Source organism: Sarcophilus harrisii, chromosome 6 (assembly GCF_902635505.1).
Source record: "Sarcophilus harrisii chromosome 6, mSarHar1.11, whole genome shotgun sequence".
Taxonomy (NCBI): domain Eukaryota; kingdom Metazoa; phylum Chordata; class Mammalia; order Dasyuromorphia; family Dasyuridae; genus Sarcophilus; species Sarcophilus harrisii.
In genome coordinates, this window is record NC_045431.1 from 43,281,710 (window position 1) to 43,536,165 (window position 254,456).

Here is a 254,456-nt window from a genome sequence, read left to right on the forward strand (position 1 = left end):
AAAACACTATAGCTCCCATTATCCATATAATAGCCTTGATCTCATATTTAATATCCTCCACAATATGACTTCTGCCTTTTTTTCATAGTATTCCTCATATGACCAAAAAAAAGTTGGTTTTACCTAGAGATTTGAATGTGCTATAGTTACGGGAATACTAAACAGGCTTGGACTGAAGAAGGGGAGGGTCAGGAGACCTCTGTTCTACTCTTACCATCTTTACTGAAATAGAAAAGTATTTACATACTCATCTTGCTATCATTTTGCATTCCAAATGTGTATATTTCAAACTACAATACCCATACTATATTTTTGTAACATAAGAATTCTTTTAATAACATTCAATTTACCAAAAATATCATTGTATACAACAACATCAATCTTATATGGGGATCAATTCTGATGAAAGTGACTTTTTCCAACAATGAGATTTTTGATGCCAGTTCCAATTATCTTGTAATAAAGAGAGATATCTATACCCAGGGAGAGGATTGTGGAAACTGAATGTGGATCACAACATAGCATTCTCACTCTTTTGGTTGTTGTTCACTTGCATTTTGTTTTCTTACTCATTTATTTTCTTTTTTACATGATTTGTCTTGTGCTGCAAGAGAATTGCATAAATATGTATACACATATTGGATTTAACATATATTTTAACATATGTAACATATATTGGATTGCTTGCCATCTAGCGAAGGGGGAGGAGAAAATCAGAAAGACAAGGCTATGCAAGGGTCAATGTTGTCAAATTATCCATGCATATGTTTTGAAAATAAAGTTTAAATTAAAAAAAAAGAACATTCAATTTAAACACTTCTTGTTCATTATGTTTGGGACACTAAGCTAAGAATTAAGGGTACCAAGAAGAACACAAAACAGAAATTATCCTTAAGGAGTTTACAATTTATTAACAGAAGCTGCACTTAAGGCTTGCTGATTATATGACTGGACTTCTAACCACACCTGTTATCATGTTGCCTCTATAATAATAATAATAATAATAATAATATAAATCATCAGAGTAAGAAAATATGTTTTCCCCTCTTATAAAGTGAATGAAGACAAATATTTTTCTTTCTGTAAGCCTTGACAGGTCCCTGGCTAATGTTTGATACATTATATCATTGCAAATGATAGTTCATCATTTTAATTTGGGCAGAAAAAGTTAATCAAAACTTTTACTGTTGACTTTTTTTCATTTCCCCTTTTTGACATTGCTGATGGATTTGCATAGTTTCAAATGAAGCTATTGCAAATGTTCCCAGTGACTTTTAAAAAGTTATTCAAGAGAAGCAAGTGTACCATGTTCTTCTCCTGTGCATATATTTAAATGTACTATGATTTTCAGATCCATGAGGATGGAGGCAGGATGAAAAAAATTGCCAAAACTTAACAAATTCTTACATTTTTCTGATGCACAACTAGGTTCTTAAAGAATGGTGAAATGGATTTATACCTACAAAAATATAGGTTTCCCAGATTAACAGAGGAAAAGTAAATTGCTTAAATAGCCCCACTTTAGAAAAAGAAATAGAACAAGCTATTAATCAACTCCCTAAGAAAAAATCCCCAGGACCAAATGGATTTACATGTGAATTCTACCAAACATTTAAAGAACAATTAACTCCCCTACTATGTAATACTATGTAAACTATTTGAAAAAAGAAAGGTAAACACCCATTCCTATAAAAAAAAAAAAAAAAAAAAAAAAAAAAAAAAAAAACACTAGAGAGTAAAGGAATAAATGGTCTTGTCCTTAAAATAGTCAGTAGCATTTATTTAAAACCATCAGCAAGCATCATATGTAATGGGGATTAACAATAACCATTCCCAATAAGATCAGGAGTGAAACAAGGTTGGCCATTGTCACCACTGCTATTCAATATTGTATTAGAAATGCTAGCTTTGGCAATAAGAGAAGAAAAAGAGATTAAAGGGATTAGAGTAGGTCTCAAGGAAACCAAATTGTCACTCTTTGAAGATGATATGATGGTATACTGAAAGAACCCCAGAGAATCAACTAAAAAGCTATTAGAAATAATCCACAACTTTACTAAAGCTGCAGGATACAAATAAATCCACATAAATCATCACCATTCTTATACATCACTAACAAACTCCAACAGCAAGAGACACAAAGAGAAATCCCATTTAAAATAATTGTGCATACCATAAAATATTTGGGAACCTATCTGCCAAGGGAAAATCAGGAACTATATAAGCAAAACTACAAAACTCTTTCCACACAAAGTTAGATCTAGCCAAATGGAAAAATATTAAGTGATCTTGGATAGGTCAAGCGAATATAATAAAGATGACAATACTCCCTAAGCTAATCTATTTATTTAGTGCTATACCAAACAAACTCCCAAGAAACTATCTTACTAAACTAGAAAAAAAATAACAACAAAATTCATATGAAAGAAAAAAAGGTCAAGAATTTCAAGGGAATTAATGGGGGGGAAAAAGCAAATGAAGGTGGCCTAGCTGTACCAGATCTAAAACTATATCATAAAACAGCAGTCATCAAAGCCTTTTGATACTGGCTAAGAAATAGAAAAGTTGATCAGTGGAATAGGTTAAGTTCACAGAACAAAACAGCCAATGACTATAACAATCTAGTATTTGATAAACCCAAAGACCTCCACCTTTTGGGATAAGAATTCACTATTTGACAAAAACTGCTGGGAAAATTGGAAACTAGTATGGCAGAAAGTAGGCATAGACTCACACTTATCACCATATACCAAGAAAAGGTCAAAATAGGTTTGTGATCTAGACATATAGAATGATACTATAAACAAATTAGAAGAGCACAGGATCACTATTGATCATAAAATAGATAATTTTGATTATATTAAGTTAAAAAGTTTTTGTACAAGCAAAACTAGTACAGACAAGATTAAAAGGGAAGCAATAAACTGGGAAAACATTTTTACATCCAAAGGATCTGATAAAAGACTCATTTCTAAAATATATGGAGAATTGACTCAAATTTATAATCAAGTCATTCTCCAATGGATAGTCAAAGGATGTGAACAGACAATTTTCAGATGAAGAAATTGAAACTATTTGTAGTCACATGAAAAGGTGCTTCAAATCACTAATGATCAGATAAATGCAAATTAAGACAGCTCTTACTACACACCTCGCAGACTGGCTAATATGACAGGAAAAGATAATGACAAATGTTGGAGGAGATGTGGGAAAACTGGGACACTGATACATTGTTGGTGGAATGCATCCAACCATTCTGGAGAGCAATTTGGAACTATACTCAAAAAGCTATCAAACTGTATACTCTTTGATCCAGCAGTGTTTCTACTGGGCTTATATCCCAAAGAAATCTTAGAGGGAAAGGGACCCACGTGTGCGAAAATGTTTGTGGAAGTCCTTTTTCATATTGGCAAGAAACTGGAAAATGAGTGGATTTCCATCAGGAGAGTGGCTGAATAAATTGTGCTATATGAATGTTATGGAATATTATTGTTCTGTAAGAAATAACCAGTAAGTGATTTCAGAGAGGCCTGAAAAAACTTACATGAACTGAAGCTGAGTGAAATAAGCAAAACCAGGAGATCATTATACACAGCAACAAGAAGATTATATGATGATCAATTCTGAAGGACTTGGTTCTCTTCAACAATGAGAGGATTCAAACCAGTTCCAATTGTGCAGTGATGTAGAGGGAACCATGGGAACAGAAGTTGGAACACAGCATAGCATTGTCACTCTCTCTGTTGTTATTTGCTTCTATTGTGGGGTTTTTTCTCAGTTTTTCTTTTTTCTTTTACTTCCTTCTTGATCCGATTTTTCTTGTACAACACGATAATTGTATAAATATATATATATATATATATATATACACATACATATATTGGATCTAACATGTATTTCAACATAAAATGTAATATCATAGTTTTTAGAGTGAATAAGATTTCACAGTTCCTCAAGTGTAGTAACATAGGCCTTGAGTTGTAGTTTTAAATCCTCATTTTGTTAGGCTTGTGTGTGAATTCATCCTATCTCTCGTTAAGAGCAAATAAGTGGTTCATTCAACCAAGGAGGCAGTAACTACTATTTAGCTTCTGAGTAGGGAGAACCATCATGGCCAACTTCCTCCTGTGTCAACATAGAAACATGGGTCAGATCCTGAATGGCCATGCTCCATTCGCCTTTTAACTATTTCTAACTTTCTGGATTTTCACCCCATATCCCTATGTGGGTATCTTTTCATACCAACTTCATTTTAGGATACCATTTATGTATTATCCCCCTCTATTAGAATATCATCATCTTTAAAAATTGGATTTCTTTTTTTACTTTTTTGCTTATATTTGTGTTCTTATCCCTTAGCATGATGCTGGTGGTTAACAATGTATGTTTTTTGCCTACATAATTCATCATTTTTTAATGGATCTTGATACATGAATTATACAGTGAAATTATATAGCCTAAAAGTATTCTCCTTCCTGACACTAATTCACACAGATATTTGGACCATATTCAGGTCCAGGTGTTCCAAAATTACCCTTTTCTTGAATCTAGCATCTTCCATACTCATGATTATGTGCTCAGATTTTCTTTGCAGTCAGTGAACAAAGAACCACTAAAGAGGAATTCAAAGTAAAAGTCAGAGAGTAAAAGGGTCAAAAAAGAGAAAGTTTCACAGAAATCCACACATAGTTATTTCAAAATTTCAATGATTTGTGCTTTCAATGATGTAAATTACCACTCCTTTAGAGGTGGAATAGTGGATAAAAAACTGGAGCTGGAACTTTCTGAACTTAGGAAGATCTGAGCTCAAAATCCAGCTTCAAATACTAGCAGTATGACCCTAGACCCTAAACCCTTAAGTTTTATCTGCATCAATTGGTTCAACTATAAAATGGGGAAAATAATAGCACCTTTCTCAGAGGATCATTGTGAATATCAAATAAGATTGTATTTTTAAAGCACTTAGTATAATCTCCGGAATATAGTAAATGCTTAACAAATAAATGCTTCTTTTGTTTTCCTCTCAAAAAAAAAAAAGAATGATTAAGAAGCTTATTATATAATTGGACCAACTTTATAGATCAAATTTTCTATATCTAGAACCAGAAATGTCACTGCTCTCCACTACATTCAACATGTTAATAAAGTGGGCCTTAAGAAATACTGGTTATTACTGCGTAGCATTCCATTCTATTATTTATCAATACTCACTTTGGTAACAAGTGTTTCCAGTAAGGAAGCAGTTTGGCAGATTCTCCTGAAGGTAAATTAATGCAGGATATCAGGATGCAAAGATTAATATATCTAGGGACCATTAATTCTATAGATTTCTATTTCGCCAAATAATGTATTATATAAAGTGCTAGCAACTAAGAGGCATGTACACAATTAGGACTGTCTGATTATTTACATATATTTATTACATGTATATGTTTATACATATTTATAAGCATACATACATATCCAAGCTTATGTATATGTATGTATAGATTTACACTATGAAGGTAGATATATAGCTAGACACACATACATATACATATCTTTATACACATACATATATGTCATTTCCAAGATTTATTGACCTATGTAGGCTTTTCACTCAAAATCCAGAGAATGCCTTTGATAATGAAAGTTTGCAATTTTTCATGGTTTCTGTAGATACTGGAATGTAATGCCTATTATCATAATTAAGCAAGCTAGTCAAAGTTGGGAAATGAGGCAACAATAAGAATTTATCTGTAAAATGTGGAATAATTTAACCTAATTATGAAGAACAAAGAAGCAGCTTTGTCAGTGTAGCATAACTACCCCTAGAAGTGAACATCTAACATAAAAATACTATCACTGACAAACCTTTTTTGCCCTTTCCTATAGGTTTCATATGGGACTGGAGAAAAGGCCTCTTACAAAGCTTTGACAATGAAAAACATTAAAAACTAGGACAAGAATACATAAAATACAACCCCACTCACCTAAAAAACACTCTTTTCCCTTTCATGTCCCTTGTCTATTCGTTCATTTATTTCCACTTTGTTTCAAACACCTGTCCTTGTTGTTCTTTGTCCTTTCTTCTTAGGTAGCAAAGCTGCAGAACTGAATTGACGTGACTTTCAGTCACCTTGGGGTCTTTTTCTCATTTTCCCTTGCACCCTGCCTATCTGTCCCAGCCTGGAGCTTCCTTTGAAGTCAATGGAAGCTCCACATGCAGTAGTGATTTTAGAATTCGGAGGAAAACACGAATAGATCCCTAACAAAGAGACTCTGTATTTCCACAAATATCCACGGCCTAGACTGCTGTAACTCTTTTAAAAATATGACTCACCTGGTTCTTCAATAAGGTTCATGTTTAGTCCCTGTGCCTCAGATCTGACTATGGCTATCTGTATGGCAGTACCCGGGACAAAGCTGCCTTGGGGGGAGAGTAGGAAGGTCACATATTGAAGGGAGAACTTAGCCTCTCGTGGTCCCAGTGATTCTACAAAACTGCCTCTCTCTCTGACTTTCTACACTGTATACCTTTCAGAGCTGGAAAATGTAGGACATGTGTGAAAAGGCACTGCTGACTGAAGCAGAAATAAATGTGTTTCCTGTTGGAGATTGCTACTAAGAACCAATAAGAGGTAATTAAAAGTTGATCAGGCAAAATACAACTGCATTGGTTTAAGTCAAGGATGCAGAAGAGCAGAGTAGGATGGTAGAAGCATCAAAAAATAATGACCATTACTTGTATTGAGGAAAGAGGACTGGTTGAGGATTAAAAGATTAAAATTTGAGCCTTACTCTCCATCACAATGTTTTCACAAGCTAATGACACCTTCTCTGGCATTCATCCCTCCTCCATATGAGAAGATGATTTGGAAATAGGGAATAAATTGTCATCCCAATAGCCTAAAATTGTGTGACTTAAAATGACTTATTTTTACCTTCCCTGAACTTAGTTCTTATTCAATTATTTTGCCTTAGAAATAAAAGAGAATTTGGGGGATGAAGTAGACTTATTTCCAGCTTTAACAAAGTTCTTATTTTGTTGTTGTTGTTGTTGAGGAAGTAGAAGGAACATAGACCCAAAAATAAGTTTTGGGGGAGAACTGGGAACAGAATATTAGGTCTTAAACAGAGTTTATTTTTTTTCCTTAGTCTGGACTCTTGGGCTTTAAATCAACAAACAGATACTGAGTGTCAAAAGAATAGACTTAATTTTAACCTGAGGATGAATGAATTTCATTGGCTACCCTTAGCTTGGTGTGGCATTTCACAGTCCCATAATCTACTTATTAAAATACTTCAGAGCATGGCAAGGAGAGACATTATTGCCAATATATGTAAATAGATGAAATACATTTGATTGTTCTGAAGAGCTATGATGGTGATAGCATCACAGAGAGTCTCAAGAACCAGAAAGCCCAGAAAAGACCATGTGATGTCTAGTACAGAGTAACACAGATGATCATAGGATATCATGATAATTATAGCAGATGTTATAGAGAGTGTTGAAACATAAGATGTGTACATTGCCCAGTCTACTTGGCAACCAGTTTACTTGTTTTCCTTATATTTGTCTTCATATGTGTTCTCTGGACATGTGTATTTCCTACCACTGTGTATCATCTCACCCCAATAATGGTATAGAAAACCGTGCAAGGGGTTTTATACAAAAACCTTATATCAAGTCACCTTTTCTACTCCTAAACTGGCATAGGATATAGAACAATGCATCTTTGATAAGGTTTGACCAGTTCCGAGATTGTATAATGGGCCACTGGGGATTCTGTCAAGTAAACAGAGGAAAACAATTTCTTCTAAATCAACAATATAGAAAACTATGGAAAACAAGATTTTAATTCAACATTTTGTGCAAAGAACATTAGAACTGTGTTTCTACATAATCTTCTCTTCCCCCCCCCAAAAAAAAGCATAGCAACAACAATAATCAACTCAAGAGAAAATCTGTCTATTCTTTCACCAATAAAACATTCTTAGTCGATAATCTAGAATAATGTTGAAAGCAAAAGGGTCTTAATAAATGATTTTTATCTTTCCTCGTTATATTTAGCTTTTTAATTTTTCATATCTGTGTGTGAGGTTTCTTTGTATACAGTTATAGAAATTAGGGTCCTCTTTCCATAGGGTTATATAAATAATGCTCCTTAAAAATCTCCCTTTTCAGAACTTTCCACCAATGAATAGGAAATCAGAGTAATAGCTAGAAGTTATTTTGCCCAATTTTATGTCAATAAATCTGATAATCTAAATGAATAGAGGAATACTTGCAAAAATATAGGTTGCCCAGATTAACAGAAAAGGAAATAAATAGTCCCATTTTAGAAAAAGAAATTGAACAAACTATTAATCAACTCTCTAAGAAAAAAATCCCCAGATGAATTGACATTTCCAATATTATGCAAACAATTTGAAAAAATAGGGAAAGAAGGAGTCTTTACAAAAACTTTTTTTTTTTTACTAAAGACTACCAAAGACCAAAAACAAAAATTTACCAAATTCCTTTTAGGACACAGATATGGTGCTGATACCAAAACCAAGTAGGGTTAAAACAGAAAGAGAAAATTCTAGACCTATTTCCTTAATGAATATTGATGCAAAAATCTAAAATAAAATATTAGCAGAGACATTACACCAATGTCATTCCCAGGATAATACATTAGGACCAAGTAGGAGTAATACTAGTAATGCAGAGCTCGTTCAATATTAGGAAAGCTATTAGAATAATTAACTATATCATTAAACAAACTAACAAAATTGATTATATCAATAGATGCAGAAAAAGCATTTACCCAAAATCCAACACCCATTCCTATTAAACACACTAGATTGAATAGGAATAAATGGAGTTTTCCTAAAAATTATCAGTAGTATCTACTTAAAATCATCAGCAAGCATCACATAGAATGGGAACAAATTAGAACCATTCCCAATAAGATCAGGGTGAAACAAAATTGCCCACTATCACCTTACTACTCATTATCATATTAGAAATGTTGGCTTTGGCAGTAAGAAAAGAAAAAGAGATTAGAGTAATTAATGAGGAAATCAAATTATCATTCTTTTTTCAGAAGATACAATGGTATATTAGAAAATCCTAGAGAATCAACTAAAAAACTAACAGAAACAATTCACAACTTTAGCAAAATTGCAGGATAAAAATAACTCACATAAATCATCAGCATTTTATGTTACCAACAAATCCAGCAGCAAGAGATACAAAGAGAAATTCCATTTAAAATACCTGTTGATAAAATAAAATATTTGAGAGTCTATCTACCAAGGCAAAGTCAGGAACTATATGAACACAATTACAAAACACTTTCCATACAAATAAAGTCATATCTATTCAATTGGTAAAATATCAAGTGCTCATGGATACACCGAGCTTATATAATGAAAATGGCAATACTATCTAAATCAAACTACTTATTTGGGGCTATATCAATCAAACTCCCAAGAAATTATCTTACAGAGCTAGAAAAAATAACAAATTTCATCTGGAAGTACAAAAAATCAAAAATTTCAAGAGAATTAATGAAAAAAATGTAAATGAAGGTTGCCTAGCTATTTTAGACCTAAAACTATATTACAAAGCAGTTGCAATCAAGAGAATTTGGTACAGTCAGCTAGTTGGTGTAGGAAAGAGCACCAACCCTGAAGTCAGGAGGACCTGAGTTCAAATCTGACCTCAGACACTTAACACTTCCTGGTTGTGTGACCTTGGGCAAGACACTTAACCCCAATTGCCTCACAAAAACAAAACAAAACAAAACAAAAACAACAACAACAAAAAATAAAACAAATATTTGCTACTGACTGAGAAATAGAGTAGTTGATCAATGTAATAGGTTAGGTTCACAGGACAAAATAGTCAATGACTATAGTAATCTAGTGTTTGATAAACTTAAAGACCCCAGCTTTTGGGATAAGAACTCATTATTTGACAAAAACTGCTGGGAAAATTGGAAATTAGTATGGCAGAACCAAGTAGTGATCCACACCTAAAACCATATACAAAGATAAGGTCGAATTGAGTTCATGATTTAGACATAATGATACTATAAGGAAATTAGAAGAACAAAGTATGCTTTACCTCTCGGCTCTGTGGAGAATGAAGGAATTTGTAGCCAAAGAAGAATTGGAATTCATTATTGAACACAAAATAGATAATTTTGATTATAATAAGTTAAATTTTTTTTACAAATAAAACCAATACTGACAAGATTAAAAGGGAAGGAATAAACTGGGGTGTGTGTGTTGGGGGGGAAGAATACACTTATGAGTTTTGATAAAGTCCTCTAAATGTGTAGAAATGTGTAGAAATCTGACTCAAATTTATGCAAATTCAAACCATTCTCCAGTTGATAAAAGGTCAAAGGATATGAATAAACAATTTTCAGATGAACTAATTGAAACCATTTATAGTCATATGAAAAGTTGCTCTAAATCACTATTGATCAGAGAGGTAGAAATAAAGACAACCACACACCTCTAAGATTGACTAAAATTACAGGAAAAGGTGACAATGTTGGAGGGGACACTGGGACACTAACATATTTTTGGTGGAATTATGAACTGATCCAAGCATTCTGGAGAACAATTTGGAACTATGCAATTAGTGCATATCCTTTGACCCAGCAGATTCCTACTGGACTTATATCCCAAAAAAGATCTTGAAAGAGGGAAAGGGATCCACATGTGCAAAAATATCAGTGGCAGCCCTTTTTGTGGTAGCAAGGAACTGGAAACTGAATGGATCCCCATCAATTGGAGAATGGCTGAATAACTTATGGTATATCAATGTTATGGAATATGATTGTTCTATAAGAAACCATCAACAGGATGATTTCAAAGCCCTGGAGAGACTTACATGAACTGATGCTAAGTGAAATGAGCAGAACCAGGAGATCATTAGACATGGCAACAAGAAGATTATATGATGATCAATTCTTATGGACACGACTCTTTTCAATGATGAGATGATTGAAGCCAGTTCCAATGATTTTGTGATATAAAGAGCCATCTAAATCCAGAGAAAGTGCTGTGGGAACTGAATATGAATCGCAACATAGAATTTTTACTCTTTCTGTTGTTAGCTTTCATTTTGTTTTTTTTTTTTCATATTTTTTTCTTTTTTGTTCTGATTTTTATTTTGCAGCAAGATAATTGTATAAATATGTATGCATAAAAATATCTCTTTTCTGATTATTTTATTCATGTTTTGTTATTATTGATGCTTCTAATGTTTCCTTATGATGGTATACATTTTTTACATATTTTAGGCCTGTCAAAGACATTGTAAATACAAAAGTATTATCAACTCAATTTACTATTAAAACTATGTTAGTATATATGTGTTATTCTTTTTAAATTTTTTATGTGGAAGGAAGCTTCACAAACCATTTCTTTCTTATAGAAGCAAAACTAGAATAAGATGGTAGAAATGAGACCCTTCACTACTAGAAGCAAAATGGTGGCAAGTAAATGAAGTTTATTATGGTAAGAAATAAACTGTCTCCCTCAATGGAGGATATAGCAGTGACATAGCACTATGCAATCTCCATCTCACAAAAAGTAATAAAGCTAAGGCAAAGTGTATAAATGTTCACCTTCAAACAACAATAGTTTGTCAAGTTCCTAAGAAGTAAAAATATCAGAGATACAAAGGATATGTAATCTGATTAATAATGGCAGAAGTGAGAGAAACATAGTCAGTGCTAAGGACATAGCATAATAGTAAGTAACAAAATTAATAGGATGACTTTAAGAAATAGAAGTAATTTGATAATGGACTCAGCAGGAGAACTATTTCTCAGCAGTGAGAGCATTACATTCTGATTGGCAAATGTCTTAAACTGTAAATAATAGGCTTCTGAGCTAGACCTTTCTCTGAGGTAAGTAAAAGAAAGATATTGAAAACAGAGTTGTTGATAAAGAGAGACAGAGAGAATGAACAAAATTAAGGAATATATTTGTTTACGTGTGTGTGTGGTGTGTGTGTGTGTGAGAGAGAGAGAGAAAGAGAGAGAGAGAGAGAGAGAGAGAGAGAGAGAGAGAGAGAGAAAATCTGCTGTGTCTTATCTCATTCTCATATCAATTGTAGATATTTTAAGTAAGAATGGAGAACTGTTTGTGGTGCTTTTAAGGGATGAATTGGGGGGATATTAAACTCATGTCTCTGAGAGCATGATATCACTGTGCTGGTGTATCTGAGTAGGAAATGGAACCAGGATGTAACCACATTCTATTTCTAAATTATTAATAGAATGAATTGTATGATGAGAGATTCAATATCAAGAGTTTTTAGGGTATTTTTTTAGCAATTGTTAATTACAAAGCAATCTCAGAATTTTCCTTTAAAATAAATTTCTAAAGACTTAATTTATACATTCTTCCCCGGTAATTTATTCATATACTTTTAGCAATAATATTGAAAATCTTCCCTTCAATGACTAATCTATTTTATCAAATTATCAATGTATACTATATTAATAAGGGCCTAACATGGAAATCTCAATAACAGTAACCTCTAACATATTTTATAGAGAGAAAAAAGCACATCAAATATTTTTGAATTACAAAATGTTCCAAAAGAAAGATATAACAAAGTACATCCTAGAAATATATTGATTTATTAAATCCCTGCCTTTTGTGAATAGAAGATAAACAGGAAGAAAGTTCTCATGAATAATGGATAACTAATTTTAAATTATTGAGCACTTTACTCACTAGTCAATCAACACACTTCAATCTTAGAAAGTTTTCCCTGTACTGAATAAACTCATAGGAAAATATTAAAGGGCTATAATTTTGTTTAAACTGATTTATTTATAATAATGTCCATCTAAAGATATTTTCTACTGATTCAATAATTATATAGCACCTATTTCTAGTTACTTTGTTACTAAGAGCTCTAGTTTTATTAATAAAGGTACTCCTCTTTCACAAGTGTAGATGGGCTACCTGAACTTTAGCCTTATTTCTTGATCTACATATATAATTTCATCAGTGCTAAAAATTTTTTTTTTTCAAATCATCAATTTCCCTACCAAAAATACTATTAGAAAGATATCTGGATCTCTGCTTAATGATAGTCCCATAAATAGTAAGTGTCAGAGTCTGAACTTGAATCCGACTCTCCTTCTTAGACTAGTCTTCCAAACAGTATACCAAATTGTTATTTTTCTTCCTCTCTCTCTCCCATTCCCACTCCCACTCCGACTCCCATCTCTCTTTCTTTTAAAATTTGGAACCTACAATCTGGAGAATTTAACCAAAAAAACCAAAGTAATTAAGCTTGTTTCTTACTTCAAACTCTGTTTAGCCACCAATCTTGATCATCAAATTTCTTGATTATCAGAATAAGTTGAGTATCTTTAAAATTTCCTTGTATTAGAATATCAACTTACCTTTCAGAAAGAAGAAATCTAGACCACAAATGAAGTTTGTAGGGCAATGAAAAGTTAAGCTGCTTTCACACATACTTCTAAATAAATAAAAAAACAATTCCCCATATGAAACAGAAAACTTAAGGATTGCCTTTAAAAATCACATTTCACTAGATAAACTTTTCTCCCTAAACAAATGTTATTGAAACATAAAAATTTCACTTAAAATGGTGAGGAAGTACAAGTTCAACACATCACTATTAAAAATATTAGATTGTAAACCCTTTAGTATTGACTATAAAGTGAAGAATATTTATTCTCCAAAAAAAAAATAGGACAATAAAATTACTCCCATATAATATAAAATTTGCTACACTTTCAGAATTTGAAAATAAGCTTATAAGTAAACATTCAGCCAACCAAGCAATTGTTTGGTTTACACAATATTAAGTACATCATTTATTGCAACTGGTAGACTATATTGCTCAGTTCTTTTATGCTCGATAAATAGATAAATTAATTAATAGAAAATTTCATCTATTATTCTATTCTAGTCTAGTGCATTTTTCCTGTCCAGTTGAAACATGTGAGCCTTTTCATTTCAATGTGTAATGAGTTAATTGCCCTATACCTTTCTCATGATATAGGAAGAAAAAATATAAATGTATTGATTTAATTTCTATGTCCTTTGAAATATAGGAATCTAACCTATATGCAAATCAATGTCAGAAAATATATGAATTTTAGGATTAAATCAAATTCCTGAGATAAAATAATCATGTCTACTTATTATTAAGTTTAAGTTTACAAAAACAGGTACATTAATTTGTTATGTCATCATGGAAAAACACTTTTTAATTAGTAATCACCCTTTTAGATTACCAGTTTGGTTAGCTCCAAAGTCCATATGTTCCATACAAAAAATCTTCCAGTGCTGCTATGTGAGTGTTATCTATAGAATGTTATAAAAATCACAGGTGATCTAAAGGGCAAGAGAAAAATGAATTGTGAGTTTAAGTGTGCAACAATTCATCACCAATAATGCTTTTATGCTAGAAGTGTCATAAGAGATACCATCAAGGATAGGAAAAAGAAGTATTTGAGTTATATAGTAAAGAATAAATCAGTTGATAAATAAAGTATTATACTGGTTAATTTCCACAAAACATTACAAAAAACCAATGGTAGATCTCACTACATTTGGTAGATAATCTATTAAGAATTAATGAAAAGATATGGATAAGAATTGTATAGAATGAGATATATCTATCCATTTATCTATTTATATATACGTAAATTTATTTATATATGTATTTATATATATTATATATAAATCTAGTTATATAAATTTATATAGAGATATATTTATAAATCTATTTATACATATAAATTTATATAAATAGAGAGATGGATAGATATAAATACATATGGCATTTTATATAATTCTTATCCACATCCATATATATAATATATATATATATATATATATATATTCTCATTCTGTACACATCTTGTCATTTATACATATACATATATATGTTGGATCATAAACTATACTAGAAAAAAGAGTCTTGACAACAATAAGATTATAAACTACTGACAAATAAGTAGAAATTTTTAACAGTATGACAATTTTGACTTTAGAATAAAACTATGCTCTTCGAATTATTTTGAGGATATATAATTAATATTGATTCAGGAATATGGAATTAAGTTACTTTATAATTGATTAAAAAACTAAAAAGATCTTACAATATGAATTATTTTTTAATCTCTGAAAGTCAGGTATTGTATTAAGTTGTATCATGAAAAATACACCACCTATTAATCAGTCAAATGCACTTATAAAGCATCTACAATGTACCAGACATCATGCTAAGCTATCACCTAAGTCTACCAAGATATTTTTATATATTTCCTTAGGAAAAAGTAAACTATATGGGTATAGGGACAAAGTCTTATTTGAAAGTTACTCTCCTCCCAATTAAGCACAGTTATCTACCTATATAAAATGGTCCATACTAAATTACATTGAATAAGTACAATAGGTATTATTCCCATTAGCTTTGTTTTTCTAAATATCTTTAATATCTAAGATAAGATCTACTTCACTTTGTTTCTCCCTTTATTTGTATAGGGTATAATTATTTTTTTTAAAGAAAGGAATACCCATGTACAAATATAAAAACTGGTCCTGTTGATGCAATTTCCCTAGTATTGATTACATTTAAATGTAAGTATCAGTTGATCATTAAGCATTTATTAAGCATCCATTAAGTGAAAATGAATAAAGTATTCTGAATATAAATCTTTCCTTTAGTTCTAAAAGACAAAGTCTCTAAAGGAGCTTATGTCATTCTATATAGCTATGAGCATAAATATAAATTTTAATCTTATGGATTTCAATGTCATGATCTTTAAATATGCCCCAAAAAAGGCAAAAATTGATTTCATTGCAACACATCTCAGTGTTGATTATTTCTAGCATGTTATTGAATTTGAAAAGTTGAATTAAAATATATCCATTATAGAAATAAGGGGGGGGGGGTAATGCTATTAACATCCAAAATAATTGCAGTGATAATCACCATTATGTTCAAGAACTAATAATATGCCAACATTATGTGAAGCGCTGCATATTATATAGAAGTATAAATAACTCATTCACAGGGTGTTTACAAATATGTATAAAGAGATAAATAGTATAATCTATTTTCATTAGTGACTTAGAAGACAAAGTAGTGAGCACACTAATCAAATTTGGGGAGAAGATGAATCTAGGAGGCATCAAAATGATAGTACTTTGGAGGATAGATATATTGAATAAATTACTTAAAGTCAATTAAATATTATGCAATGAAGATAGAAGTAAAGTGGATTACTTAGCAGGAAAGAATCTGGCATAATGTAATATGATATCACAAAGATAAGTGTGCATTCATCCAACAAAAAAAAAATTAGAAGCTTATAAAAGTTCCAATGAACTTCTAAAAAAAAAAAACCAGTAGTACAGATGTTACTAATTAAAATATAATTTTCACTTTGGGCTTATGCCATATATAGAGAATATAGAGAATGTATATTTTCCTAGAAACTTAGAGACCATACTTTAAACCATGCATTCGATTCCTATCTCTTCAACCACACTCAGTCTCAAATTCTTCAAATATATCCTGATCTACTTTTTCATTTATTTGACATTTAAAACTGCTAGTCATTAATATTTGCACAACTATTGATTATAAGTTAAATACTAATTTGGAAAAGAGATATATTAATTATCATATGAAAGATTCACAGCAAAAAGAAAACAGAGGAGAGAGAAAAGGGAGAGAGAGAGAGAGAAACAGAGAGAAACAGAAAAGATAGAGACACAGAAAGGGAAAGACAAAGGGAGAGAGAAGGAAGAAAGGAGCAACAGATTTAATTATAGTCAAAATTATAATCAACCATCCCTAAGGTGGTTTCAGTATTGAGAAGAGGGTTTGAAGAAATTCCTAAATGGTAACAAAATGCTATAATATTTTCTTGTACTGTGCCACATGTCATAATAAGATTTTTATTCAAGAGATAGGTAAACATGCATCAACAGAATGGGAACCCACCTGATTTAAGTCCCATTGAAAACTTAAAGATCATAGTCAAGGCTAGACATTCAAAATTAGGCACACTTAATTCCATAGGATATGTGGTTTCATAAAGATGAATTAAACAATATCTGTCAAATAATGTGAACTCGATGCCGAAACATGTAAAAAGGATTGCAGCAAAAATATATTGAATATTAAAAATTTTATAAAGAGGTATAAGTGTTGTAAAATTTAGTCTTTAAGTAAATACATTTAATTATTTTATTTTTTCCCAGTTAGTTCACATATTGCTGTACTATGACCTTGATGGGGGTGAAAGGGAGGTTCGAGTCTCAGGACCTCCTTGGGGAAAGCATATTTTCCCAGACAAGTTGAGTAGTTTCATTCAATTTTAGATCTTGGTCAAATCACCCTACATTGATCTTTTGGGGGGTTGCTTGAATCCCCTTCAGGAAATTCCCAAGACTATGGGAAAAAGCCTTCAACATGATTTTATTCAGTTGGAGACCTAGGCCTGATATTACTATTGAGTAGCTTGAAACTCCAAGATAAGGCCTCTCTTTTCAGCTAAAAATATAGATCTGGGGGCATTGACAATATTGAAGGAATCTCATTCAATGGAAGCTCTAGCCCCAAGCTGCCAATAAAAGATAACTCTGAACATCAAGTCTTTGCAGAAGTCTGAAGCAGGACTATGATTTGCCAAGGAACCTCTCTTCTTGGCAAAAAGCTGCCTGCCAGGACTCTTGCCTGCTGTGAAGATACCTTCTTCTCAGTGATAACCTTTGTTATTTCTCTGACAGGACTTTGCCATGGAGGAGTCTGTCTTCCTAGCAAGCTGGCTTCTCAGTGCCAATAAAAATCCCTTTTGCCATTCAGACTTTTCAGGTTCTCAAATTCTTTCACATTGGACCTGTGTGCCAACCAGAGGGGATTCCCCACCTCAATTTTCACACCTCTCCACTACCACTAAACCCACATCAATCTCCCATAGTATGTTATTAATATCACTGTACAGTAAGTAATTTTAAACAGGATGGAATTGGAAGCTGTCCTTTGCTTGTTTGTTTGTTTTTGATATTATATTAGATTAAATCAAGCCCTATACTAAACACAGAATATAAGCATAAGCAAAAAGAAATATATATATATATATATATACATATTTCTTTTTGCTATGTATATATATATATACATATTTCTTTTTGCTTATGCTTATATATATATATTTAATTGAGGTTACATTCTAATTGAACATAACACATAAAAATACAATATATATAGTAATAAAGGGAAACATATAAAATGAAGCTGAGATTGGAAGAGGCAGATGCAGAATACAAGGTTTAAAAAAAAAAAGTCCAGAGAATTAGGCGTAAAGTCAAGTTGGAATTTATATATACATCTACACATGTAGATATATGTGCATTAAATTGGAGTCTATTCAAATATAAAATCTTTGACAGTAGGAGTTATGCATGCTTACATATCTAGGACACAATTATTCATTTTTGAGTAACACAAATGCTGCCTGATTTCAGAAATTTGTCCATATTCAAAATATTTGGACTCTAAAATTAAAAAGAAACAAATAAAACATACTTAATATCACAACATTTTACAGTTGTTATGTACTTTAGAAATCATCTGGTAACTAAAGTTTATGGATGAAAAAACTGAGGTCCAGAAAGGGAGTTATTTGCTTTAGATTATACAGGTAAATTAACTAGCAATAGAACCCAAGCCTTCTGCTTCTTTTCGTTGCCTTTTTTACTTCTCTATTACCTTCCAATTTCCTATGGTGTTCGCTCTACAGTTTCTGAGAGGCAGCATGGTGTACTTGATAGAACATCTGGACTTGGTATATCACAAGGTGCTTAAAGACTGAAGTGGATTCAAACCCCTGTTCAGAAACTGAAACTATATGACTTTGGAAAAATTCACTTAAAACCTCTGAACTCCAGTGCCCTCACCTATGAAATGTGGTTCATGACTCCACCTATCACATAAGGTAATAAGGATCAAATGAGAAAATATCTAAAATGTTATATAAATGTCAGCTATTATTAATCATTGTTATATAAGAGAAAAGAAAATTATTTGTCAGCATTTTCCTTGACTCTTTTCCCCAAAATTTAAACCTTGTTCATTGACTATTTTCCACAAGCTTAACTTTTATTCAGACATTGCTCTTTTGTATGTTTTCCTTGTATTTACACTAATAACAATTTTATCGCTCAAAGGCTGTCCTTTTGAGTTTGCCTTTACTTCATTTAGGGAGAAATGAAGTAAAGCTATACTAGACTATAGTATCTTCCTCCAACACTGCCCCCCCTCAATAAAAATGCAAAATAAAAATAACCTTCTGAGCATCCCAAGAATCCATAGTTTCTTCTTTCAACATACTTGCCTGTGTTGATAGGTAAGAGAAGTGATTGCTTCTGATGATATCTCTCCTCATTTTGCCCAAATGTTGTAGATCCTGCAGGCAATAAATCCCTCAAAAGGAGGTATTATATCCTGACTCCAGACATAACAAATACCAAGCTGTGAGCACAAGTTGTCAAATACTTAAAAGTAACTCCAGGACCAAATAAAGTAAAATAAGGGGTTTATCATCTTCCATCTCTATGAAGCCAAACACAAGGTTAAATCATATTTCATGAAAAATAGAGACAAAAAATATCACTGGGGTAAGGAAGAATTGAGGAAGCCATACAATATGTTGGTTCTCAAAGTACAGCAACTTTATTTGTATTTGGTTAACTGCTTCATTATTGTCTGTTCAGAATGCTTTCTGTTTTTTTTTAAAGCTCACCAAAATTGGCAACTGTTGGCTTCTCTAGCTGTAGAGTTGTACTGACGTTAGGATTTTTATAGGCTATTCACTTTGTTTACATTCATGATAGTTCCCTGTGCTAACCATGGTCTGAAATAAGTAGGGAATGTATGATAAATGGCACAATGTATAACTTCTAACAAGGCTCTGTATAATGGTAGATTGCTACATATGGAACAGTTATCGTGTATATTGCCAGAACTTTGTAAGAAAGTTGTCTTCAGAGTTTACATAGAAACATTCACTAATAACCTGTTCAAAAACTAGTATTTTTTTAAAATTTATTTCTTGTCATGAGGAAAAGGTTTGAAAAATAAGGATGGAGAGCTTTTGTAAAAATCATTGTTCACTGATGAAATTCATGCTTTGTATTTATATGCCCTACATGGAATTAGGGGTGTTATATGGTAGAAAGTAAAATATGTAATGGATCAACCATATCTTTTAATAAGGCTAAAATAGTCATGAAAGGAGGAAAATAAATGCTTTGGGATCATTATTTTGACTCAGTTTGAAAAAGACACATAGAGTTTAAAGAATAAAAAAGAGGTTCATAAGGCTTTCTAAGTGAAAGTATGGACCGAGGGAAGAGATGAGAGGGAATAAGCATTTCTAAGGAGCTTACTATATGCCAGGTGTTTTTATGAGACAGATGCTATTATTATTCCCAATTACACAAGGAAACACTGAGAGACAAGTAGAATGACTTAACTAGGGTTATAAAAGTAGTAAGAATCTGGAGTCACATTTGAACAAAGATCTTTTCCTATCTAAGCCTAGTACTCTTATCAACTACAGCACCTGAGATCACATTTGCTTAGTTGAAAGAATTTTCAAAAAACACACAGTTCAAATCTGTATCTGAACAAGAATCTCCATAACATCTTCACTTCAGGCAAATGGCAATCTAATCTCTGAAGGATTCAGTTTTGAAGCCCAAAAGGCTGGATAAAATAGTCCGGAGAACAGTAAGCACATAAGCTATGCAGTTTCAAGTAGAATTGGACATTTAACCTTAAACTTAAGCTTTTAATACTGTTCAGTGTCTGACTGTTCATGACCCCTTTGGGGAATTTTCTTGACAGGGCTACAGGAGTAGTTTCCTGATTTCCCTCTCAGATCATTTTACAAATTAGGACACTGAAGCAAACCAAGTTAAGTGACTTTTCTGTGGTCACCCAGCTAATAAGTATCTGAGCTAGGATTTGAACTCTTACTCAAGATCCAGTCTTCTATCTACTGTGCCACCTAGCTGCTCAAACTTAATCTTGGAGGAACACTAATATTTCATAGAGGAATATGGAAACTAAAAACTTCAGATAGCTGCTAGAAATTAAAACATTTCTATTTCTTTTGCATCCTTACTCTAAAGGGTGTTTTTCTTTGAAAGACTGTGATCATAGAATTAAAAAATAAGAAAAACATGACTTTAGAGATTATTTAGTTCAACTTTTTCATTTTACAGATGAGGAAGCAGAAACCCAGAGGAGTTGTGATTTCTCTAAAATCATAAAAATAATAAGAGAGGCAATATTCTAATCCATTTCCCCTCTATGTGAAAGATTCCATTTTTCAGTTCCTCATTGTTGAATATTTTTTGAATCTACTCTCACTATTAATTCTCCACAGAAAAGTTGAGCTGTATATCTCAGTCACTTATTGCTATCTCAATAATAGACTCTGTTAGTGAAGTTAGTTTAGTGACCTCCAATTTGGAGACTACATATGTACTGCAATGACTATGTAATCAACTAATCTGATCATAGGGAAAATAATTAAGATTCTATCCTCCTTTTGAAAGGCAACTATGGATTATTTCTAATTTAACTATACCACTCTTTGTACTCATTAACATTGATCAGCATCCCATCCCTAGCCCATTTCTAACCGACCTCCTACCCCCAGAATTGCACTAAGTATTGCCCAGTCCTCTGGGCAGTTATCATTTAACTAGAACATAGATATAACTATAGCAACATTTCCAAGCCTTGTCACCTAGACACTTAACCTATTCTTCCTTATGCCACTTATTGAATAAACCAGTCTTCTGTACTTTGGGTCAGCGACTTTTTCCACTGTTCCTCAAAAAAATCACATGTCTCATCAATTCTGGAATTCAACATTACTTCATCATATCTCAGTTGTGTAATGTATATAATTACTGTATAGCAATATCTATATATGTCTTAATAAGCAAATATAAAGAACTATTTGAGATATATGCTCATTTTTATTTTGCTGATAAGATTATACAATCAAAATCTTGGCGACTACTGTGATAGTTCATTCTATAGCTTCATTTTTATAAGACCAAGGAAATCGTAAATGAGTTTCTTTCTCAGGCACTCAATGCTAAAGACAAACAAATCTGTTTTGTTTTGTTTTTGCCAGAATAGAAGCCTTTTGTACCATTAAGTGGCTATCACCAAGGGAAAAAAAATCTTTAATAATTTTCTGCAACTTCCAGGAGAAATTGTTGCTCTTACCCCAACTTGCTATGTGGTACTGTACCAAAGACCTTAATTTCCCTTTAGCCAACTGTCCACAAAGTTCTCTAGGTTCAAGTCTCTAATATGAAGAGAATCAAATTTCTAAAAATCCAAAAATTGATAATGCAAACTTTGTGTCCTTTGTTATTATGAATCTCTATTTCCTTAACTCTGTCACATCTGGACAGTAAACAATGCATAGAACTTTTCTTTGGCTATCTTGGAATTCCAAGTGGCTGGCACATCATAGATACTTAATAAATATTTATTAATTGCCCAACTGGTTTAAAGGTCTTAATTGGAATTTGTCTATGATACTTTTTGGCTTTTCGACAATGGACAATGAACAATGGATAAGTTTCCCCATCTGTAAAATAGGAATAGGGAATTGCATTGTCACTGTATAAAGATCGACCCTTAGAAACAGGGAGAACTAATTTAAAACCTTATGTCTGATATATATATATATATATATATATATATATATATATATATATATATATATATTATTTATGTAACCATGAGAAAATGACAAACTCTCGATTATTGGAACACAAAAAATCACAAAGGAGATGCCAGTTGGCAATGGTGAATGGAGTCTCTATGAAGAAAGTTCTATATACTCATAAATCATAGGTTCACATCCTAAAATAAAAGAAAAATAGAAATAATAAGAACAATAGAGAAGTGAGGGAATTAGGACAGCAAGTGGTTAACTGTAAAAATTAAGTAAACACAATGCCTCCAGATTGCAACTCAATTCTAGAACGAGCTTAGTCCAACTGCAATCCTGTGAGAAAGCTCTTCAATTATAAGAATTAGGACACAATAGTATTATATGGTTTGAATCTAATCCTGTGTGACTGAAAAGTTGAACCTCTCCTACCTACTGGTTAGAGGCTCTTCAATAAAGTTCTAGATTTTGCTGACCAGAAACTCAGCCAGATACAAATATCCTTGCATAGAGTTTTCTCACAGTTGTACATCTTAGCAGTCCACATGCCATATCTGAAAACCGATCCCATACTGATAGGCCAGTTCCTTGGATTGTTTACAAACACCTGGGGAGTACATCATTTCTTCTCCTGAATGCAGGGAATTGCATCTGTTTGCTCTTCCCTTCCAAATTGGAAAAGCCCTAATCTGTCATCAAATTAGAAATCAGTTTACCTACTGTTATAGAGTTTCATTTTAATTAATTGGTCTAATCTGATTATGTCGGTGTATAATATAAAAGTCTGCCTCTCCCATCTTCAGATTACAGCAATAGGCTGAGGAAGGAACCTGATTCTATTTTGTTAGACAATTGCCTTGTATTGCTTCTATAACAAATCCTCACTCAATTCATCTTTTACTTACAACATAACTAGCTAATCAGTTTATTATAAATGGGCAAGTTTATTGCCCATGCTCATTATATGCTTTGTAAATTAAAAAATGCTATTTAAGTATTTACATACATAGGTGTGTGTGTGTGTGTGTGTGTGTGTGTGTGTGTGTGTGTGTGTTTAATTCTATCCAAAGGATGATTTTGCACTATTCAGGAACCTAAATATCCCTAGTGTTCCCACAACTGTTTTTCTTTAGCACCTGGGTGGAATTATTTCAATTACTTATTGTGTTGTGATTTGCCCAGTATTTAGGAATAATTTTCCCCAGTTGTATCTGGCTCATTTTCCCAGGCTCTTCAATGGAAGAGTGAGAAGAAGACATGGCATAAGAGGCAAAATATAGTGGAAAGGATGTTGACTTTGGAGTTGGATAAACTTGGGTTCAAGCCTGATTTTGATGGGAACTTGGACAAATCACTTAGAAGTCTTTTATGTGCTAGAAAGGGTGCTGACTTCCCAATGAGGAGACTGAGGTTGGAATCTGCTCTACATCATGTACTAGTTGTGGGAGTAAACTATTAGCAGTCATTTAACTGAGCCTCTCCTTTGCAAAATGAAAATAATAATAATGAGCTATGCATAAATACTTCAAAGAGTTGTGAGGAAAGTAAATATGTAAATGTAAATTTATAAATCTGGCAAAGTGTGAATCTCCTGTTTATAATAGACAAAAGAACTATATATAGAGAAAGGTATATATATATATATATATATATATATATATATATATATATATAAAGAAAGATAAAGATTTGTAGACTAATAGCTCAACTGTTTATCCATGTAATATATATAGAGTGATTTCCATGATGTCTTCCCCATTGCAAAGTTAGCTTCCTAAAAGTAGGGAATATTTTTCCCTTTAAGTCTTTAACAAATTTTATTGTTGGCTAAAAGGATTTAACGCTGACATTTTTTGTTATTATTTTTACTACTGCAATGTAACTATGTGAATAGTAATGTATACTAGTGTGCACTGATGGTTATCTGTATTGTGATATAATGGTATAAGTATAGACATGTTTTTATAATTATCCAATAATCCTTTAATATAAATTAATTTTATTATATTACATACCTGTGATCATAATTATCAATAAATCAGTTGTTGAAAGTATAATTTCACACATTTTGATGTATGAAGAATATCTGGATTGTAGGTACAATATTGCCAGCATAAAAACTTATACTATGAAAGGGTCACTTTCTAGAATTTTAGACAAGTGATCCTCAGAGCTTAACTAAAGGGAGAATATATTTCACTAGTTCAGCATATAGAAAATGACAACAAGCATCATCATTTTGTGCCTGAGAACTAGCTTAGAGAAACTGCCTAATAGCAAGGTCCCTTTAGTGTCTTGTTTTTTTTTTTTTTTTAAATTTTCTATCACTAATCTTCTTCTATAAAGCCCAAAACAATTTAAGAAAATAATAATTAAAAGAATCAAAAGATATAGGGGAGCCAAAATGGAGTCACAGCTCAGAGATCTCACAGCTAAATTTTCAGATCTATTGCTTATTAGCTGTGTAAACTTTTTGTCAAGTCACTCAACCATGTTGGAGCACACTGCTTTGTTTTGCTTCATTTCATCTGTAAAATGGGTGTGGAAAAATTTACTATAGCCACCTCCCTGGACTCTTGTTTAAATGACACAAAAAGTACATAAAGTACTTTGAAAACTAATCTGGGAAAATCCAGTTTACATTCCCATTCCTAAGCATTCCCAAGAGCATTGCTGTTGCATGTCCTTTATTTAGGAAGAGATTTTGACATCAGGATGGTGCTATCGTGAGTTACAAGTGAATTAGATTTAAGTGAAACAGGGCAGTGAACAGTCAAGAGGCTTATTTTCTCCTCTGGAGTCATCTGGATCCCGTGGCAAGACATAGATCAGGACAACTGGGAGGTAGCTTAGATGCTGTGGAAGATATTGGTCTTTTTAAATTAAGGCCTTTCCCAGGTCTCAATATGCCTCAGCTAACGAGTGATCAGCCATTCAGTGATTAAATCTAGGTAAGAAACAAATTGGAAACAAAAAGAGGTGAATGATCTAACTTAGTGACATAAAAAAAAAACAGCAATGATTTTCTCCTTTTTCTTTGCATAATATTTGTTTTTCTGATATCATTGCCTAAAGAGGTCATTCCAAGGGAGTCACAAGAAGAAAGAAGTTCTTCCTATTCTTCAGTTGCACTTCTTGCAATAAGTTCCTTTTAGGAGGTTGTTTTAAGTTAAGATCATAGAAATCATAGGCTAGCAGTGATCTTATGAATTATTTAGTCCAATATTCTACTTTTACAGGTGAGAAAATTGAGGCTGAAAGTTTTATTGATGACTTGTCCATGTTCATATAGGTAGATAATAGAAAATGTGAATCCAAATTCGGTTCTCTCTGCTCCTGGGCTCAAAACTATAGCTGATTTTGTACCTCTAACAATTAATAGTTTTGGCAGTGGAGATATGCGACATTTCTTAATGTCAGTTTCCTCTTAGATAAATTATCGCTAAGACGATGGCTAAGGTTGCCAAGGCAATTTAAATATATTTGAAAATAATGATAAACCTTACAAAGACATTCATTTACAGTAGGTTAGAAGAAATCTTCTCAGGTGGCTTATGGGGATATTGGTATTAAGCATTATAATGGCCCCGGGCATGAAACAATAATCATTCCCCTCAATTTACTTTTTTTTTTTGTTTTGTTTTGTTTTTTTAATTGGAGGGAGGGCGAAGAGCTGTTCTTGGTATGGTTTATAGGTTTACATTCCAATAATTTTAATGCTAATAATTCAGCCAGAATAGTATTCTAATAGAGATTTAAAATGAAGGTACATTACCTTCCCAATACCATGTGCAATTTTCTCTGTAAAAGGTCTTGATTTCATAAGGCAAAGGACTGAAGGTCCATGCTTTAAGAACTGACTTGGGAAGAACATTATAAAATTCAGACTCTGTTCCTTTTCCTTTCACAAGTAGACATGGTTAGGTTTCCCCACTGACCTAATTATCCCTTTTCCTTTGATTCACAACAGGGCTTATGTAGCATAGCAAGCAAATAGCTAAAGGTGCCTGACCTCTCACAAAGGTAATAAGTAAATTCCCTCAATGAACTGGATCTGTCCAATAGCCTGCTTAAATCTTTCATGAAACTTCAGAAGTTCAGGATATGCTTAGAAATCTGTTTTGACATTGCTTTTCCTAAGCTCATTAAAGCTCTAATAACTGGAATTCCATCTATGTGTACATAGCTGTATTTCTGAGGGAAAAACTCAAACAGGAGGGCAGCTCCTTCTGCAGCTTAGCCTTCTCTCAGTTGTCCTAGGAGAAGAGGTATATGGCTACTAGTTTTATTTATGTGAAGATTGGCTTCTTCCTGCTCCTGCCTACTTCTGCTGGTAATTAGTACATTTATTTGAGGTTCTTGGATTTATAACAGCTTAACAATCAAGAAATACTTATTAAATCCTATTTATTGTGTGTCAGGACATTTGCCAGTCATTGGGGATACAACAGAAAAAAGCTCCTGTCCTTAAGGAACATAAATTCTGGGAACTTGGGAAAAGCCCATATTGGGTCATGAAGAATTGGACAGGAACTGAAATGACAGAATAACAATAGCAAAGAGATAGTTTCTAAATTGGGAACCTCAGTTATAACTATATGAAATAAAAGGGCAAGAATTATATCATCTCACTTTTCTTTATAATCCTACATAGTCCCTATCACTGCATCTTGCTCATAGGAACTTTTAAATAAAGAGAATCTCAAGCACTTAATTTTTACCGTTTACACCCTATTGGCCTGATTAATAACCTAAAAATTTTCGATCATACTAGATTATAGGATCATGGGATCTATGGGATGTGCTCAACATTAGGAACATAGTTTTCCTTACAAGTTAGACTGTTCCTATGTCTTCGCAATATTGTGTATTCCTTCAAATTTCTCCATTTCTAGCATGGAATAGAAGGAGCCACCATTTTCCTTTCCTTGTCCCTCTGGTTGCTAGTATCTTCCCTTCTAAGGCTTCCTTTAATCTATTCTATAGATATGCCATATGTATTCCTTTAGGAATATTTTTTCTCTCTGCCCCCACCAGAGCAAGAGATGCTTTTGGAAGGCTTTTTGTTTGCCAGGGTTTGTTGTTGTTGTTGCTGTTTTTATTTTGTTGCATCCCGAGCATTTAGCACATTGTCTGGCTCATAATAAGATTTTAATAGGTGTTCAAAGAGTGATTAAACTCTCCAGGATCATTCCCATCTACTCCTCTAGTGGTGCAAGTGGAACAACCTCAAGGTGTTCCCTAACTAGGAGTTCAAGAAAAATATCCTCCAAAAGTTTACTTTTCCTTTTCCTTCTTTTTTTTTCTCTCTCTCTCATAAATTATTTAATATGTAATTAATTGATTTAGGTAGAAATGGAATTTCACACAACCAAAATGTATTTATTGATGGGTTACTATGTGCTAGGTACAAGAGTAGGTACTTTGTACTTTGTGATTTAAAGACAGTTATGAAATAATCCCTGACATCAAAGACATTACAGCTTTGGTATAAGGCTGGGGTAGGGGTGGGGGACAAAGACCTCACATAACTAAATACAAAATAAATAAAAATCAGTTTTGCCAGTTACAATTAGACAGCAACTAGAAGAATTAGCAAAAACTTCATATAGGAGGAGGATTTTAATGAAAACTAGGCATTTGTGAGGCAGACAAGAAAAGACTGCATTTGAGGAATGGAAACCAAACTGTACAATGAAAAGCATGAAGGAAAGAGGTGATTCTCTTGGGCAGGAAACAAGTTGAGTGACTTAGTAGAAGATAACATATGTGAAGACAAGTAATATGCACTAAGTTTAAAAGGTAGGATTCTAGTTCTGAATTTTGTGATCTCTTGGGAAGAATGAGTAAGAGGAAGACAAGAAGAAAAAGAAGGAGGACAAGGAAAAGGAGAAGAAGGAGGGTAAGGAGAACAACAAGATTTTACTATAACCTTTCACAGTCTAAAAATTATAGATAATATAAATTAATGCCATCATCATTATTATCTCAATATTAAGCTTATACCAGGACTTTTACAAAGACCATCATTTAGCAGTCTCATGAGGATTGAAAATCACTTCATCTGTTAGTCATTTTTAATAAAAAAAAGAGTAGTAACTGCTCAGCCAAATAGAAATCCACTTAAATTTCAATTTTTTCTGCATATTAATATAGTTCAGCATAAGACTTTCTCTTATACAAAATACACTAAAGTATATGGCTTAAAAGTCCCACTTCCTAGTGTCACTTGACTTTACTTCCTTGATGTATTTTAATAGGAAATGAATTATAATAGAACCATGTTTTTTGGTTGCCTCCACAGCTTACACAGTTGATCCAGGAACAAAGCTCATTCTGAATTCACATCAGCTTTGTGACTCTGCAGATCACAATGAAAAATAGTCCCAAAGTGAATTTGCATACACCTTCAAATCCTCTTCTGAAAGGAAAGAGGAGGGGGAAATGCAGCATTCCCTCTTTTTTCCATCATCCTTCTAGCTATTCCAAACAAACAAAACCTGCATCTCAAGACTATCTTATAAACCAACTTATTCAAAAAGGCCTTTATTGTATCTCACTTAAAGTACATGTATTGTTAGAGCCTCTGACTCTTCTTCCTTCTTCCACCTTTTACTTTTTCAATCTCTTGTATACAAGACTAGCAGACTACAGATTGATTTTCTACCATGATGTTCATTTTGTCACCCCACCCACACACTCTTCCCTTGTTGAAAAACTGTTCTTGGGTTACTTACTCATAAGTACAAAATAAGATGCAAAGTCATTAACCTGGAATTCAAATGCTTCCATAATGTAACCTAACCTTCCATAATGTAAAAAAACCTCTGATCTTTTCAGCTTTTCTCCCATCCTTCTTCCACTGATATCTTTTGCCCTTATTAAGTTTTATGAATTACTGGTTCCTTAATATCTATTGTACAGCCCTGCTTCCATCTCTTTCCTAATTACTTTTATGCTTCCATCTCTTTCCTAATTACTTTTATGCATACTTGCTAAAACCTTAACCATATTAAAAGGGTCAGCTCAAATGGCACCTTTCCTATAAAGCTTATTCTTTGTTTGTCCATTGAACAATCTGTGAGCTCTCCTGCTTTTGAAGCCTTTAATCACATTATTTATATTTCTCTTGAAGTACATTTCAGATTTTGACTTGGAGTATTTCTATGTACTAGTCTCCCCTCCTAGATGGTAAACTTCCTGAGGGTAAATAGTGAGTTTTATTTATCTTTATATTTTCTCAGTTACCCCAATTCCTTTGGCTCTATAAACAATCTCTTGTACAGAAACTCACTAAATATCTTTTAGATTAAATAATTAAAATTAATTCTCATTTAGGAAAGTATTTCCCTTACTAGAGAAGACAAAATAACTGAACTTTCATGGTACCTTTTCTACTTCCTTGGTGTGACCTTTTAAAAAGTCTAACTTGATTTTGGGGGAGTTAATTTTTAAATTGAGAAATAATTTATATACAGAATTTTTCTTCTTACTGCACATGGCCTACCTGGATAGAACCTCATGGATTTACTATAAGAACAGAAGTTCAAAGATTCCAAATATAGGGAAAATGTGTGTTTGATTGGGATTATATATCAAAATCAAGGAACAAGAAGCTTTAAAAATGTTAATTTTTAAAACTGCATTTATTCCAATTAATTTTATTGACCTTATCTTGGAAATACTGAAAATGGCATGTAAGGATTTTAAAGAATTATTTATTCATACTTGTCAATTGAATTTTAAACATTTTTATTGTTGTTTTGGTGTTTTTTGTAAAACTCTTGAATTAAACTAGTTTACTACTTCTAAATGCCCTCCTTTCCATTTGACCAAGTCTTGCTATTCTTTTGTCCATTTTTTTTTCTGTTGTGGCCTTTTTCTTTTCCTGCTGCTACAAGTTTAATTCAGTTTCTTAGTTAACCTCATGTAAACTATTAGAAAATCTTCTATACTAGTCTCCTGACCCCATTCTCTTTATTCTCTAATTCAAGTGTTTCTGAAAACATAAATCTGATAAATGTCATCAGAACACAGAATAATAAAGTAAGAAAGAACCTCATTAGTCAACTCAACTATTCCAAATAATGAATTATGTCTGTAATATCTCTGAGGTATAATCTTCTAATCTCTTCTTAAACTTTTTCATTGACAGAGAATTTATGTTTTCATGTGTGCACATGCACATGCACACACACATATTCTAAAAGAAAGTCCTTTTCTTTCTTTTTTTTTTTTTTTGTAATGTTTTAATGAAAGACAGCATAATATAGTTGAAAAAACACTTAACTTGGAGTAAGGAGAGAACTGCATCCCAATCTTGCTTATGAAACTCTGCCACTGAACTTTGATAACACTGAAAGAGTGAAGCTGATGACTTTGTGGAACTCTGCCTCACTTGAATACAACTCACAGGTAAGGCAGCATATCCCTCCATGATGTCATTCATCCAGTTTGAAATGAAGGATGGATAACAACATAATTGTGGGAAAGTGCACTTCAGGGTTGGTGGGCCAAATGTTTCATAACTACTGTTTTTATTGAGATATGTAGCAGGGCTTAATAATTGAAAAATGGGTATTAGAGGTGCTTGGCCAAGCTCAGGGACCACCTGATTCTGGTTGAAAACAATTCTGGGATTTTGCTGTGGCTGAGATCATCCAAAGCCTGAGTGCAAATTATTGTTTACATGCCAAGTTCAGGACACAGACAGTTTTTTGGGTCATAGCCCTGGAAAACGGGATGTCTCCTACTATCTTGACAATCCATTCAGCCAAGCAAACCAGATACACTGGAAAATTTCCAGATATTTGGAGATTACTATCATTATCATGCCATTAAACAGCTACTTCAGTGTAACATAACTGTGATCCTGATTTCTCAGAAGCTATGTCAATAGGGAATAAGCTCAAACAGGTCTTGTCAAGCTGAAAAATTTTTAAGAGTGGTCCTGATAGTTGACTGAATATCTGGTTGATGGGGGAAAGGGGGTTGGTTGGTTTTGTTTTCCCAAGTACTAGCCTGATCTAATTTCTCATTTGCTTGTCTGCAGCTGATTAATTTTTTTCAGCCACAGAAAACCTTTAGGACCATCTTCTCAATCACAGTAAAGTTGTATTTATATCAAACACATCAAATGCATTTTCAAATTCTTGAAGCAGACCGTAATGAATGGGACACTAGTTTAATAAAATTAATAGAGTTGACTTGCATGTTATTAAAACATATTGTTTTGCATTTTTACTTTAACAATCAAAAGATTTGAACAATTTTTTAAAATGTTCAAGCATTTAAAAGCAGGTCATTGAAAAACATGAAAGACATCTAAAGTAGAGCAGGGAAAAAAATAATTAGTCAGTTAGGAGACAGACTGATCTGATAAAAAAAAAAAAAGGCTTTAAACTAACAGAGGATGAAAACAATGATATTGAGAAGCTAGAGTTTGTCTAGAGGAAAGTCGAACTATTTCACACAAGAACAATCAAAGGAGGTAAAGAAATTCAGCCTAGAGTCAACAACTATGTTGGATATGTTAATTGTCCTCTACCTGACAGACATTGAGGAAACAATGGAATCAAAAGCTTTTTTTTTTTTTAAATCACCAGTCTGTGCTCTCAAGGAGTTCAAAATCGATTGGGGAAGATAACATGAGAACTATATATATAAACAGCACAAAGAGATGATAAATTGGAGATCATTTGAGAAGGAAGGCACTAAAATAAAAAGAGGCTCAAAAAGGTTTCTTTTAGGAGTTACTTTAATTGAAATTGAAGAGGATCCCAACAAGTGGCCATAAGGAAGGAAAACATTTTCAGTATGAAAAATAGAGAGTGAAAATACCTAGAATCAAAAAATCTAGTGTCAAGTACAAGAAACTTCATGGAGGTCTTAATCAATGGATTCCATAATATGATTGAGGATAATAAGGTATTTAAGAACATTGTAAGATAGGAAGAGGCAAGATTACAAAGGATATTACATAACAAAAAATCTGTGATAGGAAACCACTGGGCTTTATTAAATGAGGATAACATAGATCTTTAAGGTCAAATTGACAGATGACAGTATGGATAACTGGAGTGGGAAGAAACCTCAGGTAGAAAGACCAGCCTAACTAGGTATGTATTCCATTGATTAGTCTATACAATAAAGGAGTCTTATCAAGGTTGAACGGATAAGACATGGTGAATGTTTTGGTATGGTCTTTGAAAGAAAGGGAAGTGTCTGGGATGACACAAGTTGTGAAGTTTGAGTAAGTGGAAAAGTAGTGGCAACCTTTCCACTCACAGGAAAATTAGGAAGAGAGGAAGGTTTGAGGGTAAAGAGAAGTAATTTATCTTTAGTCATGCTGAGTTTAATCTATGGAACAGCTAGTTCAAAATGTCCAATAGGCAGCTGAAGATGCAAGCCTGCAGGTCAGAAGATGTTTAGACTAGACAAATAGATCTAAAAATCATCTGCCAAGGGGTTATAATTGAATGGTGCGCTGGTGAAATCAGTAAGAGAAAGAAAAAATAAGGAGAAGAGAAGCGGCCTCTAGAAAGAGCCTTTGAGGGTCCTCTGCAGTTAGTGGATACATTCTGGATGACTATTAAGTGGCGTGGACTGAAAAAACCTCAAAAGAAGAGAATATTGAGCAAAAGTAGAAAATACACAAAGGGTAAAAAAGCATGAGAAGAGTCCACTGAATTTAACAATTGAGAAATTACTGAAAGACATATAAAATATTAATGTAATTCTACAACATTCTCATGAAAACTTGAGACTTCCTGATAAATGGCTAGTGAAAATTTATTCAAAATCATTAATGGACAAATGAATCTCCTGGAATCTTTGCTGTTTATTCTACAATATCTGATGTCCTTTGTAACATTTCTACTCATAACTGGACACAATTTTTCCCTTTGGGGATAAATCATATGCAATATGTATACACAGAGCTTAATGCAGCTCATCTACTACTATTTAGATGTTGGTACATTTTGAGCAATGTTATGGCAATTTTTGTATGTCTTTTGAAATAAAACAACATGGGTATATTGTATATATCCTGTATAATATTTATATCATCTTACTAGAACTATTACTAGAAATTCTATACTGAGAATTAAGTAGACATATAGAAACAAATATTTGGTAAGATATATAAAAAATGTACATTGTTTATTACTATTAAAAAAAGTTACTTTTATCATAAAAAGGAATAATGTGACCCACTGATTTTTGATGCCTTTGGAGTAGACTAATTTTGAGTGCTTGGTTGTTTGAGGATTGCACTGGGTAGTTTTCCAGAACATCTTCTTGGCCATCTTGGATCTTATCAACAACAACAACAAATACTACAGAACCCAATATGACGGTGGTAGACAGGGAAACTATGGTCTAATGAGCATGTATTGCCGGTGGGTAGTGCATATTTATGCAGCTATATGGATTTATAGATACATCTGTTAATGGCAAAGTTTGGAAAAGTCATTTGTAAAATGTTTGGTTTTTAATGGAATGGGTTGCTACTCAGGAAGTGAATTCTTTGTTATAGAAGGCATTCAAGCTGAGCCTCCTTGTTGAGAAGTTCTAGTGCAGATTCATGAGTCAGAAACAGACTAAAATGTGTAAGTCTAACAGATTTAGACGATTTCTAAGGTTTCTTCTGATTCTAACATTCTATGATTCTTTTTATTTTCAGTGTCAAATACTCAAATGATCTCTGATTTCATCAATGTGGGTGCTATTTTTCATGATACATATAACAACTCATGCATGCATCCAATGAAGCTTTTGTCCATATCTTTTCAAAAGTCTGAGTTAATAATTTCACTAAATAGATTTTAGTGCTGCTTTTAATCTGTCTAGTAGTCAGAAGACAAGAATAAACTTTCTTTCCTTGGAAGACTAGAATGTTCATCCTCTTCCAGTGGAAACTTCTGTCCTCACCACTAACAAATACTTCCAGTTTTTCACCAAACTAAATGTGTCCTCAAACTTTTGAGAAATATTTGTAAGCATTAGTGGAAAAAAGTGGAGAACTTACTCTCCTGACTGATTAATTTGTTTTCCCTGAACTCATTTTCCCTATAATTTTAAATATGCTATTCCTGTCCCAGACCCCACCAGAGGTAAGAATAATTTCAAAGCTAGAATAGAAGCCAAAGCCTTTAAAAAAATATATATACAAATAACAGGATTTTATTTTTCCTGTACAAGCATAGGTCTTCAAGACTAGTTATTCATATTACTCTTCAGAGTTCATTCAAACACACATTTCTTTGAAGTCAATGAGATTGCTATGCTTGAATCAACTGCACAGGAGGATTGAATAAATGAAGAGCTGGCCCAGAATACCTTTTTTTCCTATTTCATTCAAATTCCACCGTTTTAGATTGACTCCATGCTATGATGATGACAAAGTCATGGCTCTAATTAGCTCCCACCACTACCATTTTCCTCTTTGGCTCATATATGTTTTCTACATCCTTGTCCTAAGGATTTTTCTAGGGAGAAAAAGACCAGGGAGCACCTGCAATGAAGAGAGTCCAGCTCCAACAAAATGGTAAGAGAGACTTCACAGAGGGAAGTAAAATACTTAGGCAAGCAAATGATTTGATCAATGAGTGGAACTGTGAGGGCCCTGCTGGAGATTAATATGAATGAGATGCTATGCTTCATTGACTAAGTTTACCTAATTCCTTAACACATCAATATTGTTTTTGGGGGGTTTTTGTTTATTTTTTTTCTGTTGCAGTTACCTAACTTTGTTGCAAGTTGCTATTTAATCCATAAAGCTATTATTACCTGCACATTGATTAGGAAAGCAGCAGGGGATAGTCTGATTATGCTTTAATTATTACACTGCAACCGATCTACAATATAGAGAGAATGGATGGACTCTGTCTCCCCTATTGCTTTGAGCACCTTGTATCAAAGCATTAGTTAAAGATATCACATCTGCTTAAAAGCAAAATCAAATGTTTGGCTCACAGAATGAACTGCAAACTCACATAGATTTGTTTACCCTTTCTCTCTTAGCATCAAGTGAAGAGCTTTGGTTAACCCCTAAGAGATTACACACTTCCAAAGAAAAAGCAGGAACTTCATAAATTAAAATCTTTTGGTAGGTTTATTTTAGGATAGAGATAAAAGCTTAATTTTGTTTTCCATCCATTTTCTATTCTTAAAAGCTGCATTAATGTGGCTGGAAAAACTTTGAAGTAAATAGAAATAAAACAAGCCATCAGGTCCTTAAACTGGGGGATATGAGGTAGAAAAATCACCTCTCTCCCTTCAGGTAGAGACCTGAAGATATATCTTTCTTAATGAGGTTCCATGCTAGATCCCCAATTATTTAAAATGCAAATCCTAAAGAATGAACCAAGAGCTACCTACAGTATATGAGAGGTTTGTTGATTTTTAATAAATGGATATGCCATCTGTTTCACTTATCTTTCATCAAACTGAGCAATTTCATCTATGTAATTAGCATACATTTACAAATAGTGCAAACAAAATATATGCAGACGTGGGCATCAGAGTGTCATCCTTCTTTACTTTTCTATTCAATTTGTGAAGAGAGAGGAGGTATTTGCTATATAAAGTAAAGCCTTAGAAAAAATTCTATAAACTTTTCCCCACGGTATAATGACTAAAACCAATATTTCATCACTAATAATTGTATGTTATTTTAATTGTCAAGTTTTTTTTTTCCTTAAATGAATGTGATATTTATTAAGTATGGTGCAAAATCACATCTTATAGCTTTTAACTATCTATTGGCTGGTTATATTCACTTTAACTTCTGCTGAAAACATGTTTTTAAAAAATAATCTACTGAGACAGGTATTGGTGATACAAAAATAAAAGTGCAAAAAGTGCCCCTTCCTCGAAGGATTAACATTTGGATAGAATTCTACTTCAACCTGACCAAAAGTAAAAATAACACAGCAAATCCTCAATGGGATTTATCAAGAACCAATGTGCTTTATCAAGAAATCTTATTTTGGTGAGTGGGCAAGGAGATAGAATACTTTCTCCCTTACAAATATAAAATAGTTTCTAATTTTTATTTTTTTCTGATAATTCTCCTGTTCCTCTCCTACTTTCTGACAAAAGGAATATCTTCAGCCTTACATTTTCTCTCTTTTCATGATTTGTCTTTTTTGGAGTGGTATTTCTTTTTAGTGATGTCTTCTATTTCCTTAATTTTTCACATTCAAATTATACTAATTATTTTATCTCTGTAAGTTCCTAAATATACCAAGTAAGATAAAGCATGATTTCAGTATAGTTTTTATTATTATTATTCATTTTGGTTTCCTATTCTGTTACATGGTTTATCATGGCAATCTGAAAAAGTGTAGAGCATATGGCAAATTAGATGATTTTAATAGTCTTAATTATAACTATGCCCTTTGTTTCAGCTTCCCTAGTGATTAAGGAAGGTAGTTTAAAGAATAAAGGTGAGGAGAGGATGCAAATGGCACTAAAATTAACTAACTACTTGATTAATTGTTCTGGATACATATAGATCTATTTATATATCAATGTGTTGAGATTTATTATATAGACATATATATATGTGTGTGTGTATAATGTGTATGTTCTATGTTTATGCATATGTATTCAATGCAAAAAATAAGCAAAGTAATTAGGGGGCAATTCCTTTTTACACTGATATATTTTAACCTATCTTTTCATAATTCTTCTCCCTTTAAAGTTGTTTCCGTCATATTCCCTTAAATCAAATTTCAATATAATCAAATCACTTAGCTAAATCTTGGGTAACTTTTTAAGACTATATTATAGGATGCACTGCAAACCTGAAATACTTCAGAAACATCATATTCAAATCAAATGTTTCTTAATATAAGCCAAGCCAATTTCAACTTTATGCTTTATTTTTATGTCCTTGAATGAAGTACATTTTGACAGTGTTTAAGAAACAAAAACTCTTACCGTATATGTATTATTATTGTTGTTGTTGAAATATAATTATATAATTGTCTTCCACTTTCCCTTTAATTAACTTCTTTTCAATAAAGTATATATCAAGTTATTGCTTCATTCAAGTGAATCAAATTAAATTTTGATAATGTATTTTTACTTCCTTGTATCAAGATATGTCACATTACAAGTTGATAAAATAATTCCTTGAGGTAAGTTGTGTATTATTAGCCCCATTTTACATACAAGGTAATTATGCATCAGAAAGACTAAGTGATTTACACTGTTGCTTAGTTAGAACTTATTAGAGCTAGGAAATAAACTCAGGTCTTTGTCTCTGAATAAACTGTTCTTTCTTCTATTTCATGTTTATTACAAATACTCTTTATATTGATGTATAAACACCTGAAGTCATGAGGACAACTTTTTTTTTTCAAATATCTCCTATGCATTACTGGGCACCTATTCAATGTCTTGTTATATCTGAAATAATACTTTGTCTTCAGTCTTCTCCTCCCCCTTTTCATTTTTATGCTTATGAATCTTAAATCAAACACATTGTTTTAAAAAAAAATACAAGTTCATAGTAAGCACAAAAAATACAGAAAGGTAAGAAAAGAAAGATGGAAGAAACACAACTTTATCCATTGAGACTCAGCAGGAACTAGGAATCAATCACACAGAGAACTAGAAAAGAGGAAATAACCATTGAATCAGCCACTTTAGTCCTAAGCAACAACAAAAAAAAAAAAAAAAAAAAAAAAAAAAAATCATTCCATTAGATCACAGCTAACACTGACTGGCTAATTCAGTATGGTCATTTTAGATATCCCATCGATTTTTTTGAATGAACTAAATTTTTCATTTTTCATCCAAATGTACTATTGAGTAAGCACAGCATGAATATACAAAAGTAATCAAAGACTGGAGGAAGAAATTAAGTGTTATATTTATTTGTAGATGCTTGATTTTGGCAAAGTGGGAACTAGGTCCATTCTATGAAACTTTTACTGAAACCATTTTACGATCAAAAATAAAAATAAAAAAAATTTCTCTATGTATTCAGATAAATTTTTCATACAAAATCTTTATGATTGCCTGTCCATGGTCTATAGTAAGCTTTATCTCTAAGACTTTCTCTAGCATCTAGTGAATAAATAATAGATGGGCAAAAAAATATTTTGAGACATGGTAACATACTTGCCTTCTGTAAGAGACATAAGATTTTCTCTCTTACAACTTCTTATCAAAATGAAGAGTCATACCATGCACAAAGATATGGAAGAAGGATGTCAGCCAGAGGCAAGGTTTGACATTGCTCTCCCTAGGCTACTTTTCACTGGAGTATTTGAACATTCACTACAATCAAGGTGACTATACTTATTCCATAATTCAAGGAGTTAATCAGGGTGGGCACATATTTCAGCCTTTGAAGATTATGACCTCCTCCAGCTCTTATCAGACAGTTTTATGAATTACTGACACACAAACAAAAATTATCTCATGCCTAATGATAAATTTTTCCACACTTAACTTTGTTGATCTTGTAAAGAAAGATATAAAGTCAAGATTTAAACTCAAAAACCTCTCCAGTTTGATAATCTTGACTTGAGCTTATTATCTACCAACAATGACTTTGAATTTAGAGTCATTTACCATGATCAACATCTGAGTAGGTTTATTAGAGAAAAATTTATTTATATTCAGAAATTTCTAGCTACTGATCTATAAGCAAATTCTGCTACTTCGTACACCCATCCTAATTAAGTAATTCAGTTTATTTAAATCTATTTCTCAATAGATGTCTTTGTTTTTTTTTTCTTTAGAAAAAAAATAAGCAAAAAAAAATTTTTTTTAATAATGTGGACTTTGTCAAAAGCTCCTAAATTCAAGCACTACTGATAACATTTGAATGCCATCAAGGAGTAAAAATGAGTTCAGCATTTCAATGACAAGAATAAATATTTAAAATAGAAAACTGCCAAAATATATACTTCCTCTAACCATATCCATATTCAAATTAAACTCTTTCCAGTCCAAGTCCCACTCTTTCCTCAGGACAGTGAGCATTCCAAGATCTCTAACTCGCTTCTAAGAGACAATACTTTGAATTTCTTCCTCAATAGGATTCTTTCTAAAACATTTTCTCAATAGTTGAATTTCCCTTAAAAGTTGACTTGTGGGTTTACTTCATAATGTGTGCCTGAAAGTCTATTTTATGCTATTTATCTCACATATCAGATTTTCTAGTTACAGTTCCTCATTTCACTTTTAAGATAAAGATGCCTACCTATCTTTAAAAAAAAAATCACCATCTAAGGGACTTTGAATATTCATATTAACAGGGGTATTAAGTATAATGATATTCATAATTTGAAGTTCTAATCACAGAATTATAGATACAATGTTTCAGTAACTTAGGCCATTTTAATATACATAAACTAATAGAGTAAATTAAAGCAATTGTTCAGATAATCCTCCTCCCTTTACCTAAAGCATTCCAAAGCAAAACTTGGATGAAAAATATTTTACCTTAATTATTGTGGAAAAATATCTTGAGTTCTGCATTTCAATTTATTCAGCAATGTGACTTTCTTTTCTCTGACCCTCATAGAGAGGGAATAATTTAAATGAGAGAAAAAATACCCAAAAAAATTGCACTGAGGCAAATTCAGGTGGGGGAGGATTTATTAATTACCAGAAAATGCAAAGTGAGGAAGGAAATCAATTGTGAGGAAATAGCACAGAAGGAAATGCCTTGACCTTGTCAGGGGCTTTGTGGGAGAGACCCTTCAGTCAGAAATGTGCTGACACTAAATTATCACTAGATTTGATCTATCCTCTGATAATTGAAAACTCCCCTCCTGGAATAAGACCAGTTTTCTGAACAACCACTAATTTTTCAGAGTGGATATTGAGTACCCTAACTATTGTACATTTATCCATTAAGATTCACATTTATATTTTATGACATTCACATCCCACACAAGGCTATGATTTTAAGCTGTCACAATGTGCTACAAGACAGGCTATTACCTTGCATATTACCACAACTTTTGACAAAATTCCTTATATCACTTAATATGGCCTTTGTTATTCAGTCATTTCAGGAATGTCTGCCTCTTCATGACCCCCATGAACATCTGTCCATGTTTGTTTGCTTTTTTTCCCCAAAGATAGTGGAATGATTTGCCATTTCTTTTGCTAGGGACAAATAGAGATTAAATTATTTTTCCGAGGTCATAGAGCTAGTAATTATCTGAGGCTAGATTTGAATTCATGTTTTCCTTAATCCAAGTTCAGCTGCTCCGTATACTCTGCCATTCAGTTGGCAACATGGCCAAAGCCTCCATTAAATTCTGATTGTGAACTATATCAGTATGTTTATCATTTACCTAAGGATTTATAATGATCCTAGGTTATCTAATGATGTGCAAACTTTTTAAAATCCTATCAAATTAGAAAAAAAAATCAACTATAAGCCTATGCAAGAATGCAAGTATTGACTCTATAGCTGTTGTCCAAGGATCTTCTTAGATAAATTCAGAGAAAATTGCAGCAAAAATGGTGCTGTCTTTATAAAGTATATCGATTATACAAACTATATAATCTATAGAGAGGTTTCAAACTTCATGAATAATGGGAGTACCCACAATGCCCATCTCTTTCTGAGATGTAATTTCCCTCTTTTTACCTCCACTTTTCCTTTTTTCTGGTACAATCCCCTTTCCACCTCTAGTTTATTTTTTATATTATAACAGTAAAATCAAATTATACATGCATCCTCTATGCATGCCCATAACAGCAATACAGTTCTCAAGAATTGTTTTTACCTTTTTATGCTTCTCTTTGAGTTCTATATTTGGAGGTCAAATTTTTTCTTTAGATCTTTTTTTTTCCATCATAAATAAAGGAATTCACTTGTGTCATTGAATGTCTATCTTCTTCCATGGAAGAAAATGCTCAGTTTAGCTGGGTAGTTTATTTTTGGCTGAATCTCAAATTCCTTTGCCTTTCTAATATCAGATTTCAGGCCCTTAGATCCTTTAAGGTGGAAGCTGCTAAATCCCAAGTAATCCTTATTGTAGCTCTTTGGTATTTTTTTTTCTAGTAGCTTGTAATATTTTTCCTTGGTACTATAGTTCTGAAATTTAGCCACAATATTCCTTGGAGTTTTAATTTTGGGGTCTCTTTCAGAAGGTGTTCAATGAATTCTTTCAATGGCCATTTTACCTTCTGATTCTATGAGCTCTTGGTAGTTTTCTTTGATGATTTCCTGAAAACTAGAATTTAGGCTCTTTTTTATCATGATTTTCAGGGAGTCCAATAATTCTTAGATTATCTCTCCTAGATCTATTTTCCAGGTCTGTTGTTGTTTTTTCCAAATAGGTATTTAACATTTTTTTGTTTTTTTTTCTTTTTTTTTTTTAGTTTTGCTTGACTGATTCTTGATGTGTCATCAAATAATTCATTTCCATTTGTTCAGTTGTGATTTTTAATGACATTTTTTTTCATTTACTTTTTAACTATTTTTTTTTTATTTATCCAATTGAGTTTTTAAATGAGTTATTTTGTTCTATGGAATTTTTTTTCCATTTCACAGATTTTTTTAAAGAGTTATTTTCTTTTTCGAGCTTACAAATTCTATTTTCCTGGGAGTTCTTTATTTTTTGCATTTCACATTTCAGGGGGTTGTTTTCTTTTCCACTTTATCAGATCTTTCTTTTAATGAGTTATATGCCTTTTCCAAACCCTCTTGCAGAATTTTCCTTTCCTTACCCCATTTTTCTTCTAGCTCTTTTTAAGGATCTTTTTTTTTAATTTCTTCTAGGAGAGCCTTGTGTGGTGGGGACCAGGTTATATCACACACTTATTGGAGAAAATCTGCTGTTAGTTTTCTCAGGGCTTGAAATCTGTTCTTCTCTTTCACTATTGAAGCTATCTATAATTAGAGCTTGCTTTGCCTTTTTCCTCATTTAAAAAAAAATGTTGGAATCTGCTTTTAGGGCGAGGAGGTTCCAAGCTTCTTCTATAAACCAGGAACTAACCATGGCTGCACTGGGATAGTGCTGAGTCATTCATGATACTGGGTGGGTTTGGCCAGGTACCATGAGACACCAGCACTGGGGTACATTCTTTACCTTTTGCATTTGGGTTGAATGTTTTATAACTTCTCTACTGATCTGCTGGCTTGCAAACAGGGCAGAAAAGCCAATACTGTGGTAGAATCCTCTCTCTAGAATCTTGGCCACAGAGACCACATCTGGCCCTGGTCTGGCTCAGAGTGTGCTGACCTCCATGTTCTGCCTCCCTGCCTGGCCTCCTCCTGTGCTCATGCCCAATCAAAACATACCTTTTCTGGCAATCTTTGAAATTATCTTCTGCAGGCAATTTGCTACACTCCCAATATTTGTGGATTCTGCCAATAAAGCATTATTTCAGAGGCTGAATGGCTGAATTTTGTAATTAGAGTGAGGTTAATAGGAGAGCTCAAGAAGTGTTTGTCCTCTCTGCCATTCTGGCTCTGCAACCTCTCCTGAAGGATTTTAAATCCCAATGGGAAAAAAAAATTTCCTTTCTCTCATATGGTATTGTCCATAGTTGGGCAATAAATGTTAAGTACCTACCATGTTTCAGGCACCATGCTAAACGAAAACAAACAAACAAACAACAACAACAACAAAAAAAAGTGTCACCTTCCAGAAACATACAGTCTAATGAAGGAAGACAATACATAAAAAAGAAGTGAAGAATATGGGGATAGGGAAAATGATGAAGTCCATACAAGGTAGCCAGATAAGAAATAAAGAATTATTTATCCTATGTATCTTTAAGTGGAGGTGTCTCTGTATTATGAATGTTTTCATTTAGAAAAGTCATCAAATTTATTCTGCTTTGCACTGGAGAATTTTTTAAAATGGGCCAAAATCCCAACTAGACAGATTTCAATTCAATATTTGGAAAAAAATACTTCTTATCAATTAAACTATTCCAGAACTGAATGTACCCCTCCCCCCAAGAAATAGTGAGTCCTCTCTCAACTAAGATCTCTAAGTATAGGTTGGGTAACTGTTTGTCTATATGTAGGAGATATTCACATTTTGTATATGAACATAAGTTCCATTCCAAATCTGAGATTCTATGAAAGTCTTCCACTTTGCATGGCAAATATAATGTGGAGGAGGGGGGAACCCAAATTCCCTATTTTTTTCCCACATATAAGCATAATTTGTTTCATCTTGTGATATAAAAAGATGAGTGTCCATTGAATCCATGTTTGCATGATGGAAACTATTCAGGTGATTGATATGTTTTTGGCCCACAATGTAGATATATGGTGGGGTTTATTTGAGGGCAAGGAAAAGAAACATATGTCAGCCAAATTCTTCAGATAGGTACCAGCTGTCCAAAAAATGAATCCATTCCACAATCTCTTCAAGATATAGACCTAGCTTGCCATTGATTAGAATTCTTTTCTCTCCTCTGCCAAGTACCTAAATTGTCCCAGTTATATTAGTATCTCCCACACATATACAACCTTTCTGCATTCAGCACTCTGTTATCCTGTTCATAATCACAGGTTAGAGCTGGAAAAAACCTTGAAAATCATTGTTTTCCAAGTCCCTGCTTTTTAATGCATGAAGTAATGGAGGATCCAAAAGGCAAAGTTATATGATCATTGCCATACAGTTAGAAGTGGCAGAAGCAAGGCTTTAGCAGCTCTGCTGGTCTTCTGCTTTGTAGAATACTACGCCCCATCTTCTGATAAAGTGATCACTTGAATTTCATCAGCTCACGCTCAGTTGTCCCTCACCTCTCATTGAAGAGCTGGAAGGCCAATGATAAATCAAATAATTCTATCTGCCACATCTTTGCTTGCCTTGACTCCATGAAGCTCTATACCATTCTGGGTATATCTTGGTATTCCCTTCCCCACCAAAATTCCTCAATGCCAGAGTCCATCTTTTGTTCTTACTTATATTCCCAGCATTTAGCACAGTACTTGGTACATAATAGGCACTTAATAATTTAATTGAATTTTTACCCTTTTAACTTTTAATATAACATCCTTTATACCACACTATGTAGAGTCCACAAGTTCAAAGGGCATTTCAAAAAGAATGAAGAGAACATATCTTCCAATCCCAGACCATTTCTCTCATGTGACCTTGGACAAATTACTGTCTTTCTCCTCATTTATAAAATGAGGTCATTGAGCTCTACTATTTTTAAGTAGAATGTCATTATTGTTCAAAAAATCCCTTCTTTGGAAGTCAAATAGATGAGTTAAGAAAAGAATATAATCCTTTATAGTAACACTTTGCATTTGAAAGTTTCAAAAGGGCTTTAGACCTATTAGTGAGCCTACTAATCCTTAAAGAAACACATTAAATAAATAATTAATACTGACTTAAATGTTAACACTTAAACATTGATGTAAGTTTGTTAGATTAATTAGGAGCATCATCCTCATGTTTTAAATTAGTATGTCAAAGAAAATAGTTCAAATTAAAACAGGAAATCTTATTTCTTTTAATGATGCAGATAAAGAAATGAAAGGAGAAACATTGAGGTTATATTCCTGAACTTATGTTATATACTTTGTGTATTTATTGGAGAAGTGTAGCAATCAGACACAACCAAATAAGAAACATAAAAATTGATTATTGTCACACTCTAAAAATATCTTTCTAGAATGATAACATGGACATGGGAACAAAAAAAAAAAAGAAGCTCTAAGCGTTATGCAGATGCCACTGACAAACTAAATGATTAGGGCAAATGATTCTTGGCGATGGTGGAGGAGAAATGGAGGACTTTCTCTATTGCCCAGTGAAAAAACATTAGATGTTTTCCATGTTGCTTCCTAGAAGTAGTTTCTATGAAAATATGAAGAAATACAAAATTTATAAAAGAAAAGACAAATCTCCTATTACTTTAAGGAAATTTCTTTTTTCTTTTCATATTCTGTCCTACATGAAATTACTCATTATTAAGTGGCACCTGTCTAGAATGTTAGGACTAGATTCAGAAAGAACTGAATTCAAAATCAACCTCAGACACATCCTAGCTACATAACCCTGGACAAGTCACAATTCTGTTTGCCCCAATTTCTTCATCTGTAAAATGAGTGGAGAAGGAAATAGCAAACCACCCCAATGTCCTTGCCAAGAAACTTGTTAACCTTTTATATTTTATTACTAAATGATACTTAGTTGTCTCATAAAAGCTCAAAAAATGTTATTCCATTATAAAGCAACTTGTGAGATACACAAATTGTAATAGAAATTACAAAGCATTTTCTTATGTGTCATCGTAAAGGAGACTTTCAACTCTATAAGACAAATGTTGATAGTTTCCTTTACATTTTATAGTTGAACCCAGATTGTTTATGGAATTGGACAATGAGATTGCTGAACCCCTCTCATCATAACAAAAGTGGTTCAAGACTGGGAAAGGACAAAATTACTTCATCCCTACAGAGACTTCTTTCCTTGCTCCCTTCCTCCCTTCCTTCCTTCTTGAGTCTGCATGTTATAAACCAATGTGCTTGATGTTTTTCCTTGATAAATTTTGGAATATGGTAAAAAAGGGTAAAGTGAATATTTAGAAAAGGAAATATTTATAATAAGAAGTTTGCATGCCATGGCAAAAGCAGGTCATGCAAAAGATTCATAGCAACACATTTGCTTTACCAAAGAATTGGGGGTGGGGGCAGGTGCTGTCAAGAGGAGAAGAACACTGATTCCGGAATACAAGTCTCTGGGTTTAAATTCTACTGCTGCTGATAACTGTGTGATACTAAGCAAGTCATGGACTCATGAAGTTTCTCAAGTATAAAATGAGGGAGTTAAACTAAATAGCCTCCAGGGTCTCTAGATCTATGATTTTCTGTTCTTAAGACACTACTATTTGTACTTTATTATTCATCACTCTCCACACATTCTTCAAATCAGAAGAAGCTGTGCGGAAAATAAATTAGATAGGGAAGAGACTTGAGAATGGGAAATCCATTTAAAAAGCTATCTCAATCATCCAGGTAAAAGGTGGTGAGGACATAAAGGTGGTAATATATGAGTATAAAAGAGCATATAGATGATAATGTAAAGGTAGAATCAGCAAGAATTGGTAATTGGTTTTACATGTGGGTGAAAGAAATTAAAAAGTTTCATTTGAAAAGCTGAAGGGTTGATAGGATACTAGTGACATTGACAAGGGTCTCAATCTGAAACTAAGAATATGTGACTAAATATTCAATTTTCCTTCTTTTGGCTTTTTTGAATCTGCATAGATTAATCCAGATATGTCTCCCAAATAAAATTTAGGTTTCCTTTCTGCTTAAGGTTTTCCCAGTATAAGTTCCCCAAAATGTAAAGGAACATAACAGATGAGGATCCAGCAAAGCACAATGAGAATGAGTGTTTAAAGAAGTAGAAAGAAACATAAAAGAAATAGTAGAAAAGCAGAATTACTTAGAAGAAAATGTAAACAATGCTGCAGAAGCTTATAAAAATAGTAAGAAATGAAAAAGGTCATTAAATTATAATTAATTATAATAGTTAATAATAATATTATAGATTAATAATAACATAGGAGAGTAAATAATTGACTAGAGCATAAATGTTTTGAAATTTACCAAACAGAAAAGAAAATATTGTATGTGAAATGAAGATGGTGAGAAATGAAAATATTCGAAGGCAGAATAAAGAAATATTTGAAGGCAGAATAAAGACAGTGACTCTCCTAAGCTGTCTCTCAGACCCTTTGAAATAATGACTCTAAACAAATTCTAGGGCAGCACATAAAAAGATGGAGTGAAACAATTTTCCAGCCCAAGTCAATTTAGAAAAATCTATTTCACCAGAGCTAGTTACCCTACAGAATTAAGGGGGTTGAACAGAATCCCTTTGTTAGCCCTGAGGCATGACTCTCTCGTTTTACCCATACTTGTACCTGGATCACAGTCCTGGGTGGCGATCATAAGGTGAGGAGAATTACTAGCACATCAGAGCTTACAGCCACAGTGGAGTGGGAACCCTCACAGTCCTAGGACAGAAAAAGAGTGTCTGTACTCAGAGAACAAAGCACAAGCCAAGGTAGTAGTAAAACCCTCCAAAAATTGTAATTGGTCTCAGGGCAGAAAAAAATTCAAAAAGAACTTTGAAAATCAAGTATGAGAGGTAGAGGAAAAATTAGGAAGATAAATGAGAGTGATGCAAGAAAATCATGAAAAATGAATCAACAGCTTGGTAAGAGAGAAGCAAAAAGTATGGAATAAAATTACATCTAAAAGATAGAATAGGGCAAAATCCAGTGAGGAGAAGAATGGCTTCAAAAGTAGAGTTGGCCCAATGGAAAGAGACACAAAAATTCGCTGAAGAAAAGAACTCCTGAAAAATTAGACTTAAGCAAATGGAAACTAATTTTTGTTTGTTTGTTTGTTTTTTATGAAGAATCAAGAAACAATAATAGTAGAAGACTGTGAAACATCTCATTGGAAAAGCATCTTACCTGGAAAACAGGTCTAGGTGATATAATTAAAAAATTAGACTACCTGAAAGTCATGATCCAAAAAAGAACTAGACATCATCTTTCAAGAAATTATAAACAAAAACTGCCCTGATATCTTAAAACTAGAAGATAAAATAGAAATCAAAAATAATTCACTGACAACTTCCTGAAAGACATCATCAAATGAAATCTCCAAAAAATATTCTAGCCATATTCCAGAGTTCCCAGCTCAAGGAGAAAATATTGCAAGCAGTCAGAAAGAAACAATTCAAGTACAGTGGGGCCACAGTTAAGATAATGCAAAATCTAACAGCTTCTACATTAAAGGAATGGAGGACTTGGAATATGATTTCTGGGGAGAAATAAAGACAGGATTTCAACCAAGAATCACCTACTCACCAAGATTGAGTATAACCCTCAGGAAAAACTATATTCAATGAAATAGAGGGTTTTCTAGCATTCTAGCTATTCGTCTAGCACTGAATAGAAAATCTGACTTTCACATGCAAGACTCAAGAAAAGTATAAAAAGGCAAATAGAAAGGGATGTCACAAGGGACTTAATAAGGTTAAACTGTTTAAAATTTTACATGAGATAGATGAAACATGGGAAGAATATTATTAGGGCAGTTAGAAGGAGTATATATAGACAGAGGTCACAGGAGTAAGTTGAATGTGAAGGGATGATATCTAAAAAAAATAAAGTTAAGAGGTGAGAGGAATGTACTGAAAGAAAGAAAAAGGGAGAGGTAAAACAAGTAAGTGATCTCACATAAAAAGGTAAGAAAAAGGTGGAAGGAAAAAGGGGGGGGACGTAAGGAGGAGAAAATGAACTTGTTCTGATCAGAACTTACTCAAAGAGGGAACATACAGATTCAATTGGGTATAGAAATCTATCTTAACCCACCAAGAAGTAACCCACAGAAGAGGATAGAAGAATATGGGGGTGGGGAACAGAAGGGAATGATAGAAGGAAAGACAAACTGGAAGAAGATGTCATTTTGAGGAAGAAAGGGGTAAAAGGAAAGAGAGAATAGAATAAACAGGGGGAAAATACAGTTAGCAATAATAACTGTGAAAAAAATTGAGGCAAGTTTCTCTGATAAAAGCCTCATTTCTCAAACATAGAGAAGTGAGTCAAATTTATAAAAATAAGAATCATTCCCCAATTGATAAACAATCATTTTAGATATAGTAAACAAGTTGTTGTTATATGAAAAAAATGCTCTAACTCATTTTTGATTGGAGAAATACAAATTAAGATAGTTCTGAAGTATTCTCTCAAATCTATTAGATTTACCAATAGAAAAGAAAAAGAACATGGCAAATGTATGGAGGGGATGTGGGGGAAAATGAGACATTAATGCATTATTGATGGAATTGTGAACTGATTCAACTATTCTGTACACCAATTTGGAATTGTGCCAAAAAGCTATAAAACTATATATATATATGTATTTTTTTTCTTTGATCTAGTAATATCCCTACTAAATTTGGATTCCAAAAGAGATAACAAACATAAAGGTAAAAGGGCCTATATTACAATGTAATTATAGTAACTCTTCTATAGCAAAAAATTAGAAATCAAGGGAATGTTGTCCATCAATCGGGGAATATTTGAACAAACTGTAGTATATAATTATGATGGAATACTGTTGTGCTATAAGCAATGATGAGCAGTTCTCAAGTTGATAAATGTTCAAAGGCTATGAACAGACAATTTTCATATGAAGAAATTAATACCATTTATAGTCATATAAAAATACTCTGAATTACTATTGATCAGAGAAATTCAAATTAAGACAACCCTGAGATACCACTAATTTGCATTTAAGACAATCCTGAGATGCCACTAATTATTTATGAAATTATGCATATGTTTTGAAAATAAAAACTTTTAATAAAAAAAGAGAATGCGTTAATAAAAAACAAAAGAAATGACATGAATTCTTAGAAAAACCTATAAAGGGGGCAGCACAATGGGTAGAGCACCAGCCCTGAAATCAGGATCACCTGAGTTCAAATATGGTCTCAGACACCTAACTCTTCCTAGCTGTGTGACTCTGGGCAAGTCATTTAATCCCAAATGCCTCAGCAAAAAAAAAAAAAAAAAAAAAAAAAAAAAAAAAAAAAAACAGAAAGACTTATATGAACTGATCAATAGAAATATATTGTGTACAAATTAATAGCAATGTTGTAAAATAATCAGTTGGGAATAACTTAGCTATGCTCAGCAGTCCAATGATCCAATACAACTCTGAAGGATTTATGATAAAAATACGATTCATCCAGGAGATAGAATTGATGGTGACTGAATAAAGATTGAAGCATACATTTATTTTACTTTTTTTCTTGAGAAATTTTTGGGGTGTCTTTTCTTTCACAACATGATTAATATGGAAATAGTTTGCATGACTATATATCCATAACTTATATTAAATTATTTTTCTTCTCAATTGGAAAGAGGGAAAAGAGGAACAAAAGGAGAGAATCTGGAACTCAAAGTTTTAAAAACCAGTGTTAAAATTTGCTTTTTATATGTAACTGGGGAAAAAATAAAAAAAACTAAATAAATTTTTCAAACACCCCAAAAAAGAAAAAAATATTTTCACATACAAATTAATCACAAAGAATTAATGAATAACATTCTATAATCAAGATGTAAATTCATGCAATATCAATTAACTTTGAGAAGTCATTGATCCATTAATAGATTTTGAGTTAATAAATCATAATTATTAAACCTTCATTGATCCTAGTCATCTTTTATGGTTATGTTGAAAACTTTGCCAATTACAGTTCCATGAAACTTTCTCTGGTTTTCCCCAGAGGAGGCGACTTCCCTCCCTCTTACCTGTCATAGTATTTTGATTTTTTTATGCATTTATTATTCTCAGGCTTTAATTACATATATGTAATAACATTTCCTTTACAAGGTTTTAAGCTTCTTCAGAGTAAAGACTTTATCTTCCACAATTTCTGGATAGATTTTACTTATGGTAGGTGTTCAAAATATTTACTGAATGAATGAATTGGTACAATTCTCAAGTACAATAGCATTTGGTACAAGTGATTTCTTTGGAAGATGAAGAATCAGGAAAGCAAATTTCCACAGTTGACAACCAATTTCATTCTGGCAAGCACCATGTTCCTGAGAGGTTGCAATTATGTCAAATAAATAATAGAGAAAGTAGCTAGATGCCAGAGAAAACCTTTTAGGTGATATCAAAGGACCTTAGAATTCAACATTATTGAACATTGTACCTAAAAGAGCCTTTCACTATAATAATAACACTCTAAGGATTACAGGGACCACATTAGTCAGTTAAAGTTAGACAATAATCTGTTTTTGAACCTTAACTGTAATATATACTAAGTTATTGTCAGATATGAACCAGGGGCAACAGTTTCATGTTGATACCCACATTTTGTCACACAAATAGATTTGTTCATTATAGTTTAAATAATATATCTTTTCAGTTATTTATGTTTTTTACAAGTTCAAATGGTTTATTGGTATAGACACATTTAACATATATGTGTGTATATATGTATACATGTACATACACATACACACACATACACACACACTTCTTCTCCCCAATTTTTCTTTCCTTCAAGGAAATTCTCATTCCATTAGTTCAGGTCTCTGGTTCAATGGTCTCCAAAGTTAGAACACAAACCCCAGTAATTTGCTCAATGACACTTTGAACAATCAGAAGAAAATATTAAGATTTATATGTGGGGTGATAGATGTGTATATTATGTTAAAACATATGATCTATATGATACATGAAAAATCACTTAACATCTCAATACTCTAGACAAGTCTAAGACGAATGTCCCAGGAAATTGCTGATCTTTTTTGATTGTGGTAGTTTCCTCAATTATGACTTTTTTGTATAAATAAAGTCATAAGTACAAGCCTCTATTTTTAAAAAATTTAAACCTCACAAAATATTTGTATATTGTAAAGAATCCCACAAGGCAATTGCAAGCTTAAGATAATACCATAAGGGAACCAGAAAACAGAAGAGCTAACATTTCCATTTAGTCCTGTTATAAAGTCTTTAGCAGCCTCATTTTCACATAAAAACGATGGCAATCTAATCCAATTTAACAGAATGTCATCAGAAAAAAATTCAAAATTATCAGAAATATTATTTGAAATATTGAATTACGTCAACCTATTGTTAATGCTGAACCTTTACATATATACTGAGCCTTGAGATATGACGTTATTAACATATTAAGTCATCATGAATAACATTTTTTAGCACTAAGCATTTGGAACGTGAAGATAAATATCTAAAATAAAATCCTAAGGAACTTAATATAGTACTTGACAAAATTTCACTAAATTTAAGAACCAATATTTCAAAACCATTTTTTTATGTGTACTAAATGGCAAAAGGCAGCACATAATATGGAGTAAACAGTGTTCTTTCTACCATGGAATAAAAATGGTTTTCAAAAATATATAGGAAAAAATATAGTGACAAACTAAAATACATTCCTTTGTCTCAAAATACTATTGTTAGGTGTACAGAAAACATTCCTGAAGATTTGAAGAAACAAGAGTTGAAACAAATTACACAGTGAGCAACTTTTGTCTACAGTTGAATGAAACTACAAATTATTTCTAACATGCTTCAGCTTATGGTATTTGCTAGATTCTATTTCAATGATGAAATACACAAAGCTATCAAAGTATTTTTATGAGCTATCAAAGAAAAGAAAAAAATATCAAAGAAAATGTATAGTCAACAGCAAACCATTTCTTTAATAAAAAACAATGTTTGATGGGAAAATGTGTATGTATGGTCACTACTAGGGTCGCTGCTTTTCAGAGTAAATTATTAAGATAACACCACACATGAAATTCATTCATTGCATCATTCACATATAAAACACTGCAGCATAGAGGTTGAAGCCAGAAGTCCAGAAAGAACCTCAGGATATGATCAACATAGTCTATTTTATTAAAAGAAACTCTTTATATAATGGTACATTTGTAATACTTTTTTTTAAAATTGAAATAAGTTTTTGTATGTATCATGACAAAAATTTTTAACAAATTGTTAACCAAATATGAGTAATGCATTTCTGCATTACAAAAAGATACATACCAAATTATGTGGACTTTTACTGTGATAACTATTGACTTTTGTTAGTATTTTCACCTAACATATTTTCCCTAAATAAATAAGGAAATGCACTTAATATATTTCTTCAAGGTAAATATGACATTTTAGCAATCATAGGGAAAACAAGTTTTGTCAAAGCCCATGCATTTAACTGTTCTAGCTATTATTTGACTTCTTGACCATTTTTTTTTGTATTTTCAACTAGTAGGAGAAAAAAAATCCTCCATATTTACAAACTTTAAAACTTAGAAATGTTTTCTAATATTTTTAAACATCTTCATCTGGAAGGGATTTAATGGCTTTTAAATGCATTATTTAAAATTATAAGATATGTAGCACCACTTGGTTAGTTTATAACTGTTGGACATCAAAAAGGAAAATTGATTAATCAAATTTTAATAGAGAATCTTTGTATAATTGGTGAATAAGTGAGGCATAAGGACTGAATGTGTGATTCAATTGCTAATCTGATCTTTAAGGAAATTTCCTCTACTAATGTGTTTAAGCACTTTCTCAGAAATGTATAATGTTGGACAGCTGCCTGAAACACTGAGAAATGAAGTATGACCACAGTTACAGAGATATTATGTAATGGAATCAGAATTTGAACCCAAGATATTGTGACTTTTAGGTTACTTTTTAACTTAGTATATAGAACTGAAAGATAACATAACATCATGTTCTAAGCAGAATTAATGATGTAGATCTTCCATTTGGATGTTTGTATCTTAGGAAGCATATTTTTAAACTGATAGCCATTAAAACTAAATAAAATGCATTTATAAACAGTTTTTTCAAATTGTTTCATCATAAAACTTTGAACCACTATTTTTAAAAATCTCTATTCAATCACATTGTTCTCATAAAAATATCAGTAGGTCATCTTAAAGTGATTATTTCATTTTATCACATATTTTTAATTTTTCATAGTTTATAATAAAAATTATATATTTTTCCCAATATTACCCTATAGAGACTGCTTTTTCAAAGGCCACATATGATATCCTAATATTCCAAATTCAATATATTTTATTTTTAGGCTGAACTGTCTTTAAATTTTCTGGAAGACTATTGATTATCTCTTTTATTGGATACTGTTATTTAGCTTCATGTATGGCTTCCCTACTTTCTAAATCTCCTCTTTCAATTTCTCTGGTTTTCTGTCCTTTTTCCAGTATAGCACATGAACTTTAAAGTTCTGTGACTATTCATTTCTATAATGTCTCTACAATTGTTTCATTTTCAACCACATTGTTGTCCACAACTCGAGTTGTCACTTCTATGTAGATACTTTTAAGCCTTTTTCTTAGAGAACGGTATATCTAGTTACTGTTATTTTCTAAATGTCCCATCAACAACTTGGACTCAATATAATCCAGATAGTTATTATCTTCTCCCCAACTCCCCCCGCCAAAAAAAAACCACTTCTTTCTGGATTCACTCTTTTTGGAGGGAATTGATTTAAGTTCCATTGATTTTATCTTTATAATGTTTCTAATACATATTGCTTCCTTTCTATCTCACCCCAATACAAGTTTATTCAGATCTACCTCATGATCCCATAGTTTTGAAAAATTAGATTAAATGTTTTTTTATTATATTTTAAGTTCCAAGCTATTTTCATCCTTCCTTCTCCATCTTGCGCTAGAGAAGGCCATCAATTGACATAGATATATAAATATGGAAAACCATATCATGTATATTCTATTTATTGATTTTTCCCCTGGAAGTGGATAGCATCTTCCTTCTTAAGTCCTTTGTAGTTGATTTGAATATTCATACTTCTCAAAATAGCTTAGTCATTCACAGTTATTCTTTGGAACTTATTGCTATTACTATATACAATGTTTTTTGGTTCTGCTCATGTTATTCCCATTTCTACCTTCTTTCCTCCCTAATCCCTTATTTCTGCCTTAAATAAATCTGATCTTGGAGCTTCCCTGGTCAAGATTGTTCAAAATCTCCCTATCACTTGTTTCACAAATGTTATATTCCTTAATCTGTAAATTGAAGCCATCTACAACCTGATGCCATCTTATTTTTCCAATTTTATCTCATCCTATTTCCTAGAATTAGCATTTATAAGCACTTATATCAGCCCTGTACAAGTTTTGCTGCATATATCATCTTTCCTACAAAAGTATAAGTTACTTGAAAGCAGGCATTGTCCTAAAAGACCTTATATGGCACCTATTCCCTAAAACAGTTTTTTCTCCATGTTCAATTAATACTTTCCCTTATATTCATGATTAGAAAATTCTACTTCAGAAATTACCGCTTGAAGGACTGAGTTAAAATTAATTTGTAAATGACTGTTTTGGCATTTGTACTATTTTGCTTTTTAGACAAAGAAATATCTAGCTATCCTTAAGATGACTCTCAGGTTCTGATATGGCTGTTTCCTTATCCCCTGTGTCAGCATCTATTATTAATATCCATCCTTTCTCCTAGACTGATGTGTTTTTATGCTATTTCTCAAAAATACCATAACATCCCATATAATTGCACTTGGCAGGACATAAAGCGCAAGTCACTTTATAAACATTGATTTTCCACACATCCCGATGAACTAGCGTAATATTGTGCAGGTTTTACAGATTGTATTTAAGATCCATTTTTCAACACTCAACATGTGTATCTGGAGTTCTGCCCCCAATAATGCATTGCAAAATTCTGAACCTGAATACATACATTCACTAACTTTTTTAAATAATATAAATCATATGGCATCAGCTTTCCTTCTAATTCTTTCTTCTAAAAACATCCTACTCCTCTTTTTTTATATACTATCAGTATTTGCTCTAAAATAAGACACAATCTTCTGATATAAACATGAAGAACTCAACTGACTGGAGTAGATGTGGTTCCACACCTGTATGTTTTTGGCAGAAATAGATCCTTGCTTTTGCATAGTAGTACAGAGAGTAGGAGCCAGGAACAGGCATCTAATATTCTTTGGCAGAACTTTTATGCTACCATATTTTTTTATTTTTAATCTCTAGAGATAATTCACAGAGAGTCTCTTAATGTGTTGCTGAAATATGCCTTATAGCAATAGTCAACATTTAAATTCATGAAATTTTCTTAAATGCTTCCAAAAATATACTAACTTCCAAATGTTGTTGCATATTTAAACTGTGAAGGAGGGTACACACATTTTGAGATAAAATTGAAAAGAAAAATCCAAATAATTCTGTTACAGATTATTAGTTTCCCAATAAACATCTAATGAATAGGAATACATTTAAAAATGAATATACCTGTTTCAGGAGAAGACTAGAGTACCCTAACTCAAAATATTTCTATAAGTTTCATATTCAGAGAACATTCACAAGACATAAGAACAGGCCTTTTGAAGGAGGAGACACAAAGTGAACCTTGAAGAGGGTTGGGGATTCAAAAGAGTGAAGTCAAAAGTAACAAGAGAGAGACAAAGACAGAGTCAAGAGAGACAGGGAGAGAGAGAGAGAGACAGAGATCTGAGACATAGAAAATATTGTTTACAAAAGCAATCAAAGATAGAATGTTATGGGCAGAAAAGATCACTAAGACAGTTTGGGTTAGGGGCAATGTGAAGAACAGTAATACATAGTTAGCTAAGAAATACACTATGAAATATATCACAAAAGACTTTAAATGCTAAACAATTAGATTTTTATTTGATCCTAGAGCCCATAGGAAACTACCGAAATTTCTTAAGGTGAGGATTGACTGCTTATCTATTCTTTAAGCTCTCAAAGTGTCACCTATGTTGGGTTACAAAGGAAAATGAAAATAAGAAGGTCAATCAAAAAGAATTCTAATGCAGAAGTCTACATAAGTGTACATAAATACATAAGAATCCTATATTAAGTGATAAGGGCCTAGACTAAGGATGATTATAATAGAAGAATGAGAAGGGGAAAAATGTGAAAGGTATTATATTACTGCTGGAGTCCATAATAGAATGTGACTATGTTGAATGTCATAATTTTTAAATCTTTTAAGTATCAATAAGACATGGAAAGAAAAAGGAAATCAAGGGAAGAGAAGGGAAGGGGGACAGCAGAACTCTCAGGGACTTTGCATTGGAGGGTTGGGCAAAAGAAGGTAACATTTACATACATAAATTTGTATGAAATAAATTTTTAAATGAATACTTAGCTGTAAAGATTCCAACACTTAGCAATTTGAAAATAGAAGGAAATCAGAAACTAGGAAGGTCAATATAAGTTTTAATTTTGAAAAAGTGGAATAAAGGAAAAAAGGAAATAAAGAATTCTAAGAAGTAATTCCAGGTATGAGACGTTGGCTTATATAGCTTCACAATCTTTTTCTAGAGCAGTGAAATCAGAATCAATAGAAATAGAGACCACTAAATTTTATATAAAGGTATCTTTGAGCACATATTGACTTAGAAAATCACGTTAAGATTATATAAATCATTTTGTGTTTTTATTTTTTGTTAAGTATTGGGAAATACTTAACAGACTTTACCTTAGTTCTACCATCCTCAGGAGTGTATATCATTCATTTGACATCTCTGTTCTAGACCTCTTATAACATAAGTGGAGCCTTAAGTTATTTTATGTCCATAGATAGCATATTTTCAGGCATATTCCCCATGCAACATCCCCTTTGCTAGAAAACTGTTTGAATTATAATATGATGTAATGATAGCATTTCTGAGAACTAAACTAACATAATCCTATAGTTTATTTACTTAGAAAAACTTGGGTTGTGAGTTTATGCATGCTTGTCTAGGTACAAATGTCACATATAAAAATCACATCAAGTTATCTAAAATAAAAATTTAGAGGCTAGTTGCAAAATCAGAAATTTTAATAGTAGCAAAATTGATTAGATGAATAAAATAGACTTACTAATATATGTGGGGGAAAATGTAACAAGGAGAACAGGCTTACTGAGATTAAATTGGGAGACAAAAAAATTGATAGTGACATAAGCAACTCAATTATTAGACATCTTTAAAAAAAACCTTTATTTAATGAGAAAAACGAAAATATAAAAAAGCCAAATTTTAATGTGATGAAGCATGAAAAAATAAAAAATTTTTAAAAAGCAGGAATTACAATATTTAGGAAATTTTAAAGTACTCCATTTCATGGTATGAAATTTTTTATAATACATTACTAGAAAATTTTTTCTTAACTTTAGCTCAGAAATATTTTTTTAATCTTATGAAAATTATTTTATAAGATATAATCTAATATTGTGGATATTTTCTCTCATCTATCAGTGTATCAGTTTATAAGAAATTTCTCTTCTTCTTTAATAATAGAATATAATTGTCCAATTTTCTGTAACCCTATTTTCAGTTTTCTTGGCAAATCTACTAGAGTGGTTTGCCATTTCCTAATCCAGGTCATATTACAGATGGAGAAACTGAGGTAAACAGGGTTAAGTGACTTGTCTACGGTCATACAGCTAGTAAATGTCTGGCATCACCTAGCTACATAAAGAATTAAATACTCAGGGATAAATTAAAAACCTAACTCTGATTAAAAGCATTTCTCAGGATTTTGGTTTAGGAATTACCCTCTCAACTTGCCTTGTTCTATACACTTTTAGTTTCATCTGAATTATCAAAACACATTTTAACCAAGGCATAATCATAATCATATTTCTTTCTACATAAAATTAAATTACATCATAATTAAAACAGTGCACAGTCAAATAATTTTTTTTAACCAAACACAAATTAACCATTTTTAATGCTCTCCTTATGATATTAGGAAATCTCACCTCAGGAGATGGGAACTATGATTGAGATTAATAGCAATAGTTTAAACCAAAGATAGGCAATTTGAAACATGGGTACTGTTGAGTGACATCTAAATAATCTACAGGTTCAGTACTCTACATATCCATCATGTCCTATTTTATTTTCCTCCTTCCTATTAATTTATGTCATAAAGCAGCAAAAGACAACTAATGTCATTGTTTAGTATTCTCTAGGAATACTTGAGACAAGATGACTCATCCCTGGGTATACTTATCCCACTTTTGTTTTTGTTTTTGTTTTTTTGAATCATGGCATTTCTTCTTAACTAATTTTTGGGGTGAACTGCCATAAATAGTTCCACAGTTGCTTCTAGTTTTTTTTTAATATACAATGTGTCACAGGACTGTCATATGACACAGTAGAGAGTGTACTAGATTTGGAGTCAGCAGTTAAATGCAAAATCCCATCTTCGGCACATTAACTGTGTGAACCTGGGCAAGACACTTAATATCTATGACCTCAGACAATCCTAACAAGGCATTATCCACTACGTCATAGAGGAATTCTCATATTCTTAAGCTTAGTGATTTCTCACAAGAGAATTCTTTTGAGAAAAAGACAGATATATTGTAAATCTATAAGGACAAAGTTACATTTTCTTGGAAGATGAGGTCACCAATCAACTGATTAAACATTTATTTGATTCCATGTGGCTTTGTTTTCCTGTTTCTCAGGGAGGTAGGTGCTATGTGTACTTATTTCCCTTTCACCAAAAATTTACCTTTTATTGGATTCTTTGGCTATTGGGCCTCTTTTTGGTATTTGTTATTAGGTACATTTAATATTGGTACAATGCTACTTCTCTGAATTGGCAAGAGTTCACAACATCCCTCTCCACAGATACATGTATATTTAAAGATGGGAAAATAATGGTGTATATCCTATCACTACAATTTCAAGAGCGCTCACTGCTGACTACTCTCATAAGTGATTTCTGTCAAAGTACTTTTGTTAAAAGTAGTTTTTGCCAGTAAGAATGATTCAAGGAGCTAATGACGGAAGAACAAATTAGTGAGATTACAAATCTAGCACTATAAAATAATCTTAAAGGACAGTTAGGTTGCCTCTCAAGGGCAAAAACTTAAACTCCAACAGAATATAAGACACTTTGCAGTATTTCCCAATAGGCATTAGCATTTTGATTCTTTCTTACATTGTCAAAACAATTCTTGCTACATATGTGAATTACATAGCCAAGTTTAGGCCAATCTTCTTCAGATATTCTCTCTAAAAGTTCAGGAGTGGTTGCCAGGCACTTTTTCCTATGTTACTAATCCACTTTGATCTGACAGGACCAAGAATATCTGAAACATCTTGAAACAATGAAATCAACTTCAAGCCTGGACATATCCATTTTGAGACTGATACTAGTTCAACAAATAAACATGAACAGGGAAGTCCAAACAAAAAGTTAAGATTGCCTGGGAATGTGTTTTAGATGTCAAATACTCATGACCCTATAAAGGTGATGATAAAGAAATAACAAAGCATCCATTTACCTGTAGATCTTAGCAACTTGAAAGTCTTGACATGATTCATGTTTGGAAAGGAAAACAGAGCTGAAGATGAGTTTAGAATCTTTTGAACACCCATTGAGAATCATTAGTTTTTATTGTTCTGTAACCAATAAGGGGACTCATCATAATTTCAAAATCCATTAACCCTACATCCCACAAATAAAAAAAAAAAGGCATCAAAGCTCCAATATAATCAACCAAAACCAGGAATAGGAACTCTTTAGATATTCTATGGTAGATCCTCATTACCCTTGAAAAATTAGATCAAATTGGTTTGGACAGAAATGCCATAACATGCATAAAAATGCCTTATAGATTAAAATAATTAGCATGAATGGGAATCTATGCATTTAAGGAAGAATTTCAATTAGTATTCCATCAACTGGAGAAGATCTGATCCCCCTAACTTTTTTATTAATGATTTGGAAGAAAAAATTGACAAAAGAGGGAAATGTGTAAATGACTCCACATAGAAAGGTGAGAAACCCTATTTTGGATAGATATATTTCAGAGAAATCAGAAAAGTAGACATTAATGTCATTTTGTAACTCATTTAGATTAAAAATATTACTGAATGCACAGGATGTTTAAGAGAGGAAACAACTTAGAAAACATTAATGCTAATTAGAAATGATGCTAATGGACTGCATATAAGGTATTTATGTTGTTTTTTCTTTAGGTAAGAAATGTTCCCACCATTTATTTCCCATGTTGCTACAAAATATCTCTAAATTCCTTAGGTAGAGCAGAATCTTAGGTACAACCCCAATCCATCAATGAAGATGCCATTCCAATAAATTAAAATACAACTAAATACAAGTACTGGTTTAAATGAAGAAAAAGATATCTATTTAAAATATAATAAAATAATTCTATAAACAATAGTATTTTAGATTTTTTAGAAACAGAGGTAATGTGATATGATGAATGTTATGATATGGTGAGATAGATGTTCCCTGAGTCAAAAATGCCTGAATTTAAGTCCTCCCTCTGACAAATATATAATTATGGACAACTCACTTAAACCAAGTCTTTAAGCAGCTCTTCAAGACTTTATGTTATAATCAAGAGCTACTAATTCCACACAAGGCTGTACATTAATAAAATATAAATCCAGACATTGAATACATGCACATGCATATTACACATTAATACACACACACATGCCTCTCAGACCATGTGGAATCAAGTCAATCAATTAAATACACCCCCTCTCTGGTTCCTGGGGCTAAGAAGCTGCTTATGGAGTAGGATATGATAACTCTTCTCTTATAGCTATCAAAACGTCTTCTTCTTCTCTCTAAACCTTTGAAATCTGATCACTGAAAGCTACCCATTTAAAAATACTTTCTCCTTTTACTTTGATACTTCATACAGTTCTACGCTTCTTTGTCTGTATCCTGTCTTTCCTCCTCTTTTCAATTGTGCCCTTTAAAATATCTATTCTCAACAAACTATCCTTAATGTTAGATCTCTTCCCCTCACTCTACTCTTTTCTTCTTGTAATTATAAAAACTTGCCTTCACTCATATCCTGTCTTTTCTCTTCTTTTCAATTGTGCCCTTTAAAATATCTATTCTCAACAAACTATCCTTAATGTTAGATTTCTTCCCCTCATTCTACTCTTTTCTTCTTGTAATTATAAAAGCTTGCCTTCACTCATAAGACAATATATCTCCGACTACCCTTATTAGAATTATAGAATACTTTTTTCATGCCCCAAATACCATGCTAAGAGAATAAGAGGGTTTATTCCTTATTCCTCATTTACTATTTCCAAATTCCATACATATACTTTTTTCCTTCAAGATCTACTCCATCCTGCTCATCAATCTATTCAGATCTTAGTTCTACTTATCTCTTGCTCTCAGACTTAAAAAAATCAATTCCTGGTTCACCGTATTCCTCTCTATCCATAGCAGATATAATATGTGTTTGGAGCTTGGATGACTTTCCTTTAGGGAAAGAAAGAGGCTATCTTCAGAATCTTATTGGTCCAAAGGGCTAGAAGGATAAAAAGCAGCCTATGGGCAGTTGATGTCTATGCAATCTGGCAGAGCCTATTATCACATATATCTTTCTAACTCAGTACTATTGTCCTAGGGAATGTAGTGTTAAAGAAGGTCAATTTATATATTATTAATTCTATAATAATTAATACAATTATATAATAAATGCTTAAAGTTAAAATTCATTTATTTTAACTATAATTTTATTTTTTAAATCCTATTGAATTTTTTTTTTTAGAATTTCACTTAATGGTTTTTTTTTCATTTAATGTTTGCATATTTAATTGTGTGCTGGTCCTGAACCTGAATCATCGGACTGTTCCAAGCAATATCTGTCCCAGGATAATACCTCAGCTCTTGTCTTAATCCTTGAAGACTTAAAGATTCATTCTAATGTCCTCCCAAATACAATATATTCATAGTTCATCATATGTTTCAATTCCCATGACCTGCACCTCACCCATCTCAGCTTTTCATTAGTAAGGTCATATCCTCAATCTTATCCCCCATAAGTGTTCTGCTTACCATATCCAAAATTCTGAGATTCCTCTAAATAAACACATTCTTCTGCCATTGAAATTTTTCAGTATGCTTCACTCCCGGATAATCTTAATTATTCTCTTCACTGAATTTCCAGTCACTCTACTTCTCTTATCTCCTGAAGCCATTTATATCGTTACTCTTTCTATATCTTTCAATAGAAAAACCTCAACTTACACTGTACCAAAGAGGCAGAGAGAGAGAGAGAGACAGACAGAGAGAGAGACAGACAGACAGACAGACACAGAGACACTGAGGCAGAGATAAACAGAGAGACAGAAACAGACAGCAAGACAGAGACAGACACACACAGACACAGGCAGACATAGAGAGACAGATATTCACAGCTAGCAACACAGAAACAGAGAGAGACAGACACAGAGAGACAGAGAACGCTCTTGTATCAGGAGCCTCTTCTCTTTTCCACTGTTATGCCTCAAATTATTTCAACTTTCTCCTCCATTATCTCCTCTTTTTCAACAATTCTCAAAAGAAAATGGAGTATTTCTCAAATTTAAGATGTCCAAAAGAAGCTATATATATATATATATATATATGTTATACACACACCCTTTACCACATATATCTAATTAGATGACAAGTTCCATTAATTGACCGAATGAACAAGAAAACATTAAGTACTTATTATATAATTAGTGTTGTGAAGTACAGATATAAAAATGTGACTGCATTAAAGGAACTTATATTTTTAAATTTTTATTTATTTCTTAGGTTATACATCTTCATTTACTTTTTTATTTATTTCAATGAGTCATGTTAAGAGAAAAAATCAGAACAAAAAAAGAAAAACTATAAGAAAGGAAAAAAAAAAGAAAAGAAAAGGTGAAAACAATATGCCTTGATCCTCATTTCACTCTGGATGTGGATGGCATTTTCTATCCAAAGTATATTGAATTATCTTGGAAAATTGAATTGCTGTGAAGAGTTAATTCTTTCATAATTGATCAACACACGATCTAGTTGTTTCTGTGTACAATGTTTTCCTGGTTCTGTTGCTTTACTCAGCATCAGTTCATATCTTCCCAAGCTTTTCTGAAATCAGTCTGTTCATTTCTTATAAAGCAATAATATTCTATTATTGTCATATAACATAACTTATTTAGCTATTTCTCAATTGATGGGCTTCCACTCATTTTCCATCTTTTCCATCACAAATAAAACTGCTATAAACATTTTTGCATGAGAGCCATTTTCCCTTTTTACGGTCTCTTTAGAAATCAGATACAATTGCAGCAATTCTGGATAAAAGGGTATACACATTTTTATAGCCCCTTGGGCATTGTAAGGATCTTATATTTTAAAAGGGGACAACGTAAATATGGGAATTGTGACCAATAAAGTGTATGACTGAGGAATAATTAGGATGCTGAATAGATCCATCAGATAATTAATACACTAGTTTCAGAAGAATCAATTTGATTACTAAAGCTACAAAAAAAGAAGATAGAACAAATATATATGATATAAAATGTGATCTGTTGACTTGGTATGGGTTGACTAGATATAGTTGACTAGCTGAGTGTGCATTAATAATTTACCAATCAACACAACTTAGCCTTAAATTCTAAAGTTGAGTGAATTAACTTCACACCAGAATATGGGGATACTTTTTTTTTTCTTTTTGTCCTTTGATCTAGAGCTGCTGAAAAAAGTGAAGAAGAGAATAGCAGAAGCAAAGAGTATGGAAAGATGTCTAGGTTAGATTCCTGGATATGAAACGTGACATGGTTTAAGTGCTTTGTTGTTGGTCACTTATTTCAGTCCTGTCTGACTCTTTGTAACCTTATTGGAATTTTCTTGGCAGAGATCCATGAGTAGTTCCATTTTCTTCTCCAGTGGTTTGGGGTTATTGCCACCAACTCACCAATGAAACCTTTTCAATGTCTTCTATTTGTTTCCTCTGAACTCACAGTGGCCATAAAAGCACTTTAGGCCTTCACTACCTCTTACTCAGACTATTGCAGTAGCTTGCTAATCACTTTCCTTCCCTCAAGTTTCTGCTTCCTCCAAGCTGTAAACTTATCATTTCCCTAATGTCACTACTATATTCAAGATGCTTCAGTGACCCCTTGTTACCTTTACTATGTAAAACAAACTATTGAATATTTAATGACCTTCACAATCTAATTTATGTTTCCAGAAACATCTCATATCATGTATATCATTGATGTTCCAGAAAAATGGCCCAACTTGATATTCCCCATATACATTGTATGCCTCACCTTTGCACCTTTCCTCTTAACTAAAAATTTTATTCCTTCTCACTTTTACCTTGTAGAATAACTAATTTCCTTCAAAGCACAATTTGTATGGACCACCTCTCCATGTGGCTCATCAGATACTAATCCACTTCTTTCTCCCTAAAAATACTCTATATCAATCCTTTCTGTATTTTACAAATATCCATATATCTGATTTTTCTTCCTTTTAGTAGAATATGAGCTCCTTCCAGACAAGCCATGTTTTAATTTTGTGTTTATGTGGGAAATAGGTTCTACTTCACTATTATAGAACTAGTTGCTGCATTTAAAACATTTAGGGTTATGGCTATGCTTTCTGGAGATATGGTGTCTCTTCTGCACTACTATCAAACTCAGGCTCTCAAAGCATATTCTTCCCCTCATGGTTCACCTCCAATAATTAGTACTACAACTCCATTTTACCACTTGACATTAGTTTTTGCAAAAGTTATTTATTTTGAAGATCTGGGAGTAATAAAAGTATAAACATTTTCCTCTAATGTTTCAGGGTCACTCTCTCCTTTATATCACCTCAGTTTCTGGAGAACATTAATTTATTCTTAGAACAGTTTTTACATAGCATTAACCCAACAAGTTCACACCCCAAAGCAGTATTGCTGCCAGATAAAATCTAATCTTAGTGCCATTGAACTAAGCCCCAAAAGTCACTTGTCAATCTCCAAGGCACTGATCCTCTGGTTATAAAACTCCCCTAGGACCTTCTCAGGAGAAGTAGGCTCTGAAAGTCTCACTCTCCTAGCTTTGTGAAACCAATAGGTCAAACTTTCCTGATGAATCTCTTTCATCTGAATCAAAAGAAACTAAAGGTGAACAATATACCAAAGTCAGTATTCATGGAGCCATGTCTTAGAGAAAGGTCCCATGATCATTTTTCTTATAACCTCATCTCTCAGTATAGGAGACAAACCCAAGAGATCAAACCAGCAGAGGAGACATTTTGATTCCAAAGGCAATTAAAACATTTTGAAGGATCCCCAGTTCTGGTTTAGCAGCTGCAGCTAATTAAAGAAGCTGCTGTCCACCATGTAGTTAACAGATCAGAATCAGTTACAAAATGTTTCTCCTTGCTCCAAAGTCTTTCTACAGCACTTGCATCACAAATCATTATGACTCTTCCAAAAGCAAGATCCCATCAGTTTATTTCACACAAAAAATTATATTAGTCAAGTACAATATTGTAATCTCTTCAAGCTAATAAGGACTGGGTATATTGACCATTCCTTAGTTATATTTAAATCCCAATACCTAGCACAGTCGCTGGCATACAATAGGAGTTTGATAAATACTTGTTAAACTAAAGTCACATAGACCACAAAAACTATACAACATGAATGTAATGAGGAAAATAATGGAAGATGTTACAAAAAGACATTTATTCTAGTTGGGATGACAACATATAAGTTCTTTGGAAATCACCAGTAACTTAACAATCCAAAACCATTCATAATTCATGAATCCTATGAAAGTAATATAGAAAATGGAATGTATAAAAACTAAGATGATTCATTTTTTAAATTCTAATTTCTTACACGTGATACTGAACCCAATATAACCAATGATTATTAATGATTAATTGATAGATACATGACTGAATTTTTTAAAAATCTCAATAATACTGTAAGAATGGTCAAACTGGTTGTATGTTTAATCTCTACTTTTGTGGTAAGTGTACAGCAAGAAACTACAAGTGAATTAAATCAGTCATAGAATAATTGTTAGATCAGAATTACATATATTAAAAAGAACATCATTAAGTCAAGACATCTCAATGATTCTTTATTTAAGTAAGCTATAGAAACCTAAATTCAAAATATAGTTGAATTCAATTTTTAAAAATTAGCTAATCATATATATTATATGCCCAAAAGGAGAGACAAGCTTATGAACAAAGCAAAGTTATTTACAGTATATCAACCTGTTTGGAAAAGGGGAAAAACTGTTTCTTTGAGACTGTCTGAACTGATGGTCTCATAATATGCCTAGACTTAATAGCCAACAAATAAATTATAAATGAGCAACAACCAGAAAAAGGAGAAGGAAGTACACAATGTACAATGATATAAGTTAATTTAATGGAATTTAGGACCAATGATCATGCTATGGCTGCATGATGCCAAGTTAATTGATGAGTTTATTCAATTTATTTGTAGGAAAAAATATTAGTATCAGGTGAAAGAAGCAATTGACTGGAATTGTACTTTTCAACTCTATGTATGGCTGCTTGCTTCTTATATTGTGAAAGCACAGCCTTAGGCTGAACATCAGCTAAGACCTGTGACACTGAAAACTAATGAATCATTACATTGCTGAAACTAATAACCGTCCCCCAATTCTCAAGACATTTTGAATTATAATAGGTCAGCTTTTAAATTGATAATTATATAATTCAGTACCTGCTCTAACAGGGATCCCTAATGATTGGTTGGTTGCACCAATATTTTAATTGCTGGTTTTCAAACCATTATAAGTAATCAATAAAAGCACATACTGTATTTTTATATAATGAGTTTTTTTCATACTTCAAGGGCCTCCTTAACACATTCATCAATGCACTTAATTTGCTACTACAAGCAAGTGACACATGTATCTGAGCAAAATTTCACTCTAACTTGGACTTTTTAAAAAACTGAGTTAGAGTTGTATCAGTAGACATTAAAAAAAAAAAAAATAACTACTGAATAGAGTTTAAAAAAATAATGTTAAAATCCAAGAAAGTTTTAGAGACAATGACGTGCTAAGTGAGAATATAAGAATTGGAAAAGCAGTTAAGATTGATGAAGATAAAGAAACTTTAAGAATACCATTGTGAAGATTAATGAGCACTTTACCATTGTTCAGCATAATAAGTGAGATGAAAATGAAATCTACTTGTAAATAAAATATTAACAGTATCTACAACATAGCACATGAGTATTTTATTTTTAAAGTGATAGAAATCTTTATTTAGTTCTATTTAAATACTTGATTTCAACTTCCTGAATTCCCAAATCTCTTAATCAAAACAGTCCTATTAGGTTACAATGATTTTCTCTAGCTTACATACTTGCTTCATGGAAGGACTACATGTATTGTTAAGTCTCAAAAAAGAGTGCTAACTGATACATTTGTTTAAAAGTATCAACTTCTATAGTTGCTAAGATTAACAATATCAGTGTCTGAGGAGAATAAAATTTTTAGAACCTGACTGTAAGAACTCCTTATCTCCCTTATCTCCCATCACCCCAAACACAAATAGAAGAAGAAAAATAATGTCACTACTGGGTTCCTATCTATGAAGCAGATTTTATTTGTTATGGACCAAGATCAAGATAATTCTGTCCTTGGAAGAGTAGTTAAGAAGTGACTCATAATGATACCCCCAAAGAGAAAGCAAAAAATGGGGTATGACATTAGCTGGGAGTAAGATGAGAAACAGCTCAGGCCTTATCTAGGAAAGGTCCCTCTCTGTGTTTCTCTCTAAACTGTCTGATACCCGCACACCACAAACAAAGAGACAAAATATAAGGAAAAGACAGGGTCAACCACTGGTATTTTTTGAGAAATAAGGCTAGATAAATCAAATACAATTATTAAGATTATTTTTGAAAAAAATAATTTGAAAGAGATTTGGTAAGGAGCCTACCAAAGCTTCTCTTGTGTTTTTCTTTCAGTTATTCAGATATATCATAAAACCAAACAAAAAAATTTCATAAATACATTCATTTAAATTTTATCCTTCATGATCTGCAGAAGTTCAGATTTGAACCAGCCTGCAGGTTTTATTGGTATTAGATGCTCAGCCTATTACTTAATAGTCTAGACTAATAGGGGTGTATTTATATGTGTGTGTGTGTGTGCATGCGTGTGTGTGTGTGCATGCACGTGTGTGTGTATATGTGTGTGTGTGTGTGTGTAGCAGCAGCAGGTGGAGGGTGTTGGAGAGTGGGATGTCATTTTGTCATTCCTTTTCCTCTTCCCTCTTTTGCTTCTTCTTTCCTCACAATTCTCTGTACTAAGACAAAACCTGCTCTCCAGTCCTGATCTTGTTAGTTTCTTCACATTGAAGTAGGTAATAAAGACAACTCCCAAGAACTTTCCTTGGTCTTTTATATCTAAGGTCAACACTGACAAACATTCTGTGATTACTTATAGATCACACAGGAGCTATATAAATATCTCTTGGATGAGAGGCAAAAATCTATTTCAGGTATACAGATCTTAGTTATTTTACTCTACCTTTTCAACTTCTTCAGACTGTCTGGTTTCTGTTGTTTTATGCTTTTCCCTACCTGTCTTGTCCTGTCTTCTTTGCTGCCAAATGCCTGAATTTATGATCACCTTCTTCATTCTATCTGCCATATGTGTGATTCCTTGCTTCTTATCAGCCAGTCTAGACTCTGATTCACTATATACCATGATCCTCAATATTCATTTTTATCTTGACTCTAATTTATCTACCTAGTCCAGACATGTGACTGACTTCTAACTTTTTATCATAACTGGACGCAATTTCACCTTTGGCTTGCTGGTACTTGACTACCGCTTCCTACATAAACATATCTTCCAGACTAATCTGGATTAGTTTTCTCTTATACCCATTCTTTATCTATTTTGATGTAGTTGATACATCAAAAGTTTGAAAAAACTTTATTACACAATACTTGTGTTTGTTTGTATGCTTTGACCACTTATTTTTGGAGACTGGATTTTGATGTTTTCATACATAAAATACATATGCACCTCCTAATCTGGATTAGTTTTCTCTTATACCCATTCTTTATCTATTATCTCAAATGCATTGAAGATCCTCAAAAATATAACCCATGCATGACTCATTATCACCTAGAGTGCCAACTTTACAAAATTCATAATTTAAAAGCCTGTCCTTATTTTCCCTTTATTTTTTTTACTTCTCCCCCTTCTAGAGAGTTATTACATATAACAAATAATATTTTTAAAATTAAAAAAGAGAAGTAAATCAGGATTGGTTTGATACATCAAATGACTGATACATGAAATAGTTGATACATCAAAAGTATGAAAAAAGTTTATTACACAATACTTGTATTTGTTTGTATGCTTTGATCACTTATTTTTGGAAATTGGATTTTGATGTCTTCATACATAAAATGCATATACACCTACATGTAAATTGTTTGTATATATACATATATATGATGTCAAATGCTTACCAGGAAATTTTAATTTAGTGCATTTAACAATTTTTCCATTTAACATCTCTCTCTCTTAACAAGGGAACATTAATTTTATTGTGTAATATTTTTAATGTTATATAATCAAAATTTTCTAAAATTTTTAGTAGTGATTTCTTCCATTTGACTTTTGTTTTCATGCATCTTCTGGTATGCTTTTAGAAAGGAACAGTTCTGTCCCAATAGAAATCCCTTGTGACAGAGACTAAGGCTAGCAAAATGTAAATTTTCTCAAATTTGGAGGAATATGATACAGCTTTGAAGTCTAGACCCTAGAAAAATGATTGTCAAAAGGGAAAGAGTAAGAAAGTGAACAAAGGGGAAAGGAAGGTCAGCAAAGGGAAGGGAGGAAACATTTGTATAGTGCGTATTATATGTCAGGTACAATGTTTGAAACTCACAACAATCCTGCAAGGTAGATGGTATCATTATCCAATTTTACAATGAGAAATCATTAGAAATGTCATTAGAAATGATAGATATTTTGTGACATCTTTTGAATTTTTCTTAGGCTTACATGAGATCATATAGCTAGTAAGTATCTGACTATAGATTTGAACTCCTGTCTTCTTTGCCCAAGATTCAGAACTCTATCTACTATATCACCTAGCTATCTCAATAGGGAAATATAAGAGGAAAACACTGAAATTACCTAAGATCTCAATTTCAGCTAAACATGTTGAGGCCAAACTGATAAATCAACAGGGATGATATTAAGAATATAAGGGGAATAGCTTCCAGATAAAAAGGATCAAGAAATCAATGAATAAATATATCAAACAAAGAAAAATGGATTAATATCTGATGAGGCTGAAGACAATTTTTGAGGAGAATATGTAACCACAACAGAATGTTCATGAATGCTTTGAAAGAGAAAATGGGAAGAGGGTCTATATCACATCAAATCAGCAACTAAGACTTTTAGTCCTAACTCAGTAGAAGAGCAGATCAGTGGGACAGTTTCCTGAAAAGTGCAGGCAAAGCTACAATCTTCAAACACAAGGGGCACTTGTGCTCAAAGCCATGATTCAGAGCTTCACAGGAAGCCTGAGACAGCACTCTCTTTACCCCAGTAAAAGACCTCAACCATAATAGTCAAAGCAGAGGAAATATCAAAAGAATAGGAAAGAAAATAAGCAAGAAACAGAAAAGAACCTTGACCATAGAAAGGCACTATGGTGATAGGGCAGATCAAAACATCAAGTCAGACAAGGACAAAATATTCACTTGAATTGGAATCAAGCCCAAAAAGTCTTCTTGGAAGTGCTATAAAAGACTTTAAAAAGCAAATAAGAGAGGTAGAAGAAAAAAATGAGAAAGGAAATGAGCAGTATCTGTAAGAGAGTCAACAGCTTAGGAAAGGAAGGAAAAAATTCTCTGAAGAACACAATTCCTTAAAAAGTAGAATTAGCCAAATGGAAAGAGTTACAATAACTTAGAAAAGAAAATCACACCTTAAAAAACTAGAACAGGAAAGACTTCCAAGAATGGAGCCAAGATGGTCAAGTAAAGTCAGGAAGGTGCTTGGGCTCTCCCAATTTCCCTTGAAAACAGCATAAAACCAAGGCAGTGAATGGAATGAAACCACTCTCCAGATCAAGAGAGATGGGGAAAAAAATCAAGAAAGGTCAGTTTCACTGAGGAGAAAAGGGTGTTCACCTCAGCTCAGACAGACTCTGGGAAAGGGATGGAGTGATAAGGAAATTTTTTAGGGATTAGGATAGTTCTTCTTTGATTTTATCTCATTTGGTTTTTACACAGTGATTTTTAGAGTCAGAGTAGATCTTGGAGATTGCTGAAATTGTTTCTTTTTTGTAGATGATTCTCCTTTTGGAGTGGATTGAAAGATAAGGAAGGGAAAATGTCTAGTTCTCCACCACACTGGTAGCGTAATTCAGAAGCTTGTCATCATGACTATCCATTATTGACAGAGAGGTTAACCTCAGATGAAATTTTCCTCCAAGGCTTAGCTTTCACTAGAAATAATTTTGGTTTCTTAAAGACTTTCTGAGATCAAGGTAAGTTTTTCTAAGATCTATCAACTAGTAAAACTTCACATATAGTCCAACTGATGGAGTGTAAACCCATTGACAAATTACTAGCTTCACTAAATTGGATAGCATTCATCAACATATATTTCCATATATATTAACACATTTCTATCAAAGTAATTTCCAAAGATGACTTAATGAGTTACATAGTATTTGCATGCTGAGTTAGTATTTAGAACAGCCTCATCAAACACATACACATACCCTGAAGTGATAATAGATCTTTAAATTGTTGGATAAAGATCGTCAGAAATATTTTGTTTTAATGTAATTAGAATTAGAAGGTAGACTACTTAGAAGTAAAAAGCTAAGCTGATCTATTTGACATTGTCCTTAAGTGTGTCTTTCTGAATTTTCTTTGATGTAGTCTTTTCCCCATTTTCTCTGTTCTACCTTGCCATTTCATGATTGTGTAGTTCTCTAACCCATCCAAATTTTATTAAAATCATGAAACTGTGATTTCAACAGTGAAAATACTTGATGGTATATTTTTGTGGTTTGATCTTTTATGGGCATTGTTTATGTCTCTTCTGTGATATTAATGAAGGAACTAAATACAAATGAAATGATAAATGAACTCAATGTCTCCAAACATCTGTTTTGGTAACTACAAAAAGAAAACTGAAGGTGTGTTCCTTTACAGAAACATGACTAAGAATTGCAGTGCTGAAGCAATCTCTGGCCATGACTAATGTCCTGAAATGTACCTCCAAATCGACTCTATAATTCATGATGTGAAAATAATGCAAGAAGTTTTTTTTTTTTTTTTTTCAGAATGATTTCAGAAAGGCTGGAAAGACTTACATGAACTGATGCTGAGTGAAGTGAGTAAAACCAAGAGAGCACTGTACACAGCAAAAACAAGATTATGTCATGATCAACTCTGATGGACGTGGCTCCTTTCATCAGTGAGGTGATTTAGAACAATTACAATAGACTCTTGATGGAGAGAGTCTTATGCATCCAAAAAAAGGACTGTGGTGACTGAAGGTGGATCACAACATAGTTTTTCACCTTTTGTGTTGTTATTTGCTTGGTTATTTTTCCTTTCTCTTTTTTTTTTCCTTTTTGATCAGATTTTTCTTATGTGGCATGACAAATATGAAAATATGTAAAGAAGAATTACATATGCTTAACATATGTTGGATTACTTATTGTTTAGGGGAGGGGGAGAAAATAGGTAGGGAGAAAACTTTGGAACACAAGGTTTTACAAGGGTGAATGTAGAAAACTATCTTTACAGGTATTTTGAAAATAAAAGACTATTAATAAAAAAAGAAGGAATTCAGAACAATTCAGATAAATGGGATACAGAATGGATAATGGCATTGATTTGGGGATTAGCTGCTCAAAGTAGGAAGACATTTCAGATGTCACCTGGTCTAAACCACATAATTTAAGGCCTCATGCTTCCTTTCTGTACACTTGAGGCTTTTCTGAGGATTTTTCCTTAGATAGTATACAAGATAAAAGGAAACATTAGGCTTACTAATCATCCTTGCTTGTGTGAAATCCTGAAACAGCAAATGAGACAGACTGATTTGTACAGAAAGGTGCAAAAAAGAACTGCCAAGAGGGACTGAGAAGAAAAAGATAAGAATTTCTTCATGGAACAGATAAGAGAAGGAAAAATTATAGGCTCTTAAATGTTTTTTCTCACAGCTAACCAGGATTTTAGATCACCCAATTCCCCACTCTTCCATCAGGATGTGGGCTCGCTCCTTTTTTGTGTTTCTATTGTGTTGGAGTACAAGTATGGATTTTGTGCTCCCTTTTTCTCTCTTTAATTGGCAAAAGGTTGGTTGTCCTTTCCCCAACTAGTTATGGTCATTTCCATTAATGCCTAAAAGACCAAAGTGTCAGGAAAAGATGCTGAATTTGAGGAAGAAAATACCTGAATCAGAATCAGTGTTGGAATAACACAGACCTATAGTGCTTCTAGATTGCAAATCCTAAAGTAATGAGTCTAAAGGTGATACTTTGGACCAGTACAGTTATACCTTTATAAATGAAGTGACTTACGAAACTATATTTGAGGGGCAGCTAGGTGGGGCAGTAGATAGAGTACCAGCCCTGAAATCAGGAGGACTGAGTTCAAATCTGGTCTCAGACACTTAAGACTTCCTAGCTGTGTAACCCTGGGAAAAATCACTTAACCCCAATTGCCTCAGAAAAAAAGAAAAGAAAAGAAAAAGAAAGAAAAAAGAAAAAAGTATATTTAGTTCTGTTATTTGTAATAATTAAGAAACATTAATTCCATTTTTGAAAACAATTAGAAGAAAACACATTTTGTGGTTTATCAAAATGTAACCATCATGTTCAAATTTATTGTTTACTAAGACTGCATATCTATTTAGAAGACATCAATTCTTTAGAGATATTTAGCTCTGGTTTTTATTTATCCATAGCATGAAAAAGTTCCTTTCATGGTATTTATTCCATTATCAAGAGAAAAAGATCAAGGAAGGAGAATTGCAACACTCATCCTGTGAAATTATTTACAATGGTTGCATTTACAAGTTAGGATCATTAGAGGCAAATAAAAGTCTTTATTTAAGTGTAGGATTTTCATTAGCAATCTGGAGAAGTGAGGACTAAAATAAGGCTCTTAGAGATGTCAACAAAATTCTCATTTGATAATCATCAGTTAGTGCCCCCAGAGAAACGTTTTGTTTAGTTACTATTGGTATTCAACAGAAGAACATATTGCAGTGGAAATCTTTTTTGGATAGATTAAGATACCCTGAAGCTATTTGCTACTGTTAAAAAACAAATTTATCACTTACCTTTAAAAATGCCTGTAGTCAAAAGAGGCATTGGTGACTAAAAGAAAAAAAGAAAGAAAAATCATGTGAATTAAAGCACTGTTAAAATGACTGGTAACAGCAGTTCAAAAAATTGGAATAAAATCATGCATAGAGTTAAGCATTAATAGAATTGTCCATGTAAAATATTCTCTCAAATTCCCCAATATGGGATATTACAAATTAATTGGATTGTTGTAGATCTACAAAAGAAGGGAAAAATCTTTCATGGATTTGTATAAGCATGAGATAATTTATTTGCAGTGAAAGTTTAGAAAAAGTTGGGGAAGAGATGATATAGGGCTTCCCATTAATAAAACATAACATACATCTACTTATTTTAGTGAGTTTTATGAATCTATAGATAAATAGGTAGATGAAGAGAGAGACAGAGACAGAGGAACATACACTCATACAGAGACAGAGATAAAGACAGAGACAGGGAAATGGCATAGAACTAAATAAAACATGGTTCCTTTCCTTAGGAAATTTGCTACTCCATGGCTCTCCATAGCTTGGCAGGGTATGAAGTTATAACCAGCAATTTTAAAATCAAATCTAGAATTAAGTAACATCATTTTTTGTCAAATTTTTCTGTTATGAATCTGCTAATAGAAAATATATATTTTCTCCTAATACCTATACTTACATCTATAAAACCAGTCACCCACAATACTTGAAGAACTATAACAACACTGCTCTAGAGTTCCATGAATTTGTAAAGGACAGACCAGAAGTGTAAAAAGTCAGCTCAGAACTTGTGGATTAAGGAAGACAATTTATTGCAATTTAGATCCCTGATAAAAATTCAACACACATAGAATTCTACTACATGTGAAGCATTTTTTCTAGAAAGAGTAGAGAAGACAAACAAGATGAATAAGACAAGGTTCATGCCCTTAATGGAGTTTATAATTTCATATTAGAAATATTTTAACAGGAAGCAGTAGCAGAAATTGAACTAACATGTAATAAATACACAGGATGGAACAATACTTCCAAATAGTAGAAGAAAGTACAGGAAAAGTTGCCCGAAGGAAGTGTTATTTGAAATATTCTTTGAGGAATAGATGGGAGTTGACAGACAACTCAGCGGAGAGGATTTGGCATTTGTGGTGGTGGGAACACGTTAAATGTATGTTTGCAAGAAAAACAAAGTATTTAGGGGAGATCAAGTAATCCATTTTTTTAATTTCAATTTTTCTTACAAAAATATGTAGTTGTACTAAATATGCATAGTCAAGCAAAATCAATTCCTATATTATCCATGTTTAGAATGTGTTATTCTGCATTTGAATTAGTTCATGATTCTGGGCAAGTCACTTAAAAGTTTTGTGCCTCATTTTCCCCAACTATAAAAAATAGAGATAATAATTGTATCTGTCTCCCAAGAGTTGTCATAAAGATCAAATGAGATAAAATATAAAAAGCTTGGCTAACCTGAAAATATTATGTAAATTCTAGATGTTATTATTACTATTCTTATTATATATAATATATATATATATATATATATTATTAAGGGCATGATTCCATCCATTTTTCCTAATTCATTTGCCTTTGGAGCCATTTTGACTATAAGAAATTTGTAAGAAATGTCAAAAGCTGAAGTACATATTGGACAAGTAACCTTCTGACAAATAACACAAGATCATACTCAAACAGTGAGTATGATCCATTAACATATTTTTGTAAGAAAATTTCCTCTTTCTTCTATCCCAGTTGAACCCCATTTGAGGCTACATATGATTTACCTCTTAAATCAGTGTCATACTAGTTGGAAAAAACTAATATATTAGGGTAAAAGGGGTGAAAGTAGGTAGAAGAGATGTAAATCAATTAAAGTAATTTCTTGTAGAGCTTTAAAAAACCAACTATTCTTTTTTTAGCTTTTAAAATTGATCCAATCATAACCTTGTATATTTAGACAATTTCAGGTTTTCCTTGGAGCCTCCACTCCAGGTCAGTGCATATCCCATCTCCTTCCATTCTAAGCAGTTCTCATCCACTTTTGTTGTTGTTAAGAGCTCTATAGAACACATGTGTACTAAAGGATTTCCTCAGGATCCTCTTAATGTTTTGAGAGTACAACTGTTCAACTCTGACAATATCTATTTGCTGTCTCTCATTTTCACTACACTTCTGCTCCAATTATATTTCCAGTACTAAAAATTTTTGACATGTAAAAATATAGCAAAGCAATCTGGGAAATACTCTGTGCCTCAATGAAATCTTTAAGTGACTATGGGTACAGAAAACAGGGTAAGGGATTTTAAAGTACACTGATGGTTAAATCTCTTACTAGGGAATGCTGGCCACAACAGTAAATAAATCAATTAATAAGCATTGGAGAAGCACCTAGAGATCAAAGAGCCCAGCGTTATTCTAGGCTTCATGGTACACTCATGACATTTAAAAAGAATGGTTCTTGTAATCAACAAGTGTGTAGTTTTATTAGAGAAATAAAACTATGATATGAAGGAAATCTAATATAAGACAAGCTTGATAAAGGAAATTGAAATAAGTCACTTTGAGTAGAATATTTGTTCAGTCTTCAGTGATGTCTTTGTGATCCTATTTTGCGTTTTCTTGGCAAAGATATTAAGGGCACCTAGGTAGCATAGTAAATAGATTGCGAGGCCTAGAGTGAAGAAGTCCTGAGTTCAACTTTGAAAAAAAAAATCCAAAAAACTAAATAACAAAGATATTGGACCAGAGTCACATGGCCAGCAAGTATCTGTGGCCAAATTTGAATTTAAGAGGATCACTCTTCCTAACTGTAGTCCTAACATTGTATCCATTGTGCCACCTAGCTGCCCTGAATGGGAGATGTTGTAAAGTCATTTTTCAGTTGTAAGCATCTTTTCATGAGCCCATTTGAAGTTTTCTTGGAAAAGACCCCTGCAATGTTCTAACTAGCTCTCTGGAGGTCCTCCAAATGGGCCTTAATTTCTGCAGAACAATCACCACAAGAACAGTCAGGAACAAAGTGCAAAGTCTTTATTATCTCCTTCACACTCTGTCTCCTTTGCATGGGCTGGGCTAGTTTTCTGGAGGGCCTTGGGAATGGGTCTTGGTTTCAGTGGAGGAATGCAGGAGGCAGGAGAGCCACCAGGATGGTGGTCAAGTCTTCTCTTTCTCTGGCTGCGTTTGTCCCAAGTTTATATACTCTATTACAATTACATCATTACAGCATACTGAGTACAAATCAATCATTATACTACTAGGGAACCATTATTTGTTGTAAGATTAAATCAATCATACTGAACTAGAGAACTCACATGCTAAACTAGATGACCATTGTCTTATCAGTTCCACTGAGTTAACACCTTACTCCAGAGTTCTAGCCCATTACAGATATTGAAGTGTTTGTCATTTCCTTCTCCAGCTCATTGTACACATGAGGAATTGAAGCAAACAAAGTTGTGACACTTCCAGGATCACATAGCGAGTAAATGTCTAAGGCCAGATTTGAAATCACCATGATGAGTTTTCCTGACTCCAGTCCCAGTGCTCTACCCACTGTACAATTTGACAGCACCTTGTGAAAGGTATTAGTATATAAAACATTTTTAAGGAAGAATTGACATGACTTAATGACTAAGAAGGTATGAGGAAGATAAATAGGAAGGAGAAATCCTTTAAATTTATTTGGTTTAGATTACTGATGAAATGATGTCACTTATTATTGGATATAATTAAAGGAAGGCTTATTGTTGTTGTTGTGTTGCTGAGACAGTTGGGATTTAAGTGACTTGCCCAGGGTCACACAGCTAGGAAGTGTTAAGTGTCTGAGGTGAGATGTGAACTCAGATCCTCCTGACTTTAGGACTGATGCTCCATCCACTGCACCAACTAGCTGCCACCTCTTTTTTTTTTTTTTTTTTATAAGAGATTAAAGCAACAACGATTTGTTAAGCACCAACTATCACCTCTTAATTGGTGTCCTATCCTTAATTCTCTCTTCTCTGTAATCTATATGGTATAGAACATTGAAGTACTATTTTTTAAAGCATTTGAACATGTGAAAAAATGTTAGTAGAATTAATTGTATATACCAATTTCCTGAAAGATCAAGCTCTCTAAATCATGAATGGATAAATGAGGGGTGGGGGGAGCTGTATTTAAAGGCTTGCTATTCACCAGGTACTGCCTATACTTTACAGATATTTGTAACTTTTATAACTTGTTCAGAAAATGTTTCATATGTCAAAGTCAATTCTCCAGACCCAGGGAGATGCTACAGGCTAAAAATGTTGCTATGATGAAAATTTAAGCATTGTATAAAGCATTGATTAACAAAGACTTATGTTCCTAGCTTCACAAAAAAAAAAAATACTATTTTATTCATTTTCTTCCTCTTTGCTTATGGTCCATATTATGCATTTACCTTCATCTGTTGTTACATTATAAGTCCATACCAATAACCTCACTGTTGAAAAATTTCAGTTCCAAATTTCTGACTTGGCAATTATTGTGTTTCTTTGTGTGTATGTGTCTGAATTAGAAGATTTTTCATTTGTATGGATTTTTATTTTCATGTTCTCTGCATTTACTCAGAGCAGGGCTTGAAAGTTAAAATATTTAGCTACAGGTAGTCTATTTGGAGGTAAGGTACATCTAGAATTACCATCAATTTTAGAAAAAAAAATCTGAAATATGTGAAATTATGGGTAGAAGAGCAGGTAGAATGATTATTAGAAAAATTGAAGTATTGTGCTTTGAAAGGAAGGCAAATACTGAACAACAAAGACAGTTGCAACTACATAATTAAAGCCTTTCATGAAAGAGAATTTCCCCCTCTTACCAATAGTTTGAAGCTGTCTTTAGCATAAGAGATAGGGTTGCAATTAGAATGATATACAGTACAAGTAGCAAATTACATTTATTAGGAAAGAATCACATGAAAGTATTTTTTTGTGTTGTTAAAGAATGAAAATTACATGAACTGTCTCTGATAGAACATAATATAACATTCTTGTTATGATGATCTATTTTCTTTTTAAATAGCCCTAGCAGAAAAGCTGTGTAAGAAGTGACTTATCTATAGCAATTCCATTAGGCACTGCCAGTTAGCATCTTAAGGGATTTATGGGAACTTAAAAACAACTGACATGACTTTTATAAAAATTGCAGCTGAATATGTCTAAAGAAAAAGAAAATAAATTATTTAAATATAGGGACAAGGTATCAGGCAAAACATCTCATTAATTTTATTTCTATAACTATCATAAATCTTGTGGTTTTGCTAGTCACAAGTTAAATTCTACCAACAAAGAAAAAAAGTCTTTGTTAACATCCTATTAAAAACATGAAGGAGAAAATACATTATTGGGAAGTAAGAAAAAACAAAAAAACAACAAAAAAAACATTTTCTCAGCTGCATTAACTCTTTGTGCCTATGTAGATAGCATTTAGAGTAACACAAAAAGACATATCTAAAATTATATGTGCATACAATAAATTTAAGTTTACAGGTCATATAAGTTGGTGTTTCTGCATAACTTGGATATGAATGACCTCAAATCCTCAAAGGTTCTACCAGAAGAGAAAAAAAAAAATAATCTGGCAGATTCAACCAAGCCAGAAATGTTTCAAGCATGGGTTTAGTGGATACATGTTGCCTTTAGAATAGCCCACCTAAATTTGGAGAAGCTAATCTGTAATGTGGCTACAGAGTGATGATTTTTTTAATATCTCAGAAGTTCTGGAATATTATATGCTGTATCCTAGAGGGTTAGCAATCTGCATTGGTGGAGGGTGTCCACATACCATTGCAGATATTTGCAATATTAAAGTATACATTTTCTCCTAGCAACTATGTATACATTATTCCTTTTTATCTCTTTTTCCCAATGAATTTATAATCCCAATCTTTTCCCATTGTCCTTAATTACTGATCACTACATTTGAATAATTCAAAGGGGGAGTATTAATCAGACATTTACTATCTCCACATCACTGAACTAAAGACTGGGGATTAAATTTTTAAAAAAAGCAAGATAATTCCTACTTTCAAAGAGCCTTCCATTATCAGCTGATATGTTCTTAAGAAATATAAATTAATTTTATTATTAAACATAGCAAAATGTAACTATATTGATAACCATGTAACATACACAGAATGAACTCCAAAACAAACAGGTTATTCATGACTCCAGGAAAAACCATGGGAAAATGAAGAGACAAGATACCAGAAGATGTCTCTGATAATGGGTAAGAGGAAAATAGAGAAAAATGAGAAATTGCCACAATACCTCCAGAAGATATTCAACAGAGTTCATTAATTACTGTTTATAGTATGATATTGGCATTAATTTGTTTCTACACAAGGGAAACTGAGAAATAAAGTAAGAAGCAACATATATCATGAGAAAAAAATAATGAAATCCCAAATCAAGACTAGATGTCCAGGAATGGAGTGAACTTCTAGGGTTAAGAAGTTTTAAAGTCATATAAATATCTGGAGAGTTGAGATTAGAGCCTGGGGATCATCTGAAATAGAATTTGAACCCAAATATTCTGGATGTAGAACTACTTCTGTTGCACCATACATACCACCTTCTGTTTAAGTTGGGATTGGAATAGATGGCCTCTAAGATCACTGCTTTATCTGAGATAATGTAATAAAACAATGTGGATTCTTCCTCTGTTAATATTATAATAATTTTCATTTTTATTTTCCATAATTCAGACTCTAAATAATGATCAATGGGACTCTGGTTATTAGAATTCAAGCAGAAGGTGAAAGAAGTTGAAATAAAATTGGTAAGAAGAAAATTCTCAGGTTTGTTTAGATGTATCAGTCAGTTGGGCAGCAAGACTTTAGAAAGTGACAAGTGCTAGAATGGCTTAAATCAGTGTAGGAGTTCAGGTTAGAGAATGAATTTAAATGAAATACATGTAGTCCATCTAGTGATTAACAAAAAGAAGTTTACTAAGTCATTGCTAAAAAAAGGGATGTAGCATTGATACAGCTCAGCATAGTTGTCTTACCTCCTGTTGCCTATAATAATTCATCTGGAAGAAGACCGATAGGAGGTTTTTCCCCATGTCATAGGTTTGTGTGTGTGTGTGTGTTTGTTTGTTGTTACGGTTTGGTTTTTGTTTACTTGTTTTGCACTTTGATCCTAAGAAGTAATTTCAATAACATCATTTACATTTAAACTAGTTTGGCATTCATGGCATTGGGCATATAGGATTATTGATCCTACTGCAGAAAGATTTCTCATGTCACAAAATTGTTTAAGATGACAGAGAACATTGAGATTGTCAGCATCAGATTGACAAAATTGTAGGACCCTGAAACTTATTATATACGTCCACCCAACTAAAGGCAAATTGAGGGTGGAGGGAAATTTTATAATTCTTCATTATCCTGGGGTAATAGAGAAAGCTGATCCAAATAAAACACTGATGTCGATCCTATTATTCTTCTCAAATGTTGGTCTCCGATCTTACCATTTTTTCTTGCTGTTAACCTTCTGGCAGCCCTACTGCTTTCTCCCTTATATTGGCTCAGCATCATATCAACCATTGATCAATACTCTAACCAAGTGAATGAGCTAACCACAAATGATGAACATGAATAAGATATGTAGATACACTTGGATATTATAGACTTACATAGTATTGAAAATAACTTACATGTCAGCAAGGTCAACCTTTAGCCATGAATCTTGTATATAACATATCTAACAATTGACTAGACTCCACATCTCTGTCTATGCTACAAAACCTTTATATTATTACAATATTTTCCAAGATTACATATGAAACAACTGGGCAAAAATAATTCAGGTAAAGAATACACTTAAATTTTTCTGAAGAGATACTGAATTGTCCAATTTTGGCCAATGTTACAATTTATCCAATTTTATCCAATGTTACAATTTATCCAATATTGCAATAGTATCATTAGCATTATACTTTACCAAAAAAAAAAAAGGTATGGAATGAGTTTTTGCTAATTATTTCTTATATAGGTTGATACTCTTCCTTGCAATCTGTAATTATATTTCTCATTGTTTTACACTAAGAATGAAATCTCCATACAGATTTTGATTTTCATTTTTGTGGCACCTCTTTCGTTAGAACAGAGATATTAACTCAATACTAATGAAAACAAAATGTTTTACATTCAGAATCGTCTGAATGACTGCTTTTTATCTTGCATTTGGTTTGTGATATTTATATTCCTCCCATCATAACATGAGAATTTTGCTGAGGCGCAAGCAATTAGACATTCAGATTTATTCTTGTTGCCAATATTTAGGGACTTAGCATTACTGAAGTTTTAAACCAATTTGGCAATTTTTAAAAGATAAGTAATTGTTAAGAACACAAAGAAAATATTTCATCTCAAAGTTAGTGGATGATTTCTACAATGGGGATTGGTGGCCTCTTTTCTTTAAAAGATGTATAACTATTTAAAATAAAATCAAGCACTTTGAAAAATGTTGTGTATATGTATATATAAGTATATGTGTATATATGTATGTGTGTGTGTGTGTGTGTGTGTATATATATATACATATATAAAATTCCAAACCCTGAATTTGCTACATCTCTGTCATAGAAAGGATATTTCAGCAACCAATAAATCAATAATTTTTTATTAAGTACCAACCATGTGTCAGGCATTGTGCTTCATTTTGGGGATGCAAATAAAAGTCCCTTCCCTCAAGGAGCTTAAAATGTAGTGGATTCATCATTGATCTCAGAACATGTATGGTAATTGTATTGATTATATTTCTTACAGCTTTCAAAATTGTTTATGTATATGGCATTGTTGTCACTTTATAGATTGATTTCCTGCTTCATCAGTTTATGAGTACTAGTTAAGATTATGTTTTTAAATAAAGTGATAGTATAAGTTATTCTATTTGCCTCACTGCAGAAATTCATCTGTCTTTCCATGTCTTTTTAAAATAATCTATTTCCTTATTTTTATAGAACAATAGTAGTCTATCACATTCTTATAGCACAATTTGTTTATCCTTTCCCTAATTTTTAACATTATTTTAGTTTTTAGTTTTTTGCCAGCATGAGAAGACTTTCTATAAATATTTGTATACATATAGTACTGATCCTCTTTCTTGATTTGTTTTGAGCATAGTTCTAGTAGTGGTATAGGTGGATTGATAACTTGCATCACTTAATAAGTTTGTATATAATTTGCAGAACAGTTGATTGAACTCATTCATGGGTCCTACCAACAATGTTCTTGTTTTCTGAAAGACATCCAGTGATTATCATTCTTCTTTTTTTCTCATATTTTCTCCTCTTTTACTAATTTTGTTGACAAGTTTAAAAATGCATGACAATTAGTACTGCATTTGAACAAATTCAGAAGTGATTGAATCAGTTCATTCAAAGGGTAGCAACTGGTTAAATATCAATTTTAAAAGAAGTTTGCACTAGTCAAATGACCCATAGTGTTGAACTTGGTCCTGTGGTATTTAATAGATCGAGCAATGATTCCAATGAAGGTACAGATTGGATGGTTATAAGAAAAAAAATAACAGAAAACTAGGAAGAATTGATAATGTGGGAGCCAAATAAGTAAGGATATCTAAAGTTCTCATCAGTTAGGTTAAGGTTAAATTGAGTTAAAATTTAATAAAGAAAAATGTAAAAACGATTTTGAGTTTAGGATTCAACTTCACAAGTATTACATGGATCAAGCATGGCTTAATAGCAATTAATTTGCAAAAGACCTGTAGGTTTTAGTACACAAATTACAATTGTAATATGGCAATCAGAAACAATGAGGAAGATATGCCATATGACCTCTAAGGTACCTGCCAAAATTAAGTCTCTGATTTATTATTATTCATTGATATGTTAGTGAATTGTGAATTTAGACTATATCAAGATGGACAGAGCAGTCTCTATTAGGAGCTGATGAACATGTTGCATTTTGTCCAAGTCCCACCACAGTTGGGATATTGTGATCAGTTCTGGCTACTAAATTTTAAAGAGTCCATTGGCAAATTGAAGAGTATCCAGAAGCTAATGACAGGGATGCGTAAACAACTTGAGTTCATGAAATGAAAACATCTGTAGAAGAAAGTTTAGTCTAAAGAAAAGAATCAATAAACCACTATTTATTAGGCAATTACAGTGTGCAAACACTGTGCTAGACAGTGAGTAAACAAAGACAGAGAATGAAACAATCCCCTCTTGCAAGGACTGTATATCATAATAAGAGAGACAAGTATATCTATATCTCTATAAGATATTTATATGCATATATAGATATCATATTTAGAAATTAATATATGTATATAAGAATGTCGAATGTTGGAGAAATGTTTAGTTGGAAGAGCACTGAATTTATTTATATATATATATGTATATATTCTCAACCATCCTAGAATAATATCATTAGTTAAAGTAGCAAACAATTGGATGACACTTAAAGGCCTATAAAACACTTTAAATGTTATCTCCTTTTTCCCCTCAAAACAACTTGAGAGATAGGTGCTATTCTTACTGCCATTTTATACATTTGAAAACTGAGGCAAACAACAATTAAATGGCTTACTGAAGATCACATAGCTAATAAATATATGAAGGCAGATTTGAACTTCAGTTTCCCTGAATCCAGGGTCAGCGCTCTATCCACTTTAGAGTCTAGCTGTTATTTTACCACAAAGTAGAATGTGTGCTTTTGTGTCTCTTAACATTTGATAAGATTTCAAAAGAATTATGTCTGCTTTCCCCCTCACACCCTTGTAAGTTGTCAGTGTGAGCCACAAAACAGGGAGGAAAGGAAAAAATCAGACACTTTTCCCCCTTTCCTGTCACAATCTTTATATTTTTAATGTATACACAAATATTTTTAGGCCATATGTATTTTCCCTTCCTCTTTTTTCACTCTTATTCATAGTACAATCACTAGTTTCAAGGACACTTTGCCTCTCTCCCTATAACACATATAGAAAATGAGATCATGACATGGTCATTTCATTCTAAACTTGACCTTTCTTCTAACCAGATCTAAACTTTACTAAGATTGCAGTAATTAATTTGGAACTTCTTTTTGCTATGACATTTCTAGGTTTTCAATGAAGTTAGATCCTACCAGTTGAATGACATTGAGTTTATAAGCTTAGAGGATTTGCCATTCCTATTTAAAGACACAAATTCTGAATTACATTCTAGTCATTATTCTGCAAACCATTGTTTATCAGAGGTATAGAGGTGTTACCATACAGTTGTTTTAATTTGCATTTCTCTAATCAATAGTGATTTAGAGCATTTTTCTTTCATGTTGTTTATATATATAATATATAGATATAGATGAATTTACTCATGCATTCCATACTCTATGATCATTTTTATATTTTTGCATTAGATGATCTCTATGCTTGCAATGTACTCTCTTTCCATTTGTTAATAAAATCTCTCTCTTCCTTCCATTCCCAATCACTATACTCTGAGACTTTCCCATTTCACCAATTAATACCTGTCCTCCATTCTGAAATGTATGTGTGATATGTATATGTGTATGTATATGTGCACACATATACATAGATGACACATAGCTGTAGCTATATGCATTGTGCACATATGCATGTGAATACATGTAAATGTGTATATATACATATAAACTCTCACAATTATGTCTATGTTGTATCTCCCAGGAAATTGTAATTTCCTTGAGGGGAGAAATTACTTAATATTCCCATTTTCTAGCAAAATTCTTGGTATATAGCAGTCAATTAATAAATAATTATTCAAATGAATTGAATTAAATAAGCAAACAAAAGGATTTCAGATAGCTGAAATAATGTAAGGGAGGAAAATTACTACAAAATTAGCATTTATTTTGTTCCAGCATCACTTCTCTGTTTCTATTTAGGAATTTCCTTTGAAACCAAATTTTCTATTTACTGTTAATCAGAGCAAATAGATGAGCCTCTCAAAACTGTCTGTGCCCTGCTTTTTGAATTAGTTTTCAATCTCATAATGAGTTTTTTTCATTGCAAAGAGTTATGAATGCTTCTTTTGCTCCAAGGACAATTCAAAGTCCACTGTTATTTGAAATCCAAGGGAGCAACTCTATGAATGATCTGATTGAATTTAGAATTTTCTAAAATTACAGTAAGTGTGTGGCACTCATAGATTATGACCCTCCTCAAATACTTTTGGTCTTTATGGGAGTGCTTCTTATTCTCAAAATCACACTCTGCCACAGTGTCAAATAAATATATTTTCATTCAAAATTTTGAAACTTCCATTTTAGACTGGCAACCTCTGGGTCTAAAAATGAAATTAAAATAATTTAAAGTGAATGAGTAACACAACTAGAGATTCTGTAAGTAATCATAGGCTGGTAGGAGGTAGAGATTAGTACAATTAGGAATCAGATTAGTGTACATTTGGGAAGGAACTAGATTTAAAAAAGAAATGTCATCTCTTTCTATGCTTTGATATTTGCAAAGTAATGTTAGACTAAGAGAGTAGAATCAATGTTTATACTAAAATCAAGATCACCACCATCATTTTCTTGGCTTAGTAATTAAGTTTTATAGTTTGGCAACTTTTAGGTTTAATTTTTCCTTATATAAAGAAAAATTTGAAAATCTTTTTTTTAGATTGAATGAAGATAGGCTGGCCTAAAATTTATTTTCAGTAATTGGGGAAAAAGAAGCACATTAGTATTAGTATTTATTAATATATATATATATATAAACATGTTTGTTTTTTTAGACACTCTATTTATTTAGTTTAATTACATATTGAAACTATGTAGAAAGTTAATATAATTTCCCTCTTATTCAATGGAAACCAAAGAAACTGAAATGTTCTCCAATTCAAGGGGAGGACTAATATGTTTCTTTAACTTCTGATTCTCAAGTCATCTAGGACAGAGATTTTAAATACACAGCCCACAGACTGCAGTGAGGCTCACAGCATTCCTAAATTTGAGGAGAATCAGATTAAAATGTAATTGGGATATATTTAACAAAATAAATAAAAAATACATTAGAAAAGAAAATTAATTGATGATCTCAGTCAATAAGCAACCCACTGGGATCCTTATATATAGTTAAGTGACCCTATTTCTACTAGAGTTTGACACTTCTGAATTAGGATACAATACAAGAGTTAGAATAACATTCTCATTCACCATATTACCAGATGAGAACAACAAAAATTATAAATCCTTTGAAAATCAGTTATAACCAAATTCAACTATCCAGTGTTTCTCTGAGTATTGTTGTACAAATGTGTTGGGGTATGTATGGAATTCTGTGCCTATTAATAAAGCCAGTCTTCAAATGTCATGTTGCTATTCACAGTAGAACAAAGATAACAGAAATGGACACCTCAGTAAAAAGCAATCACTGATCATTTTAATTTTAATTAATTTAAACTTTTTCTATCCTAAGCCAAAAACATATAGATTGAAAAAAACATCCTAAGTCACAAATTTAGGTATGTTATTTATGCAATGCAAAAGATCCACGTGTCCATGTACTTTAAATACCCACTGGATAGATTCCTTCATGTTAAATCGACATTGTTATAAGTAGTGGTCTAAGAGTCTTTTATCAGAATTTCATAACTTCATCTCATTGTTGAAGAATCATCTCATTGTTGAAGAGAGTCATGTCTATCAGAATTAATCATCATATAATCTTGTTGCTGTGTACAATGATCTAGTTCTGCTCATTTCACTTAGCATCAGTTCATATAAGTCGCTCTGAAATCATCCTGTTGGGTCATTTCTTACAGAACAATAATATTCCATAACATTCATATGCCCTAATTTATTCAGCCATTCTCCAGTTGATGGGCATCCACTCAGTTTCCACTTTCTTGCTACTACAAAAATAGTTTCCACAAACATTTTGAGCTTACATTTTCAATAGGGAGGTTATATAATCCAATTTTTTTTTTTTTTTTTTTTTTTTTTTTAGAAAATTGTCCCAAAGTAATCCCAAGCTCACACAGATAGTAAATGTAAGAACCTGGAATCAAATCCTTTTTGTTTGACTCCAAATGTAAGGTTCTTTCCAGTACACCACATAAATTTGATTACAATTAGAAAAGACTGACAAACAATACAAATATTCACTCATTGAATTCACAATTATATTCACTTCATATGTTTCTATGTGGATACAATAAGCAGAATGAAGACCTATCAGAGACCAAAATGGAATTGAACTCACATTTTTAAAGGACATAGCTAAAATAATAACATCAAGGATAGGTTATTAAAGATGAATACATGAAAACTGAGTGGATGCCCATGAATTGGAGAATGGTTGAATAAATTGTGGTATACAAACGCTATGGAATATTATTGTTCTGTAAGAAACAACCAGCAGGATGATTTTAGATACTCCTGGAAAGACCTACATGAACTGATGTTAAGTAAAATGAGCAGAACAGGAAATCAATATATATGGCAACAATAAGACTATACGACAATCAATTCTGATGGATTTGGCTCTCTTCAACAATGAGATGATTCAAACCAATCTGACTAGTTTGGTGATGAAGAGAGTCATCTACACCCAGAGAGAGAACAGTGGGAACAGAGTGTGGATCACAACATAGCATTCTCACTATCTATTATTTGCTTGCATTGTTGATTCCTTTCTCATTTTTCTTTTTCTTACTTCTTGATCTGATTTTTCTTATGCAGAAGATAATTATATAAATATGTATACATATATTGGATTTAACATATATTTTAACATATTTGTCATGTATTGGACTACCTGCCAACTAGGGAAAGGGATGGGGATAAGGAGGGGGAAAATTGAACAAAAGGTTTTGCAAGGGTCAATGTTGGAAAAGTTACCTATGCATATATTGTGTAAATAAAAAGTTTTAATAAAAAAATAAAAATAAAGAAGAACCCAAAAGCAAGTCACGATACCAATGTCCACATTGACCTATGATAGATGATGGAGGGTTAAGGACAACAAAAATGGCTGATGGTTTTAGACAAAATGGAGATCAAAGAAAGGAAAACACTGAAATCCAGAGAGCAGGTTAAAAAAATTTTTTAAAAGCCTTATTTTACTTCTGTTTTCTCTGCCATGGAAAATAATCTTCAGCTCTTTGGAAAGTACAAACCAATTAAGAAAAAAATGGAACTGAAACTGCAAGTGAGAACATAACAGCACACCAATCCTGTTTTTATTGTTGAGTCATTTCAGTAATATTCAACTCTTCATGGTCAGGTTTTCTTAGCAAAGATACTGAAATTGGTTGCCACTTCTTTCTCCAACTAATTTTACAAATGGAGAACTGAAACAAATAGGGTTAAGTGACAAAGTCACACAGCTACTAAGTGACTAAAGCTGGATTTGACTTCATGAAGATGAATATTCCTGATTCCAAGCCCAATGCTCCATCTACTATACCATCTAGGTACCCCATTAACAATTTAAGACAACAAATCTGGGCAACTGGCTTTCTGGTGCATTTAAAGAAGTGATACACCTGATTCCTCATTCATTGGTAGTGGTTATTGATTGGGAATAAAAGATAGGAGAAGTGGTCTTAGGATGAGGGAGACACAAATGCTGTCCCAATTTCCAAAATAAATAACTAGCTTTTATATTATTATAAGTTTGAGGGGAAAAAAATATTTCATTACAGAGAAAACTCAAAGAGAAAAGAATTTTGAGAGGGAGTTAGTATGATGTAGTGAGTATATCTGCCACCTCAGAGAGATCCTTTGTGGAAAATATAGGAATATCATTGTCAAATTTTGAAAACCCCAGATCTAAGAGAAAATTTTGCAACAAACAAGAAAAAAAAATTCAAATACCCTGGAGCTACAATTAGAATTGTATAAGACTTATCAGCAGCTATAATAAAAAACTACAAGTTTTGGAATCATATCTATAGCAAAAATATAAGATCTGTTGCTAAAAATATTACATCCAGCAAAATTATTATAATTTTGAATGAGGAAAAATAGACATTTGACAAACTTGAAGATTTTTCAGGACTGTCTGTCAACCAAACCTGAACTTAATAGAAAATTTGACAAATAAAAGCCAATATTAAAGATCAATTTTAAGGAATTTAACATGGATGTTCTCCCTGATGTTCTGCTGGGTACATGACAATGTTCTCTTTTATTTTGGTTTATTTTGTTTTGTATTCCTTCTCTGCTTTTCTTTCTTTATTAATAAAAAAGGGGAAAATTATGAAAAAAAATGTTACAATATAAAAGGAGAAATGAAAAGTTTCTTCCAGTTTTAACCTATTATTTTTTGTCTACAAAAAGAAACAGAGCAATAAACTTAATTTTCATTGCTGAAAACATTCTAGTATCATAATATTAATAGAATGAATTGTTAGCATTTCAAAAGGGATTTGTGTTTAAATCATGATAGATTTGTTTAAAACTAGAGACAATAAATGGAATTACATATTTAAAGTTAGAAAGAATGTTGGATAACATTAAATCCAATTCCTTCATGTACAGATGAGTAAACTGAGGCCCAGAGAGGTTCCATGATGTTCTAATAAATGACTGATGTGAAATTCAAACCCAGCTCTTCTTGATTCCCAGACTAGAATTCAATTCACTTTTCAATTAGCCAGGATGAGATATGACTATAGTTAGTAACCCAGACAGTTAATTTTAGCATAACCTAATTTTGATTTTTGGCAGCATTGCTAGATGAGCAGATCAATAGAGGATTGTAGACATAGCATATATCTATTTTGTAGCTATATTATGCTTAAATCTCAGCAAAGATTTTGACAAGGACACTCATAGTATTCTTATGGATAAGATGGAAAGAGAAGGGTAAGATTATAATGTAGTTGGGGCATTTGCAAATTAATTACATAACTGGACCAAGAGAATAATCAGTAATTGGCTCTTATAAACTTCAAAGGAAATTTCTTATTTAGTGCCTGGAGAATATATCCTTGGCATGCTGGTGTTCAATACTGCAAATATTGACTTAAATAAAAACTTAAGAAGTATGGTGTCAAATTTCAGATCACATAAACTTGGGACAGAAAATTATCATGTTGGATAGTGCAGTTAGAATCCCCAAGTATCTAGACATCCGAGAGAATTAAGGTGACATTTAAAAGGGATAAATGTAAAGATCTATATTTGAGTTTTAAAAAATCTATTCCACTAGCATGAGAGTATCTACAGTTAGTTTTTTCTCCTTCCTGTGAATAAGATATGTAGGTTTAAATGGACTAAAAACTCAATATGAATGATATTTATCAATATATGATATCATCTAAAAAAACTGAAGTATTCATTGATTCTAAAAAGGGGAAGAATATCTTGAATGAAGTAAATTATACCTAGTAGAGAAACACTCTACTCTAATTAACCCATATTTGGAATATTGTATTCAGTTCTTGCTACGTCATTTTAAACTGCACATTGATAGTTTGAGTGAATTCAGAAGAGTTATAGCAAGAATTATCATGGAACTTAACACTTTACCATGCAAGTATTAGTTGAAACAACTAGTGATGTTTACCAAGCAAAAGAAAAACAAAAACTTAATACGAAATGTTAGCAGGCTTCAAGTATTTGAAGAATTATCATGTGGAAGGGGAATTATACTTTTTTCTGGCTGGTCCCAGATAACTAATCTCAGATTAATGTTTCAAAATTCTAGAGAAATAGTTATAGGCTTTATATAAGGAAAATTCCCAACAATTAGAACTAACAGAATGTGTGATAGGTTATCCCAGGAGGTTCTCCCTCAGGAGGTGCATTCTAGAAAGGCTAGGTGACCCTTTTTAAGGGGATAGTTGTAGAGGATTTTTTTCTCCAGGTACAAGTTCATAAAGAGGACCTATGAAAGTCCCTCCAAGTATGAGAATCTGCAATTTCTAAAATATCACATCATTTATTTTCATTCTTTTCTTAAAGTGAAAAAGTATGCTTTAATCTGCATTTAGCATTCATCAGTTCTGGAGGTGAGAAGCATTTCTCATCACGGGTTATTTGAAATTATCTTCAATCACTGTATTGTTCAGAGTAAATAAGTCTTTCATTGCAATATTGCTATTATAGCATATAATGTTCTCCTGGTTCTGCTCACTTCACTTTGTGACAGTTCACATAAGACTTTCCAGGTTTTACTGAAATAATCCTGCTCACAATTACTAATAGTAATATGTATTCATTCTTTACATGTATTATACATAGTTATGATTTTATAAAGAAATATCTGCTTTCTGAAAAAATTGTCATTTTAACTCGACCTACTTTGTAGAAAGAAAAATAGTTTGAAGAAAGAAATAGTTTGAAGACAGATCCCAGCCTCCTTTTCCTGTCAAGTAATTTTATATTTACAAATCTTAACTTTTTTTTCAGCTTCAAAAAGATACTGAACCAAGGTAATTGCAAAGCTGGCTTCAATTGCAGAAGTTAGTGTGAAGATAATATGAGTCACATGTTCAAACTCCCCATCCAGTAAGCAAGCTACTTGTCATATGGTCTTCCAGATGCATTTGTACTGAATATATATATAGTCAAAATAAGTTCCATTGGGTAAGTTTCCTTAGAAGTCTTTGGAGAGAAGATTTTCACAATCTGATCTTAACCATTTCTCAGGGAAAATAAAAGATGATTTTTTTTTTTACCATTGTAGAACAACTCTATTTATCTAAACAGAACTATCAATGGCCTGGTACCTTAAAGGAAAATGGCATCAAAGGTGGTCATTTAGATGCAATAGAATATGGGTCAATATATAGATTTTTTTTTCCTAAAGACAGTTTACCATGAGCATGAATACAATGGTTCATTTCATTTTGTATTATTTTAAATCATTTGGAACTCTGGAACTCCAATGTCTGGAACATTTGACAGAGAGATCTAGATTAAGGCTTATGTTTGTTTATATGAATGTATCTGTTGTCTACCTGCCTCTCTATATTGCATAAATTTTTTTGAGAAATTTCACCAAGAAAACAACTAAGTGAATTAAATTTTTTAAATGTAATTATAGAATTTAATTAATCTTCATATGATAAATTATTGTAGCATAGCATAATGATTAAATCTCAGGACTTCAAATCAGGAAAGTCTGAATTCAAATTCAACCTCAGAAAATTACTGTGTAATCCCAAATAAGACATTTAACTTCTTCCAGCTTCAGTTTCCTCAACTTTAAAATGGAGATGATATGAATACATGCTCCATGCCTTATTAACTTTAAAGTGATATATAAATGTAATTATGACCACTATTACAATCATTATCAGCATCTTTATTTTTATTCCTATTCCACTCTACAGGTCTATTTGCAGTGGTCCTCAAAGTGTAGTTCAAAGAATCGTTGGGGTCAATGAAATCCTTTCAGAGGGTCTACAAATTCAAAATTATTTTGTTATTTCTAATATAGTAAATAGCTATAAATATAACCCATGTGAACAAAAACTCTTTGAACAGATCCTCGATAGTTTTTTTTTAACAATATGAAGATACTGAGAACAAAGATTTGAGAAACACTGCTAGCAGATCCTTTTTTTATTTTGCAAAATGCCAAGTCCTTTGCAAGAATAAAGATAAAAAAAAAAAATCATGTTTCAGGAAATTGGTACATCCTATTTGCCAGAATGGAAGCTCTATATACAAAGAGATCATGAGTTCCTAGGACTAGTAAGGAAGTCAGGAAAATATATGTTCCAGTCCTATGGGAATTATATGACATTGAACTTATCACAAAACATGAGAAAATGTAATAAAATTGTCAGTTATCTTAAAGATTGTTATAAATTTCAAATATGAATATGTGTACTTTTTCTTATTGTCTCATTTCAGTCTTGTCCAACTCTTTATAATCCTATTTGGTTTTTCTTTTTAAAAAAGAAATTAGAGTTCACCATTTTCTTCTCCAGATCATTTTACAAATGAGGAAACTGAAGCAAACAGGGATAAATGACTTGGCCAGGTTCATACAAGTAGCAAACATCTGAGACTGAATTTCAACTTTGGTCTTTCGGATTCCAGGCCCAGTACTCTTAAGCCACTATCCTACCTTGTTGTCCTGATGTTTATATATGTGTGTACCGAAGCACTTTACAAACCCTAGACAACTATATAAAAGCCAACTTTTATTATAATTTTCTCCTCCAGAGTCAATAATAATATTCTGTCTTTATTAGATGTTTAATAAATGTTTGTCAAATTGAATCAAAATAGAATCAATCATTAGCTTCTCTATTCCAAGGGAATAGAAACCACTATGTTATCATAAATATTCAATTTATCCAAACACTTCAGCATAGATATTCCTCCATTTTATATGAAAGCTTTCATAGACATTGCATTATTTCAAGTTTCAGGGATGGAGAGGGCAAACAATTTTCCTTATTACTATATCCCATCTCTTCATCTGTTTGATTAATTCAGTTCATCTAGAAATACTATATCTAAAGATCCGAGTTGGTACCAAACTTATGTTCATTTTAGACATAATTTTAAACATATTATTAATATACAACAACAAAGGAATATTTTAAGAAGCATGTCTTTCAGAAAAAAGAAAGTCTCAGTTAAGACAGGTAGGTGAGACACACAGCAGCACTTGAGAAGTGCTTCCAGAGCACATTACAATTATTAGGTATTCACGCTTTGTACTTTCCCCATGCCATTCTTGGCAGTGATGCAGAATGCTAATGAGGGGGGAAAATGTGACAACTCGAATTGTTTTGCAGGGAGGCATTGAAGTACACAGCAACTAACCTGAAGCTTTGTGATTTTCCAGATGGGACAAGTGATCAGATTACATGAGGGTGTTTCAATAGTACCCAGAGGGTATACCATAAAATCACTCACCATATGTTTAATATCCATAGAACTCTATTTCTTTGAACTCTTACTTTAATCTTCCTTTTTATTTACTTTTTATTGCTACACACTTAAATTGATGTCTTTTCTTATCTACAGATAAACTTATGGGCTATATGAGTACTATCTTGTGTTTTCATTTTTTTTTCTTTACACTACAGTCATTATTGTTTCCTCTTTAAGTTGCCTGCAACAATTATACAATAGTATGGTGTTTTCTTTTTTTTAAAAAAAAATATTTTATCATTTCTTTTTTTTAACAAATTTTGAGCTTTAGATATTTTCTTCCCTCCACTCAATAAAAAGCAAGCAATATGAAATCGGTTATAAATGTAAAATGAATACATTCCCACATCACACATTAAATTTAAGCTAGAAAAATTAAGAAAAGAATCATAATTCAATTAACATTCGGTGTTCATCAGTTTTTTTTTCTCTGGTGGAGGAGAACATTTTAAGAAATGAGTTATTTGGAATTGCCTTGGATCATATTATTGATTAGAGTAGTTACATCTTTCACAGTTGATCATCCTTACAATATAAACTCTACCATTTATGATGATCTCTTAGTCCTGCAAACCTCACTTAGAATGATTTCATATGGGTCTTTTCTTTTTTTTCTTCAAAAACCTTCCTCTTTATTATTTTAATAACACAATAATATATTATAATCATATGCTACAATTTGTTCAGCCATGACCCCACTGATAGATATTCCCTCAGTTTCTAATTCTTTGCCACCACAAAAAGAAATGACACAAATATTTTTGGAGATAAGTTTTTTTTTTCTTTTTCCTCTCAAATTTTTAAGTTATAGACCTGTAATGATATTCCTGATTCAGAGGTTGGGTAAAGTAAGGATCAAATAATAAGATATTTTGTCTATCAAAATAATAGTTTTAGGATTTTGATGGTATCTTACTTTTATTGTTTGTCTCTCAATCAGATACATCTAGGAATTAATTCCTAGTCTCATCTTATCACCGAGTTCTAATGATTGGTTGGTATTTTACTGATAGAAGGTAGGATACAAAATTATTATATGGGCTCATCATGATTTTTGTGTAAAAGTTTAGTTTCTGTGTGTCTTTCTGAATATAAGTGAAATTTATTTTGTGTTGATAGGTTCTTTACACTTACTTAAATCTGTTATTTTGTCAATGAAAAACTGAAATTGTAGGGATCCAACACTTGACACCTCAAGTGTTGACTTCTTCTATTTGAGTACATTACTCAAAGATTTTGATCTTTGTCCAGTATTTGAATTCCAAGTCCTTAAAATTATGTCAAAAGGCCTTCATATACCAGAAATTCACCATATTAAATAAGATAGTTTTTCAAAGCATTATTTTTCCACACACACACACATATGCATGTGCTCACCCATGTGAAATCACAGTTAGAATCATCCAGATAGAGTTGAATCTACTGTGTTATTTTTGATCATAAATGTGTATCAATTTTTCCTTTGAAATTTAAAGAAGAATTACAACTGAGATCAAAGAATTGAACATGTTTCTGACATTTTAACAGTGAGAAAGTATAGATCTTATATAAAGATATATCAAGTGAATGGTTATTGGGACTTTGAGACCTCCACACCAACAACAGTTGTTAGAAGTTTCTGTTTTATTGGAATTTTGTCAGGAAGCTGCTATTTATTGGCAAATGGCAGTTGAGGATCTCAGGATCATGAACTATTAAACAACATTGAACAGTCCCTCAAAATAATCAAAAAGGGTAGTGTCAAATACATAAAGCACCAGAAAGAAATTTTATATCCCCAATACAGTAAAAGGATAGGAGGAATGCATAATTTGATAAGAGAATTAGGTAAAAATATATATAATAGAATGTTGATAATTTCACAACATAGCTAAAGCAGAAAGAAATCCTCAATTCTATCAACGATGTGGAGAGGAAAAGAACCGACATTAAGAAGGAAGACAAGAACATTCGGAACAAAGAAGTAAGCATGGGGCTCTTTCTATCATTGAGAAAGCTGCTTTGAGATCCTTCAATAAAGATCAGAGAAAGATGTAATCATTTGTGTTCCTTGGTGATTTTATGCTGAGAAACAACAAGGTATCAATTCCCTTGAATCAAAGTCATTCACTTGGTAAAAAACAATAGAAAGATTAGCCGATTTCCTGAAACACATATCTAGGAACTAATGAAAAAATTCCTCAACTCTTGTCAAAACTGAAGAACCCACTGTTGATGATTCATGACTCAATCTTGTTTCATTGGAACAAATGACAATTCCAGATGGAATTAAGGAAACATTTCTAGAAATGTTAAAGTTCTAAGAAAATATCTGAAGTATATTAGAATCAAAAACATGTTCAAAAACTTGTAATAGTAAGGAACTTTGGAGATAATCAAGTCCCTCTCCATCTTTTTTTTTAAACAAATGAAGAAAAGGAAGTCTAGAGATGTTAAATGATTTCCCTATGATTGTACAAATACAGTCAAGTCACAGTCCTATGAAGTGGTTTCATTGTTTGAAATCACACTACCTATTTTCATTGGACTGAGACAAATCACCCTATTTATAGAACTATAATTCTCCATACTGCAAATTTGAGTGCATATAACCACTTGATGGGACTCAATATCCACACTAATTGGGATATATCTTCAGTAAGTGTCTGAGATGGGATTTGAATCCAAATCTTTCTGAAAACAATGTCCCCAAGCCCAGTTTTTTTATATACTATATTATGATATTTATTTCCCTATGAGGGGAAAATATATGTTTGGAAATGCACCTCTATGGATGACAGTGTGAGTTTCTTTCTGACAGTTTAAAATATAGGAATTAGGAACTTTTGGCAAGCAATGGAATGCATATATCTTGGGTTGATTAACATATATTTGCCTTAAGTCTTGTGATTCTCATCAAGAGAGTTTTAAACTGAAAAGGTTATGGAAAGAAAAAGAGACTGCCTCCATATATTCACCAAGTCCTATGTCATAATGAATAGCAGTCGTGACACTAGAAGAAGAATAGTAGGAGAGGAGCCATAATTCACAGAAGATAATATCCAAGAGGAGAATTAGCAATAAACTCATGGTATCAACTGTCTATGCACAAAAGAATAAACTATGTGTAATAAACAGGGCTGCCAACAAAGCTAATGGGATCTTACAATGCATAAAGACTTTAGAAATGGGATCTAGAAAGAGTGATGGTTCCAATGTACCATGTATTTAAAAAGTTCCTATACCACAGGAACCAGAGTCCCAGGATCTAATTTGGCCTCAAATACTTACTATATGAACCTTAAGGTAAATCACTTAAGATCTGGTTACCTCAGTCTCATCTGCAAAATGGAAAAATAATAGCACCCACTTCCCAGAGTTGTTGTGAGAATGAAATGGCATAATATTTATAGAATGCTTTGACAATTTTAAAATACTCTCTAAATGTGCATAAAGTTCTTTATGCATCCTAAATCCCATTAGCTTTATTGAAAGTCATGCAACATTGCTGTGTCATAAGGTTTTTCTTTCTCTTTCTCTTATGAAACACGGTTTGGTCATTCTTTCCCTCTCTTTCTTTCCTAATTTGTGAAGTTGATTTATGAGATTCAGTTCAACTATGTAACTGTTTATTCACAATAATTTTCATAATATTTGCTAGTTAGTAGCAGTAGTAGCATCACTGATAAATACTAAAAGCCATTTTTAGGGAGGATATTAGAAAGCTGGGCTGTATATTCAGGTGAAAATTAACATTATATCTGGGGATTTGGAGGCCATTCCATATAAAAATTGTTGAAGAATGTTCAGCCTAGAGGAGAATAGCCTCGTAGGACCTATGATTGATTTCTGAAACATCTGGCCAATATTCTCTCAAAATACTCATTCACCTACCAGGAAAAAATAAACACAAAAGAAGTATAGGTTGTATGTATTCATGGACACAAGGCAGCTGAATGAGAGAGAAGATAGCCTCTCTTCCCTTCACCTGGTACCTCAGAGGAGTAATCTTTCTGGTTCTTCAGTCAACAAACAAAATTCATTGATACTACATAGGATATGCTCTTTAGTCATTTATAGCTACCCCCAGGTCCATCAAACTAACATATATGATTGTGTTAGAAATATGAAGATATTTTCTATATATATATAACCATGCACTGAAACCAGAAAGAAGAGATGCATTCCTTTTTTAAAAGTAGCATTAGGGGCAGCTAGGTGGCACAGTGGAGCGAACACCAGCCCTGAAGTCAGGAGGATCTGAGTTCAAATATGATCTCTGACACTTAACACTTCTTAGCTGTGTGACCCTGGGCAAGTCACTTAACTCCAATTCCCTCAACAAAATAAGCAAATAAATATATAAAGTAATATAAGCCAATAAACAATTGGCTCCCAATTGTTTAGCATCCCATTATAGGATAAAAGGAGATAACAGTAAAGTGCTTTGCAAACCTTAAAGCATTAAGTAAATGCCAATCATTATTATTGTTAGAAAAGATATAAATACATAGTTATAAAATATATATATATATATACTAATCAGCTAACATCTATATCCCAATGTTCTCACCCAATTCTGGCTGTTTAGAATTTATACCACATATTCAATCAATTATAAGGGAAGCAATTATTTCTCTTTGATTTATGTAATTTACTTAAAATATGCATTGTTTATGTATACTTATGTAGAATCATGAGAAATTGGTTATAATTATGTGCAAATTTCTTAAAAATAGAAAGTATCCTTTACTTTTTTTATATACCAGTTATTCTGCAGTGACTGATACAAAGTAGGTGCTTAATAAATGCTTGTTAATAGGCAGAGTAAAAATAATTTGGAAAGGAATCCCACAGAACATTAGAAGTGAAAGATCTTCATGATGAGCTAGCCAAATTTCTCATTTGAAAATGAAAATACAAAGAGAATGACTAACTTGATGAGAGTATGATATAGCTAATGAGAGATATAAACAGGACTAAAACCCCAAACCCAATATTTCCTACTCTCAGGTCAATGTTCCAGCTACTGACCATACTCCAATTCAATATATATACAGTTGAGACATAACTGAATAAATCTTGGGAATTCTCTAGAAATAGTACTTGAAGACGAAGGGAGATCTTGGCTTGCCACAAATGTCTACTTCATTGGATTAGTACGGTGATCAAAGGAGAAAGTGGAAAACTGGGTTCTTTAGCATTTTTTTTTTTTTTGGTTATTTTCTACTAAAGACTTCACAAGGAAGCTAATCATTTACATATGAGGCTTTTTTTTTAAAAAATTAGTCTAAACCAAGGAATAAATAGTAAGCATTTAATGAATAATTCCATTCATGAGACTTGCAGAGCTTGGCTTCAGGGCAAGTGGTAATACTTGATCAAGAAGTGGCATAAAGAAGGAGACAGTCAGTCAGAAACATTATCTCAATGCCTAACCTTTACAGAAGTTCATCATTGTAAGTAATGATAATTATTTCAGAGAACAAAATACTTGAATCTAGACAGAAAGCTCCTGAGTAATAAGCTGTTTCTTTTTAATTAATTGGTTTCAATAATTTTCTATCATTGTAAATATCAAGTTATGCAGTAGCATCAAGTTATATTTTATTAATGGAGAATTGATTCATTAAGAGAATTAAGAGTATTCTTAATTTCTCAAAGTCAACTATTCATAAGAGGAAAATTAGGGCTGCAGAACTACATGTTATCAAGTACTAAATGACTATTGCTGAATCCAGGATGCCTCAGAGATTTAGGATATTCTGATTCCGAAAGCCTTAGAATGCTAGAATCAGGTTGGGACAAAGTTATGAATACATAACTAAACATTAACATCATTGCCATAGTTTTTGTCTCTCTAATAGTTCACTTAGCTAAGTGTTTTTACTTCAAATACCAGGGAAGCTTCTTAAAGGAGGACTCACACAAGCTAGATGTTGTTGTGCTCCTCATGGAATCCTTTATAATATTAGACATATAATGTATAATTCTATAAATGCTTCAGATTGAATCTTTTATAATCAATTTCTAAAGAAACTTTATTAATGATACTCTTCATTTTAGAATGTAGTGAAACATAGATAATTGAATTGATCTATCTACATATATGTTATATATACATATATGTTATTTATATAGCTATATTTGTACATTCATATATTTAATTATCCTTACTATTTGGGGACAAGGTGATGAATTTTGCAAAAACAGCTTAATAATGTATAGGGGGTATAATGTTGGAAGTAGGCTCTAATCTGAAAAATCATGAATATGTCATGGAAGTATCAAAATATTAAGCATATACACATATACATACATATATATGTTCAAAATATAGGTCATTGATCTTAGAATTTTAATATAAAGAAGAATAAAAGGCAATTAAGTCTGAAAAATAAATTAAATCAGGCAGAGGCCTGACTCAATAATTATAGTTTGCATAGTGACCGGAAGGTCAGTACTCAGTATCTTATAAATTAGAAAAATGAAGTTCATTCAAATACAGTAGTTTTTTAATTAAAAAAAAATTCAATTGCTAAAGTTGAATATAGAGTGTTCTTTTTCAGAGACCTGAGTAGGGAATAGAGGCGATAAATCAATGTTAGCAAAATTCAACAGAATGGGGACTCATTCATTGGGACTAAGGTTCAGGAAATGGGATCCTGTTCATGAAATGGACTAGTAGAACAATGACTTTGTCTGATACTTCCTGCTTTTCAGAATTCCTCACTATCTTTAAAGAGGGACCTCAGAAGGCTAATCCCAGATGATATCTAGATGAATATAAATGGAGTCAATTTTTATCAGTGACCATGATCCTCAACAATCTTAGTATCTTTCATTAGACCTCAATTTCTTCCTACCAACTATAGACATACACACACACACACAAAATAGTGGGTCTCTAGCAAGTGTGAGGCTTTCATAGTTGGATTGTGGAATGCCTTAGCCTCTCTGTCATTAGCCAATAATTAGGGATTTCCCATGTTTTCAAAAGTATGGTGCAAGTCTGTTAATTACTAGATTCCAGGATATCATGGAAATTAATCATAGACATGTATTTAAAAGTATGATACCTATCATATGCTTTACTTTTCTATCTATTGCAAAGAGTTCACCTCAGTTTTGTCAGCCAGACATCCCAAGGACATGACCACCTGGTGTTTCCTTCTGGAATCCCAAATAACAGAATATGTGATAGTCTTCCAAAACCAATATGTTCCACCATACTAACTTTAAATTTAGGGAAGGACATAGCACTTTCACATTCTCCTTTGTCACGCGCTAGGAAATTAAAGTAAGAAACCATTTTAAGTATTAAGGAATGACAAATAATGCAAAGGTTCTACTTGTACAACTCTTATATAAGCTGATACTGGTGATAAATTAAATACAACCTCCTAGTTTCTGTTTTTAGTTTCCCCTTCTTACCTGAATCAGCCCTTCTATAAGATAACTGACACCAAAGTCGCCAAGTTCAGTTCTGTCTGGAATGGATACTGTAACATTGATATAGGCTGAGAGTTATTTTGGGGTTCCCATAATCTTGCAAAGTACAGGTAAATGGTAATATCTGTAGACAGGTACCATCTGGTCATGGCTGAGCTTAAAATATATTTTCTTAGAAAATATTTCAGTTTTTCCAAGAATTTCTCAGCTTCAACAATGTAATTTGAAATCGCATAACACAGATATCAAGTCCAGCAATTATGTCCTATTAGTTTGAGCACTGATAAAGCAAGGGTAACATCTAAAAGTATATTGGATTCCTCAGTGCCTAATAGAGATTACCATGCTTTCTCCTTCTCCATTATCCTTCAAAAAATCTGGATCAAGCTAGGGAATGGATCTGTGACTTCCTTCATATAGGGACATCTTATGTGAGGAAATTCCCTTGACCAATACAGGTTGACATTTTCCCTACAACTTGTAATTATAGTTATCTAGAGCATTAAGAATCTTAATAACTTTTCTTTGGTCAAAGAGCCAAAAATTTTCAAAGAGATAATTTTAACCCAGATGTTCCAGATTCACTAAAGCCAGTAAAACTTATAGAAGTAAAATCCATCCATAAGACCGTAAAACCATCTTACTGTCAGTCCAAGAGAATTCTGTGAATTCAATACCACAACATATATCAAACTCTTAAGTTTCTAACCAACTGATTCTTTTGAATAAATTGATTCTATTGAGTTCTCAACATTGTAAAAACTTGCTGCCTCAACTGTGACAGGCACATCCCATCCTATTTTTTATTCAACAGTCTTTTTCCTAGAACCCTTGTGATCTGAGAGATTTATAGCCAACTATACCCCCATGTTTTCTGGGGTATTATTACTTGGAGCGAAAAGGTTTTATTTCCCTTTCCCAGATTCTGCCTACCCTAAACTCTAACTGACACAGTTCTATCTCTATAATCCCCACTGGACCACACCTTTCTTTTCACTATTCAGCAGAATTCAGACAATGAACACTAAACACTTAACCCTGATTTAGCTCCATGTTCTAATCTATTTTCTGCTACAATATTGCAGAGTCATGAGTAATTATTTCCCCAAGGAATTGATTTATTAGCATTCATATTCAAAAATAGAAAAGATAACTTAAACATGCAGTAAATAGTATAAGCTATAAATATATGTGTATATATTTATAAGATATACACATAAATATAAAAACAAATACTATATGATATAAAAGCTGTAGGTAAAAGCAACCAAGTTAGCTCAATATATAGATTTGATAAATAAAAGACAATAGCCAAATTAGTGGAACCAAGGAATAAAGTCAGAACAGAATAGGTAGCAAATGATTAGGATCAAAGATTAAAAGTTGAAAGGAATCTTAAAGACCACTGAGTTATTCCATTTGTTTTAAAGGCATACAAATTAACATATGGAGAAAATAAATGATTTCCCATATTGTTACCCACTAGTTTGTATTCCTTGGACTGAACTCCATCATACCCTTTCCCTCAGGACCTTCTTCCCCTTAACCTGCTGTGTTTTAGCTTTCTTTTATATATTATTTTCCTCTTTTAGATCATAAGCTTATTGAGGGAAGGGACTGTCTTTTTTATATTTGTATCCCCCAAGCTTAGTACAATAGTAGCCCCTCTCTGATATTCTAATGGTAGGTACATGTACCTACATGTAAAAGCAAAAAATTAAGGGCATACAAAATATATCCAAAATAAATGAAAGTTGATATCAAAGGAGAAGGTATTTGCAGCTAATTGAACAGGCAAAGGATTTATGAAAAAGGTAAGCTTCAGATGAGTCTTAAAGGAAGCCAAGCCAGAGGTAAGGATTGAGAGCATTCCAGAAAAGGAAGATTGTCTGTGAAACAAGGAGTTTCAAGGTGGACGGTCGTGTTAAAGGAATAGCAAGAAGGCCAGGGTGGCTACCTCAGGATGCATGGTAGACAATAAAGGTGCAAGACTATGAAACAGAAATGTGAAACAGAACTCTATTTTTGATACTAGAGGTAAAAGGAAACCACATGAGTTTACTAAAAGGGGTTGAAATGAACAGAAAAGTTGTAGGAAAATCACTCTGGCATCTACATGGAAAATAGATGGGAGTGGAAAGAGTCTTAAAGGTATTACCCTATTGAAATGTAATAGAGCTATAGATTAGGATGATGATTGAATGAATAAAGGAATGTTGACATATAAGAAATATTGGTAAGAATTGATTCCTGTTTGACTAAATGACTTAAGGGAGAGTAAGGATTTGAGGATATCACAAAGGTTGAGCTTGACTGTCTTTGAAACGTTATAGAGAAATTTAGAAGAGAAAAGATTTAAGGAGTAAAGGATGAGATAGTATGAGTTCTGTTTTGATTTTAAGATGCTTATATAATATCCAATTAAAGATGTACAAAAGGCAGATGACTATGCCATATTTTCCTAAATATTTTTTGATTTCTCCTTATTTTCAGTACAACTTGAATATTTCACTCTGCTATTTATAATCTTTATCTAACTTTATTTTTCCCACATTGACTGTATTTATATCCAAGTTTAATATTCATGTAGCTGCTTCTCTTTAATTAAGTACACATTATAGCTTCTTAATTAAAGTATTGTTTGAGTATGCATGGAGTTTTATAAACCATACTTAATTTTTTTTTTTTTTTTACTATTGTAGGCATGGAAAATGTTTACATCTTCTCCTTTAGGTTTTAATTGAGCTATTTCTCAAAGAATAGTTGATTGGCAACATATACATAAAGAATGTGATTCTTTTCTTATGGATAGCTTAGCCAAGAGATTCCCTGAAACAAAAATACAAATGAAAAGTACATCCTTCTATAGTCATTAAAATTAATATTTTATTTTCATAGTTTATTTTTATACTTTTATAAAATTTCCACTCTAATTTGGTCTCCTAATATAATTATATATATATTATCAATTTTAAAAGCTTATTATCTGTTTTTTAAAAAGTCCATCCCATTAATAACCTAGAACTTTTAAAAATTCTTATGAATTTTTATTGCTTATGAAGAACATGTTTCAAAAGCTATCCTGTGATCATATTTATGGTATACTGGCTGTAAATTGCTATTGCAAATATCCTTCTATTTTCTGATAGCCTCAAAATATAATTCTATGATTTATAATTGATATTTTATTAGAGTTCAACATGTATGATTCTAATAAATTTCCTGAAAATAAGTTAATGGTTATTTACAATCACTTTAGTATCACATGCCTAAATGGATAGACAAATATTTTCACCACTAGCTTTGATATGGACATTTCCAAGATACACAAATATATTAGCTACAATTTCCCAATTTGTTGTGCATTATGGTGCCCACTGTGTGAAGGTAAATACCTCCAATTATAAGGACTCATACTGTCTTCACATTTCTCTTCTTCCTTCTCTTTTTAAAATCTTCTCTTCTCCTACCACCTCCCAGATTTTGCCCCTCAGCCTTCCTCTATATCACTACAAGTTATCATATTCACCATATGCAACCTGAACTCAGATACACTGCTAATTATCAGCCATTTTCATTGCATATCAGAGAGGGAACACTTCTCCTACCCCTATTCCAAATTTACTCTTCCTTCTGCTTCCCTACTATGGCTCTATGAATAATAATCAAAAGAGAACTAATTAAGCTTTGTCTTCATAAAACATGATGCAATCCATCAATTCTGATAGACATGGCCCTCTTCAACAATGAAGATGAACCAAATCAGTTCCAATAGAGCAGTAATGAACTGAACCAGCAACATCCAGGGAAAGAACTCTGGGAGATGACTATGAACCACTATATAGAATTCCCAATCCCTCCATTTTTGTCTGCCTGCATTTTTTATTTCCTTCACAGGCTAATTGTACACTGTTTCAAAATCCGACTCTTTTTATACAGCAAATTAACTGTTTGCACATGTATACATATATTGTATTTAACTTATATTTTAACATATTTAACATGTATTGGTCAACCTGCCATCTGGGGGAAGGGGTGGGGGGAAAGAGGGGAAAAGTTGGAACAAAAGGATTTGCAACTGTCAATGATGAAAAAGTACCTATGCATATATCTTGTAAATAAAAAGTTATAATTAAAAAAAAAAAAAACAAAAAAAAAACCATGGTGCATTTCCTTCCTGCTACCAGTTCACCTATAAGAAACTTGGGATCCTGTTTCCTGAAAGGTATAATAATGCCTACTAGAAAGATCCTTGCTTCCTAGTTCATAGCCATGGGTTATTATTTCACCTATTCTAATAGTCACTTCTAATTCTCTACCTGGTTAAAGAAGAGCTTTTTAACTGGCTACTAAGCAAAAACTGAGAGTACATTTGTTTTTTACACTTTATTTTCAATTAATGGGCTAAAGCAAGAATTCCCATATTATAATAAAAAAAAAAAGATTTTACATGAAACTGAAAATCTATTATGGATAATTTGCTATTCCATTTAAATATATAATAAATATATGCATGAAAAGGGAGGAAAACAAGAAAGAATAAAGTAAGTGAATAAAATAGGTTTCAATCTGCATTCAGAATTCCTCAGTTCTTTATCTGGATGCAGATAGTATTTTCCTTCATGAGTCCTTTGTATTTGTCTTGGATAATTGTGTTGCTTAGAAGAGCGGAGTCCTTGATAGGTGCACATCATCCATTGTTGCTTATACTATGTACAACGTACTGCTTATATCATTTTACATCAGTTACTACAAATTTATCCAAGTTTTTCTGAAATCTGCCTCCTCATTTCTCATTGCACAATGATATTTCATTATATCCATGTATCACAGCTTGTTCAGCTATTCCCCTATCTATGGGAATCCCTTCAGCTTCCAATATTTTGCCATCATGAAAATAACTGCTATAAATACTTTTTCACATGTGTGTCCTTTTCCCTTTATTATGATCTGTTTGGATTTGTGGCATATGTTTACTATAGATATTACCTGATTGTTTATAGTAACTTTTAACAAGATGTAGTTTCCTTCCTTATCTTTAATTAGATCTATTTTTGCTTTTCCTTTGTCTGAGATCAAGTTTAACACTCCCTTTTTTTTTTTCTACTTTAGCTGAAGCTTAATGCATTCTGCTTTAGCCCCTTACCTTTGCTCAGTGTTTCTCTCTCTGCTTCAAGTGTGTTTCTTGTAAACAACATATTGTAGGATTCTTCTTTTTGATCAAATCTGTTGTCTCCATTTTATGAGAAAGTTCATTCCATTCACTTTCACAATTATGATTACTAATTCTATATTTTCCTCCTCCCTATTTTTCCTCCTTTTTTATTCTGCCTTCTTTCATACTTTCCCTCTGTAGCAGTGTTCTGCTTTTGTCCACCACCTCCCCCAATATTCCCTTTCTTCTGTCAGTCCCCATTTGACTAATCCACCTACATATATACACCTTGACTTAATCTCCTTCACTCCTATATTTCCATATTTCTAGCCAGAAGATAGATTTTTATACTCAACTGATCATATATTTTCTTTTGTCTTTAAGCCAACACTCATGAGAATTAAGTTCAACTGCCATCCATTATCTACTCTCCCATCTTTCCCTCCATTGTAATAGGTTTTTTTATACCTCTTTATGTAAAATAAGTTATACCATTCTACCTCTCCTTTCTTTCTGCACCCAGTATACTCTTCTCTCACCTCTTAGTTATGTTTTTTGTATCATTCCCTCAAATCCATCTTCTCGTCTTATCGTCTGTCTGTGTTTATTCCTTTAGCTATAGTATTATTGGTACGTTTAAGAATTACAAACTTCATCTTTCTGTGTAGGAATATAAACAGTTCAACTCCATTGAATCCCTGATGTTTTTTCCTTTTCAATCTTTCTAGACTTCTCTTGGATTTTGATATTGAAGATCAAATTTTTCCTTATGAAAGTTGGAAATATTTCTCTTTCATTGGATGACCTTTTTTTCTCCTCTCCTTTTAGAATATAATATTTAATATTACTAGGTAGATGATTCTTGGAAGGACTCCTAATTCTTTTGCCTTCTGATCCTTTAATGTTATAGCTGCTAAATCCTGTATAAACTAAATTTAATTCCCAATATTTGAAATGTTTCTTTGGATACTTGTAGAATTTTTCCTTGACCTTATTGACACTTCTGAAATTTAACTATATTGTTTCTTAAAGTTTTTATTTTGGAATCTCTTTGCTAAGGAAATTGGTGGATTCTTTCAATATCTTTCTTCACTCAATATCTATTTTGCCTTCTGGTTCCAGGGTTCCAGGGAAGTTTTCCTTGTTAATTTCTTGAAAGATGCTGTCCAGATTCTCTCTTTGATTATGGATTTCAAGGAATCCAGTAATTCTGATATTGTCTCTTCTGGATCTATTTTTAGTTTTAAATTATCAAAGAGGTATATTACCTTTTACTTACACTTTTTCATTCTTTTGAAATTTTTAATTGATTCTTGATGTCTCAGGGAGTCATTAGCTTCAACTTGACCAATTGTAACTTTCAAGGAGTTGTTTTCCTCAGTTACCTTCTATTCCTCCTTTTCCATTTGGTCAATTCTATTTTTAAACAGTTTTTTTTTTTTCAAAAAAAAATCAAGCAAAAAACAAAATAAAAACATCATGGGAATGGGAGAATTCTGGAAAGATGGTGGTGTAGTTTAGAAAATTCCAAACTTTCCAGACCCCTCCATACCCCCAAAAAATATTCCTCAGGAAGAACAGGGACTAATAAAAAAAAAATAAGATTTGTGGTAGAACAGGCATTCTCCTGGGACAATTCGAGAAGATTAGAAGAAAGTCCCCAGGACCAAGCTTTAACTGATGTGAAGTATAAACCCCTTTCAGGTTAGCTCCTTAGAAATAGGAAGAAGGGAACCCTGGAACTTTCTGGAGAAAGCCTCAGCAGGAGAAACTTTTACCTCCCAGGCAGCCTGAGCAGTTGAGGTTTTGAGTCCCAGAAGACTGAGGGAACCTCTGCTTTATAGGAACACCATGCCCACTTGTGCTGCAGAGATAAAGTCCTAGGCAGAAGGAACCAACACACCTGGTGTGTGCAGGAGGACTGAGGCAGAGACTCTGCAGGCTGCAGCCACTTGAAGAAAGGAGGAACTCTTGATTTGGAGTTCCAGGCTAGAGGGGAGAGCTGAAGTGAAGCCTGAGGCACAATCCACCCACCCTAGGGTTAGATATGGTATGGTAGACTTTATCCCTTTTCCAAGAAAGGAGATAGGGAGAAATAGGACAATGCAATTATCATCCCTTGCTTGTATTTTTATATGTTTCCCAAATGACATCACATCTTTAGAATGATCCACTACTCCAATCTCAGTTAATCTCCTCCACACAGGGTTTTAAAAAATCATGTTATTCCCTATTGTGTTTTTGTTTTTGTTTTTTACAAATACTTTTTTTTTTCTTTTATGAATACTTTAATTCAAAACCCAAACTCTTCAGTCCTTTTATTGGGACTCAATTTATATTTTATCTGTGATATATATATATAATTTCCCTATCTGAAATCTAAATTCTTTGAAAATAGACTTTATGGTTTCTTCACTTTTTTATACAGCCCTATAATCACACTAATTATATCACTCTTCACACAACAGGTTCTAAATAAAATGTTATTGGAAGAATTAACTTATTTCTTCTCAAATAGTCTGCTTGGTATTCCCTTTTGAGTTTCCAGGTAAAAACCTCACATTTAAAGGATAAATTATTTTAATGAGGTCACAGACTTAGAAAATCATCACAACTGGAACACTAACACGTTTTCCCTCTCAAGTTTAATGGATTTTGTTTTTAATGTCATTTTGTTTTGTTTTATCCACCATACACCAAAGAGCTATGTTGGTATTATGTGGAAAGACATAAAAGTTGAGGGGGAGAGAGATTCAAGTTATATAATAATTCTTACACAAATACCACTTATAAATTTCTCAAAAGTGGCGCAGTTGTTCTTGAACAAAATGTAAAGTGGAATAAAAACATTCATCCATAGAAATAGCATTTTTTAAATCATTCTATATTAGACCTATAGGATCATAGATTGAAAGCTGAACAGACCATAGAGAATTCCAACCTTCACATTTCAAGGACAAGATAGGAGTTCCTGACAGATTCAGCAATTTCCCTAAGGTTCCAGAGCTAGTCAATTGGCAAAAGTGAAATGCAAACCCCAATTCACTGACTCCTTAACCACACTTTCCCCATTACAATATCTTTCTGGATGCTTGTAATATTTTCTACTTAACCTAGAAGTTCTGAAACTCCTGAGAGTTTTCATCTTGGAATCTCTTTTAGGAGGAGATTGGTAAATTCTCTCATTTCTATTGTTCTCTAGTTCTAGAATCAGGACAGGTTTTCTTGATTCTTGACAGATGATGTTTAGCATTTTCTTTTGATTTTGGCTTTCAGATAGATCAATAATTTTTAAATTATCTCTTCTGAATCCATTTTCCAATCTTGAATGAGATATTTCACATTTTTTCCTCTATTTTGTCATTATTTTGGGTTAGCTTTGTTGTATCTTGATTTCTTGTAAAGTCATTAGCTTCCATTTACTCAATTCTATTTTTTAAAAACTATTTTTCTCACTGAGTTTTGTGCCTCCTTTCCCAAACTGGCCAATTTTGCTTTTTAAAGAATTCTTCCCTCATTAGTTGTTTTTGTTTGTTTGTTTTTTGTTTTTATATTTTCTTTTGAACCTCTCTCAATTCTTCCTAATCCCCCCTTACTAGATTTTCAAAGTCCCTTTTGAGCTCTTCCATAGCCTGTGCCCAATTTTTTATTTTTCTTGGAGAGTTTGGATGTAGGAACTTTGACTTTTTTATCTCCCAGGTGTGCATCTTGATCTTCCTTGTCACCATAATAACTTTCAATGATCAGAAACTTGTTTGTTTCTGCTCCTTTTCCTAGCCTATTACTCGGCTTTGGCTTTTATCTCTTTATTAAATTAGGGATTGGTGTCTAGGGTACACTGTCTCAAGCTTCAGGGATTTTGTGTAGCTGTTTTCAGATATCCTTCTAGTAACCTAACCACAAGCTTCCCATTCAGTTAGACAGGCCCTCTCTCTAATGACTCTGTAGTCCTCTCCAGTATCCATGCCAAGAGGTCTAAAAGCCCCCAGTACTGCTGCTTCTTCAGAGCTCCTACCTTGCTGATGCTGGGGTCTGGTCCAGGCTGCAGCTGTGTTGGCAAGTCTGTGCTGGGATTATGTTCTGGGCTCCCACTCTGGTGCCGCAGACCTTTTCTCTTGGCCAAGAGGTCCAGAATCCTCCAGCACTGCCTCTTATTGAGACTGCTGATGCTCAGCCCCAGTGCCATGCTGGCATTGTGCTCCAGGTCCACCCCCATGTAACAAACTCCTCTTCCCCTCTCTCAAACTGCCTTCAGCTAGACAACTGTTCCACTACATCTTTTTGTGACTCCTAAAACTCTAAAATTTGTTTTGCATCTTTATTTAAAGGTATTAGTAGGGGTGTGAGGGAGAATTCAGCAAGTTCCTACCTTCATTCCCCCATCTTAGCTCTGCCTCCTGGTCTGTCATTTGTCTTAACCGTTTCTGTAATGAAAGTTGTAATTTATAACCTCATTTGTAGTATAACAATCTCTTTTTAAAAGCTTTCTCTTTTCATACATTCTCACATTATTTTCTTTTCTTTCTCCTCTTCTGTGTAGAAAGAGATATAATTATTCACTTGTGGGAAAAGGATTGACCCATTTTCCTAAAAATTTTGACCCCTTACAATTTTGATCTGATATTTTAAAAATAATTTCCTTCTGTCTTTATGAATATCAATTTTTATTTCATTAAAATTAAGTTTATACTCACCCTTGCCCTTTTGTAATTTTTTCCCATTGGAGGTATAAACAAATGGACCCTAATATTCATACTAATGAGGTTACTTAATGCTTGCTACATCTCATTTAAGCTTGGATGTTACTGTGAATAGAGTGAATGGGAACTTTAAGTATATCAGTTTTCTGATGGAACTCAACTTTTACCTTAGATAGTGCTTCTGTCTTCTTGTCATATTGATTCACTTTTAATTACTATAGATTTGGCACCCATTTCCTTCTGTTTATAGTGTTCCATTGAAAAGATATGCTGAAAACAACCTTACCATCTTGCTGATCATATGATCAAAGCCATTGATTTTTATCTTTCTTTTAACAAGCCTGACTATATATAAACAACTGATTCAGGAAGGGCTGAAACATCAGCAAGTGGTTATTTCCCATCTATTAAAATAATATCAATTGATTTGGGGAGATGTTATTTGGTGCTTTATATATAACTCTTAACACTCTTCTTAAAGTATATGTGATACTTGGGGAGGTGTGATTTTTTTTTTTTAATTTATAAGCTTTTGATCTCTCTTGTCATTTAGTACTGAATCATATTTTCTGATATAGTCTTTGCCATTCTCCCCATGCCCATTTTTTCTGCTGAAGTCACTAAGGGACTCCAAATATAAATTGATATAATTTGGAAGATCTTATCAACTTCTTCCTAAAATTTCTTTGCTCCTCATTCTCTAAAAAAATATTAAAAGATAAGTCATAGGAGTTTGTTTTGTTTTATTTATTTTTGTTTAATGATTACCATGACCACTGATAAGTGAAATGGCCAAGTATGCCATGAAATATTGTATCCAAATTTCATAGGATCACAGATTTTGAACAGAAAATGACCTTAGAAGTAATCAATTCCCAACCTGTCATTGTCTACACAAAGAAACTGAATCTTGAGGTCAAATGGTTTACACAAGATCATACAACTAGTGCCTAGGAAGCCTTTTAACTCAAATATTCCCATCTCCAAATCTCACATCCTTTATACAAATCCAGTGTCACTTTGCTACCTATGGAATTTAGATGAAATTATCTCAAAGATCTTTAATCCTGTTCTCAATCGATATAAGGTGGACAGCTTGGTAGTACAGTAGATAGAACATAAGGAATCAGGAAAATTTGAGTTCAAGTATGTCTTAAGACACTATCTGTGTGCTCAAGGTTACACACATAGTGTCTTAAGGCATACTTGAACTCAAATTTTTTCTTTATTTCTTTTGCTTTCATAGTTAAATGATTCATGTCCAATCTTATAAGAAGATTATAAGAGTCTTTTCACATTTAGTTAACTAGATAAATCCTTAGAAAGGGGGAAGGAGAGAAAACAAATTCTTTCCTGTCTCTAAGGCTTTCTATCATATAGACCCTGTCACAGCTTGAGCTCCACTAAAAAAATTGTAAATATAAAGACTGAAAAAAAAATCATTTTTCAAAATATAGCACTCATGTGCTATACTAAAAAGTATAGGAATAGACTTTTTTCAGTAGTTAACAATATAAATATTAATATAATTATCTAACACCAATGTATCTATCTAATGAAGAAATATTTGACTCTTTTCCACAATAAATGTAGGTTAATCAAGGATGCTATTGTCTCCAAATATTTGGAATAGTAACAAAAGTGAGAGATCAAAATTCCATTGAAATAACAAAAAAATAGACATTTATGAGTTCTCAAGTCAAGGACAGAATTTGTATACATACTAATATAAATCAGTTTCACAACAATAAAGGAAAATAAATATTATAGAGATCATCAACATTTTTGGCTCCGTTCTGCCAAAGTACAAAATTATATTGTGCCCAAATTATATTGTGATAAAATTAGACAAAATAAAAATAATCTGAAGAAATAAAATGTTATTAATGTCAAGAGAAATAGTGAAAACATTTAAATGGCAATCAAATCTCAAATTTATTAAAAGTAAAATAGACAAAATCACTAGAAAATTCATCAATATAATAGAATGAGAAGCGATATTCAAAATTAAACATGCTAATGTTCTACTTTATTCCTATGATTTTCCAATTCAAAACAACTTCTGTTCATCAAATTTTGTTGTGATTTCTTTTTAATGTGAAAGCCTTTGACCATGTGTTTTCCATAATTTTAATTTAGTTACCTTTAGGGCAAAGCATTTCTCAATTTTTTGTTTGTATTCCTAACACTTTTTAAAGAAAATATTGGCATTTAAGCACTTAATATGTAGTTTTTAATTCATTTATTTAATTTTTAAATGGAAAGAGAAAATAAAAATATTATTTTACTTGATAGTATTTTTAAATTACATATAAAATCGTTTGCAACATTCATCTTAATAAGGATTTTGAACTCCAAATTTTCCTTCTTCCTTCCCTTCCTTCCATCCTTCCAAATACAGGAACAATTTCATATTCCAGGTTTTTCTCTAATCCTCCTGCTCATCATTTTTTATACACAATAGTATTTCAACACATTCACATACCACAACTTATTCAGTTATTCTTCAGTTGACAGCTATCCCCTCAATTTTCAATTATTTGTCACCACAAAAAAAAAAAAAAAAAAAAAAAGCTGCTATAAATATTTTTGTATATATGGGTCTTTTCTCACCTTTTATGATTTCTTTGGGATATAGACCTAGTAGTACTATTGATGGATCAAAGGATATGCACAGTTTTATAACTAAAGGAAAATAATCTGAACTGACCTGTCATTAATACAATTTCAGGTGTTTACAAAGAAATTATTCAATGGTTATTGAATATTGATAAAGATGAAGTGAGCCCAGTAAATGGTACTAATCATAAAAATAGAATTGTCTCAGCAACCATTTCTTGATTGTTAGGAGGTAATCAAGAGTTCTACATAGCAGCTTAGAGATTTATATAATGAGGCAATTTTTTGTCTTGGTTTTTGATTTCCCCCCCCCCCCACTTCCTTGGAGCTAAATGAAAGAAAAAAAAGTAGATAAAAGGCATAAGAAGACACTAGGACTTTAGATCTTTGAACAGTGTACTCCTGGATAAATATTTTACTTTGTTTTCCAAAAAGGTAGAGTTACAAAACACCCCCAAAAAAGTTCAAAACACAAGAAAGTTGCTCTGAGGACTTAAGGAAAGTGAAAACTATTTATAACTATTATGATACCATAAAGTAAAAATAGGAAGGAAATAAAAACCCTAATTAATGTATTTTTTTTTCCCACAACTGAATTTAGAAGACTGAAAACTAATATAAGGGTAATTTTGTTGTATTTTTTGACCTTAAATCTTGCTCTGTGTAACATCTTGAATTAAATGTATAAACAGAGGTAGTGATGAGTATTAGCTAAAATGTTCAATTGTATACAGTTGCAATGAATATTTAAGTGGATATTATGAGACTCATTGTGATAGATACCTTGAAGAGTACGAGTAACTCCTGATCTCAAATAGAAGAGATGATGCAAATACATAACTAAGTATAATATAAGGCAGGGAATTTGGTAAAACCAAAGAAGAGAAGTGTTATGTATTATGACAGAGGAAATGGTTGTATACAAGTGAAAGAATGTAAATGCAATGTGTTCTGAAAAAAAAAAAAAATGTGGTAATCTGACAGGGAAACCTAGTATTCCAGTTGGAAGGAAAGCCATGAACATGATTCATGGAAAAGAAAGTAGAAACTACAACCAAACCCACTATACTAGCCTCTGAATTAATTTTTAAATTCAGAACAATTGACAACTCTTCAAGAACTGTAGCATTTTTTTTTTATCCCTGATTTACAAGCCCTTCTCTTTAACTTTTTAAGATCAAGTCTTTTGAAAAATCTAAGTAATTCTGTGAGTTCCCCGAATATCCCCATTGGCCTCTTATAAGCAACAGGTTTTTTTGCCCCTTATTTAGCAGAATTACTTCTACTTGCACTATCAGAAATTCATTTTTGGAAATTTCCCATTCCTCGTTCATGGATTTACCTTGTAGCATTTTAGAGTATGAAATCCTAAACATTATATTTTTATACTTCATGTGCCAATTCTGCTCTATTTGGTAAAGCTCAAGTCAAAAGTAGCAATTCTTTGTTCCTTCTTTCATCTTGTGAACACTAAAATTATCATTATAACTAGGGTGAGGAGGAGGAAGAGGGAGGGATATTTCAGACTTTTTATACAGGCAACCAACCAGATAGCTACACAGACAGAAAACAACTTCTAATAAGTTATCCAAAAAAGGTCAACTCTTAGGAATACTTGTAATAAAGTCCATCAAAGAGAAAGAGGGAATTTATTTCTCTTACCTCCTCTGTTTCCCCTCGGAAAAGGCAGATTATTTCTGAGTATCAAGAGAGAGAGGAGAAGAAAAGGGGGAGACAGGCAGAGAGACAGATTTCTAGTTATCCTCATGCCAGATATATATTTTACAAGGACTTTTTTGTTGTTTTGTGCAGATGTTAATTAAATTATTCCCAAGACAATATGTTTTCTTTCTTCTAATGCTCTTCTGCCCTCTTGATTCAAGTTACTATTCTTTTCTGCTTCATCAAATCCTCCTTTTTTATGTTTTCCTTTTGAAGTTTTTTTCCCCCCCAAATACTCTGGAGAATAGGACATCATTCCTCTAGTCCTTTCTCACCTTCCAATAAAAAGACAATTTGTGATTTTATCAGATATGTAATTTGTTCTTATCTTGGCCAGAAGTACAAATAAAATTCATTGGCCAGAGGCCATTTCAAAATTCCTCTTGTCCTAAATCCTTCCAGGAAAGGAGTCTCAGACTTCAGTCAATTCAACAATTTAATTTAAAGGACTTTAGTCACTAACATAGAAGTTCTATACACAACTCTAGGCACTAAGAAACCTAAAATAAAATAGCCTCTGCCTTTAGGGCACTTATATTCAATTGGAGGAAAGTGACATGAACATAGAAAACTGAGTAGAGAATATAAACCAAGTTATTTTCTGTGATTAAGGCACTAATAGCCAAGTGAATCACACTAGATTTTTGAGTGAGACTGCACCTGATCTTACTTTTGAACCAATCTGGAGGTTGTCAAAAATGTATTTCAGGAAAAAAGACATTCCATATGTGGGAGATATCCTAAACAGAAATAGGAGATGGAATGACAACCCAATCAGTTTTTTCACAGAACCTAGAGAGTGGGAAAAGGAGCAACAACATTAGAAAGCCAGTTGGAGTTGTATTGGGAAAGGCTTTAAAATCCAATTAGAAGACTTTGTTTTTTACTTTAGGGACAAGAGGGTTTTTTACCTTAGAACCACTGAAAGCTTTGTCAGTAAGAGTGTACTACAGCATTGTTTTAGATGGTAAATCTCATGATTAGCTATTATTGGGAGATACTAGATGACACCTCCAGCTCTTTGCATTGGTGCTTCAGCTTCTCTAATCTCCTGAGTTTCTACCTATTTATAGTGTGCTTCCCACCTTTTCCCTTGATAATTATGATACCGAACAGCTGCCTTTGATTGTCAATTAGCATATTCCTTCAATCAACCAAAGCAAACAGGAGCTACATAACAGCTGCCCACTTCTGTTTCCCATGACAGTGAGTCAAGCAAAATCCAATTAACAGCCATTTCTCACCTCTTCCCATGTTTTTTCTCTTCTTCTCACTTCAGATCATTTACAAGTTCCATCTTACTACCTCTCTGGATGCTGTTTCTCTGACCCTGATTCAATTGGTAGCAGTTATAAAAATACTAAGAGGCTAGGAAAAATGAACAGTATCTACAATATCTACATTGCATTTCCATATCTATTAAGTAAGAGTGAACTGATGTCCATGCACAAGACCTACATAAATTCACACAAATGTGATGTTTTGCTCTTTGTCTAAATAAATGATTAAATAAACCATGCAACACATTGTTAAATAAGGGGGATTAGAATAGAAGAAGAAATATGAAGGGTAAAGATTTGTTTTAGCAATTAAGTATATTATAATTTATAAACCAACACATTTTTTTCTTGATAAGTTAACTTTGACCTAGAGTGATTAGCCATTTGAATTTTAAACAATAGATAACTATAGGACATAATCTATAGTTTTGTTCTGAAAATGAGCTGTATTACACTCCATCAATATGACTAATGTCATGTTCAAAATAGATTGGTTTTGCCCTACTTCTAGTCTTTTATGGTAAGAAATAAATATTGAATATAGAGTTTTCCATTAGTTTCTTTTATTCCTCACCTGAAACTACTAAATTTGTCATTGGATACATTTTCACCCACACACAAATATACATATTAGAAATATAATATACCTCTGTCATCCATCTGCCGAGAGAATGAATATGACAGGCATGTTGAATCCCTTACACATATTGTATGACCCTTCAGGGCCAGGATTGTCTTTCTATTAATTTTATCCTATATTTATATAATTATATGTTCTTGACACAGAGTGTAATGTCGGAGAAACTGAGCAAGATAGAGATTAGAGAACAATTTAATAGTTTATTAAATGGAGAGATTTACTGGGACCAAATGGATCCATGTTTGGTCCCAGGGCTGAATGAGACTATCATCTCCAAGAATCCAGCCCTGAATATGGGATACAATATTCTTTTATAGGGTCACAAGACTGATGACATAATGGGGGAGGTACCTGGATGGGGATGACCTAATGGGGGGAGGAACCTAGGATGAGGATGATATAATGGAGGCAGGGAGTTAGGATGACATCATGGAAGGAGGTACTGGAGAGCCTCTTGATATGCTAATAATGTTTAAAATAGATAAAGACCTTTATCCCATCAAACATTAAGAGGGAAAGGTTATAAACTGAGGCAGAGTAACTAAATAGGGCAGTTGGGGAAACTGGGTCAGGACATTAAAAAAGAACTGTGGTACAACAAGAGCCAGGCTAAAAGTAGGGGCTTAATGTTTATTGAATATTGCCTATTATATGATTCATCAGAATATACTTACTTTCTGTAGTTCATCAAATAAAGACCGTCACCCACTGCCACAAACTTGGGGTAGCTTCTTCAATATGCACATAGCTTCACTAGGAAGAATGCATATACACAGAGAAGACTTTAGTGGGGAGTTAAGTATTTAGGGAGCAGATTTATCAAAGGACTCAGTCAGTCTTCAGGAATTTATTAGGTTCTTATTATGTACCAGGCACTCTGCTAAGCAATACCTGGAAAGCCAGAAATAGCTTCTACCTTCAGTGAATTCTTATTTGAATGAAACTTATACCTCTAATGATTCAGCATCCTAAAATCTTTTTCTTCTCATGGTAGTTTCTTCCTTGGATGCCAGGCTCCTACTAGGTAGGTCACTTGGCTGGACTCCCTGAGCCTACTCCTTTCTGCAGTTCAACTTTCAACTGAGAGCTAACACTCAATTCCCAGAAATGATTCTTCCTTACTGGATGCTGACATGAAGGAAGAAATGAATGAAGAGAAACAGATCCTTTCCTTTTGTTTGGTGAACTTTGCTTGCAAGAAGCAATCCTAAGAACTGACCTGTGCTGACTGCTTGGAAGGTATTTTCTGTCTGCAAAACTGTCTGACTTCATACAGGCCACTACAGGGACAAATCATCTTTTACCCAGTCAATGGCTGGATACAATATAATCCCATTAAGCTGATAGAAAAACTTCTTCATACCTACATAAGAAACACTGAAGTATAAACATTTCTACTTCCTTAAGGACCTATGAATGGATTATTCTTTCTAACTCTTTACAAGCTATAAAGAGATGTCACCAAGTCAGAAACACATATAACATATAACATAATGTGAAGTACAGGTGTTCTGCATATCATTTCTGATCAAAAGCAAAGAGATATCCCAGTAAGCTCCAAATCTAAAGAGGATTTTCAAAGAGTGAAAGGTGATTGATAAGTAGACAACTGTAATTTGTAATTTAATGACCATTGTTAGTTAAATACAAGATTCATTATTCATGTGTTTACATAAGCTTTCATTTGCCAATATTGTTGAAGGTGGAGGAGGAGGAAGTAAACTTTTAAGTCACAGTATAGAGGACTCAGGTTCCTGAGCTATGTGACTTGAGAAGACAGGTTTTTAAATAAGCAATTCATTTTTCTGAAGGACTTAGGTTAAAGAAGAATTAGAGGCAGAAATATTACTTAAGAGATTTTAAATGCTCTTTTCATTTATAGACATTATAAAGTGATGATATCCCATTAAGACTTAGAATAACTTTGCAGCAAATATTTAATTAGAATAGCATATTTAAGTATGCTTATTTAAGTAAATGTTTTTCCCCTTCTTTATTGCAAGTGATAAATATTGACTTACTCCCTCATAGATTATAGGCCTAAAACCTTAACACTTTTCTTTTAAGTTTCTTTTCTGTTTTTTGTTTTGTTTTATTTTGTTTTGTTTTTTAGTTTGCACCATATATTATCTAAAATACAGTTTTAAATTATAAAAAAGGTACTCCATCATTTATGGTAAGGGTGTGTTCTATTTGGACACCTAGACATTCTCTATCTAGTAAATAACCTACAAATGTTTTATCGCAACACAGTATGAAGTGTCATTCAAATCATACTATATATTGGAACCTTGGATCAATTAAATATCATGCTAACTACAAATTGAAGAAGAAATCTTCTGAAGTCATTCATCTGCATCAATATTTCTTAATTCTAGGAAGGGTTTTAACAACCCTACTGAGAACCCAAATATCCAGGCCATTTGACATGAACTATTGACTATCTCAAGCCTCCTGGTATTTATTCTAAGCCTTCTGTCACTATCAGCTCAAATTCTTGCAGTATGTACAGTTTACAGGGTCTTGCATCTGAAGACCAAGGATTCCTATCCCTTAGATGTCACTTAAGGTGATATCTCATGGTGACCTCTCCAGTATCTACTAATTAAATAATATTCTTATATTAATACTTTCTTTTTTTAATCTTACTACTTATTATAATAGATAATTTTATTTTATTTATAATCAGGATAATGATGATGATGATGATGATGATAACGACCAATACCTAAAAGGGGAAAAAAAAGTGAGCTTTCACATTATCTTGGAGGGCTCAACTCAATCCAAACTATTTTCCAGACATTACTATACCATACCATCCACTCTCTAGTTTTTATTTTCACCTTCTTTCTATATGAAGCTTGGACATAATATCTGGAATCCAAGACTCCAGTAAATAAGCTTTTGCCTTATCTTATTGAAGTCCAGACCTTCTGTCCCACTTTAGTTAACTCCATACCATGTCAGCAAATTAGTCTTTCAATTTTAACACCAATTTCTACTATTTATGTCTTCCCTTTCTCTATTAGCATGTAAGCTTCTCAAAGATGAAGATTGTTTTTTCTTTATTGTATATGAATCCCTAGCACTTAGCACAATGTCTGGGATAGTTAAGTGTTTAATAAATGCTTATAGCTTTAATAGATATAGTATAGTCTCTGTCTCTGTCTTTATCTCTCTCTCCTTAGCTACTATCTTTTTAATTATCTATCCATCTTAGTCCAAGGCTTAAAATAAGAAAACACTGGCCCAGAATCAGAAAGGAAAAAAGAAGGAACATTCCTTTCCTCCTTTCTTGTGAATAAAGGATTTTATATATATACACATACACACATACATACATATATATGTGTGTGTGTTTGTGTGTATGTATATGTGTATATATGTATGTACGTATCATCTCAAGAGTACAGTAGGGCATGAAACAGGAAAAGAAAGAAAACTGATTACCTTTTTTTTTTTTTTTTTTTTAATTTAATAGCCTTTTATTTTATTTACAAGTTATACGTATGGGTAACTTTACAGCATTGACAACTGCCAAACTCTTAATCCAATTTTCCCCCTCTTTCCCCCCATCCCTTCCCCCAGATGGCAGGATGACCAGTAGATGTAAAATATATTAAAATATAAATTAGATACACAATAAGTATACATGACCAAACTGTTATTTTGCTGTACAAAAAGAATCAGACTCTGAAATATTGTACAATTAGCCTATGACGGAAATCCAAAATTCAGGTGGGCAAAAATATAGGGATTGGGAATTCAATGTAATGGTTTTTAGTCATCTCCCAGAGTTCTTTCACTGGGCCTAACTGGTTCAGTTCATTACTGCTCCATTGGAAATGATTTAATTGATCTCATTGCTGAGGATGGCCAAGTACATCAGAATTGGTCATCATATAGTATTGTTGTTGAAGTATATAATGATCTCTTGGCCCTGCTTGTTTCACTCAGCATCAGTTCGTGTAAGTCTCTCCAGGCCTTTCTGAAATCATCCTGTTGATCATTTCTTACAGAATAATAATATTCCATAATATTCATATACCACAATTTATTCAGCCATTCTCCAGTTGATGGGCATCCACTCAGTTTCCAGTTTCTAGCCACTACAAAGAGGGCTGCAACAAACATTTTTTGCACATGTGGGTCCCTTTCCCTTCTTTATGATCTCTTTGGGATATAAGCCCAGTGGTAACACTGCTGGATCAAAGGGTATGCACAGTTTGATAACTTTTTGAGCATAGTTCCAAATTCCTCTCCAGAATGGTTAGATGTATTCACAGTTCCACCAACAATGTATTAGTGTCCCTGTTTTCCCACATCCCTTCCAACATTCCGCATTATCTTTCCCTGTCATTTTAGACAATCTGATAGGTGTGTAGTGGTATCTCAGAGTTGTCTTAATTTGCATTTCTCTGATTAATAATGACTTGGAGCAGAAAACTGATTATCTTACAAGTGACAGACATCCTAATGGAGGAGAGTATGGGAGGTAGCTACAAGAAGGATCACAAAAATAGAATACCAGTAGAATACAGGATAAAATAGCCAGAATTTGAATCCAAAATGGAAAAAAACCCAGGCAATGATATGTTGAAGAAATCAGATTTTAATTGCTAAGACAATAGAGATTCAATGGATATTTGCAAGGCTAAGCAAATTTTTAGTAAGTAACAACTGAATTAGAAATATGGCTAATGTCTGGATGATGTGTGGAGGGAGAGGCTAGAGCTTCATCTACCAACATCATAGGATCATTGGAGAATGGGAAGTGACTTAATGTATATAAGGGCAGGAATCCAAGCAAGGATTTGGACTTGAGTTGTAGAGGTTCAGGGAACTAATTAGCTTTAGTTGGAGCTATGTATATTCAGTAAAGTACTCAGATAAATCCAGCCCCTTCCACATTATTCCCTGCAACTGAAAAGGCCATGAGAGGATGGAAAGTCAGGGAGCAACAATTAGAAAGAAGTTTAAATTATTCATGGTATTTGGTGGTAACTTGGGAAAACAACGAAAATATTAATTAATTTTGGAGTCTGCCTGTTGGAATAGGGATACTAAATAACCTTTTTATTTCTTCATATTTTAGTGGTAAATACTATAAATCTAAGTTTGCTTTAACTGTTGTGGATTTAACAGACTGTTTCTGGGTATTTTCTGTGTCGTTGAACATTTAGATGAAAAGGGACATATAATTAGGTACTCGATTTTATTAAATTTTGAAAAAAATTGCTTCATGTGCATTAATCTTCTCACTTTCTCCAGAGTATAGCTGTTTTATACAAGAGACTATTATATATAAAAGAGAGAATAATGGTCCTGAAATCAAGAGGACCTGGATTCAAATAATGTCTAAAAATCAACTAATTGTTTACAGGTGGACTTAGCCTCTATAATGTTCCTTTTAGGTCTAACTCTATGATCCTATCATTTTTTCCCAACACTTCTTTATCTCTTCTATATGCATTATACACATCATGTCTTTCTGTCTTTCTTTTGTATCTCTAGTGGATGCCTTATAGCAAAGACTTAATAGTGCTTGCATACTGACTGACCTGTAGTTCCCAGAACGTCCTAATCTACTGTTTCCTGCAGTTGCTACCTCATATCCAAACTCCTCAGGTGAAAGGACCTCTGTCATACGTGCATTAGCTCCCCAGATGTTCTGGGTACAGTGTATTCCCTAAGAAAAGACTGCTAGTAACTAGGGCAAGCATCTTCTAATTGTCCCAAACAACCACTTCTATCTGTACCTACAAAAGGCAGCTTCCATATTCTGGTAACACATTCCTCCAATTGGGATGTGGAGAACTTCCAATGCAAATAAGAGCAACAGACCCTTAGAATTTAAACCTCCCAAATACCTATAGAAATATAGATTGCCCAGCTTAATAGAAGAGGGAATAAATTACTTAAATAGTCCCATTTTAGAAAAAGAAATAGAACAAGCTATTAATCAACTCCCTAAGAAAAAATCCCCAGGACCCCATTTACATGTGAATTCTACCAAACATTTAAAAAACAATTAACTCCAATATTATATAAAATATTTGAAAAAATATGGACTGAAGGACTCCTACCAAATTCCTTTTATAACACAGACATGGCACTAATACCTAAACCAAGTAGGACAAAAACAGAGAAAGAAAATTATAGACCAATCTTCCTAATGAATATTGATGCAAAAATCTTAAATAAATAAAATATTAGTAAAAGGATTACAGAAAATCATCTCCAGGATAATACACCATAACCAAGGAGGGTTTATACTGGGAAAACTATTAGCATAATTGAATATATCAGTAACCAAATTAACAAAAACCATATGATTATCTCAATAGATGCAGAAAAAACATTTGATAAGATCCAACACCCATTACTAATAAAAAAACACTAGAGAGTATAGGAATAAATAAACTTTTCCTTAAAATGATAAGTAGCATCTATTTAAAACCATGAGCAAGCATCATATGTAATGGGGATAAACTGGAACCATTCTCAATAAGATCAGAGGTGAGACAAGGTTGCCCACTATCACTATTACTATTCAATATTATATTAGAAATGCTAGCTTGGCAATGAGAAGAAAAAGGGATTAAAGTACTTAGTAGATAATGAGGAAATCAAATTATCACTCTTTGCAAATGATATGATGGTACACTTAGAGAACCCTAGAGAATCAATTAAAAAACTATTACAAGCAATCCACAACTTCAGCACAGTTGCAGGATACAAAATAAATCCAATAAATCATCAGCATTCTTATACATCACTAACAAAAGCCAACAGCAAGAGATACAAAGAGAAATTCCATTTAAAATAACTGTCAATAGTATATAATATTTGGGAATTTATCTGCCAAGGCAACATTAGAAATTGTATAAGCAAAACTACAAAACACTTTCTACACAAATAAAATCAGATCTAAGGAACTGGAAAAATATCAAGTGCTTGTGGATAGGTTGAGCGAATAAAATAAAGATAACAATACTATCTAAATTAATCTATTTATTTAGTGCTATACTATGCATACTCCCAAGAAACTATTTTACTGACCTAGAAAAAATAACAACAAAATTCATCTGGAAGAACAAAAGGTCCAGAATTTCAAAGAAATTAATGAAGAGAAAAGCAAATGAAGGTGGTCTAGCTTGTACCAGATCTAAAACTAAATTATAAACCAGCATTCAACAAATCCATTTGGTACTGGCTAAGAAATAAATTAATTAATGAGTGGAATAGGTTAGGTTAACAGAACAAAATAGTCAATGACAAAAACTGTTGGGAAATTTGGAAACTAGTATGGCAGAAAGTAGGCATTGACTCACACTTAACACCATATACCAAGATAAAATCAAAATGGATTCATGATCTAGACATAAAGAATGATAATATAAACAAATCAGAAAAACATAGGATAATTTACCTTTCAGACCTGTGGAGGAGGAAGGAATTTGTGACCAAAGAAGAACTAGAGATCATTATTGATCACAAAATAGATAATTTTGATTATATCAAGTTAAAAAGTTTTTGTACAAACAAAACTAATGCAGACACAATTAGAAGGGAAGCAATAAACTGGGAAAACATTTTTACATTCAAAGGAAGTGATAAAAGCCTCATTTCTAAAATATATGGAGAATTGATTTAAATTTATAATAGTTCAAGCCATTCTCCTATTGATAAATGGTCAAAGTATATGAACAATTTTCAGATGAAGAAATTGAAACTATTTGTAGCCACATGAAAAGGTCCTCCAAATCACTATTGATCAGAGAAATGTAAATTAAGAAAATTTGGAGATACACTCCTGTTAGATTGGCTAAAATGACAGGAAAAGATAATGATGAATGTTGGAAGGGATGTGGGAAAACTGGGGCACTGATACATTGTTGGTGTAATGGAGAGCACTTTGGAACTATGCTCAAAAAGTTATTAAACTGTGCATACCTCTTTATCCGGCTGTGTTTCTACTGGGCTTATATCCTAAAGAGATCTTAAAGGAGGGAAAGGGACCCACATGTGCAAAAATGTTTGTGGCAGCCTTCTTTATAATGGCAAGAAACTGGAAACTGAGTGGATGCCCATCAATTGGAAAATGACTGAATAAGTTATGTTATAGTAATGTTATGGAATATTATTGTTCTGTAAGAAACAACCAACATGATGATTTCAGAGAGGCTTTGAGAGATTTACATGAATTGATGCTAAATGAAATGAACAGAATCAGATCATTATACATGGCAACAACAAGACTATACTCATTTGATCAATTGTGATGGACGTGGCTTTCTTCAACATTGTGATGATTCAAACCAGTTGCACTTGAAAACATCCATCTATACCCAGAGAGAGAACTGGGGGAACAGAGTGAGGAACACAGCATAGCATTCTCACTCTCTCTGTTATTTGCTTGCATTTTGTTTTCTTTCTCAGTTCTTCTTTTTCTTCCTTCTTGATCTGACTTTTCTTGTGCAGCAAGATAATTGTATAAATATGTATACATATATTGGATCTAATGTGTATTTTAACATATTTAACATGTATTAGAATACCTGTCAGCTAGGGGAGGGGATGGGGAGAAGGAGGGGAAAATTTTGGAACAAAAGGTTTTGCAAGGGTCACTGTTGGAAAAATTACCCATGTATATGCTTTGTAAATAAAAAGCTTTGATAAAAAAGAAGAACTAGGGGGAAAATGCTGCCAGCTTCTGCTCTAAGAAAAAATATCAGGATATTAAAGATGATTAAACATGTCTTGCTATGGAACTAAAAGAGGAATACCATTCAACTCATTCTCACACTTGGCCATACTGTTTTTTCTCTGTTTAGTATTTTATTTTTCCAGATACATGCAATAATAGTTTTCAACATTCATTTTTATAAGACTTTGTGTTCCTGGTCATATTCTTCATACCATAGTAACTAGTAACTCCTATGGATCAGCATTTAAAATCCATTCCTTATCTCTATCAATTCTCTGACTCCAATGTTTCATCCTAACTCCACCCAGTCCTTCCACTATGCCCTCTGCAGTTCTTGTTCTATTGGCAACAAGCTTCTCTTCATCTTAAACCTTGTCTTCTTAATTGCACATGGTTAACATATATTAGATTACTTGCTGTCTAGGAAAGGGGGTGGGAGGAAGGGAGGGAAAAAGTTTGGATTACAAGGTTTTATCAGGATGAATGTTGAAAATTATCTTTGCATATGTTTTGAAAATAAAAAAAAAAAACTTTAATAAAAATATTTTCTTCTCTCACTCCTTTCATCTGCTAGCTCTTAATGAATTCTAGGTTCACCATGATGACACAGCCACTATGGTGACCCTTTCGTCATGTATTTTCTTGAACTTATTTATTCTCCTTGATGTAAAGGAATTGGAATACTCCTTGGCCACTTCTAGGTTCCTCCCCTTCCTCCATCACTAAGTAATCTCTCTTCCTTTGAGGTTCAGAGTGATTCTGAAATTCCTTTACCTGGATATTGACTTTTCATTTTTTTCTCTTTCTCTTCATCTAGGCACCTAGGTGACACAGTAGATAGAGCTCCAGGTCTGAAGTCAGGAAAACCCGAGTTAAAATTTCATCTCAGACACCAATTAGCTGTATGACCCTGCACAAGCCACTTGTTTTCCTCAGTTTCCTTATTTGTAAAATGAGTTGAAGAAGAAAACACTTTAGTATTTTTTCCAAGAAAATTCCAAATGAGGTCACAAAATGATTGAAATGCATGAACAACAGCAACTCTTCATCTCTACTGTGACTTCCAACTCAATCCATCCCCCATTTAGTCTCTCAAGTGATTTTTCTAAAATACAGATCTGATCATGTCATTTTCCTAAAATCAAATGGTGTCCTAACGCCTTCAGGAGCAAATACAAAAGGCTCTGTTTGGCATTCAAAGCCTTTTATAATCACACCTGTTCCTACATTTCCAGTTTTCACATATCTTCCTGACAGGTATTCTTTGATCTAAACACAGTGGCATCCTGGTTCTTTCACAAAGAAGGGACTCATGTCTGAGTCCCTTAATTTCTCTCTGGCTGTCTTCAGTACCTGAAATGCTCTGCCTCCTCAACTACTACTGATATCCCTGGTTTCCTCTGCCTCTACAAAAATCTCATCCTCTGTGGGAAATTGTTCCCAACCCCCTGTGCCTTTTATTATTTCCTATTTATTCTGAATATGCTTACTTTTTTATATATTTGTTTGCATGCTGTTTCCTCCATTAGATTGTAAGTTCCTTGAGAGCAAGAACCTTATTTTGCCTTTTTTTTTTTGTATCCCCACCACTTCGCCCAGTACATAGTAAGTGCTTCACAAATATTTATTCATTCAATGGCCTTGTAATAGGTGAGTAACACAATTTTAATAATTTATTGATTTTAATGTGATCTAAATGAAGTGATCAAAGAGCCTCGTTTATCATTTATCAGAATCTTCCCCCACCTTTCTCTCTCTTTCTCTCTCTCTCTCTCTCTTTCTCTCTCTCAAACACACACACACACACACACACACACACACACACACACACACACATTTAGACTCCTAAAAGAAAGTTATTGCCCCAAGTCACTATGTATTTTTTTTTAAGGAGATGAGACTTCTATACAAAAGTGAACTAACTATTGGTGTTAAGAGTAATTGCCCTTTTTGGTGGGTATTTTTCTTTCATATGAGTGAAGGCACATAAGTATAGACCTTTCTCAAGATGGTGGGGGCAGGAGGAAGGCAAAGACATCAGTATTATACTTCTCCATGGGCAAGAAACCAACCAGATCTCTGTTGTAAAGGCTACATCTGAAACTGGGTCTTGGATGATGTGATTTTGAGGACACAGAAAAAAGCAGAAAGGAAGGAGGAAAGGTTATATGATGGGGACTATTGAATGAAGAAGGTCCCGTGTTTTATAGAGTGGTGCTGGTCTTTATTCAGATGCTTCTGATTATTTCCTCCATTTCTTATATCACCATCAAATGGACACTAATTAGAAAGCTAGAAATTTATCATCAGAAATAACAGGGTATCCTTGGAGTCTTTTGCAGTTTTAAACTTTAATAGAATAAAATTTAAGCTTTAAAAGTCTTAAACTACAGTAAGACTTTGGAGATGCCCCATATTAAGGAGGGAGAGGAATTTCAGAAATAGGCCAGCATAGGATGAAGGGGGAAACCACTATATTTATATCTATCTATCTATCTATCTATCTTTAATGTGTGTGTATTATGTATATGTATGCAATATATGAAGTTTGGGGATTAGCACTCAGATTAATAGAGAACTATGTGAGTATTATAAAGACTAATTTTCAGATTAGATTTTGCTCTGATCTTATTTGAGCAAAAGATGGTGAATAATGTAGAATCAAGATGTTAAGAATATATATGTTTGAAACATCTGTGCATTTATATAGTTAAGGATACCTGACTGTGTCTAGGTTTTGAGATGTTCACATCATAGTAGATACCCTTAAGTTAAAATATTTAATTTGAAAAATAAGGTAACTTGAAGGGCATATTCAAAGACAACAGTGACTCATATTATTTGTATCCTATCTTCATTCCATTGAATAAGGCTGCATTCTTAAATTAGTGGAGAATATGATTTGTAATAAGGCCATAAAATTCATGCTCAGTACAATCTCATAAATTCCAAATCCAGCAATTCAGAATTTGTGATAACTCAGCAGGGTTCATGTAGAATTTTTCTATAGTAAAGATAAAAGATTTTGCTAGCTGAACTAGTCATAGAAACAAAATTTTAAATTTTTAAACTAGCTTAAAGAGCTTTGGTATATTATTTGTGAATAGTGTGAATTAATTTTTTAATAAATTTAATCTATCAAATCATTTGTCTGTCCCAAAACCTAAGCTTTGAAACCTTGTTATAGTAATATAATATTCATCATTCAGTAGTCTTAAAAACTCTATTTTGAGATTGTATCATAGTGTGGCAAAGCAAAATTATTGATAGGTCTTACCAAAGTGGAACATCTTTGAGTAGGGATCCAGTGTGACAAAAATGGTGGTCTATCATCTGAGAACCTACATAACTTCAAAGAGTCTTGTTACCAGATGGTGTTTTTTATTTGTTTTTATTTAAAATTGGATTCCCATGAAAATCTGGAAATTATTGGTCATAAAGAGTAGCAAATAGGGGCTGGGTGACATAATAGATAGACACCAGTCCCAGAATCAGGAGGACCTGCATTCAAATATGGCCTCACACATTTAACACATTTCTGTGTGACCCTGGCAAGTCATTTAACCCCAATTACTTTGCAAAAATAAAAATAAATGTTGTAATACACTTCAGGGAACTAATGTATGAATAAAATATTTATTAAATATGTGCAAAGCACTAGGTTAAGCAAGAGGGACACATTAAGACAGTCCCTGCTCTGAGGAAGCTGACATTCTAATTAATGGTTGAGACTACACATGAAGGATTTCAGCTTCAAATTAGATGGAAATGCCCCATTGTTCTTAGAATGCAGCAGCACAGTGGAAGTGAATAAATGTCATTTTCACTGTTAACATCCTATGAGATTCTGATGTTGAACCCTTTAACAATGTTAAGGATTTTGGACAGGAACTTTCTTTTCTGAGTCTTCAGGAGTTATATTTTAGCAATTTGTCAGAGTATATCTCCAAAGTATTGCTTCCCAGGATGATGGCTGCAGGCCTTGGGTTAGTACCTTTGCAATTCCCAAGAATCTTGGGTTATAAATGCTAGACAGTTTCCAATAGAACCTGAAGGGAAATGTTGCCAGGAGATGGCAAAGTTGTTTTGATTTGCCTGCTACAAGTTGCCTTCTCTTTCTCCTTTGAATTGCTTTGCTACTTCACCTAAACTGACTTTCAGGACCTATTATTTGGAATCGATTAGCATTGTTGAAGATTCTCCATAGGAGTTACAGGGAAGTAACCCCATGAAAATAACATAGGAGATCCTTTGAAGTATGATCTTTAGATCATAATTCATTTTATTTATTCCACTTAGACCTCTCCTAATGTATTTAATTTAGGGATATTTAGCATCTAAGTTTTAATTTACATTTGGATATACTTTCTCCTCTCATCATCAATTGTTGTAGTTTGTTTGTTTGGGTTGCTGTTATTGTTTTCAATAATTCCATTTAATTTTGTATTTCATAATTCAGAGTTTTTTCCCCTACTTTTAGAAAACCTGAATTAAACCATGAAAATGGTTTAATTGGCAAACTTGCTCAGGAAATAAGTCAATGTTCTTATCTGAACTAGACATTGTCAACATTTCCTGGATTATGGAGAAAGATCAGTTTCCAAGAGAAAAAAAAAAAAAAAAACTCTACTTCTGTTGCATTGACAATACTGAAACCTTTGACTTTGTGAATCTCAGTAAAATGTGGCAAGTCCTCAAAGAGATAGGATTACTTGTCTCTTGAGGAACATGTGTAATAGCCAAGAAGCAAAAGTCAGAATTGAACATTGGTTTAAGGTTGGAAAAGGAGTAAAACAAAGACTGTATATTCTGCCCTTGTTTATTTAACTTACATGCAGAGGACATCATGGGGACTACAGGCTGGATGAATCAAAGCACTGGAATGAAGATTGCCAGAAGAAATATCAACAATCTCAGATAAAGAAATGATAGCACTCTTTTGGCAGATAATGAAGAGGAATTAAGAATCTTCTTAATGAAAGTGAGCGAAAAGAGTGCAGAAGCCAACTTGAAGCTTAACATAAAAAAAAAAAATGTAAAATCTTAACTAGTTCCATCATTTCCAAAAAAATGGAGGGAGAAGAAATGGAAATGGTGTCATATTTTAGAGCTCAAAAATCACTGTAGGTGATAAGTGCAGCTATGAAATTAAAAAAGACACTTACACCTTGAAGGAAAAGCTATGGCAAATATGCAGAGATATCATCTTACTGACAAAGACCCATATTGTCAAAGTGATGGGGTTTTTTAGGTTTTTTGGAAAGATACTTTACAAAAGTAAGAGTTTAACCAGCTCATGTTCCTAACTTGTGAAAAAGTTACTCCACATTTGGGATGAACTGGCAAGAATTTGTTAATTTGTTGGGAAATCCTGGATATTTTTCAAAGTAAATTATGTACCCCAGGATAATTGACGTTGGATCCACAGGGAAGTCATCTCTCAGTTTTGAGTATGTCTACTTTCCAGTCTTAAGTAATACAACTTCTTTTGAATTGTAAGAAAAGCTGAGCCCAACAGAATTGACACCTCTGAATTGTCATACTGGAGAATACTTCTGAGAATCCCTTGGACAAAAAGTTGGTTAAATTAAGTCAATATTTAAAGAAAACAATTCAAGCCATTCAATGAAAGGTCAAATGTTGAAGTTGAAATGTAAATATTTTAGCTACATAATGAGAAGATAGAACTCACTGGAAAAATAATAATAAAAATTCTGATATAACTGAATGATTAAACAACAAAAAGAACATCTGTAAAATGGAGATAATAATACTTATCCAGCCTATCTCAGAAACTAATGGGTCAAAATAATTTATAAGACTTAATGGATTTTTCAAGGGTCAATGTTGGAAAAATTACCTAAGCATATGCTTTGTAAATAAATAAAGATATTTTTTAAAAGACTCAATGGTGTTATGGAAATATTAAAATAATACCTAATTTCTATAATGCCCCATTTCCTTTAGGTTATTCCAATAAGTAATTGGACATTTACTTTTTAGTCTATGGGACAACTTGTATGTTTTTATGTTGTTTAAATGAGACAAGAAGAAGCAGTCTCGTATCTGCCAAAGAAACTATGCTTGATGGTTTAGTATCATTGAAATTTGCCCAACCTTACTTATGGATGGAATCTAACCCTGCTGTGCCTAACCCATAATTCCTCATTAATAGTGTATGTTTTGTTACAACCTAATTTAATTTTTTCTTCTTCCCTAGCTATTTCCAAATACATGTCAATCTACTTATTAATGATAAAAAATGAGTTTACTACCATTTGAATTCAAGAAATTAGGCTATCAGGCTAGGGAGTAAAGTAATGAGACTGAGTATAATGTTAATGACTCATAAGGATAAAAAGCTTTTAGAATTTCAAATCATACCATGATATATGTATAATATTTTCATATATATACACATATAAATTAATTAGATTCAGAAGACTCCCTTTGTCACCTGAAATGATACAAGTTGTACTTACATCAGAACAATAATTTTTCTTTGTTTTTATTTAGATAGATTGGATCTTTACAAATTAATATATACATATATATATATATATATATTTCAGAAAATAACTCACTAGCATGGCTGCTTCTAACAGCTGTTCTCTTGTTAATTCTTGATAAGCATGTAATTAAGTTGTGTCACTATTTCATCAATTAAAAATAAGACAAGATGATGAAACATTTTGGAAGACACAGGGAAGAAAACATGAAGGCAAAGAAGTCTTACATCATGATGATGACCTGTCAGCAAGATATTTCATAGGAATACTCCTGCAGTGTTAAGACTTAGAGAGCAAAGGACATTAAATATTTTTTTTCACTCAACACAGTGGAAAACAAAATTATTGCTATTCATCAGTTATTAAAACCACACTAAGTTGTATTTTGAGAGGGGTATTCATGGAAAATGCCAAAGCCATACTTAGTAATCTTGAACTTATACATGTTAGTTAATAGATATTTTTCCATTAGATGAACCAGACTAATAAAGACTCATTTAGCAAATTATAACTGTAGAACAATGTTTTCCAATTGGCCATTGATGGTTACAATTCCTTTGCAAAATTTGTAGATATATGAAAATAATGCTATTAAACATCTTTAATTTATAAAATATGTTCACTTTGAAAATTGACTCCTCTTCCTTCTATGTCCTGGTTCCTTTTTCATTCTATTGCTTCTTTTTTTTTTTCCATTCTATTCCTTCTTAATCTTTACCTCCTTCTCCTTGGCTCATAATTTGAGAAATCATAAACTACCCCCTAACCTGAAAAAGGGATGTTTTACTATCTGAATTTAATTCTAACAAAACATTAATTTATAATGAAGTAATGAGAATTTGATTAATTCTGAGTTGGAAATAGCAAAGGAAAGGAAATCTGGACAAAAAGCAAACATGTAAACTAAACTTTATGAAAGTAGCTTATTTCTGGGAAGGTCTTGATGGAAAAAACACATCATAATAGCAAGCAATCACTGTTCTCATTGGTTTCCATTTTTAAGCTCTCAATTTCCAGGTAAAAATGCAGGCTCTGGCTGATGCATGAAGGAGGAATTTCTGCTCCTAGTTCTCTGCATATACTTTTGTTCACCCCTTCCTGCATCCCCAATCTGCCCCTGGGTATTTATCTGATGACCCAGCCTCTGTGAATGTCTACTAAGCAACGAAAGCCCACTTTTTATCTCTTTGATTGTCTCAAGATGTTTCCTTTAGTATTTACTTTCTTTTACCTAGCAAAATATTTGGCTTAACCAATTGTCATTAATTTAATCTTAATACCATTTTGCCATTTCACATTTTTCCTTTTAATTTTTTTATATTTTTTTCCTATTTGCTTAATAAGTCCAGGTTTCTAGCCAAGCCTGGGGCATTTTTGTGTTGCTATATATTTAGAAGGAAGCACTAACAGATGATGTTCCTATACTATAGACTTGTCTGAGACAAGTTGGTCCAGATACAATGAGGCAGAGACTTAGGGGAGCAAGAGGTATATGGTTCCAGGCTCTTTTTTTGTGGGGAAAGCCTCTTAGATAAAAATCAAAGAGCTTAGAAGTTGAAAACAGTTGGAAAAACCGATCTGATTTCCAGATTTCCTTGCTAGAGTTTCAGAGAATATGTTAGTTACTACATTAGTCTTTCCTTGAATTTCAGCTTGATAGAATCTCTGTGATCAACTCCAAGAGTCATACAATATCTCTCCATTTTTTAAGTCTATATTCTCCTATACAGTAGCAGGCAAAAACCTCAGGCTTGGCTAGAAACCCAGGTCATATTCATATTATGTACATATTTAGTTTTAAAATGGGGAACAACATGTGCTAATATGAGAACTATCAATCATTAGGTGAGAGGATTTTATCCTTCTGTCACCTACCCTTCCTTCCCAACCTTCTTGAAGACCAAGTTGAACAAATCTAAAAACTTATCACTTCAAACACAAAAGTCCCCTTTCTGTAAAGAACAGAAGTTATAAGGGAAAGCAATGACTAGACAGCTAGATTTAGAGTCAAGAATGACTGCACATCAAATTCTGCTTGACACTTGTGACCCTAATAAATTCTTCTTTTGACAATATGACCCCAAGTAAGTTGTCTTTTAGCCTCTATGGTGGAGTTAGATCCAATAATTTCTAAGGTTCCTTCTTGCTTTTAATCTATGTTTATATTTAGCTGTTGAAGACATAGGGAATTCAGTTAATTTACAGACTAAAAATTCCCCATATGGGAGTATCAAACCCATTCTAAATAAAGATAGCTCAGTAAATTATTGGAAAAACATTGTTCTTTTATTATCTATGGAAGGAAAAGAAATACTTTTGTAATATCGATTTTTTTTGAAGGGAAGTATATGGGGAGGGGGTGGGGGAAAGAGGGGAGGGAAGGGTGATCCCTGGAACTAATTTTTCATGAGCTGGACACCTCTTTGTTAGAAACTCTCTACAAATGCAAACTGGCTATTCATATGAAATCCTAATTAGTTTATTTTTGAAAGATTATGTCTTCCTTAATTTTTAATATCACTCAAGGTATCCAGTCATAGCATTTGAATCTGAAAGAGACCTAATTTAATCTCTTCATTTTACAAATAAACAAAATGAGTCCTTACTGGATTAATAGCCAATCTAAGGATACAGCACAGAATCACTATTTGAATTTATCCCCAGATGCCAAACTCAGTGCTCCTTCCCCTATGCCCCAACTTCTTAAACCGTGATTTGTGAACTCATATGAGGTTTCATAATGTAACTGGTCATAAAATTGTGACTTATTATTAGTAACTGTTTGATTTGTATATCTATTTTATATATCTATATATCCAGAGGTCATGTAAATACGTCTCAGGAGAAAAGGGGTCCCTATAAGAAAAAATTTAAGAAGCTCTGTTATATATTATCTACTCCTACATGTTTTATTGTATGATAATATATTATTGTACTTCACTTTATATGATAGGTACTTTGTCTGATCTGAGAACTGAAAAATCTTTAGATAGGAAGTCAGCCCCACAGAGAGCCCTAATTGGTTTGAGATTATGGAAAAATCACTCAATCTCTCCTTGCATTAGAAAATGCTCTGCATTAATAAATTACAGAAAAGTTTCATATTTACATTTGTAAAGCAATTTCCTTCAAAGGCAATTCTTTACCAATGAATTCACAATTTAAAACACCAGCAACAACTACTACAACAATGTATTTAGTTGTACAAACATTTTGTAAAAATAACATTCCTGAATTGTATTTCACCCATGGTTTTTGTCCTATGAAATCTCCATGGTATCCATCAGATAATATTTTTTCTCAAATTGAGATTTTATTTTCTTCTTAAAAGAACTAAAGTTCATCTTGTTTATTGCCTGTCTTTTGCTCATTGATGCAGAGACATCCCAGAGTCTCTTAATTTCTCAAGATTAAGTAAGAGCATCAAATTTTAAAAGAAATCTTTCTAGATATTCTTCCCCTTCCTTTAGCAGCTAACCCTATAGTTATCTTGTTATTATATTTATTTGTGTACATAATTTCTCTCCAGCTACAATGGAATCAATCACCTTAAAGGCAAGGATTACTTCAATTTTTTTTTCTTTTTGTATCCTTAACCAAAGTTGGCACTGCATAGATATTTGTTGATTTGACTGATTGAGATCTGAAGTCATAATTTCATGGGTGGTGTCTTCAGAATTTTGTCTGGTATGAAAGTCTTCATCTTTTCTACCAATAATCTACACACACAGACACAGACACACTAGCTATGGATTGTGATATCTAGTTTAATACTTATATATAGATCAATTTTGGTGGACGTGGCTCTTTTCAACAATGAGGTAATTCAGGCCAATTCCAATGGTCTTGTGATAGAGAGAGCCATCTGCACCCAGAGAGAACTCTATGGGAACTGAATATGGATCACAACATAGCATTTTCACTCTTTTTGTTGTTGTTTGCTTGCTTTATTTTTTCTTTCTCATTGTTTCCCTTTTTTATCTGATTTTTCTTGTGCAGCATGACAGTTATGGAAATATATAGATATATAGAAGAATTGAATATATTTAACATATATTGGGAGATGGTGGGGAGAAGGGTGGGAAAAAAAATTTGGACCAAAAGGTTTTGCAAGAGTGAATGTTAAAAACTATCTTTTCATGTATTTTGAGAAAAAAAAAGCTTTAAAAATAGTTATATGTAGAGTATCATCTATAGAATTTCTTCCAATATTTGTTCCACAAGTTTGTGGTTTTGCTGTGGTTTGGTTTTATTTTACAACAGTGAAAACCAAGCTCTCAAGGCACAAAGTACAGAACATACAATGAATAATCTGGTTTACAGGGATAGTAGAGTTCATGGAGTAGAGTAGGAGATATAATTAGAAAGATAGGCTTTATTTCTCAGTGAAATGAAGCAGAATGTAGAAGTGATTGTTAATGCAATTGTTCTGCCTATTACCTGCTTGTTTCTCATGCAAGTTAATGATGTAAGTTCCTTGTTTGTAGGAGTTATGTCATTTTTTTTTATTTGTATCCCCAGTCCCATTGAATAGTTTGACACTTAATGGATATTGAATTTGGTTTCCCTTTTGAAAATATCTTTTGCACCGATCAGCAATGACTTTTTTTTTTTGCCTCTAAACTTTTTTTTTGAGAATCTCACATCTTAGCTATAAATATCTCCAAACCATTATTCATTTTTATCCTTGTTAACTGAGTCCTAAGTATATTGGTACATACATAATCAAATTTATTTGGAAAGGATGATATTTTTGTTTATTTTGGTTTTTATTTACTTAGACAATGTTGACTTTAATAGCTTTTTGTAATTCCAGTTCAATTATATATGAAGTACAGTTTTAATGACATTTCCAGAGTTTTTGTTATTTTTCTTGTTTGTTTTTACTTGACTTTTCTTTCTTCACAGCAACATTTAATGAACCAAGAAATAAGGACATCAGCTCTCTGGCCTGGTTTCAGCATCTCAAAAACCAAATATCTCCCATAATGCAACATGTGAAAATAAATGCATTGGTTCCAAAGAAGTTTATCATGAAATTATGATATTTACTGTCTTTTGGTCTTTATTATTATCAGTGAAGTTTTTATTTTTAAAACATATGCATATATAATTTTCAACATTCATCCTTGTAAAACCTGGTATTCCAATTTTTTCCCTCTCTTTCCCCAAACCCTGTCACCTAGATGACAGGTAATCCAATATATTTTAAACATGTCCAATTCTTCTATGCATGTTTCTACAAATATCTTGCTGCACAAGAAAAAACATATCAAAAAGAAAAAAAATGAGAAAGAAAACAAAATGGAAGCAAACAACTTAAAGAGTGAAAATACTATGTTGTGATCCACACTCAGTCCCCACAGTTCTCTCTCTGGTTGTAGATGGCTCTCTTCATCACAAGACTTTTGGAACTGGTCTGAATCATTTCACTGTTGAAAAGAGCCACGTCCATCAGAATTGATCATCACATATTCTTGCTGTTACCATGTGCGATGATCTCCTAGTTCTATTTACCTCACTTGGCATCAGTTCATGTAAGTCTCTCCAGGCCTCTCTGAAATTATTCTGCTAATTGTTTCTTATAGAACAATAATATCCTATAACATTCACATAACATAACTTATTTAGCCATTCTCCAACTGATGGGCATCCACTAAGTTTCCAGTTTTTTCCACTACAAAAAGGGCTGCCACAAACATTTTTGCACTTGTGTGCCCTTTCCCTCCTTTGTGATCTCTTTAGGATACAAGCTCATTAGAAACCTTGCCGGAGCAAAGGGTAAGAATAGTTTGATAGCCCTTTGGGCATAGTTCCAAATTACTCTCCAGAATGGTTGGATCAGTTCATAACTCTACCAACAATGTATTAGTGTCCCAATTTTCCCACATTCCCTCCAACATTCATCATTATCTCTTCCTATCATCTTAGCCCTTTTGAAAAGTGTATAATGGTATCTCAGAATTATCTTAATTTGCATTTCTCTGATCAATAGTGATTAAGAGCACCTTTTCATATGGCTAGAAATGGTTTCAATTTCATCATTCCACTGATCAAGTTCTCTATTTCTTAGTTAATACCAAATCATTTTGATGATTGCTACTTTAAAATATAGTATAGGATCTGGTACAGCTAGGCCACTTTCATTTGCATTTTTTTCATTAATTCTCCTGAAATTCTTGAATTATTGTTCCTCCAGATAAACTGTATTATTACTAGAAAAAGTAATAATTTTGTAAATAATAAAATAATTTCTTGGGAGTTTGATTGGTATGACATTGAATAAATAGATTAATTTTGACAGTGTTGTCATTTTTATTATATTAGCTTGGCCTACCCATGATCAATTGATATTTTTTTCAATTAATTGGATCTTACTTTATTTGTGTAGAAAGTGTTTTGTAACTGTGTTTATGTAGTTCCTAATTTTGCCTACTTTGTATCCTGAAAATTTGCTAAAATTATGAATTGTTTCTAGTAGGTTTTTAGTTGATTTTCTAGGATTCTCTAAGTATACCATCGTATCTTCAAAGAGTGATAATTTGGTTTCCTCATATACACTAATTCCTTTCATTTTTTTTTTTTTTTTTTTTTTTGCCAAAGCTAACATTTTAATACAATATTCCATAGTAATGGTGATAGTGGGCAACCTTATTTCACTCCTGATCTTATTGGAAGAGCTTCTGGTTTATTGCCATTACATATGATGTTTGCTGATGGTTTTAAATAAATGCTACTGATCACTTTAAGGTAAACTCCATTTATTCCTATACTCTCTAGTGTTTTTAATAGGAATGGGTGTTGGATTATATCAAATGATTTTTTCTGCATCTATTGATATAATCATGTGATTTTTGTTACTTTGGTTATTAGTCAATTATGCTAATAGTTTTCCTAATATTGAATCAACCCTGCATTCCTGGTGTTAATCTTACTTGGTCATGGTATATTATATTGGGGATGATTTTCTGTAATCTCTTTGCTAATATTATATTTAAGATTTTTCCATCAATATTCATTAGGGAGATTGGTCTATAATTTACTTTCTCTGTTTTAATTCTATCTGGTTTAGATATCAGCACCCTGTCTGTGTCATAAAAAAGAATTTGGTAGGATTCCTTCTTCCCAGTTTTTCTAAATAGTTTGCATAATATTGTAATTAATTGTTACTTAAATGTTTAGTAGAATTCACATGTAAATTCATTTGGATCTGGAAAATTTTTCTTAGGGAAGTGATTAATAGTTTGTTCAAATTATTTTTCTAAACTGGGACTATTTAAGTAATTTATTTCTTCCTCTATTAATCTGGATAATCTATATTTTTGTAAGTATTCATTTCACTTAAATTATAGGGTTTATTGGCATATAGTTAGATAAAATAGCTTCTAATTATTGTTCTTAATTGTTCTCCATTGGTGAAAAATTCACCCTTTACATTTTTGATACTAACAATTTGATTTTCTTCTTTCCTTTTTCTAATAAAATTAACTAAAGGTTTATTTATTTTGTTTTTTTTTTCATAAAACCAACTTTTAGTTTAATTTATTCATCCAATAGTTTTCTTACTTTCAATTTTATTAATTTCTTTTATTTTCAGAATTTCAAATTTGGTATTTAACTGGAGGGTTTTCAATTTTTTTTTTTTAGCTTTTTTAGTTGCAAGCCCAATTCATTGATCTTCTTTCTCTATTTTATGCAAGTGAGCATTTAGGGTTATAAAACTTCCCCCCAAGAAATGCTTTAGCTGCATCCCATACATTTATTATTCTGTCTCATTATTGTCATTCTCTTGGATGAAATTATCAATTGTGTTTATGATTTGTTGTTTCACCCACTCATTCTTTATGATCTGATTATTTTGTTTCCAATTAATTTTTGATCTGTTTTTCCCTAGCCCTTTATTGCACGTAATTTTTATTGCATCATGATCTGGAAAACATGCATTTACTCTTTCTGCCTTTCTGCCTTTGATTTTGAGGTTTTTGTGCCCTAATACATGGCCAATTTTTGTGTAGGTCCCATGTACAATGGAGAAAATTTCTGTTTCCATTCAATTTTATCCAATGGTCTATCATACATAACTTTTCTAAAATTCTATTTACTTCCTTAACTTTTTTCTTATTTATTTTATGGTTTACTTTATCTAGTTCTAAGAGATCAAGGTTGAGATCTCCCACTAATATAGTTTTGCTGTCTAATTTTTCTTGTAGGTGTCTTAACTACTCCTTTAGGAATGTGGATGCTATACCACTTGATGTATCCATGCTTAGTATTGATATTATTTCATTATGTTACCCTTTAGTAAAATATAGTTTCCTTCCTTATCACGTTTAGTTTTTAATTAGATCTATTTCTTAGATCTTTTAATTAGATCTATTTTTGCTTTTGCTTGATCTGAGTGAGATCAGAATAGCTAACCCTGCTTTTTTTGTTTGTTTGTTTGTTTCAATTGAAGTATAATATGTTTTGCTTCACCTTTTTACCTTTACTCTGTTTGTATCACTCTGCTTTAAATGTGTCTCCTGTAAACAATATATTATAAAATTCTGGCATTTAATCCAGTCTGCTATCTGTTTCTGTTTTATGGGAGAGTTCATCCCATTTACATTCACAGTTAAAATTACTAACTTTGTATTTCCTGCCACCTTATTTTCCCCAGGTTATACTTTTCTCTTTCATTTCACCCTTTCCCTCCTACCCAGTATTTTGCTTTTGACACCACCTCCCTCAAACAGCCCTCCTTTTTACAGCCCCTCCTCTTTCTTATACTTTTTCCCATCTACTTGTGTTCTCCCTCTTATAAATCTCACCTTTTGCTTTCCCCTTTTCCCTTCTACTTCCCCATAGGGTGAGACAAGTTTCACTGTGAAGCTAAATATGTCTGATATTCTTTCTTTGAGCCAAATCTGATGAGAGTAAGATTCATACAAAGCTCATCCCCCTCCCTCCTTTCTCTCAGTTGTAATAGGCCTTTTTTTCCTCTTCATGAGATGTAATTTACCACATTTTACCTCCATTTTCCTCTTTTTCCACTACAATCATCTTTCTACCTCTAGTCTTTTATATTATCACAATAAAATTAAATTATATCTGCACTAAGTATATCCATCCCAGCAACACAGTTCTCAAGAGTTAAACATATATTTTTTCATATAGGGATGTAAACTTTTTAACTTTTAAAAGCAAGAGGTTTTTTTTTTATTATTTCCTTTTTACCTTTTTATACTTCTTTTGAGTTCTGTATTTGAAAATCATATTTTCTGTTCAGCTCTGGTCTTTTCATCAGAAATAAATGAAATTCACTTTAATGCTTAATTTTGCTGTATAGTTCATTCTTGGCTGCAATACAAGTTTCTTTGCCTTTCGGGATATCAGATTCCAGGCCCTTTGATGCTTTAAAGTAAAAGTTTCTAGGGCCTGGTCAATCCTAATTGTGACTGCTGGATATTTGAATTGTTTCTTTCTGGCTGCTTGCAATATTTTCTCCTTGATCTGATTCATTCAGTCCATTTGTTCAATTCAAATTTTTTAGTAAATTACATTATTTTCTTCAGTTAGCTTTATTATCTCCTTTTGCATTTGGCCAATTGAACTTGTAAATGAGGTATTTGTTCATTGGATTTTATTTTTCCATTTCACAAATTCTGTTTTTCAATGAGTTGGTTTCTTTTTCCATTTGATATTGTTTCCAGAATACTGGAAATGAAGTGGGAGGGATTTTGATTGTTTGTTTGTTTGTTTGTTTTCTTTCTCTATGTTCCAGGTAGGTTAGAAATTACTTCTCTGACCTGAGATTAGTGCACTCTTGCTTAGCAAAATTACCTTGATGGATGGGGAAAGATCCAAAGTTTTGAATAGAGGAAATTCATTTTCTGAAAGCTGGTTCTTTTGAATAACGAGGAGCTTTGAATAATTCCATTTATCACATGTAAAGTTGATACCATTTTTCCCACAGGTACTATGGGAATCTAACAGAGATGTTTTTTGCTTAAAAGCTAATTAAACCTTTTTAATTTACAATTAATGGTGAAAAAATATCAAATTCTGGCCCATGAATGACAGTAGTGGAAATCTCACACTTTTAAATTTACACCTTAACCTTTGATGCATGGTATATATTTTCCCTGTTAGTCCCTGAAATTTTTTATATACCTTTGAATAAATATAGCATCTCAGATTCTACCCTTTTCTACTTTTACCCAGTAACCTCTGTTCTTTTTTTTTGTTTTAATTTGGAAAAATTAACACCAGAAAACTCATTGGAATTTTTTCCATACTCTATGCATCACGATTTCATTCATGAACAAAGATTAGTTCAATCTGCATATATATATATATATATATATATATATATATATATATATGTAACATAAAAGAACAATAACAGATATCTATGTTCAGAAGGCAAGTATTATTGTTTTGTTTTGTTTCTTGAAGAAAAAAAAAAGGAAGTCCTTTTCTTAGCTTACTAAAAATGGAGGTAGTTGAATGATACAAAGAATTATTTTGACTTCATAAATTCTGGGTTTAAAATTGAAAAGCCCAGTCTTTCTTTTCTGTCTATATTTAATAATTAATCAGAGGAATAATTAGAATCTTCCTCACACTACTCCAAATACTTGAAAAATAGAAAGCTTTTTAGATATCAATATCCAGCTTAGTATGTGTGTGTGCATATGTAAACAAACATAATTGTACGTGGTATTATCCATGTATCATATACATATAAAAGCCCTTTTCCATTATTTCTATCTATATTATCAGCACTAACAATAATACTTGGCATATAATAATCACTTGATACTTGTTGATTTATTGACATGCATGCATGCTATATTATGTTATCTCATACCATATTGCATCATTTATATATTGTGATCTTATCCAGTGAAGAGCAATATCATAGTGTATAACTATAAGTGTCATTAAAGACAGGATATTTTAGTGGAAAGTGTACTGGATTTGCGATCAGAATGCATGAATTCTCTACCAATAGCACTACCAATTAAATAGCTACACAACCATACAGACTCATTTAACTTCTTTAGACAGAATTTTCTTCTCTCTACTATTTGGAAGTCACACTAGATCTGTAAGGCTCCTTGTAGCTCTTACAGCTATGACTCTAGATGAATGGTTGACTTAGCTAATAAGAGCAAATCTCTATAAAATAATGGTATAACTCACTTTGGAGTAATGTAAGCACTTAACACCCTAGACATAAGGGTGATTAGTTTTCTCATTTGACATGATTTCAGGCATATTTTCTCTAGCAGCATTTTTCCCCCTCATCATGGCAGTTTTAATTTTTGAATATAATTTGTAGTTTTTGGTAACATTAATTTGCATAACTTAGACTTTATTTTACATAGTCTGAGTCACCAATGCAAAGTTTTCCAAATTTATCTAGTGGATTCTGCCCAGAATATTTATAAATAATACATGTGGAAAGATAAATTACTTCTTTACTTAGATTTTTTTTTCTATTTTCTTATCCAATATATTAAATAGCAGTTTGGTTCCAATTTCTTTCATATCTAAAAATTCATTAGATTTTTGTCTAATGAAAGAGTCACCCTAGCTTTTAATAATTTTCTTATTTCTCATATTTTATCCAGGGGAAAGTAAGTAGATTCTATTTCCATGTGCAAATGTGATTGAAAATCATTCTGTTTCTTCCTTTTGGAGAATATGTCATATGTGACAGAAAAGGACAATGCAGAGTTTTTTTCCAAGGAAACATGGCCCCAATCAACAGATATGCGATATAAATTTGCAGATTCAAAACTGCCTCAGAAATTAATAGAAGTTGGGGAATAGTACTTTAGATGGGATCCTACAGATATATTTACATATTAACTTCTGAAGCAGTTTTGAAGCTTTTGTCCAGGAGAAAATAAGTAGGCTCTATTTCCATGTGCAAATTCAGTTTATGCCCAGTGTGGGAATGATTGAAGTATCCTGGCTTTAAAATTACTCTGACTGTCCTTCTAAAGTTATAGTACATGAGCCCCCAACACTGAGCTTTTAATTAATAATCAATCAGTAATCACAATTTATGCCAACCTATTTAATAACATTGCATAATAAAACAAGTATCCACAAAATTCTCCCCCCTGCCTAAGTAAAATCCGGAGTGTGCTATTTCACCTTTTGTATAAAATATCAGTGTAAAAAGTAAAAATACCATAAAGAAGAATGGTAAAATGATCCATGTAAGTACTACATGTGCCAAAAAAAAAAAAAAAAAAAACCAGAAAGTCTTAGACTGGAACTACTGGGCCTGAAAGTCCTTTCTTTCTTCTTGAGCTCCTTTGTGTCTTTCCTCTCTTGACACAATAACTGCTTATTTCCCCAAGCTGCCATTCCTTGAAACTACTTTTTTGTTCAGATGAAGGTGTCCACCTTTGTTCTTCTCTCTCCAGAGCTTTTGTGTTTCCTCTCTCAATTGGGCCTTGATCTCTGTTGAAGTAAATCTTCCACTCACTCCACAACTACTCTGTGCCAAATTTGACCCCTTCCCATTTTCTTCAACCTGTAGCTATTTAAAGACCCTAGGAGGATGACTAATTTGTTTGCTCAACCAATCAAACTGGTATTCTGAAGTTGAAATAATGAGAGAATTGGAGAATCTCATAAAGTATCAGTGGATAACACCTTGTAAACACCTTACTGTATCATCCTCCTTGAACACCTTTGAATACTATTCTGCATCAGAAAGAGGCAAATAACAATAGTTATGGACTGTTGGATGTAAATTTATTTCATGCTTCAAGGCAGCCCAGCAAGTTCTTGGACTATGGACATGAATTCAATTTGGAGTCATGGTAAATATGAGATCAGAGCATCTCAGACATTGGATAGAGAAGGAAGGGATATACCTTAGGGGGAGCTGATTAGTTTTTACCCCTGAGGTCACAGGAAGAGAGATACTAACTGGGCTATCAGCTGGGCAAAAGATGTAAACTATATTAACTGCTGAAACAGTTTTGAAGCTTTTATCCAGGGGAAAATAAGTAGCCTCTATTTCCATGTGCAAATTTAGTTTGTGCCCAGTGTGGGAGTAGGTGAAGTAGTTTAGCTTTAAGGTTACTCTGTTTAACTGCCCTTCTAAAGCTACAATGCATGAGCTGAGTTTTCCTTTGATAATCAGTCAATAAGTACAATTCATGCTAACCTATTTAATAATATTGCATAATAAAACAAGTATCCACAAAATTCTCCCGCATGCCCAAGCAAACTCTGGGATTGAGGATCAGAGAATGTGGATTCAAATCCCACTTCTGATACTTATTAACAGGCAAAATCATTTAATGTTTCTGAATATCAGATTCCTAAAATTTAATAGGAGAAGTTTTGATAAGATGATCTCTAAGGTCCATTCTACTTCTAAATCTATGATATTATCCTATGAATGTGCTTATAACAAGGAAAAGAAGAAAAATATCTGCATGAGAAAAAAGTATTTAAAAATTCATCACAAGACCAAAATTATGCAAGTATGATACATTATAGGAATGAATTTAACAGAATATTTAGTAAAGTGGACAGACTGCATAAAAATTTAAACTAATGAAATAATTCAAATAGAACAGGGATACCACATTAAACAATCCATTTAATTCTAACAATAGGGGAAGAGGCTGAGGTCCAAAAAAGATACATAAGAAAAGAAATACAAAACAAGAATAGCAGATATGACTGGGGAATAGATTATCTGTGAAATAGAGAAATACTAGATTACAAAAGGGGGGAAGATTTTTTTTGGCTTATTTTTATTATGTTGTTTGTTTATTTCCCCAAACTACAACACTTTCCATGATATTTGTGGAACTAAAAACTTTAGGATCATTGAAAGCAAAACTTTTACAATCCTGTAAAATAGATCAAAATATTATCTAATACTTAATTCTCAATGCCTTATTCCTTGCTACAACTAGGTTTTTGTTATTAAATCAGCAAAATCATGAGTTACTTTCTTCTCCACAAATTTGCCTCTTTTAATAGTTTCACACAGATTTGTTCACTCAAATGGTGAGTATGAGAATTAGAGAGGAATGGAGAAGACAATTTTTTGAAGCTTGAAAAAGGTAATCTAAGGGAATATCAAAAGAAACATGGCTTTAATAGAGTAAGAAAATTTATGAAACTTCTTACCCAAGTGCTAAAAAAGAGAGAGAGTTTAAAAAAAAAAAGATTGGTTCATGGATGAGGCCATAATGAATCCAAGAGAGTTTAGCTATGTCCTTAACCTTTTGAGATTGATGTTAAGATGGACAAAGGTGAAGTCCCACAAAACATTTTGTGGAGCCATTGTGAGACATAGTAATGGCCAGTCAACCATTACACTGATCAAGAATTGGGATTTCTATGCTCACATTCTAGGCCTTCCTTAGAAAAATGTCTTACTTTCTCTGGTTTCCTTTTGGAATAGGATTTTTAAAATATGAAGAAAGTTTTGTTAGCATCTCTAATCTACTTTCTATATTTCAGTATGTTTTTAGGAAAGGATTATAAAGATCAATTTGTAAAACTGTCTGATATTAAAATCCCTTTGATATAACCTAATTTAACTAACTCACTGTCCTATTGGCATGCTTCAGGTTGTTTTTGCAATTATTAATATCATGTTGAAAATAAGAATTCTTTATATTTTCTAATATGACAATATATGATTTAATTTTTAGATATTTATTATAAAGGAGAGTGGTTTTTTTCAATAACTAAGTCTTCTCTAGGGTGAGAGGAAGTGATAATAATACCAAAAAAAATAGAAAAAAGAACATAGATGAACATTTAAAAATACACAGAAGAAAGTGAATGTAGTTCAAAAGAGGACACAAATAAGCAGGTTGCGACCACACTACTGTGTTAAATTTAATAGGTACTTTTGAAAAATAAAGGCTATATAAAATGAAAACTCACAGCTCCAAATTCAAAGTCCTTTTTTTTTTCCTTTTTGTATTTGACAAAGTTCATGTTCTCTGAATTTTGTCATTTATAATTTTTTTCAAAGAAGCAAAACTATGGATTTTTCAACAATCAATTGTAAAAGAACTATAGAAAAGATTTTAAATTATCATTTATCATGTAAGCATTTAAACCCATATATTATATAAAATTAACTAGTATATAAATATTTTGATAGTTCCATGTATGTCATCAATTATCCAGGAGTACACTTAACATTCAAAAGTCTGCAAAAAGTATCTCTGCTGAGTTTGTCAGAAAAAGGTCACATTACTAAGTTATATGAAGTCTTTTCATAAAGAGTATTTTGAGTTCAAGAGAGAAAATAAGATGTACATTTTTTTTTAACATAGTCAATGTGGGAATATGTTTTGCTTAACTATGTATATTTCTTACAGGAGTTTTACTATTCGTTTCTCTTTTTTTTTTCTAATGGGAATAGTTTGGGGCAGGGGATCAATTAAACAAATGCTTGTAATTTAAATTTTTAAAGCACAAAAAAGGGAAGTATATAAGGAATAACATTTATAAGACAAGAGATACTACTCAGATAATAAAAGACATGATTAAAAAGTAAAATCCAAGCCATCAACAGGCTTATGGAGGGATAAAATCAACTTCTGACTTTCTCATCCAATACCTTCTCTAAATTCTATATTGACATACTTAATGCTTTATCAATTGATGTCTCCTCTTTACCTGATTACCAATTCCTTGTCCAGCCATACATCTATTTAATAATATATTCATACTGTGTGGTATTTAAAAAGATTTGAGAGACATAATTTCTGGATAATTTAATCATTTTATTAATAAAATCAGCATATTACTAAAAGGATGGCCATTTAGCTGTCTCATAGACCAAAAGACCATCATGGTGATGGGTTTGCAGCTTCTATGTCCTTAGAAGAGTACTTATTTCCCAGAGTGGCTATCAACCCTAATTGATTAGCAATCAATGAGAGAATGAATATTACAATGAATTACCTGAAATTTGATTAGGTCATTCTCTTCCAAGTTGCCTAACAAACCTTTGGCAATCAATTTAAAGAATTTATGTCCCACTCAAACCTAAGCAGAACACAATGGCTGCCCCCCATATTGGGTCTAGATAGAGGAAAAGATAGCTCAACCTTCAGAGACTGAGATCTATAAATGAGAATTAAGAAAAAAGGGAAAATCCTTGGTTATTAATAATCTTTTCTCTCAACTGCTCTTCCAGAGTGCTTCTTTTTTTTTTTTTGCCATATATTATAGTCTATTCATATTCACTATATGTCTTGCAATTGTCCTTTATGTGTCTTGCAATTTTTATTCTTCAGGAACCATGGCATTCCATGCTTAACAACATAGAGCATTACCAAAATGACATGATTCTGCATATAAAAGATGCAGAAAATATTTTCTATGGTTACAGTAAGAATCAAATTAAAGGACAGTGTGAGGTAAAGAGAAGTACTAAAGTAGAAGTTTGGAGACATATAGTTCTGCCTTAGTCAGTAACTAGCTGAATATACATGAGCAAATCCTTCATTCTCTATGGTAGTGCTCAGTTTTCTTATTTGTAATGAAAAACCATGGAGTGCAAGGTAGACTAGATTAAGTATTCTGAACTTATGTTCCATGAATTTTCATTTATAAATACTTTGATAACTATAATGGAATGAAATTGATTTCCTTTATAAGGCTATATATTTTATGTATTATTTTAAAAAAACATTCCATAAAGAGGGGTAAGGGAACTTAGATTTCAACAGATTGTAAAATGGGTCCATTCATCAAAATGGTAAAGAAGTCCTAAGCTAAATCCCAAGTCACCATGATCATGCAGATAAAAGCATTTTGAAAAAGTATGAGTTCTAACATTCCAAATGTTATTTATAATAAGGTAATATGATTTTTATAACAAATATCAAGGATGATTCCTATTCTTAAGTTGCTCTAGAATTTGATTGTAATCATGCTGCTCGAAATAAATAGACATTGTTTAGAAGCTTTTTGTATAGGCACTTGTGTTATAATATTGTTTGTTATTAGAAATTTGTTTTTATGAAGATATTCCAATGGTTAGTGTATGATTTAAGACATTATTGTCACTGTTATTAAGCAAATGTCTAAATCGGGCTTAGTGCTATATATAATCCCTGCTTTCAAATAGACATATTTACTGTTTTGTAATAATATATAATCTCGAATAGAACACTAAATCAATCTATAAGAACTTCTCTGATGAAGCCTTTCCTTACTAAGTGGAAAAGAGTAAATTTCCCCTCACATCTGAACTTTGAGATCTCGATTCCCCTTCATTTAAAACCTTATAATATACTTTTCTCTCTGTACTGTTGATATGAGTGCATTATTTTTATGTGACTTTCCCAATGACTTTTCAGTTTCTTTTTTTTATCTGAGGTATAGATGAAAAACTTACATTTGTCTGCTTAGAGATTATAGAGCCACACTTGGACTGACATAGTCCCAGGTTCAATTCTTGTCTCTAACAAACTTCTTTATGAGTTGCCTATGGCAAGCTATACAGCTTCTCAGAGCTCCCAGACTACTAAGACTATGATCAATCAATCAATAAGCACTTATTAAGCACTTACTCTGTGCCAGGAACTTTGATAAAAACTGAGGAACATAAAGAAAAAGGAAAAAAAAAAAGTCTATGCTTAAGGAACTTTCTAATGGGGAAAACAAAACATAAATTAAACTTAAAAGACAAATGTAGAGTAAATGGAAGAAATCTTTGAAGGCATGGGACTTGCAGCTATGAGTCTCAGAAACAATTGCCTGTCTGCTTTGATGGAGAGCTTCCTCTCATGAAATCACAGATACTGATTAATTGTCTGCTTCAGGTTTATGTGACTTCTACAGCACTTTGGCATTATGGGAAAACAAAAACACTAGTTTTCCGGATCCTACTAGAGAGAAGGCTAATACCCTCAAGATGTGAAATGAACATGAATGAGGTTGGAATTTATTTGCTTGACTATGTACATTTGCTATGAGATTTTCTTTTTTCTTTCTTTCAATGCAATGGAAGTGAATTGAAAACACAACACAGGAGCTGCTAGGTAACACAGTGGATAGACCACTTTCTCTGAAATCAGGAGATCCTCAGCTCAATCCTGCTCAGATATTTACTATCTATGTGACTCTTGATAAATCATTTAACCCTGATGCCTCCAAAAACAACAACAAAAGAAAATATAATATACATACAAAAAAAAAACTCACTGGTTTTGGAGACATCATGACTGATACATGGCAGTTTCTTCATATTGAAAATTCTGTGGTCTTTTTGAACTCTGTATCCTATGATTCTGTTTTGCATAATATTTTTAGGAAGTTGCTCAATCAATGCTGCTACTGCTGCTGCTGGTTGTGGTGATGATGATGATGATAATGGAATAAAGAAAGATAAAGAAAAATAATATATCCAGATCAAAACAGCCTCCTGAAACCCTCATCCAACCCAAGGTATCATGGAACAAAACTTGGGAATAAAGATTAAGACTTGTCTTGATACAGAAAGTTAATGCATTCTATTGAACTATAAGAGTATCTCACAGCCATACAGTGATATAGAGAAAATAAGTTTGGTGACAATGAATAGGATTCTTTGAGAAAGAATTCTAATCAAAGAAAATAAAGAAGCTAGTTACAATTCTTTTCAATCATCAATTTAAATGACTGACATGTTCAACGTCTACCTTAGATCTGGGCAAAAACAATGTCAGATAAAAGGCACATTGCCCAGTACCCACTGAAAAATGCTGAGCAAAGTAGATTTATTGAATAATGCAGAGTACAGTAGTGCAAACATGGAGTCAATCAAAGATCCAATAACCTCAAACATAGCAATTCCATTCTGTGATTAGCCAGCATCCACCTTCCTGTTGCCTTCAGCAGCCTGAAAGAATCAGTTGGCTTTTAGCCACGTTTGACAGTATTCTCTCATCCAGCACCAAAAGCAATAAAAATGTGTTCTCCAGATGTGTTAGGAGCAACATCTGGTCCTGCCAACCCAGAAAAATAATAAGAAAAAAACTGTTAAAAAAAAAAAAAATATGTACCCTTCATGGCGGCTACGTATTTTGGATTTTACTATGACACAAATTTCAGCTCCCATGATTTAGCATTAATCTCTGTCTAAAGCTTGCCAGCTGTAAGATGCAGAGCTAAAGGCTCAGACCCGAGAAAGCCTAGGTGTTATGTGGTATGAGTGTTGTTCTTGCAAATATCATCACTTAGGCTGATTCAAAAAGGAAAGAAAATGTCATTATCCTGAAAGAACTTCAATCATATTTTCAAATACATCTGCTTTTCATAGTTTTTAATCATGGCTATTGTCAAAGAAGATAACCAAAGAAGGAAATCTCTGTCTGATTTTGGCTGATGTGTCTCACCCTCCACAAACTTTTAATCTGCAAACCAAAGGGGGGAAAATAAATGGGACACGCAAGACACCTGAGAACAACCAAACTCTCTTTTATTATTATAATTATTACATAATGCTGATAAGAAAGGAAAATCATGGACTTTTTTTTTACTTTGTGTACACATGACATTTGCTTCAGAAAGGGATTTATTTGGAGTCAGAGAACATTAGAAAAGACACTCAGTATGTATGGGTCTTAATTTCTTACTCTGTAAAATGAGGAGATTGGGCAAGATAGTCTCTAAGACCCTTTTTAATTTTATACCTTTGAATCTCTGATGAGGATTTTTTCTATGTTTAACTGATCTGTTTATACCAGAGCAGATCATAAATGCTTTGCAATTTAATAATAGAGCTATAGCTAAAAAAAAAAGTCAGTCCACTATTAAGTGGCAAACATCATGATGATCTCCAAATTATTTGTTAGTACAGACAGGTACAGAGTCCATCACAGGGTTCATACCCTAACCTTTCTAGCTTTGTTAAACTTTTCAGAGCATATGTTCCATTGTTTGTCAGCATATGGTAACCTCCCTTCCATAATTAAGCATTTAAAAAAAATTAATACAGTGTTTTGTTCATACACACATATGAATTTTATGATATACATATGGCCAAAAAAAATGGCTTTTAGTGAGAATTTCTATTGTTGCTAATTCTCTGGTTGAATGATATCATGTGGTTTAATTGAAATAATAGGGAAAAGGTATTGATATATTGAGAGTCCTCTCCAAGGCACAGATCTAACTGTGTCCTCTCCAGTTCAAACTAATTCAGTGAATTTTCCGTTTCCAATGGATAAAATATGAATGCTAGATGTTTGCATTTAAAACCCTATAGTCTCTCTCTAGTCCACCTATTGATATTTATTTCACATTCCTCACCTATTGATAAGATGAAGATGCAAAGACACACATTTAGTTTTCATATAAGGACTTAAAAAAACCCATCCCAAAATGGAATGATCTATTTGAGAGTAAGCTCATTTCCCTTTACTAGGAATCTTCAAACAAAAGATGGATACAATATGTGTTTTAGAGGAGATTTACTTTTCAATTACAAGTTGGACTGGTTGGTTTCTAAGGTCCTTTCCAAATCTAACATGCTGTGACTACAGAAGATCAAGACCCCAAGATTCCAAATAAATAAATAAAATCTTATGTAAAATCTCTTATAGATTTATTCAATTCAATGAATATTTTAAAGAACCCATTGTGTTTTGGACTTCAAGAAAATATTGCTAAAAAAAAAATAAAAAGTCTCTGAATCCAAGAAGTTTACTATATAACAACATGATAAGACATGTTCACAAACAACTCCATTTTCAACTGGAACTTATGTAATAAACGTAGTGGAGAAATTGAACTAATAGGGCAGTTAACTAGAGAGTGGTCAGGGAATGATTGAAAAAGAAAGTACTGGGGCAGCTAGAGGATACATTGAATAGAGCAACTGCCCTGAAGTCAGGAGGATAAAAGTTCAAATCAGGGCTCAGACTCTTAACACTTGCTAGCTGTGTGACTCTGAACAAGTCACTTAACCCCAATTGCTTCACACACAAAAAAGGGTACTATGTGAAGCTGCAGAAGGTCTTAAAGGATTAAAAGGATTTTAATAAGCAGAGATCACAGTCTTTCATATAGATTTTAATGTTTTGTGCTGCACTTACATAGATGATCTCTTACTGCTTCTCTTTTTCTATCTCTGTGTCTCTCACTGGGTGTGTCTCTCTGAGTGTCTCTGTCTCTGTGTCTGTCTCCATCTTTTTCTCTATCTCTATATCTATCTATGTTTCTGTTTCTCTCTCTCCCTCCTTTTCCCTCCCTCCCTTCTTCTTCCCCCCCCCCCATCTCTCTCTCTCTCTCTCTCTCTCTCTCTCTCTGGGTATTAATGCACTGTTGGGGATCTGGGCAGATTGAAATGCAAGCTTTATAGCACAGAGAGAATGTTTTTCATCCTTCACTTAAAGGTAACATTTGAAGTCATGGGAGATCACCAAAGGGAAGAATGCAAGCAAAGAAGAGAAGGTCCGACATCGAATTCTGAGGTTACTTAAACTTAGGGGGCAAGAAGGGAAAGAGAAACTAACATGAAAGAGTGAAAGGTAAGTAGAGAGATGGGAGTGGGATCAGACTAGAATAGTGTAAAGGATATCATGCCCCTAGTTCCTCATTCATCTCTAGTGCTTGTTGAAAGATAACAAGAAGAAAACCCATAATGGCAATAACTCCTCCCCTTCCCCTTAATTAAATACCCACATGGTTAATCTACACATAGTTGCCTGAAGGGAAACTGTTGGTTCTATAGTTTATGAGGTAGCATTATCGGGGCAAAAGTTGGGAACAGATGGGATTTTCCGAGATCAAGATAGAAGTATCATGTTCAGACTCATGAATCAGAATTGTGCATTCAAACAGAAGAAAATCCATGTGTTTTATTTTTCTGTAGCAAACATTATCTCCAAGCATTTCTCTGTTCCTTGGTTGCAACTGACTGTGGTTACATGTAATCACTTAAAGAAGTACATTACATGATTAGTAATCAAATCCAGAATTAGAACTAGCTTAACTGAATCTAAATTCCTTTGGAAAAGATTCTGAGATTCATAGGCAAGGTAAGATGTGGACACAGCCCTCTCCCCAGCCACTCAAACTCCATTGTCTGTGACACTGCTCTCATTACTAGATGCATTCTTTTTTATGACATATGAATGCAGCACAATATCAATTTCACATAATTTAAATGAGAAACATGTCCTGTTGCTTTTATGCTTATGCTGTAAAAATCAAGATACATGAGGGCTCAGGGAGAATCAAGCTCTGAATGTGTTACAAGTGAAATTCTTAATGGCCATAAAACTATGAAAGTTTTGTTATAGGAGTCTTTAAATTCTATCAGAATTACAAATCTGAGAAAGTTTTTTTTTATATTCCTTGAGAATATAAAGTGTCTAATATCAAAGCATCCTAAGAGTAATGTTAAGTTGTTACTCAAGTATATAAAATAAAATCTTGCATCAAAAGCTCTCCATCTATAATGATCCACATTGTTCTCTATGCATTGTTCTTATAGAATTAATTACAATATTAATCATTTTGATATTCCAAATGCAACTTAAACTTACTAGAATGGTATAAACGACACTGGACAAGACCACAACAAATTGTCTATTGTTAAAATAAATGTTGTAGATTTTTTATAATACAGCTTTCTAAACTGACACATAAGCAAATTTATATTCCTAAAGCCATGTTACTTCGCGACTCAGGAAATTTCAATGGTTTATGTCTTTTCTCTAGGATACAATATAAACTCCTTTGTCTAGCATTAATGCCCTTCACCATCTAGCTATAACCTATCTTTCTGGACTGATTTCACATTACTAATCTGCACATATTTTGCATTCCAAGATTGAAAGCAAAAATAATTATTGAATCAAACTGATACCTATATCAAAAAACAAGCAAACTAACAGCAACAATAACAACAACAACAAAAACAAAAGCAAAGATATCTGTTTTCTTTTTTCCATAATTAGAAAAATTATGTTCCCATAATTGTTTAAGTAACTACCCTATTATAAAGTTTTAAGAATTTTTAGACATCACTGAGATAAAAATTTGGAGGTGCTGTGTGTGTGTGTGTGTATGTGTGTGTGTATTTAAATCATGTAGCTCTTTTGTTGCTGATGTTTTTATTCTTGCAATTTTTTTTGTATAAACTAAATCATGTTGAGTTTGCTTCTGTTTTCTGTTCCAAACTACCATATCTGGACTGTAGTGAACACTGTAGTCAATAGTAACATTCAATAATTCATTGGATCCATGATTTTACTGATATAATTACTTTCTCCAGTGTTACTAATTATAATATATCCATAGCTTAGGTTACTGTACTCCATGCCCTATCATAATTCTCTCATATCCCTCCCCCCCAAAAAAAGTATCCACTCCAAAGATTGATTCAGAGAACTCCTCCAGCTGTTGTTTTTCTCTTTCTCCTCCTCCTCATATGCAAGCTACGGAACTGTGCTGTAGGTGAAAAAAATGATAAAATATCATTTTTCCAAAATGCCTGGCATTAGCAAAATGTCTAAGGTTAAATTGCTTCATATTTAAATCTTGAGTATTAATAAAGAAATTCCAAGTTATTTCATCTGCATAATAAGAAAAGCTAACTAAATTAAGCATTTCATTCCAAACCTGGGAGAAGCCTTCAGAGGCCAGTTAACTCATCCTTAGATTTCAGATAGGGCAGTCCCTAAGCAAGCTTAAACACATGGGCTTCTTTTTTATTCTGAAAAAAATATCCAGATATGTAATATAAACTTTGATTAGTAGTTCAGCAAAATTTTTCAACCTTTCCAGGAAAATAGTTTTAACATGGGTCCATGAGACTTTCTTCTTGAGTTCTTATTGTTTGTTTCATTATTTCAAAATAATTTTAGCTTTTGAAAGAATAGGTACTATTAACACCCACTGAGAATGATAGTCCATTGTCTCACTTAGTCATGCATCAATTAATCCAATTAAGCAATGCATTAGAACTGTACTTCTCTAAATCTCAGATACAATTAGTTCACATTAAATTTATGTTCTATAGTCCTGACAATTTAGATTCAGGAATAAGCAGTAAAAATTATTCTGAATAGTTATTGTTAAGTACTATAGTACTCTCTCTCTCTCCCTTTCTCTCTCTCTCTCTCTCTCTCTTTCTCTCTCTCATATATATATATATATATATATATATATATATATATGTGTGTGTGTGTGTGTGTGTGTGTGTGTGTAGACATATATAATCATAAGGAAAGAAAAAAGTCACACTAAAAGTTTAAATGAACTTTTATAAGAAAGTATGGTGTATCAGAAAGATCATTGCATTCTCTTTAGAGCTAAAGAACTCTTACTATCAATGACTCAAAGAATTTACTTCATAGGGATTTTGTTGTTTTGACATTTTCCTTTGGAATATTTCTCCCTTTCTTTATCTTTGCACTGCCTCTCCTTGTGTTTCCTGACCTGTGCCTCAGAATCCTTCCATCTCATCAAGACGTAGCTTATATACCACCTTCAATCTTCCTCAAAGGCTCTTATCCTTCTAAAGGTTTTATTTATTTTATATTTATTTGTCTAATAATTACATGGGTGTTCAAAAATTTTAAAGATGGAGTTTTCTTTCAGAGAGAAAGTTAAATCATTAAAAATAAATTTATAATATCTAAAAAAAAAAATCATCACATTCTTCTTCTCCTGTTCAGTTCTCAACTAAACTCGAAGTCTATGCCCAGTGTCTGTCCAATATATATATGCTGATAGATAAACACTATAGGGTGCTAATCATCATCATCATCATTCAATTAAAATAGAGACTGGACCTGTGATTTAATTGATATAAATACAAATGAGAAAAATCTCTCTACCAATGCAAATTGATATCTTCACTGCCATTTGTAGTCTTAAAGGTCACCTGGAGAACTAACAATGTAGTGACTTGCTCAAGATCAGAGAGACAGTATGTGTGACTCTCCTCTGGGTAGGACATAAACTTACATCATCCTGGCTTCAAGATCAGCTCAATTTCCAATACACTATGCTGTATCAGAAGATGTACTACAATATTTAACAGTTTAGGAAAGAGGAAAAGTGGCATATATTTGAATATAATCTGAGTGTTAGTTACTATGGAATATGTATCAAAAATATTAATTGCTTGATGGTGGCTCTTTAGCTTAGCATGTATTATAGCATATTGGAGTACCCTAATTGTGGCTATATTTTATTGGTATTACTGAGAGTTAATTTTAGATGTAAATATCTTTTTTTCTTACCATTTTATTAATTCTTGTTTAAATGCTATGTTATAAATCCCTAAAAATATTTCTATTCTTGGAATTTTACAGACATTAAACAGTTTTTCTTTAGATAGTTTCAGTGATAATTCAACTATCAAGCAGCAGGATTATAACAAGTTATTTGTTTTTAAAAAAAATGTAATTCCTTCAAAAAGAGTGACTACAATTCAAAAAGTTTAAATAAGTTAGATGTTACATATAAAATTGATTTAACCTGAGCATTCAATGGAAGTATAGTGCTTTACAAATCTTAAAATGCTATATAAATGGTAGCTATTATTAATATTAATAATAGTATCAGTACTGATAATGATGACAAAGAAATGAGGTTATCAACAAGGATTTTGATAGATTTCTCAAGAAAGAAGAAGATGTATGAGGTTTTAAGACAACAATTTATACAGTCATATTAAAGGGGAATAAAAATCAGAAAACAATAGATTTGTTTAAAAAGAAGTATGAAATTTTACTTACAAGGACTTTTACAAATTAAAATGGATAATTTTATTTATATATCTGTGTACAGATAACATTCCTACTTTAGTCATATATAATAATCCCTTCATGGGTTAATAATGATCCTCAATTAAATGGCTCCTTTCACTAAAGGATCTATTTTTTTTTTCCTTGGGAGACCAGAATTATAAATTTAACATTATTTCTGCTGTGGACTTTGGGTTTGGTATGATATCATTTACTAAATATTATTTTAATTATATTGCAGTTGGTCAGAACCAGAGAAACCCAAGACTTAGCTATCCTATTATACACATCTGCCAGAATGTGATACCAATGATAATGTTCAAATGAAATAAATAATAAGAGAATGATAAACATAATAGAGAAATTAAGGTGGGATTGGAATTTCCTGGAAGTTTATCTTATGCTAATAAAAAGTCAACATTTTCATTTTATCCCAAGATACTATCATTTTGTTGAGCCTCTCTTTCAAGAAATGTTCAAACAATACAGAATCTACCATACACTAGGTATGTTCTTATATATTACACAAGTATATTATTGTGTATCTAATTTATATTTTAATATATTTAACACCTACTGGTCATCCTGCCATCTGAGGGAGGGAGGGGAAGAATTGGAACAAGAGGTTTGGCAATTGTTAATGCTGTAAAGTTACCCATGCATATAACCTGTAAATAAAAGGCTATTAAATTAATATATATATATATATATATATATATATATATATATATAACACAAGTATTACAGGCACATACCCATATACAAAGACATTCCTAAAGAGTTATCTGAAGATTCAAAGATTTCAAAAGTTTTCCAAAGTTTTACATCTACTGCTTATTATCTTGACAATGCTGCCTTTCTTCTCTATCTCCAGTGAAAGCCTCAACTGCACTGTAGCAATTTCTAGCACATACCTATGTTCATGGTAGGAATTTATAATGAATTTTTCAGAACAAGAAAGAGGATTAGCAAATGGAAAGCATAATGTCCATGACATTTCACATATAATTTCATCTCTCTATGGGTAGATAAGTTTGGGTTAGGTTAATAGTTCAGATCATTAGGTCACAGCAAAGAAATCTCTAAGATGCTGAAGTATTATTATTATGTACAGGTATTCAGAGTGGGTGAAAGTGCAGTTGAGAAACTTTTACCAATATAAAATAGCAAACTTCATTAAATATTAGTCTCTGGTGTTTCACAGAATTTTTTTTCCTTAATTACTTTGTAAATGCATGGCATTTTTAAAATTCTTATTATCTGTCTTTTAATTTCTATGAAAAAAATAAATACAGTGATAAAAATGTCTCACCACCTTGCTGGATCTTATAAAATATGAAAGAAGCCTTCTCAAGATTTGTCAAAGTGAGTATCCACTAGTCAATTCTGATATTTTATATGGTTAGAAAAGTTGCTGATTGAAAAATATCAGAAGTTTTGTTAATTTTTACAAAATATTGAGCAAGAATTTGAAAAACTTAGGAAAAAAGATGGCATCTTCAACACTGTTACTAAACGAAAGTATGAATTCCCAAAGAGAAATCAAAATTGGAAAATGAGCTACTCTCTGAAGGTTAAAAAGCTGAGGAAATAGTGTCTAAGAATGGCATAATAATGTACTTAATGACATTTCTGTATTTTGCCTCAAAATAAAGGAATGACATATTCCTGACAATAGAAAGGAACTTATAATATAGGCTAACTTGTCTTTTTTTTTTTACTTCATTTTGTTTGTTCTTTTGTATCTTGCTGTTTTTTTTTTAATAAAACAAGTGTTTTAAACTGAAAAGGATTGAAGAGAGAAAGAAAAAGAAAAGTCAATGTATATCCATCTATAAGATCATTTATTAAAAAATTCAACTATAATATCAGAAGAAAAATAATAATAGAGGCATTCAGAAGTTGCCAAGAGACAAAAATCACAAAAGGGAACTGGCAATAAAACCCATAGCCAAAGTTCTTAATATATAAATAAATAATGAATGTTATCAAGCAAAATGAAGAAGAGAAGTTAATGCAAAGCAGCAATTTGGTTCTCTTAAGTCTCAAGAAAACTCTTGACAATCATATGGTTCTGGAAGTATATACTTTCTTCAAAAGAGACATGGTATGCAAAAGACTGGAGATGGGGGTAGAGGATATGCTACATATTAAGAACATATATTCATATAAGGAAATCCAGGAACCAGGGTAGAGAAGCATGTGGAGAGCATTTAGGTGAAGTTCAACTGAATAAGGAACAGAGAAGATGTTGTCATTAGAGCATATTAAGAGAACCTGAAAAGAATAAACAGATAAGGAAGGAATCCAGGAAACAGATCACAAACCTGGCATAGAGGCAGAGAACAGTTATGATAGAGGACATCTGCTGGTGTTCTCCCTGCCAAAAAAAAGAGCACCACTAAAAATTTCAATACATGACTTAATAGTAATTTTACTTCTCCAAATGTAGAAGAAAGAAAAGGGAAATCTTTAACAATAAAAACCAGTTGGTGTCAATAATGGGAAAGTCATGCCATCAATCAATAAACAATAAACATTTATTAAGTACCAACTATGTACCAAGAACTATACTAAGTGCTGGGAATACAAAAAGAGACAAGATACAATCTCTGTCCTCAAGGGCCACATAATGTAATAGGGAAACCAACATACAAATAAATATAAACAAAGATATATACAGGATAAATAGGGAAAAAAAAATTTAACAGAGAGAGGGCAATAAAATGCAGAAGTATTGTGGAAAGCTTTCTTTAAAAGAGGAGATTTTAATTGAAACTTAGAGGAAGTCAGGAAGGTCAAAAGTCAGAGCAGAGCATTCCAGGAATGGGGAATTGTAATGTTCTGATTAGCTTTCTGGGGGTCTCAGGACCAGCCTTGGTTTCATCAGAATAATTATCATGAGAATAGTCTCCTTCAGTCTCCCAGTCTATGTCGAGTCTCAGTCAGTCAGTCAACCAGTCAGCAGTCTGCAAATCTCAATGTAATATCCTGCTTTCTAGAGCCCCCAAGTTGGGGTGACAAAATGTACCATTGCTTTCTAGAGCTCTTGTGACGAATACTCTTGCACCCTGGATACCTTAGAATCAGACGGAGTCAGGATAAGCAAAAGTCCTTAGTCTTTATTCTTGGTCTTTAGATGCAGGATCTAACAGGATGGAAGCAGAATCTCTGCAACCGCCTTCTCCCTCTTCTATCACAAAGAGTGACCCTGGCTAGTCTTACTCAACCCCCTAGTCCCTCCTACAATCCTCTATACACCAATCATTGAGCCAGCACAGGATAGTGAGAAGGACCATTTTCCAAGCATATGCCCATAGAGTATTGTCCAGTTGGTAGTTAGCCTCAAGTGCTCATCAGTCCTGACCTCAGTGCATAGACTCAATAGTTTCAGCCCTCTACAAGCTCCCACACCGGGGTGGATTAAAATATAGTGTCCAGACAAGCACTCTGGAGGATCTCAGAACACTAGTCCTTGGTCTTAGTGGAAAAGTGATGAAGGCAGGAGAGCCACCATGAGGCTGGTCAAGTCTTCTCTTCTCAGGCTGAGTTTGTCCCTAGTTTATATATGCTATTACAATTAAATTAATTCATCATACTATCACTAGAGAACCATTATTTGTTGTAAGATTAAATCAATCATACTGAACTTAGAGAACTATTAACACCATGTTAAACTATCAATTCCAATGAGTTAACAACTTGTTGTAAGAATCCTTGAATCAAGTATATTTCTCCAGAGTTCTAGTCCATTACAGGGAATAACCAGAGAGAATGCCCAGAGCTGATAGATCTTGCTCCTGGGATAGCCAAGATATCAGACTCAATGATTCTAGGAATATTTGTTTAAGAATAAGGTAAAAGAAGAATGGAAAGCTTGGAGGGGGCTAGATTGTTAAGGGCTAAGAATGCCAAACAGAGCAGTTTGTATTTGTTCATGAAGAAAATAAGAAGCCACCAAAGTGTATTGAGTAGGAAATTGATATGATAAGACCTGTGTTTTAAGAAAATCACTAAAGCACATGATTGGAGTATATATTGGGGTGTGGAGAGCTTTAAAATAGGCTGATCTACCAGCAGGCTATTGTAATGACCACAGGTTTTGGTGAAGTGATGAGGGCTCATACTAGTGGCCATGTCAGAGGAGAGAATGGGGCATATTCAAGAGATATTTCTAAAAATGAAAATGGCAGGCTTTGTTAAAAACTTGGATATGGGGGTGAGAGATAGTGAAGAATCCAAGATTACTCCAAGATTGTAAGGCTGAGAGACAAGAGGATGGTCTTGCCCTCTACAGTCACAGGAAAGATAGAAGAGCCAGGAAAATCTATGGGGAAAGATAATGAATGATTTCTATTTTAGATGTATTGAATTTAAGATGTCTGAAAGGCAGTTAGAGATGTGAGATTGGAGATTAGCAAAGAGATGGGCAGGGTAGGTAATTCTGAAAATCATCAACTTAAAGATGGTAATTAAATCCATGGGAACTGATGAGATCATCAAGTGAAATAATATAGCAAGAGAAGAGGGCCCAGGACAGAATCCTGAGGAATGAGGATGATCCAATTAAGGAGACAGAGAAAAAGTAGTCAGGTAAAAGGAAAATCAGGAGAGAGAGGGGTGTCCCAGAACACAGAGGTAAGAGAATGTCAAGAGTCAGAGTTATCAATAGTGTTAAAGTCTGCAGAGAAGTCGAGGAGAATGAGAAAAAAGGCCATTCAGTTTGACAACTTAGAGATCATTAGTAACTTTGTAAAGAATAGTTTTGTTGGAATGATAAATTGGGAGGTCAGATTATAAAGCATCAATAAAAGAGATTGTTAATAATAAGAGAGTGCCTGTATCTATTGTAGACAGCCTTCAGAAGAGTTTAGCTAAAAATGGCAGAAGAAATCTAGAATAATATTTAGAGGAGATAGAGGCAGTGCAAAATGTGCCAATTGAAAGGAAGAGACTGAAATTAAGTGAAAGAGTACAAATGAAAAAGGGATAATTCTTGAAGGAGATGCAATGGGATCAAATGAACTCTTGTTCATTTGCCAAGAAGGGCTAGACTTGGTATGGAATAAGACTACCTCATCATTTGAAAAAGGGGTGAAGGAGAAGAAAGTGGCAGAAAGAACTTGACTGATAGAGCATATGAGAAGGGGAGAAGAGGAAGTTCACAATAAATGGACTCAATATTTTTTTTTCTGTAAAATATGAGTCAAGGTTCTTAGAGAGTGAAAGAAGGGGGGATCCTGGGAAGTTTGAAGAAGGATGAAAAGTTTTGGAAAAGCCACTATAGAAAGTGAGTTGGTAAGGGATGTGCAGTGGGACTATATAACCTTAATGTTTTATAACATAAATTTGTTGTGGATTCAGTCAGAAAAGTTGCATGAATTTCTCCACTTTCATTCAGCAACATGTGTTTAGGAACAAAGGTGATACATGGTGAGTGTGATTCACAACTGAGGATCAGCTGAGAGTAATCAGCAATGTGATAAAAGGGAAGGAATTCAAGAAAGGAAGGTAATATAGCATTGAATTGGTTCACCAAGGAGTCAAGATAAGAAGAGGAAGAAAGCTGGAAAAGATTTGAGGGATGGGAGAATACAACCTAGATGATGAGTAGGGTTGTTTATGAGAAAGCTGAGGAAGAGATGAAAAGCCAATAGATTATGTTCCGATAAAAGAATTTCTGAATTTCCTGAAAAGAAGGTGGTATATATTTTTTAAGTGATAGCTGGACCAAAAGTGTGACCATCTCTATGTGTGGCTGATGTTGAGTGGAGGAGTAGCACAAAGGAGGAAAATAGGATGAGAAAAAACTGAGTGGTTAGAGTGAGCTGGTAGAACTAACCTGGGGGTTCAGATTCTGCAAGGAAGGAGAACACTCAGAATGCTGACCATAAAGATTTATTAGTCTTAGAGAATGTTACAAGGTGGGAATGACCGGATAATCCAATCCAGTGGTTACCCATGTAGAGGGCCACAGATGGGGAGGAACTGTGGGTGAGGTATAATACCTTCTAGCCCAGCCAGGGAACCTGCTAACAGTGTCTGGCTGGGATTTCCATCCCCGTTGGGGGTTGTGTTGGGCTTCCTTAGAAGTCAGGGGGCATGACAACCTCTGCGGTAATTAAAGCAGAGTTATGCTAATGTGGCAAAGAGACATTTGCCCACAATAGCAAGTTGTTTATGTGGTCCCACATGCACAGTATATAGTAACTGCATGTGCAGTATATAGTTAGTGCATGCACAGTGTGCTATAGTTATGTAAGGGCTAAGGGTATTTGAAATAAAGGAACTCCATGTTTGACCATCCACATGAGTTCTACCTCTTCACTCCTCTCCTGTGAGTAAGGACTCAAGTTGGTTCCCAAATCCTGCAGTGAGCTAGTCAGGATATTGCATTTGGCACCCAACATGGGACACCAAATGTAATGTCCGGACTAGTTCACTAATTGCTATAATTAGAACAGTCATGGATGGTGAATGTATGTTTACCATGTATGTTTACAGATATCATAGAAATTTTCTTTCACAGAAACCTTCTATGTGAATGATAAAATTTCTAGATTGTAATGGCTGTAACCCAAAGAGGTTATTCCCTAGGCAATTGAGTAGAAGGAAGCCCAGACTGAAGAGTTCCCATAGTTTCCATCTGTTTATTTACTCTCCTCAAATCACTCAACAAGCAAGGAAGGAGAAACACCTGGAATGCTGACCATAAAGGTTTATTAGTCTTGGAGAATGTTACAAGGTGGGAATGACTGGACAGTCCAATCCAATGGTGTACACACATGCACATACACACATACACGCACACACACACACACACACACACACACTCTCTGATGCTACCAAGGAATCAAGGGGAGGATTGGTGACTCCACAGAGAGCACTCTTCCTTACCAACTTTCAAGGAGCCTTCTTCCCATGCGCTGTTATTATTAGACAATCACTGAGTAGAGAGAGGTTGTGTGATGTTGCAGTTTATTCTTTTATGGGGACTTATCAGAAACCTGCTATAGGGTTTTTCCAAGCATGCTAACACCACCAATGTGAATAAATAGGAAGTTTAGCAGCAACTTAGCTCTTTAAAAGACTGGTGAAGAAATTGGATATGAAAGCAGGTAATGAAGAATGAATGCAAAATGAATGCATAATTAGATAAGAAAAAAGTTAGGTGTATTAAAAAATAAAAACAAGTTGAGCTGTTGAAGGAAAGGAAAAAAAAAAACAATGAGAAAATAGATTGTAAGAGTGTGCTATATTTTGGGGAGAAAGGATCCCAGAAAAAATAGAAATGTTATTATATGTAGGTAGGATAATAATAACAGAGAGGAAGCTGGTAGGTTTGCCATACACTTACTGTGCTCTCATCTCTATTTGTCCTTCTTTATAATCTTGGATATTTGGATATACATAAATGATAGATATACATATATGAATATATATACAAATACACATACAAACATGTATGTGTGTATGACTTCAATAAAGGTATAGATGACTTGCTTATTGCATTTTCAGATGATAAATAGCTATCAAGAATATTTGATGCATTGGATAACAAAGTCAGAATTCCTTGGTATAAAATATTGAACTAAACTTGGCAAGTTGAAATTTAATAGTAGTAAGGTCACAGTAGAGTTTAAAAATAATTTTTACAAATAGATGAAGGAGGCATGGCTAGGCAGAACTTATTGGAAAACCACTTGGGAGCGTTAGTAAATGGAACATCCAATATAAGGCAATTGTTTCATATGGAAAAAAAAAAATCTCATGTTAACTCAAGCTGCATTAAGTAAAGGATCATCTATGGATTACTGAAAAGAATCCTAATGTAGGTTTCCCTATCCAGACCTCACCTAATATACCTTGTTCAGGTCTGAAGAGTATATTTTAAATAGGGCATTGATAAGCTTAACAACATTCAGAAGCAAGCCCTGAGTTTAAACAATAAGGGAGTGGTTTGAAGGAACTGATGATGCAGATAGAAGAGGAGACCAAAAAGAGAAGATAATTGCAAATAGACTTTGCAAAGATTTACATTTGGGCCAAATGTTAAAAATATAATGATTAGCAATTCAAGACTAAAATAGTCTGCCTTAGGAAATGCTAGACTCTTCCTTTTTTTTTTTTTTTTATGTGAGGCAATTGAGGTTAAGTGACCTGCCCAGGGTCACATAGGTAGGAAGTGTTAAGTGTCTGAGGCCACATTTGAACTCAGGTCCTCTTGACTTCAGGGTTAGTGCTCTATCCACTGTACCACCTAGCTGCCCCTTGGACTCCCATTATTAATAAAGGTCTTCAAATATTGAATGAAAACTTGCCTGCTAGATTTTAAAGATTTTTATCCACTTATATGTTGGGATCAGAGTCCCCTAAAAGTGTGTGTGTGTGTGTGTGTGTGTGTGTGTGTGTGTGTGTATAACGGACCTTTTAACAGTCTGATAAAGTTTATGGATGTCTCAGGGGAAACTGTTTGATGCCTAGAATCATGATTAATGAAATGCTAAGTTTCAATTCAAAGTTGATCAAAATTTACATTTCTCTTAAAATTAGACAGGAAAAGGTCAAAATGGGTTCATGACCTAGGCATAAAGAATGAAATTATTAATAAATTAGAGGAACATAGGATAGTTTACCTCTCAGACCTGTGGAAGGGGAAGATCTTTATGACCCAAGCAGAACTAGAGATCATTACTGATCACAAAATAGAAAATTTCGATTATAAAAACTGAAAAGTTTTTTTAAAAAACAAAACTAATGAGACAAGATTAGAAGGGGCAATAAACTGGGAAAATATTTTTACAGTCAAAGGTTCGTAAAGGGCTTTTCAAAATAAGAAATTAACCTAATTTAAAAAATCAAGCCATTCTCCAATTGAAAATGGTCAAAGGATATGAAGACAATTCTCGGGTGAAAAATTGAAACTATTTCTGTCATATGAAAAAGATGCCCAAGTCATTATTAATGAAAATCAAATTAAGACAACTCTAAGATACCACTACAACCTGTCAATTGGCTAAGATGACAGGAAAAAATAAGAAGATTGTTGAGGAGTGGGAAAACTGGGACATTGATGCATTGTTGGTGGAGTTGTGAAGAATCCAACCATTTTGGAGAGTTTAACTATTCCAAAAAGTTATCAAACGGCAAACCTTTGATCCAGAGTGTTACTACTGGGGATTATATCCCAAAGAGATTAAAAAAAGGGAAAGGGACCTGTATGGCGGTTTTTGGGCGCCTTTTTGTGGGAAACTGGAAACTGAATGGATGTCCATCAGTTGGAGAATGGTGAATAAATTGTGGTATAAGAAAAAGGTATTGTTCTGTAAAAATGACCAACAGGATGATTTCAGAAACCTGAGAGACTTACAGAACTGATGCTGAGGAAATGGAGGACCAGGAGATCATTATATACTTAACAAAATACAGATGATGACCAGTTCTGATGGATCAGGCCATCCCCTCACAAGAGATCAACCAAATCATTTCTAAGAGCAGTAATGAACTGAACTGCTATGCTGAAAAAAACTTGGGAGATGACTAAAACCATTACATTAAATTCTAATCCCCATATTTATGCCCACCTGCATTTTGATTTCCTTCACAAGCTAATTGTACAATAATTCAAGTCTGATTCTTTTTGTAAGAAAAAATGTTTTGGTCATGTATACTTATTGTGTATCTAAGTTATATTTTAAATATTTAACATCTACTGGTCATCCTGCCATCTAGGGGAGGGGGTGGGGGGGGTAAGAGGTGAAAAATCGGAACAAGAGGTTTGGCAATTGTTAATGCTGTGATGCTATTAAATTTAAAAAAAAAAAATTAGACAGGAAAAATATTCTGTTGAGTATTTCAATGTATTTTTTTGTTTATTTTGATAATCTTATGTACTTTATTTATTTAAAGATTTATTTAAATAATTCTAAAAAGGGGTCCATAGGTTTTGGCCAGGGTATATGACACATATAGAAAAACATAAGATAACTTGGTCCAGTTAATCTTAGAGACTTCTTCCAACTCAAACTGCAGTTCTTAATGGGAACCTGTGGAAGTCCCAAAGACCCTTTCAAGGCTCTGTTAAGTTTAACATTATTTTCATAGTAATAATAAGAAATTTCAGTTTTAAAGTAGATAGATAAAATCTCAAGTAAACATAAATTCTTTTGGAGTGAAGGTGGATCTCAGTAATTTTTTAGAGTGTAAAGACTGAAAATCCTATTCAACTCAGAGAAGGAACTAATCAAGTCTGAATATAGGATTGATGCATTCTCCATTATTCTTTCTATTTCTCTTTATTTTTAACTTAATTTTTCTTGAGGGTTTTTATTTTTATTAGGGTGGGAAATCTATGTTTTTTTTCACAACCTGACTATTATGGAAATGTTTTCATAACTTCACATATGATTTCTTAATTGTGGGAGGGGATAAGGGAGAGAACTTAGAACTCAAAAATTTTAAAAACAAATGAGAAAAATTATTTTGAATGTAAAGGGGAAAATATCAAATAAATAAATTTAAACAACAAGAGTACAAAGACTGATGGGAATTTTAGCAGCTGACTTGTTGTGGAGGTGAGGGAAAGAAGAATCAAGGATTACTTTAAGATTATAAAAGTGAGTGCCTGAAATTATGGTACTGTACCAAAAAGAAAAAGAGTGCTTAGGAGCAAGGATAAATTTTGTTTTATATATAAATAAGGAGTTATATTTGGGGGGGGGGGGAGACTTAAAATGCTTGTGTGATGTCTGGGTAGAAATTTCTAGTAGGTAGTTAATGAACTCGAACTAAAACACAGTTGATAAATGCTAGAGTATCAATTGGGAATTATTTGCATAGAGATGATTTAATTCATGCGAATGGATAAGTGAGTGCACCTCACTTATGAGGTAAAAAAAGAAGAAATGAGAGCATGGCACATAATACTGAAGTATACCCACATATAAGGGCAGAATGTGAATGATGATCAAGTAAAGGGCTTGAAAAGGAATGGTGACATCGATGAAGAAGAACCAAGAGAGAACCATGCCATGAAAACCCAGGAAGGAAAAATCTACTTGAAAAAAGAGGATTTTCACCAAAAACAAATTGAAAGAAGTCAAATTTATACTATGCAAGAAACAATATGTTCAATGAGATAAGGTTATGTCTATCATAGTATTACATAAAGAGGATCTCAGAGATCATTTATTTCAACCTTGTGATACTTATGAGTAAATTAAGGTAAAGAGGAGATGTGATTTATTCTAATTTACACAGGGAATTAAGAATATTTCCTCACATCTGTATACTTCTACTATACAAAGTTATCTTTGTATTAAAATACTGGAATTGACTTACTAGAATATTTGGATAATTCATGTTACTCACTTTCTCATCACCCCAGTAATCACTATCCCTATCACTACCACTAGTAATAACAACATTTACTTGATGCAAGGCACTAAATTTGAATGCCTTTTTGAAATTTTTACCTAATAATTGACACCATGTACACATGATCATGTCATAACTTGGGTGGCTATCCAAGAAGGCAGAAAAATGAAAACATATTTGAAAATCTAATTTCAAACATTTGCATATAACAAATGCTTCCCCGATTCTATTTGCTAATCTTCAGATGTAATGTCACAATCTGTATTTTTCTTTTCCCCTACTATTGATGCATTCTGAATCTTAAATTCTTCCTCTCTAGCTTGATTCTGAAATGCAATCCAATGTGAATTCAATAAACAAAATGGATCTGTAAGAAGTAAACTTATTTTTTCTGACTTCTTCCCCCTTCAAATAAACAAATAAACAAACAAAATAAAAAAATCACTGGGAAAAAATCCCAGTGGTTGTTTTTTTTAGCGCAAAGTCATCAAGAAAATGTGCAATGTAGTAATGGATCAAAATGAGTAAGATTATATATATACACATATATCCATGTGTACATATACATATACATGCACACACTTTTTTTACATTTATACAGGCTTTTAAACATTCACTTTACAAAAAACAAAAACAAAAAAAAGCTGCAACCATATTGAGTTTATTGAACAATGGATGGAATTCCACAAACTAAATGGAATGTAAGCTTCTTGTGTCACTTTTATATTTATATTCCTAGTATTTACCAGGTTTCCTGGAACTTAGTAGATATTTAATAAATGCTTGTTGATTGATTGATTAGAGGAATTGAAAGATCCTAGAAATTTTTTATGAAGGTCATATGAGGAACAGACATAATCTGTAAATTCCTAAACAGAGAAAATATTTTAAATCCATTTTCTTTTTTTTAAATTAATATTAATATGTCCAAAGTCATAACTATTCTCTCTTCTTCGATGCCATATATACACATGTATATATATATATATATATATATATGTATATATATATTCATTATAGAAGGAATCTTGATAGAGGAGAAAGAATATGAAATTAAGGCTATAGAATTAATTATTTTACAGATATAAAAAGTATCCAACATTTATCAGTTCTTTAATTCTTCCTCTTTTCGGAAGGCATTTTCTGATAAATGGAAAGTATTTTTAGTATAATACTGTTGGCTTCCACTGTGCTAGACCTGATACATTCCAGCAAGAAGAGCATTTGAGATAAAGAAAGCAGATAATCATTGGATGTTTATTCTAAGCAGTCACTGGTTTTGATGGGATTTTTCTAGTTCTTTGCATTTTCTATCTTAGTATTTAATAAGTGAAACTGCTTTCCAAAAATTTAGTTTTCTTCTAGAAATTCCCTTTTCACAATATTGATAGTTCCTAGCCATACATTTTTGTTTCATTTATGTAATATCTATATGTCCTTTTCTCAAATTAGTCAATTAATGGACAAGATAATTATCTGTGTGTGTGTGTGTGTGTATCAATATGAATTACTTGCTAAGAAGTAACTTAATGTGTTATTTAAAAAATTACAAAGGAGCAAAGTGTTTTTTTCTTCTTTATACATTTTATTAGTAGAATCACATGAAAAGTTCCTTTGTAACCTTTCATGACACACTGCAGGATGATACACCATTATGAATCATTTAAAGTTGTAAAAAAAGATTCAATGTATTTCTTCAGAAGAACATAAAGAACTCTTCAGATATTATTTCATTACTCCTCATTTCAGTATTAGTTTATATAAAAAAAGAAAAAACTACATTTAAAATAGATGCTAAGAAATAAAAATTAGGTAGGAAGCTGGGTCCTTCGCTGCTCTGCTAGGATTTATATCATCTCTCAAACACTAATACATTCTTGTATATCTCCTCACCAACTGCCATTCCACCCAGACTAAGAGAGACTAAGTGCTGAAGGAATTATCCCATTCAGTTCTAGAAGGATTATCTTAGGGCCTTGCTTTCCTGATTAGGAAATACCTCACTTGACTCATCACAAATAGGCAGGTTTCAGTCATGCTTCCCATTACACCTGACCCACTTCCTCTTTGGTTGCCTTGATGCCTTGTGTGAATGCCTGGGCAACTTTCCAATAGTGGAACAATAATTTAATCAATACTGCCATTGCTACTGGCAAGGGTTATAGATCTAGTGCTGGGAGGGACAGCAAAAGTCATATAATTTCAATTCCTTTATTTTACAAATGGGAAAACTTAGGCCCAAGGTTAAGTGATTTGTCTAAGGTCACATAGGAAGTAAACACAAATTTGAAATTGAACTGAGGTCCTCCAACTATGAGCAACAGTTAGAACCAAACATGGAACAACTGATTGATTTAAGATTGGAAAAACAGTACAACAAAGCTGCATATTTTCCCCTAATTAATTTAACATATATGCAAAATACTTCATGTGAAATGTCAGGCTGGATAAACAAAAGTTGAAATTAAGGTTCCCGGGAAAAATATCAATAATCTCAGATATTTAGACATTACTATGCTGATGGCACAAAGGAAAGAAGAATCAAGAAGCCTTTTAATGAGAGTAAAAGGAGAGTAAAAACTGACTTGCAGCTTAACATTTAAAAAACAACTAAGATCATGGCAACTAATCCGATCATGCTATGGCAAACAGAGAGAGAAGAAATGGAAGCAATGCCAGATTTTATAACTTTGAGCTCAAAGATCACAGTAGATGGTGAGTGTAGCCATGAAATTAAAAGATGCTTGCTCCTTGGAAGGAAAACTACATCACATCTGGACTGCCTACTGTAAAAATAGAGATGTCACTTTGCCAACAAAAGTCCACATAGTTTTTCCAGTAGCAATGTATGGCTGTAAGAATTAGATTATAAGACATGCTGAACACTATACAATCAATGGTCTCAATTTCTGGTATTGGAGAAGACTGGAGAGTCCTTTGGACAGGAAGGAGATGAAAGTCAATACTTAAAGAATTCAGGCTATTCACTGGGAGATCAAATACTGAAGCTGCAACTTAAATATTTTGGCCATAATATAGAATGGGAAGATGGGGTTCATTGGTAGGGGATGGGAAGAGGGAACTGATGTCAGGAAAGATTGAAAAAAGAGGTGGGAGGATGGCAGGGGATGAGATGGATAGATATTATCATGGAAGCAATGAATATGAGCTTGGGCAGACATTGGAAGACAGTGGAGGACAGAAGGACCTGGTAGGTACTGGTCAGTCCATGGTGTCATGAAGAGCAACTGAACAGCAACAGCAACAACCTTTGAGTACTTACTCTTTCCACTTGCCATATATGTTAAACTGCTCTTTCAACATGGTATGGGGTTTTCAAGGAAGGCTAACACCTCTGGGGTGGGAGCTTGCTGAGCCCTTCTTAAAGCTATTCACCCACCTTTAGTGTCCACATTTCACCCAACTGTCACCTGTAGCTTTAAAAGGCTACATCAAGCCATGACCACAACTCAGTAAAATCACCTTGGCAGACAGGATAAACCAGGATGCAGTTTATCTACAGCTCTCAAACCCATCAGCTAGATAGAGGGATGGCTACCCCAAGCAAAGACTTCCCCATGAGGAATGGAGATTACAATGGCTATGAAGGCAACTAAAACAGGATCTGTGGAGCCCTTTGAACTTGGTGAGACATTGAAGATGACAACATCATTCACTGCAGTCAGGGCCATCATCAGCCCTCCTAACTTTTTTTTTCCACTGGATTTTGATGACTCTGGAAGAAACATGAGATTGACAACTTTGTGCAATTTTGCCTCACTTAAACCCAGTTCCCACAAGTCAGAAGATCACTGTAGAATATCATTGGTACTTTTTAAAAATGAATATTGAACAACTAGAAGGAATATGAATCAAAGGAGGATTTTTTAGTGTTGATTTTTTTTTAATAATAATAAAGAGCAAACATTATCCGTAATGGAGATAAGCTAGAAATATTTTTTGTAAGATAATTGAAAAAGTAAGAATGTCCATCAACATGTTTATGGCAGCTCTTTTTGTGATAGTAAAGAATTGGAAAATGAGTGCATTCTCATCAGTTGTGGTATATGAAGGTAATGGAATATTATTGTTGTACATAATAACAGCAAGAATTTGTGATGATCAACTATGAAAGACTTGGTTCTTCTCAGTGGTTCGGTGATCTAAAATAATCCCAATAGACTTTGGACAGAAAATGCCATCTGCATCCAGAAAAAGAACTAAGGAGGATGAATATAAATCAACAGATGCTATGTTCATTTCTTTTTTCTGTTTTTTTAAAAAAATTTTCCTTCATTTTCCCTTTTGTTTTGATTTTTCTCTCCCAACATAATTCATAAAACAATGTGTATTAAAATAAATAAACTTAAGTAAATAAAAACTTTTAGACAGAATTCTTTGGTGAAATCTATAAAACTCATTCTATCCAAACAGTTTTTTTTTTTCATGATGCCTGTCTTTGAAATGGAAAGAATATGGTAAAAACAGAAAGTAGTTTGTCCAGTTATTTCACCTATAGCATTTTAAACTTTGCTCATACATTCTATTGGTCTTTAAAGTTCTGTCATACTTGTCATATATTTCCTCCATGTGGAATCAAGAATACTCTAGGATTCCTGGGATCTTCAGTGTCACAATCTAACATCTAACATGTAGTACATGAATTTTCCCCAAAGAAAACTTCTTTTCACTTCTATCTTTATAATAATTATAATAATAAATAATAATTTATAATAATATGATATAATCATAATACCCTAAAAATACAATCACTCTAATTCCAGAAAAACAAATCCATAACAATGAAATTCTGAAAATGCTAATCTAGGTATTAAGGCTCATTGTTTCATGAGAAATGCAATCTTCTTTCTCCTATTTATTTTTGTTACAAATACATATCATTTGATCGTTGAAAATATGTTAAGCTAGTGATCTAATCATTTGATCAATTGGCCAAGAAAGTCAAGGTATAGATATAATCAAGAAAAAAAAAGACTTTTAATAGAATGAATTTTAAATACAAATTGGTGGAAGCAGGGTATTGAAAATTTTATGAATACACGTAAGTCCAGGGTTGAAAAAAAAAAATAAGGAAGTAGTGTTAGCAAAAGTACATCACGAATAGTTTAGCTGGAATAGAATAGAACAAAGTGATATGAAACCAATTAGATGGTGGAAGGCAATTTGAAATATATTATCAAGGTTGCTGGAGCAGACATTGAAATTTAAAATTTCGTACAATGATAAGCAACACAATTTCTATTGGAAAAAAATATAAATCAAATTCCTTTCATTCTCCTTGCAGTTTCAGGATTGACACACTTTCCAAAGAATGAAATGCAAATGGTGTAGAGTTGGAATCCTGTAATCTCATAGAGCATATAGAACATTTAAATGTTTGAGGTGATTTTTAATGAAATGTTGGGATTCCAAGTATGTCCATTATGATTAATCTTTCTTAGTAAGGGAGTTTAGAATTAAACTTTCTGTGAACAAGTATAAGAATGAAATGTGTGCTATAATTTAATAATACAATGAGATTTTAAAAGATTTAGTATTCATCCACCAAATTCATTGGATTAATCTAATACTTCTTTACAATGGTTAAAATGTTCCTCATGGGCATCTGAATCATCTAATAATATTTAATGACATTTTCTTAAGTATTATGTCGGGAAAGTTAGGAAAGGTCTTTGATTTTTAAAGATTCTAGTGATTAAAAAAATGAGAAACAGCTATGAAAGCCATATACACACTTCTCTGTATGTATTTATAGACATACATACATATATATATATATACACATACATGCATGCATATATGTAGATATATGTGCATGTGTGTGTGCATGTGTATGTGTGTGTGTTTATTATTTTCCCCTTACAATAAGGAACAATTTAAATAGTGCAGCTAGGAGGAGTAACTAGGTGATAAAACTGAGAGGTCTGGCCTCTCAGGCCAGGTCTGGAATCCAGAAGATTTGAGTTCAAGTGTGACTTTTAGCTGTGACCCTAGGAAAATTACTTAATCCTGTTTGCCTCAGTTTCCTCATCTATCAAATGATCTGCAGAAGGAAATGGCAGATCACTCTAGTATCTTTGCTAAGAAAACCCTAAATGGAATCACAAAGAGTCAGACATGACTGAAATAGCTAAATACCTATGGTGATCATTCTGTATAAAGCTCTTGGAAAGGAATTTAAATTCTGTCTAGTCTAAGCCCTCCATTTCACAGATAAGGAACTTGAAATTCAGAGAGTTTAGATGGCTTTCCCATAGACAAACAAATAGTAGTAGACTTGTGAGTCGCTTCCCCAATCTTGGACCACCAGACCTAATTGCCATTCTAGAAACATAATTACTACTTCCTTCCTCTCAATGAGGCATCCTGAAAATTTGTATTATAGCAGAATGTTAGCATAGCAATAATGTGAAAGTCAGGAAATAAGATTTTCATCCTGGTACTGGCACTAACTGTCTGTGAGATTGGGAAAATCATCTCAGCTTTATGGTCCATGTCTCAGATTCCTCATATGGCAAATGATGAGGCTGAAATAAATTATAACTAAAGCCCCTTGATGTTGAAAATATATATTATTCCATGATAAATATCTTCAAAATGCTTTGAATTAACTGACAATATAAAGCATTATTACCAAAAATTACTATTTAAATCAATGAGATTTAAAAATATTAATATATTTTCATTTTCTACACATTGCTTTGAAAAGTGTCTTTAAATGTTATTTGACTATTCTGATGCATCTAGGAAATCTCTTTCTCTTTTTCTCTCTCTCTCTGCTTCTCTCCTTATCTCTCTGTCTCTGTCTCTCTCTGTGTCTCTCTATGTCTGTCTCTCACTATCTTAATATCTATATGTGTGTATGTATATATATACATATATATATATGTATATATATATGTATGTACATATATACACACACCCAGTCTTGTGCTAGCAATATCTGGGTTCAAATACGAGTTCTAACATTTGCTAATGTGACAACAGACAAGTCATTTGGTCTTTCCGAGTTTCAGTGCCCTCATAAGTAACATGGGCATAATAATGCCTGAATTGTCTAGTTAATGGGCTGTTGAAAGGAAAGCACTTTGTGAACCATTAAATTCTGTATTGGTGCCAGTCATGATCACTTGAGTACTCAAGTCAATATGATGAAAACTAAAGAACAAAAACTGATATACAGTATAACAATATAAGGATTTCTTTCCTCTTCTTCATCAGCTACATTTATCAATGTTTAAGAAGCACAATAGTATATCCTAAAGAAGAACACTAAATCTGGAAGCAGAAAAATGGAGTTTCAATGGAGGCTACAACAGTGAATTCCTATGAATCTTTAGTAAATCACATGACCTCTACAGGTCTTCTTTTCATCAGCTATAAAATAAAAAGGAGATTGAGATCGGTGACCTTTGAGGGGTCCCTCAAGGTCTATATATATTTTCTTAAATGGATTATGAACTATTAGTATTATAATTTATGGTCCTGTCTTCTTGTATAACCTTCAGAAATTCCTTTTTTATTACGAAGTGGGGTGTCTGTTGATGTACAGATTTTCTTTGATGATAGAATGTATGCAGTGCTCTAGAGCTCAAAAGGCATATCTCAAGCTATAATGCTGCTCTGCACAGGTTCATTTCCTTTCACCGTCTTCAAGGTTAAAAGGCAATCTAGTCCTGTCCTAGGATATGGACTCCGAAATTACCCAAAATGAAATATTCATGTAGGCTCCTTCTAATCTTGGCTACCTAAAATCTTATGATATTACAATTTCCTGTTAATAGCCATGTTGTTAACAAATGGTATCAAATAGCACAGAAAATACGAATAGATCTAACCCAAATCATGGGACCTAACCATTTAGAGGCCTCTGGTCATACATGTTCTTAGAAGCATGGGAAAAATTCAAACAAAGTTCAAACCCAGTTCAGCAGATATAAGCAGACTTTCAACTAATTATCTTTATTATAATTATCATTCATCTAATAAAAAGGGTATTCCCAACATCATATCATTAATCCTTAGATATTTTTTCTTTCCTTTTCCTCAATTAGAGATCACAAACTAAGGACACATCATGAATGATCAAACATTTACCTTTTTCATGGATTATATCAGAAGGACAAAGAGAATTCAGGTACATATCTAAAACAAGCCATCAAATCTAATACTTTGATCTGGTATCACAGGGCACAGAAAAAGAGCTTCTGAGTATTTAACTCTATTAACCAGAGCATTATTGGACACGGTTATATGATATTTTGAGATATGTGGATTATCAAACTCATCAAATTTACTGAGTAATAGGATCGACCCTTCTGAACTTCCTGTTGTATATGGAACCCAGACATTTGAATATGCATAAGGGACTGACATTTATTTCTATCAATTGAATTCTATCATACAATAAGTAGATCTATCTTTAAGCTTAACATAATACTGCTAATATAGAGATGATCCCTTATAAAGAAAATTATGAATTTGCTAGTAATCCAAATTATTTGCTTCTAAGAAGAACAAAATTAGTAGTTTACTTTCAGATAGTTTTCTAATTCACACTTAATTCTGAAAAGGCTAAGATATATATTCAATGAATTAGATTCCACAGATTTTTAATAATTTGAGATATTTTATATGCATCTGTATGCAATATCACCTCAACTGAAGCCTTCATTCCCAACAGAAACCTAAATTCTGCCCTTGAAAAAATCCTTGGACTTTGATTGGTACGTGTCAACTTCATCCTTTATCCTTACCCCTTCTCATTCAGGAAACTTATATTCTGACTGTGGAACCATTTTACATCTTTTTGCTTTATCTTGGCAAGATAAAAGCTTCACTTCATTTCTTAAAAATCTTTAGACTATGTCCCCTACCCTTCCCTTCATCCATTAAATTATAAACTTCTTTAGAGCAGAGACTGACTTGTGTGCTTGTATCTCTATTGACCAAGCATAATATAGGGTCTGCCATATAGTACTTCCATAATAATATTCCATCTATCTATCTATCTACCTCTCTATCCATCCATCTATTTCTAACCATCCATTTACTTATCCATCTATCCATTTATTTATCTATCAATTTAATCTAACCCTCCATCTATCTTTCTATCTATATATCTATCACATATCTATCCATTCATCCATCCAACTATCCATCCATCCATTTATCTATTTGTCTATCATCTATTATCTATCTCCATTCATTCATCCATCTATTTGCCTATCTATCCATCCATCCATCCATTTAGCTATCTATTCACTCATCTATGTATCCATCTATATCTATCATCCATCTACCTATCTATCCATTCATCCATCCATCCATCCACCTATCCATCCATCCATTTAGCTATCCATCCACTTATTTATGTATATCTATCTATCTATCCATCCATCTGTCTACCTCTCTAGCACACAGAAGACATTAGAAATCATTAGTCCAATACATTAAATTTACACAAGAGGATACTAATGCACGGACAGAAAAAATGATGTATATAGATAACTAATTGAACCCAGATACAGTATGGGTGCTGGTTTGTTTGTTTTTAATCCAGTGCTCTTATTACTATAATATTGTGCCATTGACATAGCAGGTCAGGAGAAAAGATAATTAAACCAAAAAGGGTGGAGTGGAGAGAAGGGAGCACACTTTTTGTTATTGATATGATATGTAGTTCTGGGAGGAAAGAAGGAACAATGATTTTTGATGCCAAATGTTAACGAAGATGTCAAAAATGATATCATTAAACAAGAAACATTGCTTGATTAGGTCAAAATCATTTTAAAATGTCTAACTTTAGAAGACTTTGACATGCAACAGTTCAATATGTTCAGGCTAATAAAAAGAAAAATAATAATTACTTTTATTAGAGACAAGAATGTTAATAATTCTATGCATAAGTAAGGATTTTCTAACATCATTTCTTTTGTATATACAATTAATGTACTTTGCAAGGAGAATCAAAAGATCAATGGTATTATTTAAAATTCCTTAGTTCTGGTAGTTTACTGCTGCTGAATTTTGAAATCCATAATTCAGTATGAAGACAAAGTGGGCAAATGTACAATAGGGATTAAGATGATGAAATGTATAAATATAACCTCATTTTTGAAAGATTTTTTTCATCAATCATAGAACACTTATCACTGACAGTAACTCTAAGCTTAATTTCATCTCTGACACAGGCTTTCACTGGACTTATGTGAGGAACATAGTTTATGTATTTTAAGTTTTCATGTGAAAACTCAAAATAAACTGAAAATAGACTTTCTTGTCTTGTAGGAAATGTGCTTATAATTATCATACAGCAGTAAGAGCACTGCATGTGTGAAAGTAAATTGATAGGAAAAGTTACCAGTGGGAAAGCAAAGTTTTCAACATATTTGCATCTTCTGCTATTATCAGGCTTTTTTGTTCTTGAAATGTGAGAGAGTTGGTGCTTTCATTTGTTTGATTCTTTTTTTTTTCAGTTATAGAAGGAACATTATATTTGAGAAAATGGGTTTTCTAATTTTTGGAAGAACTTCTACTTTATTATTTCATTAATTTACTTCAAATTTAACTTCATATTAAGAAAAAAAATGTTTTGTTTTGGGAGGTATTTTTACTCAGAAGAAATGTTTGTGTTTTTTAAAATGTATTTAGGGATATATGGTGGGAGGCAGAATTATGATTCCATCAATATTTGGAACCCCTCATATGAAAATTTCATCCATGAATGAAAATCATACTATCTCAAGGATTTGTCTCCAGCACTAAAAGTTTAAGTTGCTTGCCAAATGTCACCCACCTAATGTATGTCAAAGGCAGTATTTGAACCCAGGTATTTTCATGTTCAAGGCTGGTCTTCTATCCATAAAACACCTACCGTATTTTCTCTCATTTGAATGTATGTGAATCTACATCTATATGACCTATTTATATATCTGTAGTTATAAATATAGGACCTATGCTTATGAGATCTGTCTATAAATATAGATATTGTCCAGTCATTAAGTCCTAATCATCTCTTTCTGAGTCTGTGGACCAACTGTCCATAGGATTTTATTGGCAAGGATAATAGAGAGATTTGCTTTTTCTTTTGCCACTTTCATGCAGGCAGAAATTAAATAACTTGACTAAGGCCTGAGACTAGATTCAAATTCTGTTCTTTGTGACTCCCTTCCCCAGTGTACCACTTTGCTGCTCCAAATAAAGATGGGTATAAAGATATGACATAGATGTGATGTGGGTATAAATGATATAGGTATGGACATATAATTTCCTCAACTTTAAATAATATCTACCATACAGAATTATTAATTTGTTATTAGTCAACATTTGTTAGCTTAACAAAGTGTCTGGCATATAATAAATGTTCCTTCTCTGTCATCCCTTCCCCTCTCCTCCTTATTCTTCCCCTGCTCTGCCCTTGAGGAATAGAAAGATTGCACTAAAATTGTTTTGAGATTTTTAAAATTTTTTTAAAAATTTAAGAGATTTTTAAAAAAGAGATTTAAAAGCCAAGGAGAGAAGTATATGTTTAGTTAGCTAAGTGGTGCTATGGATAAAGTCTCAGATATTTATGAGGTATGTGGCTTTGGCCAATTAACCTAAGTTTTCCTTAGTTTCCTCATTAGTAAAGTAATAGCATCCACCAATAGTTAGACACTATTTATTTATTTATCTAGTTTTTATAATTTATCTGATTATTCATTCACTCATTTATTTGTTTGTTTATTTATTATTAGAGAGAGATAGAGCTAGATATTTGCCTGTTGCTTGTAATTTCAGTCATTTGGAGATGTGCTCCCTCCATTGATTCAGATCACAATAGCCCTCTTTCTATTTATGATCTTAGAAAGTTGTCTAAGACCCTGAAAGATTTATTCCCTTGAATGACATAACATAGTGTCAGAAGCAGAATTGCAACTCAGATTTTCCTGATTCAAATAGCAGCCATCTATTCACTACTCATAGTCCTTAAAAATATGATATGCTAAAACTTGGCTGCATAAACTCAGTGAAAAACATTGCTCATTTTTCTAAATATTAGTAACAGGAGTTGACATTTCAAAATCTCCAACTTGCTTTTTAGTATTTTCTTCTTCTATCAGATGGTTGAGCCCTGCTTTGTCACATGGTCAATCTGTATTCATATCTGTTCTTTCTATCTTTTACGTATTAATTTCTGTCTAAACTTTAATCACATAGAAGACCCAGGGTGATATGAATCATTGGGATTATGGGATTAGTTGGGAGAAAAAAAAATATGAGAAAGAATAATAGCATTGCCAGAATTTACCCCCTTTCTTTTTACTAATTGGTATGTGACCAAATGTAGTTCAAACTGCCTTGTGAATTTTAGTGATATGATTTTGGTAAACCCCATCACATTTGGGGAAGCAGCATACTCTATAATTTTACTCTGGGGGAGGGAATTTTTCCAAAATAATAAGATTATTCAAAATTAATTCTCTACCTATAAAACAAAAGCAATAACACAGAAAACAATATAGTAACACTGCTACTTTACTTCTTAAATAGTTCCATTACAAACTGCATAAAATTTAATTTTAAAAGAAATATTTTGTAAAGAAGGGATAGGCTAAATTTGGACATCTGGAGACATCTGGAGACATCTGGACATTTGCAAGAAGTGTGTCCTTAATTTGGAGAGAACACCCTCATCCATTTTTAACTTTTTTTTTTATTTGAATGTTTATGATATGATATATTCTTATTTTTTGAGCTACCTTGATTGCATTTAATGTTCAATGCTCATTTATTAAACACATGTATTTATGTATATATATGTGAGTACATATATGTTATATATAAAATAAATACTTTTAAATTCTTTGACAGGAAATAGTCACTAGCAGCTAGATGTGTCATGTAAAAGCTGACATGTGAGCTGAGTTTGAAAAAAATTCAAGATTCTACAAGGTAGAGGTGAGAAGAAAATGCTTTCTAATAGCATAAACAGGAGTGTTATGTATGAGGAACAGTGAGAAGGTCAGTTTGTCTGGATTACTGAGTTCATAAAGGAGAATAATATATAATAATAGTTAAACAGGTAGGTTGGAATCAGTTTGTGAATGACTTTTTAAAAAAATTACCTGGTAGGGGTTTATGAATTTCATCTCAGAAAAATGTTTTTAAATGAATAAAATAAAATGCATAGAATTACAAAATAAACTAATCTATATTGAAATGCTTATGAATATATATACTTATACACACACACACACACACACACACACACACACACAAACATAATTATATAAAGTTCATAGAACCCAAGTTAAAAACTTCTGCAACCAGAAAACAGGGATTCACTGATGTTTAGTGACTAAGGGAATGATGTTGTTAGAATTGTGCTGTAGGAAAATAACCTTGAACTCACAATGAAAATTGTTCTCCACCTCCAGAGAAAGAAGAGATAGTCTCTCTTCTGCATTGTGAACCATATATATATATTTTTTACTTTCTTAATTTTCTTGCTTTTTAAAAAATATGCTCTATCTGGAAATATGTTTTGCCTGATTTAAGTTGTATAATGTGTATCATATCTCCTTCTTTCTTAATGAATGGGAGAGAACTGGAGGGAGAGAGAAAGACTTTGGAATTGAAAATACAAAATTTAGACAAGAAAGGAAAACAATGTTAGTATATGCATGTAAGATAGACTAGAAGTCATTTATTATGAAGCTGGAGGGACTTTCCTATCAAAATAATTTTGTTGCCATATTCATTTATTAATCTCAGGTCGCTGTGAGCAGAGAATAAATTTCATTTATCAATTAATGAAATCCTTGGGAAACTCCTTGTAGATATAATATGTTCTGTCCTATGCCTATTAAAAATCAAACAAACAAACAAATACCACAACTTCACCACAATACCACCTCCATGAGTGCACTGTAAATAGAAAATCATAGACCTTCTAGGTACCTTATTGCCTTTAAAACAATGTTCTGTGAATTTTGTTGTTATTTGGTTATTTTCACTTGTGTCTAACTTTCTGTGACTTCATTTAGGGTTTTCTAGGCAGACTCTGGAGTGATTTGCCATTTTCTCTGCCAGATCATTTTATAGATGAGGAAACTGAGGTAAATAGGATTAAGCAATTTACTAGAGTCTAGAAAGCTAGAAAGTACCTCAGGCTATATTTACACTTAGGAAAATGAATCTCTTGCCTCCAGACTTTGCATTTTAATGAGGGAAATCATCTAGATTCCCATTTTGCACATAATATTTAAAAAAAAAAAAAGAATGCTCAAGAAATGAAATCTGCTGATGTAGGTAGTCACTGTCTGTTATTGTCAATTATCAAACAATCAAGTGTATGTATCTCCCTTTAAAATCTTTTTATCATGAGTTTAAGGTTAATAAGAAATTTTGAAGATTCCATAAATTTTAACACAGTTGGAAAGGATTAAACTTAAAGTCATGGGACAGATTCTTTTCCCAAAGATCATCCTACCTATACTCAGAAAATATCCTCACCAAAAAAAAAGCTCTATATTAGGTTATAATTTTTCCTGTTTTTGCAACTAGGAAGAAGGGCAACTCATTAAAGTTAAGTGTAAGAATAGAAACACTGTGATCTGTATTGGTCGGTGAGCTTCCCAACCAGTGACATGAAGAATCAACAGCCATACTATGAATAAATATCTTTACAACTGATATTCTGAATGTAGCCCAAAAGACTAAATTATCTCACAAAAAATATTGAATTGTTAAAATTGTATACACATGTTCAGAATACTCCTTAAATTTCTAAATATTCTCTGTGTTCCATAGGGAACCATAAAACATAGTTTAATAAAGAATGAAATTGGGAGAGCAATTAAATATATTACCATCAATTTATCAGTGATAATAATACTATTAAATATTTAACAAATACTTATTAGCACATAAATAAAACTTATAAGAACATCCATAACATTAATTAAAACATTCATAAAATTTTCAGTCACCTCAATAAAAAGTGTTATCTATATACTTTGAACGGGTGATTTTCTTTTACCACCTAATACTTTCATTCCTTAAGTTATAATTTATATTTTTGAATGAGTAAATAACAATTTTCAGATTTTGAATCTTTATTTGAAAATGGATCCACCTATTATTGGGATAAGCTAGAAGATTAGAAGGAATGGGAAAAAATATTCAGAGTTTTATGATAGACAAAAATTAGATTTGAAGGGAGGGTCTAGGGAATGAGGAATAGTTGAATAAATTATTATATGTAAATTGATACATATATTATTATATATAAATATTATCAAGCTATCAGCAGCAACTATCACTGAAATTCACCACTATAAGTCTATGTAATGGTAAATTCTATCAGTAGTACAAGTCTGCCATTATGTAGATTTATAGGGTTGAATCAAAGTCATTAACATTTTTGTCATATATTTTAGCTGCTTCCTTAAAACAAGGTATTGTTGAGAACATTTTTTTCTTCAGTTATTTCCAGATATTTACACTGCATCCTGATCCTACCAAGAGACACAGAAACCTACTTATCTTGCAACAAAGAAAAACAATAATATATAGTGATAGAACAATTCACATTACAGATCCAGAGCTCTTCCTCTTTCTGATAAAAGGAGCTAACTGCTAAATTATCTCTCTTCTAGGGCCAAGATTATAACTACTCAGCACTGCATAATTGTATAATCAGATCTACACATGGATTGGACCCAATGAACCTTTACAATAAACTAGTTCTGCCCACTTTAGATGAATGTACCCCTATTCCCATTATTTATTAACTATCTGCATATAGAGGGAATCTTTATATATTCAATTACTTTTAAAGTTAAACCTTTTCAAAATGCTGTAACATGAGCTTTGAATTCTCCCCATGACAGAAATTTCCAGCTTTTATAATACTTGAAATAAAATATATTTGATTCAAATTTAAAAAAATTGTGATCTAAGACACAAAATATATGCTTGAAATATGCAAGTTATATCCAATGGTACAGAATTCTACCACAAACTCTGAGAGGACATAAATTACAGAGTCAGAGCTTGGGAGATCCTTATAAAACCCACCTTGTTTTACAAAGACACTTTTTGAGTGTTAGCTTGCTTAATATGTTCTTTTACCTATTTTTTTCCATGTCCGGTATTTCAACCTTCTTTAAAGCAGACTTCTTTCCTTCATTCCCCCCTTCTCCCCCCAGTGTTATTTCCTTCCTTCCCTCAATGTGTTTTCTCAGTATCTAATTCTAGCATTTAATACTAGGTTTATAAATAAAAGGAACTGGGCAGTTTACCCCAACCACCTTAACAACAGCTATATCTGTGAGTTTATGTCCATACTTGAGTTTAAATATGTGTAGACCCTATAATTGCTTTTGAATATAAACCTTTACATGATAATGGAAAGGGGCAAAAGGTTTTGTAGAGTAACTATATATATATATATATATATATATATATATATATATATATATTGCAAAGTATGCCTAAGGTGGGGAAATCATGGAAAGGATTTGAGTATAAAATTTGTAGAATTTTCAGTCATTGCTTTCCGGTGAGAAGGGATGATTGATTAATTAGCCCATTACAACTATGAAGAGGTTATTCCCTTGAATCATTAATTTGGTCACTTATCTGCATTGTATCATTAGCTAGGTAGATAGATACACACAGAGATACTTGACACAATATACTAGAAAAATCTCTAAGTGTCTCAGTGCCTTCTAGATGCAAAATAATAACTAAAATTAATTATTTTTGGACTTATGATTTCTTCACTGTAGGAAACTCCTTGGGGGGGAATCTCCCCCACTGGTGCAGATTGGCAACTCATCAACGCCATGCTGCCTCTCAGCATTTATATCATATTTAAAGTTTGCAAAATTCTTGAAATAATTCTCTCATTTGAGTCTCACAATAGTACTGTGACCTAAATACTACTGGTTTTATAATCCTCATTTTTTTTAGGATGAGGAAAATGACACTTCAAGAAATTAAGGAATTTGCTCATGTTCATAAATATGTGTTGAGTGTCTGGGATAGGATCTGAACCCTGATTTCTCTGATTTTAGATCCAGAACCCTATCTCTATTTCACTAATAATTCTCACTGTACCAGGTACTAGGGGAAATATGAAAATGACTAACACACTCCCTGCCATCTGCTCTAAACCTTTTTCTAAGCTGAATTTTCTATCAATGAATTTACAATTTTCTATGAAGGCAGTGGAGAATATATAAAATATTAAGTAAAAGTATATGCGTTAAATAAACAACTATCATAAATATGAATAAATACCAAGTAAAGAATCTTCCAAAAAAAAAAATACTATGGGTGAAGTCAAGACAAACATTCTCCTAGACTGGAGTGATAAGGGAAGGTATTACAGAGAAGATTTTTGATCTGATCCCTGAAAGGTAAATAGAATTTGGATGAGTAGAAGTAAGTGGATGTTTTAGAAAGCAAATGATATGAATAGTTAATAATAATGATAGAGGTAAAAATGTCCATGATGTGTTCAGAATTAAGCAATTAGATGAATCTCATTGAGTTAAGCCATTTCTACCAGGAGAAAGGGAGAAATAAGTTTGTAAAGGCAACTTGACTATGGTCTTGAATGCCAAGGTAAGGAGTCAGACATTTCCACTAGATAACAGTTTTGTTAGGTAGATGCCTCCTGGGGAGTTATCTTTAAAGTAACTTGTGACAGGAATAATTGAATATGAAAATCTTAGAGAACACTTTAACTTAATAAATGTATCACTTAACATAATGGATTGAATGAAATGATTGATTTTAATGCTAGTACTTACAAATGAAGCTGGTCTTTTAATGAAAATTATTTGATTTAATGAATTAAATTGTAAACTTACTGGGCAGGATACCTAATGTTAGGGAGAGGAAAGCTATAGTGTTTGACATATTGTTTTCACTCAAAAGAGACATGCTAGCATCAAGCTTGCCAAAACTCTGTGGTAATAAATTCCATTAAGCCCCCTAGAGTGAAAAAGATGGCTTTGCTCTCAGCTCCTGGGGACTCAGTCCCTAAGGACCAGCTAAGAGCTAGTTAGCACATTTACAAATAATAAAACCGAACATATAATTTAACACCTTACTTGCCTAACCCCCTATCTGGTAAGAGCCGGATGCTTAACTGAGTGATACCTTTAGGATATAAGGGAAAATACCCCTCTCATAATCACTGAAAGAAATGGAATGTGCTGGCATCTGTTTAATCAGTACAGTATAATCCAATCAGTTTTAGAATCAAGGTTTTGATTATATATTATTCTTCTTTTGCACACAAATTACTAAATTGTTGCTGACACCTCCCTAAGTATGAAGGAGGACATGGGAGGGGACTGGTCTATTTGCTGGTATGGGGAAAGATGATTAGATTTTATGTGATACTTAATACAACTTCCTTATCTATTCTTCCCTCCCCTAATATAGCTCAGATTGCTCAGTCTTCTTGCTGAGCTTCTTTACTAAGCTTATCCTAAAGGGTTGTAGTCAGTACTCACTCAGTTTAGAAGATTAGATTATTTTTAAAAATTCACTTTTTAAAACTCCTTAATATACTTTTGGGGAAAAAAAAAAAAAAAAAAAAAGGCAGTCTTTTTGTCTTTATTCCCCAATCTGAAAATGAATCCCACTTACCCTTTCAGATTTTAAGTAAGAAAAAAAGTCAGCCCAATACCTCAAAAGACATTTAAGGTTTTAATTTTGTATATGTTCATTACATCAGGTTTTGGATTATCACAAGGAAACATATATTTTTATTTATTTGAATTGTTTTGTTAATATTGTCAGTCCATTAACAATCAAATATTTATGAAGAACTTTCTGTGTGTAATGGATTTTGCTAAGTGGAAATGCATAGGGAGACACTCCTGAACTATACATTGCTATATAATCCATATAATGCATCTATACAATGAATAGAAGGTAGATTTTATATGGTTGAGGGGGATCATGACACACATTTGGTTTGAGCTGAATCTCAGAGGAAACCAGGGATTATAAAGAGAGGTTAGGAGGCAGAAAATTTCAGATATCAGAGGAAAAAGGAATGTCTGCTGATAGGATTTGTTTACAATATTATAGGATATTTTGGTCAAAGGAAAGGCAGATTTTGGTTAACATGCAAGTGTATAATATTTACTTTATGTATTATTATCATCTTAAGTCTATTCTTAGTTAGATACTAGGCTTTCTAGAGTAAAACTCAATCAAATGAAAACATATGGCATTGGATATATTGGCTTCTAAGCTGCTAAGTGGGAATGACTTTGCCAGTGACTGAGCCCTAAACCTTTAAGTAGAGATTCTGGTAACTGGAACACACTGAGTGGAGCTGGATATATGGGCATTAGAAAAGAAATAGAGAAGGTTCAAATCTGGCCTCAGACACTTAACACTTCCTAACTGTGTGACCCTGGGCAAGTCACTGAACCCCAATTGCCTCAGCAAAAAAAAAAAAAAAAAAAAAAAAAAAAAAAGAAGCCTTTCCCAATTCTCCATAATACCAGTACCTTAGTTTTGCTGAATATCTCCAATTTGTCTTGTGTGTGTGTGTTTTTTTTTTTTTTGTTTGTACATGGTTGTTGACATGCTGTCTTCTACACTGGACTATGAACTCCTTGAGGGCAGGGACCATCTTTTGCTTTTCTATGTAACTGTAGTGCTTAGGTTGGTAACTGGCACATATTACATGCTTTATAATTGCTTTTTAAATTTAGCTTTGTCTGGGTCTGGTAGACCATTGAAAAGTTAGAGTCTTTTCTCTTTCCTTTTTTTTTTTTTTTGGGGGGGGGGGACCGTAGACTAAAACCAAGTAGAATTTTCTCTAGAGAAATAAGGGAAGATATAATAAGCCAATGAATGTGAGAACTTGGAGTTTATTTTTCCTATTCTGCAGTCATACTCCATTCAAGTTGAACCTAGGCAAACTCCAGGTAAAGCTCATGACATGGAATAAGTCAACAGTCTTAGGATCTCTTCTGAATCTTGTGTCTCCTCTCTATGCTACCCAAAAAAAAGAGATAGAAATAGTACAACTGGATATTCTCTAAACTTTCTCTGCATCTATTGCTCATGATCTCATGAATATTTGTTCAGTCATCTGACTTTTCCTAACCTTATTTAGGATTTTCTTGGCAAAAAAAAAAAAAAATTCCAGCTCATTTTAGTGATAAGGAAACTGAGGCAAACAGGGTTAAGGGACTTGTCCAGCATCACACAACTAGTAAGTGTCTAAAAGCTGATGTGAGTTCAGGAAGAGTCTCCTTGACTTCTGGCTGGCACTCAATTCACTGTGTCACCTAGGTGCCTCCTTATGAGTAATAGTGTGAAAAAAATAATTTTCCTCATTATTATTATCTATAATTTATAGCAAAGGAAAGGGACTCTTAAAGAAGTTAATAGATTTATTTGAATTCACATAATTAATGTCTAAGCCTCAAAAAAAAAATACTTTGTTTTTGTTTTATTTCTTTTCCTCCTGTTCCAAGGCAATCTCCCCTCTATCATACTGGATATCTCTTCTTTTACTTAAAGGTCAAATATATACTGCTTGGGCATTGTCCATTGATCTTGCATTATCCATTCTTCTTTCTAGACCCCATTAGTGTGAATGATGTTCATTCTCTGTTTATTCCACTCTTTTACCAAACAGCCCTTGGTAGGTAAGCAGGACATTGGAAAAGCTGCTTCCTCTGACAAATGATACTGCAAAGAGGTCCTTGATGCAGAGACTACAACTACTACTGGGAAGGAACACCCAGGTCAAAAAGCACATAAAAGCTAAGGATCTTAAATGTCTTTGGCAATGATGATGTTCAGAATGATTTTTCAAAAAATTTATTAGACACTGTCAAAAGCAAAAGACTTTAAAATTTTTTAAAGTATGGTTTAAAAGTTTGGTCCTGGAAAATACATATCCATGTCCATGAACAAAATTTGACCTTAGAAATAATCTGAATGTATTTCAGGTTGCCTCTATTAAACTGTTAAAACCTTTCACAAGTTACAAAAGGCAACTTAAATCTTAGGAGCATGATTTTTCAGGTTCTTTAAAAAGTTATGTTTCAAGAGCAACTTTGGGAAAACTATCTATAAACTTTAAACTGTAACTTTATTTCTAAAGTCCTGATATTTTATAATGGATTTAAATTATTGTGACATCTCAACATATATGGGAAAATGGGGAGACTACAATGAGATGGGGTTTTAGTCAATAAAATGTAAAACACTTCAAATGGGCAATTAAGGAGCCTGGCTAAAATAGATTGCTCACCTAAATCTAAAAGTAGATTTTAGATCTAAAAATCTAAAGTAAACTAGATCCTAAAAGTAAACCTTTTTTTTTTTTTCTGGACTATTAGAAATGTCACAAACCAGCCATTTTTCTGGGTTCTTTTTCTCCCAAGTCTAGGAAAGTAGGGCAGAAAGTTTTTTTCCCCATTAAAGTCACTTTAGAAAGTTTTAATTTTGTTTACCTTCCCATTCTTTTCTTTCTTTGACAGCAAAACCAATTTGCAGAAGAACAATAGCATTAGCATTGAGAAGAAATCATAAAGAGAAATCTGAGCTTTCTTTTGAAGGATATAGTTTATAGTGAAAAAACAAAATATGTTCACAAGGAGCCCAAAACAAAGAAAAACCAAACCAAAAAATCCATATATCTAAGCCCAAACCTCCTTCTATAATAAAACCCCAAAACAGAAAATGCCAGAAAATAATATGCACAATTCTCCCAATTTTTTTTTTCAAAAAATGTTGAAAAATAATAAAGCGACGTAAGTTCCTAAAAATATCCTGTGCAAACTATGGTTTTCAGTTCACATAAAGTTACTGTAATCATAAAATATATAGATGTCATCTCTCCTGATTGTTCCACAATATATATAGGCCTGTATACACTGGTATGCAAATTCATTCTCTATTCCTTTTAAGATTCTAAACATTTTCTTCTTTTAAATAACCACAGTTGTATATTGTAGGAATAGAGATAATTAGACTTTGTGTAGAGTACCTCCAAGTCAGTAAAGTTCAGTAATGTTAAAGTCAATTTCAATAAGTCAACAAGCATTTAATAAGTACTTTGTGCCAAATACTGTGCTAAGTAGGAAATGAGAAGAAAGAAATATAGAATCTTTATATTCTAACGAGAGAGTTAGCTCATCAAGGGAAGCTGGAAAAGTGGAGGAAAAAGTGGGTATTCAGCAGGGGAAGTGAAAAGAAAGGCCTAGAAGATAATTAGAAATAGAGTCTGGACAGCAATTAAAACAGGGATGGCCCAGGTGTGCTCCTTAAAGTGGAAGAACCAATCAAATCTGAGGAGAAAAGGGCAAAGATTATGTCCAAATTAACAGACAAATAGTCTATTTAGTTTCCTCCCTACCATTTTCTCTTTATTGGAATCTTATCCCAGTTCTTAATGGGTTGGTATTTCTTGACTTGGTGAGGAAACGACATAGTTTAGGGACTCTTCAGTTGCTCTGCAGCTGCCATTTTATATTCCTATCTGGACTTGCTTAGGAATCCTTACCATTTACCCAGAGACAAGATACCACCTGGTTTCCTGAGCTACGATCCTAACTTGATAAGCATTAGCATTGATCTAATAGCCAATGTCTATGTAATTCCTGCTGCTCACTGTTGCCGTTTTACTTCTGATTACTTTCTTGATCTAGGGAAAAAAAAGTTTCCTTTCTTCTCTTATTAGAGCTACTCTTCTATATCCCATATTAGACTTCTGTGAGTTCCTTCATGTGTCTTGAGCACATAGAAATGGGGAATGTAGTATTTGCTATTCCAAAAAAATCCATTAACCTTCCTACCCAAAGTTATCAAGAGGAAGGAAAAGGATTGAAAGCTTCCACATAGATCAGCTGTATCCTATATAGTATAAATCCTATATCATATAAAGGACTCTGACTTTCTTTAAATGATTATACTTTCCTAAAAGGATCTCTAACAGTTATGTCTAAGATGGTTGAATAGAATAGAGACATCATTTGTCACAAAAGCATCAATTCTATTGATCACAGTGTTTGTGATCCATCAGATTTGCTTATGTCAGTACTCAGAGGCTCACCTCTTTGATTCCCAGATAGGACCAATAACAAGGACAGTTACATTAGACATTAGTTATGAGAACACAGGAATGGGGTAAGTAAATCAAATGTGATAAGGCAAAAAGGAACAGTGTGACAATCATCAGTTACCAAATGGGGACCTGAAATAATAATGAACTATACAAATACTAATGCTCAATTTAAGTGAACAATCTAAAATGAAATAGATAGGCTAGAAAATTAGTTGTATCTGTTTAGTCGTTAAAATATAAAACTACAATAGAATACATATCAAATATGACAGGTACTTTAAAATGAAATAATACTATGCAGTTTATTCTTGAATTTTTATAACCTAATACAATGGATGGATGAAATTTTAAGAGCATACTTTTTTGGTGGGAGGAAAAGAAAATAAGATCATAGAATTTAGAGTTGTGAAATGAATCTTAGACATTGACTTGTCCAATCATGGCCAAAGTTTCACAATAAATAAATAAATAAATAGGGGATCTAAAATTCTAATTCAGGTCTCCTGCTTCAAAATCCAATGATCTTTCCTACCATAACATGATCTACAGGTCCATTACAATATTGAATGCTACTAGCAGAAATTATAAATATCTGAAGATTTCATTTGCAACAAATAGAGCAGGGAAAATGATTATGTATTGACCTATAAAGAGCATCGTATCTTTTGTTTTTCATGGTTGTGTAACTGTTTGTTCATTTTATGCTTAAGTTCACCTTTACTCTTTCTCCCTATTAGAAAAAGACCTTGACTGAGAAGTGTATCTCCATTCTTCAGTTAATTAGGAGGAAGGAATATTCTTTCTGAAGCTTGTACCAGATGTAGTTCAGTCAGCAATCATGTCTATGAGGACATGGCCGTGAAATAGGAACATGAGACAAGTTAACATGTTTCTGGTACACTAGAAATTACTCAATATTCAACCTCTCCTTAATTCTTTGCTTTTAATTAAAAGTTACTTGTCAATCATCCTTTCCAATCATTGTTTAATATATTTAATATAATGTCTTACTGTTGTTCAGGCATTTCAGTCCAGTCCAAGTCTTTGTGACCCTATTTCTGGTTTCTTAGCAAAAGCAGTGGAGTGATTTGTCATTTCTTTCTCCATCTCATTTTACAAATGAGGGACCTGAGGCAAAAACAGTTAAATCACTTGTTTAGAGTCGTCAGTGAGGAAGTTTCTGAGGACAGCTTTGAACTCCTATCTATCTTCCTGACTCTGCCCAGTTCTCTCCATTTTGGCACCCATTTGCTGCTCATTACCACTTTCTGGTAATTTGTTATAATATCCCAAAGTGCTAGATTTCTTTAAACCTCAAGATCAATGCTAGATATACAACTGGCAGGGGCACAATGAGGGAATTCCTCTCAAAATTAGAAAGGAGAGAATAGGATCTGGAAAGGGAACACTATGGTACAGGTTTCTTCAATACTGTTGAAGAGAGGCTTTCCATTTTTCTACTTCCCTTTGAAGTAAAAGGAATAAGACATTGTTAGTGAGGATACAGAAAAATAAATAGAAATTGGGTATAGTCAGCCACAAGGAAATGATGTAGAAACAATGAAAACTTTATAAAGGCAAGAGGATTGTGAAATAATCTCTAATAGGAGTAGTCATAGTGGGAGTGGGCATAGTATTATACATTGCAGATCGGCCTCCACAGGAAAGTTTCATATATCTTGGCAATCAAAGAGAAAATGGTTGGAAACCTAAGGAGTCATAGAGCTGAACTGGAGGACTGAGATCTAGTGAAAAGATTCCATGTCCCCAGCAGTTGTAAAATGATAAGAAAAAAAAAAAAAAGATAAGAACAGGATCCTTGCCCTAGGAGAGCATTATAAAATACTTCCATGTTCTGGAAGCACTCTTTGTTAACACTGAGTCATTTCTGAGAAAAGGTTCTGGAATAATAGTTCTCAAATTTTTCAGTCTCACCCTTTTACACTCTCAAAAATTGTTGAAATCTCAAAAGAGCTTTTATTTATGTGAGTTAGACATTTGCCATATTAGAAACTGAAAGAAATAATTTTAAATATAAATAATCAATTAACTTTAAATTTACAGTAATAATTCATTACATGTTAATATAAAAGATTTCATGAATATATTACATCCTCCTCTCAAATAATGAGAATATCATCATTTTACATATAAATCTCTATTGTACAGTTTAATGCAAGATAGCTTGATTCTCATATCTCATTTAGCATTCAATGTGTTGGGATATGTTTCTAGTTGAAGTATACAAAGAAAATCCAGCACTATACACATATGTAGTTGGGAAAAAGTGGTACAGTGAATAGAGTATCAGGACTCATCTTCCAGAGTTCAAATCTGGACTCAGATACTTACTTTCTAGCTGTGTGACAATGGGCAAATCTCTTAATACCATTTGACTCAGTTAGCTCTTCTATAAATTAAAATGGAGAAGAAAATGGAAAAACCACTCCACTATCTTTGCAAAGAGAACCCTAAATGGTACCACAAAGAGTTAGACAGAACTGGAAAAAAATGATTGTACAACAATAACTGGAAAAGGGAAAAAATAAGCAAATAATGTCTTATGATGAAAATAATTTTGATATTACAGATCTCAGGGTACATACACACATCCGTAAGCCTGTACTCTAGCCCATGTAAATAGATGTTTCCCTGAAGAGCAGCTCTGTGATGTTGTGATTCATACTCTGAAAGTTATTATTAAACACATAAATGAATAGGAGAGGCAATTAGATATAACATAGAACAAAGGCCTCAGAGTCAGAAAATCTAGAGGCAAATCTCAACTCTGACCTATAATGGCTATTTGTCACCTGGGAAGTTATTTAGCCTCTCAATGCCCAGGAAGCTCTTTAAGGCGAGTGATTATATAGTTTGTGCCTACCTGACTTGGAAAAGAATATCTGTTAGTGAGACCTTATAGTGATTAGGAAATAAAAGATTTAAAAAAAAAAAAAGTATACTTGTATATATATGTGTGTTCATTAGAATACATAAACTTTTAAAAATTGAAAGCCTATTAAGTTCTACAATAAAATAAAAGAGAACAAGCTCATCTCGGACCTCTTTCTTTTTTTTTTAATTTATTTATTTGTTTTTAATAGCTTTTTATTTACAGGTTATATGTATGGGTAACTTTACAGCACTGACAATTGCCAAACCTCTTGTTCCAATTTTTCCCCTCCTTCCCCCCACCCCCTCCTCCAGATGGCAGGATGACCAATAGATGTTAAATATATTAAAATATAAATTAGATACACAATAAGTATACATGACCAAACTATTATTTTGCTGTACAAAAAGAATCGGACTCTGAAATATTGTACAATTAGCCTCTGAAGGAAATAAAAAATGCAGATGGGCAAAAATATAGGGATTGGGAATTCAATGTAATGGTTTTTAGTCATCTCCCAGAGTTCTTTCTCTGGGCGTAGCTGGTTCAGTTCATTACTGCTCCATTGGAACTGATTTGGTTCATCTCATTGCTGAGGATGGCCAGGCCCATCAGAACTGGTCATTCTATAGTGTTGTTGTTGAAGTATATAATGATCTCCTGGCCCTGCTCATTTCACTCAGCAGCAGTTCGTGTAAATCTCTCCAGGCCTTTCTGAAATCATCCTGTTGGTCATTTCTTACTGAACAATAATATTCCATAATATTCATATATTATAATTTATTCAACCATTCTCCAATTGACGGTCATCCACTCAGTTTCCAATTTCTGGCCACTACAAACAGGGCTGCCACAAACATTCATGCACATACAGGTCCCTTTCCCTTCTTTATAATCTCTTTGGGATATAAGCCCAGTAGTCACACTGCTGGATCAAAGGGTATGCAGAGTTTGATAACTTTCGAGCATATTACAAATTGCTCTCCAGAATGGCTGGATGTATTCACAATTCCACCAACAATGCATCAATGTCCCTGTTTTCCCACATCCCCTCCAACATTCCGCATTATCTTTCCCTGTCATTCTAGCCAGTCTGACAGGTGTGTAGTGATATTTCAGAGTTGTCTTAATTTGCATTTCTCTGACCAATAATGAGTTGGAGAATCTTTTCATATGGCTAGAAGTAGTTTCATCCTCTTCATCTGAGATTGTCTGTAGAACCTCTAACTGGATATTTAATTCCCTTACCACCCTGTGATTCTGGTGCATCTGCTGCCCCTACTGGTACTGCTATAGCTGCCACCTAAAGGCTCAGAGCCTGAGCTACTTTCACTAAGTCTCTTGAGCCAGTCTTCCAGCCAATTCCCATTATGTATCCACTGACTGCTCTTTCTGTCTTCCTAAGCTGCACTGATTGAAGAAAATGACTCACTGTGTTTTTTGGTTATTTTTTTTTCCCTCTCAGAATTTGATTTAGCATTTTCTGTGGTAATTTTTTAGAGAAGGGTTTGAGGAAAATTTGGCAATTGTGAGCCTTTACTTTGCCTTCTTAACTCTACCACCTGGTTTCAGAGTGTTAATTTTCCAAAGCCAGATCTGGTCTAAGATATAGAAATGATAGTGATTCAGGATACATTATGTTTCCTTATATCTTTTTGCATAAGTGAGTGTTCCATCTACTTTATGCATGCTATCAATAAGCCTTTTAATTAGATCAACTCAGTGTGAAAATTTCCTTGAAATCCGAGATCTCATTGGTACAGATAGGTAACTTAATGATTTTTATTAAACTAGGCAATTGATGGAACAAGAGGTTTGGCAATTGTTAATGCTGTAAAGTTACCCATGCATATATCCTGTAAATAAAAGGCTATTAAATAAAAAAAAAAAGTAAAAAAAAATAAAATAAAATAAAAATAAATAAATAAAAAATAAACTAGGCAATTGAATTGAATGAAAATAGAAAGAAGAAAAAGATATTTTAAAAAAATACATGAAAAAGGAATCTGGGAAAACCATCTTTGGATATAGTAACATTAATGCTTGTTTATTTGCTGTATAAATTCCTTGTAAACAAATTTAAAAGAAAACATAAAAAGCTCATTGGCAAATCAAACACATTTTCTTGAAATGAAAAGCCAGAATACCCTGCCACAAGTAGCAGCTCATCGTCCCAACCAACTGCTCTTAACATTTTTTATTCTCCCCTTTGGCAGATGGTGCTTGTTATGATAGCTCACAAACGAGCAGCGGTTTGAAGCGTCTTGTATTTACAATTATGGCTCTCACATTGGGAGGTTTACTAGGTTCCTGACACTAATTAGCTCTGTCCATGACTCACTATTTTCAGTTACTGTAGACCTCGAATATTTGACAAGAACAAAGTATAGTTTATAGAGAAATACATACATACATATAGATGTATATATATATATATATATATATACACACACACATAAGTGTGTGTATATATGTGTATGTGTGTATGTAGATAAAATGTTAAGAAATGTAGAGGAAAAGAATAGCTAAAGAGAATGTCTTTTAGAAGATTTGGGTATTGTTATTTTAATTATTAGAAATAATCATAACCTGGTAAGAACAGATCATTTGAATTTCCTTCTGAATGACATTCATATTATTGTTATCTATCAGTCAAATAATAAATATCTATTAAAGCATTACAATATGTCAGGTACTGTATCACAGTTCTAGAATAAGAGCTTAATATTTTTATGTCATTACTGACAATCTGGTAAATCTGATGGTCCTGCTCTCAGAATAATATTTTTAAATATACAAAATAAAATATAAAACATTATAAAGTAAATCAATTACATTGACATACAATTATCTTTTTTTTCTCCAATTTACCGATGTTACATTAAGAATCCCTGTTCTATGACCAGGGAGAACTGTAAAACAATGTAATCTACTCCCCTTCCATTCATTTTATAGATGAAGAAACTGGAGAAATGGAGTTTTGTCACATGGTTAGTTTGAACTCATTTGACTTTGAATTTAAGATTTTTCACATTGCATCACACCAAACGCCTTCTAGTTTTATCAGGATCACTTTTACAAACCAGTTCTCAGTAAGCAACTTCTGCATCTAGCTTATGCTGTTGTTTTATATGGATCATCATTAGGTTCGATTTCAGTCTTTCATTTATATACCCTTAGCAGATTCTGAGTTCAGCAACCCCAGAAGTAAAGTCAAGTTAACAAGCATTTATTAAGACACTATGCTAAATACCAATCAGAGACAAAACAAGAAAAAACAGTCCTTGACCTCAAAAAGCTCAGATGGAAAAGATGTTCCATATAAAATTATAAAGAATTATAATATTGCACAAAATTACAATATTATAATTATAATATGACATATAATCATTTATGAAATTATAATGTTACATACTAATGTTATTATTAAATTCTGGTTTCATCCTGTAATAGGAAAAATTATAGAAGTCTATATATATTAACAGCAACAGCAATAATAGCAGAGAAGAATCCTGGCTGCTAGCATCATTGACTAAAGAATCTCCTTTTTAACCTTAAAAGGTCAATTTGTACTCTATGATATACAGTTCTCTTAAGGCATGGAGAGCTTGAGGACAGAAAGGATAAGTAAAGACTGGCTTACGGTTTATAAATGGAAATAGTATTCTTGAAAAAAAAAAAGTTAAGCCAGTCAGATAATCACCATCTATCTCCATGCTGAGCAAAATTCAATCAAAAGCAAAAGTATATTAAAAAGCAAGTTGCTACATGTCATTGATTTTTAATAGTAGCCATATAAATAAAATCTCCCTAATCAAGATGCAGTAGACATGCACTCTGGCAAGCCCACAAAAGTAACACAGTCTCAAACAAACCATTTATATCAATAAAGTGGTGGATCTTGGTCTTCCGAAACTAAAGCTAAATATCTGCCTCTCTCCCTGATGCAGTACAAAACTACACTTATTAAACTTTCATTTCTGAGAACTAAACGCTTATAAAAGGGGTTCTTTCACATGAATCCCAAGTCTTGATTCTCATCTATAAGCTCAAAGGGTGAATGAAATTAATCTATCATTTCACTTTTTTTTTATCAGTTTCATGTTCCTTCATTTTTTTTCCTTCTATATTTAAGGGATTTTTCACTATATCCAGTTAATAATTATTATGTTAATGCTTCCACCATTTCTGTCCTTCCCCACTATCAAGTAGCATCTCTTTTTAGAGAATCTATTTTTACCATGTATCTAAATCATTTTATACTTAGATTAGAATGATGGATAATCTTTGTGTGTTCTCTCCCTTTGTTACTGAGAGCACACTTGACCACTGTTTTGGGGGATGATGGGGAGCCTAGGGAAACAGTCCCCATCCAGGTATGACATGACTGGAATGAATCCCCATGACTGATTTCTCAATTAGAACTTCATGGTCAGTTCTTATCTTTCTGGCTGTGAAAAAGGAGGTGATTCTTTGAGATGTTGTTTTCTCCCCTTCTCACCAAATAAAAGCTGTGATCATCTGTCCTGCCTAGGCAAGCTTATGCTTGGGATGAGGCCATTTCCCTTAAGTCTTCTTCCCTATGGTGAAGGATGCTATACCTGTCATTCCAATGGTGACATTCCCTAGTATCAAAATAGATGACCGTACTGTCCAATAGAAGAGTAGCAACTACAGCAGGGGCCAGCACTCACGCAGGTAGTTGTACCACCACCAGGAGAGTGCACCTGAGTAAGAAAAGCATGAGTTGGAACCAAGGAAAGAGTGAATTTTGAGGCTTGAATACAATAGTTCCCAACCGATTGTTCTTGTAGTGATAAACTAGTGAATTCTTTTCTAAACATTCTGTAATTCAAGATATCATTCTTTCGCACTTAGAATTACCTCTCCTCTATGGAAAACATGATCTGTTCCATGCTTATATCTATTAGCATGTTAGGTAATGTTTTTCTTTTGTTTTTTTCCTCTCACATTTTTTGATTGACCTTAGAGTCCAAAAAATAGAATTGCCCAACCCAAGGGAAATGAAAATTGGAGAGCAAACTTCCCTTATTGAGAAGTCAGTCAAGCTTAAAACCATGAATCAGGTAGAGAGAAGAAAGAGAGAAGTAGTATCTTGAGCCTCTGTAAATACCACAGTGTTTGTCTCTAGTCTTCTATGATAGGCTAATTATAGTACCATCATACTTGTATTTCCCTAGAGAGTGATCAATGCATTTTCTATATATTTCATCTATATCTAAGGTTTTTTTTTTTTTAATTTTCATGGAATTCCCACAGTAGGTATCATTCCCATTTTAAAGATAAACAAATGGAGGAACACAAAAGTTAAAAAAATTATTGATTTGAAATAACATAGCTATTAATTAGCAGAGCTGGAACTAGAAGCTAGATCTTCTATTCTGACATATTTTTCATTGTACTATAATTCTTAAACTTGAGATACAGTTTCATTAGGTGGCTAGGAAAAGTAGAAACAAAGATTTAACTATTTGTTCTAGAATGTGAATATTTTCTGTCATTTGGCACCTAATCAAACATTTATACTCAGAAAACAAAGGTATAATACTTCACTATTTCCCTCAACACAGAGATCCACACATACACACAATGCATCCCATATTTTCATCTATATATTGATTTGGAGTTCTTTATTCCAAAATGACCCTGACAGAATGAAACAATAGGTTGAAGATAATATTTAATATAGTCCAGTATAGTCTAAAATTGGGTACAAAAAATCAATTGTATAAAAAAAATAAAAAAGGGATTCAATTACATAAAGGGAATAATATATCTGTGAATCCTGGAGGTGGGAAGGCAAAACCAGGTGCTTTTGTGAAATTCAAGTCCATTTTGAGACACAATTGTGAAATAATATTCAAAGAAATGATGGTGATCTCAAATATGAGTACTCCAAAAGAGTAAACTCATTGTCCCACTGTTCTTAGGGCTAGTAATGTCCAAAAAGTATTGTGTATATCAAGGATGTCACATTTTATAAAGGATGATGGGAACTAAGGATGTTTAGAAAAAGACAGCCTAGTCTTTGAGTGAGGAAAGCCAGAATTATATAAACTGTATAGTGATGAAAGACACTGAAACTACCTAATTTGGAAAAGAGAGAACTTAGAGGAAAGATTCAAGAATGATCTTCACATATTTGAAGGGTTAAACTTTTTTCTACTTGAGCTAGAAGTCATAATTAGAAATAACAGGTAATAATTACAGAAAGTAAGTTTTGACACATTATGAGGAAAATCTTTAATCTTTAGAGCTGCCTAAAAAAAGTGAATGAATTCCTCATATAATAATGATTTCTCTATCACTAAAGATGTGCAAGTAGAAGCCAGATGACCACTTGATAGAGATTTTGTACATAGAATTCACGTTTTGGGTAGAGGCAGCTAGGGGATATAATGAATAGAGTACTGGGCTTAGAGTCAGGAAAATCTGATCTCAAATCCAGTCTCAGACACCTATAAACTGATGACCTTGGACAAATCACTTAATCTGACTGCCTCTGTTTCCTCAATAGTGAAATGAGAATGATAATAATGATAATAGAAGCTATCTCTCAAGATTATTGTAAGGATCAAATGAGATAATATTTAGTGCAAGGAAATTAATATGTTTGTTTCTTTCCTTTCTAAATGACCTCTTCCAATTCTTAGATTTTATGATTTTAGAGTAGAAAACGTTAATATTTAAGATACTCCAGCTCAAACAGATTTCTCCTAAAATACAGCATGCCAAAGATGTACTCAACACCATAGTTTGCTTTACTGCTTGTATTATAGCATCCTCTGTATGTTGCAATAGTCATAATGTAAACAAGATTCAGTAAATCAAGTAAATAGAAGAAAAGTACAAACATTTCCATGAGGTTTGTTGTCAGCAAAGACAAAGTAGTTATACAAAGCTACTGTTTTGAATTAGGCCAAAACAAAATCATATTGGCCCAAACTCAAGTGACACAGATTGGAAATATTGCCAGTAGAACTATTGTGAAAACTCACAGAGTTGTGAATTAAATGTCAGCATGAACAGAGAAACTCTCTAAAAAATAAGGAGCATATATCCATACTGTTGTTTTGCCTACCAAACTACGACACTGTAAAATTGAATCTGTTTTAAACTAAGGAGCTAGCATGTTTATGACTCCAACAATCTTAATATGGTTCTCACATTTAAGAATTACTATTCAACTTCTCCCAAAATCTTCCTTTATAGAGGTTTCACAACCTTCCAGGTAACTCCATGTTCGCTTCAATTCTGCAGAATATGATGCTCCCACAGTATGAAGATAAACACCCCTTTCCTCTTTTCCTATCCTTTTCAGAGTTCTTTTGTATATTGCCTTTACGTTGTAATATCCTTGAAAACATGAGCTATTTCTTTTTCCTATTTGTCTCCCTATCACTTTGCCCAATGCCTGGCGCATATTAAATACTTAAATATTTATTGCATTAAGTTGAGTAATATTTATTTTAATAGTTATTTGTTATTGACTTATTGGTTTATTTTATATTTTCAACATACCTAGTGTAACACAAAGAGCATTAAACTTAGAATTAGGAGATATCTGTTACTGTGTAATCATAGGCAAAGTACTTAAATCCCTATAATGAAACTTTAATATTCTTATCTATAAAGGAGAGGAATAGTATTAGGAATTCACACAATTGCTGTGGGGAGAGCATTTTGTCAAAAGAAAACATCTATACAAGTGTAACTTATTTTTGTTATGATCATCATCATTATAGGTCATGCTATGTTATTTAAGTGACATTAGAATCTCATTGTGTGGAAACCGTCCCCTGATACTAACTGGCAATTGGTGTGCAATTTATAGTCTTAGAAAGTCACCTCAAGTACTGAGGTTAAGTGACTTATACATAATCACATGCTTAATATGTGTCAGAAATGGGACTTGATCTATGATTTCCATAACTTCTAGATTTGTTTTTATCCCTATCCTACCTGGCCTATTATTATTATTACTAAATATTTGACTTATGAGCAGAAAATTCCTAGCATGTGCTAAACTAAGTGGATTAAAGAAATTGACCTAGAAGTCCCAATTTATATTTCAATGTTTCAAAGTGTAATTTGAATTAAAAACCATTATTGTAAGACTGGATAATTTTTTAAAATTTGTTTGGAGAATTCTTTTAAAAAATACTTCATAGTACTTTAAAGTTCCGAAGCTAAACCAACCAAATACACAAAATATCTTTTAAAAATAAATATAAAAAATAAGGTTTATTTGTCTGGTAGATAAAGCCCTGAACATGTAGTGAGGAAGATCTGAGTTCTGCCTCAGAAAATGTATTTGTTGTGTGAATTTGGGCAAGACACTTAACCTCTCAATTTCCATTTGCTTATCTGTAAAACTATCTCATGTTGCTACTATAAGGATCACATGAAAAATGAACTCATTCAAAGAACTTAGTTCAGGCTATCATGGAAGGTCTAATGCTATAGGGAAGGAAGAGTTAATTTGGACCAATTACTTGAGTTCCTACTATTTGCCAGTTTGCCAGGTTGGCAGACAACCTGTTGCCAAACTGTTATTCTCTTGAACAGTTAGCACCTGCTTTTAATTCATTAAACATATTGCTGTCTTTGAGGATGCAGGATTTGATACAATTACACTTAACTATGGGTTATTCCATTTTAATGTAGAATGATAATGTTACCGGCATTTTATAACGGAATCAATGTCTCAAGTAAACACAGAAGGTAAATAAATACAAAGCAAGGTAAATCTAAGCAGGTGCTTCATCACTCGCTTCTCTTTCAGTAGACATGATTTTTGTAAGTGGTTTCCCACTGATAGGATAAAACAACTTGCAGAAAACAAGTTCTTGAGCCCACTCATCTACTTGGAGAACACAACCTTCCTAGCAGTTATAAAAGAAGGCAATTCAGAGAATGCAGTTATTTTTAATTCACAGAGAAAATAATAACTGATGTCAGCTTGAGCAGATAAACCAAAATCTCTGCTTTTTTCTAATAATTAGATACTTTCTATGCAAGAAAAGAATATGGTACCTTTGATTTCTGATGAAAGCCAAATAGAAGGTCAGAGAAATTGAGATAGATGGCTCTGTGCAAAGCAAGCATTACATAAGTATTACTAAAGGACGGGAGATAAATCAGCTCAGATGTGTTAAGTTAGCATAGCCTTGCCCCACAATTCAGGTACACCTTCAGCTTTGTCAAAAAAAAAAAAAAACCGTTAAGAATGTTGAAAATAAGAGGGAGAGAAACAAATACGATATATGCAAGGTTTTATGTTAGATGGTGAGGAAAGATGGAACAAAGACACTGTCACTATTTTCAGGGAGTTTTCAGACTATTAGTAAGGATACAACAGGGACAAAAGAAGTAGAATACAATGTAGAGGGTGATGAAAATGAAATTTTATAGGAAAAATGATGGAGGAGAAAAGGTTTTCAGCTTGGGGGATCAAGGAGGTAACACCTCCTGATTGATTGATCAGATGATTTGGCAACTCAGCTGGCTTCAGGAAACAGAAGAAGAATCAGCTCCAGCTCTAAGGAAGCACTAAAGATGCACAACTGGTGGTAAGCAAAGTGAGAAAGCTTTCGTCTGGAGACTAGACAAAAGCCACTTCAATGCAAAGGCTCAGGGATTTGTGCATGTCTCACAAGAAACACAAGGCTGTGAGAATCGTTCAAAGTCACAGAAAAGACATCTTAATTCATACTGAAGAGTGAGGGCATGCTACTCTATATTTAAGGATCTCTTACAAGAATTCATCATAATAAAGTTACATTAGGCAAATGACTGATTTGATATACTTGAGAATTTTGAGCAGGAGAGAAACATAATTTTACCACTGTATGTAAGGCAGCTAGATGGCCAAGTAGATAGAGTGCCAGAACTGGAGTCAGGGAGACTCATCTTCCTAAGTTCAAATCTGACCTTAGATAACTTACTAAAGGTGTGAGTCTGGCCAAGTCACTTAACTGTGTTTGCCTCAGTTTCCTCATCCATAAAATGAGTTGGAGAAAAAAAATGGCAAACTACTCCAAGATCATTGGCAAGAAAACCACAAATGGGGTCACCAAGAGTCAGATATGACTAAAATGACTGAAGCAATGATGTCTAGGAAAAAGAGACTGAAAACTGGGAGTACAACTAAGAGATTGTTGCAGTAATACAAGAGAAAAATAAGAAGGAAATAAAGTAGGAGAAGAGTCATGAGAGAAAAGAGAAAGGAATAGGTAGGGGGGATATTGTGGAGGTAAAATTTATAAGAATGATTGGATGGTGAAGGAGGAGTAGGAAAGGAGAAAACAATCCAAGAATGACTCCAAAGTTATGAACAAGGTAAGTAGATCTCTCAACAGAATAGAGAAATTTGAAGAATGGGCTAATTTAAAGAAGAAGATAGGTACATATTTATTAAATTGAACTTCAAGCCAAGTGGGAATTTTTTTCATTTGTTGTCTTTGCAGAGAAAGGAGAGAATAGAAAGATTTCAGTTTTAGTATCAAACACTCATAGCTAGAATCTATCTGAAGATCACCTACTCCACTTTACAGGCCTCAAAAGGCCAGCAAAACTTTGGATTGTGTCCTTAAACAGATTAGAATGCAACTGGGAAACAATGAACAAAATACATAAAACTACAAACAATACAAATAATGTTAATTTGTCAATATTTGGCTTCTTATTTGAATTTGATACTATCAATCATCTAATTTGAGACCATGGTCCAGTCTAAGGCACTGTCAAGATCAGAACGTGTGACAGACACAAAAATCACAGGACTTGCATTTTGGAAAATGTCAGCTACCATATGCAAACTCATGTCAAAAGGGATCCTCACTTTAACTTACCTGACAAGTGATTATCTCATCTGCTTAAATACCTACAAAGAAAAATTTATAATCTCTTAAAATGACTCACTCCATTTTGGAACAACTCTTTTAGCATTATTTATCCCCCCTATCGAGTCTAAATTTACCTCTTATAAATCTAAACATTGAAGTTATTTACTCCTCCCTCATAATGTAGATAGAATACCAGATTTTTAGACGAAGGATCTGGGGTCCAAGGACAGCTTGGTCAATTGTTATCAGTGTGATGTTTAGCAAATAGTTTATTCTTCCTACTTCTCAATTGCCTCATTTATAAAATGAGGAATGTGGACATAATAGCTTCCAAGTTCTCTTCCAGATCAAAAAATCTATGATCCTTATGAGCCTGACTTTCAGTTCAGTGTTTCTACTCTATTGCATTGTTCTGCTAAACAACAACCTAAAAAATCTAAGGAACCAACTTGAAAAAATAGCCTAAGTTGTCCTAAAATAAACTGGGGAGCAGACCCAATAAAAATCAGTCTATAGCCCTTGCTGTTCTGCTTCCCTACAAACACACAAACTTACTGCCTATACAGAACATTTACAAGAACCGTGGGATTTTGTTAGGAAACTACTCTGCCCTCTCAAACAGAGCTTCATTTCTCTACTAAATTTATTGTCTTTCCTTATTCTTTTTAAAAATTATTAAATGTCTTGCTCTTTCATAATACATGTAAAAATTTTTAAGAGACTTTTTTTTAACTTCTGAGTTTCTTATTAGAATGAGTAGGAAGAGGATGAGTAGAAAGAGAAGGAGGAAGAGGAGGAGGAGGAAAAGGAGGAAGAGGAGGAGGAGGAGTGAAAGGAGGAGGAGGAGGAGGAAGAGGAAGAGGAGGAGGAGAAAAAGGAAGAGGAGGAGTGAAAGGAGGAAGAGGAAGAGGAGGAGTGAAAGGAGGAGGAGGAGGAGGAGGAAAAGGAGGAAGAGAAGGAGGAGGAGGAGGAGGAGAAAGAAGAAGAAGAAGAGGGGGAGGAGGAGGAGAAGAAAAAGAGGAGGAGGAGAAGAAAAAGAAGAGGAGAAGAAGAGAAGAAGAAGAAGAGGAGGAGGAGGAGAAGAAGAAGAAGAAGAAGAAGAAGAAGAACAACAACAACAACAACAACAACAACAACAACAATAAATAATCTGGGAGGGGAAGACCCTCAGGATTTCTGCCTAAAATAATAACCAAAAAAACCAGATAAGGAGACACACCTCTTCATAGGAGAGGCAGGAAAATGATGCTTACATTGTCAAACATAATCATTTGTTTCTGTTTTTCTTAGTTGTGAGATAGAGTTCAATGTGGTTGAGGAATCATGCTTGGAATCCGGAAGTGGCAATTATATATAAATATAAGGCATCAAGAACATTTACCTTAAGGGGAAAAACAGAGGAATGTATATCCACACAATTAGCATGTTTCTGTTTATATGAAAGTCACTATGCTTAACCTCTGAGAGCATCAGTTACTTCTCCACAAAATGGAAAAGATATCTTACCTGCCAAAAAAAAAAAAAAAAAAAAAAAAAAGGAAGGGGGAGCGTGGGAATAACTAGGTTCCCAAAGTCTCTTCCAATGCAACTATTTTAAATGGTGTTTATTTCTACCAATGTAGCATCCTATAAAGCATGATACAACACAAGCAGAATGTGTACAGGTCCAGGGATCCCAAAACATCTAACAATACTGATCAGCAAAATATATATTCAAAAAATATTTCTAATTGTTCCTTTGAGCACTACTGCGAAGCCAGCAATCAGGAAACAAGAAAGATAGTTGGCATTATATACTTCGAATAAAGAATATTCATGCATTTCTCAGTGGGGATATAAAAGATACATCCTTCACTCATTTTTAGATCTTGTAAATATGTTAATGATTCTTGTTCTTTGATTCTTAAACATATAATACTTGCTGGGAATGTACTTTAGTGTTCATAGATTTCAGTTGGAAATTTCCCTACCTAAAAAAAAAAAAAAAAGAAGAAAGCAAGGGAAAAAAAAACAAGGAAGGAAAATGAGGGGAGGGAGGGAGGGTAGGAAGAAAAAGAAGGAAGGAAGGAAGGAAGGAAGGAAGGAAGGAAGGAAGGAAGGAAGGAAGGAAGGAAGGAAGGAAGGAAGGAAGGAAGGAGAAAATTAAAGAAAGAGAAAGAGAATTACATTCTTATATTGTCCTTTAGAGTAGAAATTGGTTTTTGTTTTTCTTTTTTTTTCTAAACTATCCACAGGACTAAAATTGTCAATATTCAAGACTGATCCAACACTATGGGAATGTTTTTCTAAACCCCAGCCTGACTACCCACTTCCCAGAAATGCTAGGATGGAAGCCAGAGAGAATAAATTCATCATGCCTGTTTCTGTGGCGTGCCTAATAAGGGGATCAGGATGAAATGAATAGTAGAAGAAAGTAGGTATCTATATGGTGTCAGGACAGTCCCCAACCCTCCATGCCCTCCATGTCAGGTAGAATTGTAGACAATGAAGAACATGCTATTTCACTGTGGCACTTGGTTCTCCCAGCTAAATAGGCTGCTGTGGGAGGCTGCTGATTTGAGAAGGACAGGGGAAGGGAAAGAGACAGATTGAGCTATCCAAATAAATAAGAATATCTTTGAAAGCTTCTCTTTTAAAGACAATCATCTAGGACAGGAAGCCAGAAATCCAAAGCCATAAATGTCCCAACAAATATTCACACCCCTAAAAAATTGGTTTTTTGTGTGTTTTGTGTATATCTATGTGAATGTATATGTACATGTGTGTGTGTATGTAAGTATAAGAATGGGTAGCTAGGTGATACAATGGATGACACACTGGGCCCAGAGTTAGAAAGACTCCTCTTCATGAGTTCAAATGGAGCCTCAGACTTCAGTTGTGTGATCCTAAACAAGCTGCTCAACTCTCTTTGCCGCAGTTCCTCAATTGAAAAATGAACTAAAGAAGGAAATGGCACTTCATTGTCCTTACCAAGAAAAGCTCAATTGAGGTCCTTTAGAAAAATGCATCTTCTGAAAAATGACAATCATATATGAGAATATTGTCTTTTGCACCAAAATAAAATCAATTTGAGGACAAGGACTATTTCTATTAGCCTTTGTAATCTCAAATAGGCACACAATAAAGTCTTCTAGATTGATTGATTTTCAGAATGATTTTGATATATCACTAATAGAAGCATTTTAAGCATACTGAACTGAAAGAAAAAAAAAGAGCAGGTGATCTAAAATTATAATCACACTCTAATTAGCCTAGAGGTTACTGTCCCTACTATTACCCATCACTGCCATTCTGACACCTGTCTGTTTCAACATATATAGTTCATCAGGCAGTAAATTTTCCTTCACCTTTTCAGTTTAAGTTGCAATTAATAGGAGTTGATTACAGAGAACAGATTTTCCCCCTTAGCCTTTATCTATTTCCTTGAGCTAGGGAATCACCTCCCATTAGCACTTGCTTAAGTGGGAAAAAGTATAGAACAGAGGTCTGTCAGGTAATGAATGGGGAGCGGTCAGCTCATTGTACACTAGAGAAAGTTTTTTTTTTTTAATTTTAAAAGGTTAAAATATAAATTGTAATGTGTTATATAGAGTAGTGGTATTTGAAAGAACAAGAGAAAGGAAACATGGGGAGATTGTGGTAGTCAGAATTTTGATAGTCTTGTCCATTAAAAAAAAAGAAAACTTATTTGTATTGTCTTTGATGGGAACCACTACCAATAGACACTAATGAAAATACCCCCTGACTTTTCTTATTATTTATCCATTTTCTCCTCAGTTTGTCAATTTTTCTACAGTAAAATTCAAATTAAATTAACTGTTAAATTATTCAGGAGTGCTGAAAGTCTGCAAATTGCATCATTTTTAGTATTTTAAATAAATCATTTCAAAGTGATCTTTCCCCACATATTTTTCACTCCTGAATCTCCACTTTAGGAACATACATGCTGCCACCAAAGAAAAGGGATGTTTCTCTGAGACCCTCAAATATAACAGCAGGCTTGGCCAATAGCTTATTTAATCATTCTTTGTCAGATGAATACGGTTATTGCTAATTTTAGTTATCACAGTATTATAAATTTTAAGAAGAAAGGGATCTTGGAAGTCAATAAGTTCCAACCCTCTTGTTTTACAAATGAGGAACTATATGTACCTTCTTTTCAGTTGCCCCCAAAACCAAAAGACAGAATCAATTAAATGTAAAAACTAATATCTGCACACTAGTGATGTGCAAATCAGATGTGCCTTTCTTACAAAGATACTTAAAGGTAGGACTTCACTTGCAGATTTCATCTGAATTTTAATGGAATCGAATGGATAGATACATTTACTTTTTGTCTTCTGAATCAGATATAGGATATGCTTGAAAAAATAGTGAAATATACAATATACTCTATCTAATTCTATCTACCTAGATAGAATAATCTATGATCTACCTGCTCTATTCTACTTATCTACTTTGTTCTTGTTCCTTTCCAACTTACATCTAAAACTCCAAACATTTTGTTTTTTCAATTTAATAATTTAAAATGAAGTTCCTATCCCATACTGGAGCAATTTTTTTTAATATGGTTGCCATAGTGTGTGTCTGGGGCAGGGAAGGAAATATAGCATTTAAAAACAAATGTCAAAAATATCAAAATATAATGAATAGACCCTTGGCAATAGCATTTGATCCAGATTCTGCATATCCCTGCATCAGCGTTTTCCACTATACTCTTAAATTTTTGTGTCTATTAAGAATGTTTTTATGTATCTATATTGTCCATATTGTCTCCCCCATGGAATACTATTCTTGAGATCAGAGACTTTAATTTTTATCTTTGCATCACTAGCACGTAGCAAAGTCTAAACCTTCAGGAAATGTCTATTGTTTATTTTGGAAGTTCTGCTAACTACCCTACATTTTTCAAATTTACTACCAAAACTTAACTCCACCTTTCTTAAGCTCAGTTGAATCCTGGCTTGACAGTACTACTCTGGAAGGTCTTTTATTTTTCTGAATTTCCAAATTTCCAGGGAACAAGACAAAGAAAGATCAGCACACTCTTCATTCTCTATTGCAGTTCCTAAATCAATGTTCTATTGCCACCATCAACATCTATTTAAAAATGGTGAGGATTTTAATTAGCAGGTAGGATGGTAGAAAGGGCATTACAAGAAGTGGCAATAATTTGGGTAATGACATGGAGGCAGGGATGTGTCTCATTAAAATATATTTTTGAGACAAATTGTATAGACACTTGAATGCTAAACTGAGAAACTGGTATTTTATTATAAACTAATGGAAAACCATTGACCTTCTAATGCCTTCCCCTTTCTTTCCTATAATGTTTACCAAACTACAGGATACTTTCAGATTTTCATCACTGATGTCAACACATGCCCTCATGGGTTGGAGAGGAAGCCCTTTCCCTCTTTTGTCCAGTCATTATCATTAATAACTTTAACATCTACATTATATTATCATCAGAGTGTGTACGCTCCTTAATTATAGAGGTCACAGTACTCTTTCACCTGAGTAGATAGTCTTAATGAAATGCAGAAGTTTGAGAAACTTCTGTATGTGGGCAACTTTCTGGTGATGAGTCTCTCTGAATGCAGTTGGGGTGACTCTCACTCAGCTTATATCATAGCTCCTTGCTTTATAGTTAAAATCTTTCCTAGATTGGTGAACCCTGAGAGAATATTATATATCCTTATTTATTTCATTATAATTTCTTTGTTGATGCAGAAAGACTTATCCTGATGATGATGATGACTCTAGCTATGTAGACATATGAAAGAGGTATACAAATCAAACATTTACTGATAATAAACCATAATTTCATGACCCTTTGTGCAGTTGTATGATCCTAAGAAGTTTTCTTCTACTTGACATCTGAGATCATTTTTTTTTCAGTGCTTGGTCTAAAATTTGTGTTTATATAATTGATCCTTATGGTTCCTATATATGGCATTATTTCCTTCTTGGGTAGATAAAGAGAAGTGAATTATCTAAAGTCATATACATTGGTAGTAGAGAGAACTTAAGTGTTCTTCATTAACAGTCTAGAATTTTTTTCTTCTGGAAAAAATTTCACTTTGCACAGAAAAAACAATTTAGAAAACTAAAACTCACCTCTTTCACATCAAATTCTAATATACCAAATGGAACCCACTACCATCACATTTCACAAAAATAAATTCATAAAAACTGTAGGTCTTAAATGTTTCTTCACCTTCACAAATATAAATTTATAGAAATTCAAGGTCTTAAATGTTCCTTCATCTTTTTTGTCCACATACTATTCAAAAATGGCATGGTTGATCTAGGGATAGAGTAGTGGACTTTGGAAGATTTTAATTAAAAGCCATCCTCAGATACTAGATGTGTGAGCCTGAACAAGTCACTTAATCTCATTCTTCATATGTAAAATGACATAATAAGAGCATCTGCTTTTATACAAGGATATAATGAGATAACATACATAAAATCCTTTGCAAAACTCAAATTGCTATTATTGGCTTTCATTTTAAAAATATTACTCTATTGCAACTTGTGCTCTCACACCACACACCAACTTCACAGACATAGAGACTAACCTAGCTTCTACAATCCTGGCCCTTTGACACCATTTATTGGACTTAGTCTTAATCTACTTTTTATAGTAAGCTTTATTTCAAAATACATGAAATATAGTTTTCAACATTTACCCTTGCAAAACCTACTCCTCATCTCCCCCCTTCTCTAAACAGCAAGTAATCTAATATAGGTTAAATATCTTAATCTACTTTAAATAAATTTAGGGCATAATTGATAGTTTCAGGAAAACTAGATCCATCCCACACAAATGGTCTGCCTTTCTCAGCACTCCTATACACTGCCAACTTTGGTTTTGTTTGTTTTTTTAAATATTATTTTACTTTTTCAAAACACAGTTACAAAGTCACAGGTTGGGATAACCAGCCAACAATTTACAACAGATCAGAGGAGCAGAAGGGAAAAGAAAAATAACTTGATTTTCCCCCAAGGATTATCAGAAGGAGAGAGGCTCTCCTGGCAATGTCTGCAGCTGATCTTGGGTTACCTTTTGAAGCTTTTTCTGCTGAAGTGATTTTTTAAAAGGAGATGAAAACTAAACACGGAGTGGACTTTGTCTAAACAGTCTTGTTTAGTCCCCATTTCTACAACAGTCATGTTGAAGTCAGGATCCTTCCAAATAGTCATCACTATAAGCTTAGTATTAAACCTGCCCCTTAGAACAAAATCACAGCATTCCTAGGTTCCATTCAGGATTAAGAATTTTAAAAGCAATGTTGCCAATTTAAGATTCAGTCTTAGAGGGACCAAAAATAAGCAGAGCCAGTACCCAGTTGGTTCAGGATAAGGCATAAGTACAAGGAGAACAAATGATTCTCACCAGGAGATAATATCCCCACCAAAGGGGTCTCAAGATAGTCTGTGGGAGTAGTAGTTCAAATTCTGATTTTAGAAGCAGAAGAGTGCATTATTATATGATCCAAAGCACTAGTCCCTGCTTCTGTAATTTATTATTTGGATAATAGGATGATTGAAAAATAATACTTTAAAGCCAAAATACAATATATTAAAAATATACCACATTTGGGGAAGCAGTCTTACAGCAAAATTTTTATCCTTGCATAGTCCTTGGTATAAAGAAATTACTTTTTCATTCATTCATGTATTCCTTATTTATTCCTCCCAAAGTAACATATATAATCACTTTTTGGTAAATTCACCTTTAAATAAATGCTTTATCAGTTTTTTTTTTTCTTTTTAATCCTCTCATTCTTGTATAGACCTAAATATTGACAGTAACATGTTATGTATCATGATGATAACATTTAAATGTCTAATTAAGTAGGAAAATTTTTCAAAGGAAACTAAGTCACTATAAAAGACAGAAATTTCTAATCACTTAGAGCAGCAAAATGGCAATAAAATGAGGGAGTTACTAATCATGCCAAAACTGAGAGTCCAAGTCCCACCACCGCTATTTATCTATGATAATATGATCTTCATGCAGAGAAAATCTATTCTGCAGTTTGAATCTGGTGCCCTGGGAAAAACCCCAGTAATCCTAGCTAAGACTCTTAGCTCAAGACAATAGCTGGAAGATTGTTGCAGTAATCCATGGTTGGACTCTTGAGCATCTGGATTAGGGTGAATATACGAATAGGAAATGATAGACAGTTCTGGCTTTTTGAAAGAATAGGCAATGAGACTGTGACTAACTGAATTTAGAATTGGGGGACAGAATAAAATAGTAAAAAGAGTGTTTAGTATTGAAATCGCAAGATCTTTACATTAATCCTATTTCTATAACTTGTACTTATGATATCAGGTAACTTTGGGTCTCAATTTCCTAATTTGTGAAATACTCTAGCTCTGATCACTGATGGAAACCAGCCAGGGCTTTGAGTCAAAGATGCTCAGGAATAAGAGCTTCCCAAAATCTACTAACAGTGATTCCCTTCTTTCCTTACAACCATCTTCAAGAAGAGCATCTTCCCCTTTTTCTCTAGAAAAGAGATCAGATTACACTTTGAATATACCAAAAAGTCATACACTTTTTAGTAGAATCACAAATACGAAACATCTTGATTCAAGTCATTGCAATGATCACTGCTCTCACAAAGGGTTGAGGTTTCTAGACTCATTTCTTGAAATTACATATTGATAATTTATACCACAATCTTAATTACTAGGTTAAAAATTAAATTAATGATTAATTTTAAAAGTCAAAATTTTATAGTTATTTCAGATTTATTATCTTTATATGAATATTTCCCCTGATACTTTTATCTCTCAATATTTCTTTATTATATTATATTAAAAGTTCCTCTTTTCTTGATCACTCTATTAGTCCCGCTGCCTTTTCTAAGGGGATTTCTACTTCCCTTTCCCTTTTTTGCTTTTATTCTTTTAATTTATTTGCCACAATTCAGTGTAATAAAAGGAAAATAATCTTATATAAACCTCTCACTCCACCAATTTCTGACAATTTCTTGGAAAGGTGGTAGAGAAATGCTTAAGGTAGTTCTTAAAAATCTTGAAGGCTAGAAAGTAAAGATAATAAGACATTAGGCCTATGGATCCAATAGGACTATTCAAAGTCATTGTATATTTAAATTATATTAATTCACCAAAGGATAATTTTTAAGGTTTTTGACAAGCATTTAAGTGACAAGTAGTCCACCCAAGAGTAGGAACTCATTAAAAAAAAAAAAAAAAAAAAAACCTAAAATAGGCCTATATATGGATAGTCTCTCTAAATGGGAAATTGCACTCTTCAAGGAAGAAGTTCCAAGAATTAAAGAAGATGTTCTCCATCAGATGGCAGTAACAATTCAGTGGAGAAAAAGCCTAGAGGTAGAGGACAATAGCTACAAGAAAACACCACAAAGAAGGCGTTGGACACTAGAAAGAATGTAGATATCTACTGGGCACCAGTGAGGCACAGTAGTTTGCCCAGAGATAGAAATAATGTAATCATAAGAGATGTTCTAAGTGACCCTTAACCCTAAACCTATGAATTGTCTGAGAAATAACTCCCTTTTTACTGACAGCATGAGAATCAGCAGTTCATTGGGTTCTTTTTGCTTGGGAAGCAAGAGAATATTTTTTTTTTTGTTATGTATAATATCTTGCTATTCCACTTAATTAAACGTCCTTTGTATTGAATTCCTGTATTACACAGCTTAGCCCAGTGAAATTCATTGAAAATAGAGACCCAGAGATTTTAATTTGAACAATGGCAGAAGTGTCAAACATGCAGACTACTGACAAGCCCACAATACACTCAAGTGGAGTCTGAACCCAATTCTAATGAAATTGGGAAATATTTAACAAAATAAATAAAAATACAATAAAACGTGGATAAAAATTCATTTTAAACTAAATCAACATGTAGTCGTCAGGTTGTACATTTGTGTTCTTATATACAGAATAGTGGCCTCTATTTTTATTTGAGTCGGTCACGATTGCCTTATAGGACAATGCTTTTAAGGAGTTGATTTGGGTAGGTCCCAGGCTGAAAATAATTCATACAGATTTCTAGTGTTTGCCTAGTTATATGTTTTACTCTGGCCTCTTTTGAAAAGGCATGAAAACAATGTAGAAACTAAAATCAAGGCTAGGGAGACTACAACCAATTAACTATCTTTTCTTCCTTCTTACTCTTTCTTCATAGTATAAAAAATAATCTCCACAGGGCAGGAAAGTATAAAGACCTATTAATTCCAGAACTCAAAAGAGACTCCTTATGAAATTTGGAAAATTATGATAAAGGACAGAGAATGACAATGTATAATTTCATTGCCTGATAATCTTCCTAAAGCAGCTTTATGGTCCTAGGGGTACTTTCCAGTTGCCAAAGTGATTTCTTAACGATAACTTTATAAGATAGGGAGTGCAAGTGTTAACATTTCCATTTTACCAATTAAAGAAGACTCAGGAGAAGTTAAATGACTTATCTATCTAGAGGCAGAGGAGTGTCCCACATATTTTCACTTAATATAATGTATAAATTTCCTCCCCTAAAGAAGACATATTCAGAGAATAATAGTTACATACAATAAGACAGAAGAAAAATAATATATAGAGGCAATATGACTGAATCCATCATCATAATCTAAAAATAACCAATTTTTGATTTGCCTTTAAAGTGTCATTTTAATTCATGACTTGCTATTTTGAAGTATTTGAAATATTTTAGATATATGACATTAAATGTTACTAATTTTGTCAGCATAATAATCTAAAAATAATCAATGTTTGATATATTTGTCTTTAAAACATCATTTTAATTCATGATTTAATTTTTGAAGTATTTGGAATATTTTAAATATACAGCATTAGATAATATTAATATTGTCAACACTATTGCCAAGAAGTGCACTTTGAAACTATTGAACAAATACAAAACAACCCTTTCAGTGAGGGACCTATAGAAACATTTATTCATTCTTAAAAGGTTACAGAATTCTTTTATCTGCTTTCATATAATGACTGGTCTGCAAAATAATCTACAATTTTCAGAGTAGCAACTAAGAGCTATATAAATGCATCAACATCTATGAAAAGACTAGTCAATAGAATTTTATAATCCAGCCAGAATATTTTGAAATACTACCTTTTATGGCTCGTGATTAGTAGATATTCTACCAAAGCAAGAAAGAATGTGGGTAGCAGCTTTCAAAATTGGTTAGCTGCAGACAAGAATATAGGTATCTGTAGACATTCTCAGCAAGATTTTGATATGTGTCACAGCAGGAACGTTATTTGTTTCTAATAAAGACTTTTTGTGGAAACACAAGCCTTAAAAGTCAACAGCCAAAAAAGGAGAAAAAAAGGAAAGAAAAAGAAAGTCAACAGCCCAAGATTTTGCATTTTTACAGACTGCTAGATTAAAGGAGATATTTATCTCAAAGCAAATTCAAAATAGGAAAAAATGTGTGAATTTAACATTTGATGGGATTTCTCTTGTGTGATGTGAGTTTTATGTAAATTAAAATTTTACCTACCTTCCCTTAATTAATAAAGACGAAATTTGGGGGCATTTAACATCTGTAATAGGTTAGGCATTGCGCAAACAAGCAAAATGTATACATCCAAGGAGTTTAAACAAGTTTTAAATGGTAAGAAATGATGACAATTTTCTCAAACTAATTAACTTACATATCAAATGGAACAATAACAAGATTTTTTAAAAGATTTTACAAACTTGAGGAAAATACTTTTTCCTAACCAATGATTACAAGCAAATTCATAGTATGAGCATAAGTTATTATGTTGTAATAAAGAACTGGAAACAAAACAAATGAGGAAGAGCTAAAAATGTTCATATACAAATATGATGTAATATTGTAGTTCCATAAGCAATGGTAAATATAAATGATTCAAAGAAATTGGGGAAGACTTGTGCTGCAGAATAAAATGAACAAAACCTGGAGAATAATTTATTCACTATCCACAACAATAATGCAAGGAAAATCAACACAAAAAAGTCCTTAGAACTCTGACCAAAGCAGCAAACATTCATGACTTGAAATGTCATTTCTTGAGAGAGTGGCAATAGACTAGAAATAAGAAATGAGACATATATTTTCAGAAATGGACAAGATATTGATTTGTTTGGCATTATTATACATATTAAAAATAACTTAATGCACTAAAATGGATTAGTGCTAGTGATAAACATGAAAAAAGAACAGATAATTTTTAAAAAACATAAAAGAAATGCAGAAGGAAAAACAGAAAAAAAAACAATTGAGTCACTACCTTTTAAAATGTAACATGTATATACACATATATTATAAACTTCTCTTTTATATGTGTGTGTATCTTTCCCCCTGTTCTATTTTGGGTTTTGAAATATATGTGTTTGCTGATTTTTAAATTCACAACAACAGCAAAAATAAACATCCAAAAAATTCTATTGTCATATATTCTGCTTTTTTGCTTTTGGTGTGGTAAACAAGCTTATAGCTTTGGGGAAATACAGAATGTAAGATACTAGAGATAGAAAAATTTTTTGAGACTGTCTAATTTAACTCCTCCATTTTATAGAAAAAGAAAATAAGGCTCCTAAATAAGTTGCTACTTAAAAGATCCCATTTATAGAATATTTTATTTTACTTTCGCAACATACTGTACCTATATTAATTTATTTGATCCTCACAATAACCCAATGAGTGAGGTGTTATTATTAAGCACATTTCACATATAAGGAAACAAAGTCAAAAACAGTTACTTCAATGCTTCTTAAACTCTGGGTCACAACCCTATGTGGGGTCATGTAACTTTATGTGAGGAGCTCAAGCAAAACGTGGCAACAATAAAAGATATCAACTATTCCTCTAAGCTTTAATTCTTTGTGTAAAAATAAAGAAGCACATACATCTCATTAGTATGCAAATTTGCTTTCACCTTTAATAAATGGTAGAAATTGTATGTATGCCAAAGAATTGTTTTAAAATAAATTTCTTTATGATTTATTATCAGTAAATGTTTGATTTATATACCTATTTTAAATATCTATATACCTAGGGTAGCATAACAATTTCTTGGGCAAAACATGGTTGAGTGGAAAAAGTTTAAGAAGCTCTGGTTTAGGTGACTTGTCTAAGATTAATTACTAATCTAAGGCATATAGTAAATATGTTTTTCTTTTATCTTTCTTTTTCTTTTTTTATTTTGGTAAAGCAATTGGGGTTGGTTGAATTGCCAGGCCACACAGCTAATTAAGTGTTAAGTTTCTGAGATCATATTTGTACTCAGGTGTTCCTGACTCCAGGGCTGGTCCTGTATCTACTGGACCATCTAGCAGCCCCCAGATAGTAACTATCTAAGGTATTATTCCAAACTATATCTTCCTAACTCCAATTCTAGTGCTCACATTGCCAACATGTCTTACCCCACCCTCTAATTTCCATTTTTTATCATACTGTCCTCTGTGATATCCTCATTTCAGGGGCTAATCATATCTCACCTTCACTCTTTGAATAGACTGATTTTCCTAAACCCTCCTATCCTCTCATGCTCTCTAATATATCCTTCATATAGCTGTCAAAATAATCTTTCTAAGCTATAAGTATGTCTGTGTCATTCCTTTAGTTGTTTCCTATTATATATAGGATAAAATGTAATTTCCTTCACATGTCCTAATTTATTATTTCATAAGTATGTCATAAGCTTTCCAATCTCCCTACTCCTTTTCATTTTCTACATTCTGGCAAAAAACGGATTAAACTAGTTATTTCTAAAATTCCATTTTTATTAGTCACACGATGAGAGAAACCCAGCTAACATATCAGGAACGTCCTCCATACAGATCTCACCTCTCAAGCACCTCTGCCAGGAAGCCTTCCTTGATCATCTCACCTAGTTTCCTATTCTGCAAATTTTACTTGAGTATCTTGTGTAATTTTCACACCTGTTCCCATGATTCCCCAGAGAGTTAAGAGTCTCAGATTGGGCAGCACCCCAAAGAACATCAGTATTCCCTCCAGTCCATCCCTAAGAGCCCGGTAACTGCTTCTGCTGGTGCTGCAGTCACAGCCACTAACAACACAGAAAATAAAGCTCTTATCATCAAAGTCCTTGGCATTTTAAAAGGTTCAACATTAAAAACTAATATGATTTTATCAGTGAAAATAATATTAGAGGAGATGTTTTCCCATCTGCTTTGCTGCTTTAGCATAAGCATCACTGGGATATTTCCTCTGACTTTCCACTGAAATCCTTTCTTCCTCCTTCTACTCCAAACTCCCAATTAGAATGTGTGTTCCTTAAGATCAGGAATTGAATTTTTTTAGAGACAAGGATAAAGTATTTGTCGTAGAGTCACAAAGATGATTCCTCAGATATTTATGAGTTGTATGACTGCAGGTAAGTAATTTAATATCACCACATCTATAAAAATGGGAATAATGATCTTATCTGCCGCCAAGGGAACTTATGAGGTTCAAATGAGATTTCATGAGATTTTATGGCAAAGTGACTTAAAGGAAGTTCTAATTTGAAATTATGGCTTCTATGTTTCCTATTTGCATTAAGTAACCTGAAAAAGTTGCCTAAATTATCTGTCTAACCTATATAAATTTTATTTTCTTATATGTAAAATGAATGTGTATTATTACAAAAACATCTTACAGGGTTATTGGGGGGAAATATAAGATAAAATAGGTACAATGCTTTGCAAACATTAATGCTAGCTATTGATATTATGATCCTCAGTGTTTAGCCTAGTACTTTGTACATATTGAGCATTAATAAATGCTTTTCTCCCCATTCAATAATTGGTCTAATGCTGTTTAATGTTTTTAGCAAAGACTTAAATAAAGCTCTAAATGGTATGTTTATCAAAGCTGCAGAACTAAGCACAAAGCTTCCAAGAATAGCTAAGACACTGGATAACTGAATCAGATTTCAAAAATATATTTACAAACCAGTGTTTAGGGTTGTTTCTAACAAGATCAAATTCAGAAACGACAAAAGTAAAATTTCACACTTGGGCACAAAAATCAAACTTTACAAATATGAGATATGGAATCTTGGATATATTACAATTATTCTGAGTTTTTGTTTGTTTGTTTTTTTGGGGTTTTTTTGCTGAGGCAATTGGGGTTAAGTGACTTGCCTAAGGTCACACAACTAGGAAATGTTAAGTGTCTGAGACCTGATTTGAACTTAGGTCCCTCCTGACTTCAGGGCTGGTGCTCTATCCACTGTGCCATCTAGCTGTCCTTTGAACTTTTCTAAAACGACAATATGTCAATGAGTCAGCAGCATGATGCTGAGAACAAAGAAGCTCTTGGCTTTGGCTGCCTTAAGAGAAAGTGCTTTTTCATTATTTTTTGTTTGCTTGTTTTGTACTTTTCCATCACATAAGACAAAATGATATCCTTTAAAGTAAACATTAATTGCCCTTGTATCTCATGAGTATGTTGTAAGCTGTCCAATTTCTCAGCTCTTTTTCACTTTCTCCATTCTGGCCATGTATACAATAGGTGGTTTGGAAATGTTTCTTAAATTGAATAATTTGAATATTTATAACAGAAAGAGTGTTTGGAAATGGCCATAGAAGGCTTGACTCCAATCTTAGCTATGTTGCTCATAAACTATTTGACCCTGGGCTGCAATTATCCCATTTGTAAAATTGAGGTCATACCTATTTTCTCTCATGAGGATATTGTAATGAAACAATGAATATCAAGGTACTATAAAAGTTAATCCACATGCCAGATATTATTTTGAAATGAAATCTCTTTATTAGATCATACCTGAAACCGGGAGGCAACAGGGCTCAGGCCAGGCTAGAAATCTAGACCATTCCTATTATGTTCAGACCAGATGTTCATTTTGTTCAAAAAAACCAAGACAGAGAGAAGAGCAGTAATGACATATGCTCCCCTATAATTGGTGTAGCCTTGGCTTTGAGCATAATTATAGTAGCCAAAAGGAGGGGATCCCTCCTGGGCAATCTCAGTCTTCCAAATACTATTTAGTCATCACCTCAGTGGCGAGTGGATGATAGACAATTCTACATGAACAGTGAATTCAAAAATGACCCTTATTCTGTGGTAAGAGATAGAAAATGTCTCCAACTACTCTGCTCCCTTCCCAATCATTAGCTTAGTAATTCTTCATACTTAGGCTAAGCTTCTTCTGGCTTTTAGGAGTATGACAGGCCATGTCACAAAATAGCAACTGAAAATTGCCTAGAAAGTGAGAAAAATTATGGTGTTGACAATTTTGTGGCAATACTGTTCAAAATATGATTTCAGTCTTGACAAAATGCAGCATTTTTCAACTGTTTGGTCACCCAAACCAGTGTCACTGTTCCCATCTTTTCCAAATTTTGAGGATTAACAAACATTACCTGATTAGCTGGTAGTTATCATTGGTTAGTAGGTGTATCAGGATAGTAGGTCTATTATTTCTCTTGAATAGTTTTTTCTAAGGAAATGGGGTAGCTATGTGAAGACATTGCTCATACAGACCCCTTCCCATTTTCCTCTTTTAGTTCTGTAAGTTATTCAGAGCCCAAATCAGTAGAGATAGAATCATAACTAGCATAAGTTAAATAGGGTTTTGCCACATGCTATCATCTTTGGAGAACAAATAGGGTTCTTCCCCATGGAAACAGAACTCTAAATACCTCATCTCATGGTTCTCCTCTGATTGGATATTGCCAACACAATGGAAACATTACTGTCCAAAAAAGAAATTGGAGATAGAGTCAAAGAAAATATAACTTATGAAGCCAGAGTTTTAGAACTGGATTATAAAAATATAACATTAAATGGTATTTATTTGGATTGATGGTAACAATTTGGAAAATACAAAAACAAAAATCAACTGATCCCATAGAACTAACAACAATTTATGTTCTAAATATAAGGTCATGTGAAATTCAAAAGATACCATCTTTTTTCTTGATCATGCTGTGATTATATCTTACAATCAAGGAAAATTTGAGAGATTTAAAGAAAGTGCAAATTCCTGTTAGAAGAGAAAGAAATTAAACTACCGTAAAAAATAGTCAAGAAAAGGAAAATATTGTTCTACTGTTAGGATCTCAAACAAGTGATGAGACATGCATTGGACTGATAGAAGAGATGCTCAGATTTTAGCTATGGAAGTAAACAGGTGACCTTATGGAATCACACCTCTGGAGACCTCATTGCCTTATCTGACTATAATAGGGTTTCAATAAATTAAAGTCTATAAGGTCTCTAATTTTTATGACATTACATTAAATGATATATAATGAAAGCTCTAAAAGGAAAAGAATAAATCCATAATCTTTAGAAAACAAATGTATTCTCATGTATAGAAGAATTAGCAGAAAGTTTAATTAGGGGGAAAAGACTTAGAATGTGGAGCACACAATATATTAAATATAGAATAAAAAAACTAATCTGAATAATATTGACAATGTCAAAGTGATATATAGGAGGTAGACCCATACTACCACCAAAAGGAAATTGACAAATAACAGAAGATTTCATCATAGAATTCCTTCAGAAACAGAAGTCAAATAAATATGGCTTATAATATGATCAAATCATGATTACTGAAGGACAACAAAACAGTCATTTGCAGCAGACTTCAAAGTATACCGACAACAGGAATACAAAAGAGAAGAGATATCTTTCTGAGTTGCAAAAAAATCATTTTAAAATTTTTCAGCTGCTTTTGTCTAAGCATATGGAAGAATATTGGTTGTGCCAAAATGATAAAAGAATCAATGCTAATGTTGCTATTTTATTTTTAATTGTTTTTATTATTATATCTTTTTATTTACAAAACATATGCATGGGTAATTTTTTCAACACTAACCCTTGCAAAACCTTCTGTTCCAAATTTCTCCCTCCTTCTCCCTACCCCCTCTTCTAGATGGCAGGCAGTCCAATACATGTTAAATATGTTAAATTATATGTTACATCCAATATATATACAATTATCTTGCTTCACAAGAAAAATTGGATCTAGAAAGAAAAAAAAATCTAAGAAGGAAAACAAAAATGCAAGCAAACAATAACAGAAAAAGTGGAAATGCTATGTTGTGGTCCACACTCAGTTCCCATAGACCTCTCTCTGGGTATGGATGGCTCTCTTCATTACAGGACAATTGGAACTAGTTTGAACCAATTCATTGCTGAAGAGAGCCAAAGCCATCAGAACTGATCATCATATAGTCTTGTTGTTGTGTATAATGTCTCCTGGTTCTGCTCATTTCACTCAGCATCAGTTCATGTAAGTCTCTCCAGGCCTTTATGAAATCATCCTGCTGGTCATTTCTTACAAAACAATAATATTCCGTAATATTCATATACCATAACTTATTCAGCCATTCTCCAATTGATGGGCACCCATTCAGTTTCCAGTTTCTGGCCACTATGAAAAGGGCTGCCACAAACATTTTTGCACTTTTGGGTCCCTTTTAATATTGCTATTTTAAATGAGAGAGAATATAGATTATAAGAAATTCCAGGCCAATGATACATTTTAGTGCTTACAGGATTTCATCAGGGTCTATTAAAACCCATTTTTCCCTTTTCATCTTGTTAGATCTTCTTCCAATGAGATCCCTAAGAATAAGAGATTTTTTTGTAAGTTTGCTATAATAAAAACTGGCATTAATATTATAGGCCCCACCTGATACACAAAGGGAAAGCAGCCTTCAATAACAGAATGGAAAACATCTGAATGTGGAACTTTAAAAATGTAGGATCTTTGGAGAAGGCAGTGAAACGCATTTATTCTGATTAGATTAACAAAAAGCACTTGTTCAAACCACAATGATCTTTCCCAGTTCGTGTAAAGATTTGGTGTGCCGGCCAACCTGCAGACATACACAAGCACATTTTATGTATACAAGATGATGCTCAGTGAGCAAAAGAATGAAAATGATGTGACAATTGAGGTAATGCTGCCTAGGAGGCCTCTTATTATATATGTAGTCTGTTAACTTGCTAATAGAAAAATCCATGTTCAATTCAAGGAAAGGGAATGGGGAAAATGAAAAGAGGACAAGGTTCTGCAAGTGGAGCACAGGCTTAGGAGATGCAATGGATATCATTTTGGAAAGGGCATGATTATTAAAAATGTATAAAAACTGCTCCAGAGAATTTAGAGCAAGAGTGAAATAAAACTTCCTAAGACATAAGACTGCAGCACCTAATACTTTCTAAATATCCCACCAGTTCATTTTATTTTCCAGTTTTATTTTCATTTTTCAACTTTTTTTTTTGCATTTTTTGTACCAATAGCTCTTACTGTATCACCTCAGCAAATACCACTTCCTAACAACTAATTAAGTCTGGTTACCTGAATATCTATAGAAAAAACATTTGTGAGCAATAGTATTGGGAAACTCAATTCCCCTAAACCCTGAGGGTAGAAGTGGGTAGCTTTCCTTTGGGAAACCAATCCACAAATGTGTAGGGAGATAATGGATAGGAGGAATTGAATGTAGGCACAAATGGGCACTATGTATACATGTGATAAATAATGGAATTTCTTTTGATTTAGTGGTTGGGGAAAATGATTTCATGGGTTTATAATATAGGAAATATTATTTTTATTTAAACACAAATCACCCAAGAATATGAAATGATGATAGATTTTTTAAAGTATCAATTTAAGTTTTTTACATATGTATGTGCATGTATATAAATATTATATATGTATATAAATCAATTAAAGTTATAAAAATGTAAGAACTTATTTGAGGCACTGAACATTTAAGTGGAGATGGGGGTTTCTCTAAAAGTGTGCATGCACACACAAAATTGTACTTTTCTCTTTATATGTCAAATCTTCAAAAGCTAGACTGCACCTAGCTTTTGGATTTAATTTTTCAGCTTTCATCTGGTTGCTTTGTATGTATAAGCATGGTCTTAGCCTTGGAGTGTTTCTGGAAAAAAATAATTCATCAGCCTAATTGATCAGTGATCACTCAGAAGTACTTTTTCAGTCAATTATCCTGCAGATTATATACAAAAAAACTTACATAGTTAATATTAAATCTCATTTCAATTAATATGTGATAAATTCAACTACGTTACAGGTAATTCTGAAGCTTGCTTCAATTCAGCTTGAAATAAGAAAGCTGCAGATTTTGAGAGATGGGAACTATCTTACCTCAATACTTAGGTATTTTAGCCTTTCAGCATTTTCAGTCTTTCACTCTTTATTAGCTTATTCTCTTTTACTTCAAATATATACATCTCCTCTATTTGGTAAAGGACTTTGGTACTTCTGCCCCTCACAAAACAAAACAAAGCAAAAAATTCTCCTTTTGCAGGATCTCTGAGTTGGAACAGACCTCAGAGGCTATGCAATGCAACTAACATCTGAGCAGCAATTGTTTATTTAAACTTTTTTGAATGTGGACAGTAAAGGAAAATACATTTGGAGACAGCTCTAATTGTTAGAATAGGTTGTTGTTCTTGTTATTTTTCTTACATTATGCCTAAATCTATTTTTCTAAATTTTCTACCCATTAGCCATTAATTATTCCAGGAAGAGAGAGAAGAAAACTATTCCCTCTTCTCCTTTGTACTCACTCTAAAAAAGAATTGATCCATATTTATAACTTCAACTACTACAGCTCTGCAGAGAGCAGTCCAAGAATAGGAGCCTACAGACCTCAGAGATCTCTTAAATATTAATAAAGTCATTTAATATCACCCTCTGGAACTAAGATTATAAGAATCAACAACAAAAATATGGTATCTAAAAGAAGCTTTTGTGACTGAGTTGTTCATGAGAACAGTATTCTTATGCAAATAATGACCAAGAGATTAGGGTATCTCTCAAAAGACCAAAAGAAACAAATTGAAAATTAACTAATGTAAAATATTCATCAAACCAATTGCAACATGTGCAAGGCAATGTTATAATAAAAAGATAGAGTCACCTGTCTAAAGAACGAAAGCATAAAAATTTATCCCTTTTTATAGAGCTTTTACATTACAAACTCATAATTTTGAAACATAAGTCCTTTGCTTCAATTCGTTAGTATCTGGGGCAGCTGGATGGGCACAGTGGATGGAACACTGGAGTCAGGAGAACAAGTTCAAACCCAACCTCAGACACTTAACAATTCCTAGCTGTGTGATCCCAGGTAAGTCACTTAACCCCAGTTACAAAGACCAAAAAGAAATGTACACACACACACACACACACACACACACACACACACAATGTCTGTTTCTACCTCAGTGCCTTTATTCCTTTATAAAAACTTGGGATACATTTCCCACTCTACTCTCTCACACCTTAACTAAATTCTGTAATTCTTTGAAACCAAAGTCAATAGGAGTAAGTGTGATAATCTCTGATAATAAATTTCTTTATTATTGTTTTATTAATCTTGTTTTTGTTATTATTTTATTAATTTTTTGTGAATTTATTTTGTTTTATGAATTCACTTATATAGAAGTATACATGTATACATATACATATATATCTTTTTGATATAAAATATTGAAAATATCTTCAATATTAACTAAAAGAAATGCAATATCTTTAGGCATTATAAAGATCTATAAACAACTTGAATATTAAATACACTATAATTTTTATTTCTGATCATTTTTTTTCAAGAATCCTATCCCTTTCTACTTTTCATTTTCAAATATTTTTGATCTCAAGTGACAAGCACCTCAATAAGGCTAGCTGTCCCTAAAGGCAACCTGGTGTGGTAAATTGATACTTCTGCCCAAGGCTAAAAATAAACATAACCAAAATTATTTTTTCCTCCTTAAAAATGTATGCATCAGAATTTGATCATAGAAATGCTTGATAGATTTTTGTTTTTCTTGCTTTCTCAATGGGTGGTGGACGAGAGAAAGGAGAGAGAGAATTCAGAAGTGAAAATAAAATAGAATTTTTTAACAGTGTGATAGGCTAGATAAAGTAAATAGCAATGCATTTCTTCATGTCTATGTCAGATAAAATAGCTAGAATATGTGTACTATCTAACTATTTCCATCCAATTCTATATTGTTGTAAGGGACAGAATGTTTTTTATATTAAAGATACATTCATGTACATACACATATATGTGTGTGTATATGTATATATATGTAATGATAATAAGTAATAACAAAGACATGGTAATAATAAACCAGTAATAAGCAATTTAGAACTTTATAACGGGTATTTAAACACAATGTTATAGTTTATGGCCTTTTTATCATCAGTATGTTATTCCACATTTGCCTTTCTGCAAGCATTCACCATAATTTACCATACCTACTAATTAAACTGGTGGAGTTCTTTCCAAAAAAAAAAAATCAATCTAGACTGAGCTTGTTTCTTTCCTCTAAGAAAAGGAATGAAAAATTGTGAGGTACACTATATATTTTAAATGGTTTCTTAACTATAAGAGAAAAGGATGACAATGATGGCAGGGGCCAAAACCAAGTAAATATTTGAAATTATGTTCTGATAAATATGGCAATATGTTTAAAAGAATTGTCCATGTTTAACCCAGGTCAGATTGCTTGCTCTCTTAGGAAGGAGAGAGATAATAAAGCGAGGGAGAAAAATTTGGAGCACAAAGTTCTATAAAAATCAATGTTGAAAACTTTCTCTACAAGTATAAAAAATAAAATATTATTGAAAATTTATAACGAAAGAAAGAGAGTGTACTATGTTCTAAGTAGAACTAAATTAAACCATTTATTTAGCCCCTTTAGCTCTAATTTTTGTTAGGCACTGGAGGAGGTGCAAAGCAAATCATTCATGGTCTCTGCCCTTATGGATCATAGCAAGATAAAGAAATTCAAATACCAGACATACACAGCCTAAACCATAGATTAACGGTAAGTAATGAGTTCACAGGACAAGTTGTTGAGACCAGCATTGAGAAAAATGAGAACAAGAGATGTTGTGACTTTGACTTAGTCATATACCTAAGAATTCAATCTCAAATCTTGTGGACTCCAAGGTTGTCACTCCATTCATTAAACTGTATTGCTTTCCATAATGTAATATTATAAGAAATATAATAAAAAAGCCAGAAAGTTCTAAGTGGGGTCAGTGGAACTGATAATCACTATCATCTGGATAAACTGAAAATGCAAAGAAGACATCTTGAAAAACGTAAAATTTTAACCACATGTCGAAGGACTGATAGAATTTCAAAGAGTGGAAGGATACTTTTTCTAGGCAGAGGGAGTAGTATAGATGGAGACAAAGGGGAAGGAAAATATTGTGTCTGTACAAAGATAGAATCACATAAGGTGAGGAATCTGACAATGTTAGACCACAAAGACGTAAGAAGGAATCAAGTCATTGTTGTCTTGTCTCTCTCCTCCCACAGCAGGGGCAATAATATATTGTAGAAGAAAGACAAGGCTCTTGCAACAGAAGGGGTTCTAATCCCACTTTTGTGATCTTGGGTAATTTTAATTTTAATTTTCCTGGGGCTCCTGATTTGTAAAATAGAAATTTGAAATAAATGGGTTCTGAGGTTCTTTACTGTACTAGATCTATGATTCTATAACTCAGGTTATATAATAGAGGTATTCATTCCCTGGTAATAGATTTCAAAGGGACTGATTTGAAATATAGTATTTTACCTGAAGCTCTGCTGTTTTCTTTTGTACCCCTAAGCAAATAATTGTAAAGATCTATCATATAGAGGCTCATTTTCAGTATTGCCCTTTAGCATACCTTCTCAAAACTACAGAAAAAGAGAGACAGAGACAGAGAAAGATAGAGACAGAGAGACAAAGAGAGACAGACAGAGAGAGACAGGGATTCAGAGAGAGACAGAGAGAGAAAGAGAGGGACAGATAGAGACACAGAGACAAAGACAGAGGCAGAGACAGGGACAGACAGAGACAGACAGAGAGAGAAAATGAAAGACACAGAGACAGAAATAGAGAGACAGACACAAAAATAGTACTTTTGACCAAAAAAAAAAAGTTTAGACCAAGAAATCCTAGTAACCAAAATCCTCTTTATCCATTGGAAAAAAGAAGTACACTATATTAATTAATGTAGCCTCAGAACTTTGCAGAAAATGCAAGCTCAGAAAGCCTGTTGTAAGTTCATCACCTGAGTGAAAACAGCTCTTTGTTCAAGCATGGAATTTAGAGTACCAATAGAACTCCCTCCAGAAATGCTGTGAACAAGCATCTATTGTAAATTTGCTTGTGCCCTTCTGCTGTAGAAACCCAGAGGTCATCTATGCATGCATTTGGCTCTGTAAGAGTCTATGCTCAATTGTGTTCCGACACAACAGCTGGATGTAAAGTACTCAAAGCAAAATCTGTTGTTTCAAGATGTGCACAGGCCACCATAATTCCATTGTGTTGCATTCCACCTTTAGCTTAGGCAATAATCTCAATGTTAAGTGAAGAAAATATTTTTATAAATAGAAACAGGGGCATGGGACAGGTACAATTCAATAATTTTAATGTCTGGTCTTTATTTCTATGTTTGGTTTTATTTTGTCAACTGATTATTTTCCCACTGATTCAATTGAAACCTATTGGCCTGTAAATACAATTACATATTTTATCATTAAATTAACAAAATAAATTAATTTCTGAACACGGTAATATAAATTTTAATACTGAAAAGCAAAATCTTTATGAAAAAGCATGTGCTACATCCACAGTGGCTTCTTGCTGAATGAGTGTTTTAACCTAATTTATCCTCTTATTGTCAATGAATGCTAGCCAGCCATGTTTGTATTCCTGGTCATTGTGTAAAATAAAATTAGATGGAACAGAAGGAGAAAAAAGTTCACCTTAATGAATTCATACTTGTCTGCTTTTCAAATGAAAAAAATAATAATTTATGTTGGAAATCGTATGTAGCATACAAACTTAACTCATTTGGCACAGGCCTTAGTCCCATACTATGGTTATTTAATGATTCTATTTTTTCTCAATTTAAAGAATAACTCCCAAGCCCCTTTACCTTTTCCTCTTGCAGGTATAGAGGCAGCTAGATAGTTCATTGGATAAAGCACTAAGCAGGAAGACCCAAATTCAAACATGGCCTCAAATATGAGCTGTGTGACCTTGATCAAGTCACTTAGTCCAGTTGACTCCGTTTCCCCATCTGTAAAATGAGCTGGAGAAAGAAATAATAAACCACTCCAATATTTTTACCAAGAAAACTCTAAATGAGATTATGAAAAATCAGATATGACTGAATAACAACTTGAAGGCATAAACATGTGAATGTTTGTAAAACACAACCATGGAATAGTATTTGCAACCTCTAGAACAAATCTTTTATTTTATAATCTAATATTGGGATCTTCTGGGGTAGGTTATTTATATTTGTTTATGTTTGTTATTATGCTTTCCCCCAGTGATTTTACTAAATGTCGTGGTTGTTACACTCATGCCCTGCCTCTAGCATCCCAGATCTGTTTTTAAAGATATCCATAGGCTTCTCCAGTAATAATTCATCCATTATAAGATTACCAGTGTCTATCAAGTTTCTATTATCCTTTTCTCCAACAGGATAAGTTTTGTTCCCAGAACTTGATTGGCTACTACTGCCTCATTGCTGCACCCTAATTATCTAATGCATAAAATGATCAACCCACATAGAGTCAGAACCAATCCAAATGGTGAATGTCTGAAAGCACATTTCTATATGTAGATTAAAAGAGTCATCTATGGAATCTAAGTACCAATATATCCAGCTGTGTGTTCAGGGTCTGCATTGACTAGCTTGCAGGGGAAGATTTCCAAATTTTCAATTTGATATTTACACATAAAATATTGGCAAGTTACAAACCAGGTCTGATTTATTGTATTAATGGGGATTAAACATAAAAATATAGCTATGTATGTATGTGAGAACACACACACATACATACATATATATATATAAAATTTTTTCCAGAGTCCTACTGTTTAAACATTTATCAAAACAGACTGTTTTTGTTCTATAAACAGTGCTTGAGCTCAGCAGGATTATAGAAGGCTAAGGGCACGAAGTCAGACCATATTAGAGGTTTAATCACTGGCACGTAAAATGATGATGATGATTGATGATGATTAATGATGAAGAAAAAAACTGGCATTTATATAGTGCTTTAAGATTTACAAAGTGCTTTATATCTATTACTTCATTAGGGCCTAATGACACACCTGAACATTACCCTTTAGCTCTTTTAGGGCTAAGTAAACCTTGTTTTGTTAACTGTTCATGACTTATCAGTGCCTCATTTTATCCTAAAATCAGCCTGAACTAATAGGATGCCATAAGCAGACCCATGCTTAATACCTTTTTCACCAATAAATGAATAACCAGGGATGTTCAAGTTTTTGCCAATGCCTTTATTTGTCCCCAGTGCAAACATTAACTTAAACCTGCTCAAATCTTTGAGATGTTTTGCCAGAAAGTTTCTAAAACTACTCAGATATTTCCAGTGATCTCTCAAATAATTTCTAGTCACTCTTTCATTTCAGGTATCTAAAATAAACAATGATTTCTCGGAAGAGGTTACTGCGGTTGACTCAAGTTGTGACCTCTTGAGATCTAAACTCTAGTGAGGGGTGAGGGGAAGATAAATGGTTCTAGTACAAGCAGTCTTCTTGGAAATAATGAGATTAGTTCAGAAGGGTTTTAGTGGAATGTGAAGGTTGCAGTTCCATAAGACTTCCTTTCTCTGCATAGCTAATCATACTTTAAAATGTAAATTGTTAATATAAATCATAAAAATACTCTGGAGTCAGAGGCAATAAATAGATTGCCAAACTGGGATGATATCTCAGGTAGTTGAATTTAATGCAAACAAGTATCCACAAATAGTCTTTCCCTTTTTCTCATTTTTTGTAGAAAAAAATATACAAACTTGGGATTTGTATAATGTTATCTTATCTTTATCAAATTATTAAATTATTTGAAAAGTAGGTAACTAGTAGCCCAAACTGTTTAAATATTAAAATAACCCATTCTGATTAACCTTGTCATCCATTCCTTTCAACAATAAGACAAAATTGAAAAACAAAGAGTGGTAGAGAAGATTCACCATTATTAGTTTTTTTTTTTTTTTTGTTTTTTTTTGTTTTTTTTTTTTCCCAAAAGCCACATTTTAGTGGCTCCCTGCTGATTTCTTTTGAATTAGCTGAAAGTCAGGAAAAGAAAAAGGTTCCAAGACACCACAGGGCTTCACAATCTCCTGGGAAGAGTCTTCCACCTGCTTTCGCTGCTGACCTGACACCTTGTTCTTTCTCAAACTTAATTCTTAACCCTCTCCAGAGAACTTTTTTGAACTTTCACTTGAAGTTTCATCTTCCATGGATGTATTTACATACAGAGTTTCATTGTATCCTCCTAATAGTCTCCTTAAGAAGGCATTAGTATTTTTGCTTTGGGGTTTAGGAAACTATGATTCATACAATTTAAGGAAATTGTCCAGTCAGACATCGAAAAAGAGTCAGAAATAAAATGATATACCCAGATCTATCATTCTTGAACTCAAAGTCAGTATTCTTTCCACTATACCACATTAACTCATACATGGATATGAAAAGCAATATCTGAGATGCAATTCTTCATCATAGTCTGTGTTGTTCATATATATTTTAAAATATTTTATCTACATTTTCTTCACATATTTCAAATTTTCTCAAGGCAGGAGTCTATCCCTAATGGTTATTTGAAATCCCTTCCACTATTTGATAAGAGAAATGTCAGATTATGTATATAAAATCTTTAAATTTATTTTTAATATTACTGAATCTAAATACTCATTTATAATATTATATATTAAGGAAAATAGTGATAGGGGCCTGTTTTACCCTTTAAATCCTAACTGAAATCCCATTTCCTTTAGTAAAATCTTTATAGAATGAGTCTAACCCATACCAGTCTCTATCTCTTCACATACAATATTTTCCCCTATGCTACTCATGCAAAGATTTTCAAATTACACAGCATCACATTTTATATTTAATTATTCCACTTATTGATTTTGTTCAAACACATTGTATGTGTTAGTTTTATTTGTTGCATATTAATTGTATGCATAAGACTTGTTATCCCAGTGATATTATTGCATATCAGTTGTAGCACAAAGATACTTATTGGCATCCATGAAGTACAGGAGAGAATGCAAAGAAGGCTCCCAACCAAGTGGGCTAGAACCACTCTGTTGAATTTATGACAAGTCATGAACCAATAACACATAGGACAGACACAAGTGAATTGCAATCTTTATCACCACAGTGGATTATTAGAATTATAAAGCTAGAATTGAGCTAGGTACGGTGGCAAATAAAAAGAACCAATATGATTAAACATTTTTACCTTATTTGTTCACTTAAGAGTATTAAGTTCCCAGTAGCAAATTTAAAAATTAAAATACCATGTTTTGCAAAAAAAAAAAAAAAAAAAAAAAAAAAAAAGATTTGCTTCTTTATTCTCCTTATAGGATTAACTTTGGTAAGAAGCCCAATTATTTAATGCAAGTAAATATTAGCATGTTAGCTTATTTATGGGATGATTTTGATACATTACTTGAAATATCATTGACTATCTAAGGAAATATCTCTTTTTAGTGGCCCACATAACCCCTCAAAGATAGAGCATGTTAAATATCTCTGAAGCTAAATGAGAATTGATTTTTCTTGAAAAAGGAAAGGCCAAAAAAGAAGATGAAATGCAGTCTATCAGCTCATCCACAAGAGAGAGAAAAACAAAGTTTTAACCAAAGCAAATGAGCTAAAAACACTATAGACAAAAATGTATTTCTTCAACAACTAGCATTCTATATTTTGGAGGAAAATACAAGAATATTAATAGTTCAGTCTACTAATTAGTACCAAGGTTTCCATCAGTAATTCCCATCCTTTTCACTAAAAGACTACTTTCTACCTAAAAAAAGTGAGATGTTAATTCTGTGAAAGCTCAGTAAGAAGAAAAATGAAGGACAAAAAATGTTATAAATTCAGTAATTGTTATTCAGTCACTTTAGTCGTGTCCAACTCTTTGTGACCCCATTTGAGGTTTTCTTGGCAAAGAAACTGGAGTGGTTTACTATTTCCTTTTCTGGTTTATTTTATAAATGAGGGAACTAAGACAAAAGGAGTAATAATATATCTATTTCTCAGGGTGAATCATCTCATATATTTGATTGAAGAAGGTTTGCCCTTCCAGAAAAAAAGATGTTTCCATCATAAGTACTAGTTAACAAAGTTTCGTGATGTCAAATTTATTTCCTTGAATCAGACTTTCAAACTCATCTGACTTGTTACTCATATTTTGTGTATTTTTATAGTTATCTCCAAGATTTAATCACAAATGCTTCTCTTACAATGATTATTTTAAATCTGTTATTTTAAGGCATACTTAATGGTTTAAAAAAGGAAAGGACAAATTTACATTTTATTCCCATTCCAAAAAAAAAAAAAAAATTGACCAACTAGCTTCGGTTCTCAAGGCCTATCTTACAATAAATTGTCTTGTTGAATATCAGTGTTTGTCAACAAAAAGTTAAGGTATTTGGTGAAAGGATTAGATGAAGAAAATAAAGAAAACCCATAAAGGAGGAGAAGGTGAAGTTGAACTTTCCTGGACTACATTATTGAGGATTTTTACCAACAGAGAACTACAGGGGAGATGCCTGCAGTCACAACCTAATGACTCAGGTGAGTTACTTCAGCTTCCACAGAAAAGAAATGAACCCAAGAAAAAAATGTGGAATAACAGGAAACAATGTGGAAAGTGTGAAGAGTTATTAGAAAACAGAGGCCAAAATGCTTCAGGCTTCTGGGACATTGCTGACAGAAAGCAAAACTCAGCTCTGTGAAATCTATAGCAGAGGTACATGAGAATAAAAGCTGGGGAATAACAGAAAAACTAATGGATTCATTCATGAATACACATTTAATAACAATGAATTCATTCATAACATGCATGCCATTGCTGAAGGCTATAGCTGTAACCAAGGACACCTCTCCAAAAAAATCATCTTTGGGTAGGTCAGAAGCATCAAACTTGCAAAATAATTTCAAAAGCAAGGACTTTTCTAATATATTTTTTAAACTGTACTTTACCTCCCTCTTTCAAATGATCAATTTGAAATACCCAGCTAAAATATTATTTTTGCATTGGGAAATTTCCCTCTCCCAATTCTTAAGCTGTACTGATAGGCAGATAAACTGAGATAAAGATAAAATGAGACAAAATGAGAGCAAATAGAAAAAAATCATCATATAAGTTATACTATTAAAATTAAATTGGGTATTAGGCTTAAGGTACTTTAAAAAAATAACTTGCCCAATTTAAATTTTTCTTCTTATTAAAATCAGTAATTTTAAATTCTATTTTTCCTAAGGATTCAAAAATGTGCAACACTCCCTATAATCTTTCATAAGAGTGAAAGGGAGAGGCAAATAAGTGATTCAGTGGATAGAGCACCAGCTCTGAACTCAGGAGGACTTCAGTTCAAATTTGACCTCAGACACTTAACACTTCCTAGCTGTGTGACCCTGGGTAAGTCACTTAACCCCAATTTCCTCAGCAAAAAACAACAACAAAAAGTGAAAGGGAACTCAACCCTATGATTTTTTTTTATTTTTATATGTTTTGTTTTTATATCTTCTCCATTTCTTAATTCATTCTTTACTTTCCCCTTACAAAAGAGTTTTATGCCTTAAAATAAATATTTTTAAGAAGGAAAAAATTTAGTAAAACTAACCAATATATCAAAAAAAGTTCAGTAGTCCATACTTTGTATAAGACAGGAAGGTACCTTCTCACGGCTCTTCTTTGGGATCACGTGTTTTATTATTGAAGCATTTAGCTTCTTATCTTTAGGTTCTCATTATTTCTTCCATTTATATTGCTATAGGCATTGGTTATGTTGTTTTCCTGATTCTATTCACTTCATTTAGCATCGGATCATATAAAACTCCCCAGGTTTCTCCATATTCATCATTCTTACAGCAATAACATTAAATCACATTCATATGCCACAATATGTTTAGACATTTCCCCATCAGTAAGCATATACTTCTTTTCAGTTCTTTGCTACTCTAGAAAATTCTTTTCTTAGCATTTTAATGTACAAAGGGCCACCTAAAAATTTTAACAAGGTAAAATGATGATCTGAATATAGTAAAATAAAGTTTTATGGAAACAAATATGTTATATACTTGGATTTTTTTAAAAATCTGACTCATCACCATAAAATGGGGAAAGCATAGCTAGTCAATGATTCATATTTTTAAAAAATATCAGGAAGGGTTATTACACTATCAAAAATATCTTTTAACAGTGTAATATGGAAAGTAAAAATGTTAATATGCTTACAGGCTATATTAATAGAGACATAGTCAATAACGAAAAACATTAGAGTACTTCTCTACTACAACTAGGTTAAAACAAACAGGTAATATATTTTTTTTCATGCTTCACATCCTAGAAAGAGCATTGATAAGGTAGGCAATTATCAAAAAAAGTAAACTAGGGTGTCAAATGTATAAATCGGGACTTAATTTTTTTTTCACTCACAACTCCTTTTCGCACAAGAAATTTTTATGTGACTTTGGATCCATAGTTATATAAAAGAGGAATACAAATCAAACAGTTACTGATAATAAATCATAATTTCATGACCCCATATTCAGTTATCAAACCTCATATGGGGTTAAGAATCTTGGGAATAAAAAACATGCTATGTGAGAATTAGATAATGTTTGTTTAGCTTAGAGAAAAGATTTATGAAATGTGATATTTGTCTTCAAATGTTTAAAAGACTGTCATGAGGGAAAGGTTAAACTTGCTTTTGTCGGACTCAGAGCACAGAAATAAAGTATAGAAATTACAAAGAGGCAGATTTGGACTTCATGGACTTTTTGCTAACCATCGGTCTAGGTAAAAACCTTTAAGGCCACCAAGGAATGCTAGGTGTTCTCTTATCTGGAAAGATTTTATAATAACTTCTTTCCATCTTTCAAGAAAGTTGCAACCTGTCTTTCTTTTTTGATATAGCATGGATATCACAAATTTTATCCTTAAATGAAAGGACAGTCTAACAAATAGGATTTCTAACAATTATGTGCCGTAGATATATATCTATACAAAACAAGACCTTTGCCCTGCTTTAGCAAAAACTTGAAACCAAGGTGATATATCAAAAAGAATGGAGTATGTTGGGACCTTCAGAAGACCACTAGGGGTGCATGTTTTGTTCTTTTACTCTAATTATTATACAAGTACAAAAAGATTCTTCATTTCATATAAGTATGAATCTCTGGTGTGGCAGCCATACAACCTCAAAAATAGATTACAAGCCATCTGAGATTCAAAAGAAATGTAGTGAGCTTCCCGAGGCACAATATATCAGAATGTCACAAAATTGGTAAATGTTAAAGGCAGGTTTTGGACTAAGGTCTACTTGCTGTCAGTCTAGCATGTTTTCTACTATACTGCATGTCCTCCCCTTCCTCATAAATATAATAATTTTTAAATAATAATGAAACATGACTAATAGCAATAAGGATAGGATACATCGTGAAATTTGACCTGATGAAAACCCCAAAAAGTTGAGAATGGTTCTTTAGTTGCTCACCCAGCATTAATCTCATGGCATTATTATCCCATATTCAAACTATTCAAACTAGATTTTCATTTTTATTAATATCTGTATTCTGTGGCAACAGCTGTTAACATAATCTAGCATTGCAACTGCAGCAAATGCCCATATGGTTCCGATATAGTGTCAGTGAAAGCATCATCTCTTTAAAAAAGCATTATTATGTATAGGAATATCCATAGTTAAATGAATGATACTAAATTGAGAATAACAACACAAGTTACAATAATTCAGCATTACTACTTATATCAAGTACAGCAATTTACACCAAAATGTAGGAAAATTGAAGGTAATTAAACAAAATGTTCAGAATGTGCTTTTAACAAAGAAGAATCAGAATTCTTTTACATATTTCTTTACCTTATCCTTTTTAAAGTAAAATTATATCAAATGCCTTTCTGGTTTTCCCCTTTGGAGAAATTAAGAGGGAAAAATTGAATTGGCATTTAGCTGCTTCTCTTTACCAATCACTTTCTTGCATGTCATGAATAAGGAACTTTAGATATATAATGCCTCACATCATTTAGTGCTGGAAGGTTGAAAAAAGATAGATATTGTATTTTTTTTATAAAAAATAAATTTTCATCTCAAAAGATGGCTGTGTATCTGTTGTAGGCAGTTGATATCATGCTTTGCAAAACCATGGCAATGAAAAGAGATTGTGTCAATTCACTAAGCAGGGCCCTACTGTGTTGAAGGAAAAAGGTACTTTACATTACAATAGAGAGATAAAAACCACTGATAATGTAAAAGCATCAATAAACTTGGATTATCCATCTGTCTGCCATATTTTGAAAATAACTTTTTCTCATATATGTTCAATGGAAATTAGCATTTCCAAAAAATGTGCCCAGGGAAGAGGGTATTTTTAAAGATCAAAAGCAAAAAAAAAAAAAAAAAAAAAAAAAAAAAAAAAAAAAAAAAAAAAAAGTCCAGGTCATTTGGACTCTTCAGAAGTGTTTATTATCAAGATCATACATACTATCAACAAGATAATAATGTCTTTAGCAAGGTTGTATTAGTGTTCACCAATCCTTATAATGAAGAAAGTGTCAACTTGAATAAATGTTAACTATTGAACAAGAATTTGAAAATTAAAGAACAAAATTGGTGTTTTCCATGAAATGTCAGTTTTCTAGAATAGATGATAATCTTGTAGGCCATGTAGTCCAATCTCTAGAGAGATCCCTGTATCCTCAAAAATTTTATCTTAAAATTTATATTTTTATCCATGCAGTTACTTCATCAAATGATTCAGTTCACAACTTATCCACTTGTTCTCCTTTTCCAGTATTCTCATGAATTCTTCATAGAATATGCAGCTAATATGCTAGGAGTCTTTTTCTAGTGTTGTTGGGTATTTTTTGTTTGTTTTTTTAACATTCTCTGGATAACAGCAGAGTATTTGGGACTATTCCCATAGAAAATATTCTATCAATACTGGAACACTTTTCTTCAGATCCTGGCTCTGCTCCTTACTACTTTCCTTAAAATGACACAGAATGAGAAGTCAGGTATATTACTATCAAAAGCTCCAGACTCTGGTTGAACAACTTGTAAATGATTTACAAAAGAGATTTCTAAGAGTCTGGATATTAGTATTATTGCTGACACATAGTAGAAACTTAACAAATGTTCATTATGTGGTTGATTTATTGTAGGGGACTAAAATTTAACTGGGCATGGGAAATTAAGAAATGGAGTAGTGAAATCATAAAAAGAAACAATTACAGTTGGAGGAAAAGAGAAAAGTTTCCAAAGAGATGTGTCATCATTGGATTTAGATTTTGTTAAGGCATATATAAACTGTGGAAATGAGGGCAAGTAAAAGTATGTGAATGAAAAACTGTGGCAGAGTCATTTATGGAAAATCTAACATCAACAAGGAATTAGCATAAAAGAATAAAATTATTTAGCTATAATTTGTAAATTATATGGCTAGCTGAATGATACAGTGGATACAACACTGGGTTTTGAATCAGGAAGACTCATCTTCAAATTTGACTTTAAAATTTACTAGCAATGTATCTCAGCTATCATTTAACCCTGCTTGCCTGAGTTTCTTTAATTATAAAATGAGCTGAAAAAGAAAATGGCAAACCACTCTGGTGTCTTTGTCAAGAAAACTTCAAAATGGGGACTCAAAGAGTTTGACATAACTGAAACTACTGACTAACAAGGTAAAAATAGAAATTTGAAACAATGATGAGATCTTTATATAAAATAATGAAATAGTGTAATATTAGGCAATGAAATATTGGAATAATAAACAATGGGAAAATGGAAGAATCACAATTATTGTTTCTTTTGAAAAAAAGAGAAAAATCTAGGAAGGAGAATCATGTCTGGACTGCAAATGAAACATATTCAGTTCCTTCAAATTATTGCCATATATCCCTATCTTAACACTATTTATTAACCTGGTTCCCCTGCTTTAAAAATTGAAAGTAGGGTTTTATTAGTCTATACTTAGTGTGAATACAATAATCATCCTCAGATATTTGAAGAAATGTCATATAGAAGAAGAATTGGTTTTATTCTGCTTTTAGAGTTTTCCCCAAGTGGAATGAATTATCTCAAAAGTCAACAGTCTTATTCTTCATCAAAGTCTAGATAACTAATGTTAGGTGGAACATTGAGTGAATTCCTATTCAGTTACAGTTTAAAACTAGGGTCTCTAAAGTCCCTAACCTCTGAGATTCTGAAATTATTCTTAAACTTTTGAAAGATAACTAGTCTGAAAGAAGAGAAGCAAAATAATTCATACATAAAGAGCTCTTTTGGCTTTGAAATCTCAGTCAATTATTATTAATAGTGAATCTCTCCTTGAGAATTTGTTTTACATAATGTCTGACATATAGTTATCACTTAATAAATGATTGATCAGCCTGCCCAGATTTCCTTCATTGAGGCAAATGATGGTACTCCAATATCAATAATTGGCACTTTATATAGTATTTTCAGGTTCGCAAAGAACTTTGCAAATGTTTCTTTTTTTTATGTCAATTCTAATATGCAGATGCTACTATTTATAGATGAAGAAACTGAGGCAGGCAAAGATTGAAAATTTCTCAAGCTACTAAATGTCATGAGGAAAAATTTAAACCCATGATTTCCTGATTCCAAGCCCAGGACTCTCGTATACCATGCTACCATCATTCATGTTTCCTTTATCTCCTAAACCAGTGGTCCTCAAAGTGTAGTTCAAAGAATTGTTGGGTTCTCTGAAACCCTTTCAGAGGGTCTACAAATTCAAAATCATTTTTTATTTCTAATATAGTAAATAGCTATAAATATAACCCATGTGAACAAAACCTCTTTGAACAGATCCTCAATAGTTTTTTAACATGAAGATACTGAGAACAAAGGTTTGAGAACCACTGTCCTAAACATTCAGATTCCATTGGAAATGTCTGCATTTGATGCCTATTAATGGCATTTTGAGATCTCCTATTTTGAGATGCTATAAGGATCCAAGTGGGAAAATCTAAAAGAGCCATTAGGCTGGGGCTAGAAGAGGGAGTAAAATAATCTAAAACCTTTCCTCTTTAGTTGGTTCTCTTGAAATGAATCATAAGAAATAACAACTTTCAGCAAAAATCTCTCTTGGGTGTCATTGATGACTTCAGAACGATAAAATACCCTTTGCCCACTTCCCTACCCTTGGTTGACTACAGAGAAAAAAATGGAGAGAAATACTTTCCATATTTCTTTGCTGGACTCTTGTGGTTCAGAAGCAACCTGTGTGGCATTTATACCTGTACTCATGAGTCAAACATCTTAGTTCATATCATCGGGTTTTATTGTATGTCTATTGTGTGAAAAGATTTCCTTCCTTTTCAGGAAATTGTTTGGCAAGAGGAGATCAGCGGGTTTCATCTATCACAAATCAACTTCCAATAGCAACAGAGCAGCACATTCACTAAAGAAGGACTTCCTGCAGAGGAAGGGATTGGCATATGATGCGGCCAGCAAGCTGCCAATATCCTTTCTTTTATTTGTATGCATTATTTTATGTTATGCTATTAGAATGTGTGACTTGAGACAACACTTTTCCTTCCCAGCAAATCCAATAGCAAGTTATATCCAAACCTCAAAATTAAGAAGTACATTAAGCTTACAAAGAGAGACCAATAGCAGTCCACATATTTTTCTTTTAACTAAGAGATATGAAAGCAAAAAAAAAATTATGCAAGATCTTATTGTCCGCATTACCTGAGACTTTTCATGTCCATCAATTTTTGAAAGTCGAAGTATACCCAAAGGAGATGGGGGAAGAAGGGAAAAAAGGGTGAGAAGGTAAGGGAATGAGGTAGAAAGGAAAGGGCAAGATAGTGAAAAAATAGGAATAGAAGGAAGAAAGGTGGGAAGACTTTGTATCAACATATAAACTAATTTAGTTCAATTCTGTCTTTCTCTAGAAGCTGGTTGTGATTTTTTTTTTAAATAGGAGAATGTTTTCTGAAATGGTGCCAAATGAAGGATCTGATATTTTTTCATCTTTCAGCCAGGTGTTACAGTATTGTGTAGGCATGGTTTTAGCACAGATAAACTGTAAGTTTCTTTTTACTGCATGCATCATTTCATTGCTAATGGATACTCATTTCCTTTGAAAATTCCAAAAAGAAAAAAGTCACAATAAAGTATATAAAAAGTGTCACTTGGCAAGTAACTTTCTACACACATACATATACCTCTTTGCATTTTTATATTCTTAAGTACCAAAGATAGATAATAGTGTAGCGCTGAAAGGTGGAAGGGACTGGGGGAAGATTCATAAATGTCAGCTGTTAAAGATCTTGATAACATTCTCTCACAGAATAAAAATTAAAAAGAGATGTGAAGTATTTTGCATCTCTTGCAACTTTTTTTTTTAACTCATGCTTCCTTGTGTTTAGCCATTGAGTATTTGCATATTTCAGTGTGACTGGTATTCTCTGGAAGAGCAAATTATATGACATTTATAAAGTATCTTTGCAAATATTAAAATACTATATGTTTTAGCTATAATCATCTATAGGATCATCATCATCACTATTTTCAGTGACTGTAACATCAAATGAAGTTATAGGCTTACAATTGAATAAGGCAGGGAATGGAATTTGGCCATTGCCAATGTCGGCCACATATACTTTGGAAATTTGGAGAAGAAAGTTGACCGTGTCTGGAGGACAGGGCAACCCAAGGTGACTTGGTCTGATGAAGGACTGAGAAGCAGATTCCTTTATTCACCATCTGGTAGTTGATTATAGTTTCTACATGAGAAGCAATCCAGGCTTATTTGAAGTATGATAAGATAATTTCCCGTGACTTTGTCCCTGTGACTTGGCTCTCTGTAATATTCAAAAGTATTTCTGTATAAAGAGCTTCAGGTTCACCAGCTTCCCCTGTACTCTATAAGAATGAAGAAGTATCATACAGAAGGAAGTAAAAGGATCTGAAATTGCTATTTTATCAAGGTTGGACATTTTCTATCACTTTAAATTTGCTGGATTTTTTTTAAAGTTCTCTTTCAATTCAGTAAATTAAATTTAACCCATATAAAAAAGGAACATTTCATAATGGAAAGAACTTTGGCTTCGGAATCATAGGATTTTATTCAAATCCTATCCCCGTCACTTTTTGCCTATAGGATCTTACTAAATCACTTTACCTTTCTGTGCATCAATTCCCTGATTTGCAAAAGAAGGCCAATGAGTTATAGCTTCTAGTTTTAGATGCTGCAATGCTATAATCCTGATCTCTATAATCCCATTAGAAGTGAATAAATTCTTTGGAGAAAAGATAAATAGGGAAGTGAGATAACTGGGAATTGTGGTAAGGCATAACACATACATACATATATATATATATATGAATTATGAATTATAGTTGGAACATTCCTTACTCAAGATTAGAAGTTCTTAATTATTTTGTTTCATGGACTCTAGCAATTCAAAGGAGGTGTCTATAGATATTTTCTCTAATATTTTTCAGTGTACAAAATAAAATTTATAAAATTACAATGGAGACAAATTATATTAGAATAGCATATATTTATTGTTGTGGGGATTTTATAAGTACACAATTTTATGTTGGAATTCTTTCCTCCATATTTTAAATAATCTCTAAAACTCCCATGGTTTATATGTAATATAATAAACAATAACATATGATATGTTATATGATATTATATATGTGCATGTATTATACATACACATATTTTGGAATGGGTGGTATGAGGCAAGTATTTTTTAAAATTCTAAATTAACTTGATCATTAACAAAATTGGGAAAGGAATGGATGGGAATTTAACAAATGGAGGGGGTTGTAGAAGGAAGGCATTCTTGATAAAGTAAGCAAGATTATGAGATAGTAGAGGTAAGAATTCAGTGCTCTATTTGGTGGAGGGGCAGTGAAGGGAGGGAGAACAAAGAATAGACCAATAGTCTGGAATACAGAACTGATGTAAGGCATCGATGTCAAAAAATTGTGGAAAATTAGACTACAATAATGTATAAGATGGTGGTATTTTATCAACTGAGGTTAGACTAGTCTCAGATTATAGTAATTAGAATGGCAGGGAAAAGTTTTAAGCTCCTTTTAGTTGACTATGGAAAACTAGAGAAGAGATCAGAGATCAGAGAAGTCACATAATTTGAGGGGTACATAAAGAACGTTATTCTGTAAGTGAGATGAAGGCCAGACCTGGAAGAGAAAAGGAAAGCAAAACAACAGCAACCTCTGAAAGGCTATTGCTCTAGTCTAGACAATAGTGAAGGTCTATAATAAAGTGGGTACAATGAGAAAAGAGAAGAAGAAATATGTGAGATATTTTGGAGATATGAATTTGAAAGATTGTTATCTGAATGGATATGAAAGATGAGAAATAGAGTCAAAGATAAAGCAATGGGTAAAATATGGAAGAAAGAATGAATAGTAGCATCACTGAGAGAAATAAAGAATAATAAAGGACAATTTTCAGCGATACTGGTTTGTTCACATTTTTGTTACTTTTTATAGTCTTAGGATGCCTGTGTTTCAAATATCATACTATTTGTTGCTATACTTTAAAAATGGAAAATAAACTGAGATGGTTAATGGATATATAATTTGGTAAATAGCATCCTTGCAATTATCACAACAAGGAAAATTGGAAAGTACACACATATAAGCTCAACTTATTATCAAAATAAGATAGGATTACTAGCATAATTTCTCTTTAAGAAGATTCTCTATTGATATAAGATGGGAAGCAAAATCTACTTTTGCTAACTACATTTAAATAAGCAAAATCCAGCCTATTTCATTGAAGTATCCATGAAAAGCCTTAAAGTGGAAATCTAGCTTCTAAAAGGAGATCATCCAGAAACTTTCACTTGTTATGTAATTTCATTTCTTTGTAATTATTTCACTACTTCAGTAATATATAATTCCATTGATACAGGTACTCTTCCTTCACTGATACAGACTATAAAGCCTCCTTCCTAAATGGTCATTAAGAGTTTCTGTTGTCAAAAAAAAAAAAAAAAAAAGAAAAAGAAAAAGAAAAATCATCTTAAAGCCATAAAGTGAAAAGGTTCCTTCTGACAAGTTTCTATCCTCAAGCATGCATTCAAAATTTTCAAATGTGTTAGCATAGAAAATAGAATTTTGGACTTGGAAACAAAAAGACTTTACCATATCTCATACACTCAATGAGTGTGTAAGCCTGAGTCAATTTTTCTGCCTCAGTCTCTTCATTTGTAAAATGAGAAGAATAGTGCATACCTCATAAGGATATTGTAAGGTTGAAACAAAATAACATGTGTAAAGTGCTTTGTAAACCTGAAAATACTATATAAACGCCAGCTATCATCATCATTGCTAGTATTGCTCTAGTTTTCTGGGCTCCAAGATCAAACAATAGATGATATAGTATAATACTAAAGTAGTTTTAAAATAGTTCTTTATCTTTGCAAAATTAAAAATATACTTTTACTTTTGCCAAAATCTTGGGCTATCATTTTTACAGTGAGATTAGGTTTTCATGTATTCCTAATAAAGTCATTAGGTCTAATGTCTTTTATTGCGATATCTAATTTCATAACAACACAAGCTAATGTTATTTCAATTTCTCGAAGACTTCTGAGGTAAACTAAGAGAGGAACTTAGTATAGAAGGAGAAAAAATGAATTTGAAAGACAATAATCCTTAATTCAGATAATTACATTAGTTCATTTCAGTGGTCTAAATGGTCTACATACAGGGCTTCAGATAGCAAATGTTCATTCTTTTTCATTGTTTAAAATATACTTCCTTCAAGAAAGATATTTTTAGGTTTGTGAATTTTAACAAAGAAACCAAGGCTACTTCTTTTATTAAGTTTCTTTTGCTAGTTGTGATTTCTTTATCATTTTTTACAACATATTTAATTGTCATTTTCTCCTAAGAGCTTGTGTATTGTCATTCATTGTTGTTTATAACTACACAACTGACAGCATAAATTTGAGATTTTATCTTTCCATCAGTTCACAAAAATATAGTAATAATGACAATAAATATGGTTGTTGGAAACATTACTAGATTTTCATTGAGAATTATCTCTTTTACTTACATGAACTGATGCTGAGTGAAATGAGCAGGACAAGGAGATCATTATATACTTCAACAATACTATATGATGACCAGTTCTGATGGACCTGGCCATCCTCAGCAAGGAGATCAACCAAATCATTTCCAATGGAGCAGTAATGAACTGAACCAGCTACACCCAGAGAAAGAACTCTGGGTGATGACTAAAAACCATTACATTGAATTCCCAATCCCTATATTTATGCCCACCTGCATTTTTGATTTCCCTCACAAGCTAATTGTACAATATTTCAGAGTCTGATTCTTTTTGGACAGCAAAATAACGGTTTGGTCATGTATACTTATTGTGTATCTAATTTATATTTTAATATATTTAACATCTACTGGTCATCCTGCCATCTGGGGGAGGGAGTGGGGGGGTAAGAGGTGAAAAATTGGAACAAGAGGTTTGGCAATTGTTAATGCTGTAAAGTTACCCATACATATAACCTGTAAATAAAAGGCTATTAAATTAAAAAGAGAGAGAGAGAATTATCTCTTTTGTATTTTTAATTTCAAGGAATCTGGTCAGCTGTCTAAAAAATTGTCTAATCAAGATGTCAGTGCCCTTGTGTATTATCAAAGGTATTCTATGCTCAAGTGGATAGATTTGATTCCTCAGAGCACGAATTTATGGACTCATGACCTTAATGACTCTTTTGGAGACAGAAAAGCAGAATACTTCAGCCTGAAATCCAACAGAGTAGCCTTCTCAGATACTTAAAATATCATTTTAAAAATCTTTGCTGAGTGGCATTAAGTGAATTAAACAGATATTTGAGCATCTAACAAGAATCTATTAGATTACATAAAAGCACAGTATGACTCCTCTTATTTAACTCACTAAGTCATATTTCATTTTTCTTATTTTTTACTCCTCTTCTGATATATTTTCTATATGTTCTAATTAAATTTGTTCAATTGATTAGCATGGAGTTCTGTTTAAAACATGATTTGTCATACTGAGGGCCTTGTTATACTGTCTGGAGGATAATCAACTCTTAACTTTAATGATTCTCATTTTTCTTCAAGTTTCCTTTATTTTGATATAAAAATCAGTAGATTAAATGGCAAGTAAGTATCCTTCACACTATCCAAATAAGATTAAATAAATTTCTATTTCTAAAGCCCCTAACTCCAAGACTACTAGAGATTAATGAGAGAGACAGAGAGAGAAACAAAGGCAGAGAGAGAGATGGACAGAAAGAGAGAGAGAGAGAGAGACAGAGAGACAGAGAGACAGAGAAACAGAGACAGACAGAGAGAAAAAGAGAGAGAGAAATTAAATGAGAGAGAAATTAAATAAGAGAGAGAGAGAGAAATTAAAAGAGAAAGAGAGAGAAAACTAGAAAATATCTCTGAATTCATTGTCAAGGGGTTCAGCTAAGTATAATGATTGTTCCAGTTAGGGGCCATGTTACTTAAAAGGAGTATGCATACACATTTCCAATTCCATTTTCTGGTGAGTCAGATTAAAACATACAGTTCAAAACTTTTTTAGTGTCTAGAACTGATTAAATTAGATGTGAAATTGTATCATTTGTCTTGTTAAAGATCCTGTCACCTCTTTAATTCATACCTCCTCCATTTGAACCAATGCTTTAAATTCTGACATGTTATATGTCACAGCCACCTGATGGTTCAATCCTAATCACCCCAAAACAGAGGAGCTATATAACAAATCACAAAGGCGATAAAACTGATCAAAATATGTACAAGCAATTCATAACAACCATCCAAATACTGCCCATGAATAGTCGAAAACCCAGAATTTGGGAGATAGCAAAATGATATATTAAGCTCCCTATTGTGTCAAATACATTTTACTTATTTCCCCAGGATGCAGCTCCCAATCTGATGCTAGTAAAATAGACACAGAGGTGGGTAAAGAACTTTGACAAATAAGTGACTACATCACAGAGTAAAACAGAATAAGGAGAAAAGTAAAATGAAACTCAACCAATAGACAAGAAGGCCTTCTTTAAAACCAAGAAATAGAAACTATAAAAGAATTTTTTAAAATAACTATTACAAGAATCAGAAATCTAGATTTTATAAGGACATCAGAACACATTGCATCCAGGACCTTCATTTTACAAATGAAAAAAAATATTAAAAAAAAAAAAAAAACCGAGGACGGAAATTAAGTGATTTGCTCCAAAACCCACAAGTAGTAAATATTAGAATTAGGATTTAAATACAGTTCCTCTGATTCCATGGCCAAAACTCTTTTAAATGTGTCAAGCTATGTAGCACAAAAGAGTAACAGGCTCATCTTCCTGAGTTCAAATCTGGCCTCAGTCACTTACTAACCATGTGACTCTAATCAAATAACTTAACCCTGTTTAGTTCAGTTTCCTCATCTGTAAAATGAGCTGGAAAAGGAAATGTCAAATCACTCCAGTGTCTTTGCCAAGAAAACCTCAAATTGGATCATGGAAAGTCAAACACGTCTGAAAACAGCTGAATAACAACAAATCATCAGACCCCTAGTAAAATAATACCAAGACTTAATATAAACCTAGAAAGAAAATATCTCTGAATAATTAGAATTTGGACATGTATGTAGCCAATTATGTGTTTGGGACACAGCTTTGGAACTGTGATTTCAACAATAGCATAATTCTCAATATCTTAATTTCCTCCACTGGCACAGATTTGAAATCCATCTGTAAATGATAATCTTAAAGAAAAAAAAAAAAAAAAAAGGTGAGGACATTGAGAGTCTGAGTAAATTGACCCTGATAAAGCTGCTGGTATAAATCAGATCTTCTTGATTCCAAGCCCAGCCTTCTATCTGCTATACGACATTATTTATTATTTTAAAATAATGTGGGGTTTATTTATTTTTTTCTCTAATATTCAGCTAACAATCACTCTGCGCTTTAAGCTATCCCCACACCTTTCACACTCTCAGACTGGGTTCCCTAGGGAATAACTACCACAGACTCAAAGGCTTACATGAATCCCTTCTCCTAAAATAAAAACCACATCCAAAGGGTTTACCTTTAGTCAAGCAAACCACAGGAAACAGTTCAAGGAAAAATACATTTACTAAAATGATACAGTAAGAACATAAAACATCTCCACCATAAACATTATATTTATTTTCCCACACATATAAAATATTGGACAAGTGGGCTCATGTTTAGTATTTGCAAATATAAATGAATACACAGGGCAAAGATACCTGAAACAAAACAACTAAAGTTTTAAGCATTACCCTCTCATGTCTTCCTTTGGATAGAGCATCTGCGCCAGGATCCCTAAACTTATTTCTTTATTTAACTTAATATACATATAGACTGTTCTCTGCTGACTGTGTTGAACCCTAGAAGGCAAATTCCTCCACTATAAGACATCATTGTTAAAGGAGAACATACAAAAATGAAAGCATCTTTCCTGCTATAGAAGAGGTATAGGGTAAAAGTGAGAGACAATTCCTTCTCAAGAACTGAATTTTTTTGACAAGGCATTCTTTTCTCCACTAGCTAGAATGAAGTCTTTCTTAAAAGTCAAATCAATAAGCATTTTAAGCAGCTATTATGGTCAGGTACTGTAGTTAGTGATGAGGACACAAAGAAGGGGCTGGGGAGGATAGGCAGGAAGCTCCCACTTCCATAGGGAGAAAACGTGCAAACAATTATGACCATACAAGAAATATACACTAAAAATTGGAGACAACAGAAGGAAGACTCTAGTATTATGTTGAGATGGAAGGGTTTTTGTTGTTGTTGTTGTTTGGGTTTCTTGGTCAGAGATGGGACTTTAGTTGATACTTGACAGAACACAGAGAAGCAAAAAGGTGGACATGAGGAGAGAGAATATTTCTGGAATAAGGGACAGAAAAGGTATAGTCACGAGATATGTTTTATGTGAGAAACAGCAAAGGGATCAGTGTCACTCTATGTGGAGGGGAGTAAGTGTAAAAAGACTAGAAATCCAGGAAAGAATGAGGTTATAAAAGGCTTTCAAAATCAAAGAGAATATTCTGAAAGCCAGAAGTGATGTTAAAATCAAATAGAATTCAGCCACTGTGGTTACATATTGACTTAGAAAAGCACAAATTGCCATTATTTTTGTTTGATTTTTATATAGTTTATTAAGCATTT

The 254,456-nt window shown here is 32.8% G+C and overlaps 1 long non-coding RNA gene across 3 annotated transcripts; it reads right to left on the reverse strand.

Annotated features, from left to right (window-relative positions):
- Positions 1-13,412: 13,412 nt before the first annotated feature.
- On the reverse strand, positions 13,413-225,757 carry LOC116419778. 3 transcript variants are annotated; one of them, XR_004230079.1, is made up of 6 exons: positions 225,538-225,757; positions 153,345-153,482; positions 120,593-120,671; positions 75,521-75,557; positions 14,274-14,373; positions 13,413-13,489 (listed from the first exon to the last, which is right to left on the reverse strand). It is a non-coding gene; the product is annotated as an uncharacterized LOC116419778 (long non-coding RNA). The 3 variants fall into 3 exon arrangements; XR_004230078.1 differs by having other exon boundaries at positions 153,345-153,485; XR_004230080.1 differs by lacking the exons at positions 13,413-13,489; positions 14,274-14,373 and adding an exon at positions 25,440-25,710 and having other exon boundaries at positions 153,345-153,485.
- Between the last annotated feature and the right edge of the window lie 28,699 nt (positions 225,758-254,456).